The following is a 261,126-nucleotide window of genomic DNA, read 5'->3' as shown; positions in this document are numbered from 1 at the left end:
GATGACAGTTGAATAGGAATTAAAAAATAAATAGAATGGAGAATCAGAATGAGAAAAGACTTTGTTGCACAAATGAAACAGCATTACCTGTTTAAGCAATAAGAACTACTATGGAATGACTGAATCACAGACTGTGTGGTGGTCAGATGTCAGGAGACACTGATGTTGAATTTTAAAAACACTAGATGATATAAAAGTATTAGTAGGACCCGGATGATGAAAAGTTATAAATAGCTTTGTAAATGCTTATTACTCACATTCTACCTTCTGCAGATTCTGAAATGATGCAGTAACAGACACAGAATTCAGAAAAGGCTCAGAATATTAGCTTTACTGTTAAGGAATCTACATTAGGTTGCAACTGGGATCCAAGACCCTATGCATTTATCTTTATCCTTCAGGAGTCACACCTGCCCTACAGATCACACATGAAGGAGAAAAGACTTCATATATCCTGAGGGCAGACAAATCCACCCGAGAGCTCAAGCTTCAAGACTGAGATATATTTCTCCCCAACTCACACAGAAAATTAAGTGAAAGAAAAGGAGAGAAAAATAAAGATGAAAGTTTTCTCCAGACTATTTTATTAACATTTTATTAATAGAGTCAAGAACATTAGGAAAGAAAAAGGAAGCTTTTTTGGCCTTGGCCAGAAAGAGCACTATGCTGACACACACACACACACAAAGAAAATGAAGGACAATATGCATTTTAGAGGGCTTCCCAGGTTGTGCTAGTGGTAAAGAACTCACCTGCCAATGCAAGAGACATAAGAGATGTAGGTTCAATCCCTGGGTTAGGAAGATCCCTGAAGGAGGGAGTGGCAACCCACTCCAGTATTCTTACCTGGAAAACCCCATGGGCAAAGGAACCTGGCAGGCTACAGTCCATTGAGTCCCAAAAAGTTGGACACCGTTGAAGTGACTTAGCACAACACAGCAGCATGCATTTTGGAACATTCATTCTGACTGCAATGTAGAGGAGGAACTGGGATGGGGAATGTCTGGAGCCAGGAAGATTCATGAAGAAACCACTGCACCAGTCCAGAAAGTATAGAAGAGAGTCTAAACCAACAGGATGGTAAGGGGAGTCCAGGGGAGGGGATGGATATGAGAGAGAGTTAATTATAAAATCTACAAGAAGACTTTGCTCTTTGAGGAGCAAATGATCATTTAAGATGATTTTCAGACTTCTGAAAGGAAAAAATGTGACAGAGGTGAAAATAAAGATAAATATCAGCAATAGTAGGTAGAATCTAGACACTACATCTGCTAGTGTTTTGGGGGCGAAATGGAGGATGAGTTGCTTAACAGGAGCCAGAGAGGTTGGTTGGACAGGAAGCTTCTGAAAGTTGGTAAGGGTCTAATGTAATCACCTGAGAGGAAAGGGGGCCCTGGGTAAAGACAAGTATTGGACTGAAAGCTTGCATTTGTTAAGCGGCATCAATATACCCTGCTGCAAGGTCCTTTCAAGCAGCAGTCAGAGGGTCAGTGAGAGATAATCAGCCTGCCTGATTCAGAGTTGGAGTTGTATAAGAAAAGAACACATGTATACCTGTGGTGGATTCATTTTGATATTTGGCAAAACTAATACAATTATGTAAAATTTAAAAATAAAATAAAATTAAAAAAAAAAAAAAGAAAAGTATGTTGGGAGTCTGACACAGTCTGGGAGTTTGAAATGAGGAAGCAACTCAAGTGGCCTTCAAGACTTAGATATCAGGAAATGGGCTGATAAAAAGTGAGAACAAAAATAAGTGGTAGGAGAGAGAATCTCACTAAGGAAGGCTGGGGAAAGGAAAATGTTAGAAAGTTCAAGGCATGGAAAGTTTTCAGAGATTTGGAGAGTGGTGTTTATGGTTTTAGAGGAGAAGCAGCTCCGGGCAATGACAAGTTTCAAGTCAGGAGACTGAAAGAGAGTGAAAGTAGAAGTTTCAGAAGCTGAGGAGTTTAGGGAATTGAGAAGGGATTATCAATGTGAGCTCTACCCAGCTAAGGGAGATGGAGTGGGATGCAGGGAGTGGTAAGCCTGTGTAGAAGTAGATAATTGTCTGGAGAACATCAGTATATAACAACATAAGAGTACAGAAGACTCTCTCTGAGTCCTCTAGTGAAGGATAAGCTACAAGTTCAGCTGATTTAGCATCAAGGTTTGGAGAAGACAATTGCACCCCACTCCAGTACTCTCGCCTGGAAAATCCGATGGACGGAGGACCCTGGTGGGCTGCAGTCCATGGGGTCACTAAGAGTTGGACACGACTGAGTGACTTCACTTTCACTTTTCACTTTTATGCACTGGAGAAGGAAATGGCAACCCACTCCAGTGTTCTTGCCTGGAGAATCCCAGGGACGGGGGAGCCTGGTGGGCTGAGTCGGACACGACTGAAGCGACTTAGCAGTAGCAGCATCAAGGTGAAATCCCTCTGAAATATAACTGAGTCTGTCAATTATTAGTGGTCTCTATGAGAACAGGAAATCACCTGAGCTGTTGCCCAGGAATTCCCAATGTTTGACATGCAATAAATGATTGTTGACTCTGTGAATGAATAAATGATTATACTGGCAACCAAAGAAGATCAGTAAGCCTTTAGAATCATAAGAAACATCATCTCTTGTCCATCATGTCCACACTGTCTTACATGGGCTGGGAGACAGGGGCTTTAAGGCCTCTAAGAGAAAAGCCTGGCAGGAAATAAGTATTCTGTCTATCTGGGGTTAGTATTATGAAAAGACAATCTGAACAGCTAATAGGATACTAAGTCAATCAGGCACCCACAACCATAATAATGGGACAGGCTATTTTTCCAGGAAGACTCATTCCCATCACTTTTGCTGGGACAAGGTTTTTAACATGCACCTATCTTACACAGAATTACCTTTAGAGCTGGGTGGGACTGAACCCACAAGTGAGAGCCACTGTGGTCTGCTTCCTGGGTGAGAAAAGGTGAAGACTGACATTCTGAGATGGTTGTCAGAATGACTGGGGCTCTTTCAAGCTGCCTTTCTATAGTAAGGCAGGTCATATGATATTTTTTTTTTTTTTTGAACTAGAAAACAGGATCCTGGTAGGATTGGCTGCTCTTTCCTGTGTTTGTCTGTAAACACCTGTAAATATAATGACACCATTGATTCCTTCTGTTGCTCTCATTTGTTTACCTGTCTCCCTTCCCCATAGTGACCAGGATGAAGAGGAGCTCAGAATAAGGAAGATCCAGGACTTGGGACTCAGGGAACTTTAGCACAGTCTTCAGGTATTTAGAAGGAAATTATTTTACGGTATTCCTGAAGAGATAAAAAGACTTACATATGGACACTTCCTAAAAGCATTTATTTTCAACTCATCATGAGAAAAATCTGAAGACTAAGTTGTTTCAGAGGATCTATAATTGCAGGTGTTTTTTCATGTGGTATCTTAATAGATTCCATTACTTATGGCTAGATGATTATTATTAATTATTTTCTTGTCACCAAGTCTCAAAATTGCAAAAATATTCTAAAAACGGTCAGGAAAAAGATCCTAAGGCTTTCTTAAAATATCAGCATTGCCTCTGTCAGGCTGAGGGCCTGTGTGCATGCTAAGGGACAGGCAGGGCACCTGAGCTGTGGCCTCCCTCAGGACATGACAAAGTCTTAATGGCCTCTCATTCCCCAGTACCTGAAGTGAGAAATCCAAGAGAGAGGAGAATGGGTGATGGCAGCCAAAAGAGTAGAGTGCACAGGGAGGAAACCCAGTAAACTTGACTCTCCTGTGTGCATCCTTCCTGGCTGTCTATGTCCTGCTGGTAGAAGACTGGCCCTGGCTGTCCTTATGGCCTTGGTGTGCTGTCTGCCCAGAATACTTAAACCTGCTTTTCTGGACTTTTCTACAGCTCTACTTACAAACAGGCATTACAGCGTGAAGGCTAAGTGCTTGTGCTTTGGAGGGAAGCTAACCTTGTTACAATTCCAACTCAGTCACTTAATAGTCATATGACCTTAAACAAGTTACTTTGACCCTTTTGGGTAGTTCTGTTAAACAGTATTTATACCGTTTTTGCTAGAATGATCAATTTTCATTTCTGCCTTTTATTGAATAAATATTTAACTAGTTTAATCTTGCTTAATCCACTTTCATGTTCCTTTTTAAAATGGGAAATCAAAAATGACAGCAAAGCAAGTAGCTTATAGAGTGATTCCTCAGATAAGCCAGCTCATTTCTTAATGCCTTCATTAGTTTTTCTGTGCTCCAAAGTTGGCTGGACATCCCTGATCCTAAACCTAGTCCTTCTGAAAGACAGATATTCCCATGTTTAAAAAGCCCCTATTCTGGTAATGTAGGAATAAAAGGTCAGTATGTGACTCACTGGAAAAGACCCTGATGCTGGGAGGGATTGGGGGCAGGAGGAGAAGGGGACGACAGAGGATGAGATGGCTGGATGGCATCATCGACTCGATGGACATGAGTTTGAGTGAACTCTAGGAGTTGGTTATGGACAGGGAAGCCTGATGTGCTGTGATTCATGGGGTTGCAAAGAGTCAGACACGACTGAGCAACTGAACTGAACTGAACTGATGTGACCCATGAGAAGAGAGCAAGAGGAGATGTCTGATAAACCAGTCCCAGATTGGGAAGTTTCCCAGGGGTTACTGGATGTCACTGCACTATGCTGCCTCATTACGATGCTTCAATAAAACAATAAATTTTTTAAGTATATAGAAATTGTAAATATCTATGCAGCCAACATCAGAGCACCTAAATACATAGTGTAAATATCAACAGATACAAAAGAAGGATTAGACAGAAAAACAATAATAGGAATTCCCCAGGAGTCCAGTGGTTAGCATTCTGCACTTCTACTGCAGAAGGCACAGGTCTGATCTGTGGGCAGGGATCTAAGATCCCCCATACAGCACAGCACAACCAATGATAATTAATAATAATAATAAACTTCAGTATCCCACTTTCAACTGTAGATAATCATCAATAAAGAAAAACAATATGGAAATATTGGATGAAACTACACATTCGACCAAATAAACCAAACCTAACAGAGGAAAAAAAAATATTTTCTTCTCAAGTGCATATAGATTGTTCTCCAGGATAGAACATATACTAGGACTTTAAAAACTGGAAAAAGAACAAATTAAGCCCAAAGTTAGTAGAAGGAAGTGAATAACAAAGATCAAGAAAAAAAAATCAATGAAATAGAGATTAGCAAGGTAATAGAAAAGATCAATGAAACTAAGAGCTAGCTTTATAAAAAGATTAACAAAACCTGACAAAACTTTAGCTAGACTAGGAAAAGAGAGGATTCAAGTAAATAAAAACACAAATTAAAGAGAAGACATTACAATTAATATCACAGAAATACTAAGGATCATAAGAAACTACTATGAACAACAGCATGACAATGGATTGGAGCTAGTGGTAAAGAACCTGCCGGCCAGTGCAGGTAGATGTGAGAGATGTGGGTTCCGTCCCTGGGTTAGGAAGATCCCCCAGAGTAAGGCCTGGGAACCCACACTAGGATTCTTGCCTGGCGAATCCCATGGACAGAGGAGCCTGGCAGGCTGCAGTCCATAGGATTGCACAGAGTTGGACACGACTGAAGAGACTTAGTATGCATGCATGGATTAGGAAACCCAGAAGAAATGGATAAATTCCTGAAACACACAAGGTATAAAGACTGAATCGTGAAGAAACAGAAAACCTTAAAAAATCAACAGTGGAAAAGATTCAGTAATCAAAACTCCCCAAGAATAAAAATTGAGGACCAGATGGATTTATAGGAAAATGCTTCCAAACATTTAAGGATGAATTAATACCAATCCTCCCCAAACTCTTCCAAAAGATCAAAGAGGAAGGAACACTTTCAAATTCATTTTATAATACCAGCATGGAAGATCCCCTAGAGAAGGAAATGGTAACTCACTCCAGTACTCTTGCTGGAAAATCCCATGGACAGAGATGCCGGGTAGGCTACAGTCCATGGGGTCACAAAGAGTCTGACACAACTGAGTGACTTCACTTTACCCTTGGACTAAAGACAGACAAGGAAACTAAAAGAAAAGAAAATTACCAACCAATATCCCAGACACGACTGAGTACACAAGTACACACTTAACCCAGATAAACATAGATGCAAAAATCCTCAACAATATATACTAGCAAACAGAATTCAACAGCATATTAGAGGATCATAAACCACAATCAAGTGGAAGTTATTCTTGGGGTGCAAGATAGCACAGCATTACACAAATCAATAAATGTGATACAACTCAGAAACAAAATGACACAGGGACTTTGCTGGTGGTACAGTGGCTAAGACTCTGTGTTCCCTGGACTTCCAGGGAATTCCCCATCATTTTCTTTCCTTTCTTTTTTTCTTTATTTGAGTTGATGACTACTTACTGATACCTAAAAGTGATTAGAAATTTTAGATGATGTCCTACAGATTTCTTTTAATGGTGAAAAGCAAAAAGATTCAATAAAGGGTAAGTTACTAAAAATAATAAAATTAATTTCTGAAAAAGAAGAAACCTAATAAACTGAACTTTAACAACTCAATAATGCTTTGTGAAGAGAGGTTCACTTTGGAATTAAGAAGAGATGAGTACTGTAAAATTGGGCATTGGGAGAACAAAGTTTGCGGCAGAGATGACTACTATCCAGGTTGTTGCTGTTCAGTCACTCAGTCATGTCCAACTCTTTGCAACTCCATGGACTGCAGCATGCCAGGCCTTGCTGTCCCTCACCATCTCCTAGAGCTTGCCCAAGTTCATGTCCATTGCATTGGTGATACCATCCAGCCATCTCAACCTCTGACACCCTCTTCTCCTTCTGCCCTCAATCTTTCCCAGCATCAGGGACTTTTCCAATGAGTTGGCTGTTTGCATCAGGTGACCAAAATAATGGTGACCAAAACACTATCCAGGTCACAGGGGAGAAAAGGACAGGGTACAAAGGGCATGCTGGTCATAATGTGACTGCAATTCAAAATGAAAACTCTGGTTTATACCAATGAATGTTTGTTTTGAAAACACGAATGGTCTGATATTGGGTACTTTACATTTCAATATCAGACATATGTGAAGGATAGATTAAGCTTTCATGCCACTACTCAGATGTGAAAGAATTTAAACTTTCTTTATCTTCATAACCAATCATATCTTAATTTTGAGTTCTGACCCTTGCTGATTCATAAGAAAAAATTTGTGTTTTATCTGCAAGTCAGTGTGGTTTGGTGAGAATAAGCCTACAGTGAACACTGTCTTCTCTATTGGATAACAGAAATTAGCAATAAGATTTACATGTTTCTGCAATTAAGCAAAGCAACTGGCTACTAGGGAAATCTTGGGAGAAATTTCTACCCAAAGAAATTCAATACATTTTCACCCCATTAGGGCATGATGTGACTTGTAGATCCAAGGGAGATAATGGAGATATTTTTGTCGCAGCTTGCAGCTGGTAACAAAGGGTAGTTGTTTTTGCCTCATTTGTATGGAAAACTGTACAAAGCCTCCCTGCTGCCTGCCTTTGGGTTATTCAGCAAACAATGGGGGTTCAGATCTGAAAAGTTTTATCCAATCTTGGAGGCTCTGATATTAACAACTGGAACTGCCAAAGTCCATTTAAGGCTCAAGTCTCACTCAAAGTGAAAATTATCAATGTATTAATAAGAACCACACCCAGGGCAGGATCCAACTGTGAACCCCCAGAAGACTGTTTTTAAGAACTGACCATGTACCCACCCACACCACAAGACTTCTTTCCCTTGGATCTTTTCCCCAGATGTTGTGCAACACTTGAACAATTCTATAAATTTGTGCAACACTTGGACAACTCTCCATAAATTTTTGCCACAGTGAAAGAAATATTAATGGAAATAACCTACAGCTGTGAAACTGTTTACCTTCAACTGGGACTTGAACCCACATGGCTGGAACTCGAACCTGGCCAAAACCCAGTTTGGGACTCTAACCCATGTGTCTGGGACTCAAAACTAGTGAAAACCCTGCTTGGGACTCTAATCCACATGGTTGGGACTCAAACCCAGCCAAAATCCACAGTACCCAGTTTGAGGACCTAATGAAGTTCAGGTTCTTAATGTCTCATTGCAGAAAGAATTCAGTGAGAGACAAAGTGATAGCTACTAAGTGGATTTTTTAGAGAGAAACACATTCCAAACACAGAGTTTAGGCCATCTCAGAGGGCAACTCTGGCAGCCCCAAAATGTGGTGTGGTTAGCTTTTATGGGCTGGGTAATTTCATAGACTAATGAGTGGGAGAATTATTCCAGCTATTTTGAGGAAGGGGTGGAGATCTCCAGAAGTTGGGCCACTGCCCACTTTTTGTCTTTTGATTGTGCTTTGGAACTGTCATGGCACCTCTGGATGTGTCATTTAGCTTGCTGATTGAGGATCAAGATCTAGTCTAAATTGATTCGTCTGCAATCTTGGACCCATTTGATTCTAATCCATTTATGTTGTATTCTTAGGCTATGTCATTCTTTCAAAAGTTGTACCCTGCCCCCTTACATCCTGTTTCAATCCCCACCTCAGAGATTTTACTCCCATATTCGTATGGGAAGCAGAAGGAGGATGGTTCATTTTCTGTAATTGCTTCAAGGCTGAGTAGGGGCATTAACCCTGCCTGTCAGGGAGTAAAAATCTCTAATACCTGATCCAGGGGTCCCAAAGGCAGGGCAGCTCCTTGTTTTAATCCATATGGGCTGGAATCCCCACATAGCCATCATCTTGATGTGAAACTGTTGTAACTGTTTCCTTAGCCTTCTTATGAATCTTCTTGATGATAAAGCACTTTTTGAACCAGTGCCAGGGCACAAAAGTATCTATAAATGACAAAAGACTTAAAAGACATGGCTAATGTAATCAATAAAGATTGGTTACAATAATCAGAATTACAAATGATTATGTTTAACATAGCATACCAAATAATCCTATGGCTTCTCTCTTGACTTATTAACCTCCTATTTTTACCCCAATCTCCTTGGTATAGCAAGGCTGTGGCATTTCCTCTATCAAGTCTGGGACTATTAAAACTGCCTGTATTTTATATGTTGGTATTTGAGCTGCTTTCTTTGCTTCTTGGTCAGCTCAGCAATTTTTTTCAATTTAGACCTGGGAATCTGAGACTGATGTCCCCCATGGTGAACTACAGCTTTTTTTTTTTTTTTTTTTTTTTTTAATAATCTTGTTTAGTAACCATTGGCTGGATACCTTTGACCAGACCTGGAACCTTGATATTACATATTCCAGGGTATACTGAGGTATATCTCAATTTCAAATTCAATCTGTCCCTTTCTGCTTTCTATAAAAACTATTTGGAAAGGAGGGTGGTTCCTTTGTCCCTCAAGAAACAGTGGCCTCTAACTTAGTTTAGAAATCTCTTCCCATTAAAGGGATGGGACAATCAGGCACAAACAGAAGCAAATGTAAAAACTGACCATTAGCATTGCACAAAATGGGCTCCAGAAAACTGTGCCCCTGTTTCTTTCTGACAACCCTATTACATATTCCTTATGATTGCTAAGGTTTCCAATCCTTTGGGTTTAGACTGAGAAGGCTGCACAAGTGTCTATAAGAAATTCTATCAAATGGCCAGCCACATCAATGATGGCTTGAGGCTGGACGTTAGTTATGTAGATAATATTTCTAGGCAGAGCCACTTTAAGCCTCAGGCCCCATTAGTCTTCTTTTGATTGCAAAACTATCGATGGCTGAGGGGCCCCCATTGCTCCCTGGCATCTGGGGTATTCCCTCTGCCAATGCCCTGGCTGTTTGCAAAGGACACATCAATCACAATCCTTCCTCCAGTGCCCCTTTTGTCCATACAGGATACACTGGCCTTGTACGGGTACCCATGGGCCTTGTGGTCTGCCAGGACCAGAGGGCAGCCTCCTAATTGGTGGTCTTTGAGGGACAAAGGCATTGCAATAATTTGGGTCTTTTGCATATTTCTCTGCATTCAGCCTTTTGGGCCATGTCCCTATTATTGAAAACCAAATACACCAATTGGAGCAAATCATTCATTAGACTTTGAGGCCCAGCAGTTGCTTTTTTATACCCTCTATTATGCAGTTAATCATATGATCCCATTGGACATCCCTTCCCAGCAAAGTCTTTTGCTTTGTCAGCTCATGTGTCTCATTGGACACCTCATTTCCAAGTGTTAGACAAGAGCCCACTCTTGGGTCCTGGAAGGGGTCCCCCTTCCTGCAACAGTTGCAGAGCCCTTAACAAATGCCAGACACTTTTCTAGGAGTTCTATATGAATTAACTCATATGGGTCATTTTATTACCCATTGATAAGCAACTTGGTGTAGTGACTAACAGACCTTAATTAGATGAAAGAATTTCAAACCTAAGGACCAAAGGGAAGATCATCTGAATATTGGAGCTGGAAGGAAACTTAGAAACCAAGAGGTCCAGGGGTTTTATCCTACTGTACAAAAAATGACCAAGTTTAGCCTTGTAGGTAAGAAAGCACTGTTGATATTTTGGAAGTAGGCAAAGAAAGAAGGGAAGAATAGAAGAGATTTTTGAGTCAGAGAGCTCTTCCCATGGCTTATACATTATTGTTTTACTTCTTTGAGGGGGGCCATATGGTGGCTTTGAGCCTATAAATAAACCATCCATTAAGGTCTCCTTCCTGGTCTAATTCAAGCCCCTTCTCTTCATATAGAAACTGAAAGCCATAGATGTGAAATAACAGTGGCAGGGGTCACACAGTGCAGCAACAGCAGAGTCACCAGTAGAACACTGGATCCTGATTTCTTCTAGCACATTGTGGTACCTGTTCCACACACCCTGTTACAGCACATAACTGAGGTGGGTCTTCCCCAGATTTGCAGGAACTGGCCCAAAGTAATGATCCTAACATGGAGGGAAAGTTCTGGGTCAGGGTGCACTTTTGTGTAGATTTGTCAGGTAGCGACCACAAATGCCCACTTTTGACTTTTCTCTGTGCATTAAAATCTTGCCTTTACACTGCTTCTTCTAAAGCCATATCAAGTTATTATGTTATAATCAAGTTATATCAAGCTATTATGTTAACATGTATGATCTTGAACAAGTTAGAGGATCTCTTTGGACCTTAGTTTTCTCATTAAAAAAAAAAAAATGATAACTAATACAAACAGCAAAGCTCTTGAAGCTTCTCTCTGCCAAGATCTGTTCACTTCTATCCTCCAGTCAAATCTCTCACATGAATGACCCATATGGGGTTCAGGGAACATAATTCAAGTACTCTTTATTCCCACAGACTCTAAGAGACTAAGACCCAGAGAGTGGAACCCTCTCAATAGCTCCATTTAATCTGAATACCTGATTCAAATCATACAAAAATTCTCAGTAAACTAGAAATGAAAGAAAAGTTCCTTAAGCCAATAAACAATAACTTGGAAGAAGTACAGAAGGCTATTCTAACAGTCTACCCTCACCACTTATATTCTACATTGTACCATTGTCCTAGCCTTTGTGCAATATGACAAAAATGATAAAAGGCATGCACATTTTAAAGAATAAATCAGTAAAACTCTTGTTACTTTTTAACAACATGAATGTGTCCATAATAAACCTATGTAACCTATTAGAACTAACAATTTAGCAATACTGGGGATTCAAGGTCAAAATACAAAGTCAGTTGCTCTTCAATATACTGGGAACCAAAAAACAGAAAATAAAATTTCACAGAGTGGTTAGGTCCAGTGGTTAGAGCACAGCACTTCACCACTGTGGGTCCAGGTTCAATGCCTGGTCACGGAACTAAGATCCCACAAGTGGCTCAGCACAACAAAAAGGAAAAAGAAAATTTTTTTAACAACACCATTTACAATAACATCAAAATACATTAAGTACCTAGTAAATGATCTAATGAAATACATACATCATACATACAATACCTGTATACCAAAAGCTACAGAGTATTGCTAAGAGAAATTAAAGACTAAGAAATAGAAAGTAGACGTGTAGGCTTAACACTGTTAAGATGTCTATTCTCCATAAAGAAATAAAAACGAGATATGTCACACTTCTAAACAGAAAATACAGTCTGTCCAACTTCTGAAAGAAAACTCAGGAAAATATCTTCATGATCTAAGATCTGCTAAGAGACTTCTTAGTACCTAGACTTATGAAGAATTTTTACAAAAAAATTAAAATGAGCAATCCAATTAAAACTGAGCAAAATCTTTGAGCATGCTTTGACAAAAGAAAATATACAAATGATCAATATAGACATGAAAATATGCTTAAGACTATTCGTTAATCATCTAGTAAACTCAGACCACAGTAAAGTGCATAATGAAATGCTTATCAGAATGCTCATAGTTTTTAAAAACTGATAACATTAAATGGTGGTAAGGATGTGAAGCAACTGAGACTCGCACACATTGCTAGTGATAGTATAAACTGGTGTAATCACTTCAAAGGACTGTTCAGCAGTTTCTAAATTTAAAAACACATCTACCTGGTGATCCAGAATTTACATTCCTAGATATTTCTTCTATATTCCATAAAAATATATGTCCTCAAAAAGACTTGTACAAGAATGTTTTTAGTGACCTATTCATAATAGCCAAAAACTAGAAACAACCCAAATGTTTGTCAATAGGATGAAGAAATAAATTATGATATGTTCATATAGTAGTAAAACACTAAGCAATTAAAACACACAGTGTAGTAATATAGGCAAAATTTATTCATTTATTCTCAAAAATATTGTGTCAATTTTTTTTAAAAAAGAACAAAAGAGGAGATAATGTATGATTCTATTTGTATGATATCCAGTATCAGGCAAAAGTAATTAGAAGTGGTAAATCAGAAAGAGATTGGTTTAAGGTAGGCATTGCACACTGATCAGAAAGTGATTTATGGGGACTTCTTGGGGTGATGGATATGTTCTATGTTGGAGGGGAGATAATAATTAAGTAAATACAGTTGTCAAAATACATCAAACTGAACATTCAAAATCTGTTCATCTTATTCTTTTCTAATAAGACTTCAATCTAAAGAAGTTTTTGTAGGTGCTCATCTCTAAAACCGAACTGTGTTGATGTATAAATGTCACTAATTACAAGATAAATAATCAAATACATGAGAATTTAGTACGTGGTAATAAGGTAATATTAATGGGGGAAAGAAGGATTGCTCAATTAATCAGACTGGAAAATTTTGTGGAGACCTGGAAAGAATAAAATTGGGTCTAAACAGGGTAGGGGGAGCAACAAATATTGAGAGACAATTTAAAAAATAAAAACATCTGTGTCACTCAGCTTTACTCATATTAGGGAAAATGTGAATTAAAATACACTGAAATACTACCAGATTTGCAAAGATAATACTGTTTTGCTAAGGCTGTGGGAGGAAAGAGTATTTCCATACATTGTAACAGCTCCATTGATGATATTCTAGTATTCCTTTTATTTTGTCCTCTGAGGCATTTTATTTGCATGTATTACATCCCTAGAAAAAGAATCCAAGGATTTTCCCTCCTGTGTGTTTTTGTCTTGCTTCTTCAGGGTCCATGATGCCAGCTAAGGTTGTCAGTACAATGAAACCAAACTGACAGGATGCAAGCAGGTTATTCTGCCATTTTTCTAGATCTTTGAGTTGCACATCATATCTGGGACTGATCACTCCACACTTATTTAGCCTGCCTGTGAGGTTCACAGCAGTTTTCCGAGCCCTGTGATCATCAATGATTTCAAATTTGCCAATGTAACCATGCTTCATCATCACAGTTAGAAAGCTGATTGATGACTTTGGAGCATGGCCTAATAAAGGACCTGGTGTTTGCCTCTCTTTTTGGCATTGCTGATACTCTTGAGAGCATTAGCCAGGACATTCATGCACACCATTCTGGCATCATGGAAAGATGGCAGAAAGAGCTAATATTCATTTTAAGATATATATTTACCCCAACAATTTCTCTTAGGAAAATTCATTTTACAGACCGACATAATTTATATCTGAAATAATAAATTAATTCCACAAATGTTTATTTATTATCTACTAAGTGCCCACAAGTACAGCTGTGGACACTGAAGATATATCAGTGATCAATATGCATGTTAAAACTAATACACCAATTCAGCACAGTTGTACTATACAAAGTCAACATACAAAAATCAGTTGCATTTCTGTACTCTAAGAATAAACTATCTGAACATGCAAGTAGGAAAACAATCCAACTTAAAAGAGCAACAAAAGAAATAAAACACATGGAATTAAACTTTTAAAAGGTGAAAAACTTGTCTACAGAAAGCTACAAAGTATTGGTGAAACAAATTAAGACATAAACAAATGGAAAGATATCTCATCATGTTCATGAACTGAAAGACAATAGAGCTAAAATGTCCTTACTACTCAAGGTGATCTACAGATTCAATGCAATTACTAGCAAAATTCCAATGACATTTTTCAGAAATAGAATTAGAAAAAAACAATTCTGAATTTCATGTGGGAACACACAAAAAAACAAATAGTCAAAGCAATTTTGAGAAAGGAGAATAAAACTGGAGGCATTGCACATCCTAATTGAAAAATATATCACAAAGCTATAGTAAGTATAACAGCATAGTATTTCCATGAAGACAGACATGTAGATCAATGGAATAGCATAGAGAGTCCAGAAGTAAGTCCACACATATATAGTCAACTGATTTCAATGAGGATGCCAAGAATACACAATAGGGAAAGGAGAGTCCTTTCAATAAATGATGTTGGGAAAATTGAATATCTACATTAAAAAAAAGAAAGAAAAAGAGAGAGATGAATTGGATGCTTATAAACTCAAAATGAGTTAAAAGATTTAAACACCCAAAACTGTAAAACCCCTAAAGGAAAACACAGGGGAAAATCTTCATGACATTTGTCTTGGTAATGATTTCGTGGGTATAACACCAAAAGTACAAGCAACAAAATCAAAAAATAAATGAATGGAACTACCTCAAACTGGAAAACTTCAGTACAGCAAAGAAAACAATCAACCAAATTTAAAAGCAACCTCTGGAATGACAGAGAAAATTTGCAAACCATATATTTGATAAGGGGTCATCTCCAAAATGCACAAGAATGTCCTACAATTTAGTAGTAAAAAAAGAAACCTAATAACCCAATCAAAATATGGGCTAAAGACTTGAATAGACATTTCTTCAAAGACATGCAAAAGACAAACAAGTATATTAAAAGACAATCAATATCACTAATCATGCTGTAGCTGCTGCTGCTAAGTCACTTCAGTCATGTCCGACTGTGCGCCCCCATAGACAGCAGCCCACCAGGCTCCGCTGTCCCTGGGATTCTCTAGGCAAGAACACTGGAGTGGGTTGCTGCTGCTGCTAAGTCACCTCAGTCGTGTCCAACTCTGTGCGACCCCATAGACAGCAGCCCACCAGGCTCCCCCATCCCTAGGATTCTCTAGGCAAGAACACTGGAGTGGGCTGCCATTTCCTTGGGAAATATAAATAAAAAACACAATGAAATATCACCTCACACTATCAGAACTACTATCATCAAAAAGAACACAAATAACAAATGTTAGTAAGGATATGAAGAAAAGAGAACCCTCAAACACTGTTGGTGAGAATGCAAACTGGTGCAACCATGGTGGAAAACAGTATGGAGTTTCCTCAAAAAACTAAAAATAGAATTATCATATGATTCAGCAATTCCACTCCTGGGTATATACCAAAAAAAAAAAAAAATCAAAAACACTAATTCGAAAAAATACACACACCCCAATATTCATAGCAGCATTATTTACAATTACCAAGACATGGAAACAACTGTGTCCATCAACAAATAAATGGCTGAAAAAGATGTGGCATATCTGTACAATGGAACATCACTCAGTCATGAAAAGGAACAAAATGTGGCCATTTGCAGCAACATGAATAGATTTGGAGGGCACTGTGCTAAGTGAAACTAGTCAGACAGAGAAAGACAAGTACTGTATAATATCACTTATATGTGGAATCTGAAAGTACAACAAACTAGTGAATATAACAAAAAAAGAAGCAGACTCAATTACAGAGAACAAATTATTGATTACCACTGGGGACAGGGGAGGGCAGAGGAACAATATAGGAGCAAGGGATTAAGAGGTACAAACCCTTAGGTATAAAATAAGCTACAAGAATATATTGTACAACATATGGAATATAGTAAATGTTTTCTAATAACTATAAATGGAGTATAACCTTTAAAAATTGTGAAGCACTGTATTGTACACCTGTAACTTATATGGTACAGCAACTATACTTCAGTGAAAGAAGGGAAAACAACTATTTCCAAAAGGCAAAAATATCTTGATCAAGATCACATGGCTTTTAAGTTAGTGACTGAGTTGGAATTGTAACAAAGTCCACTGGCCTCCAGAGCACACCTTCTTGGCCTCTGCACTGTGATTCCCTTTTGTAAGTACAATTCCAGGAAAGCCCAGAAAAGCAGGTTTAAGTACCCTGGGCAGACAGCATACCAAGACCATAAGGACAGCCAGGGCCAGTCTTCTACCAGCAGGACATGGACAGCCAGGAAGGATGCACACAGGAGAGTCAGGTTTACTGGGTTTCCTCTCTGTGCACTCTACTCTTTTGGCTGCCATCACCCATTCTCCTCTCTCTTGGATTTCTCACCTCAGGTACCTGTGGAGTGAGAGGCCATTAAGACTTTGTCATGTTCTGAGGGAGGCCACAGCTCAGGTGCCCTGCCGGTCCGTTAGCATGCACACGGGCCCTCAGCCTGACAGAGGCAATGCTGATATTTTAAGAAAGCCTTAGGATCTTTTTCCTGACCGTTTTTAGAATGTTTTTGCAATTTTGAGACTTGGTGACAAGAAAATAATTAATAATAATCATCTAGCCATAAGTAATGGAATCTATTAAGATACCATATGAAAAAAACACCTGCAGTTATGGGTCCTCTGAAACAACTTACTTTGTCTTCAGATTTTTCTCATGATGAGTTGAAAATAAATGCTTTCAGGAAGTATCCATATATACGTCTTGTTATCCCCTCAGGAGTACCACAAAATAGTTTTTTTAATACCTGAAGACTGTGCTAACTTTCCCTGAATCCCAAGTCATGACTATTTCTTATTCTGAGCTCCTCTTCATCCTGGTCACTATGGGGAAGGGAGGCAGGTAAACAAATGAGAGCAACAGAAGGAATCAATCATGTTATTATATTTACAGGTGTTTACAGATGTACATGGGCTTCCCTGATAGCTCAGCTGGTAAAGAGTCTGCCTACAATGCAGGAGACTCCAGTTCAATTCCTGGATCAGGAAGAAGGGAGAAGGGATAGGCTACCCACTCCAGTATTCTTGGGTTTCCTTGGTGGCTCAAATGGTAAAGAATCTGCCTGCAATGCAGGAGACATGGGTTCAACCCTAGGTTAGGAAGATACCCTGGAGGAAGGCATGGCAACCCACTCCAGTATTCTTGCCTGGAGAATTCCATGGACAGAGGATCCTGGGATCACAAAGGATAGGACACGACTGAGCGACTAAGCATAGCACAGCAGCACAGATGTACACAGCCAATCCCACCAGGATCCTAATTTGTAGATCAATTACTATAGAAAGGCAGCCTGAGAGAGCCCCAGTCATTCTGACAATCATCTCAGAATGTCAGTCTTCACCTTCTCTCGTCCAGGAAGCACACCCCAGTGACTTATCTTGTGGCTTCAGTACCTCCCAGCTCCAAAGGCAATCCTGTATAACACAGGTGCACATTGAAAATCCTTGTCTCAGCAAAAAGTGACTGGAATGAATCTTCCTGACCAAATGATCTACAGGCATACCTCAGAGATACCGTTGGTTTGGCTCTAGACACTGCTATAAACGGACATTGCAATAAAGCAAAGTCACAGGAATTTTTAGCTTTCTAGTGTATATAAGAGTTATATTTATACTATAATTTATTCTATTAAGTGTACAATAGCATTATGTCCTTCAAATGTACAGACTTTAATTTAAAATACTTAATTTGTGACTTCAGCAAGGCATAATCTTTCTGCTGTTGGAGGATCTTCCTTCAATGATGGTGCTGACTGATCAGGATGGGGATTGCTGAAGGTTGCAGTGGTTGTGGAAATTTCTTAAAATAAGACAACAGTGAAGTTCTCCCAACTGACTGATCTCACAAAGGGCTTCTCTGTAGCACACAATGCTGTTCGATAGCATTTTACTCACAATAGCACTTCATTCAAAATTCGAGATAGTTTACTGCTTTATCAGTTAAGTTTGTGTAATAGTCTGAATCCTGTGTTGTCATTCCAGTAATCTTCACAGAATCAGGAGTAGATATCATCTCAAGATACCACTTTCTTTGTTCACCAATAAGCAGCCACCTCAACTTTTATCATGAGATTATGGCAGTTCAGTCACATCTTCAGGCTCCACTTCCAATTCTAGTTCTCTTGCTCTTTATATCATATCTACAGTTACTTCCTCTGCAGAAGTCTTGCATTCCTGTAAGTCATCCATGAAAGTTGGAATCAGCTTCCTCCAAACTCCTACTAGTGTTGATACTGTGACCTCCTCCTTTGAATCATGAATGTTTAATAGTATCTAGAATGAATTCTTTCCAGAATGTTTTCAATTTACTTTGCCAAGATCCATAAAAGAAATAACTATCTACAGCAGTTATAGCCTTCCAAAATGTATTTCTTAAAGAATAAGACTTGAAAGTAAAAACTACTCCTAAATCCATGGGATGCAGAATGGATGTTGTATTAGCAGGCATGAAAACAATGTTAATCTTAATGTACATTTCCATGAGAGCTCTTGATTGACCAGGTGTATTGCCAATATGCAATAATGTTTGGAAATAACTCTTTTTTTTTTCTGAACAATAAGTCTCAACAGTGGACTTAAAATAGTCAGTAAACCATGTTGTAAACAGATATGCTGTCATTCAGGTTTTGTTGTTTTATTTACTGAACATAGGAAGAATAGATTCATCACAATTCTCTTAAAGGCCCTAGGATTTCGGAATGGTAAATGAGCATTGGTTTCAACTTAAAATCTCCTGTTACATTAGCCTCTAACAAGAGAGTCAGCCTGTTCTTTGACGTTCTGAAGCCAGTCACTGACTTCTCCTCTCTAGTTATGAAATTCCTTGATGGCATCTTCTTTTAATATAAGGCTGTTTCATCTACATCAAAAATCTGTTGTTTGACTAAAAATAAAGTTACCATATGATCCACTAACTGTGCTTAAAAAGGAGGGAGAAGGAGCTTCCCTGGTGGCTCAGTGGTAAAGAATCTTCTGCCTACCAAGCAGGAGATTTGGGTTCGATCCCTGAGTCAGGAATATCCCCTGGAGAAGGAAACGGCAACTCACCCCAGTATTCTTACCTGGGAAATCCCATAAACAGAGAAGCCTACTGGGTAACAGTCCAGGGAGTCACAAAGAGTTGGACGCAACTAACCTCAAGACTATATGATCCAGCAATCCCACTCTGGGCATGTATCTGGATAAAACTAATTCAAAAAGAAACCTGCACCCCAAAGTTCATAGCAGCACTATTTGCAAAGGCTAAAACTTGGAAGCAACCTAAATGTCCACCAGCAGATGAAAAGATAAACAAGATATGGTATATATATCTTTTCTCTCTCTATCTGTGTGTGTGTGTGTGTGTGTGTATAATGTAATATTTCTCAACCAAAAAAAGAATGAAATAATGCTATTTGCAGAACATGGATGGATCTAGAGATTATCATACTAAGTGAAGTAAGTCGGACAGAAAACGACAAATATATGATTGATATCATATATTATGATGTTTGGAACCTAAAAAAATGATACAAATAAACTTATTTACAAAACAGACATAGGTTCATAGAAAACAAACTATGGTTACCAAAGGGAATAGTACGGCAGGGGAAGGGATAAATTAGGATTTGGGGATTAACAGATACACACTACTATACATGAAACAGATAAACAACAAAAACTTATATCACTGCAACACTGTAAATCAACTAAACTTCAATTTTTAAAATATGGTAATTTTCCAACATTAAAAAATAATCTTTTATTTGATGTAGCTACTTTCATTAATTATTTTAGCTAGATCTTCTGGATAACTTGCTGCAGTTGCTATAATAGCATTTGCTACTTCACCTTATATATTATGTTATTGAGATGGCTTCTTCCCTTAAACCTAATGAACCAACTTCTGCCAGATTTCAGACTGTGTCTGCAGCTTTCTCACCTCTCTCAGCCTTAGAGAATTGAATACAGTTAGGGCCTTGCTCTGGATTAGGCTTTGGCTTAAGGGAATATTGTAGCTGGTTCAGTGTTCTGCCAGACCACTGAAACTCTCTCCATATCAGCAGTAATATGGAGAATATGTTTCACTTTCTTATCATTTGTGTGTTCACTGGAGTAACACTTTTTTCTTTAAGAAGCTTTCTTTTGCATTCACAACCCTGCTAACTTCTGCACAAAAGGCCTAGTTTTCAGCCTTTCTTCATTTTAGACATGCTTTCCTTGGCTTTAGACATACCTTCCTCATTTCTGAGAGCTATAAGACTAAACATTAAGATTAAACTGAGAGATATAAGACTCTTCCTTTCACTTGACAGCATTGTAAGGTTATTAATTGACCTAATTTCAATGTTGTGTGTCTCAAGGAATAGGGAGGCCCAAAAAGAGGAAAAGAGATAGGGAGGAACATTGTTCGGTGGAGCAGTCAGAACACACACAACATTCCTTGAATGTCCACAGTCTTATATGGGAACCCTAAAACAACTTTAATACTAACATCAAAAATAACTGTTCACAGATCATAACAAATATACTAACAGTTGAAAATCTTGAAATATTATGAGAATTACCAAAATGTGACACAGAGACATGAAGTGAGCAAATGCTGTTGGAAAAACGGCATGGATAGTCTTGCTCCACTCAGGGTTTCCACAGACCTGCAATTTGTAATAAGTGTGGTATCTACAAAGTGCAGTAAAGGGAAGCACTATGAAATGAGGTATCCCTGTATTCCATAACTATGCCTGTGATTCTCCTGAATGGTCTGATATCCTATTAGCTCTTTAGATCTCCCTTTGACTATGTATGCAAAGCCCAGATTGACAGAGCATGTATTTCATGCTAGTTACCCCTCTTGGAAATCCTACAGCTGCTATCCTTCAGCCCACACAAGACAATGTGAACAAGGAGTAGAGTCAAAAGATGGAATTTTGGTGAGTCTAAAGGCTCAGTGATGGGTTTTGGCAGCCAATACAATCGTTTGTATACTTTATGTTTAAATATTCATTTAACTACTGATACAATAACCAGTTGCACACCAAACGCTGAGAATGTAATGGTGAGCAATCCAGATGGTTCTCTACTTTTATGAACCCCACAGCTTAGTAACAGTCCATAGAAATTCTAGTGAAAGGAAGGGTGCTATGGAGACTGTAAGACTCCCATCCCCTTTAGGTTACTGGCAGAAGAGCAATAAAATAACGTAAGTAAAAATAGTTAATAGGGAAAAATCACATCATCTCATCCCAAGTGTGGGCCAGGGAGAGCCCTTGTAGACTGGAGCTTTGGGATCTACTCAAAGAGGCTGAGGCAAGTGCAGGAAGGTCCATTTTGATGCCAAACAAACACTAATTGAAGCTCATCCCTCACTGGAGTACCTCCAAAGAGTACCTTACAGCCTCTGGTATGTGTCAGATATCAATATTCTCCAGACAACTGTCTATCTCTGCCCAGCTTTGGCTTCCCCACCCCCTGAATCTCATCCTCTCCCCCATCTGGATAAGCCTCTTACTGATAACCTCACCTCAGTTCCCTAAACTCATCTTCTGAAACTCTCCCCTTTTCGCTCTTCCAGTCTTATGCCTTGAGCCTTGTCACTCCTCAGAACTGCTTCTTCTCTAAAATATTAAATGCCACCACCCAAACCTCTGACACAGTTTCCAGTTCCTGAAACTCCTTCCTCTCCTCCAGCTCTTTCTTATTGAGGTCCTTTATCCCATGACTTGTTTCTTTTTCCATTTTTTATCAGTCCATTTCCTGATCTTCTAAGCTTGAACCCATAGTAGGCAACTTGAGTTGCTCTCTCGACTTGATTTCAACTTATTGGGTATTTAATTATGTGACATCCTGCCTTTTAACATCCTCAAGTAGACAATAAAGTAAACATCTGCACTTTTTTACTTTTTTTCATATACACACTGCTATATTTATTTTGTATTTATTTTATTTTCTTATTTTTGGCTGTGCTGGGTCTTTGTTGCTGCATGCAGTCTTTCTCTAGTTGCAGCAAGCAGGGGCTACTCTCTAGTTACAGTGCATAGGCTTCTCACTGTGGTGGCTTCTCTTATTGCGGAGCACAGGCTCTAGGTCTGTGGACTTCAGTAGTTCCAGCATAGTGGCTCATTAGTTCTGGCTCACAGGCCCTAGAGTGTGCAGGCCTGAGTAGTTTGGCACATGGATTTAGCTGCTCCAAGGCATGTGGAATCTTCCTGGGCCAGGAACTGAACCCATATCACCTGCATTGGCAGGCGAATTCTTATCCACTGTGCCACCAGGAAAGTTCTAGACTCTTTTTCTCTTGATTTAAGCCCTGATGGAGCTTAAACCTGGCACTCACTCATCATTCCTACCCTTAAATTGGAGGCAAGCGTTTCATATATACTCAGTTCAGTTCAGTTCAGTCGCTCAGTTGTGTCCTACTCTTTGCAACCCCATGGACTGCAGCACACCGGGCTTCCCTGTCCATCACCAACTCCTGGAGCTTACTCAAACTCACGTCCATTGAGTCGGTGATGCCATCCAACTATCTCATATATACTCAAATCTCAAGATATCAGTCCTAAAGCAAGGATATAATTGACACTTCCTACACTACACTTGGTTATAACTCTATCTCTAAAACTCCCCCAAATGTAATCCTCATTCTATTACTAGAGCTTACACAATCTCACTGAATAACTGAAACTCCATTCTTACATCTGCAGTAATTCTTAAATTGTCAGCAACATAAAAGTGAGTTTATTTTAATACTGCTGCTACTGCTGCTGCTGCTAAGTCACTTCAGTCGTGTCCGACTCTGTGCGACCCCATAGACGGCAGCCCACCATGCATCTGGCCTACAGGCAAGATCATCCCTCTCCTTGTTGGCATCTCATAAGGCATCCATATTTCTCTAAGTCTGAGAGAAACATCCCATGTCCTTACTTCCTTGTCTCTTTTTTTTTTTTTTTACTTTTTTTTTTTTTTTAACTTCCTTGTCTTAAGTACAGCCCTGGCAGGAGACTTGGTGTTCTGCCTCAGGATCTTTAGGAGAAGAAACGCTCTCTATCTTGTTCATTCTTGCTCTGTGTATAGAATAATATCTCAAATAAAATATATGTTCAATAAATGTTTGTTGACAGGGACTTTTTGTTTCTTGATGTCAACCCAGTCATCCTTAACCTACTTCCATGTTTTGGTAAAATAGAGAATTTCTATCATATTACTAATGCCTAGATCTCTGGCCATGAATCAGCCATGAGTATTAGATTTCCCACAACTTATCTGGAGATTTATGGAATCTACCCCACAATTGTGTCCTCACTAAATTCCTAGAACAGATGTTGGGTACTACAAGTCAGGACAGGGCTGCTGCTGCTGCTAAGTCGCTTCAGTCATGTCCAACTCTGTGCGACCCCATAGACGGCAGCCCACCAGGCTCCCCCATCCCTGGGATTCTCCAGGCAAGAACACTGGAGTGGGTTGCCATTTCCTTCTCCAATGCAGGAAAGTGAAAAGTGAACGTGAAGTCGCTCAGTCGTATCTGACTCTTAGTGACCCCATGGACTGCAGCCTACCAGGCTTTTCCGTCCGTGGGATTTTCCAGGCAAGAGTTCTGGAGTGGGGTGCCATTGCCTTCTCCAAGTCAGGACACTAGTGAACCCCAATAAACTAGGTCTCTAATATCTCTCAAAATCCATTTTGGCAATTTAGCACTTTCAAAAAATACAGAAATTTAACCCTCCAAAATATTAAACAATAATACAGACCTTTATAGACAGTCTCTTAAGGAGGTAGCAAGAATGGGGAGTGATAAGGCATGATGGATATTGCAACATATAGCACACAATAAAACTTTCCAAAGTTCCCTTTTAGAGATGTCTCTCCACAAAGTGCATTAATCACAGCATCTGCCTACCCCCAAATTTTTTTATTTTTCTTAGATCTCCAGTTTCCTGATCTCTTTCCCAACTGCCTTTTTCAATCTCCTTACTTCTCTTCTCTTGCCCCTCATCCTACCTTCTTGAGCTTTTTTCTATATCTTACTTTTGTGTGTTTTCCTTTTTCTAAGTCTCTTTTCCTTAGAAAGACCCTAGTAACTATGGCTTTAGGTCCAGAAGCTGACATGTAAGATATGCTGATTATAATCCTGTGCTATGCAAATATCAATTAAAATTGTATTCCTGCCAGTTAAAAATATGAAGAGAACTTGGAATGAAATTAGTTGAATCCAATCTAATGGCAAAGAGATCTGATGGGGAACCAGTGGCTGAGGGGTGAGCATAAGCTTAAATTAGACTTGAAATTTTGTGGGGATAAATTCAAGGACAGTGAGCTACAAGACTATCCCATTTATAGGGCATGGATTTGAAATATTTATTGGCATGGAGTGTGCAAAACAAGGTTTGACTTATTTTTCATGGTTTTGAGAAAACTTAACCTAGAGGTCTGCAGCTCAAGACCCCACACCTCAAACAAAATCTTTGTTCCATATGCAATATCAGTTCACCTGCACCATAAAGCCAAGGTGATTGACAGGGTGTGGCAGAGACTGCAGGACACTCACCAAACAGTCACTCTCTCCTTATTGAGTAGCAACAGAAGGCAATAATGTGACCACGCGATCATCCAGATTCTGCATCCACTCCCTTTGCAGATAAAGGTAGTCATATGACTGCATTTTGGGCAATGGTATGCAGGCAAAATTTGTTGGGTGGTGCTTCTGGGAAAACTCAAGAGAGGATGAGGCTAACTCAGCAGGGAAGGCTTTCTCTTCTTTCTGCCTACTTCAAATGGGAACATTGTTGCTATAACCTCGAGACAACTGTTAGGGAGGAATCTGTGCGCTAAGCATGACAGAAAATAAAGCCAGAAGGAACCCAAAACATTGGAAAATATTTAATGTCAAATTCAACAGGAGGAAGATAATATCATGAGTGAAGGGTAGAACTTGAAGTGGTAGGGACTCTGCATGATTCAATTAAATTTTGTGAACCTCTTTGAAAGGAATCAATTTTTGCTTTTAGATGAAAGAAAAACAAATTTCTAACATTTTTAAACCATCATCACTTAGGTTTCTGTGATGGCAATTAATCAAATCCCTAATATTTAGTCACTGTAAATTATATCAAAATGTTAAATTGTTTCTTTAAAGGGCTTTATTCCAGTAAAAAAAGAAGAATTGATGTGGTCAAGTTCAAAAACATATTATTAATATTTCTTTACTATGTTGAAAAATGATCTTTAAATATTTTGTGTTTAAAATATTTATAATATGTAAAAAGATAATATGGATATTGAATGCCTAATAACTTAGCTATGAGGTTTCAATTTTTTTAATGTGTAATAAGTAAATGATTTTGAATTGGGGGTAATGAGAAAAAAAATCAGTATTTATTTGAGTTTTAATATGTGTTTAGCACCTGATTCTCTAAACATTTTCTACTTAAGAAAATATTTTCATTATAATCTTAGGAAACAGCTTCAAATACTACAAATAACTGGCATATTTTCTTGAAGACAGCACCTTTTTTCTAATATTCTATGGGTTTAATCTGATAATCTGAAAGTGATGACTCATGTGTTTTTTCATTGTGGTTTTAATTTTTCTCATTTAATAATCTATATAAGCTGTCATTTTTGTTTTATATCATAAAGAACAGAATCCATAGAACAGCCAAATTCAGCAAGAGCATAAACCTTATGTCTGAATTTATAAGAATACCTAGTGGAATACATCCAGCAACCAACTTGCCAGATGGACTCAATGCAGGGGAACCAGGGAACTGTTAGAGAAACAAGTATCATAACTAAGTGTGTCAGAGCACCAAACCTCTAATAGAAAGTTTCTTCGGGTAAACACAGGGCAAGCATGATAAATGGCAGCATGGGATCCGACCAGCCCAGCTTGATAATGCTCTGGATTAAGAGAAACCATAGCACAACCATCTAATTCCTTGGTCAGACCTTCTGGAAGACCAATTAAATAAGCCAAGCCACTAGATGATTAAGGGAAAATTTGTCTAATAGAATTGTTGCTTTAAGTTGAAAGTTATAAGAGAATTTTACTGTTTGTAAACATCATTGAGGAGAACATTATAATCACCATACTTTTAAGAGCCATTTATTTGATTTGTGATTACTTACATATATGAGAAGCTTTGTTAGACTGACAACTTACTAGGAAAGAAAATAGAAAATAGTACATTAAATTTATAAATGTAGTTGAAAATTTCTAGGAAATTTAATTAACTAAGCTATGAAAAATCCCCTTAAAAATACTTGCTAAATTTTCATTAATATAAAGTTACATTATAAAGTAACTTTTTTCTTTCTGTTATTTTTCTTCTGTTGTTTGGGCTTTTATTGTTGCTGTTACTCAATGAATTAAAAAATATCTAATTGTAAATATATACAAAGTATTTTATGAGTCCTCAAACCATTTTCAATAAATTCCAAAATTCACATTAACACTGTCCTTGGATTATTCTCTTAAATTATTTATTTATTTTTTGGCTGCGCTGAGTCTTTGTTGCTATGCAGGGGCTACTTTTCATCGTGGTGCATGGGCTTCTCACCTGGCAGCTTCTCTTGCTGCAGAACAGGAGCTCTGGGCACATGCGTTCAGTAGTTGCAGCACACGGGCTCCGTAGTTGGGGCACTCAGGCTCCAGTAGTTACGGCACACGGATTAGTTGCTCTGTGGCATGTGGAATCTTCCTGGACCAGGGATCGAACCCATGTTCCCTGCGTTGGCAGGCAGATTCTTATCCACTATACTAGCAGGTAAGTCCTCCTTGGATTATATTGACCAGCTCAACAGAGCAGTGCAAACAAGGAATTTTTCTCAAAAGGCAAGGATGAGGGAAATACTGAAAACTCAACATTTTAGTTTTTGTCCCCACAAATTTTCTACTCTGGAAAATTACTGTGATCTTTTTAAAGAGGTTTTAAAAATTTCACTGAGTCTCTTACAGTCCCTTCAATTTCACAGTTCATCCTCATCTTTAATATTAGGCTGCTCTTACTGTGCTCTCATGGCTTCTCCTTCTTCTTCTCTAACCATCTTTAGGGGTGGTTTTGTCTGGCTCAGCCCAGATTTGTCTGTCAAAATCTGTCTTAGAAAATTTTATATTTTGGAGATTTGTAACAGTCCTGAAGAAAATACGTTACTGGGAATGTCTGACAGCATTGTACCTCTTGGTGAGTGAGGAAATGTGTTTGTTTTTCTTCATGGGTGCCACCAGGTGTCACTGTTCTCCAAAACTTAGATCAGTGCTACGGTAAGCACCCTTCCTCTTCATGGATCACAGCCTACAGTGGCGAAGGAGCTTAGAGTAACTCGATGAAGCTATAAGTCATGTAGTGCAGGGCCACCCAAGACAGACAGGTCACAGTGGAGAGTTCTGACAAAACGTGGTCCACGGGAGGAGGGAATGGCAAACCGCTCCAGTATGCTTGCCTTGAGGACTCCACGAACAGTAAGTAGGAAATGGAAAAGCATCAGTGTCTTTCGGAAAGATCCTGATGCTGGGAAAGATTGAGGGCAAGAGAAGGGAGCAACAGAGAATAAGATGTTTGGATAGCATCACCGACTCAACAGACATGAGTCTGAGCAAACTCCAGGAGATAGTGAAGGGCAGGGAAGCCTGGCGCTGCAGTCCATGGGGTCGCAAAGAGTGGGACACAACTTAGCAACCAAACAACAACAATGAAGTACCTTTAGCTTCCCAAATCCTGGGCTTCCCTGGATTTGTTGCCAAGTTTGTGCCACTCGTGGCAGGCATTGCAAGCATCTATTGGGCCTTGCAGAAATCTCACTCAGTGTGCAGTATTGCAGATTGCAGACTGGTCAGCCTGTAAACTTCAGGGTCTTGCTTTTACCACTACTTAATGTATTCCTCTACCATGAGTTTCTCTTGTTTATGGTAGCACACATCCTTTAATCGTGTTTCTACTCTGATGCTGGGAGGGACTGGGGGCAGGAGGAGAAGGGGACAACAGAGGATGAGATGGCTGGATGGCATCACTGACTCGATGGACGTGAGTCTGAGTGAACTCCTAGAGTTGGTGATGGACAGGCAGGCCTGGCGTGCTGCGATTCATGGGGTCTCAAAGAGTCGGACACGAATGAGCAACTGAACTGAACTGAATATTTGCTTAATGGTGCCCACAACAGCCATTCAGTCCCCAGAAGGCTTTGTCTTACATGGTGGAGAAGGGCAAAGGGCTACCAAAACCCTTCTCCTTCTAGGAAAGACCCTAATTTATTAGAAAATTGAGTTTAGAAGAAAGTTGGGTTAAAAAAAAAAGTCTGACCTGTAATGTAAGTTGCTTAGACTTCATATGAGGGCTTCCCTGGTAGCTCAGATGGTAAAGAATCTGCCTTCTATACAGAAGGAGAGCCCAGTTTGATCCCTGGGTCAGGAAAATCCCCTGGAGAAGGGAATAGTTACCACTCCAGTGTTCTTGCCTGGAGAACTCCATGGACAAAGGAGCCTAGCAGGCAATAGTCCATGGGTCACAAAGACTTCATATGAAAGAACTCATTGAACACTGCGATTCTGGTGAGCCTTCTAATATACCCGGATCTAGACTGCTTTACTTCCTCAATAAGTATTATCAAGGTACTACAATTTTCCCTACAGTATCCTTTTAGATTTGAGGGTGTATTCTGGAGACCATTATAACTCGATGGGGATATATTTCTACTTATTTGTGCCATAAGCCAGAGTGTGGGTGTCATGATGAAGGTTATCTCTTTTCCAACTACATTTAAAAAGAAATTTCACTGCACAACACAAAGCGAACTTTTCTTCCATATCTTTTTTCTATATCTTTCTTCCTCAAAATTGCATTCAGTGTAACAGCTATTCCTTCCAAAACTTTTCAAAAATCTCTTTCAACACTGTTTTCCCTAGCTCTCCTCTTTCATCTCCTCTTCTCCTATTTTTAGCCTTCTGCTCTCTTTTGCTCAGAATTTTTCTTTTCTACTGTTTTCTTTCTCTGGAAATCAATCACTCCCTTCTCAGCTTCTCCCAGTTCCTGTTACCTTGATCAGGCCTGGACACTGAGCAAAGCAAGCAATGAATTCTACATAGAAAGAGGAACCAGAGGAAGGGCATGATATTTATATTTCAATATCTTTCCAGGCACAATACAGTTAAATGAACAGAAATCAACATAAAGATACATTGCAGTGATAGTAGATTGTTTGGAAATGAGTATATTACGAGTGGCATTGGAAAATGGTAGTTTTTCAGGAAAGTCATTTTACAATATGTGAAAAGATCCATTCAAATTCTTTCTGATTCAGTAATTCCATTTCAGAAATATGCCCCCAAGAGGAAAGCAAACATCAAAATGTATAAAGATGTTTGAAGCCATGCACTGTGAAGGGAGGTAACAGAGGGTGTCATAAACACTCTACCTGATTCACAATCGAAATAATAATGGGAGCTGCCTATACAGGATCCAGGCCCAGAATTTGAATAAAAATAAAGTGCTCCCATGCTGTGAGATGTAAGCAAACAAGATTCAACATATAATAGAAGGAATATGCCATGGCCTAGTTCTTCTCAATAGGAGTCCAGAAGAATCATTTGTAGATTTGTTTTGATAAGACTTGGAAGTTCGCAGTTCCCAAAAAGCAGCCTAAAGAATAACAAGGTGGTGGTCAGTGAGCTATAATATTGGAAACCACACTATCGAATATTAAGTAAAATATCAGGATCAACTAGCAATACTTCTCAACCATTGTTTTTTAATTTGAGGATAATTGCTTTACAATGTTGTGTTGGTTTCTCCATACAACAATGTGAGTCAGTCATAATTACATACATATATCCCCTCTCTCTTAAGCCTCAGAACTACCATATGACCCAGCAATTCCACTACTGGGTATATATACCCTGAGAAAACCACAATTCAAAAAGACACATGTACCCCCAGTGTTCACTGTAGCACTATTTACAATAGCCAGGACACGGAAGCAGCCTAAACGTCCATTGATAGATGAATGGATAAAGATGTAGTACATACATACAATGGAATACCACTCAGCCATAAAAAGGAATGAATCTGAGTCAGTTGTAGAGAGGTGGATGAAGCTCCTTAATACATTTAGGGCAGATCATTTGCTCCAATCAGACACAGAATCTCACTAGAACTAGACCACTGCCAGGTCTCAGATCTCCACTGCTCTCATGCCCTTCTTCCGAGCCCTTGTCCATTTCAGTTCTCACTGCCCAGATAGTGTCAACAATTTAATCCTTTCCTCCAGTTCTATTTTCTATAAAACTCAAGCTAAAACAGCCATTACACCCTTTCTTATGTTTTCTCTCTTTTTATCTTAGCCAACTTGAGTTGGATTTTTGTCACTTGCAATCAAGAACCCTGAAAACTGTAAGCCCAGCACAAATGTTTACACTATTGGATTTGTTCCTAACACCCTATAATGTTTCTTTAATCACTTTATCACAATTTTAAATATCTGTCTTCCTGCCTTAGACTCTAAGCATCATAGGAATAAGGTCATAAATTTTTGTATACTCAGATGACCATTACACCTACTACTGTGGGCAGGAATCCCTTAGAAGAAATGGAGTAGCCATCATAGTCAACAAAAGAGTTCTATATGCAGTATTTGGATGCAATCTCAAAAATGACAGAATGATCTCTGTTCATTTCCAAGGCAAACCATTCAATATCACAGTAATCCAAGCCTATGCCCCAACCAGTAACACTGAAGAAGCTGAAGTTGAACAGTTCTATGAAGACCTACAAGACCTTTTAGAACTAACACCCAAAAAAGATGTCCTTTTAATTATAGGGGACTGGAATGCAAAAGTAGGAAGTCAAGAAACACCTGGGGTGACAGGCAAATTTGGCCTTGGAATACGGAATGAAGTAAGGCAAAGGCTAAAAGAGCTTTGCCAAGAGAACGCACTGGTCATAGCAAATGCCCTCTTCCAACAACATAAGAGAAGACTCTACACATAGACATCACCAGATGGTCAACACTGAAATCAGATTGATTATATTCTTTGCAGCCAAAGATGGAGAAGCTCTGTACAGTCAGCAAAAACAAGACCGGAAGCCAACTACGGCTCAGATCATGAACTCCATATTGCCAAATTCAGACTTAAATTGAAGAAAGTAGGGAAAACCACTAGACCATTCAGTTCAGTTCAGTTCAGTCGCTCAGTGGTGTCCGACTCTTTCGACCCCATGAATCGCAGCACGCCAGGTCTCCCTGTCCATCACCAACTCCCGGAGTTCACTCAGACTCACGTCCATCGAGTCAGTGATGCCATCCAGCCATTTCATCCTCTGTCGTCCCCTTCTCCTCCTGCCCCCAATCCCTCCCAGCATCAGAGTCTTTTCCAATGAGTCAACTCTTCACATGAGGTGGCCAAAGTACTGGAGTTTCAGCTTTAGCATCATTCCTTCCAAAGAAATCCCAGGGCTGATCTCCTTGCAGTCCAAGGGACTCTCAAGAGTCTTCTCCAACACCACAATTCAAAGGCATCAATTCTTCGGTGCTCAGCCTTCTTCACAGTCCAACTCTCACATCCATACATGACCACAGGAAAAACCATAGCCTTGACTAGACAAACCTTTGTTGGCAAAGTAATGTCTCTGCTTTTCAATATGCTATCTAGGTTGGTCATAACTTTTCTTCCAAGGAGTAAGTGTCTTTTAATTTCATGGCTTCAGTCATCATCTGCAGTGATTTTGGAGCCCAAAAAAATAAAGTCTGACACTGTTTCCACTGTTTCCCCGTCTATTTCCCATGAAGTGATGGGACCAGATTCCATGATCTTCATTTTCTGAATGTTGAGCTTTAAGCCAACTTTTTCACTTTCCACTTTAACTTTCATCAAGAGGCTTTTTAACTCCTCTTCACTTTCTGCCTAAATCAAATCCCTTATGATTATACAGTGGAAGTGAGAAATAGATTTAAGGGCCTAGATCTGATAGATAGAGTGCCTGAGGAACTATGGACGAAAGTTCGTGACATTGTACAGAAGACAGGAATCAAGACCATCCCCATGGAAAACAAATGCAAAAAAGCAAAATGGCTGTCTGGGGAAGGGGGGGGGACCTTACAAATAGCTGTGAAAGGAAGAGAAGTGAAAAGCAAAGGAGAAAAGGAAAGATATAAGCATCTGAATGCAGAGTTTCAAAGAATAGCAAGAAGAGATAAGAATGCCTTCCTCAGCGATCAATGCAAAGAAATAGAGGAAAACAACAGAATGGGAAAGACTAGAGATCTCTTCAAGAAAATTAGAGATACCAAGGGAACATTTCATGCAAAGATGGGCTCGATAAAGGACAGAAATGGTATGGACCTGCAGAAGATATTAAGAAGAGGTGGCAAGAATACACAGAAGAACTGTACAAAAAAGATCTTCATGACCAAGATAATCGTGATGGTGTGATCATTCACCTAGAGCCAGACATCCTGGAATGTGAAGTCAAGTGGGCCTTAGAAAGCATCACTACGAACAAACCTAGTGGAGGTGATGGAATTTCACTTGAGCTAGTTCAAATCCTGAAAGATGATGCTGTGAAAGTGCTGCACTCAATATGCCAGCAAGTTTGGAAAACTCAGCAGTGGCCACAGGATGGGAAAAGGTCAGTTTTCATTCCACTCCCAAAGAAAGGCAATGCCAAAGAATGCTCAAACTACTACACAATTGCACTCATCTCACACGCTAGTAAAGTAATGCTCAAAATTCTCCAAGCCAGGCTTCAGCAATACGTGAACTGTGAACTTCCAGATGTTCAAGCTGGTTTTAGAAAAGGCAGAGGAACAGAGATCAAATTGCCAACATCCACTGGATCATTGAAAAAGCAAGAGAGTTCCAGAAAAACATTTATTTCTGCTTTGTTGACTATGCCAAAGCCTTTGACTGTGTGGACCACAAGAAACTGTGGAAAATTCTGAAAGAGATGGGAATACCAGACCACCTGACCAGCCTCTTGAGAAACTTATATGCAGGTCAGGAAGCAACAGTTAGAACTGGACATGGAACAACAGACTGGTTCCAAATAGGAAAAGGAGTGCGTCAAGGCTGTATATTGTCACCCTGCTTATTTAACTTCTATGCAGAGTACATCATGAGAAATGCTGGACTGGAAGAAGCACAAGCTGGATTCAAGATTGCCGGGAGAAATATCAATAACCTCAGATATGCAGATGACACCACCCTTATGGCAGAAAGTGAAGAGGAATTAAAAAGCTTCTTGATGGAAGTGAAAGAGGAGAGTGAAAAAGTTGGCTTAAAGCTCAACATTCAGAAAACGAAGATCATGGCGTCCAGTCCCATCACTAATGGGAAATAGATGGGGAAACAGTGGAAACAGTGTCAGGCTTTATTTTGGGGGCTCCAAAATCTCTGCAGATGGTTATTGCATCCATGAAATTAAAGAACGTTTACTCCTTGGAAGGAAAGTTATGAGCAATCAGGATAGCATATTAAAAAGCAGAGATATTACTTTGCCAACAAAGGTCTGTCTAGTCAAGGCTATGGTTTTTCCAGTGGTCATGTATGGATGTGAGGGTTGGACTGTGAAGAAAGCTGAGCACCAAAGAATTGATGCTTTTGAACTGTGGTATTGGAGAAGACTCTTGAGAGTCCCTTGGACTGCAAGGAGATCCAACCAGTCCATTCTAAAGGAGATCAGTCCTGGGTTTTCATTTGAAAGACTGATGCTAAAGCTGAAACTCCAATATTTTGGCCACCTCATGCAAAGAGTTGGCTTATTGGAAAAGACTCTGATGCTGAGAGGGATTGGGGGCAGGAGGAGAAGGGGACGGCAGAGGATGAGATGGCTGGATGGCATCACCGACTCGATGGATGTGCGTTTGAGTGAACTCCGGGAGTTGGTGATGGACAGGGAGGCCTGGCGTGCTGCAGTTCATAGGGTTGCGAAGAGTCAGACACGACTGAGCGACCGAACTGAACTGAACTGATTTTTGTATATTAACATTCAAATGGTCTTGAGTTTGTGGCTCTTCTTCCCATCTGAACCACAGAGTCAGCATCCATCACAAAATTCAGCATAAAGTAGGCAGTCATTAAATATTCAGATTTTTGAATGAATAAATTAATAAATGAATGAATTCTATTTTTATGTTACCTTGGGACTAAGCTATAATAATTCAACCAAGTGTTATAAATCCAAAATGATATATTCAATACTCAAAACTTTTAAAAATTGATTTGGGGATTTGTAAATGTGTCTTCTCTGAGATTAGCCAATGAGAAATAATTAAGCTATATGTGCTCAGCTCTGATACTAATAAATTTGAGTTACTAAATCTAAAATATGCACAAACATTCTGTAATAGTTACCAGCTCTGAGGTTTGGGGTATGTCACTGAAACTCTTGAACCTGATCTTTTCATTTACCAAATGATAATAAAGAGTGCTTTCTTCTGCCCATCTTATAGGCAGTTTTGAGGACCCAAAACTTCAAATGATGTGAATGCCTGTGAAATATTGGGTATATGCTGTGTTTGTCGTATGACTACAGAGGACAGCCACTATATAAGGAAGTTCCAGTCTGAAAGAATAATCTCTGACTCTCTAACCCAGCAATGAGAAAAACAGCTGGATATTTTTGAAAATTGAAAATTATTTTCCATACTGCTTAACTCTGTGTTATAACGTTCAGAAGATTTTCAACTATTCATTGTCTTACCTACTATAATCTGGATGAGGTGCTAAGGGTGGGAGTGGGGGAGGTGATGCATTTCTTTTTTGTTGTTTTTGTTGTTTGGGGCTTCTTTTAATCTATTTTTAATTAGAGGCTAATTGCTTTACAATATTGTGTTGGTTTCTGCCATACATCAACATGAATTAGTCATGGGTATACATATGTCCCCTCCCTCTTGAACCTCCCTCCTATCTCCCACCCCTTCCACCTCTCTAGGTTGTCACAGAGCACCAGATTTGAGCTCCCTGCATCACACAGCAAATTCCCACTGGTTATCTATTTTACATATGGTAATGTATATGTTTTAATGCAATGCATTTCTTAACATAATCAAGGAACACACTAAAGGATTTTTCCCTAATAAAAGAGCTGTTTTCTTCCTAAGAAAAATTTTGTTTGTAATCTCTAAACTAACTAACATAGTTGAAATTAAACAGTAATTTCTTCAAAGACATGTAATAGGATCAGACTATAATGCTGCTTTATAACCTACTTTTGTTTTGTTTCTTTAGTTACCAAAAAAACAAACAAACAAAAAAAAAAACAGGTATCTTTACATCAAAAAATACTTTTATTTCACACATAGCAACACATTTCATTTTTCTGAATGTAAAATAATTAAACTAACCAATTCTCTAAAATTAGCTTCATTATTTTTATTTTAATTAATACCTCAACGATGAACATTGTTTTGCAACCATCTAAGCTTGATATATTTTGGATATTTTAATTTGGATTGAGTGCAGTAGTTTAGATGTTTTAAGTTAAGAATTTGCAAACATAAAGACACTGTATTCAACATCAAATTTTTAATCCATATTTTTCCCTGAAGGGAAAGCAGTGATAATTGCCTGAAAAGTATATCCTAAGATACAACCGCAGTTTCTGTCTCTAGATGACAGCTTTGGTAATTTATCAGTCCTGACCCAACAACAACCCTGGCTCCAAGATCACCATGACTACTTTCTGTTCCAGTTCACAGAGGGAACAAGTGGAGGGGTTGCAGGGTCCCTGAGCTTCCCCCTTCACACGTGGCCTCTCCCAAATGAGAAATGCCCTTCTTCCTTCTGGGAAGCTATAGCAGCTTTATTCAGAAACACAGAAGTCGTGCACTCATTCTGTATCGAGATATTTGCTTCCTGGGGGGTAGAGAAAAGGAAGTTACTTCAGCAGTGCCTCCTGACATCTGTGGCTCCAGTCCAATTTACTCCACCCTTGCTACTCTGTTCTCTGCCAGCAGTTCATATGCACTGTACTTTCTTCTCCTTTCTAGGGACAGAACACCACGCTGGTAGAAAGAAAAAAGCAGACACCCGGTATAGGGCCATCTGAAGTAACATATGCAGTTTGAGATAAGCTGAAGTGTAATTCCTTTCCAAGTCAGTAAACTGAGAGTGCAATAAAACTAAACTTTCATTCAGTTCAGTCGCTTAGTCGTGTCCGACTCTTTGCAATCCCATGAACTGCAGCACACCAGGCCTCCCAGTCCATCACCAACTTCCAGAGTCTACCCAAACTCATGTCCATTGAATCAGTGATGCCATCCAACCATCTCATCCTCTGTTGTCCCCTTCTCCTCCTGCCTTCAATCTTTCCCAGCATCGGTTCAGTTCATTCGCTCAGTGGTGTCTGACTCTTTGCAACCCCATGAACCGCAGCCCACCAGGCCTTTCTGTCCATCACCAACTCCTGGAGTTCACCCAAATTCACGTCCATCCAGTCGGTGATGCCATCCAACCATCTCATCCTCTGTTGTCCCCTTCTCCTCCTGCCTTCAATCTTTCCCAGCATCAAGGTCTTTTCAAATGAGTCAGTTCTTCACATCAGGTGGCCAAAGTATTGGAGTTTAAGCTTCAACATCAGGCCTTCCAATGAATATTCAGCACTGATTTCCTTTAGGATTGACTGGTTGGATCTGTTTGCAGTCCAAGGGACTCTCAGGAGTCTTCTCCAACACCATAGTTCAAAAGCTTCAATTCTTCGGCGCTCAACTTTCTTCACAGTCCAACTGTCACATCCATACATGACTACTGGGAAAACCATAGCATTGACTAGACGGGCCTTTATTGGCAAAGTAATGTCTCTGCTTTTTAATATGCTGTCTAGGTTGGTCATAACTTTCCTTCCAAGGAGTAAGCGTTTTTTAATTTCATGGCTGTAGACAGCATCTGCAGTGATTTTGGAGCCCCCCAAAAATAAAGTCTGCCACTTTAATACATTGATATTATTCATTCTCTCCACAGATGCTGAATATTTACACTTAAGAAGTACTATTAGGCATGTATGTTACAAGGCAGGAGGAGAAGGGGACTATAGAGAATAAGACAGTTGGATGGCATCACCAACTCAGTGGACATGAGTTTGAGCAAGCTCCAGAAGTTGGTGATGGACAGGGAAACCTGGTGTACTGCAGTCCATGGGGTCGCAACGAGTCAGACATGACTGAGGGACTGAACTGACTGATACAACAGGAAACAAAAGACAGTCTTTGCCCTTGTTGAGCTTACATTCTAGTCAGAAGAGAAAATGTAAACAAATATAACATATAGTATTTCATATATTGATAAATTTTATTTTTAAAAGACCAAGATGGAGGAGAGAGTTGCAATTCCTTGAGAGTTCATCAGTCAAGGCCTCACTGATAAGGTGCCCTGTAAGTAGAGAAGTGAGAAAATGAAGGGATGGGTTATCTATGGGGTAATATTCTAAGAAGAGGGAATAGCCAGTGCAAAGACCGTGAGACAACAGTGTGTTGAGTAGTTTCACAGAATAACAAGAAGTCTCCTGTGGCTGAAGTTGAGAGCATGAGGGAAAAGCATTAGGAGATGAGGTCAGAAAAGTATATCTGGATCACTAGATCATGTTGGTAGGGACTAAGAACACTGTGAAAGCCTTTGTATTCTTTGATTTGAGATGAAAAATCACTGAGAGTATTTTAAAAGAAAACTAATGTAATCGTTCTCAATCCAAGTTCAGTTGTTTGATAATGAACATGTAATTAAACAAATATTTGTTCTATTAAGTAATTTGACAATATGATTCAAGAGCCTTTAAATAGTTCAGGCCTACCATTAATGAGAAAATAGAATGACTTCCCTGGTGGTCCATTGGTTATATATTCACCTTTCACTGCAAGGGATGTGGGTTCAATCCCTATTTGGGGAACTAAGATGCCACAGGGGAACTAAGCCCATGTGCCACAACTAGAAAGCCTATGCTCTAGAGCCCATGTTCTGCAACAAGAGAAGTCCCTGTGCCACAAGTAGAGAAAGACTGCACACAACAACGAAGAGCCATGTGCCCCAACGAAGACTCAGGGAAGCCAGATTTTTTTTTAAATGGAATGAAAGATCCCATTCACAAATAGAAAAAGTACATCTAGGTTTCTTCCATGTCCTGGCTATTGTAAACAATGCTGTGATGAACACTGTTTATAATAGCCAGGACATGGAAGAAACCTAGACGTCCATCAGCAGATGAATGGATAAGAAAGCTGTGGTACATATACACAATGGAGTATTACTCAGCCATTAAAAAGAATACATTTGACTCAGTTCTAATAAGGTGGTTGAAACAGGAGCCGATTATACAGAGTGAAGTAAGCCGGAAAGAAAACCACCAATACAGTATACTAACGCATATATATGGAATTTGGAAAGATGGTAACAATAACCCTGTATGTGAGACAGCAAAAGAGACAGAGATGTATAGAACAGTCTTTTGGACTCTGTGGGAGAGGGAGGGGGAGATGATTGGGGAGAATGGCATTGAAACATGTATAATATCATGTAAGAAATGAATCGCCAGTCCAGGTTTGATACAGGATACAGGATGCTTGGGGCTGGTGCACCGAGATGACCCAGAAGGATGGTATGGGGAGGGAGGTGGGAGGTGGGTTCAGGATTGGGAACACGTGTACACCCCTGGCAGATTCATGTTGATTAATGGTAAAACCAATACAATATTGTAAAGTAATTAGCCTCTAATTAAAATAAATAATTTTTTTTTAAAAAAAGAATCTTACATAGAGAAATGGTATCCCTCCAACGTCATTGTGAGGAGGTTGAGGACATCTTTTCATGCTCTGTAAGTTGACTCCAGATGTGAGCAGGTTCTCAGTACACATTTGATGACTGAGTTGATGGTGTTATTGAATCACTACAGAATTGATGATTAATCAAAAAGAGGAAGTGTACGTCAAAATTCATGTTAAAATGTGTTTCAATTGACATTAAATTTTAAAGGCATGATGGACTAAAACAGAAACAGGAGTGTAAAATTGATAGAGTTTATTGCATAATGTTGAAAATAAAAAGAGCTCAAAGCTTAAAGATATCAAAAATTAAACAGACATAAAATACAAAATTCAAAACAAATGAAATATAAGAAATTAAAATATACAAAAATGTAATACTCTTGCTAATCAAAATATATATTTCATAATTTTAATTCAATTAACTAAGCAAATATAATAAAGCCTCAATTTAATCTTTAAAAAAAAATAGAAAAAGTAACAATAATATACCTAGGAATAAGCCAAGCAAAAAAATAGCAGAACACATGTAAAGAAATCTTCAAATCTAATGAGTAAGGTAACATAAGATGCAAATAATAATGCAAACCCTATTCTCAGGGTCTCAATATCATAATTTTAATTATTTATGTATTTTAATTATTTATACTTTTCATACATTATTTATGCAGTTATTCATTTATAATTTATATGTAAGTTTAATGTAATTCCAATAAAAATGAAAAAATTATTTTGTCTTTTGTACTAGACAATCTCATTCTAAAGTTCATATGAAGACATAAACCTGTAAGGATGGTCAGATAAATTTTAAAAGAGCAGTAAAAGGTATAAGCCTATGACATGTGAAAGAGCATTTTAAAAGCATGGAAATTATCAAGATGAATAAATGAATAAATAAATATCAATAAATATTAAAACCATGGGAGACTTCCTCGGTTGTCCAGTGGTTAAGAATCCATCTGCCAATGCAGGGGACACAGGTTTGATCCCTGCTCTGGGAAGATCCCACAGACTGTGGGGCAGCTAAGCCCAAGCACAGCAATTACTGAGCCTAGAGCCTGTGCTCTGCGATAAGAGAAGCCACCACAATGAGAAACCTTCTCACTGTGCACAGCAATGCAGATCCAGCACAGTGAAAAGTAAATAAATTTGTTTTTTTTAAATAAGAATTAATCCACAATGACTTGAAGAATTGAACAATCCACTCTCAGCAAGTGATAGAACTATTAGACAGAAAACAAAGATAAAGAAGAACTGGTTGACACCACCAATAAACAGGATCTCAGTAGCATTTATAGAATTCTCCATCCAACAACAGAATGCACAGATTTCCCAAACACTCATGTAACATTCACCATATAGACTATTTCCTGGGTTATTAAACCATAACAAGTCAGAAATGACTAAATCACACATGATAGGTTTTCCAACCATAATAGAATAAAACTAGAAATCAATAACAGAAAAGAAAGAGCAAAATCTTTATAAACAAATTGAAATCAAACAACATATTTGACTTGGCATCATAAAGAGCATCTACAAATCCCTCCAGTAAAAGACAGTATTTCTCTCCCAAGACTGGGAGCAAAAACATCACTCTCATTCAAGAATACTGGAAGCTCTAACCACTGCAATAAGACAAGGTGGGAAAACATGCAAATTGGAAAGGGGAAAAAAAAAAAAAAAAACTGTCTCTATTTGTGAATGTCATGATTGTCTACAGAAAATCCCCCAGTGAAAGTCGCTCAGTCGTGCCTGACTCTTTGCCACCCATGGGCTATGTAGTCCATGGAATTCTCCAGGCCAGAATACTGGAGTGGGCAGCCTTTCCTTTCTCCAGGGGATCTTCCAAAACCAGGGATTGAACCAAGGTCTCTTACTTGGCAGGCAGATTCTTTACCACTGAGCTGCCTGGGAAGCCATCTGGGAAGGAAAACCCCAAGAATATACCAAAACAAAAAAAGCAAAAACAAGCAAACAAAAAAACCTCTTACATTTAATAAATGAGTTCTGTACAATGGATACAAGGTCAATGTGAAAAGCCAACTGCATTTCTATATACTGACAGCAAACAGGTAGAAATAAAATTTTAAAACACATGCTATGTAACTATTGCTACTCCATTAATGTTTTGGGATTGTTTTTGTGGGTTTTTGTTTGTTTGTTTGTGGTTTAATGACTGTCTTTAGTGTTATGTTTGGCTTCCTCTCTCTTGTTTATTTGAGTATCATAATAGATCTTTGGTTTGTGGTTACCATGAAGTTTATATATAGCAATATAATTATTTTAAGTTGCTGATCTCTTAAGTTCAAATGCATTTTAACAACCCTGCATTTTTACTTCCTGCCACACACACATTTACTGTTTTTAACATCATATTCTACATCTTTTTATTTTGTGCATCTCTTAACCACTCATTATGGATATAGATGATTTTATGACTTTTTTCATCTTCCTACTAGCTTTATATGTGATTAATTTACTATTTTTACTATATATTTTGCCTTAACCAATGAGATTTTTTTCTTTCATAATTTTTGCATTTCTAGTTGGGGCCTGAACATCAGTTTAAATTTGATTTTGGTAACCTGTACTCTTAGAACTGGGGCTTTGATACCCCATAGTTCAACATGGTCTCATTTTCTTGGACAATAAGAATATGACACCTGCTTCTGGAACCCGACTCAGAGCACTTGTCTTTGTCCCTGTACCCTTTCCTGATCATCCTCAGTCCTGGAGAAAGACAGGAATTTCTATTAGTGCAAGAACATCAGAACATTGAGGAAATTGAATATTACTATAAATATGACCCTGTCATAGTCACTGAGTGCACATGTCTCTCTCCATGTTTATTTCAGGCTAATGGTCAAATCTAGACTATTACCTAGAATACATAATGGCAGTCAACTACCAGTCAAATGTGCCACAGAGTCCAGGCTGACCCTTTACAGGTTGGGCCAGACCTTGAGACACCACTCCAAAGGAAAAAGAAAGACTTTGAAAATATTTCTATATTAGCATCAGGGATATGGGTTAGGTGGAAGACAAGAGACCATTGTAGGGAATGCACCATTAGAGACTGCACATATCAGACATAAAGTTTGTTGCCTACAGTATTCCTAAAGATTCTGGGAAAGATTACTTCCCTCTCAAAGTTCCCTAGAACATGAGAGCAGATTACACATTTAATTGGATCTTTTTCTTGAAGATCCACAGTCCCTCTGCTATAGTATGTATGACAGACCTGCTGAACAAGGTTCAGTGTCAAGAGAATTGACTTACTGCCTTCATGACTCTTCATTTTCCTGGCAATTTCCCCCATACTAGAGACATAGAGGCAAGACAAGTAAACATTTACAAAATTTCTCAGAGTGTTGCAAGATTTAACTTTTGAAAAGTTCTGCCTGTACTAATTGCCCTGGTGGCTCAGGCGGTAACAAATCAGCCTACAATGCAGGAGACCTAGGTTCAATCCCTGGATTGGGACAATCCTCTGGAGAAGGAAAGGGCAACCCACTCCAGTTTTCGTGCCTTGAGAATCCCATAGACAGAGAGGCCTGATGGGCTACAGTCCATGGGATCTCAGAGTCAGACATGACTGAAATACTAACACTTGCATACCAATTGCACAAGCTTCAACTCCCAGGGTTCATACATTTTCATGAGTTTCCCCTCCTCTTGGTTCTTATAAACCTCTGGGTACTGTGGTACCATAAGACAGAGAGCTATCAGATGCCTCTTTCCATGGCCATTGGCTGTCCAGTACCTTTTGCCAAAGGTTACAGACATGAGCTCTCCTGTTCTCTAATTATGACTGTTTTGAGAACATACTAGTCACTGCCTCTGACATTTGCCTATTCTCTTGGTTTTAAGTGAGGCTTTCCTCATCCAATCTGGGAGGATCAAGACATTTATAGAGAAAAGGATGCATGTGGAGCTGGAGGATATGCAGCTAAGAGATGCTTCAAAATCTCTTTTTCCCATCTGGGCGTCCTCAACAGGAAGGATGAAGGATGCTCTGGAGAACAGGAACCATGGCAACTCTGAAACCTTAGAAGTCCTATGTTCTCTTATTTGGATAAAGCAAACCTGGCAAAAGCAAACCAGGTTTCCTTTCATGTCTCAAAATTCTAATTCACAAAGAGAAGAGCAGCTTTTACCACCCACTGAGAAAACTGTATTTTTTAGGAACTAGTCCTTTGTATAACAGTCCATCTTTCTTTTGCCAAGCCTTTGTGCTGCATAGCAGTAAGCTAGTGGCTCTTAATCTGATATTCCTGGATTGTTTATGAAAGTTTTGAGGCTCCCAAATTGTCTGAAAAAGCTTGTCCCTTTGTGTCTTTGTACATTTGAGAGGATAAGTTGTATGTATATTATAGCAAGATCTCAAAGAAGTATATGTAATAATGAACATCCATCAAGTTTGCAATTCATCTGCTGCTTAACTGTCATGTCTTACTATTAAATCCTTGATTCATGGTTGGAATATTCTGGTGGCACGTTTCTTCTCTGCCTCTGATTCTGTCATTCATTCCTATCTTTGTCACATAATCTTGTTCTTTCTCAAACATTGCTTTGACTTAACCCAGCTTCATATATCTACTTCTGAATGAAAGCTTACCCAGAACAATTATTTGCCAGCCTCCTGGAGGCTGAAACATCAAAGACATCATAAAGTAGAACGTGTATGTATCTATATGGACGGAATTTCTTTGTTACCCTCTCTTCTCCCCTATATTCAACAAAGCAGGCCTGGAGTCTGTGCCCTCAGATGCTGCCTGCTCCAGCCTCCTCATACCTACAGGCTGCAAACATAAATAAATTTAACAAAGAAAGGCCTGTACCCGGTAGCTTAGAGAAGCTCTGGCTTGCTTCAACTCTTATGCACACATCCGTGTTCCAAAGGTTGACTGACTTGTGGAAAAGGAGCTGTAAATTCGCAAAGACTTCAGGCTAAAAAGAGTTATGTTTGGGAATCTGGATCCGAAATTGTATTGAAGGAAGTAATCAAAAGAACGTGACCCGCAGTTGAGCCGAGACCTGGCCCTGGGCAATCAGAAGCTCTTCACGCCCTCCTCTGTGTTTGAAGTTCCTTCCTTCCCACTGTCATTAGAGTGAGAGCTGTTTTTTCAAGGACGTAGCCTTGACGGAACAATGTGTTGTTGAGAGCATCTGGACAGTATACAGACTGAACCCATTTATGGTGTGTTTATTAAAAAAAAAAAAGATTTGGGGGAAGGGTGCAGAAGTTTACTCATCTTGTAGCCACCCAAGACAAGCCTTATGAGTAAGTTCTCTTGCTTGTTAAACCTGCTGCCTAGCAATCTGGAGTGATCTGCCTCTTTCTCTGTCTCTCCTTGCCTTCTGTGCATGGGGGCCGGTTTGCATACCAGCAATTGATGAGCCAGCCAGGACATCAAAGTAAGTGGCCTTGGGAAACAGACATCCATGGGGGAAATCCTGAGTTGGCCAAGGACCTCTATGTGTGGAAGGGTGGCTCCTGTGTTAGGTGTTGTGTGGACTGCCAACTGAGTAGAAGGGTCCCCAGAAAATGCCAGCTGCTTTAACACATTTGAGAAACTACACGTAGTGAGTACACTGTGGCAGAGAAATGAATGGCTGCTGCAGTGGAATGGCCTCTACTTGGGCAGTTCAGTGCCCACCAATGCCCAATTAGAGTTAGGAAGCCTGAATTAGGAAGTTGGGGTGCGAGCTGAGGTTAGGAAAAGATGTGCAACTGTCCACTGCCCTGCTAACCTGCTGCTGGCAGACAGGGCAGAAGAAGAGAATAATCAACTGGAGACCTTAGCATGCTGCTTTACAAAGCTAGGAGGGCACACATTGCCACAGATTAAGGTCCAAGTGCTCATGACAAAGCCTGATTAGGACGCTAAGAGGTAAAAATCTCTGTGAAAGTGATCAGAACAAAGGGGAGGATATTATGATGATTGACAATAAAATGGATGGAGCTCCTCTTGCCATCTGAGCCCTCATACAAAGGAAAATTTTAAATAACAAGTACCCTAGACTTCTGATAATAAACAAATATAGTCCAAAATATATAGGAGGAAAACTTGCATTCTTTCTCTGTCCACTTGAAGTTTTAAATATTATCTTGTCTTTTGAATATTAACCTCAGGAGATAACTAAAACACTGCCCAACACAATCCAAAGACTGAAAAAAAAAGAGGTGGACAGAATTTTTGAAATACAGACTGCTATAGAAGCTCCCTTGCCCAAAATATAATTCACAGACTCCATAAGATTATTCATCAATCTTAAAAGTCTTTCCCCAAAGTACTAATAAAAAGCATTTGTCATATAAGTGGGTACCTGATTCATGGCTAAAGTTTCTGAATAAAAAATGTGGGGTCTATGTTTAAATTTCTGTGTATGGTTACATTTATCTATGACTATATGTTACGTATATGTGATATTTTTCTATCTCTGAAGAATAATGCCAAAATTATTTTATACAGGACTTCCCTGGTGGTCCAGTGGTTAAGATTCTGCGCTTCCAGTGACTCCACTCTGGCAGGGGGTGCCGGTTTGATCCCTGGTAGGGGAGCTAAACCCCACATGTCATGTACAATGCAACCAAATTGCCTTCACGTGGAAGGGACAACAACGGACTTTTCAAGTACTTCCCCAAGGTTACCTGCATTTCCCCACAACATGTCATGGACCAATAACCCTAGATCCGTCCCTCCTTTTCTTCCTCATGTCAATAAAATGGGCCCATTATATTAATGATGTAATGTTAACACATGTGAAGACATACATATGCTGCAGGACACCCTGAAAATTTTGCTGAAACATCTTCAAGACAGAGGCTAGCAGTAAAGCTGCAAAAAATTCAATGCCCAGGCACTATCACAACCTTCTGAGGAGTTGTTTGCTCTGTTAACAAGCATACTGTCCAGGAGCTATTATTGATAAGATGCAACCCTATCAAACCTCTAAGAATGTAAAAGAAATGCAAATTTTTGCAGAGATTTGGGGTTTTGGGAAAGTTTTTACTCCCCTCTGGCCAGTGTCTCTGTCACTTATACTGCAGAGTAAAGAGAAAGCACATGGGGAGCTGGAGGTCAGAACAGTAAGCTACCTTTCTAAAAAAAGTTTTCAGTTATTTGTTTGGCTCCACTGGGTCTTAGTTGTGGCATAAGGGATCTTTAGTTGCAGTATGTGGGATCTAGTTCTCTGAGCAGGGATCCAACCCAGACCCCCTGCATTGGGAGCTTGGAGTCCTAGTCACTGGACCACCATGGAAGTCCCAGCAAGCCATCTTTGAGAAGGCAAAAATACTGCTGCTGCTGCTGCTAAGTTGCTTTAGTCATGTCCGACTCTGTGCGACCCCTAGACAGCAGCCAACCAGGCTCTCCCGTCCCTGGGATTCTCCAGGCAAGAACACTGGAGTGGGTTTCCATTTCCTTCTCCAATGCATGAAAGTGAAAAGTGAAAGTCAAGTCACTCAGTCATGTCCTACTCTTCACGACCCCATGGACTGCAGCCTACCAGGCTCTTCCACCCATGGGATTTTCCAGGCAAGAGTACTGGAGTGGGGTGCCATTGCCTTCTCCGGGCAAAAATACTAATTGAAACAAATTAAAGCTCTGGCCACCTCCCAAACAAGGCTACTGAAACAGTTAGATGTATCTCTGACTCTGGAAGCTGTGGCAGAGACAACAGGAGAGAGTGACCCTAGGACTCTGGAAGGGGACAGGAACCGGACTGACTCCCTCAGAGCAACAGCTCCTAGCAGTGTACATAGCAATCTTCAAGGTACAGCAGCTCACAAAGGAACACAGTAAGAACTTCCCTTCCTATCAAGGGGTGGATTAAAAATATGTTTCATCAACCCACCTTTGCCATGACTCAAACCTGCACTTCAGCTAAGCAGCAGCCTATTTTCTGGGTGGTGCAATGGTAAAGAATCCACCTGCCTATGCAGGAGATGCAAGAGACATGAGTTCAATCCCTGGTTCAGGAAGATCCTCTGGAGTAGTAAATGACAACACTCTTCAGTACTCTTGCTTGGAAAATTCCATGGACAGAGGAACCTGGCAGGCTACAGAGCTCTGGTGAAGTAGCACAGAATCGGACACAACTAAGTGCTTGCACACACACATGCGGAGCTTATTTTCAGCCAAGGAGCACCCTACCTGCCAGTCCACTGTCTCTAAAAATGTAGGTGATACCAGGCCTTGCGGTGGATATTCAGTTCAGTTCAGTTCATTTCAGTCTCTCAGTCGTGTCTGACTCTTTGCAACCCCATGGACTGCAGCACACCAGGCTTCCCTGTCCATCACCAACTCCCAGAGTTTATTCAAACTCACATCCATCGAGTCAGTGATGCCATCCAACCATCTCATCCTCTGTCATCCCCTTCTCCTCCTGCCCTCAATCTTTCCCAGAACCAGGGTCTTTACAAATGAGTTGGTTCTTCACATTAGGTGGCCAAAGTATTGGAGTTTCACCTTCAATATCAGTCCTTCCAATGAATATTCAGGACTGATTTCCTTTAAGATTGAGTGGTTGGATCTCCTTGCAGTCCAAGGGACTCTCAAGAGTCTTCTCCAACACCACAGTTCAAAAGCATCAATTCTTTGACACTCAGTTTTCTTTATGGTCCAACTCTCACATCCATACATGACTACTAGAAAAACCATAGCCTTAACTAGATGGACTTTTGTTGGTAAAGTAATGTCTCTGCTTTTTAATATGCTGTCTAGGTCTGTCATAACTTTTCTTCCAAGGAGCAAGCATCTTTTAATTTTATGATTGCAGTCTCCATCTGCAGTGATTTGGGAACCCAAGAAAATAAAGTCTGTCACTATTTCCATTGTTTTGCCATCTATTTACCATGAAGTGATGGGACCAGATGCCATGATCTTTGTTCTTTGAATGTTGAGTTTTAAATTAGCTTTTTCACTCTCTTCTTTCACCTTCATCAAGAGAATTTTTAGTTCCTCTTTTCTTTCTGCCATAAGGGTGGTGTCACCTGCATATCTGAGGTTATTGATATTTCTCCCAGCAATCTTGATTCCAGCTTGTGCTTCTTCCAGCCCTGAGTTTCTCATGATGTACTCTGCATAGAAGTTAAATAAGCAGGGTGACAATATACATCCTTGATGTACTCCTTTCCCAATTAGGAACCCGTCTGTTGTTCCATGTCCAGTTCCAACTATTTCTTCCTGACCTGTATACAGATTTCTCAGAAGGCAGGTGAGATGGTCTGGTATTCCCATCTCTTGAAGAATTTTCCAGTTTTGTGATTCACACGGTCAAAGGCTTTGGTGTAGTCAATGAAGCAGAAGCAGATGCTTTTCTGGAATTCTCCTGCTTTTTCTAGGATCCAATGGATGTTGGCAATTTGATCTCTGGTTTCTCTGGCTTTTCTAAACCCAGCTTGAACATCTGGAAGTTCACAGTTCACATACTGTTGAAGTCTGGCTTGGAGAATTTTGAACATTACTTTGCACGTGTGAGATGAGTACAACTGTGTGGTAGTTTGAACATTCTTTGGCATTGCCCTTCTTTGGGACTGAAAACTAGTCACTATAGATTCTCCAAATACCACCCTGTCTATATCTGTGGTAGCCCCTGCAGCCTATAAAGAGAGAATGAAAAAAATTCCCACCATGCCTGTTACTCAACTGCCTGGAAACAGACACAAACCACAGCAGCCAATGGGCTAGCCTTGAGCCGTTTGTCTGGTGATTACTCATGACCCCGGGCCATTAACCCCTATTACTGACATTTAGGCTTTTCTATCGGAGAAGGCAATGGCACCCCACTCCAGTACTCTTGCCTGGAAAATCCCATGGATGGAGGAGCCTGGTAGGCTGCAGTCCATGGGGTCGCTAAGAGTCAAACACGACTGAACGACTTGACTTTCATTTTTCACTTTCATGCATTGGAGAAGGAAATGGCAACCCACTCCAGTGTTCTTGCCTGGAGAATCCCAGGGACAGTGGAGCCTGATGGGCTGCTGTCTATGGGGTTGCACAGAGTCAGACACGACTGAAGCGACTTAGCAGCAGCAGCAGCAGCAGCAGGCTTTTCTATAGGGATTAACCCTTGGTTTGAACAACGGAGAGCCCAGGGATAGATGATCATAAATATGCCCTTGTTGGTCAGGGGATGTGGAAAGGGAAAGACGTTTGGGTTCACAAGAGCCTAGGCCATCCTCACTGTCTTCTGCATCCCAACTCATAAGAGGCTGACACCCCCTGATGATTAGGAAGCTGATGCTCTAGCTTGGGTACAAGCCCTAGCAACTGCCCCTTCTGTAGATACAGCAGATTGAGTATATAAAAAAGGGTGCCCACGACAATGTCTGGGTAGGGTGGCATAGTGCCAAAGATGCCAGGTTGCCTTTAAAATACAGCAACTTGGCTAATACAGTAACAGCATGTTTTGTGTGCTCTAAAAAATATCCAAGACAACTGCCAAAGTAGTCTGGAGCCATCCCCCAGAGTTCCCAACTGGTGAGGGACTGACAAATTGGTCATATTGCCCCCCTCCCTCTGAAGCAAAGATTCTAAATATGCCTTTTTGTTTAGTAAACTGTGTCTGGCTTAACTCAAGTTCTTTTCTATTGCCAAGCAAACCAGGCTACTACCATTAGAAGACTGAAGAAACAGCACCATATACAGGTACACTTGTCAAACAGACATTTAGGGTACATTTCAAAAGTCATAATATGGAAGACTGAGAAAAATAACCTGACATTTAATGGAGGTTCCATCTCCCCTATCACCTGCAAGTTGCAGGTTAATTCAAAAAGAGAGAGAGAGAATATTAAAACAGCAGATTAAATTACTAACAGGTAAAACCACCTCGGCCAGGAAGACTAAAATCATGTCCCAGGCTTTAATACATTTGAATGCTCAACCAGCAGGGCCTGCTGCCCCATACAGTAGACTGAGGAGCCCTGCTGAGGCACCGAATACTCTGAAGATATGGAAATCATGGGAAACAGACACCGGATCAATTAGCTATGCTGCTGAGAACACCAAGCCCCATGACACCTGGGCAAGGAATTCTCTACTGGAATTTTCCATGGAACATCTGTTACTGGGCCCTTTCCGAAATCTTGGACAGCAATATCATAGAAATAAATATGGTCTCCATAAGATTCCTAGGCATGCAAAGCTTTTTCTTAAAAGAGATAACTTATGCAGAATAGAGAAGGCAGAAGAAAGATAAAAGAACCAGCTCCCCCAGTAGAAAGGGCAAGCTCCCTTTATAACAAAAGGGAGAATCTGTCTCATGAACACTGGCGCTTTCCAGAAATCATCAGATTTCTTTGATCTGAAGCAGGTGATGCCAGGGTGGCTTCCAGGAATAGAGAGCAACACTTCTATGAGGGGGAAGAAATACATGAGACTTTACTGCAAGAAAGTACAGGAACAGATAAGGTTAAAATCTATAGTTGAACTTCCTGTTTTATGGCAGCTAAGTATACTTATTAGTGCAACAGAGATAAAGCTAATTTTTTTATTCCTGCGAACCTAGCTTTTTGTCTCCAGGACTTGGGTCCCGAGGGCCTTTGTTCTTTAGTTTATAAGCCTTGTTTTGGTCAAGGCATTCCCTGGTCTTTTTGCAAAATAGTTGTACTCCTGTCTTTCTGTCTCAGTCCCACCAGGATGAATGAGTTACTTCGCAGCCTTGGGTGAGGGGGAACTACTCAGTCTCCACTGGGAGCCTATTGTCCTGCTACAGACAGGACTTGTTGAAACACATTATACCTGGAATGGGATACACCCTATTGAGAAAGGAGAGAAGGCAAGAGTTCTGTTCCCACGTATTTTGCCCTCAGACCATCTCCTCAGGCCTATCACCTCCCCCAGCACACAACCAAGTCAAGTTCCTAGATACCAATTTCATTCTCCTCAAGGTCGGGTGGCCAGGTTCTGTTTCCCATTTTGTAATCATGTGGCCACTGTCTGTTCCCTCCATTGGTCTGGAGGACATTACAGCATATATAGAAGTCCTTACAAACTTCACCCAGCAAGTCTTAAATGACAGCCAGCAAAGCCTGTCCTTACGGAACCCTGAAATGCTCTCAATAGAAGAGAAAAGCTGCCCTCCAAAATAAAATGGTCTGGACATTATTACTGCCTCGCAAGGCAAAAGTTGTCCATGATCCACAGTGTTGTATGTTCATAGCTGATATGCTAATGCTATTATCTTTAAACCATATAAAAACACAAGTAAACACTCTGAGTGATCTGACCCTACCCTGGGGGACTTAGTAAAACCATGACTTGGATCATAGGCCTGTTAGTGGAAAAAACTGTTACTTATGTTAGTAATCATTATCTTGATTTGTGTTTTCTCTTACAGTTACCTCTATTACTGCCATGGTATCTGACTCTGGTGCAGCCAGATAACGGCCAAACAAGCCACCTCCAAGCTGGTGAGATCCCATGCTGACTACTCAGGTCACACTGTACAAGAAAGGCTGTATGAGATTGTAAGAGTCAATCTCCAAAGGTAAAATGTTAATGGAAGTAATCAGAGCACACGACTGTCAATGACCCAAGAACTGGACTCAGACAATTGTAGGCTCATCACTCTTCTCTGTGTTCCCACAGTGGGAGCCATTTTCAAGGACACAGCCTTGAGATAGCAGTGCATTACTGAGATCATATGCACAGCGTACATGTCTGAACCCAGCTAAAGCCTCTAAATAAACTCTTAAAATGAGGTTCAGTTCAGTTCAGTTGCTCAGTCGTGTCCGACTCTTTGCGACCCCATGAATAACATCACACCAGGCCTCCCTGTTCATCACCAACTCCCGGAGTTCAGCCAAACTCATGTGCATGGAGTCAGTGATGTTATCCAGCCATCTCATCCTCTGCCGCCCCCTTCTCCTCCTGCCCCCAATCCCTCCCAGCATCAGGGTCTTTTCCAATGAGTCAACTCTTCGCATGACGTGGCCAAAGTATTGGAGTTTCAGCATCAGTCCTTCCAATGAACACCCAGGACTGATCTTGAGTATGGACTGGTTGGATCTCCTTGTAATCCAAGGGACTCTCAAGAGTCTTCTCCAACACCACAGTTCAAAAGCATCAATTCTTCGGCACTCAGCTTTCTTCACAGTCCAACTCTCACATCCATACATGACTACTGGAAAAACCATAGCCTTGACTAGATGGACCTTTGTTGGCAAAGTAATGTCTCTGCTTTTCAATATGCTATCTAGGTTGGTCATAACTTTCCTTCCAAGGAGTAAGCGTCCTTTAATTTCATGGCTGCAATCACCACCTGCAGTGATTTTGGAGCCCCCCAAAATAAAGTCTGACACTGTTTCCACTGTTTCCCCATCTATTTACCATGAAGTGATGAGACCAGATGCCATGATCTTCGTTTTCTGAATGTTGAGCTTTAAGCCAACTTTTTCACTCTCCTCTTTCACTTTCATCAAGAGGCTTTTTAGTTCCTCTTCACTTTCTGCCATAAGGGTGGTGTCATCTGCATATCTGAGGTTATTGAGATTTCTCCCGGCAATCTGGATTCCAGCTTGTGCTTCTTCCAGTCCAGCATTTCTCATGATGTACTCTGCATATAAATTAAATAAGCAGGGTGACAGTATACAGCCTTGATGTACTCCTTTTCCTATTTGGAACCAGTATGTTGTTCCATGTCCAGTTCTAACTGTTGCGTCCTGACCTGCAGGTTTCTCAAGAGGCAGGTCATAGGTGAGTGCAAAAATCACTTACTTGTGGCCACTCAAGACAAACCTCATAAGTTCCCTTGCTTATTAAACCTGCCACCTACCAATCTGGAGTGGTCTGCCTCTTTCTTCATCTATCCTTGCCTTCTATGTGTGAGGGTCATTTGGAGGAACCAACAAATTCCTAGTGAAGAAGTATTCATTTGCCTTGTTTATTCCATTGTCAATATTCCTCCCTGGTATGGCTTACAAGATAATAATATTTAGGTTTTGCCCCCACCTAAATGTCTTTTCGGTCTCATCTCAACAATGCACACACTGATAGCATCAAGTGGGGAACATGGAAAAAGAAAGGTTTTTGCTGGGAGGGAGCTTCTAATGCTGGTATAATCTCCCCCTCCCCCACCATTTAGGTCTCTACAAGTTATTCTCCGCTTGAACCACTTTCATCCCACCCTGGATTCATTGTCTGCCCTTCTTGGCTGCTCTGCACCCTGGCTTGCTGACCCCTGCACACTACATCAGTCAGCCCCACTGACTTGCAGTTGGACTCCATCAATAGAAGAGAGAATGCTTAGGGAAGACAGGGCAGCAGGGAGAGGTCAGGGCATCCCCCCTCCCTCTCAGCCTCAGTGCCTCATCTCCAGCAGTAGCTGCATCCTCCACAGTCACAGCTCTGCCTGGTGGCCTCTCCTTGGTGATTCCAGTTCGCATTGGGCTTTTGTAATTCTCCTTCCTCCCCTTGCTTCTTCAGTACAGGGGCTGAAACAGTGTCCCACTGTGATTGGCCTTGGGGTGACTCATCATCTTTAGTTTGTTATTTCAATCCTGTCCACATCTCTATTAAGTCAGTCCTGTCGTTAAAGTCTCTTCTTTTAAGACTAGTTTGAGTTTATTTCCAGCCTGATACAAGAGCTCTCTTCCAAAATTGATTCTTGACCTTTGGAATGTGAGGAGACAGATGTGACCTGTCCTGTGGGTGTTAAAGCCCTTCAGATCACTGTAAAGTAATTTGGGGCTAATACCTCAAGGTTAATGCCACAGAGTGTATTACTTTTTCCATTCTGCTTGTATCTGTCTGGAACATCTCATGGGCAGAGATGACTTGGGTTGGGCAGAATTTGTATCTTCCTGAGTTCCTGGACTATATAATACCATCTAATACCATTCTAATCCACCATCATTTTTAACAAATGCTTATTATTTCTTCATGTGGTAAAGCAGATCTCCAAAGAGCAGCATCCATGTGGTGTTAGCATGGTGTCACAATATTAGGAATTGAATAACAGACCATGCATTCTGAGTGGTAAAAGGGATTTCTCTTTCAAAAAGACCATGCAGGTAATATGAATTTTAGCAGTCCCGGAATTAAATCAACAGTCACTGCAGAGTCAAAACAAGTTAGACAGCTTCTCTAGAGGGACCTTAGCTACAGGGTGAAGGTATCTTACATTTTAAGGAGCATTTCTAATCAAAACACACATATCTGAGCAAGTCTGTAAAGAAGAATATTTAGAGACTTCCCTGGTGGTCCAGGGTTAAGAATCTGCCTTTCAATGCAGGAGACATGGGTTTGATACCTGGTCAGGGAACTAAGATCCCGCATACTGCAGGGCGACTCAGCCCACACACAGAAACTACTGAACCCGAGTGTTCTAGAGCCCACACACCACAACCAAGACCCAGCACAGCCTCCACTTCTCTCAAAAAAAAAAAAAACAAAACAAAAAAACAGAAGAACAACATTTACTTTCTCAGCATATGTGGGGTCGGGGGTGAGGACAATGCTGATTGTCAAACAGAGAGATTTCTTACTTCCTTTTTTTTTTTTTATTTCTATAAAATAAAACCTGAACCACAGTGCCCAATCCTGGCTTCACAGTCCATGGGGGTAGACTGTGGATTCTGCTGTGGGACCTGAGCTGCACCAGTCACTGGGAGAACTTCTCACCTCCAGCCTCATGTTCCTGTGGCCTTTGCTTCTGGTCCTTGGTGGGTAGGATGCTGCAGCAGGATTTGGGGACAGCCAGGGCAGAACCAGGCTTCCCTCATGGCTCAGAGGGTAAAGAGTCTGCCTGCCAATGCAGGAGACCTGGGTTCGATCCCTGGGTCAGGAAGATTCCCTGGAGAAGGGAATGGCTACCCACTCCAGTATTCTTGCCTAGAGAATCCCATGGACAGAGGAGTCTATGGGCTACAGTTCATGGGGTAGCAAAGAGTTGGACCCTACTGAGTGACTAACACATACACACGGCAGAATCACCTGTACCTGGGCACCCAGAATCTCTTCTTCTTCTGCTAGGATTAGTAGCAATGGGCTTCAGTTTCTAACTCAGGACCAATAATAGATAATATGCAAATAAGTACTGATGAGCAGGGTTCCCAGGAAAACAAAGGACTGTGAGTTTCTTTTCCAAATACTAATGCTTTCTCCCTTTGTTTAATAACCATTTCTACTTTGATCTCTAAGAAAATTGGAAAGCTTCTTAAAAGGACATCAAAGGAATTTTCTGTTAGGATAAATTTTATTTCTAGCCCATTTCGATCCTCCTCTGCCACCAACCCCACTTCCACTTCAAATTACCACATTTTTGGTTAAACTCCAACTTTCCTAGACTTAGGTTTTGGAGAGGCTTCAATACTTGCTACCCAGAGATGAAATTGTGTTTTTTGCTGATTAATATGACTCGTGTGTGTATGCATGCATGCTCAGTCGCTTCATGTCCGACTCTTTGAGAACCCATGGACTGTAGCCCACGGGCTCCTCTGTCCATGGGATTCTCCAGGAAAGAACACTGGGAGTAGATTGCCATGCCCTCCTCCAAGGGATCTTCCCCACCCAGGGACTAAACCACCATTTCCTGTGTCTCTTGCTTTGCAGGCACTCTTTACCTTTGAGCCACTGAAGCCATGACTCTTGTATATGGATGCAAATACAGTACTAGATCTAAATAGGGGAAAAGGGAAACAGTGTCAAGAGGACACCTCCATTTCCTTCCCGACCCTTCCTGGTTTGTGTGTTGCCACCAGGCAGGCAATGTATCTCAAAATAAAACAAAACAAACAAAAATCAGTCTTAAAAACAGAAGGTGGGAGAGGAGATAGTAAGTCATGAAACTGAGAATTTACTTGCAAAATAACCAACTTCTGATAAAGGAGATGGTTTGTGTTTACAGAGTGTTTTGTGTTACAAAACAAACATTCAGTTCTATAGGAATGTTGTGAAGGTAGGAAGGGGAGATAGGAGGGAAAATAGAGGAACTGAGGGAAGGAGGATGGAAGGGAAGGGAGAGTAGGGGTAGAGGGAAGAAGGGATAGAGGAAAGGGGAAAAGAGAATTGTTGGAAACATTTTTAGAGAGTTATAACCTTTTTTTAAAAAGATCATTATTCTGGTCTTGTAGTAACCTCTCTGACTCTATTCCCCCACAGCTCCTATCAACGTGCAGTCAGGTGAGTTACTCTTTTGGTGATGTTGTTCTTTTAGATCTCTAGGAACCATAGTTATTCTGCTATGCAAGGAAGATACCACTTCCCCCAGCCTCTTAGGTGAGGGTTTTGGAGATCAGGGCTTGGACTGGGGTGAAGAGAACAGGAGGCCAGTGTCTCACCCTGGTCCTAGCCGGGGCAGGAATGCTCCGATGTCACATTCATCTTTGCTACCTGCCTGCTTGATGGGCAAAAGACCCTACCCTGACACTCCAAGGCAATGAATTCCTCTCCCTTTACTATTAAGCCCTGGGACAGGAAAGAATTTAACTTATGAAGAGAAAGCAAATCATGCAATGTAGTATTGGGAAAATGTTCTCCTGGTTTCATCCACAGGAGTTCAGTCGCCTCCACCAGAAGCACTAGAGACAGTGATGGAAAATATTTATAATAGAAAACCAGTGGGCTAGGGAGATGCTGTGCAAAAAAAAACAAGAACTTCCCTCAATCTTATATTTGGATTGCAAACTACCCATATCTAACTTATTTTTCTTTCTTTTTTTAAATTAAAATTCTAATGTAATGAAAAAGAAAGTTTGCCTTTATATTAACCTGGAAAGTTACACTTCCTTCTTTAATGATTCCTTTGAGAGAGTATTTATCCTGCTATAGGGATGGAAAGTGATACTTATAGATCTAGTACTTTTATATCTGATGATATACATTATATTTTGTTATTTTAAGCAAAAGTGTTCTTAACACATTAGAGGGTCTCTGAATCAGCTTCATAAGATCCAGTGAACTCCATGAAATTATAGTATAATGTGTACATATGCACAATTGTACCTTCCTCAAGAGAATGGCATGCATGCATGCTAAGTCACTGCAGCTGTATCTGACTCTGTGTGACCCTATGGGCTGTAGCCCACCAAGCTCCTTTGTCCATGGGATTCTCCAGGCAAGAATATTGGAGTGGGTTGCCATGCCCTCCTCCAGGAGATCTTCCTGACCCAGGGATTGAACCCAAGTTGCTTATGTCTCCTGCACTGGCAGGCAGGTTCTTTACCACTAACACCACCTGGGAAGCCCTCAAAGGAATGGGTCTGCAAGTAAACAGGGAAAAGGGTCTAATCTTTGTTCCAGACTCTGTGTAACCTGTAGTCACATTTCTTATCTAACTCCAGCCATTGTCAATATTACCAAGTTGGTCACATAAATCTTATTTTTCAAATATTTCTTTAATTAAGTTTTAATTTCTGTAATCTTGACTGAAAGTGAAGTGAAAGTGAAAGTCGCTCAGTCATGTCCGACTCTTTGCAACCCCATTGACTATACAGTCCATGGAATTCTCCAGGCCAGAATACTGGAGTGGGTAGCCTTTCCCTTCTCTGGGGGATCTTTCCAACCCAGGGATCAAACTGAAGTCTCCCGAATTGCAGGTGGATTCTTTACCAGCTGAGCCACAAGGGAAGCCAAAAATACTGGAGTGGGTAGCCTATCCCTTCTCCAGTGGATCTTCCTGACCCAGGAATCAAACCAAAGTCTCCTGCATTGCAGGTGGATTCTTTACCAACTGAGCTATCAGGGAAGCAAAACCTTACCCAACGTTGAGGAAGAAAACTTTTGGTCTCCAGAAGGACTTAAGACTTCTTTTTCTTTATCAATACTTATGACTCCCACCATCCACTCCAACCTCCTAGCCTAATGGTAGGGCTTTTGAAGTAGCTAAAAAAATACAGAGTAGTCATCTCTGAACTTATTTGATCATTTTGTTCCATCAAGAAAAAGTTTTGAGCATGTTTTTTGTTTGTTTGCTAAGTCGCTTCAGTTGTGTCTGACTCTGTGCAACCCCATAGATGGCAGCCTACCAGGCTCCCCATCCCTGGGATTCTCCAGGCAAGAACACTGGAGTGGGTTGCCATTTCCTTCTCCAATGCATGAAAGTGAAAAGTGAAAGTGAAAGTGAATTCGCTCAGTTGTATCCAACTCTCAGTGACCCCATGGACTGCAGCCTACCAGGCTCCTCTATCCAAGGGACTTTCCAGGCAAGAGTACTGGAGTGGGGTGCCATTGCCTTCTCCTTTGAGCATGTACATTTAATGTATTATATATATGGTGGTGGTGGTGGTTTAGTCCTTAAGTTGTGTCCTACTCTTGGGACCCCATGGACTGTAGTCCACCAGGCTCCTCTGTCCATGGGATTTCCCAGGCAAGAATACTGGGATGGGTCACCTTCTACTTCTCCAATTATATAAATATAGATCCCTATACTGAGTGTCAATGTTGTAAAATACAACAAAAACAGAAAATTTAAAAGATGAGAAAATGTTTATCATAATATGAAAGCTTTCTCTCCACCTCCTTATGAATCCCACTTTGCATTTTTTTTTTAGTTGAAGTACAGTTGGCTTACAAATTTGTTAGATTCTGGTTTTCAGCAGAGTGATTCAGTTATACATATACATTCTTTTTCATTATAAGTTATTACAAGATATTGAATATGTTTCCCTGTGCTATACAGTAAACACATGTTATTTATTTTATATATAATAGTTTGTATCTACTAATCCCAAATTCCTAATTTATCCTTTTCCCCCTTTTGCCTTTGATAACCATAAACTTGCTTTTTATGTCTGTGAGTCTGCTTCTGTTTTATAAATAAGTCCATTTGTATCATATTTTAGATTCCACATATAGGTGGTATATAGTATTTGCCTTTCTCTGTCTGACTTATTTCACTTAGTATGATAATCTCTGGGTCCATCCACATTGCTGCAAGTGGCATTATTTCACTCTTTTATGATTGAGTAGTATTCCACTTAAGTGGAGGACAGGGAAGTCTGGTGTGCCACACTCCACGGGGTTCCAAAGAGTCAGTCGCAACTTAGCGACTGAACAACAACAGCTACAGTATTCATTGTGTGTGTACATCCATATTAATATACATATACATGTTCTTTATCCATTCATCTGTCAATGAACATTTAGGCTGCTTCCATTGCAAACAGTGCTACTGTGAACATTGGGGCGCAAGGATCTTTTTGAATTGGAGTTTTCATTAATCCCACTTTGACATCATGATCAAGTGTCGATCTTGACATCACGAGACAAGACACTGAGACCTAGCACTCCTTCCCTCCACCATCAACTCATGGCTGAAGGGGTGAGCTGGGCAGACAGCCTAAGAAAACCTTCTCAAGGGCAGTCTCTTTTCCCACTCTGTTCCTTCATGTCTGGCACTGCCTCTGTTTACACTGAGGGAGATTGATCCAAAGTTCAGACCAGGGATTAGATTTTACATCAGAACAACAAATATTTTCCCTGCAATTTATCCCAATGTACTACAATATCCCAATGTACTATGCCGAAGAATTGATGCTTTTGAACTGTGGTGTTGGAGAAGACTCTTGAGAGTTCCTTGGACTGCAAGGGGATCCAACCAGTCCATCCTAAAGGAAATCAGTCCTGAATATTCATTGGAAGGGCTGATGTTGAAGCTGAAACTCCAATACTTTGGCCACCTGATGTGAAGAACCGACTCATTTGAAAAGACCCTGATGCTGGGAAAGATTGAAGGCAGGAGGAGAAAGGGATGACAGAGGATGAGATGGTTGGATGGCATCACCAACTCAATGGACATGAGTTTGAATAAACTCCAGGAATTGGTGATGGACAGGGAAGCCCAGAGTGCTGCAATCCATAGGCTCACAGAGTTGGACACGACTGAGCAACTGAACTGAACAACAATTCCAAATTTATTTTTAAACCTGAATTTCTAGTTCCACTGTCAACCAAAAAATTTTCCCCCAAAGAAGCCCAAGGCTGCAGGGTTGAATCGCAGAGCACTGTGGTGGTTGACTCCCCCTTCTTTCTGAACAAACTTTCAGGCAATAGTCTCTTGCTCCTCTCCACTGTATTGTCTGCTTTCCCTCCTGGGGCAGATCCAAAACACCAGGCTGTTCGTGCGCTAACCACTCTCTTTCATGCGGAGGCAATGACCTGAACAAGTAGAGGAGCCCACTTCTCTTCTCTTAAGGATCATCCAGATGCCTCTGAAAAAAGCATCCAAGTGGGGAATTATGAATATTGAAACTGTATATCCCAGGGCTGATATCTCAGTGGCCCAGATTATTTCATCCAAGGAGAATGACAAAAGGAAGCCTTTTGAATTGTACTCCTGGGCTGAGCCTCTAAGGAATGACAAAAGCAAAGGTTAATTATGGCTGCCACAGGGATATGAGGTCACCTTGAATGGATATTAGGGGATGTTAAATGGAACTGTTTTAAATCCATATTTGTTCCAGAAAAGTATTGGCACCCAGGGGAAAAAAAAAAGGGATCAAAATATTTTTAACAGACATAAAGCTATTAGGATGTATGGAAGACAAAATATGTCACTAAGTGAAACAGAGCTCACCTTTGCTGAGCACAGAAGCCAAGAGAGCCAGTAGGTCCCAAGGGACCTATGGCTGCCCAGCTTCTTGTATATGAGTTTGCACTATCCCTTCGCCTTATGAACAGAAGTTAGAGGGCTGGGATGGTATTGGGGAGCCTTGGAATAATAGATATTTTTGCATCTTTTGCAGACTGGCTGAGTATCGATATGCCATACTATGCCTATGAAGGAGAGCAGGTGGTGGTGAGGTGCTCTGGCAGAGACAATAATAAAATAAAGAGACTGACGTTCTACAAAGATGGAGCTTGGCTACCCACTTATTATAACACCTATATCATTTCAAATGCAAGACCCAGTGACAGCGGCTCCTATTATTGTAAGGCAAAAAGGAAAGTGTTCTTATTTATAGATGACATGGAACAAACAAGATCTGTATGGCTCACTGTCCGAGGTGAGGGTCTCACTGTTTAAGTGGATGAGACTGGGAAGGAGTAGGGCCTGTGTGGAAGGAGCAGGGTGCAGAGCAGAGAAGACCACCCAGGAAGGGAGAAATGGTGGGTGGCTGCGTGTCCTGGAGTCTGGGCCTGTTTCCTGCTCACTGGGGCTGAAAAGGCACTTCTCTACAGGAACTCTATACCTCACTGACTGGTGACCTCTGTTTAATTCTTCCCTCCAGAGCTGTTTCCAGCACCTCAACTGACAACCAGACCCTTGCAACCCACTGAGGGAGCCTCAGTAACCCTGTCCTGTGGTACCCAGCTCCCTGCAGACAGATCAGAGACCCAACTTCGCTACTCCTTCTACAGGGGTGGCTACACCCTGAGGTCAGACTGGGACTCACCCGAGTTTTGGATCTCAGAAATATGGAAAGAAGACTCAGGATATTACTGGTGTGAGGCAAGGACAGTATCTCACAGTGTCTCAAAGCAGAGTCAGCAGTCCTATATACAAGTGCAAAGTGAGCATTGGTACTGGGCTGCTAGGTTGGGTGGGCAGAGAAGAAATGTAGTTCCCATTCAGACCTGTGTTCTTCATTTCAACTGTGCTGCCTCTATGCCTGTGGTTGGGGGGCTACAATGACTCAGTCAGGCTCTGCTTTATTAACTCAACCATGGCATCATTTCCCAATAGTTCTGCTCTCCCTACCAGGAAAAAAAAAAAAAAAAAGGATTTCCCTGGTGGTCCAGCAGTTAAGACTCCTTGATCCCAATGCAAGAGGTCCAGGTTCAATCCCTGGTCAGAGAACTAGATCCCATAGAAAGTGGAAGTGTTAGTCGATCAGTCGTATCCAACTCTTTGTGACCTGATAAACTGTATCCCACTTGGCTCCTCTGTCCATGGAATTCTCCAGGCAAGAATACTGGAGTGGGTTGCCAGTCCCTTCTCCAGGGGATCTTCCTGACTCAGGGATCAAACTCGGGTCTTCTGCATTGGAGGTAGACGCTTTATCATCTGAGCCACCCCACAACTAAAAGATCTCACAAGCTGCAACAAGATCCAGTTCAGCCAAATAAATAAATTTAAAATACATATGTATAATTTACATATGTATTTTAAAATAGTTTAAAAAATAATTCTTTTAAAAAAGAAGTAGTTTAAAAAAACAATAATAATCTCTCTGGAGCATTTATGTATGCTTAGCACTGAGGAATGCTCAGTGAACCAAGAGATAAATCATGGTCTCTGTCTGCAGAGAATGACCCCCAACTAGGAGGCACATTTAAGCCAGCTAGAGCAATGAAGGAACAAAGTGATGATGATGATAATGATGATGTGAGAAACATCAATAAGAATCCTCAGCATTTATTAAAAGTTTACTAAATATTAACCTGAAACCAAGCTGTTATATTCAATTTAGAACCCCTCTGATGCTCAGAAATATTTGCAGAGGGGAAGACTTGTAGAAAGTTTATAAAGTACTAGGAAGGCACTGATCAGAGCAGTTTTATATTTAGTCCTCAGAGTAACCCTGTGAAGTAGGTGAAAATTATAAAGTGGATATTATGTCATCCTCACTTTACACATGAGGAACTGAAAGCACAGAGCTGTTTGGTGGCCTGCCCCAAGGGAACCCTGCAAATAAGCGGCACAGCTGGAATCTGAACCCAGGCATTCTGGTATCTCAACCACATCAGTGGAGAGTAGTACCAGTAACAGCCACCATTTGCTGGACATCTTCAGTGTAACAGGTTCTTTGTACATGCATGCTGTTTCATCTTCATGAGAACGCTATGAAGTTAGTATGATTATCCACACTTTACTTTTGAGAAAACTGAGGATCAGAGAGATTAACTAATCTATGAAGATCATGCAATGAATAAGTGGTGGAAGTGGGTGGGGACTCCCCTGTCAGTCCCCTTCCCATCACTCCTGCTGTCTGGAAATCAGAAAGGAGCAAGATCACTAAGGGCTGTGGTCATTAGCAAAGGCTAATGAGTATAGAGGAACTGCAAGTTGGAATTTTTAGAGCATTCAGGAGCAGGGTGATCCTACCTGAGGGCCTTCAGCATGTACCCTCCCTGATAAAAAAAATACTTCTCTGCCTAAACATCCCACCAGCTCTGCCTGCTATAATGCTCAGCAGGTGGTACCAGCCTCCACTCCAGGCCCTCACCCTTCTGCACCTGCGGAAGAGTGTAACTTCAAGTCCCATAAAAAGTGCCCCTGTCCAACATCCCAGCCCCATCCTCCTCCCATCACGCCCTCACCTGTCGTCCTGTGTTCACACAGGAATCCCTGTGTCTGGAGTGCTCCTGGAGACACAGCCCCAGAGGGACCAGGTGGTTAAAGGGGAGACACTCGTCCTTGTCTGCTCTGTGGCCAAAGGCACCGGGAAAACCAGGTTCTCTTGGCACAGAGAGGGCACAAGAGAGAGTCTGGGGCAGAAAAGTCAGCGCTCCCAGAGAGCAGAGCTGGAGATCCCCAGTATCCGGGAGAGCCATGCCGGGCGCTACTACTGCACAGCTGACAACGGCTACGGCCTCATCCAGAGCGAGGCAGTGAACGTCACTGTGAGAAGTAAGTAGCTGATTCTCCTAATTAGCCGGAGAGTCCCAACTGCAATTGGTTTCCTTCTGTGACAGTGAGGATGTTCCAAGGATAAGAATCAGGGCTGTGAAGAGGTTAGGAAACCATTAACATGCTAGGATTGTTATTGCAACGATGGTGGCAGCGGTAGCAGTGACAACAGGGGCAGAAGAGCCGAAGGACGATGGCAAGGGGAGACAGGAAGAAGGCTATGAGGCTCGGTCAGACGTGTGGTCTCCAGAATTCCTCCCCGGAAATTGTCAAAGCGCCGTAGGGAACCGTCTCTGCGGCGTTAGATCAGAAGGTGCCATAGTGGGAAGAAACCCCAGGGCTTGAGAGGTACTGTGTGGATACCGTGAGAATAGAGAGAGTGGGTTATAAGTCTGGGCCCGCACAAGAGACCCTCTCTGATGAACGGCCCTTTATCAGTTCCAGTGTCACGTCCTGTCCTCACCTTCAGTGTTCCTGGGGCCCAGGCCTTGACTGGGGATGTGGTGGAGCTTCGCTGTGAGGACAAGAGAGCATCTCCCCCCATTCTGTACCGGTTTTATCATGAAAATGTTCCCCTGGGGCACACCTCGGCGCCTTTTGGAGGCGGAGCTTCCTTCAACCTAGCTGTGACCGCAAGACATTCAGGGACCTATGCTTGTGAAGCCAACAACGGCCTGGGGGCCCAGCGCAGTAACGTGGCGGTACTCCACGTGGCAGGTAGGACAAGTCCAAAGCCTCCTTCCAGAACACTGGTTGCCGTTATGCCAAACGGTGGCTTGTGTGTCCTTTCCATGGGTTTTCCTCTCCCTCGAGGAATCGGAGTTCGACAAAAGAAGCTGTCAGCTCTCCCTGTCTCTCCTTCTCGCTGGTCTGAACAGCAGCATCGCTGGCCTTCCGGTTTCCCTTTCACTTACATCATCAGATAGGTATGAAATAGATACTGCACTAGGATCAAGTCAGCCCTGGGAGTGGGGTAAGTGAGGCATGGAGAGAGGAGACAAAGATGATTGCATAGTCAGAGCTCTCGCCGAGCAAGGAGCTACAACCAAACCTTGTCAATACTTAAGGCAACAGTGAAATCCCCATGAACAAACCAGATTCTACTGGGCTGCGTCTATGGGGTCGCACAGAGTCGGACACGACTGAAGCGACTTAGCAGCAGCAGCAGCAGGATTCAAAACTTTACTAGGATTATCTCATTTAATGTCCATTGACAACTCTCATTTTACAAATGAGGAAATGATATTTGGAATAAATAACTTACCCACCGTCACACAGCGAGTAGGTGCAAAGATGAAACTCTAGGCAAGAACTACAGAATTGAAAAACTGCTCCTTGCCACTATTTTTAAATGATGGCTGTATATATAATATCTTTCCCTTTAATTTATTATTATGGAGAAGTGCCTTAATAAGTTTCTTAATATGGAATAATCATTGAATTCCTGCTATAAACCCTTCTCAGTCATTATATCATAGGTAGCAGCTACGTACAACTTAATATTTATTTCAAATGTTGCATCTTTATTTATGAGTTTTCTTTTTTGAACTAATTTTGGTTTCAGGGATAGGTTTGCCTCATAAGAATGTTTTCAGAGGTTTTCCATATTTCCTACTCTGCAGTAGTTTAAAACCGTATTGGAATTGTCTATTTGCAAAGTCTTTGGAACTAGCCCAAACAACATTCTGAGCTTCTTAAATCCTTACCTCCACTGTCAAATCTTTTTTATTAGTCTTCAAATTTTCTATTCCTTGTTAAAATAATCTGGACAATTATACCTAAATTTATCACAGAATGTTGTCCATAGTATTCTCATCTAATTTTGAAACAGGCTTTATATATTCGTTTATGCTCTCTTCTCGGAGAAGGCAATGGCACCCCACTCCAGTACTCTTGCCTGGAAAATCCCATGGACGGAAGAGCCTGGTAGGCTGCAGTCCATGGGGTCTCTAAGAGTCGGTCACGACTGAGCGACTTCACTTTCTCTTTTTACTTTCATACATTGGAGAAGGAAATGGCAACCCACTCCAGTATTCTTGCCTGGAGAATCCCAGGGACGGGGGAGCCTGGTGGACTGCCGTCTATGGGGTCACACAGAGTCGGACACAACTGAAGTGACTTAGCATAGCATAGCATGCTCTCTTCTCATTTCTAGTTTGTGCGATCTCTTTTTCTTAATCATATTTGCCATATGCTTGTCAATTTTATTGCTCTTTTTAAAGAACCAGGCTTAGTTTTTTTATTCAAATATATTTGAGTTTTGGTTTTCTGATTCATTTGTTTCTCCTTTATCTTCAATATATCTTTCTTCCTTTTCAGTTTATTTTATGTGGTTCTTTAATTTCTTAAGCAAATCCTTATTCATTTTTCATCTTTGTTTCCTAATAAATGAATTTAAAACTGTATAGTTTCTTCTAAGTACCACTTTCATCCATCCTACAGATTTTGATGTACAATATTTTCATTTGTTTAATTTCCAAAGTATGTAAAATTTGTGTTTCACTTAATTTTATAGCCTGAAACTTAATAATTTCTTATGAATAGATTTTTATCCTCTTTTATTAGTTTCTTTTTTAAATTTTTATTGGAATATAGTTGATATGCAATGTCATGTTAATTTCAGGTGTATGGCAAAGTGAACCACTTGTGCATGCATGCGTGCTAAGTCACTTCAGTTGTGTCCTACTCTTTGCCTCCCTATGGACTGTAGCTCACCAGGCTCCTCTGTCCATGGGGATTCTCCAGGCAAGAATACCAGAATGGGTTGCTATTTCCTCCTCCAGGGCATCTTCCTGACGGAGGGATCAAACCCGCGTCCCTTGCATCTCCTGCATTGGCAAGCAGGTTCTTTACCACTTTGCCACCTGGGAAGCCCCAACCAATTATACATGTACATATATCCACTCTTTTTTAGATTATTTTCCCATATAGGTCATTACAGAGTATTGAGTCAAATTCCTTGTGCTATACAGTAGATCATATTAGTTATCTATTTTATATATAGTAATGTGTATATCGGAGAAGGCAGTGGCACCCCACTCCAGTACTCTTGCCTGGAAAATCCCATGGACGGAGGAGCCTGGTAGGCTGTAGTCCATGGGGTCACTAAGAGTCAGACACAACTGAGCGACTTCACTTTCACTTTTCACTTTCCTGCATTGGAGAAGGAAATGACAACCCACTCCAGTGTTCTTGCCTGGAGAATCCCAGGGACGGTGGAGCCTGGTGGGCTGCCATCTATGGGATTGCACAGAGTCAGACACGACTGAAGTGACTTAGGAGTAGCAGTAGCAGTGTGTATATGTCAATCTTCCAATTTATCCCTCCCTCACTTACCCCATGGTAACCATAAACTTTTTTTCTACATCTGTAACTCTATTTCTGTTTTGTAGATAAGTTCATTTATACACTTTTTAAGATTCTTATAAATTTCTTTTCTGAAAACTTTCTATTATCCCTGTATTAAATTTTATCAAAGAATATGGCCTGTATCATTTGGGGATTTACTAATAATGTCTTTTGAAATAACACAATTAACATTTTTTCTAAATGCTATAAATGGAATTTGAAAAGAATGTGAATTTTCTATTTAGGATATGCAAAGTTCAGTTTTTATTTTTGTATTAAATTAAGCAAGTTGTTTGATGTATTCAGTTTCTATAGAGTCTTACATATGTTTGCTCTTTTCAAGCTATTAATTTTTGAGAATCATATTCACATTATTACTTATAATTCTTAGAAACTTAGCTTTTTATAGGGGCTTTGTCATGAACTTGGTAATTGACTGTGTAAAATGGGGCATTTTTGTTTCAAATGACAGGAATCCCATACAAACAGGGTTGGGCCAGAAAAAAATAGTAAAGTTGATGGGAGGGGTCAGGAATGGACATGGCTTAATGTGTGACTAGCAAAGGGTTCTGTCTCTGCCTCCCCTTTTTCCTCTGCATTTCTCCATTAACTTCTCAGACAGGCAGAGCTGACCACTGACATCTTCAGTCTTATATCCCTCCTTTCTGCTAGATATCCCAAAGAAAAGGGTTTCTTTTTAATTATTTTAAAAAATTTTTAATTAAAAAAAGAAATTTGGCTGAGCCACACGATGTGCAGGATCTTAGTTACTTGACCAGAGATTGAACCCACACCCCGGGCAGTGGAAGCAGGGTCTTAACCACTGTACTGTAAGGGAAGTCCCTACATTTTTTTTTAATTGCAGCGTTTTTGATTTACAATGTCATTTTAGTTTCAGGCATACAACACAGTGATTCTGTTTATATTCCTTTTAAGATTCTTTTCCTTTACACATTATTACAAAATATTGAGTAGAGTTCTCTGTGCTTTACCATAGGCCCTTGTTGGTTATCTATTTCATGTATAGTAGTGTGAATATGTTAATTCCCACCTCCTAATTCATGCCTCCACCACTTTCCCATTTGGTAACCATAAGTTTGTTTACTATGTCTGTGATTCTATTTCTGTTTTGTAGATAAGTTCATTTGTAGCCTTTTTTTTTTGAAATTCCATGTATAAGTGACACTATATGCTATCTGTCTTTCTTAGTATGATAATCTCTAATCCATCCATGTTGCTACAAATGACATTATTCCAACCTTTGTTATGGCTGAGTGGTATTCCATTGTATATATGGACCACATCTTCTTTATCCATTCATCTGTCAATGGACATTTAGGTTGCTTGCATGTCTTGGCTTTTGTAAATAATGCTGAGTGGTATTCCATTGTATATATGGACCATATCTTCTTTATCCATTCATCTGTCAATGGACATTTAGGTTGCTTGCATGTCTTGGCTTTTGTAAATAATGCTGCAGTGAACATTGGTGTTCATGTACCTGAGAAAAGAATCTCTTTAAACATTACCCCAGTTTAGACACAGACTAGAAAACAGACTTATGGACACGGGGCAGGGGCAGGTAAGAAGAAGAAGGTGGGACAAATGGAAAGAGTAGCATGGAAACATATAAACTAATGTATGTGAAATAGATAGCTGATGGGAATTTGCTAAATGACTCAGGGAATACAAACCGGGGTTCTGTGACAACCTAGAGTGGTGGGACAGGGTGAGAGGTAGGAGGCAGACTTAAGAAGGAGGGGACATTTGTATACCTACAGCTGATCCATATTGATGTATAGCAGAAACCAACACAAAATTATCCTTCAATTTAAATAAATAAATTAAAAACAATTACTCCAGTTTAAGAAGCAAAAAATAAAATAACAACAACAACAAAAAAAAACAAATAAATAGAGATTAACCAGTGCATGTGATGTCTTCATCCTTTTCCTCTACAGAGAATATGGCCCTGTGACTGCTGAAGTCAGCAACAGAGTGGAGCAAGAGAAAACTGAGTAACTCAATTGACCTATTCTAGGCCTTTCTTTATTCCAAGTCTCAGTGTCCATTTTTAGGAAAGACCTGATTCTGGACTCCTCTTTTTCTAAGATCTTTTTGAGCTCATAAAAATCAAACCATAAGTTTCTATCTGCCTGTATTCCCTTGTTTTCAGAAAGAAAGGCCTTTTCCCAGCTGACTTTGAGTGGGGGCCTTAGGTGGGGTGGGATGTTTTAGGAGATGGTAATGGCATGGGATAGAGCAAAGCTTGGTGATTCCTGATTTACCAAGTCCTCTGCCTCATACCACATACCACCACCACTATCAAACAACCTCTCTTAACACTGGAAGCTGCCCTAAGAGGACATTTCTGAGTGTGCTCTGACCCCTTCTGTTTGCAGAATTTCCACCTAAAATACGCTTAATGAATGGTCCCCACCGTTGTGAAGGGCGAGTGGAGGTGGAAAAGGAAGGTCGCTGGGGCACTGTGTGTGATGACGGCTGGGACATGAAGGATGTGGCCGTGGTGTGCCGGGAGCTGGGCTGTGGAGCAGCCAAGCACACACCTGCAGGCATGTTGTATCTGCCAGTGGCAGAAGAGGACCAGCCTATATTTATTCAGGTATCCCTGTGCAATGGGACAGAAGAAGCACTGGCTGAATGTGAGCAGGTTGAGACCTTTGACTGTGGGCACGATGAAGATGCAGGCGCAGTGTGTGAAGGTAGGTGATGGCGGTGCCTGGTGAATGGGAATCGGCTTACTCTACTTCAAGGCCCTTCTCTATACTGCCTCCAACTCATCTTGCTAGTCACTGTTGCTCCTGCTGCCTTCAGAACCACTCACTCATTCTACATTAGCATGTGGTCAGGAAAACACCATTAGTTCATATTAGGCAGTTAAGAGTTATAAAGGACTCTCCTACACATTCTGTTAGTAGCCTGTATCTGCCACTTTGAAAGACAAGATATTGCCATTTTCATGGCCATGAGTTTGGCTATAATGCCAGGAAAATAATTATGAAACCATAAAATTATACAGTTTGAGTGATTTTAATCGAGGTCACACTGCTTATATTGTTCTAATCAATATAGATTGATTAGAGCTGATGGGATTAGATTTTCTATGTTCTAATCTAATCCCATCAGCTCTACTGTACTCTCTCCCTGAAATGCCTCTACTCATCAAAACAAATCCCCGAATAAGAGGAGTGCTTGGTAGGGAAGATGCAAGTGCTTTTTCCTTCCCTGGATTCTAATGAGACAGGGAGTGGGGAATGCGAGGCATGTCAGAAAGACTCTGGGTCTTCAAGGAAACCAGGCCACAAATTGATGGTAGAAGTAAAATAAAGTCCACTGCATTTCCCAAAGATTCTATCGAGCCTGTGACTAGAGCAGAAGCCAGTGGGACTGCTACCTCAGGCCCAGCCGCTGATCGTGTCTCTGGTGGAGCACCCCAACTTCCGGGGCATCCTTCCAGAGGTGGTGAGAAGAAGCTTTTAGAACTATTGAGCCAATGTCCAGTTTTAGGAATATCTAGAGGCCTGTGGCTCATTCAGAGAAATGGAATCAGCTTTGGAAACTGGAAAGGATCCAGGATTTGGTGTCAACTAATACAGAGCTTGAGTCCTGCCTCCCCCACTTACCAGCCCTATAAGCATCAAACTTCTCTGAAGCTCATGATCTCTGTCAGAAAAGTGGAATAATACCTGGTCCAGTTACAGAGCTGTGACGAGATCAAACACTCATCATTCATAAAGATCTGTGGTGAAGAGCAAAATCTGGGAAGAAGTCTCCAGGGCCTTCTACCACTTGCTGATTTTGGATGGTCTCCATGAAAGGAGAGGTCTGGAACTCAGGGTTGGCCCTCCTCCATATCCTGGACCTCACCTCTCCAGGAAGACCCCACGAGTTTGTCCGGGGCCTTTTTGTCCAGAGCCCTTTTTGGCTCTTCCTCTCCTTACCACCTATTCCCTTTTCTCTACAGCATTCAAGCCTAGTTCTTTTTGAAGATATGGAGACCGGAGGCCCCCAGACCTCAAAATCTCTACTTTTTTGACCTCCCAGCTCTGGGTGACCCAGTGACTCTGGACAGACCTTAATGCTTTACCTGTGGCTCGCTTGACCCCTCAGCAGGATTCTAAATTGTTCTTCTGAGCCAAAGCATCAACTGTGCCTGCATCTGGGGCAAAACCCAGCTTCCAAGAAGTCAAGCTCAGAGAATGTCTCCCTCTATACTGACACCTTGGCCTGGTCCTGGCTTTTCTAGTCTCTTCCAGAACTGCCTGGGGATCCCAATACTGTCTCCTTAAGCAGATATAGCAGCTTCTGGGATGAAACAAGCAAGGAACTTATTGAAGTGGGCCGTACATCTGCTACAAAATATGTGCATGTAAAACAGACAAAATAAAAGAAAATGTGGGTGTTTGATTTTGTTTCCAAGTGACTTGGGAAGAAAGTAGCTCTAATTTCTTTTTAAAATATTTTTTAAATTACAAAAAAAACACATTATAAAAAGAATAGTATACAAAAAAGAAAAATCAGCCAACATTTTAACACTCAGAAGTAACTCCTGTTAATATTCTGATAATTCTAAAATGTTTTATAAATGTATATGAATGAATATGTATATTTTAGTTTATTTTACTGCAAGCTACATATTATTTTATACTGTTCATTAAATTTAAAAATGCAATAGTAACATTCCATTAACACTAATCTCCTGTGTGTGTGTTTTCACAAAAACTATATGTGTGTGTGTGTGTGTGTGTTCACAAAAGCTAATCTCTCAGGAGAATATTGTCCTACTGGGTTACTTAGAAATGTTCTTGACCTTTTGAGAGTCTGAGGTTTTCTGCCAGCATTCAGTATATATTCTGTGAGAATCAGTCCACATGTAGATACATTTTTGATGTAATGTGGAAGAAGGTGAGCTTCATGTTTGACCATTTCTGCCATCTTGATCGGTCCTCTCAGGAAAATCTTGATTCATGAGCTCTTTTGTTCTGCTGAGTATCTTGATTAGATTTGAGTGTGAAAACTGAAGAAAAGGAAAAAGCCACATGCTCCATGATGTAACCCATCCTATGAGTCCCCCAAAATTCAGTAATGCCTGAAAGTGAAAGTGTTAGTCACTCAGTCATGTCTGACTCTTTGGGACTGCATGGACTGTAGTCTGGCAGGTTCCTCTATCCATGGGATTCTCCAGGCAAGAATACTAGAGTTGGTTGCCTAGATGTCAAAAAATATTTGAGTGATTTCTTTTAGAAATTAATAACTAAATTTTGAATCTGAGTGGATATGGGAAGAAGAAAACTTAAAAGATATATTTCTTTGTCAACAGTTCTCCTTATAATGAATAATTATCACAGTCTTACCTGGTTGTGATGTATATTAATATCCTGCTGAATTCCATTTGATATCTTATCAAATGTAAGATTTTTGTAAGAGTATCTTATGTAAGATTTTTGCATAGGTATTCATAATGAGGATTTGTCTGTAGTTTTTTTACACTTTCTTTGAAAAGCTTGGATGAATGCTGTGTTGGTTTCTTATTATTTTGAAAGATTTCTTTCTCTGTGATTGCTAAAAAAATATAAATACTACTAAATTTATCTTCTTGAAGACTAAAAAATATTAGTGAGTGAAACCATCTGGCTTGATATGTTTGGAGATGTGGCTCTCCAATAATGTTCTCAATTTTTTTCACTATTATTGTTCTGTTTATTTAACCTTCTCTTCTTGAAAAAAAAAATGGTAATTTATATTTTCCTAGAAAGTCATCCATTTAATATAGGTTTTCAAAAGATGTATGTTTAATTCATTGTCCCTTCTTTCTTGATTAGCCTATTTAGTGGTTTATCTATTTTTTAATAGAAAAGCTTTTGAGTGTATTCATATATTCTGCTGGGGTTTTCTGTTTGATTTATTCATTAATGTCTGCTTTTATCTTCATTGGCTTGGGTGATATTTTTCTAAGTCCTTAGTTAATTCATACCTAGTTAATTTATTTTTATTTTTCCTTGTCGGTACTTTTTCCAACTGTTTAAAGACCTGTTTTAATCATGTCTCTTAAGTTTTGATAGGTAGTGTTTTGGTCATAATTGTTATCAAGTCTGTAATATCAGTTTTATTCTCTCCTTGACCTCAAAAATGTTTTAAAATAGGAAATTTTTTAGTTGCCTGGTGAAAGGATTTTCCCTTAATTTTGTGATTTTTTAAAAATAATTGATTGCATTTAAAATTTTTTAAGGTTTTCTTTGTGACCTAAAATATGATCAATTTTGGTAGATCATCTGTGAGTACTTAAAGTGAATTCCCTGTTACGGGAGTCAATGTATATTTATTATGAATTCCTTATTAATCATTCTATTTGATTCATATGCACCCTTACTTTTTAATCTGCTTGATCTACTGCGGGTCTACAGGTGTCATTTGTTATTGTCATTGTCATTAAATTTATTTCTCCTTCCATTTCCTGCAGTCCATGTGTCAAGTATTGATATTTTGATGGCATGATATTTACTTCCAAAGATTTATGAGGCTTAGAGCTTTCTCATATATCTTAGCCTTTTCCACTTTCTTTCAGTGTTGTCTGCCTTGAGATGTCTTTGTCCAGTCTTGCACTTCTAACTTTCTGAGTGACTTTCCTTTAGATATATCCCTTATATATAGCATATAGGGCTTTTTGTTTGGTTTTTGTTTGTTTGGTTTTTGTTTGTTTGTTTTTTGCTTTAACTTATCTTATTCAAGTACAGTTGATTTACAATGTTGTGTTAATGTAACATATAGTTGAGTTTTGGTTTTGTACTGGATAGAAAATTTATTTTATTAACTATTTGCCTTTTCACTCTACATTTTCTCTTATTACTTTCCTCATTTTTTTTGTTTCCTTTTGCTTTCCTTCCTCTTTGTTTTGTAACCTCGGATGCTGAGTTAATCACAACTCCTCAGCTCATGGCTCACTCCCATAGTGGGACCATACCTATTTTCTCTAGCTTTCTTTACTCATAGCCCTGTATCTTTAGGTGCTCTTCTCATTCCTTGGTCTCCAACCATTCTAATGCATCTGATGTGTTACCTTCACTTACATGCATTATTTGTGGTGAGCCTAATTTTTTGTTGTTGTTGTTGTTTGCCTATGTTGTTTCTCCATTTTTCTCTTGGTGCTATTTTTTTTTAATTTATGCACATGACTGTGTGTACATCTAGTTCATTGCTCCTAACTTCTGCACATTATTCCACCACACTGTCCGTATCTAATCCCCCAGTGACAGACACCTAGATTATCCCCATCTTGTCACTAACTGCAGACACTGACTAACTTCCTTTGTCATGTTCCACCATGGACATGTGTGAGAATTTCTCTGAATACATATCTGAGAGTGAGATTAATGCAACAAGTAATGCCAGGTGGTCCCCCAAATTGCTACTGCCCCCAGAAGTGCAAGACCATTCCCTAATCTGACATCCCAAGCAACCTTTGAAAAGTGAAAGTGTTAGTTGCTCAGTCATGTCCAACTCCTGGGAACCCATGGACTGTATCCTGCCAGGCTGTTCTGTCCTTGGAATTCTCCAGGCAAGAATACTGAAGTGGGTTGCCATTCCCTTTTCCAGGGTATTTTCATGACCCAGGGATTGAAACTGGGTCTCCTGCATTGCAGGCAGTTGCTTTATTAACTGAGCCACCCTGCAACTAAGCAGTCTTTGGCATGAGTTAATTAATTAGCCAATTAATTAACTTACCCTTTAAATTTTGCCAACTAAGTGTGCATAAAGAGAGATCTTATTGGCATTTTTGTTTCCATTTTTCTAATTATGGTGCTCTTGTTAGCCTTTTAGGCTTCTTCTAAGAAATAACCACTTGCCCATTTTTTAATTGAAGTATAGTTGATTTATGATGTTGTGTTAGTTTCAAGTGTACAGCAAAGTAGTGCAGTTACCTAGGTATAGATATATATTCAGATACTAGTTATCTATGGGCTTCCCGGGTGGCTCAGTGGTAAAGAAACTGCCTGCCAATGCAGGAGATGCAAGAGATGTGGGTTTGATCCCTGGGTCAGGAAGATCCCTTGGAGAAGGAAATGGCAACTCACTCCAGTATTCTTGCCCAGAAAATTCCATGGACAAAGGAGCCTGATGGACTACAGTCCATGGGGTCCCAAAGAGTTGGATACAACTGAGCGTGCACATGTACACCCATACACATACACACACAGTCTATGTAGTAGTTAAAGCACCAGATTCTTCTAGCTGTAAGAAACCCAACTTCACTCCAGCTTCTGCAAAAATGGCAGAGCTCTGGCAAAAGGCTGAAGCAAGCCCCAGGAGCTTCACATTCTGGGGATAGAGGGGAAAAAAGACTCTACTGTAGTGATGTCAGAGAGAGAATGAGAATGTCATAGGCTATTGGAAGAAAACCAATAATTCCAGACTCATGTAATCAGTGTCAGAGGGACCAGTCTGCCAGACTAGAGCTGAGAAGAGAGGGGCTAATATATCTGTTTATTTTTTTTCTGTTTTGATCTTGGAAATAGGGTTCTGCTTGAAAGCAGATAGGTCCTGGGCTTCCCTGGTGGCTCAGTGGTAAAGAATCTGCCTGACAGTGCAGGAGATGCCCCGATCCAGGAAGATCCCACATGCCACAGAGCAACTTGAGCCTATGCTCTAGAGCCCAGGGCCTACAACTATTGAGCCTGAGTGCTGCAACTACTGAAGCCCATGCACCCTACAGCCCATCTGCAGACTCTAGAGCCCATGCTCCATTGTATTCAAGATCGCTTTCCTTTCCCATAGTAATGTATCCAGTGGCTGATCACCACTGGGGTATAGAAGCAGGGCCCCTTCACTCCAGCTCAGGACCACTTTGAGAGAACACCCCAGTCCAAGTTATCTAGGGGAGGTGGCTGAGACCTCTGTGGAGATTGCATCTAACGGAGGAGGTGAGATAAACTGGGAGATGAGGACTGACATACATATATATATATATATATATATATATATATATATATATATGAAGAGGTGGCAAGAATACACAGAATAACTATACAAAACAGATCTTCATGACCCAGATAACCACAATGGTGTGATCACTCACCCAGAGCCAGACATCCTGGAGTCCTAAGTCAAATGAGCCTTAGGAAGCATCACTATGAGCAAAGCTAGTGGAGGTGATGGAATTCCAGTTGAGCTACTTCAAGTCCTAAAAGATGCTGTTAAAGTGCTGCAGTCAATATCCCAGCAAATTTGAAAACTCAGCAGTGGCCACAGGACTGGAAAAGGTCAGTTTTCATTCCAATCCCAAAGAAAGGCAATGCCAAAGAATGCTCAAACTACCACACAATTGCACTCATCTCACACACTAGCAAAGTAATGCTCAAAATTCTCTAAGCAAGGCTTCAACAGTACATGAACTGAGAACTTTCAGATGTTCAAGCTGGGTTTAGAAAAGCCAGAAGAACCAGAGATCAAATTGCCAACATCCCCTGAATCATAGAAAAAACAAGAGAATTCCAGAAAAACATCTGCTTCATTGACTACACCAAAGACTTTGACTGTGTGGATCACAACAAACTGTGGAACATTCTTAAAGAGATGGGGATACCAGACCACCTGATTTGCCTCCTGAGAAATCTGTATGCAGGTCAAGAAGCAACAGTTAGAACCGGACATGGAACAACGGACTGGTTCCAAATTGGGAAAGGAATATGTCAAGGCTGTATATTGTCACTCTGCTTATTTAACTTATATGCAGATTACATCATGAGAAATGCTGGGCTGGATGAAGTACAAGCTGTAATCAAGATTGCCAGGAGAAATATCAATAACCTCAGGTATGCAGATGATACCGCCCTTATGGCAGAAAGTGAAGAGGAACTAAGGAGCCTTTTGATTAAAGTGCCAACCTGGCCCTCTCTGATGACCCAGAAGGGTGGGAGGGAGGCTCAAAAGGGAGAGGATATGTATGTATCCCCTAAAAGCCGGTGCATGGCAATGAAGAGTAGCCACTACTCACCACAACTAGAGAAAAGCACGTGCAGCAACCAAAGCCAGCACAGCCAAAACTAAATAAATAAAATGTAAAAACCAGAAAGCAGATAGGTCCTGTCAGCCATCCTGGTGTCCTCTGTTTCCCATTGGTGCATAAAGTTGGGAAAGTTATCATGATATTCCAATAATCTCAAAGTTTATAATTCCTCCATATCCCTGTATCCTTGCTCCTTCCAATCAAAGCACCACGTGTTTACTGTAATTATGAGGTTGGGGTACCCATCAGCTGGCCACAAAGATTGTGGGGGTAACGAGGAGTGAGCCCTTTCAACACTAAGCTGGAAAACAACTAGAGCTATCACTCACAAAACTGGAACATTACAGAAGAGAGAGTGTAGACTGGAGCAGAGGGAAAGTGAGATCATGAGACACTTGAGACACTTGGGCTTGAGATAAGTGTGGAAATGTGAGAAGAGGGTTTTATGATCTTTGGGAAAGTCCTTCAAATGAAGATCAATGTCCTTCAGTACCCTCCCCCCTCGGGTCTACCCAATAAGCCCCCAGACACATGCCCAGCAATGTCACTGTCACTGCCCACTCTGACCTCCTAGGGAAATCAGAGTTCCTGAAATGAATTCTTGTATCAGGCGATCACGTGTTCCTAAGCAAGGCGGTAATAGATACATGTTTAAAATCGACTCTGATTTTGTGTGACGGATGCTGTGATGCGCTGCCTAGATCCTCTGTCAGGAATGAAAGACTCACTCCCTCAGTTGCTGAGAATGCCACTGGCAGATAGCCTGCAGTCATCAGCCCTCTTGGGAAAGTGCCTCAGCCGCTGTATTCAAGATCACTTTTCTTTGCCATGGTAATGTATCCAATGGCCAATTAACACTGGGGTGTAGAAGCAAGGCCCTTTCACTCCAGCTTAAGGCCACTTTGAGAGAACACCCTCCGTTCAGTCGCTCAGTCGTGTCCGACTCTGCGACCCCATGAATCGCAGCATGCCGGGCCTCCCTGTCCATCACCAACTCCCAGAGTTCACTCAAACTCACGTCCATTGAGTCGGTGATGCCATCCAGCAATCTCATCCTCTGCCGTCCCCTTCTCCTCCTGACCCCAATCCCTCCCAGCATCAGAGTCTTTTCCAATGAGTCAACTCTTCACATGAGGTAGCCAAAGTACTGGAGTTTCAGCTTTAGCATCATTCCTTCCAAAGAACACCCAGGACTGATCTCCTTTACAATGGACTGGTTGGATCTCCTTGCAGTCCAAGGGACTCTCAAGAGTCTTCTCCAACACCACAGTTCAAAAGCATCCATTCTTCGGCGCTCAGCTTTCTTCACAGTCCAATTCTCACATCCATACATGACCACTGGAAAAACCATAGCCTTGACTAGACGAACCTTTGTGGGCAAAGTAATGTCTCTGCTTTTGAACATGCCATCTAGGTTGGTCATAACTTTCCTTCCAAGGAGTAAGCGTCTTTTAATTTCATGGCTGCAATCACCATCTGCAGTGATTTTGGAGCCCAGAAAAATAAAGCCTGACACTGTTTCCACTGTTTCCCCATCTATTTCCCATGAAGTGATGGGACCAGATGCTATGATCTTAGTTTCTGAATATTGAGCTTTAAGCCAACTTTTTCACTCTCCTCTTTCACTTTCATCAAGAGGCTTTTTAGTTCCTCTTCACTTTCTGCCATAAGGGTGGTGTCATCTGCATATCTGAGGTTATTGATATTTCTCCTAGCAATCTTGATTCCAGCTTGTGCTTCTTCCAGCCCAGTGTTTCTCATGATGTACTAGTCCAAGCTATTTAAGGGAGTTGGCAGAGACCTCTATGGAGGTTGCTTTAAAAGGAAAGGGTGAGATGAACTGAGAGATTGGGATTGACATATATACACGACCATGTGGAAATAGATAGCTAGTGGAAGGCTGCTATATTACACAGGGAGCCCAGCCTGGCACTCTGATGACTCAGAGGGGTGGGATGTGGGGAGGTTCAAAAGGGAGGGGATATATATAGTTATGACTTATTTGTGTTGTTATACGACAGAAACCAACACAACATTGTAAAGCAATTATCCTTCAATTAAAAATATATATTTTTTTAGAGTCTCTGTTGTAGCTCAGCTGGCAAAAATATATATTTTTTAAAAATAGATAGCTAGTGGGAAACTGTGGTTTAGCACAGAAAGCTCAGGTGATAAGCTAAATCAGTGGAATGGGAGGTGGAGAGGGAGGGGATAAGTGTATATAAATAGCTGATTCACTTTATTGTACAGCAGAAACTAACACAATATTGTAAAGCAACTATATCCCGATTTTTTAAAAAGGGGAGCCAGCTTCAGTTTCTCCCTTTATACAAGCTTGCTCCCTCTGGCAATTTTTGATCCTGAGATCACTCCCTTATAAATTTCCTATATGTTAGTTTCCATATCAGGGTCTGCTTCCCTGGAAAATCAGTCTATGATACTTGTGTTCACCTACTGAGCCCCAAGTCTAGAGTGATCACTGAGTCCCATTCCATCCTCTACCCAGAGCAGGGGTAAGAGCTTGAGAGATGCTTGTTCATATCTTCTCAGTGTAAGAGAACACTGAATTCTCCTGGTGCCCAGCAGGCAGAGAGATGGTCTGAGAAGGAACACTCGGTATTTCCAGGGAGTGAACTGTTGTGAGAGACAGTGATTCTGTGCAGCTGGGAATGGTCATGACCATGTTTTTAAGGGGTAGGTAAATGTCACTGTGAGAAGTACATTTCCATTAATTCATGTCAACCGATACTTTCCAAACTAAAGTTATTGTCACTAGAGGGGTCATGAGAACATTTCAAGGAGGAACCAGAGACACACGTAGCTAGTTTACATGGCAGAGCCTATGAGATATCTAGCTAGCTCCTAGGTGCTACTGATGTTACTTGTGGTGATGGTGATAAAGTATCGAAGGGTGCTGGGAAGATCACCATGTGGAATTCATGGAAATGCGACATTAGAATGGTTGCAAAAAAGAATGCTGTCCGAAATTCCTCGTAAGAGTCTAGGGGTGATTCCTCTGAATGTAAGATCAGGACTCTGGGATTGTCGGATATTAAGAATGAATCGTTATGACTTCCCTGGTGGTCCAGTAGCTAAGACTCCTCATTCCCAAAGCAGGGGGCTATGGTTCAATCTCTGGTGAGAGAACTAGATCCCACATGCCCACATGCTACGACTAAGAGTGGGTACAGCCAAGACAAATAAATATTGAAGGAAAAAAAAAAGAATGAACTGTTTACCTACTCTAACCCCCCAAGTAGATAGATTGGAGGGGGTATTTATGGAAACAGCAAGGCCTTTTCTCTTTTCTCTCCTTTGTCTCTGTCATCTCCAGAGTCTCACTCTGTCATGACCATCAGAGCTCCTGGGATTCAGGATAACACAGGCGACACACTGGAGCTTCACTGCCAGGCCTAAAGGAAGAGGTTCTCCCACAATCTTGTATCAGTTTTATCATGACAATGTCACCCTGGGGAACATCTCAGCCCATTTTGGAGAAGGACTGTCCTTCAACGTCTCTCTGACCCACAGAATCAGGGAATATAGCTGTGGGGCTGACAAAGGCACCAGGACCCAGTGCAATGAGGCAGAGACACTTTTTGCCACTGGTTGGCTGTTTCTGGGCCATGAGCCACAGGCCACTGATCCGACATGTAATTTCTACCCTCGTGGCCCGAAGCGACTGTCTGATTTGAGAGCGTGTGGCAGCACCTCTGACAGGTTGCCCAGGCAAGGGGTATCCCAGGACAAGATTTCTCAGTATAGTGATTCTACTTTGAGCTCTCAAAAAGCTTTAGGCAGCATGGTTCCTGCATCATTCGGCCTCAGTTAAAAAAACAGAACCACTAGGCACTACACAGAATAAAAATTTTTAATTAAATCAAAGTGATGAAAATATGAGTATTAACTATATCTTGTATGTTTGAAATTTTTCATAATGAAAAGTAAGTTTAATTTTAAAAAACGAATTTTATTGTAGGGATTTGGGACACACAAATTTGGGGATCTGGTGAAACTATCTATGGTTAGGTTAAACAGCCTTCTGTGTCTGGTGTGGCAGCCTGAAGTCCACAGAGCAGGCATTTTAGGAGGAGTAAGGACAATCTTGAACCTGCACAGTGAGTGAAACCTATGAGGATGAGCTGGGACGTGCATTAGTCTCTCAGAATCGCAAGCCACTCACTTTGATGATGAGGGGACCCTTCAGGAGAAGTCAGCACTCTTCATTACTAAGCTAAACATGAACTAGGCCCAGGAGTCAGAGAACAGAAGGAGAAGATCTGATAGGAGCTGTGCTGCAGGCAGCTGCCCCATACTAGCAAAGTGAGCTACTAAAGAGAGAACCACAGCCGGGCCTCATATGCTGCTATGTCCTGCCAAGTGAACAAAGAATACAGCTACCACTAACATGAAATTGCAAAGCAGCTATACTCCAATAAAGTTAATTTTAAAAATTTATTCTTCAGAATGGGAGAAAATAATAGCAAATGAAGCAACTGACAAACAACTAATCTCAAAAATATACAAACAACTCCTACAGCTCAACTCCAGAAAAATAAATGACCCAATCAAAAAATGGGCCAAAGAACTAAATAGACATTTCTCCAAAGAAGACATACAGAAGGCTAACAAACACATGAAAAGATGCTCAACATCACTCATTATCAGAGAAATGCAAATCAAAACCACTATGAGATACCATTTCACACCAGTCAGAATGGCTGTGATCCAAAAGTCTACAAGAAATAAATGCTGGAGAGGGTGTGGAGAAAAGGGAACCCTCTTACACTCTTGGTGGGAATGCAAACTAGTACAGCCACTATGGAGAACAGTGTGGAGATTCCTTAAAAAACTGGAAATAGACCTGCCTTATGATCCAGCAATCCCACTGCTGGGCATACACACTGAGGAAACCAGAAGGGAAAGAGACACGTGTACCCCAATGTTCATCGCAGCACTGTTTATGATAGCCAGGACATGGAAGCAACCTAGATGTCCATCAGCAGATGAATGGATAAGAAAGCTGTGATACATATACACAATGGAGTACTACTCAGCCATTAAAAAGAACACATTTGAATCAGTTCTAATGAGGTGGATGAAACTGGAGCCTATTATACAGAGTGAAGTAAGCCAGAAAGAAAAACACCAATACAGTACACTAACGCATATATATGGAATTTAGAAAGATGGTAACAATAACCCTGTGTACGAGACAGCAAAAGAGACACTGATGTATAGAACAGTCTTATGGACTCTGTTGGAGAGGGAGAGGGTGGGAAGATTTGGGAGAATGGCATTGAAACATGTGTAATATCATGTATGAAACGAGTTGCCAGTCCAGGTTCAATGCACAATACTGGATGCTTGGGGCTGGTGCACTGGGACGACCCAGAGGGATGGTGTGGGGAGGGAGGAGGGAGGAGGGTTTATGATGGGGAGCACATGTATACCTGTGGTGGATTCGTTTTGATGTTTGGCAAAACTAATACAGTGTTTCAGGTTTAAAAATAAAATTAAATTTAAAAAAATAAATAAATAAAAAATAAAAATAAAAAATTTTTAAAGAAAAAAAAATAGAGCTACTGCTTTCTTTCCACCTTGCAAACCTTGCAAAATATCTCATATGGTCCCCACGGGGAGGGCAATTCTGGGAAATGTATTTCCTGCTTAAGAACACAATACAAGTCTATACTATACAAGTCTATACTACACTTCCCATCCTAGCCCACTCCTCCTAACTGGGGAGGAAGCATAATATGATGGCAATATCATACAATTTTTTAGTCAGATAGACTTGGAGTCAAAATCCAACTCTACCAGTTATGTGTTTTTTAGGAAAATTATCTAACTGCAGAGCCTTTCAACTTCATCTTCTGTAAAATAGGCATGTCAATTCCTATTTTGTTAAATGAGTTGAACATGAATGTGAAGATGCAAACTGACCTAACTAAGCATTGGTTCTCCTCCTTTTCCACCAATTTTTGATTCTCCTAGAGGCTAGAGGAAAGATTAAATAATATATTTATTGCTCAATCCACACCTGTCAGCTTTTCCTCCTGATAACTTCTCAAGGCTTCACTGGGACTTCCATGGTGGTCCAGTGGCCAAGACTCTGAGCTCCCAAGGTAGGGGGCCTTGGTTCAATCTCTAGTCAGGGAACTAGATCCCACATCATGCTGCAACTAAAAATCTTGCATGCCACAACAAAAATCAGCAATCCCAAGTCCCGAAAAAATAGATCTTGGATGCTGGAACTAAGACCTGGTGCGGCCAAATAAATAAATATTTCTTTGAAAAAAAAAAAAAAGCGATTCACTACATTCTGGGAAACAAAGAAGGAGTATGTCCTGTATCACTTAAAACTGTTACTCACACCTTGGGTCTTCCAAGTACAGTCCTCAGGCCAACCCAAGAGTCTTCTGTGTCTCACAGAGTTCCCAGGCCCTGTGCACTTCCCAGCATGGCTGGGCCTCCTCTGCCTGAGGGATTTCAGACACACTATCTGTTTCCCTGACCTGTGGTGGACACATATCTCACAAGATCATTGGTGCCATCTTGACACATTGGAATCTCTGAGGAGCTTTAAAAGGAATGGATGCCTGGATCCCCCATTCAAATTCTTTTAAGAGTCTGATGTGATGTCTGGGAATTAAGATTTTTTTAATTCACTTTATTCTCCAGGTGATTCTAATATTCAGACAAACTGAAAACTACTCCTTTGAGATCTTATAGGTTCCCACATTAATTGCTGGCCCCAAGAGGGACTGTGCATGCATTCACCGTGATCAACTTCCATGCTGCTGATATTCTGATTTTCTTTGGATCCAGGAAAGATAGTGATGGGTAAATTATATTTGGTCTTGTACTCATTTACTATGACTGCCACAACAAAGTACCACAGATTGGATGATTTAAACAATAGGAATGTACTTTCTCACAATTCTGGAGGTTGGAAGTCCAAGATCAAAGTGTTGGCAGGGTTGATTTCTTCTGCGGCTCCTCTCCTTGGTTTGCAGATGGCCATGGTCCTCAAGTGTCTTCGTCTGGTCTTCTCTCTGTTTGTGTCTGTGTCCAAGTGTCCACTATGACACCAGTCATATTGGGATTACAGCCCACCCTACTAATCTCATTTTAACTTAATTGCCTCTGTAAAGGTCCTATCTCTAAATACAGTCACATTCCGAGATATAGGGGCTAGAACTTCAACACATGAATTTCTGGAGTGCACGACTCAACCTATGAAAAGTCTCCTCTCAACTTAATTTCCTATTCATTCAATTTAAAACTTACTCATAACCACCTCATATCTAACCACAGTAAGCTGATGTGCTGTGCTGTGTTAGTCTCTCCGTCATGTCTGACTCTTTGAGACCCCATGCGACCCCATGGACATGCCTGCCAGACTCCTCTGCCGTGGGGATTCTCCAGGCAAGAATACTGGAGTGGACTGCCATGCCCTCCTCCAGGGGATCTTCCCAACCCAGGGACTGAACCCAGGTCTCCCGCTTTGCAGGCAGATTCTTTACCATCAGAACCACCAGGGAAGCCCAAGAATACTGGAGTGGGTAGCCTATCCCTTCTCCAGGGGATCTTCCCAACCCAGGAATCAAACCAGGGTCTCCTGCATCGCAGGCAGATTCTTTGCCAGCTGAGATACCAGGAAAGCCCACAATAGGCTGAAAGTACTCCCCATTCTTCCCTTCTCTGCAGTGACTGACTTAGTTTGTGACCTCATCTTTCTAGCAAATCTCTCCCCAGCTCCCTTAAAGTCTGTCTCAGGGCTCAGTCTTACCCCAGTCTCGAGTTTTCTGCCTCCTTTGTGGACTTTTTTGTCCTTTTGACTGGTTGTTTCTTAGGGGCTGCTTCTTCCATCTAGCCTTTCTGCTCTGAAGAATCCCATCACTATCAGAGCTTTAACTACAGCTTCTATGCAAAGAATTTAAAAAATCTATATCCCCTAACTTCTCTGCTGAGCTCCATGTTTACAGGACTGTTCCACCACCAGAAATTTTGTTCAGGCATTTCAGTCATCTCAACCTAAGGCATGTTAAGTCACTTCTGATGCTGCTGCTGCTAAGTCGCTTCAGTCGTATCCGACTCTGTGCAACCCCATAGACAGCAGCCCACCGTCCCTGGGATTCTCCAGGCAAGAACACTGGAGCAGGTTGCCATTTCCTTCTCAGTCGTGTCCAACTCTGTGCTACTCTATGGACTGTAGCCCACCAGTCTCCTCTGTCCATGGTATTCTCCAGGCATGAATACTGGAGTTGGTTGCCCTCCTCCAGGAGATCTTCCCAACCCAGGGATAGAACCCACATCTCTTAAGTCTCCTGCATTGGCAGGAGGGTTCTTTACCACTATGCTGTGCTGTTCTGTGCTTAGTCACTCAGTCGTGTCTGACTCTTTGTGACCCCATGGACTGTAGCCCACCAAGCTCTTCTGTCCATGGAGATTCTCTAGGCAAGAATACTAGAGTGGGTTGCCATGCCCTCCTCCAAGGGCTCTTCCCAACCCAGGGATTGAACCCAGGTCTCCCTCATTGTGGGCAGATTGTTTACCGCCTGAGCCACCAGTGAAGCCCTCTTTACCACTTAGCACCACCAACTTAAGACATCTAGAATCAAAAGTATCTTCTGCAGAATTAGTTCCCTTCCTCATGTCCTATTTCTGTCATATATTTCAATGTTCTCTCACTTGCCTTCTGGTGAGAAGGTGGCCTTCTCTTCATTCCTTTCCTTCCCTGTTCCTTGCCTCCAATCAATAAGGACAGCATTTGTCATTATCTTTGAGTCTAGACTCTTGTCAGTTTCTCTTCATCACAGTTATCCCCTATTTCCTATATCATTGTCAGTCCTAGAAAAGTGTTCCCACCAGCACAGAGGCTGAGGTTCTCTCTTAGATCAGGGAGTCTGTGTGTAGTCCCTACTAGCTCAGACCTGTGAGCTCCAAGCCCCATGGAAACTGCAGAGCGGGCTATTGAACCCCTCCAACCCACAGGACACAGTCCCTATGGGAGACACGGACCTCCACCCTTGACTCACATAACTGATCACCGACACTTCCACTCTGCACAAAAGGACACTTTGGTATGTTGAAGTGGAAGCTGATTGAAACTCTGCCTTCCAAGTGATCAGATATCTAACCCACACCCCTCAATCTCCTGAGAACTTCTACTCTCTCACAGAGTTGGTTTCAGTGAGCAAGCCAAGAAAAATCAATCTCAAAACACCTCTCTCTCTTTCTTTTTCCTAGCATGGATGACAAAATAAGCAACCAGAGGCTGAGTAGAGGAAACTTCTCCTGCAAAGGCACCTTGTTTCTCAGTTTTTGCAGAGGTCGTATTAACTTAAGCTGCCTGTGTGTGTGTCAGGCTGGCCATAACTACCAGTGGTTTCTGTTCTCAGATGCTGGAGCTGCCCTGAACAGACCTACCTTCTCCCTATCAAAAGGAGAGAATGCGAAAGACGTTCTTCAACGGATTCCTGTTCCTTATGACTTTGCAAGCAAATTGAGCTGAATAGACACTCAAAGGGAAAGCAATGTTTTCAGTGCTAAACTTCTACTGTAGTGTTCAGAACTGACTTACCAACTGCAAACTCTTTGGAGCTGTTGTTACGAAATTTCTATCATAGTATTAATACTGTGATATGCATGGCCTAAGGTATAGAGAGAGAAAGATGAGTCAGACATAGTTCTTCACTCTGAGGGAATTTCACAATCTACCATCAGACACATACATGTAAAGATGCCTCCTTAATGCCAGTATTCTGACATAAGTAGAATCTTTCATTACAGATGGTGAATTTTATTAAAGTTGTATAAAATTACTAAGACTAGTTCTCTTAGAGGCCTATTGAATGCTCCTGCTGAGTTGACTAACTTTACCAGCATTATGACTTTTAACCATCAGAACAGCCCTACAAAGAAGATTATGTTCTTTCTATTTTATGAAGTAATACATAGATATACTGTTCAAAACCTTTTAGCTAGAGATGGTGGGCTAGGGTTCACACTAAGCTCTGTCTCCCCAGCTGGTAGAGGAGCTTTAAGTTGGGTAAATAAGGGACTTCCCTGGTGGCCCAGTGGTTAAGACTAGGTGCTTCATGGCAGCAGGTGTGAGTTTGATCTCTGGTCAGGGAACTAAGATCGTGCATGCTATGTGGTGTAGTCAAAAAATAAATAAAGAATAAAAATTAAAAATGCTTTATCTCTAAAAATAAATTGGGCAAGTAAAAGTTCAATAGGTGGGAAATAAGGAAAAGGATAGCACCACTTTGGATTAAAATCTGCTGGATCAACCCCAGCAGATTTTACCCGTGTATCCTGTACTTGATCAAAGCAATTAATCTTTCAAACGTATGAGACATCGTGGAGAGAACTGGCCCCTCCAAGAAGCAAGAGAAAAAAAAAAGAAATATAAAAAGTCCCAGAGTGCTTATGGTTGTTATGGATGTAATTGTGTGTCCCTCCCCATTCATATATTGAAGCCCTAACCCCAGTGTGATTGTATTTGGAGATTGGGTCTTTAAGGAGGTAATTGAGGTTAAATGAGGTCATAAGTGTGAGACCTGAATCCAATATGACTGGTGTCCTTAGACGAATAGGCACCAGGAGTGTGTTTGCACAGACAAAAGGCCTTGTGAGGATGCGTAAGAAGGTGACACCTAGAATTCAGGAAGAAAGACCTCAGAAGAAACCAACCCTGCTGGACTTCCAGCCTCCAGAACTGTGACAAAATTAATTTCTATTGTTTAAGCCACCCAGTCTGTGGTATTCTACATGACATCCTGAGCTGACAAGTACAGAGGTCAATCAGCAAAATGATACAGAGACGTTGGACAGGCAAGTTTGAACTTGACTTTATGAAAGGCAACGAATGCTCCAGTAAGGGACTGTTTGTTGGTGAAACCTCTGAAGGTTGGTAAGAGGATAGGAAACACTGTTTGTTCCCATTCAGGTTACCACAGTTCATTAAGCAGAATTCCCTGCATTATTACAGAAGTCCACAAGGGAGGGGATATATATATATATGGCTGATTCATTTTGCTGTACAGTCGAAACTAACACACCATTGTTAAGCAATTACACTCCAATAAAAATTAATCAAAAATGAAAAACTAAAGTATCTTTCAAAAAAGGAAGAAGCCCTGTGAGTCCTATTTTACCATTACCCCATTGGTAGGTATATGGAAAGTCCAAAGAGCAGATAGGCTGATGAGGCTCCTGAGAACACAAAAGACACACTTTTCCCAAGCTCAGGCTAGAACCGTAGAGTCCATCAGCCCTGATCGCTGTCATTATACCATAACCCACCTTTCACCATGGGCAGAAGGCACCAGCACAGTGCACGCTCACAAGTTTCGTTGATTTACACTGGCACGACATTGTAAAGCAACTATACTTCAATTTTTAAAAAACAGAAGATTTGTTGATTTGCTAGGCAGTTGGGCATCTAATCTGAACATCAAGGCTGCTTTGGGATGGGTCAACAAAAAGTGGGCACCATAGTCTCCTTTTCATAACTGACAACAACCAGCAACCCCAGCAGATTTTACCCATGTATCCTGTACTTGATCAAAGCAATTAATCTATCAGACATATAAGACATCTTGGAGAGAACTGGCCCCTACAAGAAGCTCATACATAGCCTGCGTGAGTGAAAGGGGGACACTAGGTGTCCTCTGTAACTGCCAGCACTCCAAAAAGGCCACCATCCTGCCCAACTTCTGTTCACACAAATGTCATTGCAGAGCTTTGTGCTGCTTCGTGAGGACGGTTCAGACAATACAGACAACAGTGTGATTTTCAAGACAAGGGACAGATCAACCAGAAACTCTGAAAATCACAACCAGAGCTGCCCTTGTCCATTCAAGGCTTTCTTCCCCAGCTGATCGTTCAGCTGTCACTCAGAAGCAGACAGCCAGCGTCACTTTGAGCTGAGCTCTAACAGCAGGACCCAGAGGCCCTCTATCATGATGTCCTCCAGGACATCACTACTCACGGTGCCTATGTCCACAAAACCTGTGGCTACAGGCAACTCACATCACAACTGAAATCACAGCAAAAGATAACACCCTGCATGAGTAACAACTGCATTTTGACAGAGAAAGAACAAAGGGATTCCAGACCTGCTAGCAAAGTCAAAAGGGAAGACGTTTTCATAGAATCTGAATGTTGAAGTTAGAAAGAATCTTTCCATACAAAGCAGAAATAGAGACACAGAGGTAGGGAACAAACATGGATACCAAGGGGGCGGGGTGGGGGGGGGGGTGAATTGGGAGATTGGGATTGACATATACACACTATCGGTGCTATGTATAAAAGAGAGAACTAATGAGACCCTACTGTATGTACAGAACAGGGAACCACTCAGTGTTCTGTGTTGCGCTAAAATGGGAAGGCAATTCAGATAAGAGAGGATACGCGTGTGTACATGTAGCTGATTCTCTTTCTTGTACAGTAGCAACCCACAACATTATAAAGCAACTATACTCCAATAAAAAATTATTTTTTAAAAGAAAAGAACAAATCTTAGATATCAACTTGATCACAGATTCCCATCTATGTGGGTGGAAGGACAATGCTCACCCTAAAAGCATCGTGGGAGACCATAGCGGCTGCTGGTATGTGCAAGGAGCCAGTGGAGCCTCCCCACGATGGACGCTTTGAGCTGCCAGGTAGACTTGAGGACACTATCACCATGATGGTAGCCAGTCTGCCACCAGCCAGGCCCTTTGATCCAGCTGATCCCTTCCCTTTCTAGGTGAAGAAAACTGAGGGCTAGAGAGAGGAGGTGACCTGCCCAAGCTCACGAGTGGGAGCAGCTCTGTAACACCCCATACTTCTTTCTAGCATTTAGAAGCCTTCCAACTATTTCAACCGTTTTATGTATGAGGTCTTTTTTTTTACCATTTAGATTATAAGTTCTGTATAGGTACTATCGCATTTGTCTTCTCCACACCATCCCCAGCACCTGACAGAGTCCCTGAAATATGGTAGAGTGCTCTATAAATATTTTTTGACAGACTCACTAGAGTGTGAGCCTCATGAGAACAAGACTAATAGCCAGCATTTAACAGGAGCTTATGTGTGCCAGGCAGTGTTCAAAGAATTTATTTGTGTTAGTTTATTTAACCCCCAGAATAGCCCTGAGTCAGCGCTCTTCTCGGCTTTGCCATCTTAGAGAAGACAACTCAGCCCAGAGAGATTAAGTACGTTACCCAGGCTCACACAGGAAGTGGCAGACCTGTGTCTCTAACCCAGGCACCGTATTTCAGACCCCACTCTTTTATTCACCATAAAATACCACCTCTTCATCCATCTCTTCTATATTCACAGCTAACACATGGATGGCACTCAATACCTGTTTATAAAATAAACGCCACAGCAACAGACAAGGGCCCAAGTCTATGACTATTCCAGCATTGGGTAGTCCCGCCGGTTGCACCACATAGGTGGCCACTGTCCCAGCTCTGAATAAGGCACCCGGGATCCCCTCTGGCTGAGAGAAAGGGCTAATTGGCTTCTTTTTTTTTTTTTTTTTTTAAACTTTACATAATTGTATCAGTTTTGCCAAATATCAAAACGAATCCGCCACAGGTATACATGTGTTCCCCATCCTGAACCCTCCTCCCCCCTCCCTCCCCATTCCATCCCTCTGGGTCGTCCCAGTGCACCAGCCCCAAGCATCCAGTATGGTGCATCGAACCTGGACTGGCAACTCGTTTCATACATGATAGTTTACATGTTTCAATGCCATTCTCCCAAATCTTCCCACCCTCTCCCTCTCTCACAGAGTCCTTAAGACTGTTCTATACATCAGTGTCTCTTTTGCTGTCTCGTACACAGGGTTATTGTTACCATCTTTCTAAATTCCATATATATGTGTTGGTATACTGTATTGGTGTTTTTCTTTCTGGCTTACTTCACCCTAAACCTAATTGGCTTCTTACTCTGGCTGAGCCTTCCTTCTCTAGCGCGGTCTTCCAGAGTCAGGCCCGTCTGTTAGGAAAGAGTGCCCTCTGCTGACACGGACGAGCTCTTGCTGCGTCTGTCCCTTCTGTGTTGCTGTGTGAGCTGTGAGAAAGATTCAGCCGGTTCCAGACCCATTAATTCAGATTAATTAATTCAGATTAATCTTAAGACTAAGCCAGATGGAGAATTGAGGTTACTGAATAATGAGCGTGCTTTAGCCCTGCATCCGGTTGCCTGTCCGCTCCTCCTGCTGAGGCTCCCCTTGGCCATCTTCTGTCCCTTCCTGCTCCTCCCCCACTATGGAGTCCTCATTGAAAAATCCCACACAAATTGCATCACTTTGTTATTAACGTAGGGCCTCTGATTTTCCTAACGGTTGATTTTCTGAGATTCTCTCTCTGAGCCCTATTTTCTTACCAGCTCCTCCCCTGTTTTCACATACGGTCTTAGTGAATCCTGTGCGTTCCTTGCTGCCACAGAGACCCACATCCAGCCTGGAATGGCTTCCTGGGGAGCCTTGCCTATTCCAATCCCCCTGCTCCAGTGGGGCTACATCCAGCGTGTGGCAGTGAGGATGATCTCCTCTGGGCTTAAATTCCAGAACTGAACCTAACGGGGAGGAGAGATGTGGTGAAGTGCCACCACTGGGTGAGGACTGGCGGGATCTCCTAGCCACTCCAGCCCCTGCTGAGGTCCTAAGGACAAGAAGAATGACAAGTGATACTGTTGTCATTAACTTTATATTTTTCCTTTGTCAGTTTTTTAAAAATCACATAAAAAAGGAATCCAAGGGACACTGGGAGAGAAATTGACAAACATAGATAAGCATCTACCCAACAGCCATGGTCCAGATACAGCATTGGCCATACCGGATAAGAGCAGGTGAGGGAGACTTTTGGATACCAGAGGGGTAGACTCCCTGAAAAAGCATTGGACGCATGGCCTCTGAGTGATCCAGTTCTGACCATCCATATTGGAGAACTGTGGGAAAGTAGTTCAGTGACTTCATGACACAGAAGAGATGGGTGGATGATATCTAATGTTTTCCATAAATCTCTCAGTTGATTTCATTTCCTTCTACTGAATCCCTATCCAGCATAGAGTAAAAAAAAGAGCCAAACGTGTGGGGAGCCGGCGTGAGGCACTCCACCCATGGCAAAGGTCATGAGGAAGGAGGCTCGAAATACGCAAAGGTGGGATCGAGCCTCAGGAGTCCCTCTGGAAATCCTTGACCATCTACCCCCATAACCAGAGCCTGCCTACTTTACTACTTTGTGCTCTCACCTACACCTCTGACTTTACGGGGGGCTGTCCCCCACCACCTCTTTTGGAGAAGAAGTTAACTTAGAGCTCCAGTTAATAACAATTCCTGGGCGTGATAGGAGTGTTTCAACCTACAAACTCCTCTGAAGTTTCTCTAGACTGCCAGACAGGCTTGTCTGGCCACATGTGATTGCTCACAGCCTCCCAACCATGAGAGGCACGAGATGCTTTAAACCTTCTAAAACCAGGTTCCTTAGAAAAGTTAGAAAGCTATTAGTATAAATATAGTGGGCTGATTAGAAATTGTATTGGTAAAGGGTTTTTCATTGGTTGAGCCAATGTTTACTGCTAAGTCTCCACATCCTCTGCCCTTATACACATTAATGAATATATAGAAGAAATAAGTATTAACCTTTGATATAAATCACGTTGGACCTTAGGCTAAGTAAATTCTTTCCTTAACTAAAACCCACTACACCCTCACCCTATAGGAATGTAACTTTATTTGAGTGACGTCTGTTTTAAGAATAATCACCCTTGGAGAAAAAAGTGTTCTGGTTGACTGACCACTGTCACAAGGAGAGGGTCATAAATTGTCAGCAGGCCCCCCGGCCAGAAGATGATGTAACACCCCTAAGACCTCTGTATACATTTGTGTGAAGCACCTGACTTTAATAAAAGTCAGGACTGCTGTCCCCGCGTGACTTTTGTATAACATCTCAGTGTATAAAAACAGACTCTGGAAAATAAAGAATTGGGATCAGTTCCTCGAAATACTGGTCTCCCCATGTCTCTCTCTCTCTCAAACTCTGGCTGAGTCTCCATCTGGAGCGCGGAACCCGCCATGCTTACTAATTATGCTTGGGCTTCTAAGATCCGACCGGGGAGGCCTCAGTGTCTCCTCTCCTTCGGGAGAACAGAAGGATGCCTGCGGCCTACGTAAGTGGTGCAAGCTTCTTGTCTTGAAGTTTTATTGGTCTCCCGCGTAAACCAAGCTACTGAGCCTCTTTTCTCCACTGAATTTTCCTACTGAGCTATCCTCATTCTATTACTCTTTATATCTTTGATGAATATTTAAATTAAGTCACCAACGCCGTCTCCCCTTCGAATACCCTGGATCAGCCGGGGCTGGACCCCGGAACAAATGCCTCTGGCACCCCTACTCCATCTGCCCATCACAATGCTGCCTTCCCAAATTCCACACTTTTGGGCATCAGTGGGCCGGACCAGAGGTTGTGTCCTGGAAGTCTCTCCTCTGGAGCCCTCCAAGACTCTACAACTTCCACTTTCCTCACTTCATTTCCAAGGAGGGAGCAAATGAAGCCCATATGAGAAACCATCTCTCTTCCTTCCACTTCCCTGTAATATCTGATCCATATACTGTTCACAAATCCTGGTTGTGCTTATCAAGATCTTTAACTGTAGTTAATACCCCAAGTAAAAAATAATTAATTAGTTATTTTCACCTCGTTAAACTGTAGGCAAATTATTCTCTGCTCCATTACCTGTAACTAACATAAAGGTTGCTTCATTGCTATTCAGTAACTAATGATGGAAGAGATGAAACATTTGCTCAAAAGATAAGTTGCCCCTTGGATTTCCAGCATCTGGGTTTTTTTTTTTTTTTTTTTACTCTATCCTGATAGGGATTCAGTAGAAGGAAATGAAATCAACTGAGAGATTTATGGAAAACATTAGACATCATCCACTCAACTCTTATGTGTCATGAAGTCACTGAATTACTTCCCCACAGTCCTCCAATATGCATGGTCAGAACTGGTCAGGAATCCACCTGCCAGTTCAGGGGACACAGGAAGACTCCACATGCTGCAGGGCAACCAATTGCATGTGCCGCAACTACTGAGCCCCCACGCCCTGAAGCCCATGCTTTGCAACAAGAGAAGCCCCCACAAGAGGCAGCCTGAGCACCACAAGGAAGAGCGGCCCCCACTCGCTGCAATAGAGAAAGTCCACATGCAGCAACAGAGACCCCAGATAGCTCTAAATACATAATTTTAGAAAAAATAATAATTATAATAAGTTGCCTCTTCTCTGGGCTACCATGAGAGCCCACCCAAGTACACACGTCAGATCACCTGAAGTTGGATATCATTGTCCCTGGAAAGGACCTGCTCATGGTTGCACACTCAGTTCTGCCAAAGAAAAGCTTCCGGGGTCTCCTGTGAATGGACCTGCTCAGTCTGCTGCCAGCCTCAGGAGCTATGCTCTTTTGTACATCATGTGCTCCTAGGATGGGCAGTATTCCTGGCCCTCCTGGAAAGTATTGACAGGAGCCCTGTGACAGCCTCAAAGATACACTGCTTAGATCTCCCTTTAAGAGAGAGCCTGCCCCAAAGTGTACACCTTTAGGATCCACTACCCATGACCAAACTAGGTAGCATATTCAAAAGCAGAGACATTACTTTGCCATCAAAGGTCTATCTAGTCAAGGCTATGGTTTTTCCAGTGGTCATGTATGGATGTGAAAGTTGGACTGTGAAGAAAGCTGAGCACCGAAGAATTGATGCTTTTGAACTGTGGTGTTGGAGAAGACTCTTGAGAGTCCCTTGGACTGCAAGGAGGTCCAACCAGTCCATCCTAAAGGAGATCAGTCCTGGGTGTTCATTGGAAGGACTGATGCTAAAGCTGAAACTCCAATGCTTTGGCCACCTCATGCAAAGAGTTGACTCACTGGAAAAGACCCTGATGCTGGGAGGGATTGGGGGCAGGACGAGAAGGGGATGACAGAGGATGAGATGGCTGGATGGCATCACCGACTCGATGGACATGAGTTTGGGTGAACTCCAGGAGTTGGTGATGGACAGGGAGGCCTGGCGTGCTGCGATTCATGGGGTCGCAAAGAGTCGGACATGACTGAGCGAATGAACTGAACTGAACCGATTTTGAACCAGTGCTACACTCTCCCCAGGTGGCTCCAGCCATGAGCACTGCAGGGGTGCTGTTGATCCTGAGACAGAGACACTAATGCACGTTCCCAAGCCTCCACAAATCAGAGCACTTGTGCTCTGATTTCAACATGCTCAGAAATATTTCCCTGGATGTGTCTCTGCTTATTTCTCAACAGGATTTGGAGGAAAGGTCGAATGAGAGTGTCTGCCACATAGACAGAGGAAGATGAGGTGAGGATGTGAGGGTCCAGACAGCCAGGGGGAGCACCTTTACTATGCACACTTCATCGTGTAAAGCAGTGGGAAATTGTATTCCCTGGGATCCCCAAAGGTGCTGATGGCTGGGAGGAGGGCTGCAATTGTCTGTACAGGCAGAGTGAGTTATATTTCCCAGGGAATAGGGTGTAGTAAAAATGTCTGCAGGTCTGGAGGGATGTGTGTGTGTGTGTGTGGTCAGGGAGGGAGAACTCCGTAATAGGGAGATGCCTAGAAGGACAGAGAAGTGCACAGGGAACTCTGGGATATGGAGAGTGGAAAAGAGAGGAAAGAGTTGGTTCTAGACCCACTGCCTGGTGAAGGAGAGGGGCTGCAGCTAAGAGGAATGTCTAAAGAAGACTGTGTTGTATGAACATGCGTCTTCTGGTGAAACGTTTGAGATTCTTTCAATTGCATTTTTCTACCAGATGCTATTTCTTTAAATGTGACTTAGTCTAGGGCTTGCCCCCAAAAGTAATAGTCTGGTCACATTTTGTGTGGGCACCTCCTCCCTTGTGCCCTAAGGATTTACACTCTGGGCCAATGATTCTTCGTGAGGTCCCATGACCCTACCAGAGGTGCTGAGCTGTGAAGACCTGACTCAGGGACCAGTATGATGCTGAAACTAAGCCTGATTTACAAGGTACAATTAAGTCAATCTGTCTAAGTTGTTTTTATGTGCACAGCTGTTCCTGAGCTGCCTGTCATTATACAGGGACAGTTCATATGCTGTGTTTCCCCAGTGAGCCAGTGGCAAAGAATCCACCTGCAATTCAGGGGCTTCAGGAGACTCAGGTTCGATCCCTGGCTTAGGAAGATACCCTGGAGAAGGAAATTGCAACCCACTCCAGTATTCTTGCCTGGAGAATCCCATGGACAGAGGAGCCTGGTGGGCTACAGTCCATGGGGTTGCAAACAGTCAGACATGACTAAAGCGACTTAGCATGCATGCACGATTCATATGCTCCAGGGTAAACGGACATTTAGTGAGCTCCTGCTGAATGCCAGGCACTGAGTGCTCAATGGCACTTTCTCATTTGGACTTCAGATCAGTGAGTGGTCCTTGGCCTGGATACAGAGCCCATTCTTGCAGAATACTTGCTGAAAAGGAAAGTTAACAGGATTAACATCATTTAAGGGTCGTTTTCCAGGAACCCATATGTCCTGATTCTACCCTTTCTCTCTGCCTTCTGGCTACAAAGTAACTTCTTAAAAAGTGTTCTGTGGAAAAGGATTATGATGTCTTACTTAAAGCCAATGAGTTAGTGCATGAGACTGTAAGACAGACAAGTTCAGTTTAACATTGTCTACATTAGGGAAGAACTAGAAACAGTTAAATGTGCACCAGCAGAAAACCGATTAAATATATCATTGCACATCATGACAATGACATATTAAACTGTTTCTAAAGATCTGTGCTACTTTGGATAAAATCAAATATCCCTAAGGAATACAGGCATATTCAAATTCTCCAACTTTTCTTAAGCCCCTCCACGACAGTTGAAAAATGCAAAACCTTTATTAAAAATGAAGAAATATTGCTTGCTACACTAGGCAGTTCTAAAAATACTGGTTTATGAAATGGTTGCACACATGACAGAAGAAAAGAAGAGAAATGTATGAGGAAAAATAAAGTGCAATGAAAAGAAAAAAGAAGTAGATCTACATGTAATGACTGAAAATATGCTCAGGATACAGTATACTGCTTAGCAGGAAAAGCAAACAGTAGAATAATATACGTAGAATAATCCCCTCTGATTAATTAAATTATATGGACTGTTTTCAAATTTCATCTCAAGTCCCAAAGCTGAAGACTACATTCTAAAGGGAAGTGCCAAACCCAACTTGCTGAACTTGTGGAAGCATGGCAAAACTTGTCCTTCAACCTTCACTCAGCTGCTGACCACCTGTCTTCCCCTTCTCCCCCACCTCCCCACCCCAGCCAGAGACAGGACTAGAAACGTAAAGGGAAGTTTAGGTTGCTCATATGAGTAGAGTTTTATGGTGCTTTTCTTTTCCTCTCAAACAAGCCAATAGGTGAAACCCTGGAAGAATAATTCACAAGATCAGAAGTGCCTACAGGAAAAGGAGGCTGGTTGCTTACTGCCTCACTGAAAACCTGCTGAGTTGCAGCTTCTCATATGCTTACCTAGGTGCACCATAGGAGGACCAAGGTAAGAGAGTTACCTAGGTCGTGTGAGAGTTCTGGGCAAATGACTGCTGCCTAAGAACCACTGGCTGGAGCTGGACATGACAGAAGGAAGAGGAGAGGGGGTCAGTGGTTTGGCGAGCTGCACTTCCGCCATTCAATGAGTCAAGGCTGGTTTTGATGAATTTCCAATGAGTCTAGTGGAAGCTATGAACAGTAGCCATACTAGAACCACTTTGGTGCGATTCTATCCAAGAAGATTGCCCACTGGGGTGAAGGGAGTCCACCAGTAAGAGGCTGTGCTTTATACCTATAGGAGCATGGCCTAAGTGAGGCTCACAGAGGTCAGCCAGCAGGAGACTGGACAGTGAGGAGGCCCCTGGGACAGGCCTCCCAGAAACTTTCTGCCATAGTAGAGAAGGTACAGCAACTGTAACAGCCAAGAGAGAACTACAAAGAGTAGTCACTGGGTGAAAAGAACTTTATCGCTCTTCCTCTGGCCCTAGAAGGAGGAGACGGAAGGAGAATGAATGCCCCCTTTTTCGCTGCAGGTTTCCAAGCCACAGGTCAAGCCAATGATTGGGGAAAGGAGAAGCTTTGAACTGGATGTGACACTTAAGTTTTAAATTGAGCTAAACTAGACTATTTTTTCAATGCCTGAAAGTGGTCAGAAAGCTATTGTGTCAGCTCCAGGGGCAAGTCAGAGAGCTTCTATATAATGTGATGGATAGCAGCAGCAGAGCTAAGAGAAAAATGAAGCTGTTTCTTGTTTCAAGTTCAGCCCATTCAATAAAACTCTATATATAGCTTTTCTTCTACAACCACAAAAGAATTCTAGAGAAACACAAAAGAAAATGAAAGTGGATACCTCTGCAAACAGAAGAGATAAATGGAGTGAGGCCTTGACTTTTCAGTTGTACTTGTCCCATGTTATTCAGATGCTTCATAACAACTTTGTATTACCTCTATAATTTAAATAATTAATTGTCTAAAATGTGAGTGTAGTAACCAAGGTGTCTAGCCCAGAATCCTGTAGTCCCTCCGCCAGCTGGTGAGTTTTAGGAGGAGAAGGGTTTGTTTGGTGATGCAATGGTAGCCCAATGGCCACAGAAGAAAATAACCTCTTCATTTGTAGTATTTGCTGATTCCCATGATATGAACAGGCTTCCCAGGTGGGGCTAAAGGTAAAGAACCTGCCTGCCTATGCAGGAGACATAAGAGACGTGGGTTTGATCCCTAGATCAGGAAGAGCCCCTGGAGGAGGAAATGGAGCCGACTCCAGTATTCTTGTCTGGAGAATCCCAGAATCCATGGAGGAGCCTCGCAGTCTATAGTGTCGCCAACAGTTAGACAAGACTGAAGCAGCTTAGCACGCATGGTGTAAACACGGCAGCAACAGATGATTTCAAAGTACCAACAGTTTAACCATAACTGGTACCAAATCCCTGGCTATTTAGCCATCAACTTAATCCAGCTCCAGCACACCAGAAGAGCACTGCATGGGAGGCAATAGCCAATGTCTTTTCCCTGGCCCCTGGCCCCTGGCCCCTGGCAGTTTATCTCTAGGCTCTGTTAATTACCATCGGATTAGCAGGCCAGCTTCTGCCCAGTAGTGATAAAGGGTCACCAGTTTCGAGAGCAAAATGTCAGGGCATTTCAGCGGGTCAGCCTACTGCCCCCTAAAACATTTGAGGCAAGTGGAAGATTCTAGAAGAGTTGGGAGGGTGATAGGCAGACGGCTGTGTCAGAAGACGGAGAGCTGGGGCTTCCCTGGTGGTCCAGTGGCTAAGACTCTCTGCTCCCAATGCAGGGAGCCCAAGTGTGATCCCTGGTCAGGGAACTAGATCCCACATGCAGCAACTAAAGGTCCTGCATACTGCAACTAAGGCCTGGCACAGCCAAATAAATAATTTTTTTTAATAGCTGTTATCATGTCCAGCTTCCAGAGCAGGAAACTGAGACTTAGATTAAACAACTTACTCAAGACCTTCAAGTTCATTCCTGGTAAAACTGAGATTCAAACCAACATTTTAGTCCAAAGCAAAGCTAGATTTCTGCACAGCTGCATTAAGCATCTCAGAGTGAAGCACAGTCCCCCACAGTAAACCAGGAGCCAGTAGCAGATGCTAACATCTGATCTGAAAGTGTTCAAGTCTAGGTCCCCCTCCTTGCCTCGCACCAGGACAGGATTGCTAGATCTGGCTACTGCTGCTGCTTGGGAATAGAGTCTAATCCAAGTGCTTTCTAACATTGCTATGGGAGCTTTGGGGCTTCCCAGGTGGCCCTAGTGGTAAGAACCAGCCTGCCAATGCAGGAGACATAAGAGACGTGGGTTCAGTCCCCCAGTTGAGAAGATTACCTGGAGGAGGACATGGCAACCCACTCAGGTATTCTTGCCTGGAGAATCCCATGGACAGAGGAGCCTGGCAGGCAATAGTCCATAGGGTCACAACAAGTCAGACGTGACTGAAGTGACTTAGCACTCACACAAGCAAGAAGGGACTTTGGGCATGTCGTTTCACCTCTCCTGGTCTCAGTCTGTAAAAGTAGAGAATTGAATCGAATAATCTCTAAGAATGAGAGATCCTTGTTGACACATCCATTTTCTCTATCAGTGCAAATACCAGGAAGCCTGGGGAAATTAGTATCTACTTTATGTAACAGTCATTCCACAAATACGTGTCAATATGGGTGAGTCATCATTCTGAAAGACACTGGGGATACGCTCTTTTCCAAGAAAAAGTTGAGGTCTTCAGAAGTCAGAAAAGAGAGATGAACTGGTCAAGGAAATTAGCGATTTCACTCATACATGTACTGAGTGCTGGACATTTCACAAGGTCTGGGGAACCCAATTAAAGGTCAGATTATTACAACAAGAAAGGGAAGGCCAGTGGAGTCAGGCTGACCTGTAGAATAATATGGTCTGGGGCATCTCCAAACCGCTGTTCCTATCTTTAATTCAGTGTGTGTTACTCACTCAGTCATATCCAACTCTTTGCAGCCCCACAGATGGTAGCCCGCCAGGCTCCTCTGTCCATGGGATTCTGCAGGCAAGAATACTGGAGTGGGTTGCCATGCCCTTCTCCAGAGGATCTTCGTGACCCAGGGATTAAATCCAGGTCTCCCACATTGCGGGCAGATTCTTAACCATCTGAGCCACCAGGGAAGCTCTTTAATTCAGGGATAGTGGCAAATTCCCTTCCCTGAATAAGACTGAGATCCTCTTAAGTCGAGAACTTAGTGCAGACTCAAGCATGAGTGGACCCTCAATAAATGATAGCTATACTGATGATAGAGGCTTCCTTGATGGCTCAGCAGGTAAGGAATCCGCCTGCAATGCAAGAGACACAGGAGACACGGGTTCGATCCCTGGGTTGGGAAGATCCCCTGGAGAAGGAAATGGCAACCCATTCTAGTATTCTTGCCTGAACAATCCCATGGACAGAGGAGCCTGGCGGGCTATAGTCCATGGGGTTGCAAAGAGTCAGACACAGCTGAACATCAGCACAAGCAGCGCACTGATGATATAGAAACAGTACTTTATTGGGATCCCACAGGCACAGTTGTTCAGGAATGGGCAGAACCCACAAGACTATTTCGGCTGAGTAAGGAAGTAGTTGAGCCTCTAAGAGGAGGCACAGAGGTATTACTTTTCATGACTCAGCAATATCTATGTGCTACAATAGATCTGGGTGCCTGAAGGTCCAGAGCCTCTGGGGAGGATGAAGAAAGAAGAGGATACCACTGCCACGTTTCCTTGAGCTTTGTAGAGATGACAGCCCCTGATTCTGCAGCTTTGGCCAGCTGGGGAATCTCCCCTTGATACACCTCCAAGATTTGAGGATAGCAAATCCAGCAAAATATATTGCTGATTTCAGGGCCTTCCCACACCTCTGTTCTGCACCCTTGACCCCAAACCTCTGAACTTCACAACTTTCATGTTATTCCCACCTCTATCTAAACTCCAAGGGAAAGCCTATTGATTTTCAGAGCTCTTTCTCTCTCTCCATATATATATCAAGTTACTCATTGGTACCTCATTCCTGCTCTCCGAAAAGCAACACTAGGGACTTTCCCAGTGGTCTAGTGGTTAAGACTTCATGCTCTCAATGCAGGGGACATGGGTTCAATCCCTGGCTAGGGAAATAACACTCCACATGCTTCATGGTGTGGCCAAAAAAAATTTTTTTAAAAGAAAGAAAGAAAAGCAACACTAAGGAACATATGTCCATCAGGGTGGCGTACTCCACGGCTTCTTGCTTGCTGCCTTCCACTTATGGAGGTTGGAAAGCTTCTCCCGCAGCTAGAAGTGGCTGGCAAAATCTAAGGAGACATTTGCTAGGAGTTTTCTGGAAAATCTTTTGCTTCCTCAAGTAACAGAGGCAGTTGGTGCCACTGATTTTCCTCCTTTCTCCCTTGAGTAGTTGTGTCATACTCAAAGTTGGGGTAGCTCTCCTGTGACCTCAGGGTGACAGATATGCAAATGAAAAGCTAAGATGCTAAAGATGGTGAACAAGCCCAGATCCTTAATGATGCTACTGAGCTGCCTATGCCCAGAATGCCTGTTTGTAAACCATAAGCACCCTCAGATAAAAAGCCAATGTTAGTTGAGTATTCTATTTCCTGTAAACAAGAGCATTTTCTTGGAAACAGAAACAAGAGCAAACAGGTAGAATCAAGTAAGCCAGCAGTTCAGACATAAAATATTAGAGAAGACAGGGCTAATAAATAGCGTGACCGACTTGTCTTGATTCGCCTTGGATTTTCTTGGTTTGGCCATTGAAAGTCCCACACCCTGGAACTCGAAGTCAGGTAAACAAGAATAGCTGATCATCCTACTTAGACATACCATCAGTTCATGGACAAAAGTGCTAAGCCCTAAGGAAGAAAGAGGTGTGCCCAGGATAACACAGGTTGTAGCCAATCCTAGACTTTCCTAACTCCACATTGAGGGCTCTTCCATCATGTTGCACATCCACAAAGACATGCTGTCCTTCTCTAGAATCTGAAACTACCAAAATTACCTCCTCCCACTGGACTTCCCTGGTGGGAGGAGGTAAAACAAGACTTCCCTGGTGGCTCAGATGGTAAAGAGTCTGCCTGCAACGTGGGAGCCCTGGGTTCAATCCCTGGGTCGGGAAGACCCCCTGGAGAAGGAAATGGCAACCCACTCCAGTACTCTTGCCTGGAGAATCCCATGGATGGAGGAGCCTGGTGGGCTAAAGTTCATGGGGTCGCAGAGAGTCGGACACGACTGAGTGACTTCACTTTCACTTTCTTTTCACTGGAAAACACATGATTTCCTGGAACTACTAATTAGGACCTGCTTCAGTCTGGTATATAAGCCATATACCAGTGAATGCTGATGAGTCTAGGGGGGTGAGGCAAAACCTACATCTGCAAAGCTGGAGGGAGCAAGACCACCTGTCAGCTCCTGAAATGGGCTGGGACATGTCCAGAGCCCCTGCTCGTCAGACGTTGTGCTTCTTGGTGATGAGTGGCTTCATGTTAAGTCAACAGTCACAGGAGACTCGCGGCACTGCCAGCCCTGTACTCCTTGTGGCTCCACATTCAACAAACACTTACTAGGGCCTGACTATGCGTGGAGCATGGGGGCTTGTGGTTCACTCTGCTTGAGTGGAATACGGGAGCTAGGGGTTTCACTCTGTTATTTCACTAAACTTTCAAAAACAGTCCTGTGAGATAGGTACAATGGTATTATCTCCATGTCATAGATGAAGACATTTTCCCAAAGACCCAGCTTGCCTGGTGACTTCAGACTCAAAGTCTCTGTATTTTGCCTCAGGGTTGTGTTCCTTCTATACCCGCTCCGCCCTCCCTCTCCTTTCTCCTCTGGCTCTCCTGATCATTTCTCCTCTCTGCACCTTTCTCTAGGCTCACACTTACCCTCTTGATTCTCAGGGGACACAGAAGAGCAGCAACCAGCTGTAGCACGCCCCTCTTGTGCATGTAAAGTAGACTCTGGGCGACCACACAGAGAGATGCTCAGGCTGGGGTTCTGTGAAGCAGAGACTGTGCGATCCCCGTAAAAACGGAGGTTAACCCTTCACACTCAGGGATGGATGGATCAGAGCTGTCAGATACCCGTAACTACATCCCAGGCCCAGCGCTCATATTACAATAAATAGTTTGATATCATTCATGCACACAGTTCTCTGGGTTACAAACTCTCTGAGCCTCGGTCTCCTCGTTTGTCAAATGAGTGTGGGATTACTCACCCTACAGGTTGTTATGAAAGCCTGCCTAAGAGAAACCAGCAAACAGGATGCTCTCATTCCGTGGAAGAAAAGGATGGTGTTCAGTTCCTGATAGCCTTTTCCTATAACCTTTTCAGAAGCTCGCCGCTCCCCCACTGCCACACACACAGACTTCCTCTGGACACATGGGAGGTCTTCAGTGCTCCTGTCAAGGGGCACCACACCCACAGCACCAAGACTCCCCCCAGCTTCCCGGCCTGGACCTGGGGGGCTTCTTGGCACTGTGAGGACCTCACCCTTGGGAATTACCTGTCTTTTTCCTTTTGCAGTCAGTTTTCTCCTCAGACCCAAGAGGACAGTTTTCTGTGTCTGCCCTTTTTTTTTCCTTTTTTGAACAGGTTCCTATCATTTTAGTTACTTGCCTTCAGGAGAAAATTAGAGGGATTGGAATTAGGAGAGAGAGCTGGGTGGGATCATGGGGCAAGAGAGATACAGAGTAGTAAAAATGCTTCAGTTACACAAGATAAATTCTAGATATCTATAACATAATACCTAGAGTTAGCAATATTTTATTGTGCACTTGAATTTTTTTTTTTAAGACAGCAGATCTCATGTTAAGTGCTCTCCTACAACAAAAACAAAAGAAAACTACTGCCCCGGCGGCTGGAGTGACTGCTGGCTCTGGCCAGCAGATGGCAGCATTGCACCACAGAATCTGATGTGAGCCTTCTACGTGGACACCAAAGGGTCCAGAACTGAAAGACAGGAGGAACAACAGGAAGCATGGGATGGGTTTGGAGCAGGGAGCAGAGAGGGACACGCTGTGACCGGAGGGTCAGTAGGGAGACTGCTAGACACAGAGCCTCAGCTCTGGAGTTTCACTCCTGGGATGGCTTCAGCAGGATCCAGTACATCCACTGGACCCGATCCTAATTTCAAGACCTCACTGTCACCTAGGCTTTGGGTGATTTTCAGCAAGTCATTTCACTTCTCTCAGCCTGTAAAAAGAAGCTGCCGCAGTCCCTCAGGCTGGCCATAACAACAGAACACGGACTGGGTGTCTTAAACGGCAGGCATTTATTTTCTTACAGGCCTGAAGGCAGGAAATCGAAGACTGAGGTGCCTCAGAGCTGGTTTCTCATGAGACCTCCTTTCCTGGCTTTTTGCTTTGTCCTCACATGTCCTCTGGGATGGAGGCAGGTGTGGGGAGTCGCTGGTGAAGGAGAGAGGAAAACTCTCTTATGTCTCTTGTCTTATCAGATTAGGACCCCATCCTTAAGACTTCATTTAATCTTGCTTTCCTGCTTATAGGCCCTATCTCCAAATACAGTCACGTTGGGAGTTAGGGTTCCAACATACAGATCTGGGGAGAACACAATTCGGTCCCTAACAGAAGCTATTAATAACAACAATACCTATTGGACATGAGTGTTATGGGAATCCATAAAAATAAATAGAAGACAAACTATATGATTCTGTCCACTCCAGTCAGTGACTGGTTTCCCTGGTAGCTCAGACGGTAAAGTGTCTGCCTACAATGCGGGAGTGACTAGAGACCAATTTATAATTCCCTAAGCCCAGAGAGGTTTCAGGAAGGAAGGAGAACTCTGTGTTCAGGAATGATGGTATCCTTTTAACTCATCTCAGGCAGGCCCAGGTTTCCCTCCCTGAAAGATGAGCTGTTTAATATTATATACTTCATTCTTGAGCATCATAGCAAGACTGCCTAAGACAAGACTTTAGGAAGGACTTCCTGGTACCCAAGAGGCATTAGGCAGAGTAAATTCTTTCCTTTCTCTTCCCACTGGAGATCGATGACTAGGGGAAAGTGTCTTGCTGAAGTCTTTGTCATCTATCTGGGCAAGACAGTATTGATGTAAAGGGAGCAGACCTCATTCAGGCGGCCTCAATCTGGGAAGACAGCTAACCCCTTCAAGGTCAGGACCGTGGGAAACCTATTTGGAACCTGTGGGGTATTGCTGGAAGGTGATAGGTGGGATAGGTGTGGCTTGGGAAGGATCTTCAATAAAAGTGTATAGCATGGGGAGTTCTGCAGCGTCCCAGTGGTTAAGACTCCACATTTCCACTGCAGGGGGGCCTGGGTCCCATCCCTGGGAGGGGAACTAAGATCCTGCATGCCAGGCGGGATAGCCAAAAAAACCAAACCAAAAAAGTGTACAGCATGACACTTGCACCTGGATCTTTCTCCACTTGCTTCCTTTCCAGTGACTCCATCCAAACACACTTCTCCAGCCCAACAGGCACTTCGATCTCCACTTACGGTGCCAGCTGGAAACAAAGAATCTTAAAGATTGGCCGCATGCTTCCACTGTTGTCGGGGACTGTGGGAGGTGTGAGAGAGAGAAGGGGAGCAGAGCGGGGATGCTAGGAAGTCAACATCACAGTCGTTTGTATTATCATCCTCGTTATCATCATCAACAACAGCCCACATTGTTTAACTCCCCAGGGGTCGGGAGGAGGTGGCAGGTCTGGGCCAGCTAGGTAGGGGGCCCCGTTCAGTTAATGCTGAGTAGTCCTGGCCCTGTGCGGACACCCAGCATAGCCAGGGAAATAGGCCAATCAGTGTCACGTGCGAGGTACTCAATGTATGCCTGGCACTTAGTAGGTTTTTGAAAACTTCACGGAGGTGGTAAGCATGGCTCAGGTAGTCTGGGAAGGTTTCACCCAGGAGGTGGCTTTGAGCTGAAAACTGAACGAGAAGTAGCCATTAGACAAGAGAATAGAAGGACAATGCAGGCAGGAGGGACGCTGTGAGCAAATGCATAGGGGAAGGACAAGACTTGCCTTGTTCAGGAGCCCCAGCAGCTAGTGCTGAGACAAGAGGAGAAATGAGTGATTTCTTTGGGAACAGTTCTTGGAGGGTCTTGAATGTCAAATGAGCATTTAGATTTCCCTCATGAGGCCCTGGAGAGCTCCGCTCTCTGCCTGGAGCTAAAACCTAACATTTTTAGACCAGTCTCTACACATGTATTTCCTCCCTTTCTGTCTCCCCAAAGATTAGACCAGGGACTCACATCCTTTTGCATCTAACATCAGTGTGACTTAGAGTAAATTTCAAGCCCTCTATGTCCCAGCGTCTGTGCCAGGAAATCAAAAACGCAGACGTGTGCCCTGCAAATTCAGTCTAATGATGGAGACAACAATGAACATATGATGTGACCGAACCCATGCTAGAGGGATAGTTATCTCAGCTAAAGAAACTGCACGCCTTCCTCTTGGATCCAGAAGGTCCAGCATGGATGTGGGGGGAGGACCCTCAGCTGCCCTTCGCTTCCCCAGCTTTCCCATCCCAGCTTCCCCATCTGTGTACTCGCGTGAGATCATAAGTCACAGTACCATAAACCACTCCAGAGTGTGTAATAAGTGAATTATTTACCAATGACCCTGGCTAAATGTTCAGAGGGATAAATGATTAAGCCGCAGATCTGTCAAAAAGTTCTCATAAATAAGTAATTCTGTGCCGCTGTAATGGGCTTTGTAAATTACTCATTCATGCCATTTTGGGATCACTCTGTGAGGTAAATTCCTCACACATACTGATTTACTGTTTCAGTCTGGACAGGATGGGACAAATTCTGCTAGCCAACTGGGTAGATCCCCAGGTGCCAGGCCACCTGGCAGAGTCCCCAGAGATGAGGACATCTTCCGGTGTCACCTCACAGGAATGTGGGGTCAGAGGTAGGCTAGACTTCTTGGCTACCTGGAGTTTCAGAATAACTGCCCAGGGTTCTTTTCCTACAAACAATCACCCAGCAAGAATGTCCTTAACACCCACCATGTCCCAGGCTCTGTGCCAGGAAACCAAAAATGCAGAAGTGTGCCCTGCAAGCTCAATCTAATGATGGAGACAAGACTGGGCACACGATGTGATCAAAGTCACGCTAGAGAGCTACTTGATTCCATTGGAGAGATAGCTGTCTCAGCTGGAGAAACTGGGGACGACTTCTGAGCGTGGGGTCTAAGAGCGTTCACTGTTTACAGAGGCCTGGCTCCAACTCAGTCAAGATGGGCTGCACAGTGTTGCTGTGATAACAAACAGCCCTGCAGTCTCAGTGTCAATCACGAAGACTTACTGCAGCTCAGCTGAGGGCTCTACTCTACCCCCCCACCCCACCCTCCTGCAGGGACCCAGGCTGGTGGGACAGCACCCCTGGGGACGCTGCCACCCCCGGGACGCTGTGGCTAAGGAAGAAGAGAATGGAGCACAGCACACCCTGGCCCCTAGAGTTGCTGACCAGGATGGTCACTTCTCCCATTTCACTGGCCAGAGAAATCAGGTAGTCGTGCTCGAGTGTGACAGAGACAACCTGGAGAAAAAGAAAGAGACGGGGACAAATTGAGAGACAAAAATATTTGTGAACAGCCCTAAGGCTTACCCTAAGTGCAAATTCTGACTCTATGAACTTAATTAGCTGTGCAGCCGTGGGCAAGTTCCTGAACTTTTTTTATCTTTTAATTTCTCCAACTGTAAAAATGGGGATATTAATAATAACTACTGGGGACTCCCCGGCTGGTTCAGTGGTGAAGACTCCACACTTCCACTGCAGGGGGCCCAGGTTCAACACCTGGTCAGGGAATTAGATCCCACATGCTGCACAGTGTAACCAAAAATAGTGATAACTACTAGTTTTTGGAGGATTGAGTGAGATCATCCATGTTATACACTTAGCACTGTGCCCGCCACATGGTGAGCGCTCGGAAGCTTGGTTGGCTAATGTTATTGCAGCTTCCATTATCAGTAGAAGTAGTAGTAATATCCTGCTGTTCAGTCACTAAGTTGTGTGCGACTTTGCGACCCCATGGACTGCAGCACACCGGGCTTCCCTGTCCTTCATCTCCCAGAGTTTGCTCAAATTCATGTCTATCGAGTCAGTGATGCCATCCAACCATCTCATCCTCTGCCACCCGCTTCTCCTCCTGCCCTCAATCTTTCCCAGCATCAGGATCTTTTCCAGTGAGTCAGCTCTTCCCATCAGGTGGCCAAAGTATTGGCGCGTCAGCTTCAGCATCAGCAACATCCTAGTAGAAGCTGAATACTGAAGAGTGAATGGGTTCCCAGTGGCCTGGGAAGAAGGGGAGGGAGCATCAGGTGTGGTGCAGGCTTCCTCTGCCTTCCCAGAGCCTGGAGAAGCATCTGCTCCTGTGGCTTTCACAGCAGCCCAAGTGGCTGCCAAGCGAACAGGAAGAAAAGATCCTGTAAATCAGCTTGTTTTCTCTGAATGTTTCAGGCTGACTGGTAGCGACCCGAACCCGTTGCTGTAAGGAGGGCCATTGACTACCAAGGCTCCGCACCTTCTTCAACTTTCATGGGGATCATGAGGCTAACGAGCTGCCTTTGTTTAGCTTATCAAGGCGATCACTCTGGGCCCACAGGTCATAGCCCTGTCCACCCTGCCTGAGTAAGTCCAGGGCCGCCTCGAGTTTTACCTCCACTCTAAAACTGAAGACATGATTTCCCATCTTTCATAATCCAACCAGCTCACACTTACTCACAGCCTGGCAGGCTACAGAGGAGCGTCAGTCAACTCTTTACTCAGTTCATCCCACATCAAGTCCCTATCCTGAGTGAGGGGCTGTGCTGGGAGAGGTGGGACCCCAGACATCTCTACCGGTACCTTCTGGGCCTCCTGGAAACGTGCCAGCTACTGGGGGAGATGAGACATGGATGCTGGGAAATGATGACAAAATGTGCTACAGGCGTCGAGGGTCAGTGGAAGAACAGTCCTCTGAAACAGGTAAAGGAAAAGCTGTACCTCGGAGGTTCTCCTTACCCACCTTCCAGCCCTGAAGACATGGCCTTGGCCTTGGACTTGGCAGGCACTTTAGGGCCATCAGGGTCTGATCATTGAGCAGAGAGGAAGCAGAGAGCTACAGAGGTGGGAAGAGTGGGACAGGAGAGTGTGAGAAAGATGCTGTGTTTCCAGAAGCAAAAGCGACTAGGCCTGGTGGGACAGGGCCATAAGCACGAGGACACTGACGAGCTTTTGCTCCTCACACGTAATACGTCTCATAGCAAAATCAAAACAAATTTTTGCTGTGTATCTACTATGTTTCATGAACCAGGGTTAGATACTTTCATTCTACGATTTATTTACTCCTCAAAGCAGCCCTTTGCTTGCATTTTGTAAAGTTTGCTTCCCAGATGAACAAAATGAGGCTCAAGGAAAGAACTGGCTCACACATGGGTGAGTGTGGAGCCAGGATACACCATCTGGTTGTGGGAATCCTGCCTCCAGGGTTTTGCTATTCCCCTTACAACCGTCTTCCGGAGCCCCAGTGAACCTCTTAAAACACTCATCAGATTGTGTTGTTCCTCAGCCTAAAAGCCTTCAATGGCAGCCATCCCCAGAATAAAGTCAAAATCTTTAGTATGACATGCAAGTCCCTCCACGTCTGGCTAGGGATGTCTTCAGTCTTCTATCGCTTCAATCTCAGTTATCGTTGTCTGCACCCGTATTGGAAGAGCTAGTATTTATGGAGCATCTGCTACAAACCAAGTGCTTCCTCCATGGCTCAGTGGTAAAGAATCTGCTGGCAGTTCAGGAGACACAGGGGATGCAGGTTTGACCCCTAGGTCGGGAAATCCCATGGACAGAGGAGCCTGGGACTGCAAAGAGTCAGACAAGACTGAGCACACACACACACTCACATGATGTACCAGACACTTAACAAACATTTCACATATACTGTTGTTTCATCCTCCTGACAACCCCCTGAGGCAAATACCACTGCAGCCGCACTTTATGGGTAAGGAAACAGATTCATAGAATGGCTTAGTAATTTGCCCAAGGTCACATATCTTGCAGAGTCTGGGAGTCACACCCAGGCAGTTCACTTCTAGGACAGAAATGCGGATCTCTTCATGATCCCCACAGCCAATTCAGGTTTCCATGGTTTGACTTATATTCTTTCTTCCTTTTTTTTTATCTAAAATATTATTTTCTTCTTTCTTCCCTAGATAAAGATCACTTATCATGCAGGTCCGGATGTAGGACTTCTTTTTAAAGTAATTTTTCCCTCTACATTAGGTTAGAGCTTTTAGATTTTTCTAGAGAGTATTGCTATGGAACCAGCTGAGCATCTCTACGTGCTGACTTCTGCTGATATGTCTATCTCCCCTTTTAGAATTAAAGCAACTTGAGGACAGACTCCACCATATCCACCTTTATTTCCCCAGTCTGAAGGAAAAAGCTTGACCCTACTTCCCCCTCCAGATACCACTGAATTTTTCCTTTTCTTTACAGTGAAACTCCTCAAACAGTTGTCTGGACTCACTGTTTCTTATAGGTCTCTCCTCACCTTCTTTCTGGAACCTACTTCAGCCAGGCCTCAGCCCTCCTGACTCCACCAAAAAAGGCTGATATCAAGGTCACCCAGGACTTCCTTATTTTCACTGTTATCTTGACCTACCGGCAGCCCTTGACACAGCTGACCACTCATTCCTGCTGGAAATTCCTTCTTCCCTTGCTTCCAGCACACCTCCCTGCCTTGTGTTTCTCTCCACTCTCCTTCCAAGTCTCCTCTGCTCGTTCTCTTTTCTCTCCTTGACCTCTAAACATTGGAGTGTCCTCCAGTTCTATCTTTGGATCTCTTCTCTTACCTACACTCACTCACATCTTAGGTGATCTCATCCGGTCTCATGACTTTAAATACCATCTATATGCTAATGACTCCCAAATTTATATCTTCTGCTCAGAATATTCTCTCCTGAATTCTAGATTTCATTAGCCAACTATTTACTGGCTAGCCCTACTTGGGTGTCTGAAACACACCTCAAACTTAGCCTGTTTAAAACCAAGCTCCTGATCGTCCCTCGTGCCCTTCCCCTCCCCTGTGGAGACCTGCCCCTTCTGCCTTCTCCCCTGTCTCAGGAAATGACAGGGCCTCCTCCTTGCAGCCACCAGATCCTGAGAGTCATCCTTGATGCTGCTGCTTCTCCCACACCTCACTTGTAATCTGTCGATGAATCACGTCCATTCTACCGTCAAAGGAAATCTAGACTACTCTCACCCGATCACCAGCTCTCACCTTGGTCCAAGTCACTCTTCCGTGATTGTTGAGCCACACCCTGCCCGCCACCCGGCCTGCCTGCTTCTGCCTGTTTCCCCGTAGCTGCCAAAATGCTCCTGTGAAAATATGTCAGGCAGAATCGTCATCATTCCTCTGCTCACTACCTTCCATTGGCAGCACAACACATCATATCAATATGAAATATCAATATCATATCAATATTAACACTTGGGAGTCTTTGCAATGATCGCTGAGGGTTTTCTGACTTTTCCTTTCTGTTCCTTGATGGGTCTCCTCACCCTCTGGGCTCAAGTGATACTCTTCTCTCTATACTTTCTCAGACACATTAGACATGTGCCCACCTTATGGCCTTACACTTGCTATACCCTCCCTAGAATGTTCTCCCCAGATTTCTGCACATCTAACTCCCTTACCTCCTATAGTTCTTCATTATGTGTCATCTTTTCCATGCATCTTTGCCAGGGCAACCTCCCCTAACATTTTCTATTCCCTCTTTTTACTTTATCTCCTTGCGTGCATGCTAAGTCACTTCAGTCATGTCTGACTCTTTGCAACCCTATGGGCTGTAGACTGCCAATCTCTTCTGTCTATGGGATTCTCCAGGCAAGAATACTGGAGTAAGTTGCCATGCCCTCCTCCAGGGGATCATCCAGACCCTGGGATTGAATCCGCATCTCCTGCACTGGCAGGAGGGTTCTTTACCACTAGCGCCACCCGGGAAGCCCATTTATCTCCTTCAGTTCAGTTCCGTTCAGTCGCTCAGTCATGTCTGACTCTTTGTGACCCCATGAATCGCAGCACGCCAGGCCTCCCTGTCCATCACCAACTCCTGGAGTTCACTCAAATTCACATCCATTGAGTCGATGATGCTATCCAGCCATCTCATCCTCTGTCATCCCCTTCTCCTCCTGCCCCCAATCCTTCCCAGCATCAGAGTCTTTTCCCATAGAGTCAGCTCTTCGCATGAGGTGGCCAAAGTACTGGAGTTTCAGCTTTAGCATCAGTTCTTCCAAAGAAATCCCAGGGCTGATCTCCTTGCAGTCCAAGGGACTCTCAAGAGTCTTCTCCAACACCACAGTTCAAAAGCATCAGTTCTTAGTTACATTTAATTATTTGTCTGTAACTTATTTTGTTAAATATGATGTTTATTTGCTTATTTATTTTGGGCTGTGCCCAGTCTTAGTTGCAGCACTCGGGATCTTCTGGGCTTCTCTCTAGCTGTTGCTTAGTTGCCTCATGGCATGTGGGTTCAATCCCAGGGTTTGGAACATCCCCTAGAGAAGGAAATGGCAACCCGCTCCACTATTCTTGCCTGAAAAATCCCATAGACAGAAGAGACTGGTGGGCTACAGTCCGTGGGGCCGCAAAGAATTGGACATAACCAAGCACACACACACGGCGCAACACAGCCTGTGGGATATTAGTTAAACAGCCTGGGATCAAACCACGTCCCCTGCATTGGAAGGCAGATTTTCAACCACTAGACTACCAGGGAAGTCCCTATCTATAACTTATTTGTAATATTGTCTATTTACCCCAAAATAAATGCAAAGGCTTTGGCGGGGTGCAGGGGGGGGCGGTGATTGGCTAGTTAGCTGGTTTGCTTCCCTGATAGCTCAGTTGGTAAAGAATCCACCTGCAATGCAGGAGACCCCAGTTCGATTCCTGGGTTGGGAAGATCCCCTGGAGAAGGGAAAGGGTGCCCACTCCAGTATTCTGGCCTAGAGAATTCCATGGGCTGTATAGTCCATGGGGTCACAAAGAGTTGGACATGACTGAGCAACTTTCACTTTCTTTCACTTTTGTTTTAATCACTGTTGTTTCTCCAATGCTAGTACAATACTTAGCACATAGTAGGTACTCAATAAACATTGGATGACTAAATGAACAAATCTTTGTAACTCTAGCACCTAGACAAACACTTGTGGGACCACTATTATAGTGGTGCTTCTCCATTGGCAGCAAGCACTGCACATTTTCAAAGCATCAGCTGCCACTCCATTCACATGTAAATACAGAAACACAGCCTCAAGCCAAAGAGAAATTACTTTTGTGTTCCCCTGTATGCGTGGATTGCCTATGCCTCTGTCCCATCTATCAGAGAGGAGAACAGACAGTTGACTGGAATGTAGCTCACTTACACAGAGAAGAAATGACTTGAAAACTAGCTACTTGATGAGTAAAGTTCTGGAAAATGCTCTCTTCAAAAGGAGAGAGGCAGTTTCTCGCTCACCTGGGAGGAAATTTCTGGTTTATTGTGTTTCTCTCCAAAGTTATGGCTTTCCAATCCTGCCAGAAGCCACCAAGGGAGCACTGCCTTTCAGAATGGGGCTTCCAATTCTGAAAAATTAATTTTAAATAGAGACACATTACACCTCCCCACAGAGCACTTAACAGAAAAGTGCTACTTAGACTCAACTTGGCTGCCAAGTCTGCTCAGGCTGGGGGACCATTGGTGGGTGGCTCTCGGTCCCACTAACCCATCCCCATAGACCCAGTCTGGCTCCCAGACCCTCCTCCCTCCCAGAATCACTATAGTCCTGATTTCTTTTTTAAGTGGTTGATATTCCTCATCACCCATTTAAATTCCACACAAATTTACTAATGCCTGTTTTTCACCTTTCACTGTACTAGGTATTGGGAGAAAGTATGAAGACAGAATGAATGTTCCATCATTTCATGAATTAAGGTTGGAGAAGCTATATCATAGGATCCTTCAAGAACCATGATATTCTTCATTAACTCACACTGATTGATTGCAGCCACAGAGCCAAGAACTGTGTACAAGTCAGCAGACACAATGTATATATTTATTAAACAGATTGGATACTAAGAAAAGGCTTTAAATGCAAAACAAGCCAAGAGGCAGTTTGCTGTAATGGCAATAACATGTCATTGGGATTCTAACAATCTGGGTTCATGGTCCATCACGGCTGTTTCTATGCTATGGATAAGTTTCCTTGTTTTCCTCATCTGCAAAATAGAAATAATAATAACTCTACTGCCTACTTCACAGGGCTATCATTTACAAGGATGGATGTGTCATTATTTAAATTGCTATTGCTTCTAGTACAACTGCTGTTGCTACCAGACATAGTCATTATTCTGGGAAGGGTTCCCCAGGAAGGCTTCCTGGGGGAGGTAGAACTTGGAACCTGGTCTGTTGCCATCTCAGCTTAACCATTCTTATCTACAATCTGACCTCTCCCCACTGCAGGCAGTAAGCTCTCTAACCACAAGTCTGCGGTTTAATATCCTTATTATGTACTTCCCTGGTGGTCCAGTGGTTAAGAATCCGCCTGCCAATGCTGGGGACATGGTTTGATCCCTGGTCGGGGAAGACACCACTAAGCCAGTGAGCCACAACTTCTGAAGCCCATGTGCCCTAGAGCCCGGCCCCCACAACAAGAGAAGCCACTGCAGTGATATGCCTGTGTACTGAAACTAGAGAATAGTTCCCACTTGTTGCAACTAGGGAAAGCCTGTGGGCAACAACAAAGATCCAGAGCAGCCAAATATAAATAAATTATTTAATTTTTAAAATATCCTTATTACAACACAGATCACTCTCCTGCTTCCAGCCTTCTAACTCCCCCTCACCGTCAAGAAAATCCAAACACCTCCATTGACTTCTGTGATGCTGGGAAATCCTCTCCAATCTCAGTTCCTGCCAAAGCTGTCCTTATATCTGCATTCTGCCTTTCTCAAGATGCCCCTTGCTCACAGACCTAGGTCAGCCCATGCTCCTTTCCAGATGAAGCCCAGCCAACTCCTCTCTTCACCCATCTCACATCTAGCCAACTTTCAAGACATGGCTCAAGAGCCACCTCCTCCAGAAAGCCTTTCCTGACCCCCAAGTTGAGTTCTGCACTCCACCTCTGTTATCCCACTGTGCCCTAGGCTGACATCTGCTTGTAGCTCGAGCACTTATCATGGTGATTTGTTATTGCTTGCTCATCTGTTCCTTCAGTCTACAAACTTCTTGAGGATCTGGAAGATGACTTGCACCTCTGAATCCCCAGAGTACTCAGAAGTCTCTTAAAAAAAAAAAATTTACTAAGTGAAAATATTAGCAATGGAAAAGAGCAGAATCAGTGGAGAGACATGAAAAAGGTATTCCATCCAGGCAGTGTGGTCAGGAGAAATAAAGATGTGCAAGCTGGAATGGGGTGATGGGGTGAGATGGAAGAGTAATAGGCAGGCAAGTGGGTCCAGAGCCTCTGCTCTAAGGGATGATTAGGAAATAGGACTGGGAGGCATGAGAGTGCTGGTCACCAACGCTGTGAATGCTGAACCTGATCCCATTGGATATAATGTGGGCCTGACAAGGCAGCACTATTCTTTTTTTTTTGGTAAGGCAAACTGATTCATGCTATGCTTTTTTAAAAATTTATTTATTTTTATAAATAAATACAAATAAATTTTATTTATTTATTATAGTTCTGCCGAGCCTTCGTTGCTGCACACAGGCTTTCTCTAGTTGCAGTGAGTGGGGGCTACTTTTTGTTGAGGTATGTGGGCTCCTCATTGCGGTGGGCTCTTTGGCTGCAGGGCACGGGCTTTAGGTGCTTGGGCTTCAGTAGTTGGGCTTAGTTGCTCCGAGGCATGTGGGATCTTCTTGGGATTGAACCAATGTCCCTTGCATTGCAAGGTGGATTCTTAAACCACTGATACTCACCAGGGAAGCCGCAAGGCAGCAGTATTCTGAGACATTTAAGGAGGGAAGGGATGGGACCTGGGTGCCTGGCCTGTGTGCAAGAAGGATATCTGGAGAAGAGACTTGGTTGGTACCAGATTTGGCAGTGATGAGGGCAGGTCAGACACAAACTTGGTGAAGAGATTTTGTGGATATAATTAAGGTCCCAGATCAGTTGACTTTGAGTTAATTAAAAGGGAGATTATCCTGAGCCTACTTAATCAGAAAAAACCCTTAATAAAGGAACCAGGCCCTCACTGGAAAAAGAGATTCAAAGCAGCAGAAACAATCTCCTGCTGGCCTTAAAGAAGAGGACATTCATAGTGTGAGTGGCCTATAGAGAGAGCTGGCTTCTAGGAGCTGACTGCCTCAGTCCCACAACCACAAGGAATTGAGCAGAGAACCTCTTCACAGTCTCCACGACAAAGCCCTACAGACTTCCCTACAGTTGGTAAAGAATCCTCCTGCAATGCAGGAGACCCTGGTTCAATTCCTGGGTGAGGAAGATCCCCTGGAAGAAGGGAAAGGCTACACACTCCAGTATTCTGGCCTAGAGAATTCCACGGACTATATAGTCCATGCAGTGGCAAAGAGTCAGCTTTCACTTTCACAGACTTCCCAAGACATTTTCCCTACATCCTGGACTCTAGACCTCCTGGGCTAGTAATTACCTACTCCTTATTACCCTATTCCGACTTCCCTGGGGGCTCAGATGATAAAGCGTCTGTCTACAATGTGGGAGACCTGGGTTCTATCCCTGGGTCGGGAAGTTCCCTAGAGAAGGATATAGCAACCCACTCCAGTACTCTTGCCTAGAAAATCCCATGGACGGAGGAGCCTGGTGTCCATGGGGTCGCAAAGAGTCAGACACAACTGAGCGACTTCACATTACCCTATTCCAGCTTCATCCCTTTGTTTCTGCCCAGACTTCTGACCTACAGAACTGTAAGCAAATAAATTCATGCTGTTTAGAACTGCTAAGCCTGTGGTATTTGATTACACAGCAATATATCACTAATCTAAGGGATCTTGAGCCAGCAATGTAGCATCAGAGAAATGTGTGCAGGGTGAGCTTCTGAGAGTCTTTTTCATAAAGAAGACTCCACAGAGAAGAACAACTACAGCTCTCCTAGTTCAAAACATCCCCAAAGGCAGAGACCACATCTCCTGCCACCTGCGGATCCTTTCTGCCCACCCCACTGCCTTATCTCCAGGCCCCTACATTTCTCAGGTATTACAAAACTGTAAATTGGTTAAGGTTTTCAAGGCTCTCCTCTCCAGAGAACAGGCACTGGAAACAACCCACGGGTGTCTCTTTAGAGGATTTGTTGAATAAATCATGTTATATCCACATAAGGAAGTACTATTAAAGTGGGGGGGAAAGGAAGCCACCTTTAGAGCTATGGGGAAAATCTCCCGGCTATATTTTTAGGTGAAAAAAGAGAGGGGCAGAACACTGAACACCAGTGTCTAAGAAAAAGTGAAAGTGAAAGTCGCTCAGTCGTGTCCGACTTTGAGACCCCATGGACTATATAGTCCATGGAATTCTTCAGGCCAGAATACTGGAGTGGGTAGCTTTTCCCTTCTCCAGGAGATCTTCCCAATGCAGGGATTGAACCCAGGCCTCCCACATTACAGGCAGATTCTTTACCAGCTGAGCCACAAGGGAAGCTGTCTAAGAAAAGAAGACTCTAAACTCATGCATTTGTATGGGCTTGTGAAGGCACTGGAAAGCAAATTAACCCAGTTCCCTATAAGAGATGGAATGGGGGGGCGGGTTGGAGAGCAGGGATGATGAAGATGGTAAAAATGAGACTTCTCAATACATTCCTTTTTATATCATTCTTTAAACCTTTGAACTTATTCAAAATAAATTATTTAAAGGTACTGAGCAAGGAAAAAATATTTTTTTCTACTTCCTTAATGCTGTATCTATATGAGATGATGGATGTTCACTAGAACTCTTGTGGTAATCATTTCACTATGTACGTAAGTCAAATCATTATGTTGTACACCTTAAACTTATACAGCTCTGTATGCCAATTATATCTCAACAAAACTGTGAAATAAATGAATAAATTAAGGTACTGAAACATTTTGAGGGGAAGAGATTCCTAGAGGACCAAACAAACTGAACAGCTGTGATTCTGTGACAGGCAGCCTCCAAATTGAATAGAAAGAAGACTAGCCAGATATGATTTTGCAACCAGGAAGGTGATATTCCTGTGTGCTAGGTTATACTAACTAGGATCTGTGTGACCAGGTACTTCTGTGAGGTCCTGAATGTGTCAGAGTAAAGTGAGGGAGGTGTTAGGATGTGTTTGTGGGGCTGTGTATGGGAATGTTACAGGGTCCAGTCAATCTAGGGCAACCTAGACAATCCTGATATCTGCAAAATTTGGTGGTAGACTGGTCTGGACAAGGAGGGTGGTAAGAGCTAGATTGTGTTCCCCAAAATCCATGTTTGAGGGTCCTCAGAATGAGACTATATATGGAAATTAGGCCTTTGAAGAAGCAAATAGGACTTCCCTGGTTGTCAAGTGGTTAAGAGTCCACCTGCCAATGCAGGGGACACAGGTTCAATCCCTAGTCCAGGAAGATTCCACATGCTTCGGGGCAACTACTTAAGCCTGAGCCCTAGCACCCACGCTATGCAACAAGAGAAGCCACTGCAATGAGAAGCCAGAGCACTGCACCTAGAGAGTGGTCCTGGATGTAACCAGAGAGAAAGCCAGGAAGACCTTGTGTGGCCAAAAACAAATATTTTAAAGATGTAATTAAATTAAAATAAGATCTTTATGTGAAAGTGAAGTTGCTCAGTCGTGTCCGACTCTTTGCGACCCCATGGACTGTAGCCTACCAGACTCTTTGCGACCCCATGGACTGTAGCCTACCAGGCTCTTCCGTCCATGGGATTTTCCAGGCAAGAGTACTGGAGTGGGTTGCCATTGCTTTCGCCAGGAGATCTTCCCAACCCAGGGATTGAACCCGGGTCTCCTGCATCATAGGCAGATGCTTTACCGCCTGAGCCACCAGGGAAGATCGGTATGGTTGGCCCTAATCCAACATGGCCGGTGTCCTTATTTGAAGAGATTAGGACACACACAAGCACTAAGGGAAACCGTGGGATGGCCTGGGAGAAAAAAAGGAGAGCTGCCTCAGAAGAAACCAGTCTTGCTGACACACTGCTTTGGGACTTCTAGCCTCCAGAGCTGGGAGAAAATGTTTACACCACCCGGTCTGTGGCAGCCACAGCAAACTGATACAGAAGGGAACTGGCCTGAGGGCAGGGAGGACAGCTTTGCTAAGGGGTGAGGTCAGAAGAGAAGCAGGGGCAAGGGGGTGAGAGGGGATGGTGCTGAGGGCGGCACAACTTTGGGGGGTCCTGGAAGAAAAGGAAGAGGGGCAGAGCACAGAAGAGAGGAAGGAGAAGCCCTGTGTGTGCTTGCGGGCTGGTGGGCAGTGAGCGGAAGGTACAAAGTCTCTCATTTCTCTCTCTTAAAATCCCATTTTCCCCAGAGCCAGCCCTTCCCCAGGGCCACACTCTCAATGTCCCTCTGTTCTGCTCGGGGAGCAGAAGGTTTGGCTCCGAGGAGGGCCCAGTACAGAGCCGCTCGCCCCTCCCCGCCATCTGACAGCCCATTGTGCCCACGCAGCTTGGAGGGGTGACTCTGAGGGGCACTCTCCCCCGGCCCGGGAAGGTCTCTGCCTCCCAGGGCTCCCCCGGTGCCGCTGGGAGCAGAGGGGACCGGCTGCCGGGATGGGGAGGGGACGGCGGGTGGGGGCTGGGCAGCCAGGATTGATTGCAGCCTCAGCTGGCGCGGTCCCCTCCCGCCACCTCCGCCCCTCGCCTCGCGGCAGCTGGGCGCGCGCCCTCTCCTTTCTCCAGGTCTTTGTGGCTCCAGTTTATTTTCCAGTTAATGAAGTGGGGAGGAGGCTGCGTGCTGGCTGCTGCCCCTGGAGACGCCGGAGTTCTGAAGGCATCTCCTCCCCGAGGCTGCAGCCTGCGCCCCCACCCCTTCCGCGCCCGCCCCCGCCCCCGCCCCCGCCCCAGGCGGCCTGCGGGTCCCACCTGCCGAGCGTCCGCCGCCCGTGGCCTCACCCCGCCCACCCGGGGCCAAGGCCAAGGCCGGCGTCGGGGGCTGTGGGAGCGTAGGGAAAAGCCTGAGGCCAAAGTTGAACTCTCCTGCCGTTGGTCGGCTGTGTGTCTTCCAGCTTTACACTCAGCCGCTCTGAGTGTAAGACGAGCGGTGAAGTCTGGGAACTTAACTCTCCACTCTGGGGCCAGGGGAGGTGAGGGAACAAGGGTTTAGATCAGCGAATACAGGAAATAAGTTTCTGTGTTGTATCCAGGCTTTGCAGCCTGCCAGCTGAGCAACCTGGGGCAGGTTGCCTTACATCTCTGGGACTTTAGTTCCTTCATCTGTAAAATGGAGAAAACAAGTAGTTTCCAATGGGGGAAACAAGTTGTTATTGAGAGGAGTAAATGAGATAATTTCACAGCAAAGCACTTAGAATAATTCGGGCACATAATAAACTTTAGGAAAAGTGTCGCCATTCAGCATTATCTTAATAAAATATCAATACTATAGACATACATGAATCCTATTTTATGGGGTCCGGAGGTTGCTGCTGTTTTGCTCTGTTTTTTTTTGGGGGGGGGGGCTTCATTAATAAAGGAAAAGAATACAAAATTATAAATGCAAAAGTAGGTAGGAAGTGAACATTTGTTTTAAAAATGAATAAAGGATTCATAACGTTACAACTTTTAAAAAGTTGGCAAATCAAAATCATTACAGTCCAGAAAAAAACATAATCATTTTTATACATTAACTGCCTGACACACCCATTAATATTTTTTGCTACTTTTTTGGCTGCATACCCTTTGATTGATTCCCCATAATGATTCTGTAATTTTTTTTTAGAGAGAGCAGAAGGATAATTCGGTTTTCTTCTGGCATGGTTGATCAAAATTTATCTTTTTATTATCAATAGTCTTTAAAAATGTCTTTCAGCTTTAAAATTGCTGTATTAATGTATGTATGCATGCTAAGTTGCTTAAGTCATGTCCAACTCTTTTCCACTTCATGAACTGTACCTACTAGACTCATCTGTCCATGGGATTCTCCAGACAGGAATACTGGAGTGGGTTTCCATGCCCTCCTCCAGAAGATCTTCCCCACCCAGGGATTGAACCCACATCTCTTATGTCTCCTTCATTGGCACATGGGAAGACCATTATATTGATAATACTATTTATAATTTTAGAGTTGTTATTTTTGGAGGACAAAAAAATCTGTACACTTTTTAAAAAAATAATTGAGCTGTAAGATATCAGGACAGTTTGAGTTTCTTTATGCTGTTGTTGTTCAGTCACTAACTCTTGTCCAATGCTTTGCAAACTATGGACTGCAGCACGCCAGGCTTTCGGTCCTTCACTATCTCCGGGATAGCGATTTGCTCAAACACGTGACCACTGAGTCAGCGATGCCATCCAACCATCTCATGTCACCCTCTGTCTCACCCTTCTCCTCCTGCCCTCAATCTTTCCTAGCATCAGGATCTTTTCCGGTAAGTCAGCTCGTCACATCAAGTGGCCAAAGTATTGTAACTAATCTTAAGTATTTGTTATAAAGGACACCAGTCATTATTAACCAGCTTGTCCTCATTGTAGTGATCTATTATGTTATCTTTATCAAATCACCAAAAAATTGAAAATTTCTCCACTGTAATCATATGTGTTACCCTCTTTATTAATTAGGATATTGAAGAATCCCAGAGCCTTTAGAAAACTATTCTCTTCCTCTTAGCACAGTATCTCTTTGGGGATAAACTGAGTTTTGTGTTACAATTCTCTTCCTAATGTCAGAATAATTTCTATCTAATCATTTCATATAAAATACACAGGAAACATTTTTGTATGGCTTATTTATAATTTATATGCTACATCATTAGGCATATTCCTGACAGGAAAGAACTTCCATTTTGACAGAGCATCAATGAGAACCAAACCCCTCACTTGCCACATTACATGTCAGGTGATTAGAAAAACTTTCCGTGGACTAGCTTTCCGTGCCTCCAGGTCTGGGTACTAGAGGACATGTTCTCGCCACCACGACCCTCTTGTTCTGCATCTACACGTCCTGATGCTGCCTGAGTCAGCTTGGTGACCACAGGAGCATTCCTAGAATCCACCCTTATACCAGAGGGTGAACATAACCATACATGCAAGTGATTATGAGCTGTATTGTGTAAACACTTTCATCCAACCTAAATGGACTTCCTACTCAATCTCCCCTTAGCCAGGCCCGCAGAATGTCCATGACCTCCTGACCTGAGGGAAAGTGGGGTGGAGGAAAGTAATAATGAAAAGAAAACAGCAGACGTAATCAACTGTGATTACAGTATCTTACTCTTGCATTTTTTATGCAGAACCACATGAAAGCGCTGGAGCATAGATGAGGTGCCACCCGGGGCCTTAGAAGGTCCTGAGCAACTGAGCTTCATTAACTTCACGGGAATTCTCGCTCTGCTTGTAGACTATTGGGTGAGTTGTCATTTCATGGGCCCTAGAAGGTTTCTCTATAATACCCCCAAAATGCCTCCTTACCAAGTATACACTGTCAGACATACTTTTCCTTGGTTAAAACATTGTCCCAGGAACTGCCCTAGTGGTCCAGTGGTTACAATTTATACATATTATATAATATCTGGGGTGTCAGGGGGAGGATATGGAGTCCTTCACATTTTAGCATAAGCTCATTCGCCAGGGAAGGTTTAGAGCAGAAAGAGAGCTCTCAAGATTGTGGAATAATGCTTCAAGAAAGATACCGGATCATCAAAGACAAACTTCTTTCACTTCACACTTTGCGTGAGGAAGGAATGTGCTGGATTCTGCAGCCAAATATGGGGTTGCAAATAGCCTATGTGAGAAGGTGGAGCGGGGGGAAACACTTATAGGAACTCAGCATCATTTGTAATCACTTTTCAATTCTGAGCAATAATAGAAGAGATAAGAATTATTTGTAATATTAATAGAAATTTTTTAGCAAAATCACTTTGCTCGGTAAATATTTTTTATTTTATTCAGTGCCTTAAGCCACATGCTGGTGACCTAGCTGAGCATGAGTTGGGAAGACACATATTTTTTCTGATTTGCTCTGGCTTGCTTCCCCCACGATCACCTGCCCACACTTCCCGGTCTCTGCTTCCCAACCTCTGCTTGCCTAAGGTCATGACTCAGATCCCAGCCTATCTGAACTACACCACCAACACCCTACTCCCCACCCACCTTGGGTAATTTCTAGTTCCCACTGTCCCTGAGGTAAACATTTGATGGTTTATTTGGGAGAAAGAGAATCTCAGTTCACCATTGCTTTTCTTTCCTTTTTTTTTTTTTTTTTTTTTTTTTGACCCTTCTGCTAAGAATGCGGGATCTTAATTCCCTACCCTGAGATCAAGCCCATGCCCCCTGCATTGGAAGCACAGTCTTAACCGCTGGACCCCCAGGAAAGTCCCTTTTTCCATTTAGACTCTGAATAGAGGTGGTGGTAAAATCATCCAAGAAGATCCAGAAGCGGAGGAGGGGAGATGCAGAGGAAAGCCAGGGTCCTGGGCAGTGGGTGGTTTGGCTGCCAGGTGACTGTTTTTCTCACATTATCTCTCCCTGACTCTTAGTTTTCCTTCCCCCCACATAAATGAGGTAGGGGAGGGGTAGGTCCCCAGGACACAAAAAAAGCCCTGGGGCTTCTTCTTTCAAAGCAGTGATTTCCTGACAAGCCCCCTCAAAAGAACACTTCATTTGGTGGTCCAGTGGTTAAGAATCTGCCTCCCAACACAGGGGACACAGCTTCGATCCCTGCTACAAGGAGCTAAGATCCCACATGCCAAGGGGCAACTAAGCCCCCGGGGCAGCAACCAGAGAGGCCATAAGCAGCAAGTCTCAACTAGAGAAAGCCTGTGTGCGGAAATGAAGACTCAATGCAGCCCCCCAAAAAAGAAACTTCATTCTGATGACTCCAGCACCTGAGTAAGCGACCCTGAAACCAGCTGTGAAAAGGCAGGTTATTAGCTGGCTGTGTGCAGTGCTTTTAATAAGAGAATGCATATCCTGGGATGTTAGATAGAAACCAGACTATAGACCAGACAGCCCAAGGTCTTCAGGAATAGGAAAAACATGGTAGATTTTGACATACTGATTGAGAATCCTATGGTCACGCTACTTGCTGTATACCTTGGGTAAGCTATTTCACCTCTCTCTGCCCCAACCATCTTACACAGAAGAGGGGATGCTGACACCTTCCTAGTCATGTGAGGATTGAAAATTGTGCCAGTAGAGCTTCTAACTGGACATGGCTGCAGATGTTCAAGGGGGACTAGGTTCACAGAAGGAACAGATATTTGATAGAACAAACATTCTCTGTTTCTGCCATGTGGCAGGACCTGGAGCAGACCTTGAGAAAGGAACTAAGATATGTGGGGCAGGGACTCACCATTTGAGTTGGAAACAAGACATGTCTGGGTGCACATTTATCATGGCGAACAGGTGACCTCAAGGAGCAGAGAAGGCAGTCAGTGGTGTTGGGAGGAGAGAACCGAATGGAAAGAATCTTGCACTGGGCATCTCAGTGAAAATGCTGCATCTGCGTTGGGCCTAATAAAGGCGCAGTTTTGACTGGAGATTTATAGTCGAAAAACACAACACATGGAGGGGAAATCATGAGCAAATACTTGGAGGGATGAACACCTAGGAGCTATTTGGGGAAACTCAATGAAGACTGGGGACCACATGGCAAATGTGGATAAAGTTGTGCTGTGCTCAGTCTCATTCAACTCTTTGTGACCCCATGGACTATAGTCCGCCAGGCTCCACTGTCCATGGGATTCTCCAGGAGTGGGTTGCCATGCCCTCCTCCAAGGGTTCTTCCCCACCCAGGGCCATACATGGAGCCCAAAGGTAAGCAAAGGCCAAGGCGGCTTTGCATATCTTAAGTGTCCACAGTTCATCGGTAAATGGGGAACTGCGGCAGATTTTTGAATGCATGGTTTTGGAGAGAACTCCCCATGCCTCAGTGCCCCCAGTACCCCCAAAGCAGGGGCCTGGCCCAGCCATGCTGTTTCATGAGAAGAGCAGGACTTTGGCCACCATCAAACAGGAGGATGAGGGAGGGCAGGCAGGCAGGGAGAAGTACTAGTGAGTTACACCGTTATAAATACACTTTAGGGCCGTGTGACTTGCCCATAAATCGCCGCACTGTGCTCAGGTGATGTCACTCGACGCTCGGCTGTATTTATAGCTTTGTTCACTGCTCCCTGGGTTTGTTTTTTTTTTTTTTTTTTTGCACATCCGAGGTAATATGTGTCTCCCACACACACACTCACTCTGAACAGAGAAGATAAACTAACGTGCCATTTTTGCTCTTCTTCTGGTACCTTGCATAGATGATTTCCTGGAACTTGCTAAATGCCTACTTAGTGGGGAAGTTCCTCCTGGAGTCTAAGTGCTAGCCCTCTGGCTCTACTTTGTTACGTGGACACTAGCCTCCTCTCTACTCCAAGAAATCCTTTCCAGTATTCAAAATAGGGAACATATCTCTTTCTCAGTCCTAACAGCCTACTATGTACCAGGCACTATGGCGGCAGCAGCGAACAGTACTGGCAGGCTCTACCTGTACAGGGCTTAGGATCCAACAGGGGAAACAGACACTGAATACCTAATTACAAGTGTGATTAATGCTGCCATTGAAAATAGAGGGTGCTTGAGGGCAATGATGAGCTGATCTAACCTGTTTGGAGGAATTAGAGAGGCTTCCATGGAGAAGTGACATTCAGTGTGAGGTCTGAGAGATGAGCAGGACTTAGTCTAGGGGATGAGGTAGGGGCAAGGGCCAGGGTGGAAAAACATTGCAGGCAAGGGAACAGGACACGTGGAGGCCCCGCTGATGACCCATATGTGGCCAGTTCCAAAAACTCGGAGAAGCCTGTGTTTAAAGGGGGAAGAGGGAGTGTCAGAGCAGAGAGGCTGGGAGGCAAGGCAGAGCCATCCCAGGCAGGATCTGGTAGCTGATGGGAAGATTCTGGGTCTGATCCATGGGGCTGTAGAGTTACCAGTGAGTTTTAAGCAGGAGAATGAGGTGATCCAGTTTAAGCTTGAGTAAGACCACTGGGGATGCAGACATACAGAACTGCAGAGAACAGAACTGAGCAGATGCCAAGAGGCTGTTGCTAGTGGTCCAGGCAGGAGTGGACCAAGGCAGTGACAGTGGAGGTGGAAGGAAGTGGATATAACTTATAGCAGCCGACGGGAATTGGAGACTGACTGGGGGTGGATGGGGAGAAAGAAGAAACAGTCAAGTGCAGCAGGTCTTTGGTTTAAACAACAGGATGGAAGCTGGTACCTATCCTTTTTCTTTTTTAATCACATTATGAAGGATGATTAACATACAAAAAGCTGCACACATTTAATGTATACAACTTGTTGAGTTTGTAAATAAGTATACACCCAGGAAACCATCACTGTATCTGTGCCATAAACATATCTACCACCTCCAAAATTTCCTTCTGCCTCTTTTTTAAAAAAACTTTAATTAATTAATTTGACTCTGCCAGGTCTTAGCTGTGGTACGGGGATCTTCGATCTTCATAGCGACATTCAGGATCTTTAGTCCTGGCATGTGAACCCTTAGTTGTGGCTGCGGGATCTAGTTCCCGACCATGGTTTGAACCCAGGCTGCCTGCATTGGGAGTGCAGAGTCTTAGCCACTGGACCACCAGAAGGAAGTTCCCTTCTGCCTCTTTTTATGTATTATTATTATTTTGAGATAAGAACACTTAACGTAAGATTTACTCTCCTAGCAAATGCTTGAGTACAATATAGCATTGTTAACTCTAGGTACTAAGCTGTACAGCAGCTCTCTAGGATCACCTCCTTTTGTGTCTGAAACTTTGTACCTTTTGACTAATGCCTCTCCTTTCCCCATTCTCATCCCCTGACAACAGAATCCTGCTCTCAGGTGGTACCTCTTGAAGCACCACTAACGGAGGACCCAGGTTTCCATTGTTTTGTTCTTTTTCATCGGTGGCAAACTTTTCATAGGGATTTGCTTTCCCCTAGACCGTGGGGCTTCCCAGGTGGGTCAGTGGTAAAGAATCTGCCTGCAATGCAGGCGACTCAGGTTTGATCCCTAGGTCAGGAACATCCCCTCGAGGTGGAAATAGCAACCCATTCCAGTATTCTTGCCTGGGAAATCCCATGGACAGAGGAGCCTTGCAGGCTTCAGTGCAAAGAATCACAAAAGAGTCGGCCATGATTTAGCAACTCAACAGCAACAACTGAAGACCTATTCCCAGAGCCTGGACTCAGACTCTGTGTTGAGAGGACTTGGGGATGGGGCTGGAGGAAGCTGGAGGCTCAGGGATGAAGGCTGTTGGAGGAGGGGCACTGCCATGCCTGCCAGAGGAGGACTAGGTGCCAGGGCCTTATTGCTGGCTGTGTCTGGGAAGCTGGAATAGAGGCACTGGAGGGACATTAAATCAACATTCTCCATCTGTCCATTTAGGAAATACCACCAAAACCAGCAGCCAGACCCTCCCTGGCAGTCACTGCTAGGCCTGTTCATTGGCACAGAAGCTGGGAAGCTAGTGGGATCAGGGAGGAATACTTTGGCTGGGAGCATGGCTGTCTCACATAGGAAGGCCCACTGTGTTGTATGCAGGGAGTTAGGAGATGGGTTCCTGACCCTGGATCTCAGGAGGAATAGAAGCGAATAGAAGCAGTTCTCAAATAGGGAGCATTTCTAGAACAACTTTATAGATATCCCGATGGAACCTCTCAGCAGGCATCTCTAGGGAACAGCCTTTGCCTCCTTAGTATAAACAAACATTTAACTGTACTGCAGGGCTGTCAGAGCTACAGGACATGAGGCCCAGAGAGGGGAACTATCTTATTTAAGGCCCTATTTCAGATTTTGAAGATCCTAATTCTCAAGTCTAGGAAACTTTACTTGACATCTACAAGCTAAGTTCAGTAATTCATGCTTTGCACTCTTAAGGCAATGGGCATGTTTCTATCTCTGCACCTCCCAACTCAGTTGTGGTTATCTGTTGGACTTTCCCACTAGACTGTGGCTTCAACAAGCGGCGCATTTTATTCATCTTTGTGTCCTAAGTGTTTAGCCTAGTACCTGGGCATCTGCTAAGTCACTTCAGTCGTGTTCGACTCTCTGCGACCCCATAGACGGCAGCCCACCAGGCTCCCCCGTCCCTGGGATTCTCCAGGCAAGAACACTGGAGTGGGTTGCCATTTCCTTCTCCAATGCATGAAAGTGAAAAGTGAAAGTGAAGTCGCTCAGTCCTGACTCTTCGCGACCCCATGGACTGCAGCCTACCAGGCTCCTCCGTCCATGGGATTTTCCAGGCAAGAGTACTGGAGTGGGGTGCCATTGCCTTCTCCGACCTGGGCATAGAGTAAGCTTTTAATATGTGTTTATGAGATGAAGAGATGGATGGATGGGTGAACAAACTAATTACTAATTAATTAATCTTAACCCAAACCCTTTGCAAGCATCTATTGGGGTTATGAGGGCTGGAGTGACTTTTTTTTTTTTTTAGTGTTTTAAAATTTTTATTAGTTAAGATTAAATTGTTTAGTGCTATTAATTTTCCCTTTAAGCACAGCTTTGGCTACATCCTGTCAGTTTTTGTGTGTTTTTTTGGCTGTGTTTGGTCTTTGTTGCTTTGCTTGGGCTTTCTCTAGTTGCAGCAAGTGGGGGTTACTCTTCATTGCAGTGAGCGGGCTTGTCACTGTGGTGGCTTCTCTTGTTATGGACACAAGTTCTAGGGCACTTGGGCTTCAGCAGTTGTGGCACAAGGGTCACTAGTTTCAGCAAGCTCGGGCTCAGTAGTTGTGGTGCATGGGCTTAGTTGCTCCAAGGCACGTGGAATCTTCCCTGACCAGGGATGTCCCCTACATTACCAGACGGATACTTACCCACTGTGCTACCAGGGAAGTCCAACTTTGTTTTCTTTTTTAACTGAACTATAGTTTATACACAATGTTAATTTCTGCTATACAGCAAAGTGATTCAGTTATACATATTATATATATATATATATATGCACTCTTTTTCATAATCTTTTCCATTCTGGTTTATTACAGGGTATTGAATATAGTTCTCTGTGCTGTACAGTAGGATCTTGTTATTTATCCATTCTATATATAATAGTTTGTGTCAGCTAATCTCCAACTCCTAATCCTTCCTTCCTGGAGTGACATAGTTAAGAAAGTGAAAGTGAAGTCGCTCAGTCGTGTCCGACTCTTTGCGACTCTATGGACTGTAGCCTACCAGGCTTCTCCATCCATGGGATTTTCCAGACAAGAGTCCCAGAGTGGGTTGCCTTTTCCTTCTCCAGGGGATCTTCCCGAATCAGGGATTGAACCCAGGTCTCCCACATTGCAGGCAGACGCTTTACTCTCTGAGCCACCAGGGAAGCCCAACATAGTTAAGGGTTGTGCTTTAAAGTAATGAGTCCTCTTATAATAAGGGTAGGGCCTCCATGATAGCTCAGTTGGTAAAGACTCTGCCTACAATGCTGGAGACTTGGGTTCTATTCCTGGGTTGGGAAGATCCCCTGGAGAAGGGAACAGCTACCCACTCTGATATTCTGGCCTGAAGAATTCCATGGACTGTATAGTCCCTGGGGTTGCAAATAGTTGGACATGACTGAGTGACTTTCACACACACATAATAAGGGTTGGGGCTTCCCTGGTGGCTCAGATGGTAAAGAATCCGCCTACAATGCGGGAGACCTGGGTTAGATTCCTGTGGGCTACAGTCCATGGGGTCACAAAGAGTTGGATATGACTAAGTGACTAAGCACATAATGAGGGTTAAGTAAGCCTAACTGTATATTTCCGCTCATGTGAACCTTATTCAACGTCACTCTTAAACCTACTATGTTGTTCAGTGACCTTAATATAACTTCTGACCATAATCTTAGCTGCCAGCTTGATCTCATGTCTAGCTTGAATGTAAACATAAACCGTAACTCTCATAGCCAGTCCTGATACTAAATAGATCTAATGATGGGAAGTTTTAGGTCTTTGAAGAAGCACCAAGGAACGCTAAAAATTGGGAGACTGTGAACTTGGGGATAGGATCCAAGGAACTAAAAGCAAGGGCCAAAGGTAGATGAGAGAGACACTTCCTTTCACCTTCATAACTCCCCCTTCTGCTTAGTTGAGTCTCTGATTTTCAGATACCGACAGGAGACCAGAGCTATGGAGCTATGATCAGAGCTGTTTGGATTTATGGGTTGACTTTGCTGATAAAAACACTGGAATGGATCTGGGGTGCAGGGATGGGGAGCTGAAGTTTACAAGATACGCACGCAAGTGAATCCTGGCCTAAGAGGCAAGAGGCCTGGCTTCTGATCCCAGTCTTATCTTCCTCTACTATAATTTGCTTTGTCATTTCACCATTTCAAGGGAGAAGGGGCCTCATGTTTTTTGAGGTTTCATATAGTTCTGGAGCTTAACATTTGAGTCATTAGTTGACATTTCTTTCCATTTTTTCCTAATTAAATCTATTCCCCACTCTCTCCTCCTCAATACCCACACCCCCACCCACTCCCCCTCTTCTGTGCCCCTACCCAGGGCCCCTAAGCCCTGGCTCTCTCCTCTTTCTCTGAGCTGATCTTCTCAACTGGGCTGCTCATTGGAAGCAGGAATCTTCCAATCCCTGTGAGCTGAGGCAATGAAATCCTCATTAAACCTAATAAGAGATAACTGGTCCATTTAGCACAAATTGTCTCCCCATGTTGGAGCTGGGATGTGATGCAGTGAGAAAGAGGGGGCTGAAACGGGTGGGAAGGAATGGATCACAGTTGCTCACAGGCAAGGCTGGTGCGTGGTAAACACACCCTGGGAGCCTGTCTTTGCCAAGGTCATTCTTTCTATGTCCCTGCCTCAGAGCAGCATCAGCCTACCCAAATCGCTCCTCAAATATTTTGGACACTCCTCCCTAGTAGATGGTCCCTTCTGAAGTCTAGTCTTTAGCCCTTTGCTTCCGTAGCAGCAGTGCCCCCTCAGATAACCTCTGCCACCCATGCCTCATCCAAGGAGCCTGATTCCTTGATGCACCCTCCCCCAAGGGGCCACTAAGGGTTGGTCAGAGCACTTCAGCTGCTGTTGCTCTTCCTCACGTCTCATGTCCCCCGGCCCTCTCCCACATCCCTCACAGTGCAGATCTGAATCTCTCCCCATCACCATTAAGCCTGTCCTCTGTCTCTGCTCCGATTTTCATACATCTCAAAGCAGGGTGACTGCAGCCGTGAAATTAAAAGACGCTTACTCCTTGGAAGGAAAGCTATGACCAACCTAGACAGTATATTAAAAAGCAGACACATTACTTTGCCAGCAAAAGTCCATCTAGTCAAACTATGGTTTCTCCAGTGGTCATGGATGGATGTGAGAGTTGGACCATAAAGAAAACTGAGCACCAAAAAATTGATGCTTTTGAACTGTGGTGTTGGAGAAGACTCTTGAGAGTCCCTTGGACTGCAAGGAGATCCAACCAGTCAATCCTAAAGGAAATAAGTCCTGAATATTCACTGGAAGGCCTGATGCTGAAGCTGAAGCTCTAATACTTTGGCCACCTGATTCAAAGAGCCAACTCATTGGAAAAGACCCTGATGCTGGGAAAGATTGAAGGCAGGAGGAGAAGGGGATAACAGAACATGAGATGATTGGATGGCATCATCGACTCGATGGACATGATTTTGAGCAAGCTTTGGGAGATGGTGATGGTCAGGGAAGCCTGGTGTGCTCCAGGCCATGGGGTCACAGAGTCAGACACAACCGAGCGACTGAACTGAACAAGGCTGGGCATCGTAACAAAAAGAACAGACTGGTATAGCAGCAGGAAAGCCCAAGGCCTGATATCTGGAAGAACTTACACTATTACCTAGGTTCTAAGACACAAAACAGGAGCAGGAGTGAAAGCAAGCCCCTTTGCTGGGGGTACTTTGGAAGAAGAGGTGCTTCTCTCACTGCTCTGGGCGGTAGTCTCTATAGCAGCAGGAGAGACACGGTGACCTCCAGCAGCTCCTCACTCTTAGGGACTCAGGGTTTCCCTTACGGTCAGGATTACTTTCCAGGCTGAAAATCAGGATCTTGGCCTTTCCCTTTTGAGTTTCTGGTAAGCAGCAGGAACACAATCCTCCAAGCCCTCTGAGGGGAAAGAGGACAATTTATAGAATTGTTCTGCTGTTCTTAGCCCTTATTGAGATAAAGAATTCATTTCCATCTCTCAGGGTGGCTTCTGCTACTGATGGTCATAATTTGCCTTCCTCTCACTCCCTGACCTCTTGGTCTCTTTGCTTTTGTGCTCAAAAAATTATTAATATTTCTCTGAACTCCATATACAACCTCTGGCTGCTTCTTTCCTTTTTTTCAGGGTGAAGTAGCATCCTTAGGGATTACTTCCTCCACCTCCACACCTGCACACTTCTCTGTGGGCAGGGCCCTGGGCATGGGGATAAAGACTAATCCAGCAGGAGGAAGACTGGAAAGGTCCCTGCTTTGGGGACCTCGCAAATTGAAATTAATCACAGCTAGCATTTACTTCTCACTGGGTGCTCTGCAGTGTTGTAAGAGCTATGTGGATATTGACCCATTTAATCCTCCCAACCACTCCATAAAGTAAGTACTATTATTATCTCTGCTTTCAGATGAAGAAATCAAGGATTAGAAAGGGGAGGTAAATAAGCTACCCAAGGTAACACGGAAAGTAAGGGGTAGAACCTGGATTAGGATCGCCTTGGGTGGTTTCTATGCTCATGTGTTTTGCTTTCAAATATTCTGCTGCATCTTTGCTGTGGAGAGGGGTTCCCAGCTTCTTCCTTGCCCCTGGGGAGCTCCAGACTGAGAGGACATGCTTAGGTCTTGCCCCAAAGGCCCAAAGTTTGATGGGGAGGCAGATATCCTGACCTGGGGAGGTTATGTCTAGTCTGATGGAAAAGACACAGGCTTTGCTTCCAGGACCATCCATCAGATACTGGAGACTCAACCCCACGATGTCCCCAGTTTGATGAGTTATGTGATGAAATTCCAGTAGACTCAGTTAATCCAATTAGAATTGAGAATATTACCATGAGAGAGATTAGAATGGAAGAAAGTTGTGAGAGCTTGACTGGGGTCCTCCCTACAAGGAGGGGAGGAAGAAGCAGGATTAGCAGGAAGCAAAACTGCTGGTGGAGGGAAGAGGGTACAGCACCCCATGGTGTGTGGCTTTGCTGAGGTCAATGCCTGGAAAGCAGGGGCTTGCTTCCTGGTTCTCAACCCTGGCTGGCCATCAGAATTACCTGGGGAGGTTAAATCCTGATGCTTGGGGATTCACTACAGAACAATTAATCTTTGGGAGTGAGGCCAAAGCACTGGTGTTTTTTAAAGGTCCCTCAGGAGATCTAATACACAGCTGGTGTTGAGGACCCCTGGCTGGAGATGGGGTCTTAAACTTTGGCATCTGGAATGTTGACTGGCTTTTGTGGAGGGGAGTCTGGAGAATTGTGTTTGCTGTGAACAGAGCTGGTAAGAATCGGAGATTAAAGGGAGCAGGCAGGGTGGGAAGTTAAGGGGCCAGGAGAGGGGAGTGAGATTACTATTTGGCTGTTAAGGATCTAGAGAAATTTAGCTTCTCTGTTGCTGGGGTTTCGAGGTGAGATAAAAGGCCAAGGGAAGGGTAAAGCTCTGATAACCCAGTCCCTCGTCACATTGAGAATCACCATCAAACCTGAATAGCAGAAGGTAGACAGGAAGCACTCACTAAGCTAAGAATATTCTCTTCCTTGGCTCTGGATTTTTTTATTTGAAAATTTTCCTAAATAGTATTGCCATAGGCCTCCTTTCCATGCAGAATAAAAAGGAGAAAAGGCTGTCTCACAGATGATATTCCAAGAGCATCCCTTCCTCAGGGCCCTTCTATTATACTTGCTATTTCTACCTACCTGCTACAGTCTCCACTTAGATGCCTGCCTGACCACCTGTATCTCTGTTTCTTCAGGTATCTGCTTAGATGTTATTTTAGCAGAGCAGCTTTCCCTGACTCTGGAAAGAGTAGCAATTGCTCCTTTCCTTCCACTCCCTATTCATTGTATCCTGCTTTATTTGTCTCTCATAGCATTTACTACAACCTTGTGTTTTCTATTATTTTTCTATTGCCTCTTCCTGGTCTCCAGTATAGAATACTCTGAGGGAGGGACTTTGTAAAAAAAAAAAAAAAAAAAAAATTTTTTTTTTGTTTGTTTTTTCATTGCTATAGCTCCAGGGCCTAAAATTATGACTGGAACATAAGCAAACATTGAAGAATGCAAGATGCAAGAATATCTGCAAAATGCAAGATTAATGATGAGTAAATTAAAAGCCCTTGTCTCTGCATGCTGATGTGCGGCTGTTTGTATGTATTTGTGATTATATTTATTCCTATTTCTCTGGGTTAGGTATACTCTTTATTTTTAAACTGTGTGTTTGACCGTACACATGTGTTTTAGAACATATGAAGGACCCTCTGGTCTGTGCATAGAATGCTTCTGAATGTGAGTTTGTGTTTCTGTGTCCTCCTATGTGGATGTGCCTAGACCATTCAGCCTAGAGTCAGTTATCTGTGGAAGAAAGAGGTATCATAACTGCCTCAAACCAGCAGAGGGCACCAACGAGCCATGAACCTTGGCTCCGGGGGCTGAAATCCAGAATCTTGGCGGGTAATGAGGGACCCAGGAGACTTAAGATCTGGGAGGAAAGAAGTGGAGACCTCTCTAGACCAATTTTGTAAAGTTGTGCAATTCCTGTGCAATTTCTGTTATGTATCCTCAACTCATTGCCTAGGACCCAGAGGTTCAGGCACCCCCGGTCCTGTGAGCAGAAGCATCTAGTTAGGGGTTGGGAGAGAGGCTGGTTGTTAAGAAAGAGGAGACCCCTATTGAATGCCTTCATCAATCTCACCAGGAATTCCTTCTCTCCAGCACCCAGAACCCTCAACCCCAAAGGATCTCAAACTGTGCTTGGTGATCCTCCTGTGGCTGCCCTCCTCTTCGCTATTTGAAGCCCTCCAGTTGAGTACTTCTCTTTCCGGAGGGGAAGATAAGATGAACAAAGGAAGGAGTCATTTACTCCTGTCCTCCACCAGCTGAGGACTCACTGTGTGCTGGGTGAGGCCCCCTGGCGGGGGCCTCAAGCCACTCCAGGAAGCAGCTGGAATTCTCCAGCTTTGCCTTTAGTAGGTGGGAAGAGGAGTGATTCCTTCCCCACCCCCAGCATTCATAAATCAATTGAGAATTCCCAATTTGAGAATCCAGAGGTTAGATTCTGGGTGTGGAATTAACAAGAGAGAGAGAAAGGAAAAAAAAAAAAAAGGATTTTAAGCTTCTTGATTCCATGAACCACCGCCTGCCCACCCCCTCCTCTCCCAAACACGCTTACACACACCCAAACACACACAAACACTCACACACCCTTCCCCACCACAGTCATCCCCTGGGCTAGAAGCTGGTCCTCAGCCCATGCCCCGCCTCCCCAATCCACTGCCTAGTTCGGTAGCCTGGGACCAGGGCTGTGTATATAGATGGGAGGGAGGTGCGGGTGGCCAGGGGTCCCGCCGTCTCTGCCCCAGTGCCTGCGACTCTCACGTTGTTACCCGCTTTGCCCTCCACCGCTTTCTCTCTTGGCGCTCCGTCCATCTCAGTTGCAGCGAGGGGTGTGAGTGAGTGTGTGCGCGCGCACTGGGGGGGCAAGGGGAGGGCTGTGGAGGGAGGCGCCGTCGGAGGGAGAGTAGACGTCAGGAGGAGGGACGGAGGGAGAGAGGGAAGGAAGACAAGGGGGGAGAAAGGGAGAGCAGAGAGCGAAAGAGACCCGGAGAGATAAAGCTCCAGGCGAGAAATAATAAAAGGGCGAGGGGGAAGGAAAGCGGGGCGAGAGAGAGGGAGAGGGAGAGAGAGACGGGACCGCGAGGAAGGAGAGATAAAAGAGAAGCGGAGGGAAGGGAAGTGAGTTTGTGCGCGCGAGTGAGTGTGCGTGTGAGTGTGCAGGGGCGGGCGCGGGCGGGCGGGGGGCGGGCTCCCGGGCTCCCCTCCTCCCCAGCCCGCTCCTCTCGCTCCCTCGCCAACTCCGGGCCCCAGCCGCGGGCGGGCGCACGGCGGAAGGACAGCATGCTGAGCCTCCTCGTCTGGATCCTCACTCTCTCCGACACTTTCTCCCAAGGTAAGCTCCCCCACCCCCCCGCTCCGCCAGCTCCTGCCCTTGCTCCCCCTCACGCTTACCCCGGGGGCCGGAGTGTGCGCCCCGACCCGGGGAACGCCGAGGGGCTCGGCAGCCCGCGGCCGGTCCGCGGGGGTCGGGACGCCACGAGGTGGGGGCTGGGTCCCCGCGCGGAGTAACGGGGGCTGCGGGGAGGAGTTTTCCGTTGATTTGCCCAAGTTGTTTCCTCTGGCTGCGCGGGAGAACCGAGAATCGGGGCCGCGAGGGCCGGGGGTCGGGGTGAAAAAGGGATCCGACCGCTCAAAGTCTCTTCCGGAGCCTCTGGCAGCTCTACTCACCTCCACCCTCCGAGACCCGGAGTCCGGACGCCTGGGTCCCGGCGGGAGGGAAGGCTGGGAAGAGGGTGGGATCTCAGATTCGGGGGGCGGAGGTGCGCGGAAAGCGGGGGACCCAGGCTGCCGAAGATGTAGCTAAGGGAATCCCGGCCCTCCTTCAGCCCAGCCCCTGGCGTGGCTGAGTCTGAGCCGCGGTTCCAGACTGCCTGGGGCTGCCCCCTCTAGAGAAAGGGAGGGGTGCCTCGGGGCCTCTGGTGGGGATTTGAACCCTTGCCCGCGGAGGCTCCCTGTCTGGAGTGGAGTTCCAAAGGCAGCTTCGGGCCCGCTGCGTATGGAAGTGGCCATTCGCTGGGGCGGCGGGAGTCGGGGGCGGCTTAACACCCTCGGGTCAGAAAAGTACTGATGTGGCTTTATTTGGGATCGGCTGGGAAGAGCCTGGGAGATGGAGGAGAGGTTGAGAGATGCGGGAGAGGTTGAAAGAGATGAGGATGTTAGTGTATCCCAAGGCTGGGCTGGGGGGGCGGCAGGGGAACTGAAGAAACCGAGGGCCCAGACTTCAGCCCCTACTGGGCTCTGTTTGAGTGGATTCTTGTCTCTTGGATCTGACTCTAAGGAAGACTTAACCCTGCTGAGCTAGCCGCCCCCCCACTCCACCCCCGCCCCCAAGATGGAGCTGACACAGAGAGATTGACATACAAACACCAAAAACCAGTCCTAGACACTGAGACAGACTATTCACCTACTGAGACAGACATACCCGCAAGCATTCCCCACACGGAGACAGACACATATACACAAAGACACTGACACATCCGAGGAAGACAGATTCCTCCCCCATATCAGCGTATTCGTGCACCCAAACACACCATAACTCACAGACACAGTACATGTATGCAGTTGGGCGTTTGCGAGGACACAACACGTACCCACACACAGAAACCCTTCTGTGAATCCCAACCCTCCAGCAAACAAAGAAACTTGAACTGGCATTCCTATAGGCAGATACCTATGGAGATGTTCAGGCAACAAAATGGAGGAGGTGGGCTCCTCTTGGGTGGTGGTGGGAGGGTGGATCTGGGAAGAGGAAAGTTACTGGGCACTGAGCACCCTCAGGCGCGGCCCTGCTACCGGTTCCCTTCCTGGCCTGGTGGGTGTGTGTTTAGGGGTGGGATGTTGTATTGGACCCCTCCCCTCTCCTCCTGGCGGGGCCCTCCTGCCTCTGAAGGCAAAGCCTGGCAGAGTTGGTGGGGGCGGGCCTCCCATCATGTCCCCTAAGGCTCCCACCCCCCTGGGTCACACACATGCATACTTAGCATTTGGGTAGGGCGCACGTTCATAGTGTGAGTGGGGTGGAAGTGGTGCTGGGGGAAAGGAGGCCTGGTCCTGAGGTTGGCAGGCCAAGCCAGCCACTTGGCAGAAAGTTGGGAGGATGACTTAAGTTCTGACTTTGTTCAGCCAGGCTGCTGGAGGAGGGGGAGGGGAGGAGGGCCCACCGCAGTGGGGGAGGGGTCAGCTGGGTCAGTACTGGTATGTGCTGGGGGCCAGCGTCTGTCTACCCCTTTCCTGCAGCCTTAATGTGTCAGCAACATGGATACGAACAAGCTTCAAGGAACAAAAGCTGCTGTTCGCAAACAGGAGAGGCATGTGGACTGAGGCAGGATGGAAGGGTCCGAGAGAAGAGTGTTGGGTGCCTTTCTGTCTTGGCGGGGGAGGGGTCAGGGGTTAGCTGAGCTTCCGTCGCCCATCCTCCTGTAGGGGTGAAAGCAAGACCTGATGAAAGTGTACAAAAGTATTTGGGGGTGGGAGGGGGGATACCAAAGGGAGCAAAAGGGAAAGGATAGAGCAGAGGGGAGAGGAAGTCACTCCTGAGTGTTCCTGGGAGGCTGAGCAGGGACTGGAGAGGAGGCAGGGTTGGAAGGAAGTAGGGACCTGGGGAGACGGGGATGCTCACGGGACTGGGCGGGAGAGGAGGGGGGCGGTGGCAGGACCTCTCTCCTCAGCCTCCATCCTTAGAAAGAAGGAGTTGTAGGCTGGGACTGGGGCAGTGAGAGGAGAAACTGAGGGGGGTCGCCAGGCATTTGAGGGAGGGTGATGGGCAAGTGCGGAGAAGGTGGGAGGAGAAGGCAGTTGAATTGAGGGGAGCGGAGAGGAGAGAGGAAGGGAACGTTCAGCCTAGGCAGAGAAATAAAAATCGTGTTTTAAAGAATTTCAATGGGCTTCATCAATCTTCATTTTTCACTAAATAATTTTCTGTATCTTATCTAAATGAAAACCATTATCCTTCCCCCCGTTTCCATCATGCGCTGGCTCCTCAGACTGATTGCGCCGAAAATTGAAATATTTATTCATTTTCTGGGAGATTTTCTCGCTCCCCAGTCTCAGGGAGGAGAAATTGAAAAAGAAAGATTATAGCTAATCAGAGCAATGTGGGATGACAGGCCGGCTCGGGGCGGGAGCTGCCTCCAGGGGAGGGTGGAGGTTGGGGTAGGGGAAAAATGTGTCCCTCCAGCCCCTAGATGTCCCCTGGGCATTCCTGCCACCACTTGGCAGGGTGGCGAGGAGTAATGGGAAGAGGCCCCAGGGCCTCCTAAATTCCCAGTATTCAACTGCCTGAGTACAGCTACATCCAGACAGAGAACAAGAGTCTGGAAAAAAGAGTAGCTGGGAATGGACTCCCTTCTCATCGTGCCCTCCTACCCACCCCGCCCCCACCCCCACCCCCCCACCCCCCACACACACACTTCAGATGGCCCACATTTCTGACCCAAAGCAGGATCTTGAGGTTGGGGAAGAGCAGCGGGAGATACGGCAGAATTCAGGATACCTGGTCCCTCTCCTTGACCTTGATTGGACTTCTGCTCAGACCCCAAGAGAAGGGTGTAGACCCAGTTTTCAGGGCCTAGCATTACCTCCAGCTGTCGCTCTGGACCCCAGAAGATCCTGGATCAGGAAGAGGAGGTGAAGGTGTCTAGGCCTCCCACCTTCCGCTGGCTCCCATGGTTGCATGGTTGGTTGTCTCCTCTGCCCTTGGCTCTCTGGTCGGGTAGGGAGGAGGCAGCCCAGCCTTGTCCCTGTTGTCTCCTCCATGGCTCTCTGGTGGGGTAGGGATGAAGCAGCCCAGCCTTGTCCTTGGCTCTCACCCCATGTTGACCTGAGAACCAAGTGCTCTGATGGAAACTCCTGTAGAGCTTTATATCCTCGGGGACTAAGTCTTCATTTCTCTTTTATCCTTTCACTTTCTGACACAGTGCTAAGTGTGCGATAAGTGCCCTTAAATATCTGATCAATTGATTGACTCGATGAGAGCGCTACGGTGTTGGAAGGAGGCAGTATTAAATGGTGCTTAAATCACAGACTCCTGTTCAGCTCCCTGGCAAAACCCCTTTCCCCCCAGGCCACTGGATAGTTGTGTCAGCTTGAACAAGCTGTGTGCTTTCTCTGTGACTCAGTTTGCTCGTCTGTACAGTCAGGATAGAAATAACATTTCATACGGTGGCAATGGCGTGTTAATCCACATAAGGTGCATGGAGCAATGTCTGGAAAGACATGCCCTGCCAGTGCTTCTATTAGGACTTCGTGGCTGGACACGGGCAGCCCAGTTGCTTGCTTCCTTTCTAGCTCCTCCTTCTCTTTTTGTTTTCTAATTCCAGAGGCCCAGATTTTTGGTCCTGGGCTCCAGCACCTCTGCCTTGTATCTCTTGTGGAGAGAACTGGGTTGTGGAGGACCCAGAAGGGGAGGCTAACCAGCCTTGGTTGGAGACCTCAGGAAGGGTTTGGGGAAGAAGAGGACCAAGTGGAAGAGTGTGGCATTCTAGTGAGAAGGAGCCAAAGCTCTTATGAGAAATGAGGAACACTAGCCCCGAGGTGGCAGCATTTCAGAGTCTGGAAATCATATGGATCATTTATGGAGCCCTTGTGCTAACTACTTTATTTGCATTATCTAATTTAATCTGTACAACAGCCCCCTGAGATCGGCTCTGTAATTATCCCCATTTCATGGCTGAGAAATCGAGGTTTAGACAGATTGGGTATCTTGATGGTATTAATGGCTGGGGAACCAGCTCCTCTCAAATACTTCCCCCACCTTCCTTTGACTGGGATCCCACATGCCAGCAGGGATAGATGCTGAGCCAGGACAGGGTCCTTCCTGATCCAGAACTGAAGGAAAACTCAGAGGAAAAAGGAGAGAGTGCTTATAAATGGAAATTCATTCAAATTCCTAAAACCATCTTTTATTCTGAGATTCTGTCCTACATTTTTGGGTGTTTAACGGGTTTTTCTTTGGTAATATAACAGTGCCCATAAATGACTTTTAATTTTTTGCTTGTTTATTTCTATTTTTTATTTATTTGACTGCTGCGGGTCTTAGTTGCAACAAGTAGGATCTAGTTCCCTGATCTGGGATTGAACTTGGGTCCCTTTCATTGGGAGCCCGAAGCTTTAGTCACCGGACCGCCAGGGAAGTCCCATAAAAAGCGCTTTACTTGGCAAATGGAAAGATTTGCAGCTTTGTGTTTGTTTCTAAAACTACACACAGCCTTTACAGGTCTGTGAGCCGCAAACTTGGAAACTACCCCTGCAATGTGCAAGACTGACTTGTGAAGAGTCAGGGGGTGGGGTCCCCACTGAGTGGGGGCCTGGGGAGAAAACCAAGACAGTGAGCTTCTAACTCAGCCCCATCCCTGGCAGACACAGAGGCTGGGGTCTGGTGTTCTCATCTGCTTTGGGAGGCCCTGCCTGCCCTAGGGTAGGGAAAAGTGACTGTAGAAGAGGTGGTCTCCCAACCAAAGCATCAAAATGACTTCTTGTCAAATCCCTACTGTGCGCTCTTCACACTCATTGTTTATTCCTTTTAACAATGCCCTTGTGAAGGAAGTGTTACCCCCATTTTAAGGATGAGGAAACCAAAGCCAATTTTAATTAACTTGCTCAGGGCCATACCGGGAGTATTAGATCCCAGATTCAAACTCTTTGTTTTACCACAAAGCCCATGGTCCCCTGGGCACCCTTCACCGCAGAGGCACCTGTGCGGTGACCTCCCTTCGGTTGAGGTGGCTTTGGAGGGCAAAAGAGGGCGTCTTCCTGCTCTTCTTCCCCACAGTGACACCGTGCTCCTCCTGGTGCCTGGCTCAGCCTGCTCCCCCAGGGCTCAGCCGAGATGCCTAGACCACCAGCATCTTGCTGTCTTGCTTGGATGACCATCTGTTTTATTTAGTGGGGATGGGAACTCCTTGTCTCTCAGGAGCAGGAGGTTTGTAATGCTGCAGATCTCTTCTTCCCACTTGTAGAGTCTTTCTAACTTTGTGTTGTTTAGTCACTAAGTAAGTTGCATCGGATACTTTTGTGACTCCATGGACTGTAAGCTGCCAGGCTCCTTTGTCCATGAGATTTCCCAATCAAGAATACTGGAGTGGGTAGCCATTTCCTTCTCCAGGGGAGCTTCCCCATCCAGGGTTCAAAGCTGCATCTACTGCATTGGCAGGTGGATTTTTTTTTCAGCCACTGAGCCACCAGGGAAGTCCTGTATTTATATAGTGCGTTCCAATTTTAGCAACTTTTTCACATGTACAATCTCATTTGGTAGATATATTACAACTGTCCTATGATACGAGCAGTGTAGTTATTATTTCCCCCATTTAATACATAATATAATAGTCTTAGAGAGCTGAAATGACTTGCTAAGGGGAGGTTGGGCTGGAGGGAGGGGATAGGGGCAAATGCCTCCATCATCCCAATTTTAGGGATGGTTTCCAACCAAGGATAGGGACATCCCTGTCCATGCATCCAGAGCTGGGAAGGCTGTGTCCCTTCCCCACCTACCAGCTCCTGCCTGGTTTCTTCTCAAGGCCTCCAGGCCACTTTACTTGGCCCTGTCCTGGAAGATGCTTTGACCTGGAAAGGGCTGGGATTGAGGGCGGGGGAGCGGCAGGCAGTGGTCAACAGGAAAGAACAAAGAGGCTGCCATGTCCTCAATTCTGAAATGTTATGTGAAAGAGAGGCTATCTCAGGAGTCAGGAAAGAAAATGAGTCCATTCTAAGTGAGAGAGAAGGCAGTTCTCTTCTGTGGAGAGCTTGCTTTGTGTTTTGCTTGCATTAGTAACTCATTTAATACCAACAGTAAGGACTTACCAGGCGGTCTAGTGGTTAAGACCCTGTGCTCCCAATACAGGGGCCATGAGTTCAACCCCTGATCGGGGAACTGGGATCCCACATGCCTCCCAGTGCAGCCAAAAATAAAAATAAATTAAAAAAAATTTATTTTAAGTACCAACAGTAACCTGTTAGGAGTTATCCCCATTTTGTGAGTGGACAAAGAAAAACAAAGAAGTTAAGCAGATTGGCCAACATGATATATTTAAGTAGTGACAGAGCCAGGACCAGAGCCCAAGCAGGGAAGTGGGAGTGCGAGGCAGGAATGATTCCAGAGGGAAGCCCCTGAAGATGGATGGGCACACCCACCCGTTCCACATTGCCGCCGCATGCAAGTCTCACTGTGCAGTGTGTGTGTCCATGTGCACACGTGTAGATTCCCTCATGGTCTCCTGTGCACTTGCATACACAGCTGCTTCTCACCCCCATACACCTATGAACAGATCTCTCTCCCTTTCCCCCGGCCCACCAATTCACCAGAGAATACAGCCGTGTTCTGTGTCCCATTCCCCTGCCAGCCATGGCAGCCATCCTCTGAAGAGTCTTTGAAGGTATGAGTTTTTGTCTTGTCTTGCTCTGAAGATGCACACACTACAAGGTTGAGAAAGTTGGAACCCTCAGGTTCCCCATTGTGTGATTCTGGTCTCTCTCTGTCCTGCAGCCCCCGCTCTTACACCTTCCCACCCACTGATTCACAGACAGTGCAACCTGACCGAGTTCTTTGAGCTCCCGGGATGAAAGCTGACTTTCTTTTTTGCTGAAGATCGCATTTTTCTTTCTCCATCCTGCTCTCCCCCACCCTGCATCAACTCTCTCCAAGCTCCCAATTTCTCCCCCTCCACATTTAATTTCTCCAGCAACTTTTATTAACCTCTGTAGTCTCAGGGAGCTGAAGCCTCATTCCTCTCTGCCCTCCTTGAGTCCATTTAACAAAATTGGGATCATATTGAAATAAATGGGCCTTGTAGCCAGCCAGCTTCCTCAGGATTCAGGGTCTTAAATCCAGGATGGAACTCTGTAGTACTCCCTAGCAAATTCCATTAGTTTCCCAGGGGATGCTGCTGATGCTTCATTCCTCCAGGGGCCTGACTCTGGGAAGGTGATGGAAGAATCTCCCAGAAGGCCATGGGGACTGGGTTTGAGGCAGCAAGGGACAGCAGGTATCGGTGCTCTGTGCTGGCAGGGCTGTCCCCATAGCCTGCCCCACTCCAGGCCAGATTAGGAGTCATACATCCCTCTTCCCAACTGGCCATGTGATGCTTTTCTTCTCTGCCTCTTCTTTCCTTCTAAAGCAGTTGAAGGAGTCCATCCTCACTGTGTGGGAAGAGAGTCCGGACTTGGTTCCTTTATCCCACAGAAATGTGTTGTGTACTTACACTATGTTCCAGGCACCAGTGTTGCCAAAAGAATAAAATACTACCTTTGCCTTTAAGGGTCTCGCTTTGTGATTTAGATGCAAATAACTTAGCTTCTGAAGGTGTCAGTTTACTCTTCCATAAAATGGGGAGAATTAGTTTTTTTCAAGTCAGCAAATGTATATTACTATGTATGAAACATACATTATGAGCTACCAGGGAAGCCCTATGTAGGCATTATGGGGAATAAAAAAAACCCACGATATCATATGGTCCCTTCCCTTTAAGAAACTAAGATGTACAAATATATGCAAAGGTTCCAGGTAATGCTAGGCTTGGGTGTATTTGGTGCCAGGAGAGCAGTGTGCGCAGTCAGAGCTGGGGAGCTTGCTGTGGGCTGAAGAGGCCAGGAAAGGCTCCATGGAGGAAGTGGGTCTAAGGATGGACAGGATGTGGATGTGGCAGGAAGAGGGAGAGCATTACCAGGCCGGCTGAACTTCCCGAGTCAAGGTGTGGCTGCCGGAATGCGCAGGGTCCATGGAGGCTGGTGGCAGCTGAGGATTTGGGTTAGGGAGAAATAATGGAGGTGATCCAGAACAGTAGTCTGGGGCCTGACCCAAAAAAAGCCTGGAAATGCCAGGCCTGAGACCTCTTGTTAGAAGGAAGAGACAGGGATTTCTGTTTTTAAAGCAAAGGAAGTGTTAAAAATGTTGTGATCCCTACTTCATTCTTCACCAAACCCTCCTCTCCTCTTAAACTCCTCAGCTGTTGGAGCCACTATAGAGGTTTGTGTGCGTGTGTGCTCAGTCCCTCAGTCATGTCCAACTCTTTGTGACCCCCATGGACTGTAGCCCGCCGGGCTCCTCTGTCTGTGGAATTCTCCAGGCAAGAATACTGGAGTGAGTTGCCATGCCCTCCTTAGGGGTTCTTCCCGATCCAGGGCTCAAACACCCATCTCTTGCGTCTCCTGCAAGGGCAGGTGGATTCTTTACCACGAGTGCCACCTGGGAAGCCCACTGTTGGGGTTTACACACTGTTGAGGTTTACAGCCCCTTAAGTTGGCAAAAAAAATGAAACGGGCAGATGGTCGGGCTTGACTGGGTAGAAGTGAGCAGAAAAACTTAAGAGAAAATCAGTTCGCCTTGGGAAGTCTCAGATCTGTGACCAGAATTGGGGAGGCTTGAAATGATGAGATCTTTTTTCTCTTCGAATCCTCAGGTCTAATAAGATAAAGATGCTCAGAGGCAGAGTTCAGTGGTAAGCGCTGCAGCTTGGTGGATACCTAGGTTCTTTGTCCTATGTTCTCTGGGAACCTGGGCTGGGTCTGCATTCCCAGAATCTAGGGGATCCACCTGGTTTCATCAGAGGGCCAATCTGGATTTATTTAGTCCCTGCAGGGTCAATCCTGGGCCATTTCCTCTGGTCAGTGGCCAGAGTTGTGTGTGCATTTGGGAGCTGAGCCTAGGAGATTCTTCAAACCTCTTCAAGGAAGCCGGCTCTGGCTTTTCAAATGGAAACCTTTGAAGGAGATTCCCACCATGGGAGTGAGCCACAGGGGTTCGTGCCAGTGTCCCACCAAACTGGTGTGTTTTTAATGGCGGGGCTGGGCTGGGCATGCATGTCGACACCAGAGATCCAAAGGTAAGTGAGACATGGTCCTTGTCCTTGAGCCACTCTGGGGCAGGTGTGGGAGATGGGTGTATAAACACGTATTGACAATACTATAAGATAAACGCTGAAAGGGAGGTATGTGAAAAATGCTCAAGTCTAGCTATCGGAGAGGGGGGAGTGGAAGAGGCCGCCTGGCAGGGGGAGGGCACAGCCACAGATGTGAGGCTGGGGCTGCGGCTGGAGCCTCTGGAATGCAGCGCTGTTCAAGATATCCCGGGCTCGGACAATCCCTGATTGTGCCCCCTGCTCCGGATGGAAGGAGCTGAGGAATCCGAAGGAGTGAGCGAGGTCCCTCCCAAGGATTATGATTTCCAGGAACAAAGGCAGTTTATATAAAACGTGCTTTCCCCAGATCTCCCAACCTCTTGTGTCCAGTTCCCTCTCCCCTATCTGTACTCCCACCCTACTGAGCTGATTTCTAAATTAACTTTGTCCTTGGTTGAGTTTTTTTTTTCTTCTTTTTCCTCCCCTCCTTCCTGAATTCTCCCAGGAACAGCCTGGGGCCCTGCTCGCTCCATTACCCGGCATTGTCAAGCCATGAGGTGCTTTTAACTGCTTCTTCCCATTCAATTCACTTAACTGGGAGGTTATTAAAAGGAAAGAAGCTGAGATGGGCAGATGGGGGCAGAGAGAGAGAGACAAGGGAGTGGGAGCAGGCAGACTGGTTAGGTGAAGCCCCAGAGAGAAGTTGGGGTTTTCTTCATTGGGATTCCCTGGTCATCCAGTGGACTCCTGGGTTTTAATCCCAGACCCTGAGCAATTGACCTCAAACCCTGTGTTCTGCTCTGAGCCTCAGCCCCCACCTCCTTGGAAAGCTATCCGCTTGACCGCACTGTGGGGATGATTTGAGGGGACTCCCAGAAGCCCCTGAAGCCCGCTCCATCTTTGTCCACCACCTCTCCCACGCTCTCCTGCTGCCAGCCCTGACAGCCCTCCAGCCTCCATCCCCAGTCGGCTACTGCCTGGATGATGTTTGAGTCTACACTGATGTGCCTATCACCCTGCACACATCTGGGACTTCTTCCCTTACCAGGCCATCGGTGAAGTGAGAATACAAATTCATTTTAATGTCAGTTTGAGCCAAATATAATTAGAAGGGGAAATCTGACTTGGCAAAAAAAAAAAAAAAAAAAAATTAATGCATTGCAAAGCAAGTTGAAATGACTTCTGGATTATCTGCACTGCTGCTGCTCTCCATTTGTGCAGAAAATTGAGAGAGGAGCCCATATCTAAGGGATTTGGTTTGTGCATGTTGCCTTTGGTTTTATACCAGGGTCGTGTCCTAAGCCTGGTCTCTTTCAACACACCCTTGGAATTGGATAACCCCTCAAGTGCCCTGGGACCTCCTGACCAGAGGGCCAATGGGAAAGCCAGAGAGGCTGCCACCTGCGTGAGCAGGACCAGGTCATGTCACTGGAGCCTCAGTTTTCTCATCTATAAAATGGAGACAATAAGACCTACGTTAGAAGGTTGCTGTGAGGACTGAATGAAGGAATCGATGTTAAGGAACAGTATTTGGAACACAGTCGGTTTTCAGTAAATCATATTGCACAGTGCCTGCTTTTTGTTTTACAGCTCATAGTCCAAGGCAGATCAGTAGGATGAGTGAAGAACAAATAATGGTGCAAATACAGATAAGTCTATGTGAACCATGCCAGTGATGTTGGTAATCCCTGAATTTATGGTCTCCGGAGTGCCGTGACGTGAGGCGGGAGCTTTGAGATGGCAGCAAATAGAAAGCACCCTGCTTTAGAATTAGGTCTAATCCTGGCTCTGAAGATTCAGCAGGCTCTTCATCTTTGTGAGCCTTAGTTTCCTCATCTGTTAAATGGAGTGATAGCAACCATTTACCTCTACTTTAAGCCCTGGGAAAGCACTCCTTGGGCAATGCACAGTAAGCAGGACCAGAAGGTTTAGGTTTAAATCCCTCTATCCCCACAAGTTTCAACTCAGGATGTTAGAACAGTGATTCTCAAACTTGAACATGCTTGTGAAGCACCTGGGGAATCTGGTTAAAAAGTGCAGATTCTGATTCAGAAGATCTGGGGTCAGACGGGATTTCTGTGTTGGCACCAGGCTCCCAGGTGATGCCAATGCTGCTGGTCCTTGGACCACACTCTGAAGTGTTAGAGGATGTGTTTCCTCTAGGGAAACAGAGCTTTAGTGTTCTAATGGGAAGCAAGAAAAAATAGAATTCATTTACCTGAATTCACTTTTCAGTCGGCTTGGTTGTGTAACGGAGCCTGGATGGGTCATTGATTCAGGACCATCGATGTGTTTGTTTTAGAGAAGCAGGTTGTGCGACAGGAGAACAGGCAGTGCATGCTGGCCTGCCCATCTTCGGCCCCAAGACTAACCTGCCCAGCCTTATCCCCACCACCTCCCACGCTCCCAGCCACCTCTACTCCACCCCACCAAGTGTTCACTCATGCCAACAGCTGCCGGCTGCAGAGTTGAAAAGCAACTAGCCAGTATGTTGGTGGAGACATGCATCCATGCACGAGCCAATCAGTCCTCTCCCTTCTTTTTTGAAATGAAAAGAGTAACTCCTCATAACCCAGCTCTCAATTGGTGGGGTTTTGGGGGGGAAAACATGTTGACTGAGCTGCTAGCCAGGGCCTAGGCTTTGTTGGCTTTGGCTTGAAGGTTTGATCATGAGCAAAGTGAGATCTGGGAAGGAAGGTGGATCGTAGACCTACTTGGGGTCATTGTTTTCAGGGAGGAATGGAGGACCACCCCTGGGCAGGTCATTTTCTCACACTCATGTAGACCTAATGGTTGTTCAGGCAACGTGATGAGCTAACTCACTCTCTCCCTCCCTTCGTGATCTGGGTGCAGAGCCTCAGGCTGTCGAGGCAGGTCCACAGGCCAGAGAAGAGCGCCTCTGCCCTCAGAGTTTTCTGATAAAATGGGTTACTCCGTATATCTAGGGAATCCTGTCCACTAGGGGAAAGAAGAACCCCCAGAAAACTGACTACACTTTCAGCCATCTTCAAGTGCAAACTACACACACCCATCCTGAGGAGTTTCAGAGTAAACAAAGAAGGAGGTAGGGTCAGTCAGACCGGGCTTCCTAGAACACAGATCCTAGGGTCAGGAGTGAAGGTGGAGAGACGATTCTGGAAGAATCTGAACACCTTTGGACTCTCAAGATCTCTCTTTTTAGGCAGGACCAACTTGAAACAACCTGGATGCATCCATGTTTGTCCTTTTTCTGAAGAGAAGGGAATTTCATTTGCTCTCTCTGCCTGCTCACCTTCATGTCAGTTAATCCCTGGCAAGCAGAAAGTTCTTCTTTGTGTCCAACCCCAATCCTTCCTGCTCTTTTTGAAAAAAAAGAAAAAAAGCTGTCTTATTGGAGACTATAACTGAGTAAGAGTCCAGTATTCTGTATGCCTGGAAGAATAACATTTCCCCTAATAGGTTCATTTTTCTCTCAGTGCAAGCCTAGAGAGGTCAGAGGTGACACTGTCTTTGAGGCCTCAGTTGAGGTCGAGCAGGTTGTCTCTTTAGGGAGCAGGTCTACTTTCCAACAAACCGCCAAGGCTGTCTATCTTCCCAGTGTCCCCAGTCAGGGCCAGAACTGTAGTGTTCCCAGGAACCTGGCTGAGCCACCATGCCCTTCCTTGTCCAGTTTCCCCTTCTCGGTGGCTCAGAGCAGCTGGAGGCTGTCGGGCTCTGGTGTCCTTCACCAGGCCATTGTCTCTGGTGGATGGTTTGAGGGCCCCTCCTACCCCCTCCTCAGGGGCCAGGCTGAGAGAAGCTCTGGCATCTGGGGCAGCACTGGGTACCTGGAGGAGAGTGGGACCTGCAGGGGAGATGGCAGAGGTGAGCCTAGGCCACAGTCAGGACCTGATCTAGCTTCAGAGCAGGAACATCTTCCTCTTGGAATCACATATTGTGTATGTGTGCATGCTAAGTTGCTTCAGTCGTGTCTGACTCTTTATGACACTATGGACTGTAACCATGAGACTCTCCTATCCATGGGATTCTCCAGGCAAGAACACTGGAATGGGTTGCCATGCCCTCCTCCAGGGCATTTCCCGACTCAGGGATCGAACCCGTGTCTCCTGTATTGCAGGCGGATTCTTTACCACTGAGCTACCAGGAAAGCCACACAGGGATGTCCTCAACTGAGCCAGCCATGCCTGGGTGGACAGGGTGGATCCCAAGTGACATCAGTGTGGGCAGAGAAAGAAAGGGATAGGGTGTCTGCCTTTGGAAATCTACTAATCTGATGGAGTGTGGACTAGGATACCAGACTGTATTAGATCAGTGCAAACTTGCAGCCCTAAGCTTGAACTTGAGGGCAGAAGCTTGGTTTCTGCAGCTCATTGTAATAGAGGAGACAGGTTGCCATCTTCCTCAGGGTCTAAACACACAGAGATCATCTAAATAAGCGAGGCATTTTGAACCCTGTTGTACATTTGCACAGGAGAAGATGGAAAGAGATACTGGAGCTGTGGGATCAGTTAGGGAAGGTTTCCAGGAGGGGACAAGAAAAGGAAAATGGACCCCAGTGGGAAGGACTGGTAGGGCAGGACCCAGTGGGAAAGAAGAGGCTGTTCTTACAGGAGGGTTGGGTGGGAGAAGAGTGGGAGCCAGGTGGGGGAGGGCTATCCAGCTAGGGCCCTGTGGGCTGCTGGCTCCGGGAGCTATGAGCTATGGTGTCGCCTTGTCAAGCTGTGGCCCCTGTAGCATTCGCACCGGCCGCGTGACATACTCCCACATGCCAAGGCGGGGAGAGGAATGGTGTTACAGCAGCTCCTGGTCCCTTGAGGACAGGGGAGAATGTGAGTCCTTGAAGAGGAGGACCTGACATGTCTGGGGGGAGACAGGCGCCTGGCCCTCTGGTCCTTCTGCAGGAGACAGTGGGGGTGTTCCAAGTTGGCTCTGCTGTGGAGCCTGCCTGAGGGGCAGCCTGTCTTTGTCAGGCTACCCCTGTTTCAAGGGTAGCCACGGCCCGAGGGCCTGGAAGTGCTGCCTGGCGGCCTGGCACGGGACAATCTGTCCACCAGCACAGACGCGCGCTCCACTGCGCAGGGCCTCTCCCTGCCCCCAGCTGGATGCTCCCCAGGCCCCTTCCTCCCGCTGTCCTTCCCTGTCTGTCAGTCTGTCACTCGGCTGGAGTGAAATGTGCCCTGCTCCTGGAGCATTTGGTGCTTGATAATTTGTGGATTATAGCTAACTCTCGATAAAGATTCCCCTAATTGCTTGGCTCACCTCAGGTTCTATCATCAAAGCAAAGCCGTGAGGCCCCCCTCTCGCCCTCCTTTTCTTTTTATTATCTCTTAATTAATCACTCTGGCTTTCACACTTAGCAGATAATTACAGTCTCCTGGGCACGCAGCTCATTTTCATAACCTCCTGCTCCAAGCCCGCAGCAGAGGGGGGAGGGGAGGAAGCAGGAGAGAAGGGGAGAGTGGGAAGAGAGATGCTGGAGGGAGGTGGGGGCAGCTGGCTGTGGGTGCTGAGACCAAGGGAGGGGAAGAAAGGGACGTCAGGCAGCAGCACTGAGCGGGTGCGTGGAATGCTGAGCGGAGCATGGGCCCAGAACCCCTGGTCAGCCCAGCAGTCTGGTGAAGGCTCTGCTGGTGGTGGTCAGGGAGTATGGTCATGCTCCCTGGGGGAGGCTCCACCTGGTCTATCAGAGCTGCACGTGGCTGGCTCCCTTGGCCTCCCTGGTTGTGGGGTGGGGTGAGGCAGGGTGGGAGACAGCAGGAGGTGCGCGTAGGCTGGTGACCAGAACACTTGATGAGGAGCAAGAGATGGTCCCAGTGAAGTTCATCAACCCTATGCTGGGAAGTGAAGTCTGCAGGGGTGAGAAAGGATGACAGGGAAAGAAAGGGCAGGGCCACCACCCAGTTAGGACCCAGGACTTGGCCTGGGGACATTTTCTGAGGAGAGCGGGACACACATTCTGGGGCTGAATCCCTAAGTCGCTTCAGTTGTGTCCAACTCTTTGCAACGCTATGGACCGTAGCCCATGAGGCTCCTCTGTCCATGGGATTCTCCAGGCGAGAGTACTGGAGTGGGTGGCTATGCCCTCCTCCAGGGCATCTTCCTGACCCAGGGATCGAACCTGCCTCCCTTAAGTCTCCCGGGCTGGCAGGTGGGTTCTTTACCAATAGCGCCACCTGGGAAGCCCACTCAGGGAATAACCACTCCATAATGGTGACTGGGTGAAGAGGGGGAAGGCCTAGCACTTAGACTTACACCTTGCAGGTGCTGTGCCAGGAGTTGACAATATGCTCCATTTCACGGATGAGGAAAACTGTGACCCAGGAAGAAGAGGTAAGGGAGGGAGAGAGCACTATTCCTGATGGGCCCTCAGCCCCGACATAACCACAAACCTTGGGGCTTTCCTTGGGCTTCCAACCTGAAGATAAACAGCGAGGAGGATGTCCAGATGATGCATTTGAGAAGACTGAGAGACAGTAGAGTTTACTCAGAGGGTTAGACACAGAGCAGGACTGGAACCCAAAGTTCTGGCAACTCACCACTGTTCCCCACTGCTGCTCATCTTGTCTCTGAGGGCAGGGCTGCTGGTCTGCAGGACGTGGTGGAGAATGGGGGATATCCATTCTTTCGCTCTCTGTATTGAATTTTCTTTCTTCACCCTAGCACAATGCTTGGTCTTGAGAAAGAAAAGAATTGGATCCTATGGACCTTTTTGCCATTAACTAGCCATGAGACCTCGGAATTGTCATATAATCTGAGTCTCCGTTTCTTCGTTGGTCAATGGGAATCTTGGAAAAACTGCAGATGGTGTATGTAAACAGAGTTCCTGGCATATGACAGGTGCTTAACAAATGGGAGCTGTGGCTGCTATTGCTATTCCTATTGTTATTACCACTACACATGGAAGCACCTAGCCCATGACCTTAGAAGCCACATCAAACAAGTTAATTTTTTAAAAAGCGGATGAAGGAGGGAGAGTGCTTTTGTTCACCTTCCTCAGTAAGGGACGGCACAAAATTTCTACACTGTGCCACTTCTGGGATGTACTGTTGAGCTGTGACAACCCAGGTCACTCTGTCCCGGTGCAGTTTTTCTTTTCACAAAGAAGTTGTCTGGTTGGGCCAGGGCTACTTCCAGCTCAGAGCTTATTGGCATCCAGCTCCAGGTAGGGTTGACATTCCCCCTTTGCTGACCTCCACGCCTCAGACTGCCCACTGCACCTGCCGCAGAGCCCCTGTGCCAAAGGGTTAAATGTGTCCAGTCTCACTCAGATGGTTTGTAGCTTCTGTCTCGGCTCCTGGTTTCCCAGGGACTATGGTAGGAAAGTCGACATTCAGGAGGCAATATGGAAGGGGCACTGGATTGCGAGTCTAGCTGTGAATTTTAGCTCCATTGTGGTTGTTGGGAAGTGTGCCTTATGCAGTGACCTGAGCCTGTTTTCTTATCATAAAATGAGAAGGGTAATAATCTCCAAGATTCTGGCTGCACCGTTTTCTGACTCTTTGCCATCCGGGGGGAGTTCACATAAAGGACTGCTTCTTCCTGAATGAGGCCCTGACTCTCTCTGATTTGGTTTTTGAGCCAAAACCAGAGGTATTGATTTCAGAGAGCCAGAGTTGGGGTGCCCCCGGAGAAGCATTGCTTGATTAGGAACCAGGGTGGAAGCAAACTTTTTATACATTTTTCAGATCTGGTCTGGACTCTGGGTAAGGACAGAAGTACCCTTCTCCCTGCAAACACACACACACACACACACGCACAGAGTCTGCCATCCTGGGAATGGAGATAATCCAGCCTGCTCTGGGAAGGTTGGGGACCCTGGATCAAGGATGTGGGTGCTTGTGTGTGCCTGTTGATAAGAGTTTGTTCCTTAAGAAACGTGCTCTGATCTCACCCTCAACTTTAGCTTTGGTCTGTGAAAAGGTTTTGCAGAGTCTTGTGGGAACATAAACATTTGGTGGATTTCTTTCCCTGAAAGCTATTTCTTCTCTCTTTTTCTGGGAACTTTCGCCAGCAAGATCAAGGCCCCTCCACCCTCCCCTCCTCCCTCCCCTCTGCCTGAGACACCCTACCCCCTCTCTCCTCCTCCCCACAATGAAAACAAAGTCATCTGGTGGGTACTGGGGATCATCGCAGAGCAAACTCAGCCAGAAGAAAAGAGTGAGGCAAACAGATAGCTCTCCCAAGAGGAGAAATTATAAGAAGGGAGGGGAGAGAGAGAAAATAAGCAAATGGCATCAGTGGTGAAAAGTGAATTCCAGGCATTTAAAATTCTTTTGGTTTTAATCATCTCAGAGGCCGACCAGAGCTGAGCTGTGGGGGGAAGGGAAAAAATGAAAACCAGGGCCCTCTCCTAGGAGCCAGAGCCCAGGAATTTCGGTCTGTAAAGACCTAAAGCCTGCGCTATGTAAGCTTCTCCATCCTCACCCTCCACCTCCCGCATCTGATTCTCAAAAGGGTTACCTCCTCCAAGGGCCTTTTCTGACAAACCCTCCCTTTATCTCAGTTCACAGGCTCAGTTTATACTCAGTTTTTAAGCACTGACCTTTCAGTTTTCTACCAGATTGCAAGTTCCCCAAGGCCCTGGATTCTGTTTTGTTCAAAACAAAACAAAAAATAACAAACAAGAAACCCCAGCCTCTTTCATAAGTCATGCCCGGGCCTTCTCGGGGAGGGTCAGGGCCCCCAGAGAAGCTTCTGGGCCTGCTTTCCTCATTTGCAAAATGGATTTGAAGAGAGAAGCTGAGCCTGGAAGAATCTCCAGGAGGAACTGGGAAGCTGGGAGGGAGCCTGGCAGGTCCCGGTGCCCACTATGTGCTGCATTCTATGTTGGGTGTTTTGGTCTCGAGGCCTGTCCTTTCTTCTTGCCCCCTCCCTCAGGGCTGGGGCTGGGTGTTAGGAAAAGCAGCAAGTGAAGCCCCTGGACACCTGGGTTGGGGATTTGGGGGGCGGGTCACAGATTCTAAGTTCTTCTCGTTCCCCGGCCAGAGGGACAGGGTTGTTGAAAGGGTCTGGATATCTTGACAGCCTAGCTGGCTGATAGGTGGCGAGGCACGGAGAGAAGCCCACCTGAGGTTTCAGAAAAGTGTTAGTTGCTCAGTTGTGTTTGATTCGTTGCGACCCCGTAGATTGTAGCCTGCCAGGCTTCCCTGGCCATAGGATTTTCCAAGCAAGAGTACCGGAGTGGGTACCCATTCCCTTCTCCAGGGGGTCTTCCTGACCCAGGGATTGAACCCAGGTCTCCTGCACTGCAGGCAGATTCTTCACCCTCTGAGCCACCAGGGCCTCCTCCTCCCCTAGCCTGGCCCCTCCCTGTGTGCTCAGCATCTTGCTCCTTTCCGAGCGCCCTCCCTCTCCTCCCCATCCTCCACTATCTCCTTCACCATCTGGAGGCAGCTCTTTCCTTTCTCCTGACCACTAGGTGTTTCTCCCACTTTTCCACGTCCTCTTTCCCTTTCCCTTTCTGACTTTGTCTCTTATAATGCTCCTCCCACTGCCTTCCCCCAACAGGTCTATAGACATTGAGAGCTCAAGGGTATATTTGAGCTGATCTTAGATTGGGTGACCTGGATTTTCATCCTGATTCTTCTTGGGCAAGTGATATGCTATTTTGGAGCCTTGGTTTATTCAACTATAAAACAAGGAGTCACTAGCTTCCCAGGTGGTACTAGTGGTAAAGAACCCGCCTGCCAATGCAAGAGACATAAGAGACCCAGGTTCAATCCCTGGGTCAGGAAGATCCCCTGGAGGAGGGCATGGCAACCCACTCCAGTATTCTTGCCTGGAGAATCCCTATGGACAGAGGAGCTTGGCAGGTTACAGCCCATAGTGTTGCAAAGAGTTGGACATGACTGAAGTGACTTGGCACTCATAGATGATGCAGATGATGCTGCCCCGGAAGTACTCTTGAGCTTCTGAGCAAAAGGGCAGGATCTGGAGTTCAGAGTGCTTGGGTTCAGATCCAGAACCTGCTGCCATCATGACCCTGTGCAAGTCCCTTCACTTTGGTATAGAAGAATAGCAGCATCTGCTTCGTAGAGTGATCATAAAGATTGAATTAAATAATCTGTGTAGAATGCTTCGAAGAGGTATCTGAGATGCTTTAAGTGGTATATGATAGCTCTTATTGCTGAATTGAATCCTAATATTTTGTGGTGTGGAGTGATGAGAAGGGCCCTTGGATTTGTAGTCTGAAGACCTGGGTTCAGATTCCAGCTTCCTTCCCAATTTTCTGTGTGACCTTGTGCAATTTCATTTCAAGTTGTGAAGATAAGTTAATGTCTTTGGGGACAAGGGGACCTTCTCTCTTGATCTTGCACCTGCTCCACCCTCTGTGCCTAGAAAGATGCCTGACCTGGGCACTCAGGAAATGTGTGTGACCTAAATCATTGAGTATAAGGTACTAACCTATGAACGAGGACATTGAGGCTCTGAATGGGAAAATGAATTGATTGAGATGGATACAGCTAATGTTTGGTGTGTTTGCATGTGTGGGTGTGTTTGTGTGTGCGTGCATTCAGGGAGAGGGGGTGCTGTTGTGTACTGTAGGATGTCTAGCAGCATCCCTGGCTTCTACTCACTAGAGCCAGTAGCAACACACCTTCCATTCACTGGTGTGATAATAAAAGATGTCTCTGGACATTTCCAAGTGCCCCCTGGGATAAAATTGCCCTTAGAAAAAGTGAAAGTGAAAGCTGCTCAGTCGTGTCCGACTCTTTGCGACCCCGTGGACTGTAGCCTGCCAGGCTCCTCTGTCCATGAAATTCTCCAGGCCAGAAAACTGGAATGAGTAGCCATTCCCTTCTCCAGGGGATCTTCCCAACCCAGGGATCGAACCCACGTCTCCTGAATTGCAGTCAGACTCTTTACCATCTCAGCCACCGGGGAAACCCAAGAATACTGGAGTGCGTAGCCTATCCCTTCTCCAAGGGATCTTCCTAACCCAGAAATTGAACCGGGGTCTCCTGCATTGCAGGTAGATTCTTTGCCAGCTGAGCTACCAGGGAAGCCCTGGAAATCAAGTCTTCTGACCCCCAATCCATAGTTTTCTCTAAAATGCCAGATTGTTGTTTATTTCTCCCTTTACCCAAGTATTTAACCTTGACCCATATCATACAATTAAGAGAGAATGGTTTATGTTGTTAAGGAGTAAGTAGAATATTTCAATCTCTAGACCATTTTAGGAATGATTAAGTCTCCACTTAAACCATGACTTACAAACAGAGGGGCCAGGGAATGACTGGGTAGCTGGCAAAGACAGCCACTTGGACAGTCCATTGGTGGGAAGTGAGTGGAGGCCCTGACTTTCTTTAGAAACATGTGATGCGGATTTCTGGGAGGTCTACCTCACCTCTGCCTTGAGCAGATAAAAGCAGGCCCCTGTGGTGCCAGACTGTAGGACTAGCTCTTTTGGGTCTCAGGCACCTGATTCACCTCCCACTTCCCTCAAATCCCCCCCTCCTCACCCTGGCCCCTACCCCCACCAGCTATAGCTGCTGAGACTTCTCTGATGTCCTTGGGCACCTTAAAGTACAGAAAAATCAAAGATTTAATCCAGCCCTTGAAAGTTGCCAATGAAAACCAAGACTCAGGAGTATAAGTGATTCACTGCCCCAGAGCAGATAGGAGAAGTTCCGCCTTCACCCTGCCCTGCCCTCCATCCAACACACACACACACACACACACACAGGCCACCCAGCAGTTTGGAAAACTACTGCTTTATCTCCACAGACCTCCCTGTCTCCTCCCCCACCATTCCCAATTGCACAGATCAAAAAGTCCTTTCTTGGTGCCTGGGGGTGGGGTGGGGAATAGATAAGGAATCTATTGCCCATTAATTGCTAGAAGAGTTGAGGCCCAGAGAGGAAGGTGGTGGTCCCCAAAGAATCTTGGGTAACACTGCTTCTGGGACTACCAATAGATCACATCCCCACCACACACCACCCCCTCCCCAGCCAACTTCCCTTATCCTTCAACCTCTGCCCCCATCCCTCCTAAAGGGCCTTGTCTTGCTGTCATGGCAACCAGGGGATTAGGGCCATCTAGGAAGCCCAATGACAGGGGAGAGGGCTTAGAGGAGAGTCAGGTGGAAGGAGGAAATGAGAGAATGAGGTGATGATAAGGAAACCGAGTCCGGTGGGGGGAGAGCAGGGCAGAGAGGAAGGTGAAAGGAAGGGAGGGGATGAGAGAAACCTCATCCATCCTGAGAGAAGGAGGGAGGGGCGAGGAGGGAAGAGAGAGAGAGAAACCTCAACTTTTATTTAAAATCAGAGAGCAGTTGTACGCCTGGAGTCGTTGCCATGGCAACGGCAAAGAAAAGGAGATAGAGAGCTTGTGAAGCCGTGAAAACCCAATAGGGGTAAATGTTTAAAGCCAGGAACAAAAACCATTCAGAGATAATTAAGTAACAGGCTGCAGGTTCCAGACTCCTGCCCATTGTCAGGGGACTTGGCCTGAGATGCCAGCTTGCTCTACCTCTCCTTCTCCCCCGCCTTTATCCTTGTCTTCACTCACCAAGAGGATATCCAAGCAGCAGCTAGGGAGCCCCGACCCTCCTTTCAACCTTATTCCCTTTAACTGGGGACTGCCCCTCTCACTCCAGTGCCAGCTCCCTGGACCAAGGCTGGACAAGCTTTCTGTCCTCCACTATTAGGAAAAATACAGTCTTTGTAGGGAAAACAGCAAAAAAAAAAAAATGCTTTGGTCAGATAGAAGAACTTGTGGACACTAAATTGCTAGATGGACAATTAAGTTGCAGACTTTATTCCCTCGGAGGACTTCGAGGTTAAGGGATGCAGATGTCACCGGCAGGCTGACCTCTGTGCTGACTGTCACCTTCTGGGTCTCTGAAATGCTGGGGTGCCTGGGCTCTTCCTTCAGAGGGGGAAGTCTGGGAGCTTTGCTGGGGCTGTTTAACTGTGTTTAATTCTACCTCTAATTCCTCTTTGAATGCTCCTTAGGATTTTTTTTCCCAGCAGGCTTAATCTCCCCAAGCTTCAAGATGGCCAAAAGCTAAGCTGATATTTTGAGGGTTAGGTATACTCAGCAGAAATAAAAAAGAAAGAAAATGCCAAAGTACTTTTTTTGTATTTTAAATGAGTCTCACTCATTCACCTCACTCCCACCCTAGACATCACAACAACTGGCTGTCCCTTTGCCCCATCTCCTCAGGGAAATAATCTTTTGAGTTCTGCCTCCCCCTACCTTCAGATGCCTCCCAAGAAATCCTGGATATCAGAGAAGGCTGTGATGTTCTTTCCTTCCTCTCATCTCGGGATGCAGTTCTGAACTGAAGGCCAAAATAGCTAAGTTGCAAGAGTCCTGTTTTATATCGACAGCCTTCCCCCAGCCCGCCACCCACTGTTATCACCCACCTCCAGTCCATTCCTCCAGATACTCTCAATTTTATCCTTAGACCAAGCCAGCCCGTCAGAGACTGGCAAACCGAGACTGAGTGGTTTGGGCCCCTCCAAGAATTGCTTTTACTGAGCTGAGCCTCTGGCACTGTGCCATCTGCCCGCACTGAGGAATGTTCTAAGGGGCAGCTCTGTGCAATTCCTTATTTTATTTATGGTAGGGACGTTACCCAGAACATGGTTCTACACATCACAGTGGGCCTTGTATGGGGATCCACAGAAGAGAGTTCTGTAGTGGCACTTTTCCTAAGGTACCAGTTAGTGTTTATTTTATGGGTACTGTACATTGCATCACTAATTTTGAATTTTTTCCTCTGCACATGCTGCTTGGAAGCTCAAGGCTAATCTTGCAGTTCATCTCTGATGAGGGGCTGACGATCTTGTGGCATATATTTAATATATAACTTTACCTTCCCCTCAGTTTATTTCTCCAGTGTTTACTCTCTTTCCCTGTTTGCCTAAGGACCACCATCTGTGCACAGTGTCTCATGTCACCTCTTCATTTACTGTTTTTTTTTTTTTTTTAATATTTATTTATTATTTGGCTGCACCGGATCTTAGTTGCAGTGTGGGAACACTTAGTTGCGGCATGTGGGATCTAGTTCCCTGACCAGGGATCAAACCTGGGCCCCCTGTATTGGGAATGGTGAGTCTTAGCCACTGGACCACCAGGGAAGTCCCAATTTATTGTTTACATAATTGACCCTGTGTGTGCTGCCTCAGGTCTTTTTTGTAATGAATAAATGAAATGAGTTAAAATATATAAAACGTATACCATAGTGCCTGGCACACAATAAGCTAGCAGCTACTGAAATGTCAGCTACTATTTTAAGTAACAAATAATATAAGTTGTCTGTAATCTTCCTTTTAGAGGTGCTATAACGATGGAGCAGAGGCTGTGGAGAGCTGAGTCCCCCAGATTAAAGTCCGTCTGTAAATACAGTTAACTCCCAATTGACCCAGTAGAGGGAGAGCCTTGACAGAGATAACACTCAGCCACTGTTTCTTTTTAATCTTTTTTTATTTTTTTTAACTTTGGGATGCATCATGGTGGTGCTCATGATGATAATAATCAGATTTACTTTGCTTATTAGAGTTGACTTGGACGGCTATTTAAATGAGTTTCTAATTCCCTGCTCACACCAAGACTGGCAACCGAGACATTCTGGGTGGCAAAAGGAATCAACCTGCCTGGGATTAAGATTTTTCCATGGATAATCCCCAGAGTGAGAAGCCTATATGCGAGTAATGGAGAGCTGATAGCGTTTCATTGGATGCCTGACGCCCAGCTAGAAGAGGGTGAGGACTAAGCCCAGGGAAGGTAGTAGGGTGAGACAAAGAGAGGTTGACAAAACGTGACCTCTGCTTATAAGCTTGGCGCAACCTGATCTCTGTCATGTGAGGCTGACCCTTTTTTTCCCCAGTCAACCTTTCATTGAGTCCTGGAAGAAGAAGAAAGCACAGACACAAGCAACAAAAAACAGTCACCCATAACCAACTTGTTTTGTTCAGCCCTGCATTTATTGAGCATTTACTATATGCTAGGCACTGCTAAGTGTGCAGTATGCAAGGAGAGGAGAGTTCTCTTTATGGCCTCAGAGTGGGCTTCTGGCTCTTTCTGTTCCCTATGAGTTGGAGAAACTGTCCAGTGAGTACACAGTCCTGAAATGAGCACCTCCAGTCACTCGTCATATTCCTCCTTCCCCCCTTTCTGCGCATGCATTGCTTAAGTCCCTTTTAAGCTCTTCTTTCTCATGTTTCTCTCCAGCCCTCCCTCCTTTTCTCTGTTACCGTTCCAGGGTCCTTTTCTCTTCAAAGTTCTTTTCACACTTTTCAAGATCTTTCTCTTGTAAAGTTTCTATTAAAATAATTTATTTTAAGAAGGAAAATAGCTTTATATTGTTTTCTCCCCCTACCTTCTCTTCTTTTTTTTTTTTTAAAAAAAAACAAAAAACTCTTTCCCAATTACTTACAAGAGGAAAAAAAAAAAAAAAACCCAGCAGCCCTCCCAGTCTCTCAGTTCTTTTGCTCAAAAGACAAAAGATCCTTCAGAATTAGAGAGGAAGGGGGGAAAGCAAAAAAAAAAAAAAAGATTCCAGTTAAAAATCTTCATCAGGGTCAAAAACCTGACTGAAAAGCTTTGTTTGAAGGGAATGTGAAGCGGGGGGAGGAGGGAATTGGCAACTAGCAACTCTCAACCTCAAAAGGCAAATATCTTGAGGGTTGGAGGGAATCTGGAGATAGTGAGCATTCCCACTGAAGTATTGGAATAGCTTTGATTTCCTTTTTAACCAGAGAGGCTTCTCCTTCTGAGGCTACTAGAATATGCTGAGAAGAACTAAGGTGGCAGGAAGGAAAGAGAAGCTGGAAACTACCGTTTTAATGTCATCTGGTTGAGAACTGTCAAGAGTCAGAGTCGGGATGAGTGGAAAGAAAATCCAGGCCTTGAAATCTCAGACCCCAAAGGGCTGCACTGCTGTTCCTGGACTTAAAACTTTCTGAGAGCGAGAACAGGAAGAGAGTAAGCAGGGTATAGGCGTTGGGGAGGACCAGGGGAACTTACACCGTGAAACCCTAGGAGAGATCTGTGGGCAGGTGGGCGGCCACAGGGAGAATGGAGAGGGATGGCTGCCCACCTGGGAATGAAACCTGAGAGGGCGTGTGCTATACGGAAAGAGATGGAGGTGGGGAAGCAACGTTCCAACTGATCATAACTTCTCCAGGACCTACGGGCATTAAAGATTCAGAAATGTCCTTTGAATTGAGGAACAGTGAAAGCAGGGTGACATGGGGCGTTACTGAAGGAGTGTCACGAATGAGAAGACTAGAATGAGGAAGAAACCACAAAGCTGGACACCTAGACAAAAAAGAAGTGCAAAAAACACAGGAACCCATATAAATGCCTACCTTCTCAGGAGGCCACGCTGATGCTGGTAGACGGGGCAGCTTGAGAACTATTTGTGGCCAGTGTTTAAATCCCAGGCTGCTTTTGCCCCAGCACCTGGTATCCAGCCATCGATGGATGTGTGACAAGGGAATATGAACCCATTTTAATATTAGCCTGAACAAAACATGATTGGGAAGAGAAATTTGCTTCAGCAGTTCTGGCTGCTGCAGCAGAGAAGTTACATAAGGTTTACATAAATGACTTGAGACCATCTTCCCCATTCCCATTCCCAGGTCTCTGACTTGAACAAAGAAGTAGAGGCCCAGAGCCTCCACCCTTGCCTTCTAAAAGTTCCAGAGACAGACATGCTGCCTGGGAGCAGAGCTAAGACCTTCAGCCTATAAAAGGACATTGAACAAGGGCACAGATCAAATAAGTCAGTACATAATGACATACAGGCAAAGGGGAAAAGGGGAGAGGAGGGCAGGGAGGGGCAGATTGGAAGGGGAAGGAAAAATTGCTGAGGCAAAGTGTGGCTCCTGACTCCTCTCCTGTGATGGGGGAAAGCAAAAAAAAAAAAAAAGAAGGAGCAGAGTTACTCTGGGACAGTTGCAGAAGAACAGGATGGATTTAGGAAGGAATTAACTCTATATGTCCTGTATTATTATGGCTACAATTTAAGGTGGGCCAAGGAAAGGAGGCGGAGCATTTTGGAAGGGACTCTTTAGGTGATTGGGAAGGACTGAGGGAGTCGGTGGCAATGGGGATGACTCTCGGGGTGACGTTCCTGTGGTACGGAGACGTCCTAGACTGAGCTCCACGTGGCCCCCTTAGAGCGAGCTCTTCACTCAGGGTACTTCATCTGGGTGGAGGAAGGCAGGAGTGGAAACTCCAGGCCTAATTGCTAGGTCTCTCTCAGCTCTTCCAGGGAGCACAGGGCAGGAAATTCCTCAAATTCCAGGCTTGTAGGATCATTGCTGAGCGTAACCGCAGAGCAAGGGAAAGAGGCAGAGAGGCAGAGAGGGCGTCCTCTCCATCTTTTTTCCTCCCCAGTTTTAAAGCAGCAGCAAATTAGAAGGGTTTAGCGGGGCTGATAGCTAAGAGAGAGGTCCCAAACATAACAGTCTCCTGTAAGGAAAGTTCCAGGTCTGGGAATCCCAGAGAAGCTAGACCTGGATTGAGTAAGTCTGAGGTTGAAAATAGATTGCTGTGGACTGGGACAGGAATTTTTCCCAGGGTGATTTTTTTTTTTTTTCTTTTTAAAGCTCTAAGGAGTAACTAGTGGAGAGGAACTTGCTTTAGTAGGGCATGAGCAAGAACTATCTTGTTGAAATAAATGATGGTGGAGCAGGGAGAACATTGAAAGAGATCTTGGGGGTTTACAGAATTTCGTTTTGCTCAAAGGAGGAGGTCAGTCAGGTCTCCTCCCACAGCACTGGGTGGGGAGGGGAGAATCAGTGCTATTCCTCACACTGTTCCCTGCACTGCTCATACATCTTCTCAGCCTCCATGCTCATTCAGACCAGTGACCCCTCTTCCCATCCCGTGCCCTCTGAAATCTGGATTTGCCTCCAAGATGTACATTTAGTGCCTCTCTCTTAAGTAGTCTTCTCTGCTCCCTCCAAAAATCTGTTCTTTCCTTTGAGCTTCTAAAGCAAATTGCTTGAATTTCTTGATGTGGCAGTTATATTCTGTCTTAATCATAGTGAGTTGTTTACCTCCGCCTGTCTCACCAGACTGGAGGATAGAGTGTGTCTTATTGCTATTTGTAATTTCCCTCTTCTCCCCAGCACCAAACAGAGTGCCTCCTGCACAAGTCCACAGACACACACACACACACACACACACACAGCTGTTGAATGAATATTCTGGTCATTGGCAGGTCCCCATAATGAAATTTTAATTCAAAATCTGGTTCCTCTTCCAGCTAGCCACTTCTGTTCCTCCCTATCACTTAATATGTGCTCAGAGAATGCAAACACTTTTTTAATATTATCTTCAGTAGAACATAATTAGGTGCCACTAAAAATTCATTATCATGCTTTCCAAAGCCAAAAAGAAATGACTTTTCATTATCCACACCACCGGTCTTCCTCAGTGGTACCAATAACAGATGCGAGTGTTTACACCAGCGCTGATGGTGGGCCCCTAGCGGAGGACAGTGGCGCTCACTGGGGTGGCGGAGGCCAGGGCGTGGCCCTCGGCCGCTGCACGCCTGGATTCTCAGTGGCTGTGCGTTCCAGGATCTGTCCAGGGCACTTAGGGTTGGTGCTCTCACCGTCTGCAGCAACCTAAAAATGGCCAAAGTGGGCTGGCGTCAAGGAAGTGGCTCCACCAAAACCTCAAAAATTCAGTCCAAAGTGGTGTACCCTGGGTTTCATTCTAGGGCTGTTACATTCTTTCTTGGGACAGAAATAGGGAGCCTTTTTGGTGCTTCTTCAGACCCTCACGTCCCCTTTTGTTATCAGATCTCTTTCCTGGGTAGCAAGTGCAGGGTTTTCACTGCCCTTGTATGTGGATTCTCCACCAAACAGTTCAGCTGGCTGCACAGTGTCAAAATGACCCCTTGGTTTGGATACTTGGGTCAGCTGGTGAAAAGATCGCACTGCACAACGCATTGTCTTGGTCTCCTTCCTGATTGCTGAATGAGCTTTGTGACTTTGAACAAGTTGCTTAACCTCCCTGGGTCTCAGTCTCCCCTAATGTGAAGAAGTTGGGCCAGGGGAAAGCAGAGGCTCTTTTTAGCTGTTGCTTTCGTGTCTATATATAAAGTTATTATGTTTTTAACTTTCTTCCCTTACCTGTGGGAAGACTGAGAGAGGGGTCTTTATGAAGGAGTTTTCTTTAGTCCTTTCTGTGCATTTCAGGGGTAAATTATACCTATACTCACCAGGAGATATATATATATATATATAAAAGAAACTACAGATAAATATAACGTAACCTGAGGCGTTAAATACTGAAGGGACTGGACATAATACTGGCTGTGGTTATAGATGGTGTCGTTTGGCCAGCCTTCCTTAAAAAGGTAAGTCTGGAGCAGGGTGCAGAAGGAAGAGACACGGCTTGGATTGCAAGGGGAGAAAGAAATCCAGTCCAGGTGTGTGGGCGGGTGCGTTGGGGGTGGGGCTCGGTGGGCAGCTATTAAAGCCTTGTGCACCTGGATTCTCATAGGCAGCTATTGTGGGTTCTTGAGAAGTGGGTCAAGATAATGAAGTTGGAGAGGCTGCAGTCAGATCTCTGGGCAAATGGAAGTGGGGAAAGTCAGAAGCAGGGAGGATGCTGAAGGGGCCATTATCATCCAAATGAGATCAGTGGGATGCCTGCAGTGTGGAAAACTTTGTAAGTATCTGGAGGAAGGCAGTCTCAGAATTATATGGGTTCAGTCATTTAGCTTGTGCTAAACACCTCCTATGTTCTGGCATGTCAGTTCTGGAGGTGCCTAGTCCATGAACCAAGATACTGAAGATCAGATAAGGGATGGAACTAGTCCAGTGCCACAAAGCTGATTCTGCTGAAACCAGGGCTGGAAATCTCAAATGCTGATTCCTATTCCAGTGCTCTTTCTATGACAGCTAAGTACCACCCAAATTCCTTGGACTCAGTTTCCCTATTAACTTTGACATAGCTTCTGAGGAGTTCCTCTGAATTTAGACTGTGTGACCTTAACACACCCTAGGAGCTCTGCAAACGATGGGCTGTCCCCAACAGTCAAAAGTCAGGACTTGCCCCAGATGCTTTGCCAGCTGCCAGAATCCCAGGCTCTGAGATTTAAACTCCCCACACAGCTTCCAGCACCGATTGCCCAATAACTTGATCGGAAGGGAGGAAGGGGATCCAAGTGTTCAGGCAAGTACTGCTCTGCTGGGCTCCTCTCCTGCCTGTCCACATCTGTATCCCTTTGAAGAATGTGAGAACATCTGCGAGCCTTCTGCTGAAGTGCCATGGGCCCTGTTTCCAGGCTGCTTCTTCCTCCTGTGGATTCTAGTCCGGGTGTACCCGGTGGGGGTGCAAGTGAGGGGAGACCTAGGACTTGGTCCAGGAGGAGCCAGGAGTGACCGCCCTAGATGATGCTAGGGTCCACAGGTGTCTTCTGGAGTTCTTTTTTTTGGAGCCCTGTGTGGCTCCCACAATTTCCTCTCCACAGGTTTGGCCTGCAGCCGTGAAGTGGGCCAAGCAATTGCTAAGTTCCTGGCCTGGAAGTCCATGCCTTTCTCTTTTGGCCTCGGAAAACAGTAGAAGGAGCAAGTTGTACCCTTAAGTGATTGTTTTACATCCCCATTGTCTTTTGTGAGTGATAGTGAGTGACAGGAGGGGGCTGACCCCAAATGAACATGGCTGTGCTTTATCATCTTAGTCAACAGAAACCTCCGTCATCTTACTGAGGGTGAGGGCGCCGCTGCTTCAGAGGGTCAATAGTGTGTTTTCATTTCAGTTAGTTTCAGTTCGTCAAGCAATTATTGAGTGCCAGGCCCTGTTTGGTGCTGAGGAAAGAGAGATAAATACAGTATGGTTGCTTGCCTTCAAGGCACACAGTTGAGTAAATTTTTATTTAAGACCAACAACACATATCTCAGACAGAGCAGAGACTGACTACAGGGAAAGGTATTTGGGGATAGAGAACAAGGGACAGTTATGGAAATCCCCTACTAGCAGACCAGGCCAGCTATTCTGCCTTCTCTGAGGAGCCGGCAGCTTCAGGACAGAGGAAGAGCACAAGAGGAGGAGTTAGGAAACGTGGGTGTCTTCTCCTTGCATCGCCATACTGTATGTACCAGGCAAGTCCTTTAATTGCTCTGGCACTGTGTCCTCATTCTAAATTGTGTGTGTGTGTTAAGTCTCTTCAGTCATATCAGATTCTTTTCGACCCTATGGGCTGTAGCCTGCCAGGCTCCTCTGTCCATTGGATTCTCCAGGCAAGAATACTGGGGTGGGTTGCCATTTCCTCCTCCAGGGATCAAACCCATTCTCTTGTCTCCTGCATTGGCAGGTGAGTTCTTTACCAATTCTAAACTGAAGGGCAATTAAATAATTTCTTAGATCGCTTCCATCTTTAAGAGTCAATCCAGGAAAACTTCCTGGAAGAAGTGCAATTTCTCTGTTTGAAAAAGGGAGAGGGGGGAGGAATATTAAGTTACTGTTCTGGAAAAGGTATCCCTGTTGTGTAGTATCATCTGGAAAAAAACAGGTGGAAAAGGATGGAGGGAGGGAGAGAATGGAGACAACAGATTTTTTTTTTTTAATATATCTTTTTAAAATATTTATTTATTTGGCTGCACAAGAGACTTAGTTGTGGCATGCAAGATCTTCAGTTGAGGCATGTGGGATCTAGTTCCCTGGCCAGGGATTGAATCTGGGCCCCCTGCGTTGGGAGTGCAGAATCTTAGCCACTGGACCATCAGGGAAATCCTGAGACAACGTGTTTTGAACAGATACTGTGAATAAGTAGCAAGGGAACTGGCAGATCTGGAGGATGAGTGTGGAAAGGCTTTTGGACCCAGTGCTTAGATCATAAGGGTTTGTAGAGAGAAACTTGAAACAGACCTAGCAGACGAAATCCGGATGTTTTCCTTAAGCAAGTATCCCCTCCAAGGCGCTGCAGGGTCCGCCCTGACCCCAGAATAAAGGCAGCTCACCACCAGCTGTATTTTTAGGAGAGAGGGCGGTGTGGTGAAAACTAAGACAGTGATTCCTCAAAGGTTGGAATGACTTGCCCTCAGCTGAGGAAACAAGACCAAAAAAAGTGGTCCTCCCAGCAGCTGTGGGCAGCCCAGGTGTGGCTGGCCGATACCCTGTCACCAAGGTTGCCATGGCAACTCCTCCAGAAAGCCCCTTTGTATCTGCCTCCTCTGGGTGGAGAAGACATCGTGGAGTTTCTTCTCCGTGGTCCTGACTCCACAAGCTCTTCCCAACTGTGTTTCATGTTGGGAACTCCCTAGTGGGTTGTGAATGGAAAAGAGCACTTAGGATGAGACAGGTCATGAGTGTCCTCCCCCAAAAATCCCCCCATTCTCTCCTGCTCACCAGAAAAAGGTCAGAACGTATACAAATTCCTCAAAACGCACCTTTCTTTCAGTGTGCTGGGTGCCCTGAGTGGGAAAGGGGAGAGAGTGAGCCAGAATGGAGGGGCCCAGTAAGAAAAGGGGAAAGAGAGAAATAGGAGAAGTAGACCAAGAAAGGTGAATGAGAAAATAAAGAAAACATGGGCTTCCTTGGTGGTTCAGTGGCTAAGACTCTGCACTCCCAAAGCAGGGGTCCCAGGTTTGGTCCCTGGTCAGGGAACTAGATCCCGCATGCTGCAATGAAGATCAAAGATTCCGGGTACCCTAGCTAAGACCCGATGCAGCCAGATAAATAAAGAAAAGAAAGAAAGCAGAAGAAAGAAATGGAGCAAAAGAACACGTGAAGTGACGTTAAAGTCGCTCAGTTGTGTCCAACTCTTTGTGACCCCATGGACTACACAGTCCATAGAATTCTCCAGGCCAGAATACTAGAGTGGGTTGCTATGCCCTCCTCTAGGGGATCTTCCCAACCCAGGGATCGAACCCAGGTCCCCCTCATTGCAGGAGAATTCTTTACCAGCTGAGCCACCAGGGAAACCCACAAGAACAAGAGAGGCAAGGAAATAAGGCTTCTGAGGTTGAGCATGTAGCAGGAAGGGCAGGTGACCTAGAGAAATCGGCTGAGACTGGAAGCTGGGAGGCCAGAATCAAGAGAAGAGGGTCTTGGGGGATGGGAGGAAGGAAAGGTCAGGGGGCAAAATAGCCAAAGAAAGAAGAGCAGAAACAGTGAGATGAGGAGGGAGAAGTATAGCCAGGAGTGGTACAGAAGAGAAAAACAAGCAAAAAGGTTAATGAGGAGGGGAGGCCAGAGGGGTGAGGGGACCAAAGAGGGACCCAGGAGCAGAGAGGAGAGGGCAGGGAGGGAGTTGCAGAAGAGGCACGCCTGGCTGGGTTAATGAGCTGCTCTGCCTCTCCCACTCCCTAGGAGAAGTGCACTAATTATGCCTCCATCCTCCCAGACAGGAGGAGGTCGGGAGGGCTCAAGAAATGCCCTCACCCAGCTGAATGGCCGGTGGAGTGAAGGGTGGGAGGCGGCCAGGCTGGGGTCAGGGGCAGGATGGCAGCTGGCGCCCCTGCCCCGGATTAATCAGGCCTCCCCCGGACTGGTGGTGGGCGGGCACACTGCCAGACGCGGGTGGTGTGGTAGGAGGAGGCACACCTATCTCAATTGGCCTTGTGGACTGCTGTCCTCTTGGGGATGTGCTAAGAAAGCCAAAGAGCTCATGAGAAGTGGGGAGGAAGGAACTGCAGACAGGGGCTTCTTCTCCTCGGCATGGGATATTTTCCCCTGCCCAGGATCACTGCTGGTACTGATGCTCTGCCTCAAATCTCAAAGGCACTAAAGTGAATCAGAGGCAGGTGAAACTCTAGCCTCAGGCTGCCCCAGTGTACCCTCTACTTCTGTTCTGCTGGGTATCAGAGGAGCCGAGTTTCATATACTAACACCTGGACTCACTTATCTGCACTCGTGTATCATACACCCTCTAGGTGCTGTGGAGGACGAGGGGCAAATGGGAGCCTACCAATGTCCCCTGCGTGGTTTATAACCTAAATCAGGGAGAGATGGGGAAAGTATACTTAGGGAAATCCAAGGGAGTGAAGCACTCTATGGAATTCCAGCTGTGTAGCTTTTAAATGCTAAGTCGCTTCAGTCATGTCTGACTCTGTGCGACCCCCTAGACGGCAGCCCACCAGGCTCCCCCGTCCCTGGGATTCTCCAGGCAAGAACACTGGAGTGGGTTGCCATTTCCTTCTCCAATGCATAAAAGTGAAAAGTGAAAGTGAAGTCGCTCTGTCGTGCCCGACTCTTAGTGACCCCATGAACTGCAGCCTACCATGCTCCTCCAACCATGGGATTTTCCAGGCAAGAGTACTGGAGTGGGGTGCCATTGAAGGTCTTGAGCAAATTTCTGAGCATCCATTCCCTTGTGCGTGAACCATGTGCCAGGCACCTTTCTGAGCAACATTAGTACATCTATGCATTAATGATCTTCGGTTGTCCAGGTATTTTGGCATCCCCATTGGACTGAAGAGGAACCTGAGGCACAGAGAAGTTAAGTGACTTGTCCAAAGTCTCACAGCTAAGACATGACAGAGTAGCTGCGATTGCAGTCCGTCTGGCCTGGAGATTGTGCTGCCCACTACCTACCCTGCTCTAAGGCCTTTCTCTGAGATGGAGATAATGAACTGAGTGCAGGGCTGCGGGGAGGAGTGCATCAGTTGGAAGCATCTAGCACACACTAGGTCCTTGATACCTTTGTGTCCTACTGGAGCAAGGCAGTAGATGCTGTATTGCCCTGTGAGTAGCAGAGCCAGAAAGCTCAGAGCAAGGACAACTGACTTCATTTTAGGGTGCTCTGGGAAAGCTTGACCATCAAAGAGAATTAACAGGAGTTCAATCATAGGGGCAGGGCAGGGGTACCCCCCAAGGAAGGAATGATAATCCAGAGACCACTTCAAAAAGGACCAATACTCCTGCCTTCTCACTCCACCCCTTGCTGGTTTTACTAATTCAATTTCTTCCTACTCCCCTGCACAACCCCACCCCCAACTATTGCCAAGTCCGTAACAGAAGGCCAGCTCACTCTTGCCTCTAGGCTTGGAACAAGCCACCGTTGTCACTACCTGGAATGCCCTCTCTCACTCTACTTCCTACCCTTGACCTTCACTGCCTGCAAAACCAGCCACAGCACTCCAGGAAGAACTGTGACCTGATTTGTCTGCTGATCAGAGTCTCTCCCGCCTGGGCCCCTCAGAGTGTCCTGCATGGTCATCTGCACTAGTTGGTTTATTTTATTTTTTTGTATTTATTTATTCATTTGGCTGTGTCAGATCTTCATTGCATCATGTGAGACCTTTCATGTGGTGAACAGATTGTCTTGTTGGGGTGCATGGGCTCCGTTGCTCTGAGGCATGTGGGATCTTAGTTCCCTGACCAGGCATTGAACCAGCATCCCCTGCAATGGACCACCAGGGAAGTCCACTAGTTGGTCTATTGCTTGAACAATCCCTCCCTAACACTGGGGAATGTGTAGTTAACTGTGTGTATGTATGTTCCATCCAGAATGAGTAGAAATGGGTTGTTGTTGGTGGTTTTGTCTCTAAGTCATGTCCAGCTTTTGCAACCCACCCCATGGACTGTAGCCCAATGCAGCTTAAATGAATTGAGGGTTAATTTGGGCTATTTCTTTTAGCTGTTGCAAAGGTGGATAAAAGTCCAACTTATCACTGTAGCAACTGGCTATCGCAAAGATCTCTGGTGTATTCCATTTGCCAGTAATGTGCCAGGCCTTCAGCCAGCACAGGGAAGCCAGTGAACAAGAGGGTTTCCATTGCTGGGGGGCGGAAAGCAAGGGAGGCTTTTTCTTCTGAGAAACCTCAGGGTCAGCTCAGATGACATTTTTTTCATTAATTTTTCTCTCTTTCTTCCTAAATAGCAGATATATAACACCTTTCCATTTACTGTTTCACAAACCCTTCTTTCAGTTCTCATTACAGACCCATGAAGTAGGTATCATCTCCATTTTATAGTTGGAGAAACTTACCAAGAGAGGATATTTACCTTCTCCGGAGCCAGGTAGAGCCGGGATGCAGATGGTGCTCTTTCTCCAGGTACTAGTGCGTGGTTCCCCTGCACAGCACCGTCTCATAAAAATTACCCCACCTGGAGGCTTCATTTCTCTGTAAGTTAGAATAAATGACCTTTATCTCTGGTCATCTGCTCAAATCTTTATTAAGCACATAATTGTGTCTGGCTCGGAGTGGATGCAGTACAAAGGAATACGTATGGCCCAGCCCCTGCCCTCTGGGGCCTGCAGTCTAAGTCAAGGCACTGACATGGATAAGCCTGCACAGGGCATGCAGGCAGGAGAATGAAAACAATAACCTAACATGAATCGACAGCAAAGTATTTAAAGGCTATGCGAGGCAAGGATGAGTACGTTTTAGGGGTGGGACAGGATGAACAACTCTTGCCAAGCTGCCTGGGCAGTACTCCACAGTGCCAGACCATGGGAGTGCCTTTTCAATCCCCATCCTAATTCTCTCCTCTTGCTATAACAAAGTGTGTGTGTGTGTGTGTCTGCACATGTATAATTCTTCAGGCTGCCAGTGCACAATTTGGGCTTGTTGTAAGGCAAGTAGTTATGGGAGTCCTATATTTAGATAATGATGGGGAAACTTTTAGCCCTCCTGTAGCAATATAGTAAAATTTACTCTCCTTCAATATACATCAAGTTTATCTCTTCACACGGGCGCTTTTATGAGATGGAGTGAGCACCTGTGATGTAGGAAACAGAGAGAGAGAGAGGGAGGGAGGGAGGGAAGGAGGGAAACTGAAATCAGAAAGATATGAATTTTAATCCTCGACCTGCTAATATTTAGTCACATTCATGACACTGGGCAATTTATCTGAGCTGGCTGAGCCTCAGTTGCCTCATGTGCAATTGGGAAAATTATCTCTGCCTTGCAGGGCTGTGGAGAGAAATAAGCGACATTGTGTGTATAAAGCACTCTATAACCTGAAGGCCAAACATATTTTTGTTAAAATTTTTAATATGTTTTTAGCAGATAATGTACATGGCACAACATTTTTTTACTGTGAGAAGGTAAACTGAAAATCTCTTTCCCCTTGTTGCCTTCTAGCCACCATTTCCCTCTTCCTTGTGTAGTTTGATCCTCAAAATTTCTGTATAGTTGGCAAGACAGGGTTTTTTATCTGTATTTTTTAGGAATGGAAACTGAAGCCCAGAGAGGTTAAACAGTTTGAAAACAGTGGAATTAGAACCCAGGTCCTCCTGTTAATAACCCAGCTCGTTGTTCTCTATATGTTATACCAGAAGGCTTGGTCAGAGATGCCCCCGCAAGGTGCTGACTCTTGTGATTTGGGGTCAAAGACTCTTTCAAGAATCTTATGAAAATTGTTGACCTCCCCCGCAGTGCCATTCAGATTCTCCCATATAATTTTATGTGATTTCTGTCAAAGCCCTCCCCATAATGCCTCCTTATATCCTCAACAAGGTGTTAGCTTCATGGGACTTCTCTGGAGAGCAATGGCACATGCCCAGAAACCTGCAAACAGAGATTGCTCCCCACGAAGCCCAGGGTTCTGGAGTCAGAAGATCTGGGTTCAACTCCTGGCCATGTATGCCTTAGTGACCTTAGACAAGTCTGTTAATTTCTCTGAGCTTCACTCTCCTCAACTATTAAATGACGTTGGTGTTCTCTGCTCCCAATGAGTTGGCTACTAACACTTATAAAGTCACTTTGCAAACTGAAAATTACACACAAATCTAAGTATTATTTCTCCTTGCAAGGCCTGGAGAAACTGTTGCAACCACAAAGTAGAGTCATACTTGGACCTTCACCCACTGACTTAGAAAGGGCCCGTTCTGCTTGGTGGAGGCTGTCTAGCTATACTGCCCCCTCTGGAGTTGGCACTGAGAATCGAGGTCCTTAGAACTAGGTGTGAGTGCTGACTCATGTAGCTCTCAGCATCCCATCATCAAATTTCAGCTCCATCTGCTTGTCCTGGTCCAGAATGAGTGATAATCCCACTATTAAGACATGTCTCAGTTAAGACATCTGTAAGATGGAGCCGCAAACAGCCTGGTAGACGCAAGGCTGCTGCCTGGGAAAGCTTCCCCTCCCCTCCCCCATTCATTAATGATTATGGGAGGTTTTATTCCCCCCAACAAAAGTGTTAATTAGATATCATTCTGAACAGGGATATTACACAAATGGATTAAACTCAAACCAATCAACAAGCCAGTTCTGTGCTTCAGGTCTCCTGACTGTGGAGGGAATTGAAGACGGTGATGGGAAACAAACAGTAGGGTGTCTCCCATAATACAAAATAATATGCAGGAAGGTTCCCTTGGCTTCCAGTGCCACGCCTTTGACAGCAGATACTTTTCCTCCTGCTTCCTTTGCCTTCATATTCCTTCCTCTTTATTCCTTTCTTTCTCCTCCACTCCATGTGCACACACCGTCCTGGACTGCCCAGTGGACTGTGGTACTTCCTAGGTAGCCTAATCTTTAGGCTTGGAGCCAGGGTGGGGATGAGAAGAGACTCTGCTGCTGCTGCTGCTGCTAAGGCGCTTCAGTCGTGTCCGTCTCTGTGCGACCCCATAGATGGCAGCCCACGAGGCTCCGCTGTCCCCGGGATTCTCCAGGCAAGAACACTGGAGTGGGTTGCCATTTCCTTCTCCAAGAAGAGACTCTACCTGACCCCAATCCTAATCCTTTCTGTCACTCATCATGTTTCAATGTGGATTCGTTGATAAATCTTTTACAGCCATTAGTTTTCTTATCAGAAGATAGAGTACAGAATTTTTGAGTCCCATGGGTATGCAGTAGGTACTCAGTAGATAGTCTGCTGAGTTGAAAGGACTCAGCGCCTGGAAGCATTTTGTGGCCTCGCAGTGAATTCCTGGTTACTGGTCACTCCCTGTGGGCAGAGAGGAAATAACTGGAAGGGAGAGTCCCATTTTGAGCATTCCCATTTGATTGGGCCTCCCTGGTATCTCAGATGGTAAAGAATCTGCCTGAAATGCGGGAGACCTGGGTTCAAGCCCTTGGCTGGGAAGATCCCCTGGAGAAGGGAATGGCAACCCACTCCAGTATTCTTGCCTGGAGAATTCCATGGACAGAGAAGCCTGGCAGGCTACAGTCCACAGGGTCACAAACAATCGAATATGACTGAATGACTTAACACTGATTGGAGGAACGATTAGAGAAGCCTGAAAAGTCTTAAGAACATGCAAATGAGAACAAGACAGGGTAAAAGTAAGTATTAAATACTTAGCTTGTAGTGGCAGCTGGGGAACTAGAGTAGGAAGGAGAAGTCAGGGGAAGGAGCAGGTTTTTTTCACCATGGGAAAAAAGCCCCTTACACAAGCCTGGAGAGGACTGTGGTGAAGGCTGGGTCTGTGTGGCTGAAGCAGGAAGTGGGGACCAGGAACAGGGAGATGAGGTTGGTATAGCCAGGGGGCTGGTTGTGTAGTGGAGGCTCTCTGAGGGCACCATTGACTTTCTCCCAGCACCCCAGTGCCTGATGAATAGTAGGTACTCGGATGAGTGTATGAAGTTGGATTTGGTGTGATGAACTGTTAGGGAATTAGGACCCCACCCATTATCTCTGGGATCAGTAGGAGTCAGAAGGGTACTGAAGACAGAATTTTTATATTGCTTTCCTTAGGAATGGGGTGCAAAGGGTATAGTGTGGAAAAGGAAGTCCATTCAGAGCCTTCCCATAATGTCTGAGGAGAGATGAACTCTGGCTATCCCTTTCTCTTTTTTTCCCCCCAATATTTATTTATTTATTTGGCTCCTCTGGGTATTAGTGTGGGATCTGTAGTTGCAGCATAATGTAAGAAAGTGAAAGTGTTAGTTGCTTAGCCCTGTCCGACTCTTTGCAGCTCATGGACTGTAGCCCACCAGGCTCCTCTGTCCATGGAATTCTCCAGGCAAGAATACTGGAGTGGGTTGCCATTCCCTTCTCAGGGGGGATCTTTCCGACCAGGGATTGAACCCAGGTTTCCTGTATTACAGGCAGATTCTTTACTGTCTGAGCCACCAGGGAAGTCCAGCATGCAATTCTTAATTGTTCTTAATTGGCATATGAGATCTAGTTCCCTGACCAGAGGTCGAACCCAGGCCCCCTGCATTGGGAGCACAGTCTTAGCCACTGGACCACCAGGGAAGTCCCTGGATATCTCTTTCTTTAACTCCAGATCCGTCTGCTCTACCAAGTGCAAGGGCCCCCCAGCCCCGACCAAGCACCTTTTCACTGGTTGTCCACAATCTTTACAAATCATCCCCGCCAAGGATAGGAGGTTGGGGGAGAGGGAGTTCTCTGCTCCCTTTTTGGAGTACCTCATCCCTGTTCCTATAACTCCGCTTTACAGGAAGCATCATGGTTCTTTCTGAATGGTCACCTGCCTTCTTCTCTCACACCACTCCCCGATTCCAGGCCAGATGGTGAGCTTTTTGGTCTCATTATTCTACCGTACCTTCTCTTTCTTGCTTTGCAGCTCACTTTATTGCTGATCCCTACCACCAGCCCAATCAGCAAGTTGTTTGATCGTTGTCTCAAAGCCTGCTGTTGCAGAAAGAATCCATTTTCTCTTGTTTGGCCCTTGAAAAATGGTCACTAGGGCTGTGGAGCTGATGCTCCAGGAAAAGAATATGAAGTTTTTCTTCATCCTACTCTTCTCTGCTTCTCGGAGCCTCAGATTGCCATAGATTTTTCCTCTCCCAATTTCCATTCTATTTCATAGCCAAGTGGTTGCATTCTTCATGTCCATGAACCCCCAGGCTCTAATAGGATCCTGAGCAATGCCTAAAATAGAAGAGTTGTTGTCAGATCTCTGTTATCTAGCTACCTGGGTATTTTACTTTGTGGTACGCATGTGTGTAAGCATGTAAGTGTTATGAGTGCATGTCTTGGGGGTCAGGACATGTGGGTTCAAATTCATAGTCTCCTCTTACTAACTGTAAGACCTCGGGGCATCACCCTCTTGAGCATCAGCTTTCCAGGGCTGAGTTTTTGTGATTCAAAAGTAAAAAGAAAGTGATTTATGAATTATAAAGCTGTTCATCAAATGGAAGGGATTTTTATTGCTTGGTAACTTTACATTAGTCCTGTTGTCCCTTATCCAGTCCATAGGGGTCAAGAGACCAGAGGCCTTTATGGATCATCCACAAGTTGGATAGTTAAAGAGCAAACATGTTTTAGATAATGCGGGGCTGCTTAGTTATTACTGCAGATCACCCCTTTGTTTCTCATGCTACCAGATATAAATGAGTATAGTTTTTCACTGAAGAAATTGAGGCACGTTAGGGTAAGTCAACATTAGATTCTGTGTTTTCTACCTAGCGAACATCTATATTGAACTGTGTGTGTGTTGTATTTAATTTTGCCTTTGTGTTGTTTTTCTTGCATCCTTCCTTCTATCCCTTTATGTATCACCTCTTAGAATCTACAAACTGTAGCCATTGCCGCTGCCTCCTGGCTAGGTAGCTATTCAGGCGCCCTCCTTACCTCTTGTAAGGGATCAGTTACTTACCATCCAGCAGTTTCTTTTTTCTTATGGAAGGAAATCTGTTTAGAACAGCTCCCTTGAGACAGGGGCCCCGGGCAGCGTGTGTCACAGAGAAGGGAGGTCTGTGTGGCTGATGTCCCGTGTGTGACTTCACGCACACATGCTGACAGCAAGGACTGCAGAGGGTCTGCCCCATCTGTGACATCCCTCGTCCATCAGTGGAGGGCCAAGGATACCAGGAGGGAGACCAGAAGACCCTGCCCTTCATACTAGGTGGGTAGATACAGAGGAAGGAAGGAAATCAGGAAGAGAGAATTAATGCATAATGAGTACCTACTCTGCACTAGACAATCTGCTAAACATTCTACTTACCCATTTCATGTAATTCTCATGGAGCCCTGTTAAGTAACTTTATTTTCTGGGTGAGGTGGTAAGGCCCAATTAGGTGAGAGTGGAGCTGGAATTCAAACCCAGACCTATCTGAGCCCAGGGTTCCTAGTTCTTTTGAACTGGTCCATCCTCTCTCAGGGCTTCTCTGATGAAGAAGACAGGTTCTGTCCCTGCTAGATGGAGACTGGCTGATAACTGGAATGGGGTGTTTGGATGCTTTAGCCACAATCTGTATCCTGAAGCAATAGTGCTAATAATTTGGTAAGAACACACTCCTAGCCTTCAAAAAGACATTTTACTACCCCAGTGTCCCAGAAATCTACAGAGCTCTACAGAACCACACACCACCAAGGAGATCTGGTTTCCAGGGATAGATTTATGCTTTTACAGAGTGTACACATGCACACACACATACATACACACACACTGCCAGCCTGTGCAAAAATTTCAGAGACCCAGGGTGTCAGGAGATACTTCCCTGAAAGTGTTAGTTGCTCAGTCATGTCTGACTCTTTGCAATGCCATGGACTGTAACCTGCCAGCCTCCTCTGTCCATGGAATGGCCAAGAATACTGGAGTGGGTAGGCTTTCCTCTTTTCTAAGGGATCTTTCTGACCCAGGGATCAAACCCAGGTCTCCTACATTTCAGGCGGATTCTTTACCTCCTGAGCCAACAGGGAAGCCCCTTCTCTGTATAACCAAGTATAACCAAGGGATACTGGGATAATCCAAAAATGTTGTGGTTTCTTTGTTTTTATTGAAGTATAGGTGATTTATAGTGTGTTAGTTTCAGGTTGATAGCAAAGTAATTCAGATATATTTATATATTCTTTTTCAGATTCCAAGTTTGTTGGTTTCTTTTTTTTTTGATAGAGAAGAAATCTTGGGCCTTGGACACTGCAAGACAAGGGGCACCAATAACAATAGACTGCAATGAAGAGGGCTCCCCCTGGAGCACAGAATTGGAGTGCGGAATGTCAAAATAGTGTTCATTCGCTTATGAATCATTGTTCCAGACTTATTTTCTGGTTTGACTCATTGAGGCGGATGCAGTGTTGAACTTGTAGTGCTGAGTGTACATATCAGCTGGGGGTGTTGAGGGGCAGTGGCAGATAGTTTAGGCGGTTTGGGGAGCCGCGTTAGGATGAAAAACGCACAGCTCCCTTGCAGACCTGGGCACGATGAAACATGCTTCATGCTTAGGTAACAAGGTCATCTGTTGGGTAACCCGTACTTACAAACGGTGAAGGGGTATAATAGTGTGCTAGAGATGCCGTAACAAAATACCTCAGACTGGGTGGCTTTCACAAGAGAAATTCATTTTCTCACAGTCATGGAGGCTGGGAGTCCAAGGTCAAGGTGTCAGCAGGGTGGGTTTCTCTGCCTGGCTTGCCGAAGGCTGCCTCCTTGCTATGTCCTCACATGGTCCTTCCTTTGCAGGCATATCCCTGGCATAGCTTTTGCATATCCAAATTCCCTCATCTCATGGGGACACCAGTCAAACTGGATTAAAGCCCACCCTCATGGTCTCATTTTAACTTAATTACCCTTTTAAAGGCCCTGTCTTCAACAGCAGTCACATTCTGAGGTCCTGTTAGGGCTTCAACAGGAAATTTTGTTGTTGTTCAGCCGCTCAGTCGTGTCTGATTCTTTGTGACCCCGTGGACTGCAGCAGTCCAGGCTTCCCTGTTCTTCACCATCTGCTGGGGTTTGCTTAAACTCATGTCCATTGAGTCAGTGGTGCTATCCAACCATCTCATCTATCGCCTTCTTCTCTTCTTGCCCTCAATCTTTTCCAGCATCAGGGCCTTTTCCAATGAGTTGGCTCTTCCCATCAGGTGGGGAAATTCGGGGGATACAATTCAGCCAGTAACAGGGGCACAGAGAATGGAAACTTGCAAGAAAGAGAGTAAGAGGGTGCATGGAGCAGAAAATGGTAAGTGCTCCCACAGGAAGTGTAGCTTGTGTGAAGGAGATGAGTTCATGGAGCCTGGTGTGACTGCAAGGGCTGATGTCCTCCAGGTCCAGTGAGGGTTTTGTCTCATGATGCCGAGGACTCCTGATGGCTTTCATGTGCCCTGGTCTAAGGATGGAAGGGGAGGAGAGAAGGCAATTTGAGATGGAGAGCAGGCTGACTGGACGAAAAAGACTGGAAGAGCAGACCCATGAAGGCAGTCAAATGAGCGCAAGGACGCCGGGGGTGAGGTTGGTGAAGGCCCCCAGGCTAGATGATCTGTCATGTGTCTGAGGAGCCTTGGCAGGTCTGCAGAGGACCTCTGTGAGCACTGGACATTAATGGGTCCTGGGGAGGTACAGTCTCAGTTCTGCCCTTGAGAGTTGGCTTTCCTATGATAGAAAAGTCCCAAAAGATGCCACGGGGCCACTGAAGCATAAAAGACCCACTGGGGCCGTGAAGCCTCTTAATGACATGGGGTCTTCTGGTGACGTGAGGTCTTCTGATGACAAGAAGCAGTGAATTCACATTTGAAGTCCCTGGCACCTGGGTTCAAATTCTGGTTGGCCCTTAGCCAAGTTACTTCATCTCTCTAAGCTCTGTTTCTCCACTTGTGAAAGCAGTTAATCATATCTCCTTCTCAGGGTGGTGTGAGCATTAAATGAATCGGTGCCTATAAAGTGGCTAGCAGAGTGCCCAGCATATGTCAGTGTTAAAATGGACATTAGTTTAAATTGTTAGCTGTCAAGCCCCTTTGCTCCTTCCAAGCCTTGTTTGCAGTCCTCCTCCTCCAGGAAAGGCTCTCTGACTAGGTGCACAGGATTCATGTGTTCTTGCAGGCTGAACCTGGGAACTTTGGGTTCCCAGGTAGCTGTTAGCTTGTTGTCCTAAGTGTCCAGAGCAAGGGCCTAGCTCCTCTTCTCCCCGCCTCTCTCCTCGAGGCCCAGAGCAGATTCCTGCCTGCCTGCGGGATGCAGGGCTGAGCCTGGGGGTGCCTGACTGATTGGCCCCCTGTGACTCACTCCCATTTCCTCTCCAGGAAATCATCCCAAGCTCTGTGTCAGCTAGACACCAGGTCAGACCAGCAAGCCAGCCGCTGGCAGCTCTGCTTGAATTGGGGGCTGACTCTGTGGCTGCAGACCTTCCTGGGAGGCTCTCCTGGGGCTGGCCTCCCCTCCGCCTGGCTGGCTGGGTGGGAGGTCGCTGTTTCTTCCTCAGGAAGGTGATGCTGCCTGAGGAGGTAGAGGTCTGAGCATGAGTCTCTGCTGCATGCCTGGCGCTGTTCTGGGCTGTGGTGATCAGCAGTGATGAGGTGAGTGAGGCTCTGCCCTGGTGTGTCTGGAATGAGCTGGTTCATGGCTGTGAGAGTGAGTCCAATAAGGAAATTAACAAGGACATATCAACTAATAGTAAACATCATGATGAAGAAAATTAATAGGGTGACACGAAAAAGGCTGACATCTTCCAGTCCTTTTCTGACATTCCCCATTCAAGGAATGCTTCTTGTTGTGTAATAGGAGAAACTGTTCTCTCTCTTTTTTTTTTCCCTTTGGCCATAAGTGGCTTGTAGGATCTTAGTTTCCTGACCAGGGATTGAACTGCATGCCCTTAGGTGGAAGCATGGAGTCCTAACTGCCGGAATTCCAAGGAATTCCCAGGAGAAACTGCTGTTAGCTCTCAGAGAACTCACAAACTGAAAACTGAACACAAATAGGGTTCCACAGGATCTGGGGAGAAGGGAAAAATCCTGTGTCGTGTGGAGCAAACATTTAACTGGCCCACTTGATTTAAATACTCCAGGGGACTTTGTCTTCTTCATTGCTTTAACTTCACAATCTGGAGAAGTGGGATGCAGGAGGTTCTCAGGAAATACCGTCTGGCTTCAGGGGGCTGAGCCGGGATTAATGGAAGTGGACATTACAGGGAGGAAGAGCTTCATGTTGTTGTTCAGTCGCTATGTCATGTCTGACTCTGTGACCCTGTAAGCTGCAGCCAGGCTTCACTTTACTGTCTCCCAGAGCTTGCTCAAACTCATGTCCATTGAGTCAGTGATGCCATCCAACCATCTCGTCCTCTGCCATCCCCTCGTCCTCCTTCCCTCAATCTTTCCCAGCATCAGGGGCTTTTCCAATGAGTCAGTTCTTTGCATCAGATGGCCAAAGTGTTGGAGCTTCAGCATCAGTCCTTCCAATGAATATTCAGGGTTGACTTCCTTTAGGATTGACTGGCTTGATCTTGCTGTCCAAAGAACTCTCAAGAACTTCTCAAGAGTCTTCTCTAGCACCACAGTTAGAAAGAGCTTCATAGACTGTTTTAAAAAAAAAACAGTTTATGGCCAGAGCTGTCCAGCAAACAAAAAAAGGCTGCTTCAGGAGGCAGAGAGCCCTGCAACCCAGGAGGGTTCAGGATGAGCCAGGCTGACCACACGCTGGGCACACCAGACTGGGAACTTCTGATTGAGAAACGGTGGGCAGAGCGACCTTCATTGTCCCTTCCAACGCTGAGACTCTGCCATGCTGTCACCACCTCTGTCCAGGCCCAGCCTGCCTTGTCTTGCATCATAAATGTTTGGACTATGGTGACAATGCCTGAGCCTTGCTTCAGTAGATTTGCCCACAAAGAGGAGCCCTGACTGCTCCACATGACAAGGGAAAATCACCTGAAAATAGACTTCCCTTCCCTGACCCTGCAGCTCTGTCCCTGTTTTATTTTTTCTGCATCAAACTGCCAGCAGTAAAATTGCTGGACGCACGGCATGTGCTGTTTGCTTCCTTTATGGCCTCTCATTCCCACCAGTTGGCCAGTGGAGGAAACAATTAGTGGCATTGGCCCGAGACACGGGCTGGAGGACAGGAGAGCAGCCAGTGCTGAGCGGGCTGCGGGAGCCAGCCAGGCTGGGGTGGTGAGGGTGGGACGAGCGTGTACTCACGTCGCCATATGCCTACAGCTTTCCATCCCATGCCCACACCAAGTCATCAAGCTGTTTTTCCTCCGACCACTCCAATTGTTCCTGAACCCACTGTCTTTGCGCTTGTGCCTGAGTGCCGTGTTCCCCTGCCTCCCTACTCCTTCACGTCTCCTAATGGGCCGGTGATGTAAATACAGTCTGGCTATGTATTGATTTTCTATTTCTAGGCCTCCTTTCCAAATGGCCTAGATGTTGCTACCTGTGTTGATGTGTCTGTCTCAGAGGGAGTTCCCAGAGGGCAATGGATGTGTCTGTCTTTATCCTTTGTAGGGAGCTGTGCTTGTCACCTCTGGGTGTTGTTGTTATGTTTTTTGGTTTGTTTTGATGTGTTTGGTGCTTTGTTTTTTGGCAACCATGCCATCTCCTTGAGAGCTGATGACTCGCTCATAGAGCAGAACTCCGAAGAGAGGAGGCAGGTGATGCACAAGGGGTTCTCCTGCTCAGAGCATGAGACTGGGTGTCCCTCGTGTTTCTTGTACCCTGGACAGTTCCTCCATTGCTGCTCCCGCCTGGGGGGGTGATGTAATCCTCGGTTCATTCATTCATTCACTTCTTTACTTCTTCAGTTAGCCATGGTAATGAAGATCTTTGAGGAAACCACTCCTGGGCTTGCAGAGAGTGAATGTAAATATAAGACCCAACCTCTAACTGCGTGTCTAAAGGGAGAAACAGAATTGTAGACAGTGTATGCTATAAAGCATAGGACGGAGACCCCCACAGCAGAAGTAAGAGGTGGTGAGATGGAGACGACCAGAGATGGGGACTCAGATCTTGGCTCCAGCTTTTACTGGTTTTGTGACCTTCTTGAGCCCATGTTCAGTGAAGTGATGTCTACTTTCTAGGATTGTTGTGAGGGAGAATTAAGCTGGATAAAGAATCTGCCTGCCAATGCAGGAGACATGAGTTCGATCTCCTGGAGAAGGAAGGGAAGATCTCCTAGAGAAGAGAACGGCAACCCGCTCCAGTATTCCTGCCTGGAGAATCCCATGGACAGAGGAGCCCAGTAGACTACAATCCATGGGGTAGCAAAAGAGGTGGGCATGGCTGAGTGACTAAACAACAAACAAACAAATATGTAGTCAGAACCCTGTCATTATGGATCCCTCTTTTCCATGTCGGGGGAGAATATAAAAGGAGTGTCTCACTTTGCCTGGGAAGTTAGGAGAGCTTCACAGAGGAGGTGGTTATTGAGCTTGATCTTACAGCACAGAGAACAGTTGCCCAGGTGGAGATAGAGGGGAAGAACATTCCAGAAAGTGGGAACTGCCTTTTCCTTAACTCGCCCCTAGTAAGGAAAAGGCCTGGGAATTCCCTGGCCATCCAGTGGTTAGTATTCTGCGCTTTTACTGCCAAGGGCCCACGTTCAGGCCCTGGTCTGAGAACTAAGATCCCACAAGCTGTGTGGCATTCGCCCCTCTCCCCCTGCCCCCAAAACAAATAAAAGCCTGGCCTCTTCAAAGAAGGAGGGCCAGAGTGTGCTGTGGGACCATGGCAGAGATAAGATGGGGAGGAGAGGAGGGATCTGGATTTGGATGGCCCTGGGTGTCCAGCAAAAGATTTTGGATGATATTGCAAAGAGCAGGGACATGATGGAGGCATTTAAGCAATACGTGGTATGAATCGATTTCGTGTCTAGGGTAATAAACTTTAGGGGGCAGTATGGAAGTGGGAAGAGTGTGGGCCTGGGAGAGAATATATTAATAGTCATTCAATAAACATTTACTGAGCAGCTATTACGTGCCAGTCACTCTGTGAGCACTGGGATACAAAGATGGAGAGATTCCTGAAGGTGACAGGTAGATGGTAACACACATTGTGTTATGTGGTGTTGTAAGTTGTGGTGAGGGTTTTGCTGGAGAGCAGCCCTGGCCCTGTGGAGGCCTGAAGGAGGGGCAGCTAATCCTAAAGGCTGTGGACAAGGCCCCTCATTCACCCGCATGGATGTGGACACATGGCACAGTGCCCAGGGGTATCATATACACAGACAACCACACCAGGTGGTCCTGGTATTGAGCTTGTCCACGAGAGCGAGAATATGAGTTAGAACCAAGGGAGTAACAGCTCAGGAAAGGAGGCATTTACCTCCAAAACAGTATTCTGAAGTTGGAATTGGCCATCAAATTGAGGTAAGGATTGAGGGAGAGGGAGGAATCCAGCCTCTCTAGGGAGCAGTCCCTCAGGAAGGTCCCGAGGCTCCAATCTAAGGGGCAGGAAGGGTGGTAGAGCCCCTGGTGGGAGAGACTAGAGAAGACACCCCTTGGGCAGCAACTGCAGTGTGGGGGCTGGCGTATGTCTTTTCTTCATCTTGGAACCTAACCCCGGGGTTGGGGGCTGATTTCTCTCTACCTCCCTCTCCTTCCTCTTCAGATTCCTCATGTTAATCCTCTCCCAGAAGAACCAGATCACCTAACCATGTGCAGGACAGCGAACAAGTCAACCTCCTACTGTGCTTTCTGTACATTATGAAGCCCTAGGCTGGTGTTAGGATTTTGGCCATCATCCTTCTGGGTAGCAGACTGAATGGATGGTTGGAGGGAATGGGTTTGGAGAGCTGGAGATGGGATGGTTTAGGCAGTCGGTCAGTTTCAGAGCTTCTTTCAGGGGAAGGAAGGTGAGAACAAAGTTCAAGGGCCTTCACAGAAGCTCAGAGAATTTGCTGTACTACCCAGCACTCCCAGAGCTCCGGCTGCCAGCAGGGAGGTGTGGGGTGAGGACCAGGAAGAGGAAGAAAGCTCTTCAGAAACCAGAGACCAGAGGCAAACCCAGGGCTGTGAGCGGATGTGTGATGGTGTGGCCCTTCCCCAAGGGACAAGTGTGTGTGTGTGTGAACATGGAAAAATAAAAATAGTGAGTAGGGAGGGATAAATTGGGAGATTGGGATTGACATATACCCTCTATATAAAACTGATAACTAATAAGGACCTACTGAATAGCACAGGGAACTCTACTCAGTACTCTGTAATGGACTATATGAGAAAAGAATCTTAAAAAAAAAGAGCAGATATATGTATAACTGACTCATTTTGCTGTACACCTGAAACTAACAACATTGTAAATCAATCATACTATATTCCAAAAGGATTTCTAAATAAATAAGTAAAATAAACATGGGGACACAATTGCAAGGTATCCTAGTAACCAACTGGCATCTCATCTACCCTCTCATAGCAGGAGGAAGAGGAATACTATCTCCAGGCCAGCACTCCCCCACTCCATGCTCCTGTTTACCTCCACCCTTTGCTTGGCCCCTGCTGCACTCCTCCCTTCCCCCAACCTGTGGCCTCCACCCCAGCCGGGATCAGATATGGCCTTTGTCTTTCTGCCTGGCTGCTCCCTTTCAGGGCATAAAGGCCTCTGTGTCTGGGATCTGGGAACACCCATAGTTCAGGGGAGCTCGAGGGACAGCTTTGGGAAGTCAGACGGGGCTTCCCAAATACATGCCTCCTCTCTCCACCCACTGCCCCTTCTCCTCATGCTCTTCCCCTGGCCTGGATACCCCATGGCAGTGCTGTTCCCAAAGCTGTGGAGGAGGCTTCTGCTTTCCTGGGTCCCTGTTTAGGGAGGGGGAAGAGGAGGAAACAGAGCAGAAAATGTGCCTTCTGGAGAGCACTGAGGAGCTGGGCCTGGGAGCCACAGTATGGAGGGGAGGCATCTTCCCCTGCACCCCCCCTTACTTCTGCCAGTACCAGCTCTGGGGGCACCTAGGGGTCTGGGGATCTGGCAGCCCATGCTTGCTGGCCAGTGGGGGCTTCCTGTGAGGACCCCTTGGACTCACTCCCAGGTAAGGGAAGGTGCCCATGACTAACTAGCTTAAGGTGAATGGAAAGCCACGGTGTGGATGACAAAAGGGCTAAGGCAACTTCACGTCACTGTAGAGTCATAACTGTTCCTAATAGCTACCATCTACATAGCAGTTGTATGGTTAAGCACTTTCCATGCTTTCAGTTCCTCTAATCTTTGCAGTCGTATTTTGCAGATAAAAGAGACTGAGATTCAGAGGGTGGCTTCACTCGTCTACAGTTACACTGCCATTGAGGCAGTAGAGCACTCAGGTTGGGCTCCTTGCTCTTTGATGCCAAAAAGAGCCAGTGTTCAATTTTATTTTTCTATTCTAGCACTACAGATTCCTAGACAAGTTAGGAATTAGACAAGTTACTTAATTTCTCTTAGACTCCACATTTCTGTCTGTAAAATGGGGTTAATGATATGTTTCGTAATGGTAGCTGTTGAGGATTCAGTGAGACAATCCACACAAAATGACAAGCTTGATGTCTTGAATATTCATTCATTCATTTAGCAGATGTGAACTGGGTGCCAGTTTGATGCCAGGGATGTGCTACATGCTTGATTTACAAAAGTGAGCAAAGTGGCCATGGACCCTGCCTTTTTGGAAACAAGCAAAGTCTGCAAGGCCTGATAAGTGCCATATATAGGAAGCATGATGTAAAAGGCAGGTATAAAAAAAATGTGGCAGAACAGGAGGTAAACCCACTTCTGCCTGCCTTGAAAGGCAGGGAGGTAATACCCCAGCCTACTGCTTCAGGGCTTACTGTCACATCTTCCGTGGAGGAGGGGACAGTCCTCTGCATGCATTGGGAAGTCCATGCCAGAAGAGCTTCCATCCTTTCTGGACACCCACTTAGTAGGAAGTGGACATACTGGGCTTCCCTAAGGGACAGTGGTAAAGCTTCTAGAAGTCATAACAGATTCATTTATCCATTCAGTACTTTTAAAGTACCAAGCACTTTTTCTAAAGAGTGAGGATACAGCAATGAACAAAGCAGAGGCAAAAATTCCTGTCCTCATGGCCTTTATAAGGTTCATGCAGGAAGAGAGACAATAAATAAGTTAGTAGGTAAAATACATTGTAAGTTAGATATTGATATGTGCTATGGGGATAATAAAGCAAGAGAAAGGGAATCCAGAATGTGCTGGGGTAGTGGTGCAATTTTAAGTAGAATTTTAAGGGAAGAACTTACTCAGAAGGTGGTAATTGAGAAAGAAGCGATAGAACGCCCATACTTTTGACCAACTGGCTACAAATTCAGGGGTTCCCACAGCTCCTTCAGTTTCAATAATTTGATAGAGCTCACAGAATTCAAGAAAGTGCCATACTTACTTAGAGTTTGGGGTTTTATTTATTTATTGGCCACAGCAGGAAGGCTCTTAGTTCCCAGACAAGGGATCAAACCTGCACCCCCTGCAGTGGAAGTGTGGTGTCTTAACTACTGGACCACCAGGGAAGTCCCCAGTTTTATTTTTAAAGGATACAAATCAGGGCCAACCAAATGAAGAGACACATGGGGCAAGGCCTGAGAGGGTCCCAGGTGCAGACCTGTGTCTTCCACTTGTGGAATGAGGCCCTCACCCTCCTGGCAGAGGATAGGACACCCTCCCATCAATGTATTCCCCAACCAGGAAGCTCCCCAGTGCCCAGAGTTTTTTTTGTTTGTTTGTTTACTATTGCTCCAGTCTCCAGCCTCACCCTCTTCTTGGAGGTGAGCAGGTCAGGTCTGGCTGATATCAGTGGCCCAAAGCCCCACATGGTTGGTCTTTCCAGCAAAACCAGCCCCATCCAGAATCAAGTCACTTCATCAGCATAAAGCCAGGTAGGGTCCAAATGCCCACTATGAATAACAAAGACTCTCCTATCATTTGGGGAAATCCCAAGAAGTTAGAATCCCTGTCCCAGGAACCCAAGACAAAGACCAGACAGATTATTACAGGACAAGAACCTTGAAAGAATCCCAAGGACTTGGGTTTTTACTTTGAATAAGATGAAAAGTCAGTGGCAGGTTTCAGGCTGAAGTGACATTATATAATTTCTGTTTCAACAAGGTCACTCTGGCTGCTATGTTAAGAGTAAACTATGTGAGGAAAGGGTGGAGACAGGAGACCCTTCAGGAGGCTATTGCAGTAATCCAGACACAAGATGATGGCTTGGGCAACAATGGTACCAATGGAGGCCTCGTGGAGTGGTCCTTCTCTGGAATTAGCAGATTCATGGCTGGATTGGGTGCAGGGGGAGAGAGAGAGAACAGAGTGCAGGGTGACTCTGAAGTTTGTCTTGAGAACCCAGAGGAATGAAGTTGTCATTTACTGAGAGGATCGGGTTTGGGAGTGGAAGATCAGGAGCTCAGTCTTGGACATGTTAAGTCTGAGATGCCAATTATACATCCGGTTGGAGATGTTAAATAAGCAGATTTGACAGGTGTGGCTGGAGTGTGAAGGAGAGATCAGAGCTGGGCAGAACTGCTAGAATACCAGTGTAGAGATGGTATTTTAAATTATATAACTGGATGAATTCACTGACGGGGGTGAATGGAGCGGGAACACAGCCAAGGACAGGCCCGTGGGACCTTTGGTGACTCCCAGTGAAAGATGAGGAGTTACTAGCCAAGGAGGCTATGGATGGGGCTGGGGAACAGGAAGGGAACCAAGAGAGTGTGGGGTCCTACAAGCTAAGGGAGGGATTACTGACTGTAATAATTGCAGCTGATCCATCAAGCAAGATGAGGGCTAAGAGGAAGATAAATGTTGGATGTAGCAACTTGGAGGTTGCTGGTGACCTTGACCAGAAAAGTTCTGGTGTGAGTTCATGACAGAGTGGGGAAAGTATGCATTACAGGTGCTCTAAAGGAGAGCAGAAAAAGGGAGCTGGGTATGGGATCCAGAGAGTTTTAAAAGGGGAGAAAATGTAGCCCATTTGTATGCTGATGCCCGTGGAGAGAAAATAGCAGTTTAAGAAACTGGGGATGTTTGGTCATGAGAAGAGGAGACTCTGGGGGCATGTCATAACTCTTCACGTGCTTAAAGGACTGTCATATGGAAGAGAATTAGATTCATTTTATGTGACTCCAGAGAGAAGAGCTGAGGGTTAGAAGCTGCAAAGAGGATTGTACCATAGCCTCAATAAGAATTCTGTGTCCCCAATTATTTACTCATTCAAGAAATCAATGTTGAGCTTATAAGGAAAGGAAATTCACAAAAGAGAGGATATACATATATCTGATATAGCTATAGCTGATTTACTTTGCTGTACAGCAAAGTAAACATTTTACTTGGCAACATTGTAAAGCAACTATACTCCAATACAAATTTTAAAAATTAAAAAATATGAAAAAAGAAAATCAGTGTTGAATGCCTGCTTTGTGACAGGCACTGGCATAGGCACCAGGGAGGGTATGAGGAAGACTCCTTTGGCCAGTGGGTGAGAACAACACAGGCTGAGAGTTGTAATAATATGTGTGGAAAGTGCTGACAAGGGCCCCTGTATCTGACTGGGGAGGGGTCCGGGGTAGTGAATGGGGGTTCAGGGAAAGGTCAGGCTGGGCAGGGGAGTCATAAATGATCGCGGAGGATCTTCTGTCTCCTGATAACTGAGAACCTATTTGGCCTAAATAAATGAGGCTTAAAAAGGTACTTGAGCCTCAGTTATCAGGTACATTTTCTGGATGACTAGGCCATGTAGATACAGCCTTAATAAAAATGATGGCTGATAGGTGGGTGGTGCTTTATCATTTACAGAGCACATTTAATCCTCAAAACAGCTCTGCCAACATCATTCTGTTATCCCTGTTTTATCGTCAGGCTAACTGAGACTCAGAGATGTGAGCCTTGCCTCAGGTTGCATAATTATACTAAGGATGGAGTTGGGGCCAGAACCAAGTTCACAAGTCCCCAGTCCAATGTGCACACCCTTCCTGGGGCTGCCAAAGGCTCAGCCATGCTGATTATAACCTGCTCCGACCCATGCAGGGAAGGGCTTTGGTGCCAGAGTTTGGGTCTCTTGTGAAATGTCTCATAACCCGTGCCCCCTCCCGTGATTTCTTGGAGCTTTCGGCAGTCTGCTTCCCACAGAAAATAATCTGCTCTGATTACGCCAGTTTCCTGGCCTCTGCCCAGGACTTTCTCTCCTGCGGCTCCCCCCTGGCCCTGACCCGTCCCCTGTTCTTGTTCTTGCATCATCATTCTCTTACTTCCAGGAGATCTCTGGAACGCAAGAGTTTGGCTTAAAGCCAGATTCTTTTGACTTCCTGGATCAGCAGTCCTTGGGTTTCTCTGGTGTTGAGGAGAACTATAGCATCCAACTCAATGGACTTGAACTTGGGCAAATTCAAGGAGATAGTGAGGGACTGTTGTGCTGCAGTCCATGGGGTCACAAAGAGCTGGACACAACTTAGCAAATGAACAACAGGAACAATAGCACCCAAACAATTAAAGAGGGTGAGATATCCAAAAAATGTTAGGATGGAAGGAAGAAGGATAGGGTAAGGATAATAGTAATAATGGTGATGATGATGATAACAACAGCTTACCTCGGGCTTACTACCTATGAGGAAATACTAATATTAATATTATCTCCGTTTTGCAAGTGGGGAAACTGAGGCACAGAGAAGGCAAGCCCGCTGCCCCAGGTTGAGCAGCGGAGTCCGTTACTGAGTCAACTAGTTGAGCAGATGTGCCCTACTGCCTCCCTTAACAGAGAAAAGGAGGAGAGAAATAAAGACTCAAGGACGCTTTCATTCAGCAGGACTTTTTTGAGGCTTCGTGGTGGTGCTGAAGCTACAGGGGAGGAAATAGATCTAGTTCCTGCCCTCAGTGAACTCACAACTCCAGCCTCACAGAGCATCAGAGTGGGGAGGATCTCAGAGATGCTGTCCAAACTGGGACACGGGGAGGTGAAGCAAAACACCTCCGAAGGAACAGGGAGCATGCACCTTTGCCCACATACAAAAATAACATAAAGCATACAAGTTGGCAGTTCAACACAGGCCCTTGACAACTGCAGCCAAATACCTGTTGTAGGAAATTTGTGGCTGGGGCCTGCCACAGGCAGGGCTCAATGTCCTTGCCACCCTCAGCTGGAGGGGAGTTGCAAGGCTAAGAAATAGTATGATGTTGGCCAAGAGCGTGTAAAGTGTTAAACTGTGAGAAAGAACAAGCGGTCCAGTTTGGAAGGGGTAGAGCTTACTTGTAAGGGAGAAGTAGAAGGTAAGGGAAAGATGCTAAAGGATGTGGCCCAAGCTGAGCTCCGAGATACTGAGAGAAGCAGTCAGGTGGGACTCCTCCAGAAAGGCTTCCTAGAGGAAGGGACCTTTGGGTTGCATTTGAGAGGAAGAACGAATAAAATATTTGTAGGACAAGGTGGTGTGGGAAGTGGAAAGGGAGGAGAAACTTGCCTTTTGAATTCAACAGCTGTTAGTGAGTATCTAAGAGCCAGACTTCCATGATCGTAATTAGGATGAACTAAAAACAGCATCCTTGGACTTCCCTGGTGGTTAAGTGGTTAAGAATCCACTTGCCGATGCAGGGATATGGATTCGATTCCTGGTCCGGGAAGATCTCACATGCTGCGGAGCAAGCTTGGGCTAGGCGCTAGGGCTCTGCTCCGCAACAAGAGAAGCTGTCCCAATGAGAAGCCCATGCACCACAATTAGAAAGGAGCCCCCACTCTCCGCAAGTAGAAAAAAGCCCACACACAGCAATGAAGACTCAGCACAGTCAAAAATAAAGTAAATAAATAAATAGAGCAGAGAAGATCTGAAAGATAACATCAACCACCCAAGAAACTGACAGTTATAAAACAGTATACCTAATAACTGAAGAATAAAAGTTCATTAAAATAAATAAAAATATAGTATCCTCAAGGAGCTTATAGTTCAGTGCTTCATGGAGTCATATGGTGCACAAGCAATATGGGAGCTCGGGGTGGGGTCTAGGCCCGGCTGAGGAGTTGGGGTAAGTTCCTGGGGGCATGAACCCTGAACCGCCTCCTGAAGGTTGCCAAAGAGTGAGGCAAGTGGTAGGGAAGGGGAGTGTGCAAAGGTGGAGGGCTGGAGGCAGCTCAGTGTGCAGAAACCTCTGACATCTGAAATTTCTAGATAGTAAAGTGCACGTTGGAGAGAGCAGAAGGTGAGGCTAAAGTCAATAGCAGCTAGGTCAGGCAGGACCTAACCTAATTTAAACTTCATCTGAAGTCACTGGGGAGTCACTGAAGGGTTTTACATGGGATGATGATACCAGATTTGTCTTCTGGAAAGATCGTTCTAGCAACTGTGTGGAGAACGGATTTAAGGGAGGCAAGCTGGAAGCAGAGGAGCCAATTAGGAGGTTATTGCAATAGTCCTGGGGAGCAAAGACAAAGACTTCAACCAAGGGAGTCAGCATGGAGAGGGAGGGATAGGATTGAGACCTATGTAGGAGGAGTGTTCGCGGTACCTGTTATGAGCTAAGAGAGAAGAAAATGCCTGGGATGAGTGCCTGGTTTAGATGAGGATGGGGAAATTGCAGGTCGGTGACCAGAAGGCCTAAGGAAATGAGATTGATGATGCCGAGATCACAGAGTCACGGCTCGCTTGTGACCCAGGGTCGGAGTCCACGGCTTATGTGGACTGAACTGGTCTCAAGTGCTGGTGAATAATTCCTAGAAATCCCTGGATGAAGACCAAGGGCTTGGCGGTTTTCATGTTTAAAGCCACAAATCAGTTTCTGGAGGTGGATATTGGGTGGGAGGATTGTCTGTGTGTATGAATGGTTGGAGAGTGTTTCTAGAACATTCGACCAGTGATTCCTGAGTTTTAAGGACTTCTGCATCTCAGGCAGTAGCACTGCCCTCCAAGGCACTGGCAGCCTCCTAGTGAGAACAGAGGGTCAGTCCCAGCTCCTTCCATCCCAGGCTTCTGCCAGAGGTCAGGAATATCAGATAGAGGACTTGGAGGCCCACAGAAATACAGGAGAATATTGCTTATGAAAGCAAGGAATCACTTAATCTTGAGAGGCCACTTAGCACTGCAGTACAGAGTGTTCAGTGCTCAAGGAATCTTTATGGTGACAGGGAACTGGGGAGGGGAGAGGTGGAGATGGCACCTGATTAGGAGTCTAGTGAGACCGGAGTTTATGTCCTGGCTTTGCTGTTGACTTTGGAGGATTCACTTCACCTCTTCGGGTCTTAGGTTTTTCATCTGTGAAATAAGAGGATTGGATTAGATCAGCTCATATGGTTTTTTCCCAGCTCTAAAATTCTGTGATTCTGAAGAATGGAGTCAGATAACTGCTGCCCATTTGATCCTTCCCTGGTCTCACTATCTATACTTTTTCCGAAATCTTGCCTTTTCTTGATTCTTGAAAACTCAAGAAACATCTGCACTCCGTTTCTCCTGCTTCAGCACAAACCTTGTTGGGGAGAATGAACATCTTCTCACTGTTGCTCAGAACCAAGTCTCCCTCCTCTCAGCCTTCAGTGTTGGCTGAAGAGTGTCCTCGTCTATTCTGTTGATGGAAGGCCCTGGCGAGTGGAGAGCAAGGAGCATGTAGGCAGCCCCTGGCAGCTGTAAAGTTCGCTCACACACTAAGTGCCTTCTCGATCCTTCCACCCTGTGCCTGTGCTTATTCTGTTTTCTCCCCTTCCCGCGGCCTTTCCTGAAGCCAGGGGAGGTGTGAGAACCTGGCTCTCAGCTCCTCTTTTCAGCTCTGGTCGTCTACAATCACAGGTGATGAGCTTCTACTGTTTTTCGTTCACGGCCACTCAACAAATATCCATGGATGACAGAGATGATGTTAATGAAATAATAACAATGACTAATATTTTAAAGAATTTACTGTATGTATACTTCATACAGGGGCTTCCCTGGTGGATCAGTAAAGAATCTGCCTGCAGTGCAGAAGATGCAGGTTTGATCTGGGTCAGGAAGGTCCTCTGGAGGAGGGCATCGCAACCCACTCCAGTATTCTTGCCTAAAGAATCCCAAGGACAGAAAAGCTTGGAGGGCTACAGTCTAAAGGGTCATAAAGAGTCAGACATGACTGAAGCGACTGAGCATGCACGCATACCTCATATAATCCTCACAATTATTGACACTACCGATAAACAAATCATAGCCACAATAATGCCAACAACTAGGGTGCCTGTCACTCCACTTGACTTCTGCTCATCTCTTCTTTGGAGGGACATACAGAGTGGAGGCCGACTGTCTTCTCCCTCCCTTCTCCTAACTCATTCTCCTCTCTTGCTTACTCTTCCCCTGGAGTGGGTGCAAGAGTCATTTCCCTCAAATCCATCCTTCAGTGGCTCCCCATCATCAACAGGGTCAGGTTCATTCTCCTTAGAATGACCTTGGAGGGCTGCCAGGCCATCCGCACCACCACCGCCTCCACCAGGATTCCCAGAGCCTTCACCTGCTCTCTGGTTCCCCAAGCTGAACATGGTTTCCCTTCCCCTTCCTTAGTTAAAACATTTTCCCAACCATTAAGTCCTGTGGATGCTACCTCCTTCATGTATTTCATGTATTTCAAATGTATTTCCAATCTATTCCATTTCTCTTTATCCACTGTCTTGGTTTTACATCCTTATAATTTCTCTCCAGGAACAGGGCTGCAGCTCCCTGCTGTGTTACCCTCCCCTATGGCTGGCAGAGTATTTTATCTAATTCTTCATTTACTCCTCTCAACCACTGTGTTAAAATCCAAAGTCTTGGTCCCGCAGGTAAATCTCTTTATGATCTGGCCCCAGCCTGCCTCCCTTGCCCCATTTCTTTTTCTCTCTTTGTCTCCCTTCCTCATCAGAACCACTTGCAGAGGGACTTCCCTGGTGGTCCAGTGGTTAAGATTCTGTGTCCACTGCAGGGGGGCATGGGTTCGATCCCTGCTCAGGGAATTAAGATCCTTCAGTCACACAGTGTGGTCAAAAAGAAAAAAAAGGACCACTTGCAGATCAGAGTTCACCAAAAATCCTTGTCTCTGAGCCCTTGCTAACTTTTACATTCCGCCTGGAGGAATTCCTCCACCCTCACCCTAGTGCCCCTCTTATCTGCTTTTAAGTGAATGTCGCTCAGTTGTGTCTGACTCTTTGTGATCCCATGCACTATACAGTCCATGGAATTCCCCAGGCCCAGAATACTGGAGTGAGTAGCCTTTCCCTTCTCCAAGGGATCTTCCCAACCCAGGGATCGAACCCAGGTCTCCCACATTGCAGGTGGATTCTTTACCAGCTGAGCCACAAGGGAACCCATGAATACTGGAGTGGGTAGCCTATCCCTTCTCCAGCGGATCATCGGGATCTGCTTGTAAACACCTCCCATTTTTCAAATCTAAGTGATATCTAAGTGATATCACCTCTGATAGTACTCCTGATCACCAACCTCTACCCCTCCTCATCCAGTCATGTCCAACTCTTTGTGACCCCATGGACTGTCAAAGTGTTAGGAATGGGTTGGAGCTGAGGGTGAATGAGGGTGAAATCAGGAGCAGACAGCTTCAACTTGGCAGAAATTCTTCCAAGAAGTTATCAACAGGATTTCTCACCAAGTTGCCTGTGGATGCCTATGGAAGCATCCTTATTGCTCTTATTTAATTTTTGATTATTCCAAACTGCATGCTGAGTGCTGAGCAATGTGCCAATGGCCAACCCAGGCTCATGCCAGGAACTCCTCATGACATCTCCTTACGGTGGTTCTTGAGCCCACTCCCCATCCTCCTACCATCTCGGGGTTGGAGGTCTTCTTACAGATCTTCTGTCCAACACCTGCTCTTTGTAGATGAGGGTTCAGGGGCCTGGACAGGAGTGCTGGCTCCATCACCATCTCCCTGGTTGTAAACGGCGAGCTGGAGTTCAAGCCAGTTCTGATTTCCAGCTGATGCACTCTTTGCTACTCCCTCTACTAAAACCTGCTCCCACCAAACTGCTGTGAGAGTTCCTTGTTCATCTATCTTCCTCCATTCTGTTCAATTCAACAAATATTTATTTTATTGAATTTCCACTCCTGCAGAGCAGGCCGTGCCAGGGAATATTGAAACGAGAGAGAGAGAGATGGGGAAGATGAAGTTCCTCGTGCTGACAAGTTTACTGCCTAAATGGTGGGTGGAGGTGGGGTGCAAGGGAGGCGGATATACAGGGGGAGCGTCCTGCTGCCCCCTTTCCTGGTCCATCCACTATCCCTGTTTGACCACTGATGAAACAGGGGTTCTTAGCTGGCACTCAGTGCAACCAAAGCCCCAAGGACTTGCCACTGTGCCATCTGCCTTTCCCTCTGATGAATGAGAAGGAGGGAGCAGGGAGGGGCTGGGAGTATATTGCTGGCCCACCTGAAGAAGCAGGGAGCTGAGGAACGGACCACACTCAGGGAGGGGAGGGAACCGTTTCTGAACTGTGAGAACCTGACATTTGCTGTCATCCCCAGCAGCTGTTCACAGCGCTGCAGCTCCTCTCACCTCACCCCACCAGGCGCTTGTCCACTTCCTTCTGGAAGAAACACAACTTAAATCCTTTACATTTGCAGCCCTAACAGATCTGGGGGGAGTTCCAAGAGAGATAAACTGGTCAGTCTGGGGGACTTGAAGAGTGGGCAGCTTTGACGAAGGACCAAGGAGGGGGTCTGTGTCAGCAACCTCGGCTCCTCCAACCTCCTAGGCAGGAGCGGCAGCCCCTCCCGGTGCCCTGGCCGTCCAAGCACCATCTTGGGAATGCCAACATGCCATTAATTTGTGTGCTTTGCAAATACTTTATTGGCATCTCATGGTGATGAAAGTCATGTAATTATGAGCAGAATTTATATGTCACCAGGGCTGCCTGGGCACCCTCCCTTCATCTCCTTCCAGGCACTGCAAATATTGAAGGCTGCCTTAGAAAAGAATCAAACCCACCCACCTTTATATCTTTGCACCCCGTAGATAAGATTTTAATTGAAAATCGGTTTGTCTGTTCCCCGTGCCTAATGACTAGCCTTGTGCATGGCTAATGGAGCACACGGGCAGGAGCCCAGCACCCTCATGGAAGACCAGAGTGGGTCCTGGGATGGGGGAATGGCAGTCACTTTGACATCTTCTCCCCTCCAGCACTCACTTTGGGAGGTCCTCTGATTTCTTACTGATGAGTAGGTGCTGGTCTTTGCAGGCAGGATTCCCCTCATCCCCCTCCTCCCTCCCCATTTCATGGCCCGTGAATCTCCAATAAGGACAGGATGCAGCTCAGTGCCTGCTTCCTCCCTTCTGCCCAGGACACACTCCTCCCACCCCCATCCTGCCCACTCCTTTCCTTCCAGCCCAATTGGGCGAAACACCTCCCTGTTTGTCATCATGGCTCTCTTTTTCACCTCTGGAACTGCTGGGAGGCCTCTCACCCTACCCAGGACACTCGTCCCAAACTCCTCATTGCACTCCTTCCCCCACCTGCCCTGAGCCCTCTTGTTCCATGAAGCCCCTGTAGTGGTTACTTAGGGCCCATCGCCCTTCTAGATCTGCCCCTGTGTGTCCATCCTGAGTACTTGCCTCATGCATCGGACTGGAGCATCCTCCACCCTCTGTAACCCCTCCTGCACCTGAGGAGGTGCTCAGCATGTCCTGGGGTGAGGGGCTGGGTCACAGGCTCTGCCTTCTGCCAGGGACTCCTGTCAGAGTGGTTGATCTGAAAGGTTGATCAAGTGGGAGAGGGAGGGGTCAGCTTGATTGCCTTGCCTGGGCATGGGTAGAGTGGTTCGAGGCTCCAGGTGGAAGAAGAGCCCCCAGGACTTGCCGGGCATGGGCGCCCATGGCCTCGACCCCCCACTGCCCTCTCTTGGCCCCTAGTCACATGGCACTGCTGTCACATTCGGCTCCAATGATCATTCCCCTGCCAGAGACCAGGAGGAAGAATTCATTTCCCAGCTTCAGCCAGGCGACTGTGAAATATGATTTCTAAAGTGTTAATAATGCATCACATTTAGATAGCACTTTACATCTTGCAGAACGGCTGGCTGGGCAGGGGGGCTGGCAGCCTGGGCTTGGGGCTGTGGGGCTGGCTGCTGGCTTTCATTTCAGGACTTCTCATCTGGAACGCATGTCTACTCCTTGGGTGCCTTAGTTGCTCTTTCTAAAAGAGTCTTGGCCTTCTTCAAGGGTGTAGAAGTGCCCTCCCTTTGCCACACCCCACCCCCTGCTTCCAGACCTTTATTTATCATCTCATCAAAAGCCCCCAGCACTTCTTTCTTCATTCATCAAACCCTGGTTAAATGAGTGTTGTGTGCCTGGTCTGGGGATGAAGAGATGTTACAGTCCCCAGGGCTCTTGGGATTGGATGGGATAGACGTGTGAGTCCCCCACCCCCAGCACTGTGGCTGAAAGTGAAGGCAACTGAGGGTTTGACACCCACCCACCCTTCTGCTGGATTTTAGGGTTGAGGGAAGTGTGGGGTGCTCTCTGCAGACTGCCAGGGCTTCCAGCTTCCAGGGGAGCCCAGCTAGCTTACCACTGTGGAGTTGGAGGGGAAACCCTGCCTTGTCTTTGGTGGTCTGCTTAGAGCCAATAAACTTTTAGGGTCCTTAAACTCCTAAGGACTGGAACCGTTCTGAGCTCTCACACATCAGCCTCTGTGCCTTTCACACATGTTTAAGTACGCTCATCTTTTCATTCCTTTCCAAGGCATTTTATAGACCTCAAATATTCCCCTCTATCTATGTCACTAAACCCTTTTGTACCTATCACTGCAAGGGCTTGAGAAATCTCTCCATTTCCCAGCCTACATCCATAGCCACTGATTCCAGGAAGACTTCCTAGAATGATCTGAGCAAAAGAGAAGGAATGTAATCGTTATGATGGGTTACTCCAAGTTCCCCCATGGCTCCCACCTAAAAGGTAGCTGCCTTGGCACACTGGAGTCCTAGGGTACTGCCCTCTCTGTAGCAGTTGGCCCTGGAAAAATATACGGAAATTCTATTTTTATAAAATCATATTTATTTTTTGGAGACCCGGATCTCTCATTTCAAGGAGTCCTGCCCAGCCACCAACTGTCTTTGCAACCTCTTTGGACCTCAGTGTCCTCATCTGAAAAATGAGGGGAAGATGGTCACCAGGGTTTTCTCCAACAGTGTCTTTGATGACAGTCCTACTTCAAACAATTCCTTAGTGAATTATTAGGTAAAGAGAAGGAGCCCTTTGATAAGTGTATAATTGCCTTCCAGCTGATTGGCTTCAGAAATTAAGCTGGGGGCTGTGTTTTCCTGGAAGGTGGCTTGCCTGTGCTCTGCAGTGACTTCATAGACTGCTCCTGTCCTCAGCCCTGGCCATGGCCCATGGTTCTGGCCCAGAGTGGAAGCTCCCAGAGGGCCAGGCCTGGGGCTCTGTGACTCTGTTTGCACTTCACCCGGCACCACTGGCTGGATGCTAACTCAAAGCTCTGTGCAGCCAGGGATGAGGAGGACGCTTCTCCTCGCCCTCAGCCCTTGTGACTCCTCTCACTTCCCAGGAAGACAATTCCTCACAAAGTTTTCCCAACGGGTTCTGCTGCCGCTGCTGTTGAGCTGACACCATAGCTGACGAGTTATTAAAAATCCTTCATTATTATTCTGTACCATCGCTCTCCCTCCTCCCTGCCTGCCCTGCCCCAGGCTTCCAAGGCCCATGGCTGTCACTGAGAAATGCCTGGAGGCCCCAGCCGCACAGAGGCAGGCTTTTCCACTCCCTCCCTCAAAGTGGTCCCCCGCAGAGGCGGCAGCTGGCCGGAGCCACTGGGTCTCACCCAGGGCCGGGGATTCTCACACCGGGGCTCCCAACCCAGCTTTCGCCAGAGCCCAGGGAGCTGGTGCAGGTGTTTCAGAGGTCTTTCTGTCAAGAAGTAGTTGGAGAGGGATCTTCCAGGAATCTTGGTTAGGGAGACATCTCAGAGGTGTGCGCATCCCAGACGACATCAGGGACTGATGCTTCATCCCCTGGGGAGAGTGACAGGCTAACTCCATCCTCCCACTCCCTGAGCTGGGGGGTCCAAACCCAGCTCATCCATCACACGTCCCGATAATCAGATTTGGCTGCAACAAGAGCAGAGTACTCAGCTCCTCTCCCAGGCACTGCGGCCACAGGTCCTGAGAGATGGAGAAAGCCTTGCTCCTTGGAGGAAGGATAGCCCAGAGGGACCTGTTCCCTGTTCCAGAGTCAGGGGGCCAATTGGCAAAGTCTCTGGGGCATCCTGGTGCCCTCCCAGCACCTTCCCTGCTGCGGAGCTTCCCATGGACACCCCATGAAGGCTTCCTGTGCCCAGTGTCCTGGCAAGTGACCCCAGGGTCAGAGCTGTGAGCAGGAGATAGATGTTGGGTCTCTGCTTTCTGACCTGGAGCCCATTCACGTATTCTCTGTCATATTTCTCTCTGCTCACGCTGCCTCTTCAGATCTGACTCACTCCTCCTGGGGTCTCAAGCATTAGGCTCCTTTGCCCTGAACCTCACAGTTGTGTTCCATCCCACTTTGTAGGACCCTGGGGCAGAAAGTTCCAGGCAGAAAAGAAAACATCCATGATTAGCCTGACAATTCAGGGCTACCTTCCCACCTTGTTTTGGCCTCCAGGTGGAGTTGTTGTCTTTAATTTGTCTCTACCATTGATTGCCCAGATGAGTTTGAACCACCTACCCAGAGGTGTGGAGGGAGAAAAAAAAAAGAAAGCAGATTATAGTTAATGAAGTGAAACTGTAGTTAAGAACATGGCCTTTAGGATTGTGGTAGGAAGAGAGTGAGAGCTGGGGCCTAGAGTTGACCAGTGCACAGCAGGGCACTGGGGTAGGCCAGAAGGGTCAGGCTTGGAACAGGGGTGACTGTTAAGGGGTGGGGGGGGGGTAAAGATTTGGTTTCTGTGTTCCTATATTCAAGAAACATCTGTTGATCACTTCTGCTGACCAGACCCTGAGGAAATCTGAGATGCGTTGCCTTCTAAAAGCTCATGTTCTAGTTCAGATTTGGGGTTAGAATGATTGTTAGGACAGGTTCAGATTGGTATGAATGTTTGGGTTGATGCTGGGTTAGGGGTTCTTGCTTGAGGTTAGTGTGGAAGGAGGAATTAGGAGGGTTGATGTGGGTAGATGTGTAATCGTACATGTCGGTGTGGGGCTTCCTCCAAGGCTCTGCTCCTTGATTCCCCCCTCCCACTGCTTACCCGAGCCTGTCTCTGCTGTCTAAGGCATCCTGGACTTACTGGAATCCGTTTAATGACAGCAACCATCTGCTCTCCCTCCTGGCGATCAGCCCCTTCCTCCTTCCTCTTCGGCACCTCCTTCCGCCTCTCCTGGCAGGTGTCCTGCCTCCTGCCTTCCTGGGGGCGGTGGGCCTGATACTCCTGTCCCCTCGCGGCTCATGTCCTGGGCATCTTCGTCCTTTGCCCCTCCTTCTCCATCTCCCCACCATATGCGCCCACCCCACTCCTTTCCCCTGCACACTGTCCATCTAGCTCAGGCTCTCTTCTGTGGGCACACGTTTGGGACCCTCTGTCTCCAGTGGGGTTCTCCTGATTCTCTGGCCTCCCCTCGTTTCCCCTCTTACCCTGAAACAATATTTCCTCATGACTCCCCTCCCTGCTTCCCTTTTAATCCATTTTCTAGGGTCCTGTCAGAAGTCCCCTGTGGCTCTGATCTCAGCCTGCCCTTCCTTCTCCGTAGATTCCTTTCAGAGAATCTCCCACCCCATCCTTCCAACTCACTGCCTCTTGGGCTGGAGAAATTTCTTTTCATCTCCCCTTATCAGTCATGTGGGGCAGATCCCAGCCGGGAGCAAATGATTTTGTTCAGGAAAGTCATTTCCATGGGACACAAGGGGTTGAGGAATGCTGGAGTGGGGGGCCTGGGTTCCGGAAGTGACTCTTCCTCCCTTGTTTCATTCCAAGGTGAAATAGAGTGACTCCAGGGCATCCTTTTCCTCCCTCCCTTAGCCCCACACCAAGATCTAGAGGGTGGCTGGATGAAATGCCAAGGGTCTCAGGCGTGGCTTAGGAAGGAAGTTCCAGAATTATCTGAGTCAAGGTCACACCACTCCCATCCCCATCTCAGAGAAGCTGCACATAAGCTGCTAAGAGCCAGGTTTCCAGAGGCTTCTATTTATTCCCCATCAACCTCCTTGTCTTTTTCTTGCTCTTGGAGCTCTCCTGTGCTCCCATGAGAACCTTCTCCCACCCCACCCTTCCATCCTTCCTTCCCAGAGCTGTGAGCTTGATTGACTCTGATACCCAGGCAAGGCATAAGCTACTCGTTGGAATGCACGGCACCCTGTCCCCCTCACAGGGAGATAATCGAGGAGGAATATTGGCTCGTCCAGGAAACGAGGTGCTAAATTTGTTGTGAGATTGGTGTCACAAGCAATCAAAGGGCGCCTCTCCCCATCGAGGGCTAGGCAGCTAAATGAGAAATCATTAGGTTATTGCAGAGACCGGGTACAACAGAGGTGGAGGAAGGAGAGGACTCCCCCCGCTTCCAACTCTCCATTTCCCTGGGGGGCAACACAGGGAGATCAAAAAGGGAAAGAAAGAATCAGAGATGCAGAGAGAAAGCATGAAGGGAGAGGCAGGCTGCTTTCTCCAGGGTTTCTCCTGTATCTGAATGGATGTCTGTGCATCCATCAGGCATGTTCCTGGCTTCTCCTCTGGCATCTGGGCTGTCCTGAGGCTGACACAGAACACAGGACAGAGAAACAAGTGAGCAGGACTAGGTGTCTCCAGGTCAGTGAAATTCTTACAGAAATTTTGTAGCAGAAAAGTTGAAAAGGGCACGAGCACATGGGAGAAGCTGATGAGGGCCCAGGCCAGAGGGGCTGGTTTGGAAGGGATGGGAGAGGAAGATCAATACTTTCTTCATAACCCCTCTGGGAAGACTGCCTGGAAAATAGGAATTTGAAAGATTCATAGCAGACACTGAATGGGAGCAGATGTTGACCTGCTAGATGTTGGGGTGGCTGTACATGTAGGGTGCTCTCCCCTTTCTGCTAAATTCCTGCCTCCTTGTTGGAAATAAGACCAAAGAGCTGCTTTGGCTTTCACATGCTTTGGGGAACAGTCCCCGGTGTTCATGGCCTAGAAGAGAAGATCTCTCCATGGACTCTTGCCTTGGTCATCAGCACCAGGTCTTCCCATCAATATTCTGTAAACTTCCAACTGTAGTTAGATGAATGATTTGGTTTTCCTGGATTTCTCTGTTCTTGGGGCATTTGTGTTTCATTTGGCAGGCAAACTGAGTCAGGCAGAACAAGAAAGATCAGGAGCAAACAGAGACCAGTGTTCATCAACACTGAAGACCTACCTGTGGGTGCTCCCTCCCCTGTGCTGGCTGCTGCAACTGAATACCATATTGAGACCCTGCTCCTCCAGCTGTTAATTACAGAGCCTCCACTGCTGGGCTCCCTCAGCTCCCCGCAGCAAATTAACATTCTGTGCCCCTTGCACGTGTAGGATGAACCAAGTTAGATGGATCGATTGAGCCGCCGGTCGGAGCTGCTTTTACTTTATGCAGGATTGATCCAGATGACCCCAACTTGGGGCCTCTAGAAGCGCCTTTGCGGGAAATCTTTTTAATGGAGATTAATTGGAAAAGCCCCGAATGTCCTAGTTATAGGCAGAAAGTGCCCCATTCTCCGTTTGGGTGGCTACGTACCTATGCTGGTATGTAGATGTGCACTAACACACACACAAGCTCACTAGACATGTGAACAAGCACACATCGAGCACCCAGTCTCACACACACCATCCACCTTCAAATAGCCACCTTGGTCCTTTTGATCCTTCTAAGCCCATCCCCAGATCTTACCAGGTGGACACAGGGTGAGTCTGTGCAGCCTGGATCAGCCCCAACTTCTACTTCTGTCTTCCTGAATCTGGACCTCTTTCTATGTCATGCCCCCAGTCTTTCTCAACAGCCTGGAAGTTTCTGGAGGGCAGAGACAGGAATGCCCAGAAGGAGAAACTGTTTAATTTTTAAAGAGATATGACCTTGGTTCTAATTTCTTTATCTGCTTAAATTCCCGCCACTTCCAACTGCTTGCTGGTCTTTTATGTCTCCATGACTTGGCTCACGCTGTTCCTTTTGTCTGGAATGCCCTGCCCCCAGCACTCTGGCTGTTGAAATCCATCTTGTCCTCAAGACTCAAGGCAGTTCTAATCAGTAAATGAGTGTTTACTGGATACCTACTGTGCGCCAAGCAAGGTCTACAATGTTTAACCAGTACAGTGTAGAAAGGACTGACGACTAACAAAGGGCAACAAGACAGGGGTCTCAGCCCAAGGGCAGACCGGGGTGGAAGTCAGACTTGGGAAAAATTCATCGATGTAACGCTCTTTCCTTGACATCACTCCATCGGGACCTTCATCATGCCATCTTGCCCGGATATTCGAGTAGAAGCTGGGTGGTGGCAGGAACAGGTCTGTCGTCTTGTTCACTTTGCATACCGGAGCCCAGGGCCGGTTGGTAGTAGACACTCCTAAAATGCTTGTTACATGAATGAATGAATGTCAAATTGAGTTGACGTCCTCTGGGTGCGGGTGCTTTATCCATTCATTCAGATCATCGTATGATAAACATTTATTGAGCACCTATTGTGTGCAAAGCACATTCTGGGACAAAAACAACCAACATCATATCTGTCACCTCAAGGAGTTTGCAATCTCTTCATGTGAATAAGGAGCGAGAATAAAATACAATATAGTTAGTTACAGAATAAACTGCAGGTCTCAAACTACACGAAACATTGAAGTTTCACGGTTATTTGCCATGGGACCAAAGTCTTACTTAATCCTTGACTGCCAGCCTAGATGGTTTTTTGAACTGTTTTTTTTTCCCCCCTGCAGATGGCTCTGTTTAGAATTCCTTCTTTTAAACTTCAGTTCTGCAAATCATTTCAGTCCACCTTGATCGAACTGTTACAAATTGATTATTTGATAAGTGTGTGTCCAAAATAAGATATGAGGTGTGTGAATAGAATCATAAAGAGCCAGAATTGAAAGGGATCTTAAATATTATCCAGAGCCCTCTGGAACATTGCTGTCTAGTGGTCATCCACCCTTATCTTGAATACTTCTAGTGACAAGGAGCTCACTGCCAAGTGCTACTAGAAAGTTCTTATGTGAATTAAAAAAATCTGCTCCCCTGGGAGCTACAGTCATTAATGTCCATTCTAGGGGTTTGTAAGGAAGGCTCAGTGATGGAGCCTGGGGATGCGCCTTTGTTATGGGCGTGATGCATGTCTGCCAAGGCAGCCTTTCTCAGAGGCACTAGTGCGGAGCCAGAGCCAAGGTCAAGGCCACTCATCAGAGCCCCATGCCCTCCCAGGTTAGTTGCTCGCCTGGCTCTCAGAGTCAGGTAGTCCGTCTGGAAGTGCTGGAGAATCTGCAGCGTCCCCTGTGCTGAAGGGTTCCAGACTCTAGGAGGCGATTAAGGTCTAACACCTGGATCTGACCTGCTGCTATTTCTTTCTTTCTTTCTTATTCTTTAACTTTGAGGTGGGTGGAGTATGAGTTGATGCAAAAATATAATAAAGCTTATTAAACTTAGCAATGGAGAAGTGTCCGCAAGAGGTCCTGTCTGGTCTCTGTGCTGTGCTTAGTCACTCAGTCATGTCTGACTCTTGGCGACCCCCTGTAGTCCGCCAGGCTCCTCTGTCCATAGGGATTCTCCAGGCAAGAATGCTGGAGTGGGTTGCCATGCCTTCCTCCAGGGGATCTTCCCTACCCAGAGATCAAACCCAGGTCTCCCACATTGCAGGCGGATTCTTTACCATCTGAGCCACAAAGGAACCCATGAATACTGGAGTGGGTAGCCTATCCCTTCTCCAGGAGATCTTCCCAACCTAGGAATTGAACCGGGGCTCAGAAGACCCATATTTCCTTCTGGATCTTTTGGTTTCCAGTTAAAGAGGAGAATGCCCTCCTTTCTGCTGCCCCAGCCCTCACATTTCTGGATTTCTCAGAGTTAAGGCTATTTATTCTGGCAACTTGTTGGCTCAGACAGTAAAGAATCTGCCTGCAATGCAGGAGACCTGGGTTTGATCCCTGGGTCAGGAAGACCCCCTAAAGAATGGCATGGCAGCTCATTCTAGTATTCTTGTCTGAAGAATCCCATGGACAGAGGAACCTAGCACGCTACAGTCCATGGTGGTCACAGTCCATGGTGGTCGCAAAGAGTCGGACACAACTGAGTGACTAGCACTTTTCTGAAAACTGCCAGGAGATGTCTATGGAGACGGTCTGGGGACCAGCCTGCATTTCTTCCTGGGCTTCAAGCCTGCCAGGGAGCTTCAGGGGTACAGTGCTCGCTACTTTCAGATTGTATTCTGAAGCTGTATTCATAACATGGTAACTAAGTATGTTAAAGCAAGAGAGGGAGCTTTCAGAGTGGAACTTGTAGAGGCCCCTGTGCCTCCCTGCCTGAGGGGGGAGCCAGAGGGAAGTGGTTCACGGTGGGAAGAGGGAATGGGATCAGACCCGAGGATGGACTTCTTGTTTCCCTGGGGTTGGTAGGTGGCTGACAGGTGACACGCTGGCTTCCCTCCTGGTGGGCACACTGCTGCCCAGGGCAAGAATGCACTAGCCCCCTCTGGGCTCCTATGGGAGGGGGAGCAATGACTTGGGCCCCCTTTTGTTTGTGGGTAGACACCAGGGCCTTCCATGGGCTGCCTTAGGAATTGCCTCAGATCCAGCCCACCTCATCCTCTCCTCCTCCCCCACCTTGGCTAATCCTTTCCAAAATCCCTTCCATTTCTCAAGGATTTCACTCCTTTACTTTGACCTAAATGCTCAAGACCTTCAGTTGAGGCCAGAGGGTGGTAATCCGCCCCAGATCTCCCTGCCCATCTGCCTGCACAGCCCCCAAGGGCCTCTGCTGCCCCCACCCCTTCTCCTCCCCGGTTCCCTCTCCCAGAAGGTCCATTACACCTTTCCTGACTCTCACTCCCCATTTACAAATGACGTCTTCCCGGCTTCTCTAGTTTCTCCCTTGCTGCTTCCCCAACTTCTTTTAGGGAAGGCAGGGTGCCCAGGTAAAGATTCCTGACCACCCCCCATCTTGCCCCCATCATCATTGCAGGATGAGGAGATCTGGGGCTGCACCCTGACCCTGAGGGAGAGGAGCCTTCTGTAACTTGGAGGCTGCCACCAGAATTTTGGGGGGCATGCTTCCCCCAAATACCTTTTTCCTTTTACCGACCCCAGGGTTCTTCAAAATAAAGGTTCTGAACTGGTGATTAAGGTCCTTTCCAGCACCAGCCTTTAGATTCTCTCTCTAAGTTAACATTCTCTTTCTCTGTTCTGTCTCTTTGTCTTGTCCTCTGTCCCTTCTCTGACTTTGTGACTGTCCTCCTCGGCTCTCTCTTCTGCTTCCCTCTCTCCCTGCCTTTTGCTGTCTTTCTCCGTCTTACCCTCTGTCTTTTCTCTGAGCGAAGTCCTTGCTGGCCACCTGCCTCCTCTCTCCTGCACTGCCCTTCCCTCGCCCACTGAAGCCAGATTGAAATTCAGTTTTTCAGTAGACCATCCACCACCCCTGCCACCCTCCCCACTTTCTCCTCCCGCCTGTCATACGTGCTCCAGCCAACCCCACTTGGGCTTGCAACACTGTTGTCCTTCCCATAGAACATTCTCAGAGTCCCCTGCCAGGGTGCATTTGCATAAAGTTGTCAGATCAGGTCTGGCCCAGGTGCCTCAGGCTGGCAGGGCAGAGGGGGCTGGACGGCCAAATACAGCAGGGTGGGGGGAGTGTTCCCAGCTGCACCTGCCCATCTTTTTTAGTTTAGGAGCTCAACATCCTTGTGAGTGGGTCTGGGCTGGCAGGTCACTTTGGAAACCCAGGATTGTCTTATCCTCTCTTTTTTTTTCCACCATGAACCTACTGGAAGGGAACCAAAGACTGGCCTTTCTCAGCTACTGTCTTAATGTCATAAACTTGCAGCCTTCCTTCCACATGCCTGCTGGAAGGAAAGGCCAGGATGGCCCCAGGTGTGCCAACTCTCTCACAGTCTGGAGCCCTGGGCTGAGTCCTTAGAAATGTCAGCAAGGTCCACCTGAGGCCCCAGAAGAGCAGCGGATGCAGTGGAATCTTAGAACCTCAGAGCCAGAGAGGTCCTTCAGAGCCTAGTACTTTACCCCCTGCTCGTTACAAAGAGCTGAGACCCAGAGAAGTGAAGTGAGCCCTCCTCCCCACCCCGCAAAGTCCTGCTGCTGGGTGGGGTGGAGTCAAGACCGGAAAGCCCCTGCCTCCTGACTTCTGGCCCATTGTACTCTGTCCCTCCCAGCAGGCAGTGCTGGGCCAGTTCCCCTGGCCTCTTTCAAGGTTCTGTTCTGGCCTCTTGCAGTGACTAACACGCTGGCCCAGACCCTAAACTCCTGTGTCCTGTCACCATGAATACCAGCCCTGCAGCCAGTCGCTCTGGTCTGTTCAATGCAAGGAAACCAGGCCAGATTGTGGCCACTTGTAAAAGCCCATCTGGTCCCTGGAAAGATTCCCCTTCAGCTGTCCCTACCAAACCCCAGCCTTGGAGATAGACATCAGGGTGGCTTGGGCAAGCTGGTTGAAGGGAGGGATGGGAAACTGGTTCTTCTGCCTCTGGCTTTGACCTTGTGGGGTGAGAAAGGACCAAACATGGGAAGAGGGTGAAGTTGGAGTTGAGGCATCTGTTCCTTAGGCCCGTGCTGCCCACTGGGTCTTTTCCACTTCAAACTGTGAAGTGCAGGCAAAATACTTTGGTATGGTAAATGCTGGTGGGTAGCAGGGTCGGGGCGATAATAGTCTTTGAATGCTTAGTAACTTGTCATAGGGGCATCCATCTGATATCTATATCACCAGACCTCTACTCACAGCCAAGCCCGAGATTACCTGCTGGAAGCAAGTCAGTGCAGCTTTCTGACCCCTGACTTGTCCAAGAAGGGGCCTTATCGTCACTGGGTCACATCACGTTTGGACACTTGGATTCTAGGCTGGGCCCTGTATAAAGCAGAGTCTACAGACCCACAGCCCTCATGCCAGTCAGCTAGATGGAGTGGTACTTCCCTCCTGGCAGCTTCTCTCCCAAGGGTCCTGAACCTGCTTCTCTCTCTGCCTCCATGTCTCCGCTGTGGGGCAGCCAGGATCTCTGTCTTTCCTCCTAGGTTCTATGTCTTTGCCCCGCCAGCGCTTGCTCTTGCTTGCATTTTCTCTCTCTTCAACCCCCCTTCCTCCCTTCTCCCCCCTGCCTTCTCGCCTCTATTAAAAGTGCAAATCTCTCTTTCTTCTCTCCTCTCCCTTTTGCTGGCCTAGCCCAGAGAATCTCAATCCTCTTTTCTTCATGAGAGAATCCAACCCAGGGGAGGGGCCCTCTCTGGCTGTTGTATTTTTCATACAGAGGGAGAGGGGATGGCTGGGGAGGGGGAGAGAGCCTGAGGGAGGGTGGGAGAGCAAAGATGTGAGGGCAGAGAGAGAGAGAGGGAGGGTGGCAGGAGGAAGAGTAGAGTGTGCAGAGATTTAGTTCCATCTGAAAGCTGTCGGTGCGAATCAAAGGCTTCCCTTTGAACCAGCAGCGATCTGGAGTGGTGAGCATGGGGACTGCTCCGGCCCAGGGGGTTCATTACTGCTCGTTTGATAAATCCGGGGAGACAGGGCTTGGCCTCCGCCACCCCCATCTCCTGCAGCCCGGCTTCCTTGGAGGCTCCTGTGCTTGGCCCCACTCCCTCTCTGGTTCCCAGCTGGCCTGGCGGGCAAGGCTCCGGGAACATGACCACCAAGGTCCATGTGCCAAGACACGAGTGCCAAAAGGCACCTGTGCAGTGTATTTGAATGCAGAAGTGCAAGAGGGTGTGTGTGTTTGTGTGTATGTAGGCACTAGTGAACATATGTGCTTATATGTACATGTGTGCACAAGAAGTACACAACTGTGTCTGAGGATCGACAGACAAGCATTTCCAGCCTCTCTACGGTTCTACGGTAGATGTAGAGGTCACTTCCTAGTTTTCAGTCAAAAATGGGATTCAGGGACTTCCCTGGTGATCCAGTGGCTAAGACTCCGAGCTCCCAGGGCAGGGGGCCTGGGCTCAACCCCTGGTCAGGGAACTAGATCTCACCAGTGCAGACAAATAAATATTTTTTTTGAAAAATGGGATTCAAGGACTTCTCCATTGGTTCAGACTCCTCACTCCCAAGACAGGGGGCACAGAGTTAGATCCTTGGTCAGGCAACCGAGATCTCACAGGCCACATGGGGTGGCCAAAAAGAAAATTTTATTTAAGGGATGGAAATCTCACTGTCTTCATCAGGCCTTTGTGGAAGCCTGGTCCCCAGTCCCGGGAACACACCCAGTGGGAGCACATGTGTTCACACGCAGAGGTAGGGACAGGTGGCCTCTTCTGTGCTGTGTGGAGGAGGAGGGGGGTGGAGAGCTAGCTGGGCTGGACAGCAGTGTCGCCCCAGGACACTCAGGGTGGGGAAGGAGGGGCGGCGTGGTGCTGAGAGACAGGAGAGGGTGTCCTAGAGAGGGGACCCTGCCAAGGGGAGATGGAGAGGCCCCAGTCTGCACAGTGGCCAGAGTCTGAGCTGAGAGGCCCAGGAGATGGTGCAAGACCAGGCTGGAGAGATGGCATTCCAGGGGAGCCGGGTGTCCTGGCCCCTCACTGTGCTTGCTGGCCCAGACTCTTCCCAGCTGTGTGCCTGGAAGGAAGCTGCTTATCTCTTTGAATCTTGTGCCCTTGTCATGGCTAATAATCGTACCTACCGTATCAAGTTGTCAGGTGCATTGAGTAAACTAGTCTCAGTGCGGTGCCCGGTACAGTGACTGGCACGCCATAAGCAGGGGCTGTATGAGCCCCACGACTCCTACTAGGGTGTTGGTGGCTTAATGGATGGCGTTTTGTGATCGACTGAAACCTCTAGGTGCTGGTAACGGACCTGCCAGGCTTTGGACCCACTCTCTGTTCATGTAGGAACATTTACACCAAGCCTTCTCTGATGGATGGCGGCTGCACGTGCGGCAAAGCCTGAGTGGTTACAGAGTACAGGCCAGATCTGAGGAGGGGGCATTGCCCTTCCGGGAGGTAAACACAGTTAAGATGCAGGTCTGAGTGTAGAGTGGAGATCAGAAGAGTACATGAGTGCAGGGGTCGGGGGCACCAGAATTTCTCTGGGGTGGTTGTGGTGGGAGCGGGGGGGTGGGGGGCATGAGTCCCATACATTCAGGAAATGCTTCTTGGATATTCTTATGGCACAGCATGGTACCAAGAGCAGTGTGTGTGTGTGTTAGTCATTCAGTCTTGTCCAACTCTTTGCAATCCCATGGACTGTAGCCCACCAGGCTCCTCTGTCCATGGAATTCTCCAGGTCAAGAGTACTGGAGTAAGTTGCCATTCTCTTCTCCAGGGGATCTTCCTGACCCTGGGATCAAACCAGGGTCTGCCGCATTGCAGGCAGATTCTTTACCGTCTGAACCACCAGGGAAGCCCCAGGGAGTATACTGCCTAAAAATCCTGAGTTCATCCCCATCTCTGCCGCTTCCTTATTTCCCTTGACTCTAACATGGAGACCATAACCACCCCTGTGCCGGGAACAGTGTCTCTGAGGCATGTGCAGCAGCGCCCAGTACATAGTCAGTGTCTTCTAATAGGGAGTTAGCATTACTAAGGAACATGGCTAGCTCTGAAGGAAAGGAAAATTCAAGCATCTCTGTTCTCCAGGGGCTCCCAGGAGAGCGGGAGAGGCAGAAACGCACACACATGAGTAACTTTTAATCCAAAGCAGGCTGTGATAAGTGCTAAGACGAGAAGCTCAAACAATGGGGAGGAAGAATAGGGAGAAAGCATCCCAAGATGAGGGCCAGAGGTGCTTTGAGCTGTGGGGTAGGGTGGTGAGGCCCAGGGTTAACTCAGAAGGAAGGAGGGCTGGGGGGACATCAGGGAGGAGTCCAGAGGCCTCTGCCCTATGGCACCCCTGGTTTGCTCTTCTCATTTCTCCCCAAGGTCCCTCTGTGCTCCCCTTGCCCTCCCCACCCTGTTGAGCTCTTCACCTGCCTGCAATCCCTGCCTGAGCCTCCTTGGAATCTCCTGTCCTAGTGACAATACTGAGGTGGGGGCACCTGGAGTCTGAGATGCCCCAGCCTCCTGGCAACATGTCTAAAGGATGGAAACAATCTGGAGATGAGGCCCTGGCCCCCTGTGACCACACTCACCATCACCTCCCTGCCCTGCTGTCCTTGTCTTTCTCTGTGTCCCCATCTGCCTGCCATCCTCAGCCTGCCTTGGCCTGGGTTTCTGTGGCTCCCTGGGTCTTTGTATCACTAGATCTTTGCTGGTGCTTGTCTCTCTGTGTCTCTGCCCCGGGCGCATGTCTTCTTTTTTCCTGGGCTCTTTCCAACCAAGATCTTCTCTTCCTCTTCCCTTCCTGCTTCTCCTCCATTCTCTTTTCTCTCTCCCTCTGCCGGGTGGGTGTCTGTCTTTGCCTCTGCTTCCCAGTGTCACCAGCGCCCCTGCCAGGCTCCCTGTTGGTCTGTGAGTGTGCGAGCTCCCGTGCACCCGTGTGCAGCACACTTCTTCTCTGCCTGCCTTCACAATGGCTGCTTGAGCACTCACCAACATCTGCCAGTGTCTGAAGACAGGGAAGCAGCAGGCTGAAAGCAGAAGGGAATTCACTTAGACACACACATGGGGCTTTGCACTTGCACCAGACTGGAGCTGCTGGCAGGAGAGGCTGCTTATTCGAGGGCCCTGCTTTTGCTTCCGAGGCTGGTCTGTTGTCAGCATTCTGTTTGTGCTCAGGCCCTTCTTGATTCCCCTCCCACCTGGCTCTCCATCCCACATCAGACCATTCCCCTGCATTTTTAGTATTTCTTGGAAGTAGCATGTAGATGTGGCAATGGGGCTGACATTTCACCCCCATGAAATGCAGACTCCGTTCTGTGTCACATATGTCACAGCCGGTGGAAGACCCAGGCCACCAGGACTTCCAAGGCATGTGTGTGTTCTCTGATTTGTGTGTGTGCTTGTGAGGCCGCTGGTACCAGTTCCTGGTGCCTTCTTGACACCCAGTACCTCCTTTTCAGTTGTAAAGCGACCTCTGCCCTTCCTATTGTGCCTGTTGATGCCTATATGTCTCTGCTCGCTTTCTAGGCTTTTTTTCTCAGCAGTCCCCATATCCCCTCTTCACTCACCGCCATCATTGCACCAGAACCTTCCAGAGTTCTGTTCCCCTCCCTATCCCAGCTCTGCCTCACATTCCCTGCTTCAGGGAGCCCCCCAGGCCTGCCCCCAGCATTCTTACTCCTTTGCCTGCAGGGAGAACCCTGTCCTGTCCTCCCACTCTCCTGCCCTGCCTGCCTTTGCCACAGTCCATGAGCCTGACCAGGAGAACGGGGTATCTGCCTCCTTCCCTAATGGGGTTGCATGGGCAGGACTGTTTATTCAGGCATTTGCTCATTCTCACTCCATCAATCAACAGACTTATTCACAACTCCTTTGTGTGCCTGGCAGTCAGGCCCTGTGCTGGGTGATGGGGCAGACGCTCTGAGTGACACAGTCCAGATGCAAGGAGTTCTCCCTGGGCAGGGCAAGGGTGGGTAGTGCAGCAAGGTCTCGCCCACTAGCAGAAGTGGGAACTGGGTACAGAGGGCTCTGATGCCATTCGGACAAGCAGGGAGGACTTCACAGGGGAGGTGATTGTTTGAATTCCAAGGGAAGGGGAGGGAGCAGTGTTCTGCCCAGGAAAGGCCTGTATAAGGACCTGGAGACAAGGACAGAAGTCTAGGGTGTGCAAAGAAGAGTGAGTAGGCCTTAGCCGTGGCACAGCAGGCTTAGGGCTTTCTCCTAATCGTGATCCAGGTCAGGACAACCCACAGGCATCTGGACTGTGGCTCAGATACTGTTTTGGCTGCAGAGGCTGTTTGGGGGTCAGCAAACACTGCCTGTCACTTTTGCAGGCTCAGGATCCACAGGACCTTTCCATTCGGTTAAACTCCTGAGACCCTTTGTTTCTCCTCCTCTCTGGACTCTCTTGGGAGTCATTGCTTCCATCCCCCTGTCTCCAGACTAAATTGCTTCAACCAAGCCTACGCCAAGAGGGAACTGTATTTCAAAAACCCCAAAATGACAGATGTCATCTTTGTCATGTCACTGCTCAGGTTTCCGTCCGTCCCTCTGATTATCTAACTGCCCAGGATAAATAAGCTCATAGCTACCATTCAGAGAGCACACTCCAGGGAAGGTACCAGGCAAATCATCCACCTCTTCCCATTTAACTCTCCAGCAGTCCGAGGTAGATGTCATTGTCCCCCAGTTCACCAGTAAAGAGAATGAGGCTCAGAATAACTTGGCCACAGTCACACTGGTAGGAAGAGCGTGGCAGAGGCACTATGCAAACCGAAGTGTTTCCTAAACCTCTACTCTTCAAAGGGACTTTGCAGTCCTTGGCCCAGACTTGTCACTGTATAGGTGAGCACACGGAGGAGACCGAGAAGGGGCAGTGACAAGGCCAAGGTCACAGCACTCCCTCTGGCGAGACGCCCACCCATCTCTGACGCACTCCCAGGACCTCCTGCCTCCATCCTGCTGCCTCCTTGACCTACCAGTGGACAAGGAACCAGCTTCTCACTGTCCTCAGGAGACTTCAACAGGAGACCAGGGTGTCCAGGCCCCATGCAGGAAAGCTGTGAATATAAATTCCATCTCTGAGCCAGGGTGCACAGGCCACTCTACTCGGGAGCCCTTGACTTGGGCTCCGGGGGCCGTGGGAAGGAGAAACATGCGTGTGGAGAATTTGCAGCCTGTAGCTGCATTAGAGAAATGCGCAATGATATGAATAAATTTGAATAATAATGAGGGCAATGACTGAATTAATAATACCGGCTGCTCACCTGACCCACCTCTTCCCCAGGATATCAGCACCTGCCACCCTAATCCCAGGAAATATGGGTGAGCCTTTTCCTTTCCCCTTAGAAGACATAGATGGGCTGTCAGATCAGGAGAGTTGGGGAGCTGCTGTTTTTAACTTCCTGACACCCTGGAGACCCAAAAAACTGGATTTACACACTTAACCAAGAGAGGCTGCATGGTCGTAGTAAATCATATGCTGGCCATCAGTCCACTCCTAGCTCTGCCCCTTTCTCACTTGGTCTACTTGATATGCAACGACCAATGTGGATGCCAAATGTCCAGGGAGACTCAGAGAAAAGAGACAGTGTGGGCCTTGGCCTTGCGGAGAGGTCCCCATTCTAATGGAACAGGTGAGGGGGGCAAAGACTGCCACCCGCAGCCGCCCTCTACCCACAAACAAAAGCATGGACGTAGACACTGATAGCTTAGGGGAGGAAATTCCATGGATAGAGCTGTGACAGCAGGTGAAAGGTGGGACAAGCTGTGTTTGCCCAGGAAACTAAAAGATCAATCTAGGAGGACTTCCTGGAAGAAGCAGGAAGGTGAGGCAGTTTCGGGAAGGTGAGAAATGGAGCTGGAGGAGGAAAAAGAAGAAGGGAGGGATGAGAAGAGTCCTGTTCCTGGTGAATAAGAGGGAGGTATTGGAATGGGCATGGGACCATTCATTTGCATACTCGTAGGCGTGATGGAGGATCAGAGAGATTTTGGAAAGCTGGGTTAGGAAAGAGTTGGATCTGAGGACTGTGGTCTCTAAAAGACTTGGAAGCTGGGGAGGGAAAGAGAGGGAGGAGTCCCCAGAGTTCCGGGGGAAAACTGATTTGGGTTACCGAGTGTGACAGATTGGGGACGTGCGTGGGAAGCCCCAGACCTCTCCCTGTGCTGTCCCGCAGCCCTTCCATCTCCTGGGGCCCAGCGCGGGAAGCTGGCAGTCACAGTGCAGTGCCCAGGACTGCCCACCGCCAGGCCGACCAGCGGTGGCTGGAGTTGGGGGGCGGGCAAGGGGGAGAAGAAACCTGAAATCCAATTCCCTGCTCCATTTAGGTTCTGCAATTAAAGGCAATTACTCTGCAGTTCTCTAATCAAATGCTCCCGGCCGAGCTGCCAGCCGGGCAGCCATGTGTAGCTCCGGCAGCCAGAGGGAGAGTGGAACGAAGTCACGTGGCCCTGTCAGCTCCCACGGGGTGGGAGGCTGGGCGTGTGCTGGTGTGTCCATCGTGTGCATGCACTCATGCCTCCAGAGCTCGGGGGCAAGGGGTGAACACGGGACCGGACAAGCGTACAGGAAGTGGGTTCAGAGCTGCTTTGTTTGGGATCCGCCACCAGCCACCCAGGAAGCTTATTTATACACATACAGGTGGACGTGACTGTCCCACAGAATATGCCGTTATGTCCTCTCTGGGTGCGTCCCAGCGGGGATTGCAGTTGGCGTAGTTGCACTCGTGTGTCACCTTACTTTGGCTCATGTACACAGGTCCAAGCGGGGATATGGTAGGATATTCACCTCTCAGGGGTTGCAGGCAACCATGCTATCAGCAGCGGCATGTGTTCTGGATTCGTCACCCAGTGATGTGGGTGTGGGGATGGGTGAGCCCTGGTCGAGGTAGTTGAGGAGGAGCCCAGGACCTGAAGTGCTTAGGCTCAGGTTTGCATCCTGCTCTGTCCTTAACTCGCTGGGTGCCCTTGGGAAAATGACTCTTTCTCCTCAGTGTCCTCGTCTGAACAAGGAGAGGCTTGGACTAGCCTGGTCTCTGAGGCCTTTACATAACACTGCACCACTTTCTATGCTTGCTGAGTGCCTCTGCTTCTGAAACCCAGTCCCATGGGCCATGGAAGGAAGGAAGAATCAAGGGCCAGCACATGGCTTCTTGGAGGGAAGGGTGTGGGGCTGATGTGGGGTGGGGACCAGAGGGTCCAGCTTCCTGACCTGTGTCTCTCTCTTGGGCCACCACGGGGTGGGAGCGGAAGCCTGGGAGGCACGGCCTCTTGCGCAGCCCTCTCCTCACTCATCTCCTGACCCCGTGCCAACTTTGGCTTTGACAGGGACCCAGACCCGCTTCAGCCAGGAGCCAGCCGACCAGACCGTGGTGGCCGGACAGCGGGCTGTGCTCCCCTGCGTGCTGCTCAACTACTCGGGGATCGTGCAGTGGACCAAGGATGGGCTGGCACTGGGCATGGGGCAGGGCCTCAAAGGTGAGTGGGGCAGCCCAGCACCTAGCCTACCCCATCTTGGCCTCCCTCCTCCTACCAACAAAAAGTAGTGGACTCAACATCCTTTCGTTCCCCACCACGTTCCTTCTCTGGGCTGTAGCCTCCCCTCTCCCACTTCTGTGTGAGTCCGTCTCTCTGCCTGTCCCAAGCTCTCTCTGCTGATGTCCAAGCTCCACAGCTCTGCCTGTCCTCCTGGGTTGCAGACTGGCTCACAAAGGGCCAATGGGAAGCCCAAGGAATCAAGGGAAACCAATAGACCTTTACGTAGGACAGCTTTAGACAGACAGACACCACGAGAGGAGCCGCAGGCAGCCAGGCCAAGCAGGAGGGGCTGGGAGGCTCCAGAGCCCCCTGCAAGAGCCGAGGGAGCACACAGCAGCTTCTAGGTCCTGCAAGTGTTTCCTGCCAGGTTGGCTTTGCTCCAGCCTCTCTCTTGCGCCCTGCCCAGGCAGTGTCTGTTCTGTGGCCACAAATTCATTTTAATTTCAGCCTAAGCGCTTATTTATTTATTTAACAAGCACTATGGAGCCACTTCGGAAACAAACATAATGTGCCAAGGTGGGGACAGGGGGAAGCCTCCTTTATTTCAAAGCAAGTAAAGATACTTCTGGAAAGGCCGCCTGGCAGAGTGGATGCGGGGGTCAGAACCCCCCTCTGCTGCCTTCCAGCTAGGTGACCTCAGGAAAGCCACTTCACCTCTCTGGGCCTTAGTTTACCACTGTGTAAAATAGGCCTAGTAGTTGCAGTCTGCCAGCTTTATAAAAGTGTTTGTGAGTTTGGAACCAAATGAGAAAATATGTGAAAACACACTGCTCGCTGTCAAGCAGTGTAATGGTAAAAGCATGGGAGGGATTATGCATTTTTATTCTTATTGTTATCCAGGGCTTGAGACTATTTGCTGCGGGTTCTGTGCATTAGAGCAGGTAGGAGAAATTTGTCTGTGTGGAGCAATCTCTATGAAGGAAGGAGAGGGGCTGGCGGATCTATTGATGATGGAAAGAGAAAGAAACTAGGAGAGAGAGAGAGATCAATAGATATGGAGTGAGAGGAATCAATAGCCTCTGAACAGAGGGAGGCAGTGGGAGGGAGCTGAGGGCAGGGACCATGAGAGCTGACAGAATGTGAGGGGTGGACGAGAGCCTGGAGGCAAGAGGGAGAAGAAGGCTGGATTGGAGAAGCACAGAGGTATGCCTGCCACAGCCGGGCGAGGCTCCTGCAGGTGAGGGGCTCCTTGGGGCGTGGGCAGGACCCTGCTTCTCGCATTCCTCCCTTGGTGAGTGAGGGTGAGACCTTCGCCCGCCTTGGGCTTCCCTGTGGCCCCAGTGAGCTCATGTCTGAGCTGCAATGGCCTATATTTCCTAGTGCCCACACACCCTCCCCTCTTCCTCTCCTTTTCTCCCTGCTGTCTGCCTTTTTTTTTTTTTTTTTTTGCCTTTTCTTTCCTATTATTATGAGAGACATTTGTCTGCAAACAGCTTCGGAGATTTCATCTGCTCCTGCTCAGCTCCCCCTTCTGCTCTCCCTCATCTCGTCCTGCTTTGTGGCTCCCCGCCTCAGCGGAGGAGGCTGTGACGTCGCAGCGTCTGCACGGGGACCTCATCCCCGTCGAGGGCCCCCTGGACCCCAGGAGAGGGTGGAGGGAGGGGTGCTGGCTCCCAGTGAGACCCCTGGGCCCTGATGTGGGGAGAGGATGTGCCCTTGGGGGCAGGGCGGTCCAGGCGAGCCCCAGGCTTGGGCTGGGCTCACCTGGGCTAGCCCTTTCTCTTCCTGCAGCCTGGCCACGGTACCGCGTCGTGGGCTCTGCAGAGGCCGGGCAGTACAACCTGGAGATCACAGACGCCGAGCTCTCTGATGATGCCTCTTACGAGTGCCAGGCCACGGAGGCCGCCCTGCGCTCCCGGCGAGCGAAACTCACCGTGCTCAGTAATAACCCCCAACATCCCGCATGCACCCCACCTCCACCCTCACCGCCCCGCCACCTCCTCCTGTCTCTTTCTCTTGGTGTCCTGGCTGTCCCCCGCTTCCCCAGTGTCCACTTGCATTTCCCAGTTCTCTTTGATCCTGGCCTCATGTACTGTCCTGACTATCTCCCTTGCTTCCCCTCCCCCAATCCTTTAAACTCCTTCCAAAGCCAAGTTCAGATAGAAGAGAAAAAAATGGGCACGTGGGCACCCATTCAGGACACGTGGGCTGTGTGAGCTCTGGCATCCTCTCTGCCCCCGCCTGTGCCCAGGCCTCGCGGGGACTGGGCTCCACCTTCAGGACATAAACTGCCCCTGCCAGAGTAGGGGCATGGCAGGGCAATGGAGACCAGGCCTCTCCTGGCAGATGGGCTTGTTGGAAGCTTCTCCCTTCCTCTCCCTCGCAGCTGCCCCAGAAACTGCTCCCTTCACTCCTTTCCCTCCATTCAGCCCCTCTTCCCTTCTCGGCCTCTGTTCCCGTTCTCAGCACTCACCCCACCTTCTCCACTTCACCTCCAGGCTTCCTTAGGGAACTGGGGAGCAGAACTGGAAGGATCGGGCCTCCAGGGCTGAGAAACGGGGAGGGGGTGGGGCAGGGGTCCTGGCTGAGTCTGCAGGAGCCACTGGAGGGGGGTTTGTCTCTGAAGAAGCCTGCTGGCTGCCGCCCACAGGGCACAGAGCAGATGTCCCTCTATGGTAACACCCGGGGCTATTTGCATAATGAGGGGATCCTCTCCTGCACGCACCAGGCAGGCGGGACCCAGTACCGGAATGAGGCCAGCTCTGACACGCCCTCACCCCCCGCCCCCCACCTCCCTGGCGGCACCTCCAGCTCCATCCATCTTTCTGTCTCCCTCAAGCTCTGGTGTTCTGCCTGGGCCTCTGACTCTGCTCCACTTGTCTCCGGCTTGGCTCAGTCTGCCTGTGAGCCTCTTCCTTCCCTTTTGTCATCTGCTCCATCCCTTTCTCTTTGCTGCTCCCATCTGATCTGTCCTGCCCCCTCTCTTTTCTCTCCCCAAATTCCGTTGAAGTGGGGGATCCCCCCAGGAGGGATGGGAGGAAGGAGCGGGGAGCTGAGCTAAGTGAGTATGGACACAAGGAAGATTCTTAGCTGGGGGAGAAGGGTGAGGACGCGACAAGTCATCCGAGCGTGGCGGGAAGAGGTGGGCTGGGAGTCAGGAGACCCGGGCCATTCTGGCACCGTGACCCTGAAGAGGTCATGACCTCTGGTCATCTGTTTTCTCATCAGTAACATGGCATGATGATGCTGGCCTTTTCTTAGCAACTGCCGCTTTGCTGCTCCCTGAGTGGGGAGTTGTAAACTGTGAAGGTCTGGGCAGATGTGAGGTGTCAGAATAAGTGAGCACCAGAGGGACCCGGCAGTCTGGATGTAAAGGCCCTGAAGGACTAGGACTCCAGGCTGGTAGATGACTCACTTTTCCTCTCTGGTGAAGACACATGGGGAGAATTAGCATCGAGCAGGATGGAGGTTAGGGGGCAGGAGTTAGCTGACCACCAGGGGTAGGCGTGGAGTGCTAAGGCATCAACTTCCCCTCCTCACTGGAGAGGGTATGAGCCCCCATGCTGGACCAGGCATTCCAAGGGAACACGAGATACTTACGAGACCTTATCTCTTCTTTTTTCCTCCCTAACTGCCTCGGCTTAAGTCCTGGAAGGTGCTACTTCCAGACTGGAGACTGCCATTTGAATGAGGGGTGTCCTGATACTGTTCCTTCCCCCTCCTGCCCCAACAAAGAGAGGGAGAAATAGCAAAAGATGGGTAAAGGCCAGCCAAGACCCTAGATATATAACAGGAACTTAGTAATGACATCCTGCAACTTGGTTCAATCAAGGTAGGCTTCCTGGCAGAGGAGTATATCAATGGGAACCCTTGGTGGAGAAGTATCTTGTCTAAAAAGCTTGCGAGTCAATGAGGGAGGTGTACAGGAGCAGGGAGCTGGCTGGCTTATCTGGAGGGTGTTGAGGATGTGAATCTGTAGCCTATCTGGGTGGATGAGGCCCCAAGAGTAAAAGAGATGGAAGATGCATCCGTCTATTCCTTTCCCCTCACTCTGTCCCCTCCTCGTCTCTCTGGAACTCTCACACCCCCTGCCTCCTGCAGCCACGTGGAGGCAGTGAGAAGGCAGGACAGTTTGTGCAGCTTCCTCTGCTCACCTGCTTGTACACAGCTTTGTTCATTTGGGGCTCAGAGACTGGGCAGGACCGAGTGGAGAGCATGCTGTGTTCGGTGTGTGGAATCGGCCTCCCTGCACATGGCCAGCCTCGTCACCTCCCCTCTCCTGCAGCTATAACCCTCGGTGGTCAACCCCCCACCCCAGACCAGCCCAGGCCACAGAATGGCCTTGCAGAAGTCTGAGCAGCTGCCTCCCACTCCCTAGCAGGCAGACACAGACATAAGACAGATCTACAGACCCACGGCTCCCTCATTATTCACAGCAATAACCTCGAGTGCAGTGGTGATGAGCACAGCTCTGGGTCGGCAGGCCTAGTCCTCGTCCCAGCCCTGCCGCTGAGCTCTGAGCACGCTGGCCTGACCTGTCTGAACCTCAGTGCCTTGTCTATAAATGGGGGTTGGGGGGCAGTCAATGGTATTTACCATGAAAGGATTAATGAAATATACTCTGTGGTGAGGATGCAATGAAATCCTATGCACGAAGCACTTGAGCTGACACCTGGTGATCGGTCAGTGAGTGGTGGAGATGTTGTCGATCATGTTACAATTTACAGTCGGTTTCACACCCTTGATCTCCTTTCAGTCTCCCAATAGGAACTGTGGGGAACAGATGTCAATGTGCTTTTTGAAATTTTACAGACAAGGAAACTGAGGCCTCAGACACGTAAATACTGATATACAAAATTAAGTTTCAAATCCTAAAAATGTGCTCATAAACGCACTCATGGGGACTTCCCTGGTGGTTCAGTGGTTAAGACTCCAAACTCCCAATGCAGAGGTCCTCGGTCCTATCCCTGGCCAGGGAACTAGATCCTGCATGCCACAACTAAGATCTGACTCACTGGAAACGACTGAAGGCAAAAGGAGAAAGGGGTGGCAGAGGATCAGATAGCCGAATGGCATCACCAAGTCAATAGACATGAATTGGAGCAAACTCTGGGAGATAGTGAAGGGCAGGGGAGCCTGGTGTGCTGCAGTCCATGGGATCACAAAGAGTCGGACATGACATACAGACTGAAAAACGACAGCCAAATTAAAAAAAAAAAAGAAACAGCTGGACACATGCCGTCTAAGCTTAGTAGACACCTCAAAGGCCATGTTTTCTTCTCCCCAGATACTAAGGTGGGCTAGTGACAAAGGTGGCAGGTAGGCGGTCTTTTCCTAAATAAAGGGTGAGGACCAATGTTCCAAGGGAAGGGAAAGCTGATGGGAGAAGAAGATTTCCCCTCTTCTGCCCAACTAGGACTGTCCTCCTGGGGTATGATAGCGCTGTGTGACCTCAGAGGGGCCCCACACAGACCAAGAGAGCCTGAGTGGCAGCTCCATTTCTCCCTGCCTTTCTCTCCTTCCCACCCCGTTTGCCAGTCTGCATCCATCTGCCAATGGAACCATGTACACTAGCAAGCAAAGAGGAAGAACCCGGGACGCAGCAAGCAGATCACTGGCCAGCCAGGAGCTGGAGGCACTGCTGGCTCTTGTCCGAGCACTAACGTGAACACGTTGCGCGTGTCACACGTGACGGCCTCTCTTCCGCCCTCGTCCAGCCTGCATGAGGACACTGGGGATGGGCATCATATGTGCCTGTTGAAGAAACTGACCTGGCAGCGTCACCCACGGTCGCTTGAAGGATGAATAAAGGCGCCAGGACTTGAAACCAGGGCAGCCTGTTTCTAGATCCTGGGCTGGCCCCACCCTCCCACTCTGCGTGCACCAGTTGAGCAAAGTGCTGGGATGGGCTGCAAGAGGTTCCTCTCCCCGGAAACCCTAAAAAAGGAGACTGTCATCTCATAAACTCCAACACAGCCCTGCCCACGACTGGCCTCATGGGCACCCCAGGGTCTCCTCTCAAGGGCTCCCTTGGAAAGAACCTTCTGTGTTTCTCTGGTCTTCCTAGCAAAAAAGCAAACGAAACCCTTTCACATTGCTGGCTGATGAACACGAGGTAGACCAAATATCAAAATTGTAATCAAAACCCTTCCGTCTTTATCTCATCAACTACTTATTCCACTAATAGCCCCAAGGATGCATTATCAACTAGCCTCTGCACGAGATCTTAGGGCTTTAAGAGAAAAAAGTAGCCCCTGTTCCCAGGGAACTTGCAGCCTGGTTCACCTGAGTGTTTCAAAGCCTGTGGGTATAGGACAGGGAACTATTTCCTGTTAATATTTCAGACATCTGACTGATTCAATTCCTTAAGCATTTAGCCAGAGCCTGCTTTGGTCATGTTCTAGGCACCGGAGACTGTATAAATATTAATGTGATGGAGTTCCTGCTTTTCCAGGGATAATGGTTTTGTTGGGGAGGGGACATGGATAACCCTCATAAGTAACCCAAAGACAAGCTATTGATAGATGTTGCTCAGAGCTTTGAGTGACTGGCTGGGAAGCACAGAGGCGGTGGTTGAGGGAGGGGGATGTTGCGTGGAAGGCCCTGTGCAGCAGCTGGGATGTGAAAAGGATGGACAGCAGTTCAAGAGAAGCTGTGAGGGAAGGGAGAAGAAATAAGAAGAGGAGGTGGGGAAGTGCAGGACTTGACCTGGGGAACATTGGTCACAGGTCGAGAGGCTTGCAACTCATGCCCGTGGCAGCTGGTAGACATGGAAAGTGGTTGAACAGGGAAGTAGTACAGACTTGGCTGATCTGTAGAGAAAATAACCTGCCAGCCATGATGGATGGGTTGAGGCCAGCAGGGGCTGGAGGCAGGGAGTCTGTTTGGGAGGCTGCTATGATAGACCCACTCATCCAGCTGCGCCAGGGCGGAGGAGCAGACAGGAGGGAATGGATGTAAGAAGCTACGTTGGAGGCAGCCACCTTTCTGTGCCAGGTCCCCCAGACTACAGGAGCAGCAGATTCAGTGATTGTGAGTTAGGGGGTAAGGATGGCACTGCCCCACCAAGGGGTGGACGTGCGGTAGGAGAGATGCCTCCAGGAGCAGGGCTTTCTGTCCTCAGGGCACTGTTGGCCACATCCTGGACTGACTCTGCTCTGCTCTTCCCCACAGTCCCCCCAGAGGACACCAGGATTGACGGCGGTCCTGTGATCCTGCTGCAGGCAGGCACCCCTCACAACCTCACATGCCGCGCCTTCAGCGCCAAGCCTGCCGCCACCATCCTCTGGTTCCGGGACGGGACGCAGCAGGAGGGTGCTGTAGCCAGCACGGTGAGACCCTGCCTGCTCCCCCAGCTCCTCCAAGGCCGCCCTCTAGGTCACCTTCCCTTTCCCACATGAATCTGACCACAGACTAGTGGGGAACACAGATGTGGAAAGCGGCCTTAGAAGTCATGTGGTTCAATCCTCTCATTAAATAGCTGGGCAAATTGAGGTCCAGACAAGAGAATTCTCAGGGCCATTCAGTAGTTAGCAGAGACTAAGAATAATATTGAGAATAGCCACATTAATTAAGCACCTATAGTGTAGCAGGCACTGTGCATGCTAAGGTCTATGGACAGTCTCTCTTAATCCTCACAGGGGTTTCATAAGTTAGCTGTTAACTTCCAACTCAAAAAGAGTGAACTGATGTTTAGATTGGGTGATTTGCCCAGGGTAACACACAGCTGACACGCAGCAGAGCTGGGGTTTATAGCTGGATCGGACTGTAGTCTCTTGCTAACGAGCCTCTCAACTTTCTTCTCCCAGCTTCTAGTTGGTGCATGTTCCCAGTCGGCACAACTAAGAGCTTGGGGAAGCAGCGATTATATGGACGTTTTATAGATGAGTAACCTGTTGCCGAGAAGGACATCAAATGACTTGCCCAGGATCACGTGGCAGAGTTGCGGTGGAGCTGGAGTTAGAATCCAGATCTCCTATTTGGAGCTCCTCTTGCCAGCTGGGGACAGGCACAGGTGTACCCAGCCACTTGCTAGATGCTGCAGGAGGCACTTCTCATTGAGGGGAGAGACCTTCCCCCTGTGCGGCCCCAGGGACTGCCTGGATTTGCTCTGCCCGGGACACTCTGTGTCACCTCGGACAGTTCACATCTCTCTGGCCTTCAGTTCACCATTTGACAAACCGTTTGGCTTCAGTGGTGCTTAACTTTCTCACCACCAAGAACCCTGTCATTTTTCCCCTCTATGGTTACATGTTTTGAAATATTTTGGCAACCAAACAAGCCGATTGGTCAATGGCCATTTGTCATCTGCTGCCCCTTCCTTTTTTTATATATTTATTGAAGATGGAGCTTTGAAGCAGCAGGAGGAAGCCAGTGTTACTGCACTGGGCCGGTACTGCTCCAGTACCGCGTCAGGCCTAGTAAGACGCTTGTACTGCTGTCAAACTGTGGGCCGCCCCTTTGCCTAATATTATGGTTTCCCCTAGGCAGTGTGCAAACAGCCTTGGAAAACAGCCCAAGGGTCCTACGATCATGTCTGGGGACCTCAGGTTGGGTATCATGGAACCATTATGAGACTTTGAGCCTGTGAGTCCCTTCCCTGCCCTCAAGGAGTTTATGGTCTAGCTGCAGAGACCCATACACAGCACAGTGCCTAAGAGGCAAGGCGGATGTGACCAGAGCAGTGTGGAGGATAGATTGCCTGTGAGGGCCACACGTTCAGTCTTGGAGAGAGTCCTGAGAGCTGGGATTAACAAAGGAAGACTTTCCAGAAAAGGACGGGCTTGGGTTGGACTCAGGAACGAGACTTAAAACCATGGGGTTAGTAATAGGGTATCAATGTTGGTTCATTACTTTTATGTATCAGGTGTAACATGTATCACACTAATGCATCATGTTAATAATAGAGGAAACTGGGGTTGGGGAGGAGGATATATGGGAACTCTGTATTTTCTATTCAATTTTTCTGTAAAATTAAAACTTCTCTTAAAAAATAAAGTCTATTAGTTTTAAAAAAAAAAACCTAAACCTGAGGAGGAGATAGGGGCTGGAGGAAGGGCAGATCTTCAGGTTGAATGCCCCTCCAGCAAACCTAGCTCTGTGTGGGTCACCCCAAGAGCAGAGGAAGGGGATTTTAGCTTGACCATGTCTCCCACCCTTATCCCCCACCTCATCCTCCCACCCCAGGAACTGCTGAAGGATGGGAAGAGGGAGACTACCATTAGCCAGCTGCTCATCAACCCTACAGACCTGGACATTGGGCGTGTCTTCACCTGCCGCAGCGTGAACGAGGCCATCCCAAGTGGCAAGGAGACGTCCATTGAACTAGACGTGCACCGTGAGCAGGGTCCTGGGGAGGGCGGTGGGGGGCGGGGGGGGGGGGCAACGTGCACCCTGGGGGGCGGCACCCTTTGGGAAGCACAGAAGAATCCCCCAGGGGCCCTGGGACAGATGCTCCATTTCTTTGTCCTCTTCGATTCCCTGCTTTGAACCGTAGGCTTTGAGAGCTGGCACATGAGGCATCAGCTGTGAGCCAGGCAGTTCCCGGGTTTAAACCGTGTGACTTTGGGCAATGACGTAATCTCTCTGAGCCGTAGTTTCTAATTCTGAATATGTGCAGAAAATAAAATGCAGGCCTACAGCTCCTTATCGGAAATTCCAAACCAAAAGTGATTGGGTGGCAAAACCTGAACGGAAGCTTTTTGTAGTCTTTTATTTAATAACTCAGTTGGAATAGCCATACATTTCACTGCAGATATATTAATGTGTGTTTCTATGGGATGTTGCCCAGATTCTGCTGGGGGTCTTAAACAATAAATGGTCTGTGGTCACCATAACCTTTCTAACATTTGAAAAATTCCAAATTCTGAAACACATCTCATTCCAGGGGTTTCAGATAAGGGATTGTGATGACCTATACCTGCTTCTCAGGGTTGTGAGCGTTAAGTGAGATATAGTGTAAGAGCATCTCACATGGAGTATGCTACTGGGTAAGTGCTCAATAAATTCCCACTGCCCAGGGAAGAGTGGAAGTGTGGGCAGCAACTGGAGAGACGCCCCACCCCCATCCTGGCTAGTGAGCCTAGCGAACCCACACTGACGCCTAGTGGTCACAATTGGTCACTACACCGTCTGACTAATTTGTCCCTTTGGTATCATCCTTGGTCCTCACCCTAGCCGGCCCCTAGAGGCTCCTGGAATAAAGGTGAGGAAAGCTTATTTACTGGAGCTGGTACACTGCAAACTCAAATTCCCAGATCACCACACGGGTGAGGTCTCAGTGTATGTGCTAGAGAGAGAAAAAGAAATTTGAGGGACAGAAAAGACCCTGACCTGCCGTCCTCTGCTTTGCAGACCCTCCTACAGTGACCCTGTCTATTGAGCCCCAGACGGTACAGGAGGGCGAGCGCGTCATCTTTACCTGTCAGGCCACAGCCAACCCGGAGATCCTGGGCTACAGGTAGGAGGGGAGGGGCGGGGCAGGGGCACACCCTGGGGAGGGATACTGGGAGGCCCTTGAGATCCGGAGTAGGGGACTGGGGAAGACAGGCCACTGGATGTGGGGGAGAGAGCTCCAAGGCCTGAACCTGCTCTGTGTTGCCTCCTCCAGGTGGGCCAAGGGGGGCTTCCTGATTGAAGATGCCCATGAGAGTCGCTATGAAACCAATGTCGATTATTCCTTCTTCACGGAGCCCGTGTCCTGTGAGGTTCACAACAAAGTGGGGAGCACCAATGTCAGCACTTTAGTCAATGTCCACTGTGAGTAGCTGCAGGGGCAGGGGCGGGGTGGGGTGGGGTGGGGGAGGCTCTGTGGGGCTGAGGAGACAAGGCAGGAGGAGGATTGGAATCCCCCCCACCTCCGCCCCCGCCCCGATGAGATCAGGGCCCTGATGATCTGTTTCTCCCTTTCTGCCTCAGTTGCCCCTCGGATTGTAGTCGACCCTAAACCCACGACCACAGACATTGGCTCTGATGTGACCCTCACCTGTGTCTGGGTTGGGAATCCCCCCCTCACCCTCACCTGGACCAAAAAGGACTCAAACATGGTAAGAAGCTCTCCACCTCTCCTGAACACTGGGTGGTAGGAGCCTGGCCACAGGTTGGGAAGAAGGGGGCGCAGGGGGCACAGCATTCTTTTTCAAGTTGAACCTGGGATATTCCCCAAGTTCTCTGGATTTGGAAGAGAAGGACGGTGCTTGCAGTCAACCCCAGCCCTCCTTGGCAGACAGCTGGCTGCTTCAGTGGCCGTGAGAGGGACAGTGACCTGTGGGTGGGAGGGGAAAGGGGGCCGGAGTGGAGCTGCTGCTGTGGCAGGATACCTGGTCAGTGATGCCGCACAGGAGGGTGGAGTGGCTGGGCTGATGCACTAGAGAAGACTGAGTTCTACAGCTCTGCAGAGACCTATCGGAGAAGGCACTGGCATCCCACTCTAGTACTCTTGCCTGGAAAATCCCATGGACGGAGGAGCCTGGTAGGCTACAGTCCATGAGGTCACAAAGAGTCAGACACGACTGAGTAACTTAGCAGCAGCAGCAGCAGAGACCTATATGGGACAGTTTGGGCCAAAGTTGCAGAAAGAGGGATTTTAGAGCGAAACCTCCTCATTTGGCAAGAGAAGCACTAGGAGAGGCCATCAGCAGTGGCTGCATCCTCTTTTAAAAATCAGGGCAGCTTCACCCGCCCTCATGCACCTCCACCCAGGACTGTCCACTCTTACAGAGATGCTGTGTCTAAGTGCTAACCTCTTTAGAGTCAAGGGATGGACCAGATAAGATTCAGGACTCTGCTTCCCTTCTGGGAATTCACTTGTGGCCCTTCCTGCTTTCTTTCCAATGCCTCCAATGCGGGGGCCCACACGGATCTAGGGGCCCAGGCCTCCTGGCTCCCCACCCGAGGCTGCTCTCTCTGCCCAGGTCCTGAGTAACAGCAACCAGCTGCTGCTGAAGTCGGTGACCCAGGCCGATGCTGGCACCTACACCTGCCGGGCCATTGTGCCTCGGATCGGAGTGGCTGAGCGTGAGGTGCCACTTTACGTGAATGGTGAGGGGCCTGAGGAAGGCAGGTGGGGGGGCCTGGGGGCGGGCTGCTGGAGGTTCCAGCTGGCCCTGACCCTGTCCTCTTGCTTGCAGGGCCCCCCATCATCTCCAGCGAGGCCGTGCAGTACGCCGTCAGGGGCGACGGCGGCAAAGTGGAGTGTTTCATCGGGAGTACGCCACCGCCAGACCGCATTGTGAGTGGGCCAGGCCTTGGGCCAGCCGCTTATTTCCCTACCCGCCTCAGCCTCCCCTCTGGCTTTCCCCAGGCCCTTCCTATGCCCTGTGCTTCTCATCCCCTGACTCTGTCCCTCTCCCTGCTCACATGCCACCATCTCTCTTCCTTGTTGTGTGACCCTGAGCCAGTTACTTGGTCTTTGGAACCTCAGTGTCCTCATCCATAAAACGGGGGCAATGATCCTTACTGAACAGGGTTGCTGTTGCCTTAGTGTGAGAGGCCTGGTGAAGTCTCCTTGGATGCACTGCCCATTCCCCTGGGCTTTCACTCCTGCTCGCTCCTGTCCCTCATCTCCTCCTTCATCTCCTCCTCCTTCCTCAGCCTCCCCATCTCTTCCTTGCCCCCTCCCCTGCCCTCCGCCCCAGCCCTGCCCCATCAGTTCCATCCCACCCAGCCACCCACTCCCCTCCCTTCTCCTGCCTTCCTTCTCCTCCCAGCATCCCGCCCGCCGCTCTCCACCCCCTCCCTCTCCCCCACACCACGAGCCATTAATTCCTTCCGTGACCATTAACCGTCAAACCCCTCATCACATTTAATGACCATTTGGCTAACTCCAGGGCTGCCCAGGGACACTTCATTACCACGGCCGCCTGGGCAGCGGGCGGCTCGGCTCCCGGGGGGCCTCACTTTCAGAGCTAGGAGGACTGATCCCTGGAAAAGAGCCAGTTCTCGGCGGCTCCCTCTCCCTGGGGCTCCACTCTGAGGGAGGGGACACAATGGAGGGGGCATGCCCCAGCCTGGGGAATGGGAGATGGAGGAGCCCGGGAGAGACTCCTCCCAGTGACAGTTCCCACTCATTTATAAGGGTCTGTGGATGGGTCTCCAGAGCCGGTGGGTGGGTTCATGCGGGGCTGGCTGTGGGGTGGTTAAAGGCGAGGCCGAAGTTATGTTTAGTTAACAGCCTCAGACTATCAGAGCTGGAGGGAAGCTGGAGCACTATCTACTCTATCTAGCCTGGTCCTCTCCTTTTATAGGTGAAGTAAACTGAGGCCCAGAGATGGGAGGGGGTGGCCACCCAGGGCTCAAAGGGAGGATCAGGCCGAGAGCCCAGGGCTCTTGGCTGTCCGTCCAGGGCTTGTTCCCACATGTTGGTTCATTGGATCAGCTGGGGTTGTTACAAAAATAGAGATTTCCAATAAGAGAAGCCTGAATTCTAACTTGGGAATGATGTGTCTTTGGGACACTGGTCTACCATCTTCCAGGTCTACTGGCTTCCCGAATAAAATTGCTCTCCGTTGCCTCAACAACCACCACCACCAAATAGAGATTCCTGTGCCTGTGCCCTAGAGAGTCATATTTAGGAGCTAAGTCCCAGGAATACTCATGTTAAAGAGTGTCCCTACGCTTATCTGAATGGTCACAGCATGTGTCTCGAGCACGTCTGGGAGCCACTGCTCTTCTTAGACAGGAGGTTTGATGCCACGGTTGGAGGCAGCAGGTGTGGCTTGGGCTTGTTGTAGGGTAAGCATGGATCTGGGCTGAAGGGCACACGGGGTGAGGCTATGACTGTGCCTTGTGGTGGGTCAGGTGTTTCCACCACCTGCCTCTTCCTCATCCCATCCTGCCCTCCCCACCCCAGGCCTGGGCATGGAAGGAGAACTTCCTGGAGGTGGGGACCCTGGAACGCTACACGGTGGAGAGGACCAACTCGGGCAGTGGGGTCCTGTCCACGCTCACCATCAACAACGTCATGGAGGCCGACTTTCAGACCCACTACAACTGCACCGCCTGGAACAGCTTCGGCCCGGGCACGGCCATCATCCAGCTGGAAGAGCGAGGTAACCGCGGCGCTGGCTGTGTCGCCAGGGCACAGGGCAGCCTGGGGACTCCGTTCGCTCTTCTCTCCAGGGGCATGGCTCAGAGACACTGCTCTCTCCTGGGCCCACCACAGCCCGGTCTTGTGCTCAGCTGGGAAACCCACTCACTTTTTTAAACATTCATTGAGCATCTGCTATGTGCCAGGCCTGGCACTAGGAGCCGCAGGGACAGATGTACATGAACACAGTCCTTGCCATCCGGGAACTTTCAGTTTAGTGGAGGACCTAGAGAGTGGCAGGAAATGACTTCAAATGCAGAAAAATGAAATGATCTGTAAAGGCAGTAACACTCCATACTTCACTAGGTTGGTAAGAGGATTAAATGAGATGATATTCATGGAGTACTTGGCATAGAATAGGAAGCTTTGGTTCCCCCACCTCTTCCCTAGTGGTAAAGAATCTGCCCGCCAATGCAGGAGACACAGGTTTGATCCTTGCGTTGGGCAGATCCCCTGGAGAAGGAAATGGCAACCCACTCCAGTATTCTTGCCTGGAAAATTCCACGGACGGAAGCACCTGGAAGGCTGCAGCCATGGGGTTGCAAAAGTTGGACATGACTGAGTGCACCCACACGCGCGCACACACATACCTTTTCATAAATCCTTAGTGTGAAAGGAGACATATATTCTCTCCCTTAAGGCATTTCTAGCCTGATAAAAGAGACATAATACTTTTGAGTTTCTTGAAAGCTCCCAACTCTGATGAGGAAAAAAGTTTTTTTTTTTTTTTTTGTAAGAACTAGCTATTTGATGTGGGAGATGGGGAGAAGTAACCGTGGGGGGTGGGGGAGGGGGTCTGTCTTAGCTAAGGGCACCCGCAAGAGCAAGGAGTTGGTGGGAAAGAAGAGAGAAGATGAATAAGGAGGACTCTGCAGGAAACACTTCTGAAAGGGAAGAGCCCTACATGGATCTGATCTATCCAGGACAGACAGGAAGGCAGAGAAGACTGGAGGCAGGATTCCTGGGTCCTTCTCATCTCCAAGGAACAGGGGGATCCAACCAGAACTGCCTGAGCCCTGGGAGGATAGGTGCAGATGGAGCAGTCACAATGGTGTGGATGAGGAAGGCAGTGAAATAGGTGGAAACACAGGTGCCAACGGGAAAGTCTGGGGACAGCCAATCTCAGAAAAGACAAGTCTCCCAGGCAGGTGGGCTGCAAGAGAGGGACAGACAGACCACCACGGCCAGGGTCAAGTCGATCCCAACTCTGATGACGTTGAAGTGAAGGTCTAAATCCAAACACAATGCAGACTTCCTCTCAAATCCCACCTTGACTTTAACTGAACTCAGCTGAAACATAACCCTGTGCGAAGTCCAGGGGGCCTGGAGCTCGGCTGTTGTGAACTTCAGCCATCACTGAGCTCAGATCCCCCGTGTGACCTCATCCTCACCCTCCTCCCTTCCTTCCCACATCTGAAGAGGTGTTACCCGTGGGCATCATCGCTGGGGCCACCATTGGTGCAGGCATCCTGCTCATCTTCTTCTTCATCGCCTTGGTGTTCTTTCTCTACCGGCGCCGCAAAGGCAGTGAGTATGGGCCCTTTTGGGGCCACAGCCCTCCTAGGGTCTCTGACAGGCAGGGCTTGGGAGGGGCGAGGAGGGATTGGCAGCTGCGCTCTCCAGGCCAGGTAGGTCCAGGCTGCGGCCCTTGTCCCCAGGTCGCAAAGACGTGACCCTGAGGAAGCTGGACATCAAAGTGGAGACCGTGAACCGGGAGCCACTCACGATGCATTCTGACCGGGAGGACGATACTGCCAGCGTCTCCACAGCAACCCGTGTCATGAAGGCCATCTACTCGGTGAGAGTCCGCTCCTCCCTGGCCTACCCTCTTCTTCACACTCTTGGGACCAGCCCCACCCCAGGTCACTGAAACTGCCACTCTCTGCTCCCTCAGTTGACCTACTTTGGTCCCGTCCCCTCCCCGCCACACACTCTCATACATACAGACACAGAAACATGCACACGCTCCCCAGGCTAATTTTCTTCCAGCAGAGGACAGGCAGGTGGGACCTACATAGGCTTCCTTCACCCCATTCCCCCCGCAACAGTGTGTCAAGAGTTTTTTTGACCCAACTATAAGTTCTCTGGCCCAACTGCCTCAGTGCTCAGATGAAGAACAGCCCCAGAGAGGGGCAGGGACATACTCAAGCACTGCACATTATCACAGAATTGGTGCTAGAACCCATATCTCTGGCCTCTTCCCACTACACTCCAGAGTCTCTGCGGGGAGAGGACAGGACCTCTGCCCCTGCCCCAGACCCTTCCTCTTAACAGGCAGCCTCTGGATGTGGGGATGGTTGGGCAAGGCGGGCGAGAGCAGGCGTCCATCTCCTGATGCCCAGCTCTTGCTCCTCTGCAGTCCTTCAAGGATGACGTGGACCTAAAGCAGGATCTGCGCTGTGACACCATCGATACCCGGGAGGAGTATGAGATGAAGGTGCGGACTGGGGAAGGGCCCCCTGGAGGGGCACGGGACATGGATCGCGGGCCCCAGGGGTGGGCAGAGCGGAGGTGAGGGCAGGTGTGCGGAGGAAGGGTCAGGAGATTACTGAGGGAACAGAGGAGATGAAGAGTTACCAGGTGAGAACCTCGGCAGAGCCAGAGGAGGCCCAGAGGGCCTCGATGAGACTCCACACCCCTCCCCAAGAGGAACCCACCTTCTCATTCTCTTCTCTCATTGCCACCCAGGACCCCACCAATGGCTACTACAACGTCCGGGCCCACGAAGACCGCCCATCTTCCAGGGCAGTGCTCTATGCTGACTACCGTGCCCCCGGCCCTGCCCGCTTCGACGGCCGCCCCTCCTCCCGCCTCTCCCACTCCAGCGGCTACGCCCAGCTCAACACCTACAGCCGGGCCCCGGCCCCCGACTACGGCCCTGAGCCCACGCCCCCTGGTCCTGCTGCCCCCGCTGGCAACGATACTGCCAGCCAGCTGTCCTACGAGAACTATGAGAAGTTCAATTCCCATCCCTTCCCCGGGGCGGCAGGGTACCCCACCTACCGACTGGGCTACCCCCAGGCCCCACCGTCCGGCCTGGAGCGGACCCCATACGAGGCATACGACCCCATCGGCAAGTACGCCACCGCCACGCGATTCTCCTACACCTCCCAGCACTCGGACTACGGCCAGCGATTCCAGCAGCGCATGCAGACGCATGTGTAGGGCCGGCGCCTGGCCGGGGCATCTCTGCGGGGCAGAGGAGAAGGCTCTCACAGCTGTTCCCTGATATTCAGGGACATTGCCCGTTGTTGCTCCCGTCCTGGACCGGCCTTCCTCCTCCCACCGCAGCAGGCAGGGAGCAGGTCTCCCGGAAACACCCCGTCCCGAGGATGGTGCTCTGCGCATGCCCCAGCCTCCTGGGCCTGCCCTTCCCTCTTCTTCGGGAGGATGTGTCTCTTCTGACCTGCACTCTTGCCTGGCCCTAGTCTGGGGACTGGGAAAGTGAAGGTTGCGGAGAGCAGAGGGGCCACTTTTTAGCATTCCCTTTCTATGCCGTCCCTCTGGTCTCACGTGAGCGGATGGGGGCGTCCTGTGGGGAGGAGCAAGCTTTGGCCCAGGGGACACGGAGTGTCGGGGTGGGTGGCTCTGGTACAGATAGATTGCCTGGCCGGTCCCATCTGTTGTCCGCGTCACACCTTGGGTGCATCTCTCCCGCCTCGGGACTGCAGAAGGGACCTTGGATTTGTTTTTTTAGCCCTGGCACCGAGTTCAGATCCAGCCCTCGTTCAGCTGGGATTAAAATGCCAAGTCATCTTGGCTGCCCACTGCGGACCCCTGTCTCTCTGCCTGCAGAGGGATCCAGGTATCTCTCCTAACGCTGCCCTTTCCTCCTCCTCCTCCTCCTTCTCCTCCTCTGTGCTGGGCCAGCCGGATAGGTCAGGGGGGTCGTGATGGAGAAGGATAGGTCAGGAACCACGTCCTGAGTCACCAGCAAGACAGCAGCGTGCTACATAGCAGTTTCCAGAACCCGCGCTAGAGGGGGCCCATCCAAGCCCCCTCTCCTCCCCAGGAGGCCCCACTATCTGCTTTAATGAACCTGCCTGGGGAGTGGTGGTGAAAGGGCATGCTATAGGCTTTTTCAAAGACAACAAAACACAATTTTAAAACAAACAAACAAACAAAAAACCTCACTTGGGGTAAAAATATAAAAAGAAGCTGTAGGGAGCTCCCCACCCAAGTACAAGTCCCAGTGGAAAGGAAAGGGTGAACCTGTTCTCTATCAGATTTCCAGTACCTTCCATTACTCTTTCAATCTCGAAGCACTTTGAATCCATTTTTAAACATTCAGGTGGTGAGACCTGTCACCCGATGGGCTCTATAGGACCAGAAGAGGGCCTGGCTGTCAGGCTCTGCTGTCCTACCCCAGAGCTGACCAGCTGGTTAGAGAGGCCACCTTCTGGGGGACATCTGTGGGAGATGTTCTCTTTAGACGGGTTTTCGTTTGTTACGTATCTTTTTTTTCCCGCCCCCCTGGACCAATCAGATTCTTTCTTCCACTTTCAGTGCCTTGAGTGTCCGGCTTTGGTTGACCGGCCTTGTGTGGGTGGCTGCACAGGGATCCGGTACTGTCAGCGCAAACTCACTGCCAAGTGTTGCAGAGTTTAGGGGATAGACGGGCGAGGGGACCTAGTAAGAGAAAGGGCTGACCCAGTAAGGTCACGCGGAAAGGCACTGCAGGCAGCCGCGGCCCACGAAGCCTCCCACGCCCAGCCTCACCTCCATACACGCTCCTGCACTCACGCCCACATACGCATTCCACATTCTCAGCCGCCACCTCCTGACCAAAGAGAATGGGCGCTCCAAAGAGAACTCACTCCTCTGCCCCGACCTTCCCTTGCCAAGAAGCGTGGTCTGCTCTTCCCTTAGCTCAGCCCTAACGGGAGGGTCCTCTGTTAGAATTCCCAGAATGCGTTTTGCCCTTTCTCGTGGTCGCCATTCATTAGTCATGTTCGCTTTAATGAGTTACATGCTCATCAGCCACGGGCCATCGCCACCTTTGCAAATGGGTCTGTGGGGTGACATTCCTCGCCATCCCCTGGCAGTAAGGACAGCACATACCCTGCAGCTCCAGTTCTGGCCTCTTCAGGCTGCGTCTGCATCCTCCTCCACTTCAGCAGGGGCAAGTCCCATGGACCAGCCCTTTCAGAGGCCTCATACAGGTTCACAGCGTTATTCCAACCTTACCCCTGGAAGCTGACTCCTTCCTGCACAAGCCTTTTCTGTGAGTTTGGTGACATGTCCAATAAGGATGCAGGTCCCTATGCAAATTCAGGCATATTTTGATGATTTTCACAGAAGCCACGGGGTAATCTAAACAGTTAAAATCTAAAGATGGTGGCTTTTTAAACAGGAACATTCCAAATGACTTCTGTTTGGCCGTGTTCTCTTGTTCCTCCTTTTTGGTTTCAGTACTGGGTCCATTCTGTTGGTGGAGAGGAGGCCTTGAGGTCACGGTAACTCAGCTGACACTGCAGGGAGCATGAGTGTCGGAAGCCAGATAGACTTACTTGCCTGTGAACACCGTGCAAGGCACAGGGAGGTGTCAGCATTCAGGACTGCCTCTACCCTGTGCAGTGTTTACTCTGGGCTGATCAGAGAGTGGGGACCGACCTGTTAAGCCAATGGAATTGCCTTTCTCGGGCGTGGCAGATGCCCTTGAGCTTGGGCGGTTGTTACCTAAGGCTGGAATCCCCCAGCATGGGGCCTCTGCCCTTGATGTGGTCACTTTGGTGATTCTGACTGCCTTCGACGTTCTAGTGCTGGTGAGAAGAGCAAGGCATCCAGAGAGGTGGGACCCAGTTCTGAAGCTGCCATTTACTGAGTGACCTTGGCCTAACCTCTAGGTTCATTGCCCACTATTTTCTAGTCTTTAAGATGAGGAGGGAGAATTGTACAAACCTCAGATTGTCCGACTCTTGCGTATTTTCATTTGGTGAGGTGGAAGGGCCTGCCATTCCTGGCAAGGATTTGGTAACAGCGGGTGGATGGGTGGGGGGAAGTTGAAAGGTTCTTCTCTTGAAAGAAGTTTTCACTATGGACTTCATCCTCTTGTCAGAAGTGTTGTGAATGAGTTTCCACTAAAAACTCCTTGATCTCAAACAGCAGCAGAAAGAATATCCTAAACCTCAGTGAAATTGATGTGGGATTATCCTTTGGACATTGTGCTGCTCCCCACTCAGAAGGCTGACAGGTTTGCAAAGATGCCTCTGGCCAAAGCAGGGCATGGTGAGTTTCCTTCACTGTGCCCCCAGGTTCCAGGTAACCTCTGTGGGAAAAAATGGAAGCAGCCACACTCCGCCCACGTCCTCTGGAGCACTCCCATGGCCCAGAAAGCTGGTCTCACTGAGCAAGGGGAAGCCTGCAGACTAAGGCGTCTTGAGCTAGAGGGCAAGGTGTGAGAACAGTTGACCTGTCTGTTCAGGAGCAGTTCAGAAGGGCAGGTGGTAATGAGGAGGGAGTCCAGCAGTTATTGACTTCAGTTCTGCGTCTTGAAGAGGTTCTTGTGATTCTGGATGACCCACAGTCTCCTTGTGGAGGGTCCAGCTTGCATCCTAAATTGGGATCCCCCACCAAAGTCTAGCCACAATATTTGCATGAAGCAAAGTCCAGCGTAAGTCAGAAAGGAAAGGGGCTGTATGCTCTCACAGATAATCTTGCCTGCTTGGGATGAAAGAGATTAGTTTGATCTCACCCCACCCCTTCTTGTCTCCAAGCACTGCGCGCCCTAGTCCAGGTGCTGCCTTTCTGGTAATTTTGAGGGCAGCCTTTTCTGCTTGACAAGATGGAGCACACTGCCCCGGAGTCTCTTTTGCCCGGGTACCCTCTCATTAAATGGGTGGCTGTCTGTCAGGAGCCACATGTCCCGGGCTTTCTCAAATGGAATCAGATGGCGTCTCAGTGTATTTGGCTCATGTGCGCTGCCATTGTACACGGGCCACTCGTGTTTGGAGAAAGCCGTGTTAAAGCCGAGGCCTACCCCAGCTGTGCTGAAGTGGCTCAGTGACATCACTTCCTCAGTCTTTGCTGAGAGGGTGATTCTGTCCCCACTGCTGTATGCAAAGCACCCAGGCCGCAGAAACCCTGGCTTCTCTGCCAGTTTGGTGCTGCGTGCCATGAGCCAAGTCACCCACTCTGTGCCTCTCCAGGCCCTTCTGCACGGCAGGGAATCACTTGAAAGGCATCAGTGAAGCTTCTGACTCTGGTGGGACCAGTGAGGACGTGGTAACAGGCCACTGAAGTGCGCAGACCAAGGGATGTAATTGGAAAGGCATTTATTTTTGTGAAGAGGCTATAAAATTAGCATTTAAATATCCCATCCCCTTCTCCTGGCCTTCCCCTTACCACTGTCGCTCCCTTCTTGGAGGCCAGCCTCTTTCTGAAAGGCATTGGCCTCACTTATCAGCTGGGTCCTGACACTCCACCTCTGGGCTTCTGGAGAGGATGGAAGGATGTGTGGCTCGGGATGTTTCAGAATTAGGGAGATGGGGTTGGGGGGTGGGGGGGGGTGGGAGGATCACATTTTCTTGCATCACTGTGAGTGAGTTCCAGGCCCTGCCCCTGGAAGAATAATTGCTGCGCAGAAGTCACAGGCCATACTGGGCGATTCTGGTACAAGCTTGCCCTTAAAAATAATAACAGTAATGATAATAACTCTGTTTGCATAGAGCTGTCTGTCACTCATTGCTACCAATCTCCTGTCCCCTAATCCTGGCTTTTTGCTGTCCCCAACCACTGCCCTTTGCAAGTGTTGGTGGGCCAATGGGGGTCTTCTTCATCTGGAGATTTTTAGATGCTGTCTCCTGGGAGTACCCCTGACTCTGGGGAGAGAGCAGCCAAGTTGCCAATACAATCAAACTCTGACACAATCTTGCTAGCAATAGTGACCCAGGAGATTTGGCTGCCTCCAGTCACACCAGAATGAGGTCCAGGGCTCCCTGTGGTCACGTTTTCTAACCCCACTCTTCTTGGGATTACAACCGCCATTTCTGACTCCAGTTAAATTTTCTCCACTCAAGCCCCGATAATAAATGGATCCATGATGATAATTAAGAGGAAAAAAAATATTATTTTTGTTAGGACAGACCATCGTAGATTTTTAGCAATGTGTATCTGTGTCCCTCACACTTTTCCTATTCTGCCTTTTTTCATTTTCCTTTTTTTTAAATATTATGTACTATATTTTTAGTCTCAAACACACTATATATTATATATATTTAATTTTTTTATATATATAAATATAAATGTTTTAAAAAGTACCATGTTTTGTGGTGTTTAATGTACAAGCAGCTCTAGTTACTTAAAAGCTTGGCTGATTTGGGGTGAAATGACCTGAATTGGAGGAGAAGATCGACTTTGGGATTGAGATGGCAGAGACGATCTATTTGTGTCACCTCCAGGCTGTGGGGAAACACGTTTTGTTCACCAGTTTGTGAGTGTCACAAAAGCCTGAGGCCAGTTGTGGCAGTTCAGGGACAAGCAGCCAGGGGCCCCCTGCTTTTGGAACACAGCATCCAAATGTTCAGTGCCAAATTTGATTATGGGGATAGGAAGGGGAGACTGACTCTGGGATCCAAATCCCAAAGGATTTGGGAGTGTGAGGGTGAACAGGACTGATTTCATTTATTTTAAAATGCAGTGGTTTGGGTAAAAATTCAAAATTGCCGGGTCACCAGCCCTTTGAACTTGAAGTGAAACAGAATGAAAAAACAGATGGTGTAGCAGTACACACACACAGGCCATCCTGCTGAGAAATTCTGGATCCCCAAGTTTAGTAGAATTTGCAGAGATTTTGCTTTGCTCTTTTCACAGCAGTGTTAGAGGATAACTGGCAAAAAAAAAAAGAAGCTGCTTTCAGATAATGTTTTTGAAAACTATAAATCACAAAAGAAATACAAGGGTTTATTTCCTTCAGCCAGGCTTCCCTAGTGGCCTAGACGGTACAGACTCTGCCTCCAATGCGGGAGACCTGGGTTCAATCCCTGGGTCGGGAAGATCCCCTGGAGGAGGACATGGCAACTCACTCCAATCTTCTTGCCTAGAGAATCCCATGGACAGAGGAGTCTGGTGGGTTGCAGTCCATAGGGTCGCAAAGAGTCGGACATGACTGAGCAGCTAACATACACATTTCCCTCATCCGGTTAAGAGTCCGGCAAACCAAAGATGGTCCACAGCAGCCTATTTGTACACAAGGGACATGAGACACCGTCATAGACAGATGGGACGTAGGAGCTGAAAAAAATATTTGAGAGATAATGCAGCCCATTTCCAAGAAGACCTGTAGAGCACGACCAAGAGCTTCTACGGAGGGAGGGGCAGGATGCAGTGGGGACTGCAGTTTAAGTGTGTCCTGGACCATGAGCCTGTAGGTAGTCCATGAGGCGTTCAGTGATGAACGCCTGGATGAGGATGAGAGGCCCATGCAGTGTGAATCTCGAGTCTGCAGCCAGGTAAGTTGAACTGGCACAGGTAAAATATGGCATGATAGTTGAGATCCAGAAGTGAACAGAAGAATTGAAAAAAAAAACAAAGAGAAGAAGCAAGTTTATGCCATCATGGAGGCCCAAGTGCATTCTGTTAGGCCAAGTAGCGTTAGGGTATCTCCTGTGCTGTGTGTGTGCTTGGGATGCACTTTATTTGTCTCTGCATCCCCAGAGCCCAACCCCAGGGTCAGCAGGCACATGGGGACAAGTCTGTGAGCTGTATAGGGTGCCACATGCTGCTTGTCACACCAAAGTTCGTGTGCCCTAGGTCCAAACTGAAACACTGGAGTTTGGAGCAGGGAAAGAAGACCAACGAAGAAGATGGGAGACGTAGGTTTGTCTCAGGTTCATCTTCCAAGCCAGCTGAGGTGTAAGATTTGGGGGGAATGAGGGTGGTAGGGGGCATGACCTCCTTTTTGGTTGGTGGCAGATGACAGTGTGGTGTTTCAGGAATCGTAATCATCAGCCTCCTGGTTCCAACCGGTCTGGGGTCTATGGATTTGTGGTCAACATGTAGTCATCATCCTCCACCTGGGTGGGGAGTCTTAGTTCCCACAGAACAACTCAAAGAAGTGTGTCCGATTATTAGCTGTGTCCCTCAAGAGGAACTAGGACTCTGTTTCATCACTGAACTGTTGTTTCTTGACTGCTTTCCCTGTGTTTGTAGATCCCCTCACTTCCCTCATTAGTAACTGCTAGGGTCTGCCCTTCGGAACTCAGAGAAGGCCTAGGACAAATAAGAAATGGGGGACACAGGCCCCTAGGAGGGTCCTGCAGGGTCCTCTTCAGTTTCAAGTCCCCCTTTTCTTTGATATTCCTCAATCCTTAAGGGAACAGGGGTGGGTGGGACAAGAAATGGAATAAGGTTTTAGATGGTGAGATTAATCATAAGCTTGGCATGGGGACTCGGTTTTAGGGGGAATCCATTCATATCTAGGCCACAGGAGCCTGTCTCCTGTATTAGACCTATTCCTGTGCAGGGGCCCAGGCCCTTCTTCAAGTCAGTTCCAGCCTGAGGGCAAGTAGTAATGACACCAACAGCCGCTTTACCACCGCTGTCTGCAGAGTTTAACAAGCTACTGTCTCCTTGAGAGTGCTCCTGCCTCACAACAGGAGCTCTTGCCCTTGGTACAAACCTGCTCCTGTCTGTACTTTCACACCCAAAGTGTGAACTTCAAAGTCCTCCAAGATCACCTTAGATCCCTCAGCCCTCCCTTTCACTCACCCAACATTTCAACACAGTCTAACGGAATCATGCCTTGTTTGGAGTAACCCCTGCACTTTGCTGCCTCTATGCTTTTGTCCAGGCTCCTTTTTTTTGCCTGGAATGCCCATGTCCTTTGACTTGCTTATTGCAAATTTTACCCATATTTATGGCCCAGCTCAAAGGCCATCTCTCCCAGGAAGCCCTGCCTGATTTATCACGTACTCACAACAGGAGCTCTTGCTGTGAGCTCTTCTCTCCCTCCTGCGAAGTCTTAGGACAGGTGGCTACATCTCACTGATTTTATTTGTGACGGATGCTTTGATCACAGGGTTTTGTGTATAACACATCAGTATTTTCCTCTTAAAATAAGGGCATTTGAAGGCAGGGATCCTACATCTTTTTGTTTGTTTGTTTGTTTAGTATGCTCATCACCCAACAGAGTCCCCGGCATATAGTTGCTCAATATGTGCTAAAGGAATACAGGGATGGAGAGAAGGGAATCAAGCACACCAACATAATGCATAAAGGAGATTTACCCTGGAGGAGTCCATCCTTGATGAAGTGGGATAGCATGGTGATTAAAGCATGGGCTCTCAAGTCAGTCTGCCAGGCTGACAGACATTACCAGTGCTCACTAATATTGAGTCCTCTATTTGAGTCCCCTGGCTATTGGGCAAGGCCAGCCTGACTAGTTTTGGCCAGTGTTCTGTAAACAGAAGTGACATGTCACTTCCAGACCAAAGCATTTAATTGCTAGTGAGACCCTCCAGCTCTTTCTTTGCCTGCCATAGCAACGGGAGCTCATTTATTCCAGATGGTATAACTTCAGTGGAAGTCCCTCTCGGCCTGGGTCCCTGAGTGGTAATGTGAAGCAGAACCCTTTTGCCAACCCACGATGAACATGCAGTTTGAAGGAGAAGTGAATCTTTGTTTTGTTAAGATACTGACGTTTTGGAGCTGTTTGTTACTGCGACATTGTTGTGCCCTATCCTGATTGATACATAGCTTCATTATTTGCTCCTGCTTCATCTTGAATAATGTTGGGGATGAAGAAGTTTTCTTCTACCCTTCTAGGTTCTTCAAACTTGTTTAAGAATTAAATTGACATGAGGCAGATTAATAAGAGCAAATCACCCAGAAATTAGTAGCATGTATACAGGGTAAAGATCCAGGAAAACTGAGTAGCTTACTTGACCAAAGCCCTTTCCTTAAATACCATCCTCAGCTAAAGACAAAAGAGGAGGTTGAGGGTGGGGAGAGTCAGTTATGGGAAGTTACAGTCACCCACAAACAAGGGTGAGTATGATACACGTTTAGGTTTTTGTCTTCTTCCTTGGTAAAAACTTCTAGAGATCTGGTCATCCTACTCTTCCCAGTACAGGGAGGGAGACTCTGACAAGTGGAGGTTTCCCTTAGAGGTGAAATGTTTCTTGTTCAGTTGCCCAATCCTGTCTGACTCTTGACTGTTTCTTACAATAGGGCAATTCCAACTTCCTTTAGAGCTTGTCCCAAGTCTCCTGTTTCACAGAAGATACCCAGATTAAAACAATATGCCAAAAACATATTTTAGGGTGACAAATTCTGTTCCTCTACAGTAAGTTACTCTATCTCTCTGCATCTCACTCGCCTCCCTGTGAAATGGACTAGTAGTTCCTTTTCCCATATAAAGTACTCAGCAGAGTTCCCAGCAAGTGAGTATTCAGTAAATGTTCGCTTGTATTAGCCTGGAGAAAGGGGAGCAGGGAGCATATACCCCTTTCCCCTCTGCCCCTTTTCCTTAGAGACATCACAAAAGATGTCAGCAATTGCCAAAGGGTTATGAAAAGACCATGGCCTCTGGAATGAGAAGATTTAGGTTAACATCCCAGCAGTGTCTCCTGAAAGTCTGTTTCAGGGCAGGTCAGCACATCTTTCTGAACTGCCTTTTCTTTATCTGTACAATGTTGTGAACACTCAGTGAGATGAGGTACACAAAAACCCTTTGTAAATAGCTAAAAGCTATTCAAATGTGAGTTGATTACTTGGGTCTATTAACACTCTAGCATCCCACTCCCACCCATCGCCACTCTCTGCAGCATGCATGCCACACACCTTGCTCCTACAACCATACCCCGACCCCTACCCTTGCACACAAGATACTGGGAGCTCTAAGCGTGGCCTGGTATTGACAGAATGTTCCCATCCAGCTGGGATGACAGAGACCGTCTTTCTGGTCCCCAAGGTTCTAAAACCAAAAGACCCACTCTGCAAAGCAGAAACCTGGGGGAGGAGAGAGATCACTTCATGGCACTCACTTTCCCATTTCCTTTACTCATTGTAATTAACTACACAGAGGCTACCTCCTGGGGAGAGCAGGGCCATCAGCTCCCAGAACTGAACCAAGAGCTTTGTCTTTTTGTTCCTCTCCACATAATACTGCTCTCTTGGTGGTCGCTATGCAAACACATCCTGCATTCATTTGCAAACTGGGGAATATTTCATATTTTGAGACTCAGATAAATGTTCCATCTCCCCAGAAGAGACACAGGTTGGGACTTCTTTGCAAATAGTCTCATGTCAGTCCTCTTAGTCTGGCTGCTCAGTGATATTGTAGCCTGAGGGATGACCAAAACCTTGCTCTTCTCAGAGCCCTCACAAAAATAGATGCTTACCTGTGGAGAAGAGAATCTCAAAAATTGAAGGCATCTCTCGAGCCAACTACGGACCCAAAGGAGGAGCCGCTATTCTGCCTCAGAGACAAGGCTTTGCGTCAGGGCCGTCAGGGGACTGGAAAACAGGGTGGCTTTTTATGGAGTCTGGGCTTTGGAATCTGAATGTTTGGGCTTCCCTCCAGCTTTCCCAGGCACCAGCTGGATGCCTTTGGGAAAATCATTTGACCTCTTTGGGCCTCGGTTTTCTCGCTGATAAAAATTATTCCTTCATTCATGAAAAAAATATTTATTGAACATTCCCCATATGTCTGGCATTATTTCAAGCCCTGGGGGCTACAGCATGGAACATTGCAAAGTCCCTGCTCTTGTGGCACTTATGTTATAATGATGTGAGAGGGACAATAAACAGATAAGTGTGTGTCAGATAATGGTAAGTACTCGGGAGAGACACAGAGCTGAGTACAGGGGATCATGAGGGATGGACTGGGTTGGGTGGTCAGAGAAAGCCTCTGTAAGAGGACAGGTAAACTTGGAAAAAGAATATTCCAGGCAGAGGGAACAGCAGCTGTGAAGATCCTGAGTCAAGAAATGACTTTAAAAGATTTAAGGCTCAGCAAGGAATCTGTCCAGAGAGAGTAGAAAGAGGTGGTAGGAGATCCTATTAGAGAGAAAAGATGGAGTCAAACAGATCCATGAGAACTTGCAGGCCATTGAAAGGACTTTGGAAATTATTCTGAGATGGGAAAATGAAGTAAATCAAGCCATATATGATTGCTGTGTTCATAGATCAGAAATGGTCGAACATCAGCGATTTTATATGGTTCAACCTAATAGATGTAAATATTGCTGTTGCTGTTTAGTCGCTAAGCCATGTCCAACTCTTTTCAACCCCATGAACTGTAGCCCGCCAGGCTCCTCATGCAGTATTGTTAATTTATTATTACTACTTTTTTAAGAAACCAAATTTTTCTATTATTTCAGCAGGATTAATTAAAAGACATTTCTTCCTTCCACTGAGCACGAATCTGCCTCCTTGCAGTTTTCTCCCAACGCTGTAATTCTGCCTTCAGGGCACTGCTGTCTGTAGTCACCACCCCCTTTTCCCAAACTACTCTTTTGATATTGAAATACAGTTGTCAAGATGTCATGCTTCTTCCCAGATACCTCTTTTCCGAGTTAAATAATATTTCTGATTCTTCATTTTCTCTTATGATATGGTTTCCTGACTCTTCCACATCTGCCCTTTAGAGTGAGTTTTGAACAACTGCTAGAAAACAACCTCACCCACTTCACCCCACAGTCTGAAGGATATTCCCAACCTCAACCCAGTAAGGTTCTCTATGTTCCTTCACCTTCTTACAGTCAATAAGTACAGACAGTATCTTCTGACTCTTCCCCAAAAGAAAGTGGAGGCCCCTTAATTTTCCAGTGACCCTGAATGCTACCCCCTCCACTGCAGTGAGAATACCAGATTCTCACACAATAATCCCTAGAAGATGGAATAAGAGGGGTTCCCAGGTCTGGCACTTCAACCTAGATTCTTCAGGGTCCCCCAAGGCTTGGAATGCTCTGTGTGGAATGGCCACATTCTTGGAATGGCCTACTTGGAATTTTTTAATGGCTAGCATCACAGTGTTTCAGACTTGGCTTCTAGGATTTAAGATCTTTTAGCTGTCTGGTTTCGAAACTGTGCAACTCAGATTGGGACTTGAACCCTCTTAACTGAGATCACACACCTGGTCTCAGGAATTAATGAAGCACAGATTCTTTATGTCTCCTTACAGAAAGAATTCAGAGACAAAGTGATAGGTAAGAAGTGGGTTTATTTAGAAACACTCTGCAGACAGCGTGTGGGCCAGACCAGAAGGTGAGAGCAGCACCAGGGCATGGGGTTGTGTTTTCATAGGGGTGGGTAATTTCATAAGCTAATGAATGGGAGGAGTGTTCTAGCTATTTGGGGGAAGGGGTGGGGATTTCCAGGAATTGGGCTACCACCCACTTTTTGACCTTTATGGTCAGTCTTGGAACTGTCCTGGCACCTGCGGTACATCAGCTTGCTGATGTGTCAAAATGAGTATGCACTGAGGCTTAAGGTCTAGTGGAAATTGACTCATCTACCATCTTAGACCTAGCTGGTTCTAATCAGTTTATGTCATGTCCTTGGGCTATGTCATTTTTTTTTTTTAAAGATTGTGCTCTGTCCCCTTCCTTTCTGTGTTCAGTTTGAGAATCAGGGGATATGGGTTCAAGTCTAGTTATGGAAGCTTTCTGAGTCTCAGTTTTCTTATCCATAAAATGGGAATAATGATCCTATGTCATCAGCTGAGGGAAGAGCTAGCACAATGGGATATTAAATAAGCATGTTTCCCCAAACCCACCATGAGGCCTGGCCTTCACTGCTATCCCCTAATCGGTCCTTCGGCACTGCCCAGACCTCTGCAGTGACTAGATGTTTTCTCCATTTCCATTCTTTGTGTCCTTAGATTCTGTTCTCCACAGCGGGGCATTGATAGTGATTCCCTAGGGGATTGTTACCCTGGGTGCATGTATGTGTGGTCAGTCATGTCCTACTCTTTATAACCCCTCTTTATAACAAGGAGTGTAGCTTGCCAGGCTCCTCTGTCCATGGGATTTCCCAAGGAAGAATACTGAAGTGGGTTGCCATTTCCTTCCCTAGGATATCTTTCCAGCCCAGGGATCAAACCCAGGTCTCCTGCATTGCAGGTGGATTCTTTACTACCAGGGAAGCCATTATTACCCTACTTGGGGAGAAAAAGAATCTCTTCTTAGTTTCACCATCAATATTATGCAACCTGAGTAATCATTTTAAAATGTAAATCATATCACTTCACTGCTTTGCTCTGGGCCTGTCACTTCTTACTCCACCTAGAATAGAATCCACTCTCACCTCCAACAGGCCCTGACTTACCTGGCTCCTGCCACCCTCCATCCTCAATTGGTCGCTTAGCACTCTGGTTCCACCAGCCTTGCTCTCTTGATCCCTGGATCCCTTTCTTCAGTGAAACTACCTGAAGTGCGGTGGGGGTACTTCTGGGGTACCAGAAACTACCTGGAGTGCGCTTAGTATAGGGAAAGGAAGTGTTGCTCAATCGTGTATGACTTTTTGTGACCCCATGGATTGTAGCTCACCAGGGATTCCATGGCTTTCTCCAGGCAAGAATACTGAGTAGGTAGTCATTCCTTTCTCCAAGGGATCTTCCTGACCAAGGGATCGAACCCTAGTCTCCTGCATTGTAGGCAGATTCTTCATTGTCTCAGCCACCAGGGTAGGGAAGAAGCTAACATTTATTAAGTAAATGTGCCAAGCACTTTCATAAATGTGATTATGTGCAACGTTCAGAAGAATGGGCCTTGGAAGCCAAGCCTTAAAGGGAATTCCCCATTCTCCATCCCAGGTCCCATGGGGCCAACTCAGAAAAGCTCAGGAAATAAACCCAAGAAACTTCCAGCCTCAGAGCCCCCAGGCCTCCAGCTCTCTCCTTCTAATAACCTAAAGGGCTATTAACAATCTTTTCACTTATTAAAGCAATATATTTTTTTTTTTGGATGCCTGTCCCTTTGGTCTGACCACATGTCACAGAATGAAGCTGGAATGCCAGATCGTCCTTTAAAAGGGCAGCCCCTCCCTAGGGTAGGAAAAGAGAGACAGATCTCATTGTTCAAAACCACCCCTTTCTTTCTCTTTTAAAAAAATATTTATTTATTTGGCTGTACCAGGTCTTAGCTGCAGCATGAGGGATCTTTGATCTTCACTGTTGCTTGCTGAATTTTTAGTTGAAGCAATTGAACTCCTAGTTGCGATGTGTGGGGTATTATTCCCTGACCAGGGAGCAAACCTGCGCCCCCTGCATTGGGACCGCAGAGTCTTGGCCACTGGACCACCAGGGTAGTCCCAAGAATTGTCCCTTTCTTATGGGCGGGCATAGCCCCACCCAGTGCTGGGCACAGGTTTGCCTTGGATTAGAAACTCCATGGCGAGGAGGAGAATTCGCTGGTGGTCCAGTGGTTAGGACTCTTTACTGTCACTGCCAAGGGCCCAGGGTTCAATCCCTGGTCAGGAAACTAAAATCCCACAAGCCATGTGGCCAAAAAAAAAAAAAAAAAGAGAGAGAGAGGGAGAGAGAAAGAAAAAAGAAAATTCCATGGAGGTAGAAAAACCTTAGGGCAAATGTAGATACTTTGGGAATTCTGGTAGGTTGAGGACAAAAAGTCTAATATTTGAGTTCAACCATGTGGGCTGGTTGTGCTCTGAATCAGGGAACTGGGATCTGTCAATGATGGTGAACTCCCTGAGGACAGGGAAACATCTTTACACTTTTTATCTGTCAAAAATTAGGGGGAATTTGGACCACTGAATTGCGAGTTTGCTTCTAAGCACGAACAACTAGGATTCCATGATTCTGATATCTTCTAGGGATACCAACCTAGTGGCAATGAAGCAACCTGGATTTTTAGGACAGTACATTTCCAAATGCTCCTCACCAATTTTCCATTCAGAACACTTGGCTTCTGTGTAATATTTATGGCAAACCGGTAGCAAGAGGAAGAATGCAAGTTTTTTGACCTTTCAAAAAAAAAAGTCTTTCCCACCAGAACTTGTTTCCTTCATACTTGGCATGGACTTAATGCAACATCTCTGACTCCTGGGCCTCCATAATCACAAGAAAGAAAAAGAAAAAACAAAAAGTCAACTCACTCCTATTTAAAGACTCAAATCAGGAGTTATCTCTTCTGGGAAGACCTCCACTCCTATGACAAATAAGTGATCCTTGCTTGTCATCCCGAAGCACCTCCCTAATACTCTCCCCTCCATTTGTGCCTCTGCCATTGTTATTATATCCAGCACAGCTTACCAAAGTATCAACACTTGAAAACGGAATTGTGGTGCCAGCCATAAAAAAAAACAAAAACAAAACCAAAAACCAAAAAACTTCTTACTTTCCATAATATGGTGCCCTCCAGCTAATAGCCAAACTCTTCCCTTCCATTCCCAGCTAAGTTTCTGGAAATCCAAGGCCGGTACTTTCCCGCTTTTATCACTTCACCCTCTGAACACACTACAGTCTATCTTCTGATCCTTCCAAACCTTCCAAATGGATCTTGCTCTAGTCATCAGATCCAATGGTCACTTTTCAGTTATTTTCTTCTGTTATAGTGTCACTTTAAAAGTTTTGTTTATTTGGCTACCCTGGGTGTTATCTGCAGCATTTGGGATCTAGTGCCCTGACCAGGGATCAAACCCCAGCACATTGCATTGAGAATGCAGAGTCTTAGCAACGGGGCCATCAGGGCAGTCCCTTGGATCATTTTTTTTTCTACGTGGCTGCCTTGGATCTTAGTTGCAGCTCCTGAGTTCTTCCTTGTGTCATGTGGGATTTTTTCATGCCACTCTCCAGTTGTGGCTTACAGACTCAGTGGTCGCAGCACTTGGGCTCAGTTGCTTCAAGGCATGTGGGATCTTAGTTCCCCAGCCAGGGATTGAATCCACTCCTGCATAGGAAGGTGGATCCTTAACTACTGGACTACCAGGGAAATCCCACGAGAATAATTTTTTTTAACAAAAATTAATCATGATTTTCATACAAATACAAAATAAATGTGTCAAAACTGTATTTAATCATTAATGAGAGACACAGTTAGATGTTTCAACTGCTTTAAAGGAAAATTCAAAAAATCACACTTAGGTCAACCAGGACTTCTGAAATGAATTTTTGTGCACGAGGCACTAATCAATTGCACTCTACCATACACAACTTGTTTGCATTTCGATGGACAAGAATCATTTGAATTATTAGCTTTCCACAACTTAGAGGGTATAAAACAGCAAATAGACAGTGAAGAACAGAGATAACCTTGATGGGGAAGTTAGGCAGGACATCCATCCATCTTTTTTTCTCCCTTTTAAAGCCTTTCCCAGTACCTCCTTGACCTGTCTACTAACGACCATGCCTAAAACTCTCCCTTTTGCTCTGCAGTGTCACCTCAAATTCTCCTACACCTGACTACTCTTTCTCAGCAGGAGTAGACTCTTTCTCTATCTGTCCCTTAAATGCAGGTAGTATCCAGTGTATTGTCTTGGACCCTCTTCTCCCTTTACTCAGGCTTTTGAAGTTAATCTCCTCTATTCTTTTGTCTTTAAGTCACTAGAGTTGCACTGATGACTCGCAACTGTCTATCTCCAGCATAGCTTCCTTCAGAGTTGCAGGCCCTATATTTTTAAGATACTTTCCCAGAACCTCAAATACAACATGCTTTACCTACAAATCCACCTTTTCTTCCTTGGATAAAGTCACCTTTTATCCACTTACTTAATCTAAAACCTTGGGAAGCAAGGTTATCTTTTCCCCCTTCCTTCTGCCTCATATGCAATCAGTCACCAAGACCTGCAGATGCTGCTTCCTTGCTGGTGCTGAGTCTTGCTCCCCATTCCCATTATGCTTGCCTTGGTTCAGGCTTTCTTCACTTGTCTGGATTAATATGGGAGACTTCCATCTGATCTTTCTCTCTCCAGCCTGATTCCATCTAATCCATATTTGACTTGGTTGCTAAACAATCGTCTAAAATGCAAATCTGATGTGATACTCTTGTCCCTGAAGTCATCCCATGCATGGCTCCCTGTCAAGGTCAGAACAAAATTAAGCCCATTAGCAAGTCAGTCGAGGGCTCCATGAACTGGCCCTCTCTGTTGAGCCTCATGTCTGGTTCAGTCCGTTTCTAGGACTTTAGGAGAACACTTGTGAGTCTACTTACAGTTCCCCATCATGTGGGCCATGCCATTTCCTGCCTCCCTTAAATGGGTTCTCTCCTTGAAAGAGAGAGAGAACTCTCTTGTTCATCCCCCTTCACCTTTTCTAAGCTAACCCCTGGGCTTTTCTGCCTGGAGATTTTCTCACCTCCTGCATTGTCTTGATATGGGTTCCTCATGGGTGCTCTTTTACTGTGCCCCTATCTCTGGACCCAGAGTCACAGACAGGTTTGTGATTGTTGGCCTATCTCAGGAAAAACTCTGGCTCCCCTGCTTTTTTCTTTCTATGCACTCGGCACACTGGCTTCTCACTGTTTATTTGAGTGGTTTCCTCATGAGACTGGGAGCTCCTTGCAGGTAAGGACTAGGCTCCATATGTACTCCTTTCCCCACTCAATGTCTTCTTCCTACAGAGTTTCTGAGGATGGCTAATCTCCCCTGAGGAGGTTTTGAAATCATGTAACTCAGACTGGGACTTGAATCCACAGTCTTTTAATTGAGATCACACACCTCATCTCAGGACCTATTGAAACTCAGGTTCTTGATGTCTCATCCCAGAAAGAGTTCAGTGAGAGACAAGTGGTAGGTAAGAAGTCAATCTGTGTTGAGAGAGTCATTTCAAAAGCTGAGAGGCCCCCAAATATGGGGTGGTTAGTTTTTATGGGCTGGGTAATTTCATAGGCAAGTAAAGAACCTGCCTGTTAATGCAGGAGACATAAGAGCTACGGATTTGATCCCTGTGTTGGAAAGATCCGCTGGAGGAGGGCATGGCAACTCACTCCAATGTTCTTGCTTGGAGAATCCCATGGACAGAAGAGCCTGGTGGGCTACAGTCCATAGGGTTGCAAAGAGTCAGATATGACTGAAATGACTTAGCACACACACAATTTCATAGGCTAATAATAGGTAGGAGGATTATTCCAACTATTTCAAGGAAGGGGCAGAGATTTCCAGGACTTGGGCCACTGCTCTTGTTTTGCTCTTTGACGGTCCTCCTGGTGATTGTCATGGTGCTGGTGGGTGTATCACTTAGCATGCTAATGTATTACAATGAGCATGTAATGAGGCTCAAGGTCCATTGGAAGTCAAATCTTCTACCATCTTGGACCTAGTTGGTTCCAACCTGTTTTTGTCATTGTTCTGTGACTATGTCATTCTCCCAAAGACTGTGCCCTGCCCCCTTCCCTCCTGTCTCAAGTTCAGCCAATATGTAACATCATGTATAGTTCCTCTGCCCTATATAGAATCTCAAGGCAGAACAAGAATTGCAGGAAGCCAATAGTAAGTGGCGGAAAAGAACCTGTGATGAATTGATTTGGATCTCTAGTTTCATTTTTTACATCCATTCATTGTTTCATTCAGTGCCTCAGTGCTAAGTCTCTAGGGTATACTGGTAAGTAAGTAAAGCTTTCTGCCCTTCAGAAATGTGCAGTCAAATAGTAGAGACCTTTATGCATGCAAATGTAATTTGTGACGTAACTGCTAGATACCAGGAATCTGAACACAGTGCCACCTTAGCAGAAAGAAGACAGCCATTGCTTGTAACTGTTGGGAGTTCAGAGTGAGAACTGCTGCCCTCTGACAGGGACTGGAAGTATGAGAAAGCCTGCTTTTTCAAAAGCAGAAAGGCATTCCAGGCAGAAGCAAGTGACCCGAAAAGACAGAAGCTCTTGGTATCGTTTTTCCTGGGATCAGCCAATAGTCAAAAACTTGTCTGTGGACTGGATGCAGATGGGCATACGGGTGCAAACCGGTGTTTAGAGTTTGGAGATTCTCCCAGACCTATCCCCACGCGCCCTTGACCTCTCGGGCACCCGGTGCAGCCACCCACGCCGGGATAGGGACTCTAGGCTCCGGGAGCGGTGGGGGCGGGCGGCGCTGCGGACCCGGCGGGCACCGCGGGGCTGCCTCTGCCCGCCGGCAGCCGGGGCCTCCTCCGTGCGCCTCTCCACGCCTGGTTTATTATGCACGAGGCAGGCAATTTGCCTTCCGCCCCGGGGACCCATCTCGGAGACAAGAAGGTAGTTTGTTCTCTGTAATGGCTTCTGCTGGAGTGTGGCGGGGCCGAGGCGCGAGGCGGGAGCAGGGAGTTCGGGCGGGCGGGGAGCCGGGAGTAGGGAGCAGGGAGCGGGGAGAGGAGAGCGCGGTGCGCAGGGCGCCTCCCAGCGGCCATTCGGAGCCCGAAGCCAGAGCGGAGGAAGCCAACTCGTTTTCTCTACCCTTCTTTCTGCTGCCTTTTTTGCCTCTTAAGCGGTTTCCTTTGTTTCTTCCACTTCCCTCTGTCTTTCGGCTTCATATTCTTGAGCCTCACTTAGTGTTTCCTTCCCTCTCCGTCGATTCCTCCCTATCACCGGAGACGAGATGGGTAAGAGGAATACAGGGATGATTAAAACAGTCATCTCTCCTCGCGTGGAATTCAGGCTCGCAGGGAAATTTGGCTCACTCCTTTCCTGGTCTCGGCTACCTCTGCCTCTCTTTTCCCCTTTGGCATATTCCTTTTCAGTTTCTTAGCCAATTCTAATCTCTGTCCCTATGCCCACAGGAAGACATCTTCAGTACCTTGCCTATCATTTCCAGGGGGTGAAAAATCAAGATTGATATCAAGGAACTTCGCTGGTGTTCCAGTGACTAAGACTGGGGCTCCCAATGCAGGAGTCCCAGGTTCAATCCTTGGTCAGAGAACTAGATCCCACATAGTGCAACTAAATTTGTGCGCTGCAACTAAAGATTCCGAATGCCAGAGCAAAGATCCGGAGTGCCCCAAACTAAGACCCCATGCAGCCAAAAAAAAAAAAAAAAGGACTGATTCCAAGAATGAGCATTTCCTCCTCATTCACCTGAAGTGTTTCCTTCCTGAAGCCAAAAGTCTTCTAGGACAGAGAGAGAGAGAGAGTAAGGACAGATAGAAATCCAGAGACTGCCAGGCTGGGATTTCTTGGGATTATCTTCTCTCAGTGAGGGTTGACTGAATCAGCCACTTGACCATCTTCTCAACTGTAAGTTTCACTCACAAGTCTTAGAAAGAAGGTGGAAGTTGTGTGTCTCTTTCAGAATTATTCCTCGAGATTTCATCACCCCCAACCTCTTTACTGTGCCATCAAACCACCACTTCAGGCAATGGAACTTGTGTCCATGGAGGCATCTGCATAGCAGGATATGAGCGCTGAGTGAGCAGCGAGTGCTTGCCGTTTAATTCAGGTGGATGAGCTGTGTGCTCCTGATCCTTTCCTCCTCTCTGAACCTCAGTTCTCTCATCTGTAAAAGTAAAAAGGTTGCATTGGATGGGCTTGGAAATCCACAGACTGTGTTAATCCATGACTCTATGTTAGAGGTAGAGACTGTCCCTAATATCCCAGGCAGGAGACTGTCTTCTACGGTCATAGATTCAGGAAGGTTCTCTGTACAAGGGGAGCCTGTGAATAGAAGGGAGTGTCAGGGTAGGCAGGGGCAGGGAAGAAGGAGCAAGAGTCATCTGGGGCAGATGTGTCTGAAGGAAGCAGGGGATGAGGAGCTGGGCTGGGATGCAAGTGTAGCCTCAGGAAGAGAGTGTGGGGACTGGGAAGGTTGGAAAGTGAAGGGGTGGGGGTTGAAGCCCAGAGCTTGAGGACATATCAGGTGATGTCTTCAGTGTGGAGGAAGTTGAAAAGCTCTCAGGGAGCGAGGAGGGAGTGGCAGGAGGAGCCAGAAGGGCCCCAGCAGACCTGGAGGAAGAGAACAAGAGAGGGCCCGGACCAGGGGTTGAGCAGGGACAGTGGTTTATGAGCTTCAAGGGCATGTGACTTGGAGAGTGAGGAGGAGCTGTGTTGTGGGGGATCTGAACCTTCCTGCTGAATCCCTTCCAAGCCCGCTGTCATCTGAAGACCCTGTCCCCTGAGGTTTACTGGACTTTCTTATTCCAAAGAACTTGTGGGTTTATGCCCAAGGAGTCTCCTCCTCCTTCTCAGGAAAAGAGAAGTGGTTTCTTGTGGAAAGGCAGGAAGACCCTGGGTGTGTGTGTTTGTGTGGGGCAGGTGTATGTACAGCGAGGTCTGTGTAGGGAATGGGGATGCACATATGGACTGGGGTGTGCCTGGATCAGGACGTGGATGTGTGTGTGTGTGCACATGCGCCCACAGGAATGGGGATGCTGCTGGGGCTGCGTGGGGCTTAAGAGCACCTGCCAGAGCCCAGCCACAGCTCTGGGAAAAGAGGGAGGAGCCAAGGGAAGGTTGAGAACCCGAGAGGAGTGATATAAATGGAGCAGGCCCAGGCTGCATGGCGGAAGGAGAATGAATGGGCCTGACAAGGAGGAGGAACCTTTCCTCAGTTACCCATCTTATGAAAGAGAACAAAGGAACAGGGAGGAGGCATAGCACAGAGAGAGAGAGGAGCCAAATGGAGGAGGAGGACGGGGGTAGAGAGGGCAGGAGGAGAATGACAAAGCTTGTCGGAGACTGATCCGAGAAGGCGAGGCCCATTCAGCTCAGTAATACTCGTGTGCCTCCCCTGGGCACTGTGAGGCTGGGCAGGGAAAAGGCGGTTCCAGCCTTTCGGGTGGTGGAAGATGCAACCACAGGTAATTCCACTATGAGATGGGGTGGGGGAAGCTGCTAACCTCACCTGGGATTTCAGAGGAGGCTCTAGGGAAGAATGAGCAACATACTGAGATACAATATATAGATACAGCAAGAGGAAGAGTGTGACAGGCTCTGGGCTAAAGAACGTGGTCCAAGAGAGAACTATCGATCACAGAAGCCTCCTCACTGGAGCTCTCTCCGTCCCTCGATAGACGACATCAATCACTCTGTCTTGGTGGGCTGCCCAATATGCTGCACATATTCTGCTCTGCTCTTTGGTGATACAGACCAGTCTATGTCACACTCGGTGCCAGACATTCCATTGATGCTCAATAGATGCTCCACGAATAAATGACCGAACAAGGGACAATATTTTGGTTTTAGTTTTATTGATGAGGGAGTCAAAGCTGTCCCTCAGCTTTGGAAGAACTGAAAACTAAATTCTTTGTAGATTCCCTGGGCTTAAACAGTCCGTTTTTCTCTTTCTTAAAAAAGAAAAAAAAAAGTATGTTCATAGGTTTGATTTATTTTTATTAGCTTTCATGCTGGTCAACATAAAATAATTATAAGAATACAGTGAAATCACCACCATTTTATTTATTTATTTAAAGTTTAGAAAGTTCGTAGGCTATATACATTATCTTCCACGTTTTCTCCTGGGAACATTAAAAAATAAAATCCTGTCATGCAACAGAAAAAGTTTTAATCGAAAGAGGAAGGAAAAAGGGGAAGATAGGGGAAGGAAAAGGGGGAAGATAGTGGGTGTGGGGAGAATGCAGGTAGGAGTCTGGGAGACGGGGAGACCCTCCCCCTATCCGTGAGAAACTGCAATTCCCACCAGCTCCCAGAGCAGAACCAGGGGCGCCAGTTGGGACCCCTCCAGGCTCTGGGCGGCTTCTCCTCTAGAGGGCGCAGCAGAGCACCTTGTGTCGGGTCCGCACGGCCCCTGGGGGTCTGGCATGTGGCCTCTCACAGAGCAACTAGCTTTGGACGAGGCGCAGGGAGCGCACTGACTGTCCCTGCGTCTGTCATCGCCTAAGAGAGCCACGACACAGTCCAGAGAAGCCTTTGCGCTTCAGCCAGGGCCCGCCCCAGTCCTTCCTGGCTCCACTGTCCGCCCAGCTGTGGATGAGTAATGGGTCAGCCGCGCTCAGCATTGCCCCCTCCCGCTCTTCCACGCCCCCTGCCCCCGCCCCGCCCCCTCCTTCCCTCCACCACACGCAGCGTCTGGAGGTTGCCATACTCGGAGAAGGGTAAGGCCGAGCACAATTTATCTCTGTGTAATTATCTGTCAGGTACAGCTTGTGAAGCCTCGGCCACCTCCCCCCAGCCCTGCAAGAAAATAAATTACACACATGCACTTGGAGACACGGATGGCACGATGCTGCCCTGCACCCCGCAGCGGGCTCATCTCTGGGAGGAACGCGCTGCTCAGGCGAGCCCAGGACTGCTGATACCTGCACTGCGGCCGGACACCCATCCTCCGTCCTCCAGCCCTGACACGTCTGCTTTCATCTTTTTCAGCCCGAGTGCCTCGCCTGGAGAGAAGGGGAAGAGCCATTTGGCCGCTAAGAAGTCATGGATGCGGAGAGAGAAGGAAAACAAATTCTTAGCCGTTTCTGATAAGAGGAGTTGGAGATGGGAGAATGGCCTGAAAGTTGCCTATAATTTCTAAAATAGACTGTAAGGCAACCGCGATGCAATGACTGAGTCTCTTCTCTGTGACCAGTGATGGTGGCCAGTGTACAGTCAGCGGATCTGGGGCCCATGCTGAGCTCTTTACACACGTTGTTTCATGGAGCTCCGCCAGGAAGCCCTGTGGGATGGGTGTTTTTTGTTCCCCCTGCGGAGATGAGGACTCGGAGACTCAGAGAAATTGAGTGACCTGCCCTCAGTCACACAGCTGGTTGTGCCTGACTTGAGGCCAAGCTCTTCACTATTATGGGGTGGGGCTCCACGGAGCTTTAGCCCTTGAAGGCAGAGGGCAGGAGATGGGCTGTTGTGCATTTCTTGTGTGAGCTTCTGTTTCTTCCTCTTTAAAATATGCACAATATGGTCTTCTCTGAATTCTTGTAACAGTTAAACAAGATAGCAAGTCAGTGTAGGAGAAAGGAGATACTGCACTCTTCTGCCCTCTCTCCACTGTCTCTCTCTATGCAGGGAGCCTGGTTGGACACAGACATCCTTGAGGACTCAGAGAAGCATTTGGGGTCAGGGGGCCTGATCCTTTCTGTGTGCAGGACTCCACTGGCAGTCTAGTGAAGCCGATGTTCCCAAATGCATACACTGAAACACCTAAGATTACGAAGGAAGCCAATTGTACTGAAATACTGTTATCGAAAGAGTTAAAAAAAAAACAACAAAAAAACCCACACCAAATTTCTGACAGAGTAATCTACCACTTTTTTTTAACAAGGCATTCAATAACAAGATCTAGCAGCAGATCTAATAACTACCATAATTTCCAAGTTGTGATGAGTGCAAATAATATTTCAAGAGACCTGCAGCAACTGAGAGAATGTGAAAGCATCTTGATTTCAGTTAGTGACAGGAGCACAGGCACTGCTAATCCTACTGGGGCTCGTAGTGGAGAAATACTAAATTCACTTAGAGGTTAGTGAGATGTATCACCCTCTCCAGTTTGTTCCCAGAACCCATCGCCCCCTAAAATCTATCCATGGGTCCAGGTTAAGAGTAGAAGTGACTGGCTGAAATACATATTAGTGTGAATTACAAAGTACAATTTAAGGGTAGACAACTGGGGAGACAGGCCTTCCCTGGTGGCTCAGACAGTAAAGAATCTGCCTGCAATGTGGGAGACCTGGGTTCAATCCTTGGATTGGGAAGATCCCCTGGAGTAGAGAATGGCTACCCACTCCAGTTTTCTGGCCTGGACAGTTCTATGGACAGAGGAACTTGGCAGGTTACAGTCCTTGAGGTCTCAAAGAGTTGGACACAACTGAGCGACTTTCACTTTACAATGGGGGAGATCAGATGAAGCCTTCCTTCAGACAGAGAGGTCTGGCACAGAGAGCACTTGGGCCTTCCTTTGCCTTGTGTTTATACACGGAATAAAGGTATATTTGGGAATATACAAGGTGTATCTATGAATGAAGCAACCAAGGAGTAGGGTGGTTCAAGGATCTGCTTGAGTGCCCTGAGGAATAAGTGGAAGTTAGCTCAAAGTCTTCAGTGCCCCAGATTCTGGTCCTAGGTCGTCTCCACCTCACTGTGGCCCCTTTTCCCTCTGCCTTCTGTTGGGCTCTGCTGCCCCCTTGCTTCCACACTGCCCTGTGCCCTCAGCTGCCACATGGCTAGTGTGACTCTACATGGCTCAGTGCTGCACCGCTGTGGGCTGTGAGGAAACTGCCCTGGAGGGTTTGGGCTGGGTGCCAGGAGGGAATCGGGCTCAGAATAGTGGTGGCAGGTCCTTAAAACTGAAGAGTAAGGCCATTTTGCATTTCAAGAAAAAGCCACCTGTATTTGCTGGAGGTTGAGGAAGTGGGGCCAGGAGCCCTCAGGCTGGATAAAGTAGGCCTTGCAAAGAGGTTGGTGATGGAGCTGCCCACATGCCATGTCTGAGATGTGAGATGGAGGTGGTGATACCTTCACCACCCCAGTCTTCTGAGGCTGCTCAGTGGAGAGAATGCAAACCTTGGACTCAGAGGGTCCGGCTGTACCCCTGACTTGCTTTGAGATCTTGAGCAAGTGACTTCACTTCTTTGGGCCTGTTTTCTAACTATGAAAGAAGATAAATGAGAATGTCTTCCTCTGTTCTCAGGAGGAGTTGGGGGAATGTGAGCAAAACCACTTTGTAAGCTATAAAGTGTTGCTGCTGCTGCTGCTAAGTCGCTTCAGTCATGTCTGACTCTGTGCGACCCCATAGACGGCAGCCCATCAGGCTCCCCGTCCCTGGGATTCTCCAGGCAAGAACACTGGAGTGGGTGTTACATAGGTGTTAATTCTTATTAACGGGAAAGCGTGGTTCTCCTCAGGTCACATTTGTATGGTTGTCTTCTAGATCCATCTTATTTGGACCGAGCTTTAATTAAATCAGGAGACCCATAAAACTCTAAGGAACTTGATCTTGCTCAGTCACCGGGCCTTTCTGATCCAAGTCAAGCATATATATATTTGGCACACAGTCAAAAAGACTTACATATCTATATACATAGATCTATATATATCTCTCTCTATATACATATGTATATATATATACATAGATCTATCTATATATATATATATCATGCATGTGTGTTAAGTCACTTCAGTTGTGTTTGACTCTTTACAACCCCATGGTTATATAGTTAGCCTGTCAGGCTTCTCTGTCCATGGGATTCTCCAGGAAAGAATACTGGAGTGGGTTGCCATGCCCTTCTCCAGGGGATATTCCCAAACCAGGGATGGGACCCGTGCCTCTTATGTCACCTGCATTGGCAGGCGGGTTATTTACCACTAGCATCACCTGGATTTACCTATTTGGCTTTTCCTAAGATATAAAATTATTAAAGAGCTTATAGCACCTCAGACTTCACAAAGATTCTTTACATCATTCTCCTTCGAGCCTCATAATCCTATGAGATGGTTATGCTTTTTTCTTCTTTACTGATGAGGAAATGGGCTCACTTATACAGGGAATTAGTTGCCAAGTGGGTCCAGCAATCCATTTTATGACTCCTAGCATTTGCTTTCATTGACATTAAGACGGGCTTATGGAGTCAGCAGTGACAAGTTGGGGA

The 261,126-nt window shown here is 46.4% G+C and overlaps 1 protein-coding gene, 3 long non-coding RNA genes, 1 other non-coding gene and 1 pseudogene across 10 annotated transcripts; 4 read left to right on the top strand and 2 right to left on the bottom strand.

The window, feature by feature from the left end:
• Window positions 1–13,463: 13,463 nt before the first annotated feature.
• Window positions 13,464–13,858, bottom strand: LOC129655992 (40S ribosomal protein S15a-like; annotated as a pseudogene).
• A 49,888-nt stretch (window positions 13,859–63,746) lies between these two features.
• LOC129655990 (uncharacterized) lies at window positions 63,747–71,393 on the top strand. Of its 3 annotated transcripts, none has more exons than XR_008716148.1 (5): window positions 63,747–63,885; window positions 63,976–64,463; window positions 68,847–68,903; window positions 69,288–69,608; window positions 70,871–71,393. It is a non-coding gene; the product is annotated as an uncharacterized LOC129655990 (long non-coding RNA). The 3 variants fall into 3 exon arrangements; XR_008716147.1 differs by having other exon boundaries at window positions 63,976–64,510; XR_008716149.1 differs by lacking the exon at window positions 68,847–68,903 and having other exon boundaries at window positions 63,976–64,254.
• Window positions 71,394–119,395: 48,002 nt separating this feature from the next.
• TRNAH-AUG (transfer RNA histidin (anticodon AUG)) lies at window positions 119,396–119,467 on the bottom strand. The gene has a single exon. It is a non-coding gene; the product is annotated as a tRNA-His (tRNA).
• Window positions 119,468–119,691: 224 nt separating this feature from the next.
• LOC129655989 (uncharacterized) lies at window positions 119,692–123,920 on the top strand. The gene is made up of 4 exons (XR_008716146.1): window positions 119,692–119,901; window positions 121,844–121,999; window positions 122,861–122,975; window positions 123,855–123,920. It is a non-coding gene; the product is annotated as an uncharacterized LOC129655989 (long non-coding RNA).
• Window positions 123,921–136,063: 12,143 nt separating this feature from the next.
• Window positions 136,064–235,826, top strand: KIRREL1 (kirre like nephrin family adhesion molecule 1). 4 transcript variants are annotated; one of them, XM_055583894.1, is made up of 17 exons: window positions 136,064–136,176; window positions 136,598–136,679; window positions 152,413–152,481; window positions 217,490–217,639; window positions 219,431–219,580; window positions 224,813–224,970; window positions 226,826–226,976; window positions 227,993–228,098; window positions 228,249–228,397; window positions 228,557–228,684; window positions 229,504–229,678; window positions 229,768–229,868; window positions 231,489–231,687; window positions 233,145–233,252; window positions 233,384–233,523; window positions 234,085–234,162; window positions 234,414–235,826. In XM_055583894.1, exons 2-17 carry the CDS (start codon window positions 136,628–136,630, stop codon window positions 234,888–234,890), a joined length of 2,391 nt encoding a protein of 796 aa, XP_055439869.1. In that variant the 5' UTR covers window positions 136,064–136,176; window positions 136,598–136,627; the 3' UTR covers window positions 234,891–235,826. The 4 variants fall into 4 exon arrangements, with proteins under 4 accessions (XP_055439869.1, XP_055439872.1, XP_055439870.1 ...); XM_055583897.1 differs by lacking the exon at window positions 152,413–152,481; XM_055583895.1 differs by having other exon boundaries at window positions 136,074–136,679; window positions 229,552–229,678.
• On the top strand, window positions 180,238–185,822 carry LOC129654582 (uncharacterized). Its single transcript, XR_008715513.1, has 3 exons — window positions 180,238–181,212; window positions 183,711–183,902; window positions 185,236–185,822. It is a non-coding gene; the product is annotated as an uncharacterized LOC129654582 (long non-coding RNA).
• Window positions 235,827–261,126: the final 25,300 nt, after the last annotated feature.

The sequence above is a fragment of the Bubalus kerabau genome, chromosome 6, assembly GCF_029407905.1.
Source record: "Bubalus kerabau isolate K-KA32 ecotype Philippines breed swamp buffalo chromosome 6, PCC_UOA_SB_1v2, whole genome shotgun sequence".
Taxonomy (NCBI): domain Eukaryota; kingdom Metazoa; phylum Chordata; class Mammalia; order Artiodactyla; family Bovidae; genus Bubalus; species Bubalus kerabau.
This window is presented reverse-complemented; position numbering and strand designations above follow the sequence as displayed.

Bases quoted from the DNA above. Each gene is read 5' to 3' on its own strand.
- KIRREL1 (XM_055583894.1), top strand. From the start codon at position 136,628: ATGCTGAGCCTCCTCGTCTGGATCCTCACTCTCTCCGACACTTTCTCC. The intron at 228,099-228,248 runs GTAGGAGGGGAG...TGCCTCCTCCAG, and splicing joins CCGGAGATCCTGGGCTACAG to GTGGGCCAAGGGGGGCTTCC. The intron at 228,398-228,556 runs GTGAGTAGCTGC...TTTCTGCCTCAG, and splicing joins CACTTTAGTCAATGTCCACT to TTGCCCCTCGGATTGTAGTC.